We start from the raw sequence: 241,021 nt of genomic DNA on the forward strand, positions 1-241,021 counted from the left end.
ATAATAGTTAGTTTAGTCTTCAATATATATATATTATGTATATATATAATCTCGTAATATATAATATAATATGTATATATGTATATATATATATAGATTCTTCCGATCAATAATACAAGTTTTATAATATATTCTATATGCGTACATATATAATATATATATCTGGCGTATATATATACTATATATATATAATAATCAATCGTTCGTAAATATGCATGTGTGTGTGTATATATACATATAATGTACGCTTTACAGTAATTTACGATAATCGATATAGCATAAATCTCTACACTCACATCTCTTCTATTTATATTTTCTCTCTCGTTCTTATTTTTAACGCATTCTCACTCTCTTTCTGTCACTCTTTTTCTCCCTTTCTCTCTCTCGCATTCTCTCTCTTTCTTTCGTTCTCTCTCTCTCTCTCTCTCTCTCTCTCTTTCTCGCCCTCGCCAATTTTACGTGGCGTCGTTCTCAATCCCGTCGCACATTTTAAAAGCGTTTTAGTGATATCACAGTGATTTCATTGCTCCAATATTATCGATAGAGTAAAAGTCTGCCGGCGATGCGGCGTCCCTGGCGCGGGAAATACGTCGTAATACACCCGCATAGTGATCGCAAATCGCTCGTTTCGGATCCGAGTCGTCCGGCGAGCGCATAAATCTAGCGGGGCGATGACGGGAACATAAATCGCGGTCGACATAAATGATCGTCCCCCGCCACCCCGCCGCCAGTCTCTCCGCCACCTCCCGCGTGTAACGAGCACGCGCGCGGGCAACATTTAAAAAGGTGCCGTGAAATACGAGCGAAAATTATTCGCGATGCGAGCGAGAGCAGCTCGACGCGCGCGCGGCAGATTTACGTTAACCCGAACGTGCGAAATTGATGCGATGTCCATTTATCCCGCGTTAATTGATCGGTCGAATAACGAAATGCTGTTTTTTTTTCTTTTTGCTTTGCACTGATGTCGCCTATCGATAGCAACGCGCTCGTGGTTTCATCATTTGGAGTTGCGGACTGAAAAACACGGACAGTTATTTTATTATCGCGATCGTGGAAAGACGAATTTTTCTGATGATTTCCGTCATGCGTGGCTTTCTCGCGCGACAGAGCTACGTTTCTATCATAGACATTGAGACAAGCAAACGATCAGAAAGAATGCGAACGGTGTAAGACCAGAGTTAACTTTGAAATTAATCGAATAGATCGACTGCGACTTAAAGCTTCGAGAAAGTCATTTTATTAGCATCATTGACTGGCGCGAGCTCGCGAGCTGATTTCCTTTGCCTTCGGGTGATGTTTCTCGTTATTTCACGACGAATCGAGTGTCACGAATCGCGCATCGTGACTGCCGCAACGTGAGACGAGTTTCCTCTACCCTCGAGTGATCCGAAGGAATGAGTCGCGAGGGGGGTGGAAGGGGGATGACCATCTCGCCCGTCATAACTGTAAAAATTCCTTCATGAGGTCGACGCGGTTCGTTTCGCCCGAAAATTCAGGGATTCGTGCCAAATAGGGAAGAATATCGCCGCGACGTCCCCGTCCACCCTCTCTCAACCCTCCCGCGGCCCCGCATTGTGAGATAAGAACCCCGTCTCATCGCGACCGCGCGATAAATCCCATGCGCCGTTTCACCACGGCGGAAGCGTTTAATTCGTGGGGGATGGAGAGAGTTGAGGGCAGGGGGTGGCTTTTAGGCAAACGAAAACTGGACCGGAAGATTCCCTCAAATTCTCCGTATTCCCGGGAAACGATCGCGGATCCGCGGTCCACCGTCGCGTTTCCGCTTGCATTTCTCCCATCGTCTTCGCCCTCCTTTTCCACCTTACTTTTCTCCTCCTGGTGACAAATAACTTTTCGTCCCATCGAGTTACTCGCGACTGGGACGGACGGCTCGAAGTCCGATAAATTGGAAGCGCTATTAATTCTTTTTCTCTTCTTGTTTCCGCGGAAAGAGGGCAGGGAAAAGAGCGCAAGTTATCCCCCGTGTTTTTTACCTTTTTGTTCTATTTTTTTATTTTTATAGCGGGTGCAACGACGATCCCGCGCGCGACGTGCGGAGGACCCATCGCCGTCGGCGAATTGGAAATAACGGGTAATAATAAGATCAATAATAATCGTTGAATTCCTACTTTGATTAGTAATACCTAATTAATTAATTAGTTAGCGTATCGGTAATGGTAGTAACGGTATATAATAATATACAATGTGTGTACAATGTATGGCTCGCGGTTTCGCGGCCGCTCTCGCTTGTGTCGTTAATATAATAATATATATATATATATATATATATATATATATATATGTATAGCGCCGCACGAGTGGTGCGGCGTGTCGTCGCGCGCGCGTTTTCGCAGCTGGACAGCACGATCGCCATGATGATGATTATAATGATAGTAATGATGATGATGACGACGACGATAATGATGGAGTAATTGGCGCGGATCATTACCGGCTCTGGTCGGCGGTTCGCGACTCGCGACTCGTCCAGCCCGGAAACGGCCGCCACGCTCACCCCGCGCCGCATCTCGGAGAGCATTTCTCGTTTAGTATTTATCGTAAAGTAGTTAACTGAGTTACTGACACACACATACAGAGAAATATTATCCGAAAGACTTGTTTGCAAAAAATGCCCACCACGCCTAGAGCGACTGGTGTTTTACACGTATTAATTTAATTGATGACAAATTGGTAAACGGTCATAATTCCTTACGCGCTACTTACATCCCTTAATTGTTCTCGATTGATTTTAATCTTAATGCATTAATATCTGTAATACGATGTGTGTGCGCTCTCTCGCGCTCATCCGTCATCATTCTCGCGAATCATCCACTCACGTGCTTCACGCTGGATGATCTTACACGCTCGCTTGCGGACTACCTTATTCGTCGAAACTCGGTTTGCTCGAGTTCGATGTGTCCACACTCGTGTCTCGCTCTCTCGCTGCCCCTTCCCCGTTTAATCGACCGCGAAATTAACGGTATAATTATAGAATAACATTCGTTATAATTGATCTCTCTTCCTTTTCTCTCTTTTTTTCTCTTTCTCTCTGTCCGCTCCGCTCGTCATCCGCGCGACCGGTAGAATATTTCACGTTATATATTTTTAGTTCCCGTTCAATTATTCCTTGGGGTGTCGTGTTATTAATTGTTCCTGGCGGAATACTTGATCTTCGAATATATCCTTCGCTCGTTGCTGGAGATTATAAATACCGGCACGTAATAGTTGCTTTAATATTGCAACGACGGAAGACGCGAGTAAGTACGCGGGCACCGAAATAAAACACGCCCGAGGAAGTGGCGTGTCCGGTAAAAGTTGAAATTAACGTGCGCGAATGCATGGCATTCACACGGCAAACTGCTCGACGATCGCGGAGTTACTACCTTGCGTGAGATAAAGGTGCCGCATTAAATTCTCGTATTAAACAGCTTGCTTTATTATATCGTGTAATCCGCGTGCGCGCGCACGCGTGCGTGATATTAATGCGAGAGATCTTTCTGCTTTGCGTTCTTGCGCACCGTGATGGAAACGACTGTACTAAAATATGAAAATGCCCGGGCTCTCTCTCTCTTCCTCTTATTCAAGCGCGCGTTACAGAGAGAACGTGCTGAATTACGTTGTGCGGAAACAAGAGAACGCTTTCATCGAACGAACACGCGATACGCGGGATCGGACCCGCGTTCTAATCAGCCAGACGCCGATTAAAAGGCGAGATCTCCCTTTCTCTCGCTTATTTCCGGCGTAGTTATCGGAAAATACTCGCGAACGCGCGACGGAACGGAAGAGAAGCGCCTCGCGCGCTTCCGCCGGGATAAAAGTGTCGATCGCAAAGCGCAATCGGGACCGCGGTCGTTGTCTAAATATTCCCCGTCGATTACGTGTGACTTCGCGCGATCCCGTTTGCATATTTGCCATATGGTGGCCAGACACAAATAACCACGGCGGGTCCAACGACCGCCGGCGTCCGTGCAATCGATTGCCATAGAGTGGAAACACACGTCTACCTCTTCTCTCACCTTCTTGCCGCTGCGGAAAAGAGAGGCGAAGAAAAGCGAGGGCAAGGGAAGTGTACACCCTTATTGATTCCCGGCTACGCCAATAATGCGTCAAACGAGTGCCACAATCTTATCGGCGAATTCCATATCGTCACCCTTTGTACTCAGTACCATCCGCGATCGCTCGGTGCCATCCCGCTACTCTCTTTTTTTCCTCTTTCGGCACCTTCAGGTTTAGGAAGAAAGACGTGAAGATAGAAGTAGCGATGACAGAAAGGAGCGTGAGAGAAAGAGAGTACTGGAAGAGAAGAATCGGATCAGAGAGTTTGTAGAAAGATCCTGAGGAAGCTCGAAAATTCTAGGGGAACTATTGCAGCACCCTCGGAAGCTGTACTGTAATGTCGTAATTGTGCTTACAACTGTATAATAAATTAACTATATAATAATTACCGGCGTGTAGGGTACACACGCTAAAACAGCCGGAGATTTTACGTGTTACGGGTAACATTAGCGAGGAAGTTAAGGCTAATGACAGACGGGACCGTTTAAGGGAAACTCTCGAGGGGGTGGGGGTCAGGGGAGATGAAAGTCTCGGAAAGTTAGACAGGAAGTGAGAAAGCGAGCGCGGTGAAGAGCAAGACACGAGAGAGTACACGCATGCATGCAGGCAGGCAAAGTCGGGCACGCATACACAGACGCAATAAACACGCACACGCATTCTTAAACTCATGGAACCAGACGCGCGAAAGTGCTTATCGATTTATCGTTGTTGTGTATTGCGCGTCACGTACGTGCGTGAGCGGGTACATTTCCGCTAATGTACACGCTATATCGGGCATAGTGGATTTAAGGTGCTGGTGTTGCTATTATCTTCTCTCTCTCTCTCTCTCTCTTTCTCTCTTTTTTTTTCTCTTGCCGTTTTCTCAAATGAAAAATGCAAGATCGATGGAAAAAGGCGGGCTGTCACCGCTACTTCGAGAATTCCGGAAGAGAAAAATCCCGGAATTCTTCTCGCTCGTCCCTCCCTCTTTCTCACTCTTTCCTCCCTTTCACACACACACACACACTCTCTCTCTCGCGTTGGATCTCTTGGAAAATATGCGCCGCGAAGATCTCGCCTTGATGGAACGATATGAGTATCGTGCCCGTGTTGTTCCACGGAACGTCGAGAGCACAGGTGTGCAGAGCCCCCGTTCTCTCTCTATTCTGTCTCATGGTGTCTCCCCATGCCGTGTATGATCGTTTTACGCGCGCGAGGCTCATCAGTTTCCGTGCCGACACGGTAAGGAGCATCTGTTTCGCAGTGGCAGGCACGGGGAACGGGATTTCCGTCTTACGGAAATAATATTTCTGTCTCGGGAGAGACGGAATCTCATTAATTGGTGGATCGTCTCGGGAATTAACTGGTGGTTCTCGATCATCCTGTCGTAACACCCCCATACGCCTGTGCCCACCCCACGATACGCCACTCACCCACTCTTGTAGCGTACGCATCGCTTTTATCTAGATTCTCAATTTTGGACCCTGCAGCGCGAAGCGATCGTTCGTATCATCACGCGCGTACACGCTGCGCGCGTACTCGCGTAAATTGATCGTTCTCGCGCCGATTTGCCTACCGTGTTATCGCGATATCCCGTTCCGCGTGTGTACCAAGCGCTCTCGAACGAACGAAAAGTCAATTATTGCTGTGCAGTTAGGCTGCGATAGAAGGACCTGCTTATATATAGAATACAGGGCTTTTTTGTACCTTTTTTCCAGCATGAAAGGAACTACATGAACACTACGCACAGACACACATACATTCTCTTTCTCTCTCTCTTTCGTTCCATGTGCCCGCGCACGTACGTGACAGAATTGTTAATCGTAAAATCCTACACATGCTTAAACCTCCGTTAAAAGTAACATCGAAGACTCACGATTGTGTGTGAAATGCCGGACGTTTGAAGGGGGGCCCCGCTCCAGAGCGGAGCCCTGCGCGTGCATCTACTTAATAGGAAACGTTATCTTACACTCTCTCGCGTATCTCCATTTATTTGTCATTGTAAATCCGCCGACGATCCTCAACGCTGGCTGATGAACGTCGTCGTGCGGTTTGATCGGTTCGTGTAGGATCCTGCCTCCTCGATCTTCGACCAGCCGGACGCTTCCGCGTCATCGTATGATGATCCCGCATCTGCCACGATGCTCGGTGAGAGTCCCGACAGTGAAGCTTGTAATTCTCTCGGGCGATCTACCCCGATCCAACCCCTCCGAAAAAACATCCCTCTACGAAAGCGCGCCGTGCACGTTGCGTCGCGTACACGCGACTTTGGATTGTCATGCCTGCGAACCGGACCAAGAGATTAGGCACGGGAACAGCGTCCCCCTGTTCATCGAGAGCTGGACACGCTGGTCGTCGTTCCGTTTTCCCTGTGTCCCTCGCTTCCCTTAACGAGGGCCAGTAAAAAAAATATGGCGCAGATGGAGGAAGGAGCGATATGCTGCTGCTTGCTCTTGGTCTCTTACGAAGCGACTCGCTTTTGCAAGGTACATCGTAAACTCGTAAAGGATACTCGCCGCGCCTGGCGGATCGTGTTCCCTGGAGGAACCAGCCGAACCAGCGTGCTTTTCGTAAATTCGTTGATCTTAAGGTCGCATGCACCGAGCTAAGGATGCATGCACGAGGTCCGTGGAGTCGCGTGAAACTTACTGCGTTGTACCCGATCCTCGATACGCTGCATAATTTAACGGGTCCGGTGATCGAGACGAACATGCCGTGCTGATGGAGATTCGATGGAGATGCTCCGTAGTCTCGTCTTGTCGCTCAACGACGCGGAGACAATTTTATCCTTCTCTCTCTCTTTCTCTCTACTCTTCTTCTTCTTTTTGGATACCGCGACGTTCCCGGAAACTCGTTGCTGGCTAGCTACGGATCTCTTGTCTCTAGAGTGGCTGGCGATATATATGTATCACACAGTTTCGGCGTGAGATTGTACGTTGATTTCGCAGTCGCGAACGGGGTCTCTCTCCCATGTGCTCTCCCGGGACGTTGATGAGAACGAATCCCGAGGAGATTCCGTCTCGTCCCCAACGCATTCTTCGCACGTGCGATTCCTCGGCGTATCCTTCGACACGACGCCCGCTTTGCATTCCGAAAAGTCAGCGCGAAAACTTGCCGCGATCGATGCGGGACGACGACGGTCCTGCGTCGCGAATCTGCCGCGCGTTTCTGGCTCCATATTCCTGCGATTTTCCCGTACAATGGTATTTCAAAGTTCCTCCCGAGGATAACCAGGGGAAACTGCTCGGCTGTCGCGCGATGCGATCAGCGCAAGATCGTCCTCGCGGTACGACTCGTTGTCAGCGTCGGACTACTCGCGTACCGGAAGACTCGGGTGAATACGGTTGTCGCTAGCGTCCCTCTTGGTCGACGCTATACTGTAACGCTCATTTAAACAGTATCCGACGGAACGCGCGGCGGAAGTCCTTGTTGAAGACCGTGTAGATGAAGGGGTTGAGCGCCGAGTTCATGTAGCCGAGCCAGAAGGCGATGACGAAGGCCTGCGTGGGTATCTCGTAATGGGGGAAGATTGGCTTGAAGATGTACAGGACGAAGAAGGGCAGCCAGCAGGCGATGAAACTGCCCATTATGAAGCCCAGGATCAGCGTCGCTCGCTTCTCCTTCTTCCTGGCGAGTCGCCGCTTCTCGCGCTCGGGATCGCGCGGCTTCGCCGTCTTCCCATCGCCGGTGGATTCCTCCTTGGGGTGTCGCGCCACGTCGCCGTGCTCCTTCTTCAGCTTACCTATGTGCTTGCGCCCGAAGATCGGCTGGCATAGCCGCAGCTTGAGCGGCTTCACCACCGCGCATCTCGACACCACCCCGCTATCCGACGACGAGGGATCGAACTCGGACACCATATCGACGTCGATGCCGACGCTGGGCGCCCGACACCGCGCCGGCACGTTCTGCCCGCCTGCAGACTGGTCTCCGTTCACCGACAGCGTCGCCTTCAGGTTGCTCTTCTGCGTCGGCAACGGCACGCTCACCTGTCGACAGAATTCGCCACCGCGCTTTTCACATGCTTTCGACACGCTTTTCTGAGGCCTCGTCTCTCTTTGTTTTTTTTTTTAATTATTTTTTTATACAATTGTGAATTATCTGGATTTTTTTATTTTCCTGACTGACTTGAGAAGAGGATTATTCGCGGCTTTACTTGGAATTCCTATCGTCGTAAATTAAATTGCGTTGGGTAACCGTGAAATAGCCGCTGCACGCTTTAGGCACGTGCACGGTGTAACAGCGGCTACATCAGCAACGACTAGTGCTGCGTGGGCATGTACATCGCCGAGGCAGGTTCTTCGCGGTTTTCTGGATAAACCGTATATTACTACAAACTTACTTGTTGGTTTTGAGATAAGATTTTAAATATGCAATAAATTTGCGAGTCACGTAAAAAAAATGAAGAGAAAAAGGGATTTCGAGACCTTCTGGTCTCTAAAAAGCTCTATAAGAGATCGCGTCTTTTTTCTGTGCACAATTTTATATGCATTTACCACAAAGTAAATTTTTTAAATAATATGAATGATATCAGATCGTACTGAGCTGTAGCATTGATATTACTCTATCGGATTGAGCAGTCAGAAAGGTGAAATTACGCGTCGCGCCAGAGTTGATGGTCGATTTACTTGCGAGAAACTCTGGAAATCTCGGAAACACTCGATGGAACTATTTCCATTCCTGTACGTGATGTATGATTTTCATGCGAACAGGCAGGATTATCGCGAGACTCTTTGACGTGCAGCTGTTACACGAAGCCCGGACTAACAAAGGTGGGCGTGTACTTGCGCTCAAGTTTGAACGAGAACTCGCGTAATTGCACGACAATGAGAATGGGGAGCTCATTCTCTTTCCCTCCTCCCCTCCCCCATGCAATTATCTTCCTGCCTCGGCGTAAAACTGTATTTTCATACGTAATTATAAACGCGACCTCGCTCGAGCACGGAGATTTTCCTGCTGGCGTGCGTTTCCAGTCGGTGCGTAATCTCGACGAATTCGAGGGTCTCTCTCGATGAGCTCGAATGTACGCCGAGTTAATTCCGCGATTAGCATTTAACGCGAGATTCTCCCATTCGGCGGCGTAAAGAAACGGGCCGATATCTCGTTCTCGAACTCGAGATCTCTGTTCCACCTGTCGCACGGGAAACAATGGATGTTTTACGTTTACCGAGTAATGCGAGTCATCGCGCGTCGTGATCCGCGAGCAGATCGACGCGAGCGTCAGTGCATTAGTAACTCCGATATGTAATCACGGGGCTCTATTATCGTTGAAGCACGCGCGCGTATATACGTCACGAATATCGATCAGCGCATCCCGATGAAAGATGTCGCCTCGTTGGAGACGACAGAGTCGCGTATCAATTTCACGATATAACATGATATTTGACGTGAGGCAATATGATTGCCGTCGACGGGACGTCCTCGATGCGGACTTTAATTTATCAGGGGTATCGGGATACAGTTTACGAGAAGCGATGAAAGGAAGTAATCTGCCGCGGGACTGTCCGGAAGAAAGAAGCCCGCGAGTATGATCGATTGATCGCGAATCCCGATCCGCCGATACCGATAACCGTGCCTGTCTGTGCGGTATTATTGTGCCCTTTCGTCCCCCTCCCCTCCCCTTCCCTTCCCTTCTCCTTTGCGGGTTTCCCTTTGCCGAATTCGATTCCGCAAGCTGTATTCCGATATGAGATGTCTGATTCCAAAGATTTACTACATCCACTTTTACGTTCCTTTACGAGATATCGACGATACGGAATATACTCCGATACGTAATGGTGAATGATATCAGCACATTTGTGCGGAGGGAAAAAGCGATGATCAGAAGGCGCGGTAAGAAGGGAGACGGCCGAAAACTCGCGAAAATTGCCACCCTGCAATGTTCGTCGCAAACATCGATTTATTCAAATTAGTATTGGAAGCGCGTGTACGTTGAAAATTCCAGCCGTAGAAATCGAATTGCGTCGCGATGTCGAGTTGAACGATATTTCCCCTTTAACATCAGTCATTTATATATGTATATATAATACTTTTATTGATTTAACAATCGAATCCACTTATTGTATTTTCACTTTCTCGACCATTTTGTATTTTATATTTCAATTTTGTTCCGATGGTGGGGTACGCTTATAGGCGCATTGGAAAACCTCCCCTACCTTCAACGTGTCCTTCTCCTCCAGCGGGATGCTGGTACCTCCGGGATCGGCTTCCGACGTGCTGACGTCACTGGCAAAGTCGCACGTGACAATCGGTATCTGGACCGGCTGGTTCTCGATCGTGGCGACGTTCTCCATGACTGATCCCGGTTTCTTGGTGTCGGTCGCCGGCGTGCTCTGAGTGAAGCTGGTCTGCCTGACGTCCGGCGATTCCGGTGGCACCGCCGCGCGTGGACGCGGCTGCTTCCGGATGCCGCGACGCGCGCGGGCCTTGGCAGCGAAGTATATGCGTATGTACACGAAGACCATGATGCAGGATGGAATGTAGAAGCTGCCCAGGGCAGAGTACAGGACATATCCGATGTCCTCCGACAGCTGCAACAGAGAACATCAGCGGGCTCTCAGAGTCATTCGATTTTCATTTGGAGATCTCGACGTGATTTACATGTTAACGCGTTAAAGATGATCCTGCTATACAGATCTCTTACGGAATCTTATTTTTCTATGAATAGAGCAGTGTCATTTCTCTGAGCGTAGATTTTTATTCGTTAGATTCTGGACATTCTGAACATGCACATTTTATTTATTCTATTTATTCTATTTTCTATTTTCTTTTCAAGTTTGTTCATGAAAGTGTTTGTTCCCAAAACTAGGACATTGGCCAATTAAATAGATCAACCGTAACATTAATCCGCAACGTGGTTCGAGTATCAAAACCAGATCTTTTTTTTCCAATGTAATGTTGTTTACTCGCACGTGTACGGTTACTAAAGAAAAATAGAAATAGCACAAACTGGTGCGCTGCGTTAGCTTTGCGTAGGCGGCTCGCATTGACTCTATCCGCTTTTTAAGTCTCGCCGCGCGATCTAGGGCGCCAGAGGAGGGAAGAAGGGGCGAGACGGGAGATTAGCAGGATACATTCGATTATCATTCGACGATGTATGTATCGGCCATCGTTGGCATTTAACGAATTGCTGGTTATGTGGGTCAATTGATTTTTCGTTGTCATCCGCACGGATTGCATCGTCCACGCGCGCGCGAGTTCTTCGCGGGGGGATGAACTCGCGTTTTCCGGAAAGCACTCTACAACGCGGCATTTCTGGGGAGGAGGATCCAATTGCGATGTCGACGATGCGCTCAACGCTTTTCTAGCCGGCGTGTTGCAGTAGCGCGACACCACGACGCCGGCATGCGGTTAACTGGATTTAACGCCGTCCTGTACGCGCGGCGAACCGTGTTACAATCCCGCTTTAGGAGCTTGCATGCACACGCGCGTGCGAGGCGGGCGTAAATATAAGTGTCGGAACTTAATTTCACTTAATTCACGCGCGCAAGTACGAGCGAGATGCACACCTGCGGTGTAAACTACATTGAACTTTGCGTCGTCGCGCAACTCGCGCGCGAATCGCTTTATATCATATTTACTCGCGCGCTCCCCGGTACGCTGTAATACTTTGCTCGCGCTAATGCAATTACTATCGGCGAGCACGGCGACGTCCCGATATCTTGGATAAAACTCGGTAGCAAGACCTATTACTATCGTTAATTGATGCGGCATACTGAATAACTCGCATCATGCAGTCAGTGATATGAAATAAATGGAAACGCATTGCGAAAGAACCAATCAGCGTCACCGAAAAGCAACAGCAAAATTCAATTTTACGCGCTTCTTATAAAAATAATTTTAACATCAATTTATTTTTGTTATAACAATACTCGTAAAACCATGCAGTCGAAATTTAAATAAGGAATTAAATGCAAATAGTTTTTATATGTTGTCAATGATGCGCGCTCGAGTCTAAATGGGATAAAAAGAGAGCTCGATCAGTTAAACGAATTGAAACTGCAATTGTGTGCGCGCGTTTCAAGCACCATTGCTAACTATAACATTTGCCCAACAATAGCCAGACCCATTGAACGCAACATTACGAAAATGCGAGAAGGCTATCGATCGTTAAACAATGGAAGCTTCGTGAATGCAATAGCAATCACCGCTAATTCGCAACTGCGAATTCGTGCAAAAAATTAGGTGCATAGAATGAATCGCGACAAAGTAAGCCGTCGCGATAAATCTCCTAAGCTCGCGCGTTTCCGTTCCATCGCGCTGCGTCCTTTTTACCACTGGCCAAGCGAAAATTAATGAAAATGGACCGAGAGAAGCGAGACGGATTCGCGGTCGATCCAGCGTTAGCCGCATCCCGCTTACGTGGTCATGCACGCTTGAAGCGGCCGGCCGCATCTTTGCGATAGCGCAGCGGACAGGCTTTAAGCCCAGTCGCCATGCCGCGGCACGTATCTATCTGCGGCTCTCCTCTCCACTGTTATTTCTCAGTGCTATTCCTAACGGAAAAAACGCGAGGCCCGCACGTCGCGCCGTGTCGCGCCGCGCGACGATGAATCTCGGCCGCCGGTTTTCACAGGTAAACCGCAAAGTGCTCGCGCATTATAAATTTGCATAAATTAAATTCCCCTTTGATGCTCGCCTCGGAAAGTGAAGAAGAAAGAGTGAGAGAGAGAAAGAGAGACAGAAATAATGAGGCGACCCTCTTCATCCGCTTCGCCGTGTCGCCGCGTGTCGTCGCCTCATCTCGAAACTCGCTTTTCGCTGCAATATTTCCGTCGCCGCCACCGCATCGTTTTTCCCTAACCGCCTCGTGTCCTTCATCCCCCAACCTCCGCGATTCAATCCTCTCTCGCTCCTCTCCTCTTGCCTTGTTCTCGTCCTTGGAGCAGCACGAGGCCGCGCATGTGTTTCTCCGCGTGGTATCGTGCTTTTCTTCCCCGTCCGTTGCCATTGCTTTTCCCTCGCCGCGGTGACGGCGGGCGGGGGAGAACGCAAGCCGCGCCGTCTTGTTTTTCCCCTTTGGGGGAACCGGAACCATTGTTCTTCGTGCGGCTTACCACGGTCGCGGTGTACTCTCGATAGGATCGAAATTACCGAGAGAAGCTCGGTAAGTCGAACCGACCGACCGACAATGCGGCTCTCTGGTAAACTCCACCGACGCGACGCGGTGGAAGATCCATCGAATTAAATCGACGAAAAGAAAAGAAGAGGAATATCATTAGAGGTCCATGAACGGATGTTTTTTTCTCTACCTTCTGGGTACTCACTTCGATCCCAATTCTCTCGTGGGACGTCGCGCGCTAAGGACATATCGCTTCGGAAATCGCGCAAATAACGCGCAAATTGAAGGAAACCCCAGGCGTCAAATTACGTCCGTTTCGCGATATAATGCACGTTTGTTGTGCAAACGTTACGCAGATATCACGCGCGTCGCGCATCCGTACAAAGTGATGACACGTGCGTTATATACACTCCGGGTATGCGCGCACCTCCTAAATTAATTTATTTGACAGGCCCCGTAAAATGACCCGCGCTGTATCCCGACCGCGCCTCACCTCCCCGGTTAATTAATATTTCGCTGAACAAATTAAACATCTTGATACCTATAATTAATGATGCCGACGAGGGGAAACGTTATTTTCCCCCGCGTACACGTGCGATGGATGGCACTCATCGGCTGATATGAACGCTTCCGATACGTTTCGAAATACTTCTGATCGAGAGAGGTTCTCATGAAGATTTAGTGCCTTAATCTGGAACGTGCAGCGCATCGTGCCTTCTCCCGATTTTCTTTGACTCTCAAATCAAGGGATCTCAAGGTACACCTTTATTGCTCCCCGCGGTATTTCGGTGCTCGACCCCGTCGTACAGTGATGTATGCTTGCAACCCCCGTGCCTCCAATGTTTTATGGGCGCATGCGACAATGCGCACACATGCAAGACTTGATGTACACGTGTGCACTGCGCTGTGACTGCAACGTCGTGTGATTAACAGCGAGATGTTTGTGTAGAGAGCGAAAACGTGCATTTCTTCTGTCATTGTTATTATTAGCCATATTTTCGGATAATTATAATGATTAATAATGAGAGAAAGAATGAGAGAGATCACATGGATTTTTATTTCGAATAAAATACCCCGAATTTGAAAAGACAGGGATTATTCGAATATTCATTACGGTATCCTTTATCTCTCCATCTCTCTTTTAATACAATGTTTCTAAATTTATATTTTTATTATACTGTGATACAGGGTAATCTACATTTTTAATTCTACTAAAATTATACTGTTCTTCATGGGTTCCTAAAGGGACGTAAAAGATATTTTATGAGGGCGTTTTGAATTCATTATTTATGTTTTTACTTGCGTGGAAGAGGCCGGCATTTATATTCAATTAAAAGTTTAATTTATATTATATTTGCATTAAAAGTCGCGGAATTAGCGCACGTTGGTAACTGTGTATTGAATTAAGGAAGGCAGATGCACGAACAACGGAATACATTTGAATAGAATGCAAAATTCGCAGTGGCCAGGCAAGCCTTATAAAGCTATAAATGCAAATAACGGCGATGTTGTCTTACATAACCGGATCAACAAACTAGTCAGCGGGAAATATTCTCTCATCAGGATTAATTACAGCTTGTGTATAAGAAGCTGGAAAATAAAAATGCAAAATACGAAAACTCCGTATATAATTTACACCCAGTGCATTCAGGCAAAGTTAGAAAAGCTCCGAGGGAAACATTTTTCTTTCAGGCTTGTTTTAATTTGGCGCAACTTGTGCAAATTGGAAGAAAATCAGAACTTTCCTGTCAAATTTTTGAATAGCTCGCTTCGTGAAAAACGCGCATTGCAATCATTTAAGACAGACAATTATTATGATAATAGTATTGCATATAAAAAAATTAAAATTCTCATATCACGTTTTGACGAAACTGTCACGACAGCTATCGCTATACAAATATAAAGTGTCATAATAAACTTTAATATCATTTTAATTAACCATGTTATATCGAGATACATAATAAACGTCAAGAGAGGCTATAAACATTGCACATACGCGTCGATTTAAAATTTTAGAATGATTTCTACGATACTTAAAACTCGGATTTTCAGCATGATGGCACGTCCATCCATCCACCGACGTTAACGTTGCAAAATAGGATCACCACGCTCGGCACGATTATACGTACACGTAGACGAAATTAGACAGCAGCTCGAACGAGCTCGTAACGCCGCGGCGTCGTGAAACGCAGCGCGATTCGACAGAGATTTCGATGATAGTTGAAATGTACCTTGTCGCTCTACTCGTTCGCTCAGTGCCAGGCAATACTCGAGTTATAGCTGCGGTTTCAAGCGCAATATGGCACTTCGCGCAAAGATAAAATGGCAGACCGTATTTCCATGTCGTTTCATATTCTCACCTCCGTTACCGGATATTTCGCCGCGCTGCGTTATAACGCGGGCGTCTTTTCGCGCCACGTTCGAAAGGAGAAGGAAGCAGAGAGGGAGAGAGAGGAAAAAACAGGAAAGGAGAGACGCGCTCGATGAAAAGGGATTCCTTACGAAACGAGAGAGTAATCCAGACCGTGTACATTATACACGGATTCGCTTGGCAGTCTATCTTTCTTCTGTCAAACCGTTCCTTTTGTCGCCGTAGCGACTCCAATATCAAAAACTTCTCATCTGTTTCTGACAGTCCCATTGATTATTCCCCAGCGCGTGGTGTTTCTTCTCTTTTTTTCTCACAAAGCATGTAATTTTCCTGATACCGTCGTGCTCGGAACTTTCTTCCACCGACGTTCGCGAGTTCCTTCCCGAGAATGAGCAGGAGAATGCGAATCCCCGGGACCAATCTTAATTACGCGTTGCTGTGTGCGCGCCGACGATTTTATGCCATTTCTCTTTCTCCCCTCGTGTTCATGGCAGCGCGCATTGGAGTTCCTTTATAATCGCCGCGTCGCTTTGTCTACAAGCGGGCCATAAAACGCAACTAAAAGCTCGCATTTGTTGCATTTTGATAGACTCACTCGACTCTTCCCTCGTAGCTGAGTACCGTTTGGTGAAGCAAAAAACCAATACGTACAGCAAAGAGACCGCTCTTTTTCGCTCGTTTTGCGATTCCGCGTGGAGAGACATTGGCATTGGACAAAGATATTATATTACATATTACATCCAACATAGAGTTACATGCACATATACACAATTATGTAACATCTATAGCTTTGGAAAAAATAATTAGAACATCAAATAACGTGCATACGAAACGCTAAAATTTAATGCTGGATGCATCCGAGAACTGCATTTACGCAGAACGCTGTGAAACATGCACAGCGTCGAACTTGGCGTCGTGTACCGCGCGAACCGCAATGTCCGTCGTGACACCCCGAATATGCTAAATCCTGATGTGCATCGTATGCGCGCGGCGTATATCATCGTTACATCCGAGCGCGCTCACGGACCGAAATTAATTTCTTCATTCGCGTCTCTTCGTTCTCTCGACGGCGCTCGAGTGTTGGACGCTGGCGATGTCCCCGACATGACAATAGCCGGTATCAATCGAGGCATCAAAGGAGCGAGCGAGCGAGCTTGCGGGGGTGCGGGAGGGTTGAGCCGCTATCCTGATGAATCCCTAATCTTTAAAATTCTCAACAAAAGCGGCGAGACCGTCGGCCGATATTGGGCTGCACGTCCGCCGCCTGGGAAACGTATTATATAGCCGGGATATACGCGTGATAGCATCACCCTTTCGCAATCAATCTCGCGATGTATAGTAGTATGTACCAATCTCGCACTTTCAATGAAATTCTATCTAAAATGCAAACGCGAGATTTCATGTAATTACGTAACGTAAACTACGTAATTGTTTTATGTGGCGTTGATTAACATCTCTTTCTGATCAGCAACGAAAATACGTTACGCTAAAAACGCTAATCAACAAGCTCGCTGATGCCTGCGAATGCTGCGGCTGATGGCTCGGTCAAGTCAACCATTAAGTTAATCAATGATAAATGTCTCTTTGTTGTTACATCGATACTGAGTGATTAATGATCACTTTCATAACCGTCATTTGCATTTTATGGAAAATAACGAGAAACGCACAAGGACGCAAGATCTCTCACATTGATTTGGTGCGAGTGCCGGATCCACGTTAACATTCTAAGTTATAATAAACCTTTGCAAAATTGTAATCTTCCAGTTACATATACTCGCGTGTTCCATACACCAGCTGACGAAGATGTATGAGCCGAAAGCGAACATACACGATCCTTCTCTTTCTCCAGCTTAAAAAAGCAATTATAATAGACGGAAAGGAAAGACACGTCCTCTGCACACACGTTCGACGAAAGGGTAGCAAAAAAGGAACACCGATAGAAGAAAAGTGAATGAGGGAACGAAAGAGAGAAAGAGATGGGGTAAGGGAGAGTGAGAAAGGGCGGATTTTAATTGGGTCAGACAAAATGTACTTGCCGCTATTTGGCGGCGGAGCGAACCCGGAATATTCTTGGTCTTTCGAGGTCCGTTGAACGTCGCTGTAGTTTCACGGATGGTAGCTATTACGGCCCGACGGTAATGTACGGCGCAAAGACAGAATTCGGTACTTTCCGCGAGCGGTGTGCCGCGTGCGCAACGGATTCCACGGGTGCGGGACGTGAGCGTGCCGGGATCGCCATAATTTCGTGACACGAATTTGCGCTTTAAAGCGAAGATAACACAGCCGGCTTGAATTAACGTTTACGAGCTCGCGTGTGATACTATATGTCGCAAAGTGGGATCAGCTTTACGGTTATCGGCCGCGTGGCTCCTCCGTCTCCCTCGCGATCGCTCCTCGCATCCAACCTAGGAAGAAAGCTTCAAGTTTGTTCTCGAATCTTAACAGCCTCTACATTTCATTTGTATCCTATATTTGTATCATATATTATTATGTGCCGTGCTTTATATTCATGAGATGTATATTATACTTTATAATGCGCATTTATTATACCCACATGTATATTTTATATCGCATCGCATGTGAAATAATAATAATAGTAATAAAAGACGATGTCAAGTCGATCCGGCGCCCGTCTTTTCCGTGAGATCACGCGTGATGAGGAACAAACGCCGCTCCGGTACCAATCAACCAACCAACAATAATTCTACAATCGCTACTTTCACATTGTTACAACTCACATTTGGTCCTCGCGATTCGCTTTCGATCCAGCGGTCTCGAATAGCCATGGTGGCCCCGCATCGCCGATGAAACGTTTGTTCGTTCGCGCGTTTGCTCGTGTTACATCCAACATGTTACATCGCAGTGGACCCGGGAAAGTTCCATGGATGACCTGCTTCTCTCCCCCGTGTGATGTCGGCCCCGTAAGACAAACTCGAATAAGCAGACGAGCAGTCATCGCGCGTACGTGCATACGTGTACGTGTGCAAACAATCCCGGGGCCTCTCCTGCAGGACGCTAATCGGCCCCGCTTGCACCCCGGGGTTTGCATATCGGGCATCTTGCCCTTGACATTGCCATCAGAAGGAGATGCGCGCTCTTCTCGGCACGGGCGTGCACACCACTTGCCCTAATTCTCCTCCGGCCGATCCTAATTATACGACGTCTGGCGAGCGTGAAGGAAGGAAGTAGGACGAACGGTTTGCAACTCCGCAACTCGCCAAGTTGCGCGCTTTTAACCTTTAACATTCCGAAACGCGCTCGCTATGCATGTGTGCTCGCATATGCACGGAGCGCCGATAAGTCAGCTCTTTTTGGCTGGAACGTTTCAAATATCGAGTTTTAAATGCGCGCCCCTGTTTATTTTTACGATAAATAAATAGAACAACCCTCCGCCTCCTCACCCTCTACGGCTATACGGCCGGCATCCATCGGCCGTGCAGAATGCGGCACACACACGCCGCCGTGTAATGTTTGTTTCGCAAAATTTCCTAAATATAATAAATGTTCGATCTCACATACACACACGCACTTGTTGTTATTTGTTTAAAATAGCGCGTACATATGCAGCACTTGCTTATTCCCTTTCCCTCTTTTTCAGGGAGAAGTATAATGCCTCCGAGTGGATAATCGGGATTTACTAATAATCGATTCGCTATTATTTTAACTTGTGCTCTGCTCGATGCACATTTAACGTGCGCAGTTCGCGATTCGCGGAGGCGCGGCGAAATGCACTTCACATCGAGCGTGCAAATCCGCAAACCCGATCCCGCCATCGTTTTGCCCGCTTATGCCGTTCGCCGGGGAGCGAACCCTCTGGCCCCGTGTTCGTCGGTCGAGTAGCATGAAGAATATCCCAAGGAAAGCTCGATGAACTTGAAAGCGAGGGACAGAGAGAGAGAGAGAGAGAAAAAAAGAAAGTCGAAGAGCGCGATATACCGGAACGATCCGTCGAACAATTCTTCTGTTCGACCATTCAGAGATGAAGCACTTGTCCGCCACTAACGCTCTCCCCATTTTTTCTCGCCGGCTTTTCGCGCCGGTTATTTCCACCCTCATTTGTCCTATCATTCTCCTTCTGCCATGAGAGCGCACGGAACTGAAAGCAATCAATTTATCACGGGAGCGTACGCATTCGCGCGTATCTGCGCGAGTATATTCTCGCTAAAGACGTCATAAGAACGGTTCTCCGGAACCTTTCTAGGTTCCGCGCTGTGTATGAATGTGTCGAATCACTCTCCTTATCTGGGAGCCTCCTCGTTTCTGACGAGTTCGCCGCGGATTGAGGCCTGTAGTCGGAGGTGATATTTCATCTCGCCACGAGCGCAGCCTCCCTCGCGGATGACACGCGCGTATCCTCATATTGTTCGGATCCGAGCGACGTTCCACGTGCGCGTTTCCACGCGCTTCCTCACGCTTCATCCCTCATTGTTTGCCGATATCGAGAGGATTTATTTCGACGCTTCTTTCCGCGAGACAATCGGCGATCCTCCACGCGCGATAAGAAATTTCACGCATCATTTTTCTCGCTCGATACCGCGACGACGATCCACTCGCGACGAGTCGACACGTTGCTTTTCTCCTCTCTCGAAATAATCCTCGCGCCGCCGCCACGCGTGTCCCGTTCTCCTGCGGAAACGCGCCGGCGGATTTCCGCTTTTTCCACGACGACGACGAGCGCGGCGTGCGATTGCGTCGCGCGGTCTGTCTTCGCTCGCGCCGGCCTTACTATTCATATCTTCATGAATTTTTATTCGCTTCCTCGCGCGGACTCACACGCGCGCATTCACGCTGGCATTAATGGATAATGCGTGCGACGGCGAAAGCATCGGCTTGGGAAATTCCCGTGGAAATTACACAGTGAACTTCTCCTTTCAAGTCCGACAGATTGTCAAAATGTAAATGCGCTCGCACGAATCTCGCGCGAGCGCGCCGGCGAACGGCGCGAGTAATCTTTATTCGGCGAAAATGGCGCCGGATTACCCGCCTCGGTGGGTTCCCTTGCTCCTTAATCTCGCGCGCCCGAATGAAGGAAATTCTTTTTAATGCGGATGAACAATTCCCGACCGGACTCGGTATTAGCCGCATCACTTGGGAAAACGCGCGCGCGCGCGTCTTCTTTCACGCGAGAACGTCTCGATTTTAATTCGCGAACGTTCGCGATTTTTCGCGAGGATATTCTGATTAATCGCTATCGAGGGCAGTATCAAGCGGAGAAGCGAAACGGCTACAGCGAGCTTCATCAAAATTGATGGTCTGTTCGACATAATTTCCCCGTTATTGGTTTGTACCATCTCTCATCCCTGCGAGCGAGCGAGTCCAAGTTTCCGCGCGGAAAGGATACCATTCTCCTCGGAAAAGGACGGAGAACGAGCGGCTTCTTTCCGACGAGAGAGGGTCCGATGATTAAAAATATTCCGCAAACTTTCGTCTTGGGCATCTCGGGGATAAAGACAATCTGCGTCTTCTGATGGTGCATGTCGCCGACACATAAGCCGAAGAAATTGCTCGTTACCACGCGTATTCGCGTTTGCGGACCCATACACCTGATGCATCTTTGAAAACGCTTTTCTCTCTTTCTCTTTCTCTCTCGCGCGCGCGCGCGACAAGAGTTGCATTTCGCCGTCAAGACACGTTCGCGGGAACGGCGAGTGAGAATAATGAAAAAGCACAGTGGACTGCAAACTCGCGGAACTTAAAACGTCTACGTCAAGAAATTAAATCTGCGTCACGACCTAATTTCCGCTCCCGACGGGAGGTTCTAAGTAATTAATATCCGATTGAGGCGGATCTATCAAGTACTAGACTACGTAGGGATCCTCAAACTTTTTTAATTTAATACTCTAACGCTGGTAGCCTGATTCTCCTCACGCGCCCACACAAGATGCAAATTTTAACGACATGTGTTTAATAGCTTAAAGCGGATAATGCAATCGATAAGTCTAATTAAAGTATCCGATGACCAACTATTTTCAGATTCAATAAAAACTGCACGCATTAGAAATTAAAATTAGATAAAAATAGAAAGATAAATAATGTATGACTAAAACAATATAAATATTGTATAGTTGAATGCCAAAATTCTAAAATTTAGATCAAAGTTTAGTTTAGATCGAAAGTTTGGTATCTATTTCCGCTCTAATGAAAATCTGCTTTTTTTAACTCCACCGTTAGGCAGTTGGCAGTTCTAGAGCACACATTCAGCTATTAGGTTGAGTAAAACTTAATTTCGTATTTTTTGGTCAAAGTCAAAGACAAAATTTTGATATTAAAAAATAACTTTATTAAACAATGTATGCACCATTTTTTTCAATAACATTTCGCCATCTTTCAGGTAATTTAAGAATTCCATCCTCCCAAAACTTCTCAGTGTTCTGAGTGAAAAATTCCTCAAGGTGTTGTTTGCAAGCTTCCAAAGAAGTGAAATTTTTTCCATTAAGCGAATTCTGTAACGATCTGAATAAGTGGAAATCTGATGGTGCCAGGTCAGGTGAATATGGCGGATGAGGCAAGACGTCCCACCCAAGCTGCAGTAATTTTTGACGGGTTGCCAAAGATACGTGCGGTCTAATGTTGTTTTTATGGAAGATGACACCATAACGATTGTTCAATTCTAGTCGCTTCTCGTCGATCGCTGCCTTCAACTGGTGCAGTTGGGAACCAGTACTCCTTCGAATCAATTGTTTGATTTTGTGGAAGCAGTTCATAATATATGATTCCTTTCCAATCCCACCAAATACACAATATGACTTTTTTGTGTGTATGTTTTGCTTTGGTGTGGTTTACGGCGGTTCATTTCGCTTCCCTCACGATCTTTTGCGCTCAACATTCTTGTATAAAATCCACTTTTCGTCGCCCGTTACTATTCGTTTTAAAAATGGATTGTTTTCGTTGCGTTTGAGCAATAAATCGCAGATGGAGATGCGGTCCATTAAATTTTTTTCAGTCAAATTATGAGGTACCCAAATATCGTACCGAGACACGTAGCCAAGTGTGTGCAAGCGGTTCACAACGGTCTTTTGAGATACGTTGACAATTTGTGCGATATCTCGTGTCGTATAATGTGGATTATTTTCAATCAACGTCTTGATTTGATCATCATCTGCAACCAATGGCCTACCTGAGCGCTTTCCATCTTCACATGTCGTATCACTAGCACGAAATTCCGCAAACCTGTTTTGGCACACACGTTCGCTTACGGCATCCTCCCCATACACAGCACATATCTTTTCTTTAGTTTGCGTTGCGTTTTTCCCTTTGTGAAAATAAAAAAGCATCAAATACCGAAAATACTGCTTGTTTTGCTCCATGTTTACAATGCCACTAAATACAAACTACTGAATCGATTTTGATGAATGATGACTTTATACACACAGGAAAACATAACCTTTCAGAAAAATAATGGTAATGTCACATCTTGAGTGAAGTTAGCTGCCAATATTTTTTCTTAATGACATCTACCCAAAATACGAAATTACTTTTTACTCAACCCAATAAATGCGCATGTAAAACTAAAAGCGCAGCAAAGAACTAAAAGCTTTGGCGAAAAGCGGACTAACCCGCTATCGCTTATGATACAAAATTTCACCTTTTTTCAATTTTTCTCGACTTAAACTCGAAAACCAAATGCAAAAATGCACTATACGTGTACGCACAGTTTTAAAAACTGTACAAGTTTATCGATGGTAAAAACTGAAGCTACAAAGTGGATCATTTCCATATCATTTTACACGTCGAATTCTCGACTATCATTTTACGCGCAACGTTCGAAATGCATTGCAATTCGCTTCAGTAACGCGACTACGCTATTTTCGCAACTAAGATAATGATTAATTAATGACAGCTAGATGTTTCATAAAACCAAGTTTCATAAATATTTAGCAATACGTTCTTTTCATATTTATTAATTAATGTTTTTATATACATCACTTGTATACACATATATATTTGTCATGATAAGAGCATGCGTAATGAGGATAGATATACGCGGAGTGCGAAGAGCAGAAAATCGGTTTTTGTTTTATGTCGCTACGTCAATTTTTCGCCAATTTATAGCGTTTTGAAGATTCGATGCGCGCGCTGCATCGAGGAGCGCAGCGAGCACGTGTGCATCTATTACGTCTATTACATAACTGTTATGCAGAGTCAGCTGATGCGGGGTAGCACGTGTTTTTTCGCCGGGCGGCGCCACGCACTTCCTCCGCCACTCGGCGCCGCCGCTAGATCGTGATCACGGGTCGATATAATTATCAATATCTTTGCACAGAAAAATCGTAGAGAGATAAAATCAATGTCGTTGGAAAGCTGAGACTCTAGCACTTTCGATGGATCCACAATCATTTATTTCGAATAATTAGTTTGCGAGAAATCATCGATTGATTACAAAACTGAAATTAATTTCATCCCGAAAATCGATCGCAGTGGCCGAAAGAAATCGCCACATGTTCAAATGCTGATATCTCGACTAGAGACATCGTAGCAACATGAAACAAAAGTTTATTGTAAAGTATATACTCTTACACTATCAAAATTAAATACATTATATATTTTGTAAATTATTCTTAATAGTGCATAAAAGTTTTTAATCTTGTAATACATTTCTGTATTTCTGCTACGAAACATTTTTATTTTATGTCGCTCTGATGTGAGATAATGTCGCACTGATAAAACGTACATTTTTTCTATTCAGTTTACAGCATGAGATACAAATTCTCAGGCACAAATTTAACTTTTGAAAGTTTAACACGTGATATCGCGCTGGTGCGTAATTTATGACTAAGCAACAATGAAAAAAATACGAAATAGCAATATTTTCCTGTCGTTAATCGCAATAGTATTACGATACTACGATATTTATTGACGGCTAAATTCATGGGAATGAATAAAGACACGAGTGCGTCAATTCTTCCAAGTGGTGTTGGTTTATAGAATTTTCACGTGGCAGCAATACAAGCGAACTTGAAAGCAAATTGAGGAACAAAACTCGGCGTGCAGTTTCATGGTTAAATTCTTGGACACGAACAAACTCTCTAGAGTAGTTTCTGCAGGCGAGAGGTCAGGGGATTCCTTTAAACTTCCGTCTGTGAGCCACTTTTTAGAAAATCAAATTATTTTTGCTTCGTATATTTCTGTGCAGCAATAAACTTCCTTTCTCTAGGGTCTCTCGAGCACAAACAATTGATTTAAGTTGTAATTAAATCTATATATTAGATTTGGGAAAAACATCCAAGTATAGAGAAATGATATGAAAAGTATATCCAATTAACAAAAGCATATAAACATATATTTATTAATTGAATACACTAAAGTTGTCATTTGCTGAATTTTCTCATATCTTTTCATTTGATAAGCAATAGTATTACAGATTGGACTCGCAATGATTATTATTTTATTAACAAAACCATTAATTCATTAACAACATCCATTAATTTTTGTTTATAAGCAGACTTTACATGCGACTTGTGAACACACCATCGAAAACCGATTTCGGATTCCCGTAATTCAACGTACTGACGTTTCTCATTAACTCGGATTTTCGGTACATGTGACATTATAACATTCTGCAGTTATTACTATGCTGATCTCGCGATTTTATAGTAATAAATCATCGCCCTAATAACCTCGTATAAACAATGAAGCCGCGTCAGAAATAGCGTATTAATCGCGCTGATTCCGACCTAATCTGCATCTCTCTCCCTCTTCCTTCACGATATACATATATCACACTAACATAAAATATTGCTGCCAGAAATGACACGGGAATACATGAAAACTGATGTATGAATAATAATTAATTACGATAAGAATCCAAATACATAAATAACGAAGTTACAGACGTCCCACATTATGACGATTCGTTACAGGTAAATCTAGCTACGTGGCGGCGATAAATAATAACTAGTACACTTGCGAGACGGTCTCTAACGAATTAATAAATTACATTGAGAAAATTGTGTCAAGAGAGAGCTGGATTGTCCTCTTATAGAATTTAACTATAGTTAATGCCCTTGTTTGCGTTTAGTTCAATATGTAGAGTGTATTGGAGAACGCTGCTCGTGATCGATTAGCCCGGTTATTGTTTGTATATAACCGCCATTCGGTTTTCCGAATGTCGCTTTAGTTGGTTAATAAATTTCCGAAATCAATCGACGCATCGGTACCCGGCCGCAACGCCCGTACGCTGTTGTGTCACATCGAAAAATGGCCATAACCAGAAAACGATGTGTCCCGATATGTCGATGCATGCGTTCAATCAGCACGGCACAGACTCGGCGAAATATATTTTCGCGGCATACTCCGCGTGATATCTCAGAACTGCCGAGTGTTTATATTTTCTTTATTATCTTGACATTTTCGTTAAAAATAAGAAAATTAATTCAATCGAAAAATTCTAGTAGAATATCTTAATCTTTTCTTCGAAACATCATGTTGCGTGACAGAATGATTATTCTTTATATGTCATATTATAAAAATAAAATGAGGAGAAAATTGTCAAAAGAAGAAGACGAAAACTCACATACATACACATATATCTATAATAGAAATTCTGAGAAAGAATCTGGCAGTTTTTAGACATCTTACGTAAAGAACTGCGAGAAAATCACGTCTCCTCGTACGTAGATACACTCAACCGATTTTCTTTTTTCTATTTCTTTTCTTTTTGTGAGAAAAGCAGTACTTCATTCCGCGTGGGAGACATCGTTTCTTCGACCGTGACTTCGTTTTCTTCTCGCCTATGTGGGCGTGTGTCTGAACGGCCCTTGATTATCGTGAATACCATCGGCCGCATTTGCGGTAGTTTGTTTCGGGCGGTTTTTGCACTCCGAGGACCAGTGGTTTTCGTCCTTCTCTGGCCTCCTACGGGTACAAATCCCTGCGGAACTGTTCCACGCGGATATCCGACGTACAAACGGACTCGCACATAAGCGTAATCCTGCATCGCGCTAGCTCTAAGGGCATGGATGCAAAAAAGAGCTACCAATTTGTCACATAAATATTTTTTCTTGTTGAAACGTTATTTGTATGCACTTTTATTTGCCTTCCCGATGCAGCCATCGCGAGATTGCCGCATAACAAATGGCAGTTGAGCATACATCTGCCATTCTACGAATTGCATAACTCTCGGTCCGAAACGTCCGAACGAATTCTGTATGGCGTCCTGCATGGAAAATTATTGATCGCGGAGAAAAAGATTTGCAATATTTAAAATATTTATAATATATCTTTCTTGACTAATATTCAAAATTCTGTTACGCGAAAGATTAAAAAGGTAATGTTTAGCATCAGGATTTATTGATTACATTTTTATTACATTTTTAGTTGTTTAATTTTATTTTTCACAAAAATATCTTCTTCACTTTTAATATTTCATTGATAAACTTAATTTTTAATTACATTTGGTGAAAGATGTATATACATATATATTTCTTTTAATTAATTTTTTTCGTAAAACTTTGATTATAATTACAATAAGTGAATATAGATTTTAGTTGTAGCTTTCCGATATATGAATCACTTAACATGCATCATATTGCTGATCCGCGCGTGAATTCCGCATATTCTATACTGCTTTATTTTACGTTTACAGCTCTTTTCCGCATGTGCATGAGTTTACGATGCGTAGATGCCATCACCTCGACATCCTACCTTATTCCGAGTCTCGCATGCGACAACTTTACCGTAAGTTGCACGCAAATTAACTTATCTTAGAAACAGCAGCGAAATGAAAGTACGTGACATAATGCTATGTTGTCACGCGCAATTCCTGCCTCGTAACGCCAAGACGTGTCTTTACTGTGCACGAAACGAAAGGTCCGTAAAAAGATAGCATTATGTCATAAGCAATGCCAACAATGTGAACAAAGAGAATCCATGTACAGGACGTAGAATAATATTTAGTAAACTAGCTTATTCCTTACTGCGGAAGCAATAGTTGACATTATGTAAAGATGCGTCCAATAATCATTAATGCAAAGCCAATTAATTAATACTTTATGTAGTAATAATTTATAAATATTAAAATTATTAATACGCGATGGTTAACCATTATATCAAATTCCTGCACGAGTTGGCGCACATACGACCTTCGTATTCAGATAAATCTCGTCGTACGTAAGTACAGTTGAAAAAAGAAAGGAAGAAAGAAAGAGCTGTAAGAGTCGACGTGAGACTAAAACGCGACACATTTCGTGACCAGCTTGATCTTCGTCGAAGTTCTCCATCATTTTCCATCGCGCCGTTCGTAGCCTTCTGAGTTTTCCAATTTTAATATCCTTCCACCCCGATGTCTTCGCTCATCCACCTTGCTCATCACGTTCGTCCTATTCATATGAGGGGTTTCCCCTTTCTTTCTTTCTTCTTTTTTTTATTTTTTTTTTTCGTAGCAGGACAGTAACTTTTTCGATGCTTTTGTCTCGCCGATCTCGCTCGAATCGACTACCATTCTCTCAATACGGCGCTCACTTTCTACATTTTGTCTTTTCATCCGCTATCACGCGAAATGTCTCTTCGACCGGCCTCAGCTCGCCCCTAAAACCTCCTCAAAAACCTGTACTCCATGCCTGGGAACGCGCGGATTTGCCCGTGTCACGCTCCGCCATTGAGAGTTTCCCCCCTTTGACTCGTACGTTTCTCTTTCTGCATCGTCAGTTTTGGACTTATCTCTCGTGCCGCCTAAAAACCACCGCGCGCGAAACCCCCTGTCAGCGTACAATGAGAGAGGACAGGCGTAACAAATGAAGAAGGGACATCACGTTCCTCTCGTACGGCTCGCCAGAGCCGTTTTTACGTAAAACGCGTCCGTTCCACATATATCCGTTCACCCAAAAGTCGAACTCGTTCCACCGAAACGACCGACGCATTTCCGCTTCCGCCGCGTTTTTTCCTCTTCTTATTGCTGTCACATTCTTTCCGCTGTATCGACCATTTTCTTTTCTGAGTAAAATTTTTTTTTACAAATTCGATATTCTATTGAGAGTACTGGTAGCCCCCCGACGAGTACTCTAAATTATCCTTAACAATCGATGCGCTAAAGTTTAAAATAAAGAAGTTATAGCAGTTTGAATTTACACAAACGTGAAGTTAGCCCCCCAGGGTGTTCAAATGGTGTTTTCGTCACTTTAAATGGCAGAACTCTTTCTAAAATCGACTGAGTACTCTAGAACTCTTCGGGGGGCACTCAGTACTGTACTCATTTTTTAAAAATTTTAATGTTGGGGGGCCAACTTCACATAGATTTTCTTTTTATCTCCTAAAGACGTTCGCACGAACGGACTCTTTCCGACAGTGTACCCTTCGATTTTGAAGAGACGGCGAGGGCGAGATCAGCCGCGGGGAATATAAAAGAGGACTTAAGCCAGATTTAGTGACACAGATCGCTCAATTACTTTGCTACCGATGTTAGGGAGGCACGTCGTTATCCTCCAGAGAAATTATTAAAGACCCTCCCTCAATGATATTCGACACCCGTCGATATTATAATCATCGTTCGGCGAGAGCTAGCGGTGCGCCCGCTCGCGCCACGGCATAATATTGTTATTGGCTTATTAGCATAATACGGAGGCGCATTATCGCGGAACACGTTCCTCGTTAATCGCCGGAGCGTAAACACTTTTCCTGGCTGGCGGCGCTGAAAGATTCAAGAGTTACATCGGCGCGGTGATTTAATGGACGGGGTGGTTGGATGAGGGGAAGGCCGCGTTAACGGATAAAGTGTTAGCGAAATTAAGAACGGGGATTTTCGGGGCCACATGAAAGTGACTATGGAATGCCGTCGGGAATGCGTAATGGTTTACATGGTGGTGCGCGAGCCAACGTATTAAACCCATATGGTGCTACACACGGAATAAGGGATGAGGCAGATGCCGCGCGTTTTAACGGCCGAAATGAAATTACCTTTGATGTATTCTTGAGACCGAAATCCGCTTTAAGCTTACCCGCGCGCCGCGTTAATCCGAAATTCGAGAAACGCGTGTCGGGACGACCAATTGTTGCAGAGTGACATCAGTTCATTTGCGATGAGATCGCGTTATGAACGGCGGGTCTAACGGAGGGAAGGATGGAGCGAAGGGAAATTTGTCAAGCTTGCGGAAGATACGCGAAAAACCGCGACGTGAAAACTGCGACGTGAAAAACCGCCAGATGTAAAAAAGGTATTTTAGATAACGCGACCAACTGCGCGTCCGATTCCGCCGATCGTATCTCGACGTGTATGCTTTTAATTCTTTCTGTCATTTTACTGATAACTTGTGTGATTTCGATATAAAAATCTGCTGGATTTTTAGTTTTTCCGTACATGTAAATTTCGTGTGATGTATATAACATTTCCTGTTTGCATTTATCATCATTTCGCGGTTGCTTCGTTAAATCCTTTAAAAACGCTTTAGGTCGCACAAGGTAAACCACGATAATAAATTTGAACAATTTATATGAGGCGAGCAACACGATGTGAAAATATTATAGAAATTTTAATTATACATTTAAATCGCGGTTGAGACACATAAATATTAAATCTACAATTCGCTTGGTCATCCGAATTGCATTATTAATCAATGGCACAGCATCGCTGCGCAATTTAAACATTGTATGTTACATCAATAATTTTATTTCCTATTATTTTTTCCCGAATATATTTCTATTTCCGAATGGAAATGCGAAAAAAGCTCAATGCAATAACATTAATGAATAATGTTTCTCACTAATAATCATAATCACAATTATGAGCATAATATTAATCACGAAATAAGTTAAAACATTAGCGAGCAAATTAATAAATTTTATTACTAATTAATACTATTATTTATTATCGCGATTAATAATCCCATGTTCCTTCGAATTTTCATCCGTTAAATATTCCGTATGCGCACGCGCGCATAAAGTACATATTACATGTTTGCGAGAATAATATATTTTCGCACTACAAAAATACAATATTGTAATTGTTCGAAAAACAGAAAGTATCGGGCCGATTCTTTTGTACATGCGCATTTATTTGCCTCGGAAAAATATTCGTTGATAAACATATGAAATGTGTGTGTGTATATATATGTACATGTGTGCGTGTGCGTGTGTGTGTGTGTATTTGTTCGCGCACAATGCGTCGTTAGCGAATGTATTCAAAAATGAATACATTCGCTATCTAATAATCGTGCGCGCTTGTATATTTCTCCACACGAAAAAGCGATCGAGGGAGAAAGCACGCGTTGCATTAAAATTTAATAACGCGTAATTTTAGATGCAAACTGATTGAAGAAAAATAAAATTTGCGTTCTTCGCGAGCGAAATTCGCCGGTACGCCCTGAACCGTTTGAATAAACAGCGATATACTTTTTGCGAATATAAATCGATGACTTTACTTTTTGCGCAGCACGCAGGAAAAAAAGGGCTTATATCTGCGAACGTTATACGTTAATATACAATTCCTGCGTTTTAATTTTAATTAATCGGCTCATTCAGTTTGTGCAGTGTCCGCGATATAATACGCGTATCGTATCGGCGCGTCGCATGTGCTCGCGCGCTCATTCCGCTCGGCGTGCTCGCGCAGAGGCGAGCGTGCGTATTCAAGTGTCATTCGTGAGATAAGCGTGAACAGGTGGCGGGGAAAATTTTATTTTAAAAATCATTTGCTATTTACGCACGCACACGCACACGCACACGTACACGCACACGCACATCGATTACGCTCACGCGAGCAGTGATAGACGTGGAAGAGAGCGACAAAGACGGCAAAGACGGCGATTATGGTCTCCGCGGGATTAGATAAAATGTTTCGCCGAAACGATATTTCTTTTCAGTGCTCTCCCGGCGAATGTAGATTCGCATATCTCCCTTTATGTATCCGCGTATGTAAGTACATACATACGTGTGCCGCCGCGTGCGACCTACAGTGAGTGCAAAAAGTATTCGTATAGGGGAGATTTCTTTGAAAAAATCCTTATTTGTAGAAAATAAACTTTAATTAACGATATATTAATACTGAATACAATATATGTTATATCTCTGAATAATATTACATCAAGAAAAATATAATAATTGAAAGATATCGTCCTTATAATTAACAAAAACAAAAACTTGTAGTAATTCAATGCGCAGAAAGTATTCGTACAGTTGAGAGATTTAGATTGTAGCGTTGCGACACAAGTGTTTACGTGGAGCTTTTTTGTTTACAATAGGAATGTGTGTTTTGCTTGTCGGTTACGGTCCTAGAAATACTATCCATATCAGTCTTATTGCGTTATTAGAGCAAAATGAGTCGCAAGAATAAGGAGACTAACGAAGAAGAGCGAAAAATCATCATTATTAAATTACACAATCAGTGTAAATCTCTACGGGAAATTACTCAGCTCATCGATAGACCTCGATCAATAGTCCAATCAATAATTGACCGTTTTTGTATTAGAAAAACAGTTAAAAATAAACCAAAAAGCGGCCGACCACAAGCCTTCACTGAAACCGACAAACGTTTCATTCTTCGCCAAGTAAAGCTGGATTCGAAAATAAGTGCTCCTAAGATTGCGGGTGAACTAAAAAATCGCGGTGTGGACGTTTCCACTAACACAGTTCGAAATACGTTGCGAGAAAACGAATATCATGGCCGTGTTGCCAGGAAAAAGTTCTGGGTAAATGCGACTAATCGCAATAAACGATTAGAATTTGCGAAACAATACTTAAATAAACCGGATGAATTCTGGAACCACAGTTATTTTCTCAGATGAGAGCAAATATAATATTTTTGGCTCCGATGGCAGGCGTATGGTATGGCGTAAAAAAAATACAGAATTAGACCCAAGAAATCTTATATACCGACGGTTAAACACGGTGGTGGTTCTGTACTTGTTTGGGGGTGTATGAGCGCAGCTGGAGTCGGCAATCTACATTTTATTGATGGTATAATGAACCACAAAATGTACATAGAGATTTAAAAAACAAATCTTCATACTAGTGCACAAAAATTAGGAATCGCGGAAAAATATATTTTCTAACAGGACAATGATCCTAAACATACAGCATATAATACAAAACAATGGCTTTTATATAATGTTCGGAAACAATTATATACACCTCCCCAATCACCCGACCTCAATTCTATTGAACATTTATGGAAAATTCTTGGAGATGCTATTAGAAAAAGGCAAATTTCTAATCAAAATGATTTAAAAACAGCTCTTCAACAAGAATGGAATTCTATCTCATCAACTGTCACGCAAAAGTTGGTACACTCGATGAATCGAAGACTACAAGCTGTAATTAATGCTAATGGAAACCCTACAAAGTATTAATTAATAAGTTTTTTTAATTAAAAAAGGAGTGTACAAATACTTTCTGCGCAAGGAATTAATACAAGTTTTTGTTTTGGTAATTATAAGGACGATATGTTTCGATTATTATATTTTTGTTAATGTAATATTATTCAGAAGTATAACATATATTGTATTCAGTATTAATATATTGTTAATTAAAGTTTATTTTCTACAAATAATGATTTTTTCAAAGAAATTTCCCCTGTACGAATACTTTTTGCACTCACTGTATGGATACGGTAAATGGAGAGGAACCGTTTCTCTCTCGTTCTCTCTTTTCCTCTGTCTGTTTCCACTCTTTTTCCACCCTCTTTCTCCCCTCTCTTTCTCTCTTGGTTTCCGTATGTGTATCACCCAATCGGCGAATCATCGAATGCAATTCTACCGAGGTTCCATCTGTCATCTCCTTCATGCGCCGAAATCGCTGGAGTGGCACGATTTTCGCTTAATCGTCGCACATAGTTCTCTCTCTCTCTCTCTCTCCTCTCTTTCTCTAACGTCGTAATTTCACTCGAGCGATTGGTAGCACGTTGTCAAATACATCGAGAGTCAATTCACGAGAACGAGGACGAGAACGGGGGGTGGGAGGGGAGGGGGAGGAAAAACGCGATCAACCCTCTAAAATCCCGTGTGTCGGCTACGTTTATCTTCTCCTCTTTCTCTCCGGGCGGAATGTAAAATCGCCCGAAAAAAGTTTAATCGCGATGAAATGGATGAGAGAGCCCCTTTCTTTCTCTCCCTCTCTCTCTCTCTCTCTCTCTCTATCTCTACTCTTCATTCTCTTGTTATCGACGCAATCTCGTTGCATACTGGTAACTATCGGAGCGTTTTTTCGTTCATTTATTGATCGACATCAACAGTTGTTCAATTATTAATGACTCAGGCAAGGATCCACGTGATGGCGGCTCTGCGCGCGTATACCAATACCAATATTGCGTACATAGTTTATTTACACACCCGGCCGATCAGCGTTTGCCGAATTCGACCGAAAGGCATGGCCGGACAAAGGCGCATCCGCGAAAAGGGAATAATGGAAATTTATCGGGAGGCCAGCGCACACAGTTGCGTCCGATCGATCGCCACGGAAAGGTAGATGAAGAGAGAAAGGCGAAGAGAGAGAGAGAAGAGGCAGAGGCAGAAAGATGGACTAAGAGGAAGAAGGTGGCTATTGAAAATGTTCCGTTAATCTCCGAGTCCAACAACGTAATTAGCGGTAGCCGTGTCGCGCGCTGCAATTTACGCCACCGCCGTTACCGTAAGTTCGCGGAAATCGCGCAAAGTTAGTTGTGAACGCAATAACATTCGTAATCTCACCCTTCCCGGCCATCTCCCCGCGCTCACGGGCGCGCTTCGCCAAGTATCGTAACTTACCGCGGATGCGATGGGATTTCAATGTCAGCTAAGTACGCTCGGGAGATAATTGCAGCTTACCTAAATGCAAATGGACTCGGTATCGTCCGTTCCGCTAATTAATGGGGCGCGATTTACATCGCCTGCAGGCGCAAATAACGCCGGCCGAGATGTCCGATTAGACAAGGGAACTCGTCCGTGTGCGAATTAAGAAGTAACCGGACTTTGCGTACGTTCCTTCGCAATTTAAGTCGGGTCGTAAAGTCGGGCCGGCGCGCGCGCGCGAATTTTTCATTTGCTGGCAGCGCGATCTGTGCAATTATTACGGTTGTCGCGTAAATTTGCTTTGTTATGTCTACTTTTATTTTTATTCGTAATTTTATTATATTTGTTCTTTTCATTGCTCGTTTCAAACGTTCTCCGCTGCCATTAAACGCGGTAACGCGTTTTTCCGCATGATAAAGTTTTACGCATGGCATTAACCGGCATGATCGAGACTTTAATCTAAAATCCAATTTCTGCGATACGCGCGAACTTTATGTACATTTTATTTTTTTCGCGCGTGGAGCTAGGTGCCACGCAATAACTGCACCGATGAGAAAAAAAGAGAGAGAAAGACCGTTCGTACATGCGTGTCACGAGCGACGAAAGATTTATCACGACGGATACGCTTCTTAAGTGCGATCGATAGGGGATAATTTACCATGTATTCTCATGTATCTTATGATTAATTCGGGTTCGCTACTGAATCAATTGAAACCGTGCTCGCTCCCCGACAATGTACGTATATATGTATCTTTCCCTCAAACAGCAATGTTGAATGTCCCACGACGCGTTAGCGTTGCATGCAGCAGCAGGATCCGATATTACACACTGCGCCCAGGCGATGCGCATCGATGACGCACCGTGATGCATCACACATATATATCTTGCGTCCCTGCAGCGCGTGATTGATTTTTTTTCTTCCTTTCTTCCCCTCCTCACGTTACCAAAATTGCTTGGGCGAGACTCTGCTTGACGCTCGGACGTTTCGGGATGACGAATTTCACGAGCGCGAGCTTTTCGCGCTTCCTTCCGGCCGAACAAACGATGACGGAGTCGTAAAACTCTCCGTTGAATCGCGTGCCGCAGTATCCCCGACGTTTAATTTTGTCAAGCCACTCGTGAATTATATATAATACATATATACTATGCGAGAGCGGAAGCGAGAATGTAGCACGTATCGGTGTATGAAAGCCGTGCGAAAAGTTCAGCTTGAGATTGAGCTCGCCGAGCTTGCAGAGAAAACAAGATTTATGCGAGGAGCCATGAATCCCGCCTTGAACCTCTTCCGAGGAGGGACAGAGGTCAGCAGAGAGAAGCTTGGGAAAGCGCTTTCGAAAAGCTTTCCGCGGTCAGGTCGCATTTTATTCACGCGCCAGTAAAATGCGCGATACTCGCTTAACGGCACGAAAAGTGGTGCAGCGACGGCTCCATTTATCGCGCGCGCGCGCGCGCGAGTGAAAGAGCCCGCGCGCGGATTCCAACGCCCCGTTCCGAGATATTGCATTTTACATTCGTGCGTTCAGAGCCAAATGTTAATCGGTGGTTGATACGCGATGTGATGATTATTTCGGTGCGCGTTGGGGTTGTAACAGATCCGGATGCGCGCGCGCGCGGCGTAGATGTGTATTCGGTCGTGACCGGCCGACATGGTGACCGCTCTGCCGCAAATGGGTCGCACATCATCAGCACGGCCGAGCGATGACCCGTGACCATCTAACAAACCGTAAAGATACCATCAAGCGACGCTGCAGGCCGTGCGCTTTTCATCGAATAACGTATTAAATGCATCCACTTTCACAGCCATTTCACCGGCTTAACGTGCTTCAGAGTGGCAAAGCAACGAAGCAGTGAAGCTGCGAAGAAGCAGGAAGCGAGATCGCCCGGTGGCCATCCTGAATCTCGATACGCAGATTTCGACGGTGTTTGCTTTAGTCCTTTAAGCGTATATATACGCCTCACATTGTCACACGTTCATGAATATATACACAGAAAAAAAGTAAGTGTCACATCAAAACTTATATATACTTGTATATACGCAACAATATTTATAATCTTCGTAAAAGAATTTAATAATCTTGAATTTCAACTATATTATAATCTTATTTCAATATTATAGTTGTCACCTGAAGAATACAATATAATTATTTTCTCGACTAGAAAATGCGTCAAATAATAACGGAATAAGATCGTGGGCGTGGAGGTAAGAGACGTATTTTCACGTTGACGGGATTATATCTTATATCTATTATTTATTATATGCACAATTATCACACTCTACCAAATTGTTAACCTCCACGCGAAGACAGCTGCGCGATGGTAATCTAAACTGAACATAACGCACAACGCGAAAACAGTTTGAAAATATGTTATTTTCTATTTAACATTGTTTCCTTTCTATTCAAAAAAATTATTCTTAAATAATAAAAATATATTTTTCTTGATTGAACTATACAAAATTGCTTTATTCAAAAATTGTTTTCTTCGTTTAACGTGATATAATTTCATTATTTAATTTTAGTTGAAATTCAAGATTATTAAATTCTTTTACGAAGATTATAAATTGTTGCGTATATACAAGTATATAAGTTTTTATGTGACACTTACTTTTTTTCTGTATACGCTCTCACATTCCATAATTAATCATTGGATGATCATTCAATTCTTCGATGAAGATGAAAAACGTTGCGACAAACTTCCGTTACCGAGATCAATCGGTTTACTGGCGGTCAGAACGATTTATTTGTTCGAAGTAATTTTTCTCTTTGACAGTCTTTGGAGCTCACCCTTGGTACTACGGTCGACACGATTTACAATTGTCATGTCGTTCGAAATGATTTTCGCGAATATGGACTCTCCATTGTCGACTTCTCGTTGTGCGCGCCGTGTATATTTTGTGCCGCATTGAGGTTCCCGACAATCTCCAGCGTACGAAAGACCAGGGGACTGCGCGACAAGAGATAAGTAATACATGGATCGACTTTGCAAGTCGCCGAGTGAATTCTATGCGGCTCGGTTAAGTCGGAGTCGCAGTGTTCGTCCAGCAAGTTATTATAATTGAGTTATTGTGCGTCGGAGTATCCCGCTTCCGAATTCGAGCGCGGTAACGCTAACAGCGCGGTTACAAGCACCATTGACCATGTTGCGGGGTGACTACAAACATTGGCCCTTCTCTCATAGCATGGTATAACATAGTGCGGTGGACTGTTAAAGCGACGTTATAGCATGAATTCTGTTGGCGAGCTTAGAGTTGAGATTTCTGCCCTATCGAAAGGGCTTACTCGTCAGAGCTCGCGAAACCGGACAAGTTACTTTACGGACAGTTAGCAAGAAGCTAATCCCGCTTTTCTGCGTTGCTTGTTAGATTACTGAACGCCCCCTACGTCGCGATCCACGCAGGTAACAAGAACGTAACAATTAGATGATGCATTAGTTGTTGAGCCCCGCGACGTGGAAGCACGTTAAACTAGAATTCATAAGATTTATCCGTTAAAAAGATTAGCAAGATCAGAGTTCCGAACTTTGATCAAGGCGATTATGAAGCTTGAAGCTTATCGAAATGTTATTTAATATTAATCTATCGATAGTTTGTCGGGAGACGAGCGTCACTGCTCCCAAGATACGCTACATATTTATGCGGATCACGTAGCTACGCACAGCCGCATGTAGAAAAGGATCATTAAACAAACACGATGATGATGATGATGATGATGATGATGATGATAATGATGCGCACACGAGCGTGTCCACCGCATCGCCGCAATGTCTCGCGTTACTCCGCTCGCAATTGCGGAAATGTATCGCGCGGTGTGGTATCACAATGCACTCAACATTAGGACCCGTTGTTTCCGCGTAACGCTCGAGCATTATCAAGTATTTCTGCCCTGCGGCCCGTTTAATCGCGTTCGCCCTTTGCCCCTCAGAAGCATCTTAATAGACTCGTTCCAGCATCGCGCGCGCGCGTCACGACGAATTTCTTCCGCGCGGGAGTGCGGCCTCACAGATCTGGGAAGCATCAACGAATGCAAATATAGAACTGACATATAGCACGGCACGATGTAGGAGAACATCGCGCGATAAAATCACCCTTCGGTTTCTCTTCGGTGGCGTTATTATTAGCTTGCGAGGAAATTCAGTTGAGAAATCTAAGAGGAGAAAATTTGCGTAAAGAAGAAGTCGATGCACAAAGAGGAGAGAGAGAGAGAGAGAGAGAGGCTGACGCGCGAACGGTCAGATATCGACTGTCCGTTTAGTTTATATACTCTCGGTGTACGTCGAGATCGAGCCACTCTCTTGATTTAGCTTGTACTATCTTCAACACGGAGCGAGAAAGAGAGAGAGTCGTGCTGCTCAATAATTTAATTACACTCACGTTGCCGGTATGTTGCCCTCGTATCGCCGCGGAAGTGGCGCAACATGTATCGCAAAATATAATGTTGTAATGATACGGCTCCTGTTTCCCCCTTGTCTCGATCGCTCCTCGCCTCTTTGAGCGCGTTAAACGCCGCCGCGAAATGTATTCGCGCACACTCGAGCATACGAGCTGAGTTTCGACGAGTCCTCCGCGCCAATTTCCGTTTTCTCTGTAATTATCGCCTTGAGATATTTAACGACGCGAACACGCGACGCGCGCTGCCGCGTTACATCGCGACTTAATTGAAATGCAGAAATGCAGCCGATACCGTTATGAGCGCGCGTCGGTCGCATTCATTGTTCAAGACGGCTTAATTAACGCGACAATCACTATCGACATTTATACTAATTTAGAAAGTGAGATACCAATCAGCTTTGTGGATTATTAATGAATTAACACGGCTTTTGTATGTCTCTTCTGATGCGCGCACAACGTGACGGAATTATTATTTCAATTATTTAACCATTATCACATTATTTTTCTCTTTACGTTTAATTATTGGAACGAAAAAACTGTACGATGTCTCTGTTGCAATAAATGATAACATTTATCATCATTTATAATCAAATATCTCGAGAATTACTTAGTGAATATCGCTTTTTTTGTCAATTAGTAAGACGCTTGTTGCTACGAAATTATAAAAAATCGTACGCCAAACTGCTGTCCAAATTGGAAAGAATCGATTTGAAATAAACCGCGCGAGGATACATGAGACCCTGTGACCACATCCTGCAGAAGCACTTTCGCGCATCCCTTTTTGCGAGTCTCCGGTCCGATCCGAAAGTCCATGGGAAATTAACGAGGGCGCAACGTGGACGTCGCGCAAAATCTTCCGGGTAATTCGAGTCCGTTGTCTCGTGTTTCCTTCGATTTCCGAGCTATCCAGTTCGCACAGCGCCGAAATACGAGCGTCATCGTCCGCCGCACTCGTTTTCTTGCTCGTTATTTTTAAATGCCGATTAACGAAGGTAGCACCTCGCCCTTCCTATCCCTCTCGCCGCCGAGGGACATTTCTCTCAGTGTCGGATTATCCCATCCGTAAGGAGATTTATGCTAATTATAGAGGTAATTAGCGATCATCGCGGAGACCAGCAAGAAACGCGTGTGTTTCCGTGAAGCTTTGAAGACGAGCTCTCAATTCCTCGCACGAGGAATCGAGAGAGGACAGTCCTCTAGCCAGCCCAAGATCAACGTGTACTTTTTTCCCGTCGTTTCATCCACGAAGATTTCGCTGACATTTGCTTCTCTCATTGATTCCGAATACCATTTACCCTTATCCTGCTATATAAAAAAGAAATGGGGTTCTGTCGCGTCTATTTCCGCTGATTTGGCTGATCGGCGATTTCCAGGGCCCTTTATATGTATATATATGTATGTACAGGACATAGTGGAACAGAACGAGGAATCGCGATTTTATAACGGTCGGCGAAATAATTCGTTCACCCGACGAACGGGATGATCCTACTTTTACTCTCGAAATCGCGCGTTCCGGGTTTCAGCCGCGCGCGCCAAACTTTCCTCGCCGATCGCATAATTCACGCGGCGAGGATCCCGGCGATTTGTAATACTCCGAAAGCGGATACGCCGCTCCGCTCCTCTGACATCGAGAGTTTTTGAAGCACGAAGTCGAAAGCTCTTCTCCGATGGACTTCGACTTGCGCCAGCAATAATCTGACGCAGCACGATAGTGACAACTAGTCAATAATCTAGTCAATGATAATAAATCATTAAGTTACAAATTATATATCTATGGCTAAAACTCCGAAAAGTATTTATTCTATTTATTATTCACTCATCACGATATAAAAAATCGTTTTACATTGCTTGAATAAATAAAATAAAAAATCGTTTTACATTCGTTGAATAAATAAATGAGATAAATGAATACAGACACACTTCTCTCTGCAAGATGCAGATATGGATGGATATAAAGCGCAGGTATAAATTCTCCTTTCATAACATACAGACGTAAATTCCGTGAAATTCAGACATGAATTACGGTACAGTTACGTTTCTATAAAACTTGTAATCTAATAGTAAGTTACGTGCATGCATCCGTACAGCAGTATCAGCAGGAGTAACGTGAGACGTGTTTCAATAATTTTGAGGGATGGACTTGGACGTTGCATGCCCATCTATCGATCGTCAGTGTCTTTACGATGACAAGCGGAAGAGGCGCGCGCGGGCGCGGGCGCGGAGAAAACACACATTCGCCGGTGATCTAGGTCCGACACTACTTGACGCATCGAAATTTATGGTTCCTCCCACGGCTAGAGAAAGGCTCAGCTCGGATAGAGAACGGCGATAATGGAGTTTTCCGCTTGCTTCCGTCCGAAAACAAGCCGGAGACGTGCACGTATGTCCGGACGGAATCACGAGAGCGAAGGATCCTCCTCCACACATATAGCACGAACGAGAAAAACTCATTTCGTTCGATCCACCTTACTGCCCCGTCCATCTTGCCAGATAGAAATGAATTTACGAATGACTGTCCCGGCTGGATAAATAAAGCGCGAGTGGAGAAAAGTGAGAGAGCCGAAAGACGAAAAGAAGTTTCTGCTATCGTCTGCTGGCGCGTTCGATCGCGGCGGTTCGAAGCTAAACTCTTGCTTCCGCAAGAGGAGAATCCGCGTGTTTGCGGATCCATAGATTACTCCTGGATCCGCAAACTCACCGCGGAAATTCTCGCGGTATTACGGTAATAAACTGTGGCGAAGGACCTAAAGGGCTGAAGAAATGGCGCTGCAAAGATTGCGCCATTCTCTCACGAGCAATGCTGCACAGCGTCGTCTCGCGCAGATTTTATCCGATTTCTCGGACAGCGGGTCTTTTTCCCTCCATTACGACGAGGAGAGGATACCAGCGTGACGTTTCTCCCTGTCTTGTGCCCTCTTTCTCCTTAATGCGTCGTCTCGCAACGTCGATTAATTCTATTCACGTAGAATTTGTCTCTTAACGCTGTCTACTTTTTCCGCGACTCGTCTGCTTTTTCTCTCTCTCGTCCAGGATTTTCTCTTCTTTTCTGCGCGTGTACCACTTCGTTTCCTTCTTCGTTCGCTCTCTCCGGATGCCGCGTGACCGAAATACCGGAAGGAGACGTCCATCCGTCCATCCGCGCGCGCGCTCTTCGCTGCCGCCGACGCCTGGTAGACTAATCCGAGTACGTCACGAGCGTGTACGCGCGTGCACCTCTTTTTACTCGTTCTTTACGCTCGGCCGAAGTTTCTGTGACAAAAACTGCCTTACATGTACGTTCAATTAATCACGAGAGGCTGACGTTAATGACGACGCCGGAGTGTGTCGGATTAAAAATTCATAATGCCTCGGCGGACACAATAAACTCTTCCGCCGCGGCGCGGCGTGCCGTGCAGTCCACCTGCCGTCACCTGCGCTTCAAATTGAATCCATCCATGTAGGTATATGTACGTATGTGCATGTATACGTGTGTTTATACCGATGCACGAGAACGTAACGCGCGGCTTGGACGACGGTGACGACCTAATGGGACGACGTACAATTCCGCACAAAAATCGATAAGAGTCGATTGGAACCGCTCGACGAAAGCTCTCATTTCGAGCGAGCGGAAACTTCCGCTCGGAATCCGGTGGCCACCGAAGGGCGGAACGGGCCGCGCGCGCGTTTAATTTTACGACCGGGCTATGTTTATTTTTGTTCCTTTATCGCGATCCTAACTTCCAAATTGCTTGGAAAAGTAACTAATGAAATTTTCCGTGCAACTACGGGGTTTTGTGTGTGTGCGTGTGCGTGTGCGCGCGCGCCGGAGATTTTCACTCGAGATCTACGCTTGCGGTCGGCAACATAATCAGGCGCGATAAAAAGATTCGGGAAGAGGGAAATTCAATCCCGGGGAATTACGCGCGCGCAACCGTGAAAGCCATTTACGCAGCGCGGTGGCGTGCAAGTCAAAAATATTTTCCTAATGTGTACAGCTGCGTGATAAGTTTCTTATCTAGATTGCAGAGCGTAGATTGCGGGAAAGCTCGTTGCGGAGTCGTTAGCGTCACAGGGCTGCTTTCCTTTTTGGCGCGCTTTCCGAGTTCACTCTGTCAGAAGAAAATTGTTTCAAGCACGTAAAAATAATTCGCGATGTTACGTTGCCGCGTTACGTTTGCCAACGCATAAAACGTAATTGCTCTCTTTTCGAGCCGCGCGAGTAAAATCGGACGTCCGTGATTAACTGTCACTAGAAACAAAAGCTATCGTAATTCTCCCGAATTTATGGTCGTCGTAAAATTTCGATAAATAACGGAAGAATTTCCGAGTCGAACGAGCGAGTGGAGTGATGCTAATGACGAAACGAGATTTGTCATCGCACATAATGCGATGTACGTATAACGCTCGGATTCGAAACGCGGAATATTCAATGGAAATTTCGGTACTTATTAGACGTTACTACTCGTGCGCCATTATGACTCGCAAATGGAGTCCTTTGTCCGTCCCAACGCGATCATCGTTCGCGTTTTAATGTGCTCGTCGGCAATTCATCATCTGGTATCTATATATAAGACGCGCGCGCGTGTGACACGTAATGCGCTATATTTAATGGGATCCATGCTCTACGTCCAATTTTGACGTGCCCGTGAAAGGGAAAGGGAAAGAGAGAGAGGGGGGGAGAAAGAGAGAGACACGTATAAACGTGACTTAATGGCGTCTATATCTGCGTACTACCGAATGCACTTTCAGCCGCAGATGTCCTCTCGTGTAATCTATATTCCGCGGCTGCCGGATGTTCTTTCAGCTATAGACGCACGACTAAAATTTGAAGACTTCCCCTCAAGTGGAACTCTTGATGGAAGCCTGCCTGGAAGCAAATTTTTTATTGCAGCTCCTTACTTATTCGCGTCTCGTGTATCACGTAATTTGAAAATTGAACCTCGAGGTGAATCCAGAGATGAAATTTCGTAAACTAACTGGCAGACCGAGTTGCTTACGTTATCGGTTTTGATATTTTTTTATCTCTGCGGTGTCGCATATGTCAACGTCGGGAGAGCACGACAATTCTTCGAGTTTCAGCATGCCTTTACAAAACCCAAGTGGAGAATAACGTTTAAATGCATACGTCATACGTAATATCGGGAGACAGTCGTATCGCGAGTTGACAGATGGAAAGAATGGATATCGGAGTGTTCCCCTTATCGTCGCGCAAAACCTTGCCGGAATTATTCGATTTCTCGAGATTCGCCAGGAGGACCGAACTGCACGCACACGTACACGGCGCACAACTACTACTACTACTACTACCAGCGGCGAACGCGAAAGTTGACGTAACACGTGCCCAGAAATTGGTTCGACTCGAGCCATCCACTATCACGTGTATACGTAGGAGATAGTGTTATCGCAGCGCCTTCAACCACACGTATGCCGCGCGGCCGTATGAAACTCTATGAATACATACGGTAAGTTGGGACGATATTGCCCCAGTCGGCTTATCTTTGCCACGGCGCCGAGTGACGTTTCCGGGCCGTCTATCCCTTAAGAAAACACGGCGGGATAACAAATGCCGCGCTCTGCGAACTTGTCCGTTGTCTTAATTATGCAATTAATTTTGTAGAATCGCCCCTAGATGAGGGATATACGACGGGAACGAGTTTACGCGAGCGTATACGCTCGAGCATGCTGCCGGAGCAAGCCGGAGTGGTAGAATGACAGTAGTATAGCGTTAAATTAGTTCGACCTCGCGTGCTGCACGTGACAACTCCGAAAATCAGCCGTTCTGTCCTTCGTTCCTTTTCTTTCTCATTTTTCTGGCGTTCCCTTTGCTTGCTCGCCTGCCCTTGTTCGGAGACGGTTATGCGACACGCATTCCATTTGCATGTTCCGCATTATTGACGCAGTGGTTGCCACGAATTATTCGTGAAGCTCCGATCGCTCGTCCCCGATACGCGAATCGACCCGGAACGCAGGCGGGTTTTCCTCTCCCGAATTTCCGTCAACTTTTTCTCCCTCGAACGTATCGAAGCTCGGAGTTAAAAAATTATCGATTCGACTCGCCCGTGGAGAGATCGTCGTTTTTCTTAGTTGACGTCCCGGCACGCGGCTGATTCAGAAACTTCGGCACAATCGCTATTCTTCTTGCTCTTTGGCTCTTGCTCCGGCTTCCGATATTTATGATTCGGAGCGACCGCGGAGCGGTCTCTCGATCTCCACGAGTACATCCTTCCTTGCCCTTTTCCCTACCCTCCACCCTCGGAAAATTCCGTGTCACTTCGCTCGTCGGAATTCGATCCCGAAAATTCGTCCCAGCGTCCGTGCAATTATCGCGCGTGCATTACCGTACAGCCACGCTAAGGGAAAATAGAGTGCCGCAAACAACGATATGAAAGGAGCTATTCGGTTTCATCGAAATTCTATTATGCTTCAAGCATGCAAAAATACAATGCATCGCAGTGGAGTACCCGACGCTCGTAAAAATGGTATTACCACCTCGGCCCGGAGCTTCGTTAAATCGCGTTCTCCTCCGCTTCCTCTCCCTCTCTCTTTTCCGGAAGAGAGTCTATTCTCGTGTTTCCTGGCGCCGCGCGTGCGTTATATAATTCAACTTTGCAACTTAGCAGTTATTGGATTTAGTCGAAGACGCATTCTCACCTTCGCTTCCGAGGCGGGGGTGTCAAGTCGAGTGTCGACCGTGCACGTCGGCAGCTTTTCCGAAATTACTTTGTCGCGCACGTGACACGGTTCAAGGGGTGCGTTCTACGACGGCGGAGGGTTAAACCGCGCGCGAGTTGCATCGCGAGCCTGCCTGTGCAGGCGCGTATCCTCCGTTTCGGAAGGGCGAAGGGTGGTTAATTAAATGCAACACAGCGAAACGCGGCGAATTGTACGTATCATCGTCGTGACGTCTCGGCGAGCGAGCGAGTAATAGAGCGCGCGCGGAGAAATCCCGTCGGAGTCGGCCGTACACGGGAAATTCACCCTGGGGTGCATACGCGCGTCCACCCTCCCCCTCCCTCATACCCCGCCGTGTTATCTGTTTCCATCGGGATTCCGCGATAAAATTCGAGCAGAATTGCGTCTTGTTAGAGTTCAAACGAAATTCCTGCGCTTTCCCCCGCCCCGTTCCGCCAAGGCGAGCGCGCGAGGGCGCACTGGGGAGGAAAATGAGTGAACCGGAGAGGAGGGTAGGGTCGCTCTTCACAAAGCTTGTCCTCCCCCTCCCAGTCCATTAAATACTTTTGTCTTTTGCTTACGGTTGATACGGGGAGAAGCCCGCCCCGCGCATATTTTCATTTTCATCCTTTCGCCCCCTATCTCCCGACCCTTCCACCCCCTCGTCACGTTCTTCTGTAGAGTCGTTGCATTATGGCGGTCGCAATATCGTGTTTACGCGGAATATTGTAAAGCGCTTCTCTCTTTCTCTTTCTGTTCTCCCTCTTCCTCCCTTACGATACGATTAAGCTCCGATGGAATGCAACTCGATAGAAATATCAGAGCACCGATACTGAACGATTGGAGCAAACACGGTTTCTCCATGGATATTAGGTCAATCGCGTGTAACGGTTATCGGTTCCTGTTTAAACGGTGAATGCATTATTAAATTATGTTACGCACGGGGAGCTTTGCTTGATCTCTTTTTTATTAGTGCGGATACCTGAAAACTCGGCAAACTTCACTTGCTGCTTTCCCGATTATCGTGAGCTCCCAACGTGGCGTTGATGCGCGCGCTGTTCTGCGCCCCGCGATAAATAATTCCGCCTCGAATATCCGGGGCGCGAGCGCGGCAAAGTCGTCTGTCGCTTTTCTTGGAGCGGGGATATCACGCCAGGAATTTAATTCAGGAACTTAAATAATGGATAACGAATACACAACTTCCCTGCGCAGTTATCGTTTCAACTTGGTTTTCAACCTGCCTCTTATAAACTTTCTCAAGAGAGAAACAAAGAAAGAAAGAGAGAGAGAGAGAAACACCAGCTGGAATCTTGATCAATGTAATTAATATCCTTTCTCAAAGATTACAGGCTTAGCTTGCCGACAAAGAACGAGGAAGAGAGAAGAGGGAAATTAAGCACTAACAAATTTGACTTTCAATTAATGTTAATATTCATCAAGAGAAAATCATTCTGTATTAAATGCATCCTCTCACTTCATCCTCTCGTCGCTCTTCGAGATTTATTTGTTAATCTCATATGCAGAGACTCGAACTAAGTCGACGGGGCAGGAGCGACCGGCAGATTTACAATCCGACTACGTCACACACTATAAATCCTCCCTCGCGCGCGTTAAACGACACATAAAAATGTTTTCCCTCGCGCCGCTCGATACGCCGCGGCATACGTGCCGAGAAAAATAGGCGAGACATGCCTGAAGAAGGGTTACCGTCGAAAATAGATCGTTCTTGGTCAGCGTCCCCCTCACGGGTGAGGGGACGAGGTTGGTGAACATCGAGGGGGATGAAGAAGAAGCGCGGCAGATCATTCCTCCCGATTACGCGCTGATCTTAAATTATCGCCCGTTGCTTTGCGTACGAGGTGCATTCGTTCGCCTCTACCCTCTCTCGTCCATCCCCGGGTCGTTTTGATTTATCGTTCACGGCAGGAACGGCACGTAGATGCGATACAACGGCGAAACGGCGCGATTCGTCACCGACGCTCGACGTCGCCGTCGCCACCGTCGTTGTCGTCTTGGTCGTCGCTATCACGAGAACATAGACGGGTGCGTCGAGGCGCGGCATTCTCTCGCGTATGAGGGAAGGGAGGGTGAAAATGGGACTAGCACCCCGTTTCTTCCCACGTGATGTTGAAGCGGTATCGGGGGTGCGCGAGGGCGAAAAATTGAAAATATAAGCACCGCAACGTGGAGGCGGCGACGGCGCCCGGTTTCACGGGAACGGATCGAATATTAACCATCGCGAAACCGTGCCCTGACATGGTGGTTATTCCGCGCGCCCCGCTCGTATTTCTTCCTCCTTCCTCGTCGAGAGAGCACCATTATTTCTTCGTTTACCGTGTGCCTTCGCGTTTCGGTAAATTGCCGGAGCGCACGGTCTGACGGATTGCTCGATGTTTATCGGGGTTTATCGGCGTTTATCGGTTGTTTCTCGATGTTATCGTTACTGCAACGACTTGCGCATAATTGCACCAATTCTTGTATGACTAGGGAGCTTTGAGGATTGAAGATTTGATGGGGAAGAGGCGAGAGTGTCGCAAAGTGAAATATGTTGATCGTAAAATATTAATATTTAATAGTAACAGCATTATGATATGTCGACACCACTGGCAACTTTATTGTTCAGTGAAAAACAACGTTTAATATTTAATGTGACTTATATTCTTGTAAAATTACAAGCGCGAAAGAGGTATCGCAAATTTGGGAATATATCTTTCCGACATAAATTAAGTTAAGACTTTTAGCAATGCCTGCGAAGTGTTGTATTAGATTAATTGCATTTTCAGTTTATGAAGGACGCAACTCCTTCTCGTGCACAGTTCACATAAAACTCAGTTCCTTTGTTGCGTTTGTTTTAAATTAAATTAACAGTCCTCTTTGCGAAATAAATAGCGCTTTTTGCGTGCTGCATTTTCCGCACGAGTTCTGTTAATGTTCATCTTTCCACTGCGAGTACTCTGGTTCACGGACCTAATAAATCTTGGAAAGTGGTCCATTAGACTTTTTTTATCAAGAATTATTGATGTCACAGTGGCCGGCGAAAAGGGATTTCTTCAGAAAAAAAGAGCGTTAAAAATCCATACAAGAAGAATGGACGTGTATTTTATCAACGTAACATTAATATCACAGCGTCCCAACAACGTGTCTGAAAAGTCTACAGATTTTCAGGCAGGATATTCTGGAAAACTGGGTAAACCGCATGCTTCATTTCACTTGAGGCGTACTTTGTTTTAACAGAATCCGATGTTGAAGTTTAGCTGGCCGGGACACGTAAAGTTTCGCGTCGCAAAGTTGTAAAGCAAGACGACACTCCTCCAATCAAATCTTTCCGAAGAGAACTCGCAACAGTCCTGAACAGGCGCTCGGGGTATCCCACGGGATATCGATTTCACGAGATATCACGAGCCGTATGATTTCGCTGGGAAAGTTGGAAAGAGATCGCGACGTTACAACGGCGCATTCGCGCCAAGTATAATACCTCGATATCTCTCGGCGAGTTCTCTTTCTCTCTCTCCGCTCGCCTTTCTGTTTTATCGCAATGTGGCCAGCACTTTCAGTTTTATCAGGCTCGTTCGCCACTCTCTCTCTCTCTCTCCCTCTTTTTCTCTTTCGTGAGTTCTGTATCGCGCTATCCGCACGGCACAAATACGTTTTACGTCGCTCTCGTCCCGGTGTAGCTCGGGCTCGAGGCTCTCGCACGGGCTTCCGCGCACGACTCTACGTGACAAAAACTAAAAAATATAGCCGCCATACCGTTCGCTATTTCGTCGAGGGTGGATCGAGGGGTAGATTCGCACGAGACGACCTACATCCATTCTCCTTATCCCGCCGTCTAAAACCCACGGAAAACCACAGAAGCCCGTTTCCACCGCGCCTTAATCCCGTTTTCCGCGATAAAGGCGGACGCTCGTGACCCTTCCTCCCTCGTCCTCCCTGTTTCCTCGTCCGTTGCTACCACCTCGCCTTCCTTGCGGGGTTGAAAAATTGAGAAACAGTGAATACACCCGCGAAGAGCAGGATAAATGCGCGCTGTGCCGCGGTGCACGGTAACGCGGTTATCGACCCGTGGAAGCGACAAACGGGCTGACGTTCCTCAACACGTCGACGCGACGTTCTTCATGAAGGGCCCGGCACATCGCCTTTTCCTCCGTCGGAAAACTCGCACGTACACATTAAAATTAAGACTGACGTCCGCTCGCGGTGGTCCAGGAAAATGAAATAACGTCTAATTCTCGCGATTGAGTAATCGCGTTTGTCCCGACAGGAGATGTATAACGTAAGGTATCGTGATTGACGCCGCACGAACGCGATTCTTGCCGGCACTATCGATCGGATCGTGTCGGATAATGCGAATGAAAGCCAGCTCCGTCCAGCTCAAGGGTTGCCGCTGCTCGATATCGTAATTACGCGGCCTTACGAGGTTTCTTTCGCGCGGCGATACGATCGTATCGCGCGCGCAGCCCTGCGTTTCTACGCGATTCTTCACGCCACGATAACAAAGGGCCGGGAAAGGGTGGCGGGTATTGTTTCAACGTCGGGGCGTTAGATCGCTACGCGTAACTGTCGGCGAACCGTGTCAGCGAAATGAGTCCCGGATTGGGGACGAAAGTTGGTAAAACGGATGATGAATGATGCTCGATCACATCACCGCGTCGCCGAGCGCGTACCCGCGGTCAATGAGCAAGACAAAACTAAAATGAATCGCGCGCCCTGCAATGATAAATGCTGTCGATGTCCGAGACGATGTTCCCCGAGACTTTGAACTGAGGAAATTGAACTACGGCTTCCGGAGGAAAAAAAAAGAGAGAGAAAGATAGGAAGGCAAGAAAGAAGGAATTTCGCGCGACTTCAAAGCTGGACATCGCGCGTGGGCGCGAATTTCCGCGTGGGCGAGCAACGACATCGAACGCTTTTCCAATTTTCGAACATCGGAATCATCGACGACGTGACGTCGCATCTCTTCGCGAATTAAAAAAAAAATAAATGAAAAACGATCGCGCGTCCCTCGCCGCGGGATGCGTCCATCGATGCAACAATGGACCCACGAGCGGACGCGGATTACACGAATTTCCCGAGATTCTCGATCGAGTCCTCGCCGTCGAAACGTGTCACATTACGTCAGAGTTCGGCGGAGGCGTCGCGCAAAAATAGACCCGCCGCGCTGCGTCAGTCGGGGTCAGAGTTCACCGGATTCTCGGTGGAGCACGGACGTACGTCCGCGTCGAGCGGCGACGAGTGCGCGACAAGTTCCGGAGCTGGCACGTTCCAATCTCGTAGCCCGATTCGTATTCTGCCGAATAGGGCGGCCAGCCATGTGAATCAACCGTGGATCTCCGACGTACTCTGACATATTGCGGCGGCCGCCCGCTGACGTAGACACGGTATCGCTCATTCACAAATCAATTCTCCCACATTTGAATTTCATTTAATGCGCATAGCAATGCGACCTATATATGGACCTATAATTGTACGGTAATTACATGCTCAAAGCGGGGAGATGGTAGTTATACAGGCGATAGTCATAGCACGGCCTTGCATAGATATTAATATTTATGTGTGCATGTATGATGCACTGTATATATACTTATTTAGTGATTTACGCGTGCACGCATGTGTGCACGCGTAAATCTTTCAGGAAATTCTTTCAGGAATTTACGTGCAGTGATTAAAAGCTTGTTATAACACGTATACGATATTTATAAGCAGCTGAATATAGACACACACGCTACACATAGTCTTGTAAAAAAACAATTTATGCTAACATTTATGCTAAAGTAACATTTAGATTAAAATTTGTTTTTAATTTAGTCACAGTAGATACACGTATTCAACTATGCTTTTCAAAAGCGAGATTAATAAAGCCGCGCAGGGTAAATGTATACAGTCTGTAAATATATAAAATCTCTAATGTATAAAACGTATTAAAAAAATGTAAATGCATAAAATCTCAACTACGTATATGCAAGCAGACACATGTATAATCAACTGCATGCAGATTTTTCAATTATTGATTAACCATTATCGTCTGCTTGCTGATCACACATTTCGAGACATTAATCATTAATCACTTTGTCTGTTCTGTCGCCAGCATCGTTTACTTTATTTATTTATTATTGCCGGAGTTTGTTTCACCATGGCGTTGCGAATGTAAATCCTCTTGACTCAGAGTTCCATCGTGATCGCTAATGGCACCAAATAACATTATGCAAGCGTATGAATTGCACATGTCCACCGTGGCGTGCATCACATATTACATCATCGTCGGTCCCGCTCGTCGTGCTATTATTAATGACATTTACGTGTGTTTTGGCGCTCGTCTTGACAATGGCATCACTACGGGGAAGAAAACTTCATTCCCCGTGGGCGCTCTCCACGTTAAATCGCGGTATTATATCCGATAACGTGGCTGTATCCTGCTTTATATTCCTACGCTCATTGTGCTCCCATTATAAGTAATAGCCTGGCGAACGCACAATTACATTTCACGCTGCATAACCACTGACGAGCCGACGCGTAAAATGCAGGCTACACGTAATTTTACGCCGTGTAGGCCGCCTAACGGCGATTCCTCACGCGAGACATAATTTATTTCATACATCGTATACGTATTTATTTTTCCGCGCACCCGTGTATTCGTATTATGTAATATTATAATAAACCGCCACCCCCGCGTTTCCGCGTTATCCTCCGCGGTCGCTCTATTGGCGCGAGCACAATGTTGCCCCTTCGTTCCCTTTTCTCCCCCTCGCGGCATGATATTCCATTCTTCTTAGATGCGTACGTGTGCACGATTGCGCTCATTACGCTCAAAGAATATTGTGCACAAGGCTTTTCGTTCTTTCAATAAGATCGACATCCTTTTTTTGTACGTACGCTGCCGTAAAATAAGGAGAGGGTGCAAAGATTGAAATAAATGCCACCACCGCTTGTGCTTGTGCAAAATCACCCCCGTATACACACATACGCATCGATTAGCTCTAATCGTACGTGTGCGTGAGTTTCCTCGCGGATAATCCGTTCCAGGACGAAAATCCGGAGAGACAGGAAAAACCACGAGTTAAGCCGCGGTTAACGTTAACGAAAGTCGATGGAAGCGGTCCCGGGGGACGGTCCCATAAACCAGTCGTCGCATCTAACGCGGGCGCGCAATAAGGAGCAGTAAATTTAATAAGAAACCAGGGGACGGAGTTCTTTGACTTTAATTAAACGGTTCCGACTGAATAGCCCGTTGCGTTCTTTAAATTTCGTTACGTGAGGAGAAAGCTGGCAAATACTACCGGGGCACGTACAATAAGAAGCTCGCCCGCGATCGCGCGTAATACGGGAAAAGGGACATCGCGGTCGACGCTCGGCATTTCCATTTTCATTATAAAGTAACGAAAATTGCGCGAGCCCGGCATTTTGCCGTGATGCAGTATTATTGGCCGCTATCTAATCCTCTTTGGCCACAATGGACATTAGTCGGCAGCCGTCTCGCAGCTGCTCCTTGGTATCGTAATATTGTGAAAGCCTCCCGCTTCCACCTCCCCATGCGCAGTCGCACCATGGAAAAAAAATCTCCTTTCTTCTCGCGCGGATGCCGCCGCATCCCCTTCGTCGCGTCTCGAGCATCGGCATTTGCACACCACCACACCCGCAAACGCGCGAATGTCACGGATATGCCGCGAATATCGCCGCATGTCCGCCTTCGCGCGCACGCAACGTTGTACACGCACGCGTCGCACGCGTCAGATGTAATGATCGATGAAATTGTAATCACATCTTCCGGTTCGCAGGTGCGCAATCAGCAGCGTAAGCCGGGCTTCCACAATCATTTGATGAGCGAGCTCGATGTGTGATCGATGAGCTGCGCGGGCCGTTTTAATTTATATATTTACGATATTATTAAATATACACACACCTGTATGTAGAAAAAGAGAGAGAGAGAGAGAAATTACTTGGTGCTTATTAATTTACATGTATTACATATAATTGATGCAATTGCAAATACGTATCAATTTATTTACGCATTTGTATGTAACTGCATTAATGACTTACTTTAATCTGGCGTTTTCGCGCGTCTAATTGGTCAAACTACATTTAATATTGCAGGTATCTCGTTGCTGCGCGCTTAATGTTAATCGTGAATTGCACATTGTTATATAATTATCGACGTATATAATCGAGAGTGCTCGGCCCGGGCCGGATCTGATAATTGGTAGTCGCGAGTTTTGCAATTTAGTTTGCGGGCGAGCAATCATAAAATCGTAATCAAATTGCAATTACATCGCGCGTGCGTGTATGTATCTAATGTATCTAATGCACGCGCGCGCTCCGTGTCTACCGGAAATTCGTTTTGCATTATAAATTTGACTCCTGCCACGCGATGCAATGCCTGCAATCCAGCACCCTATCGAGGCGACGCTTGAAACAAATGACGTCATCGAAGCGCGTTTGCATAACGCGTGCCGATCGCGCGCAAATCATTAAAAGCCATCTCTCGCGTGCCAGTTAAACGTGTGCGAAAAATTCAGTTTCGGAATTCAGTTTTATCGTGGCACGGGAGGATCACGAGCGCTCACACGTACGCACGGTGGTAACGCTGTACGCGGTATCGCGGCGATTTTATTACCCTCACAAATCTTTATGGTAAACGAAAAATGGATTGCGACGTGCCGCGCGGAACGCGCGCGGTATCGCTCGAGATACAAACAAGATTTGCTGCGGCCGGTGGCTCACGCGCGTTCGCCAATTCGTATATTTTCGGCCGTAACATGACCACTGCCGACCATCGTGGTGGTTTCTCTCATCCTCCTCCATCTCCTCCTCCTCCTCGTCCTCTTTCTCTTCTCTTGCCCGTATCTCTGCCGTCGTTTCCGTTACAGACATTTTAGCACGTTTCAGGGGTTTCATTCGTGTCGATACCGTGATCGATGGGGCGCAGCAACGAGTTACCGGCCCGAATGAGAGACTGGGGGAGGGGTTCTCTCTTCAACGCGAAGATCTCGGGGCTGGTCTCCTCTATTTATATTTTACGGCGCGCGTTCATCCCCCATAAATAGCGCGTACGGATAACGTCGGTGCAGTGGGACACCTAGCGGCCAGTTACGAGGGGGTGAATACACCATACGTACCTATACCTACATGGGTACATAGGTGCACACGTGGCACACGACGTCCGAAGGGCCGTCGGAGTCACGCCAACCTGTAGGGCCTCGGCTGATAGGCGATTTCGTAACTGCCGTTCCCCCTCTGTCTCCTCCCTTATCTATTTACCTTCCGGTCCACGTAATAGTTACCCTCTCGTGTATATATATCCACGGGATCGAGAGTGTGGGGAGAACGAGAGTTACAGGGAGAAAAATCCATGTAACCGATTCTGTTTCATTCTCGTTCTTCCTTTATCTCTCTTTCTCCCTGCTTCGTTGTTTCTCTATCGTCCTCAGGAATTGTAAGCTCCCTTTTCCTCTTTTCTTTCTTTTTTTCCACCCTTGCAACCTCGCAACAAAGGTACGTGCGCTATGGCCCGTTGCCAAATTGTGGCTCGTAAGAAACGTAAACTTGCGCCGTACGGCCTCGACGTTGAATGGCAAGCGACGGTAACTGTCGCGGGGATATTTGTTCGTGGATTACCATCCGGATTTCGGAATACGCTTCGCAACAATGTACCATCGTCATCCGTTATGTACTACTATTTCCGCTCGTTTTCTTCGTACCAATCGTGAGACATCTGCTTTAAGATGGATTTATGTTATTTAAGGATGATAGATCAGTTTACTTCTTTCACGCATTTATATGTATTAAAATTATAATGGATTATTATGCTCTATTCTAGATTAATTAATTACAGACGTAATGTATGCGGGTAACGTACGCGCTTGCCGGAAAGCCCGACAGAATAGCGATTTAATTCGGCGCGTCTCGGCACATTTTCTCGCTGATAGCGCGCGTTCGCGATTAAAGTTAAATGAAGCTTATAATTAGAATGTAGAGTGACAATAGCGAGTCTGTTATTTCTGGCCCCACTCAATTGATTATCGCTACAAATTGGATCGCGCTCAAATTGAATTAATAAAAATTCAAAGCAAACGACGACCACTCGCTCTATCACGTTCACGGCTCTACTCGATGTCTACCCGATGCGCCGACCATTCAACCGTACACAGATAAATGCAGCAAGCATGGTAACCAAGAGATCGAGGCTGCGTGGGTCACTATCGGCATCGGTAATCGGAATATTAACTTCGGTCGATTCTAGAAGAGACCAGTTCGCGTGACGAGAGCTCGTCGTAGTTGCATCGGGGGTAATACCGCGTGTCAATTCCGGGAAAACAATACGCTAATTGATCCGATGCACAATGCTGGATACTGCCAGCATCCCTCGCGACGCTCATCAAATCCACGGAAACCGATTCGTTATTCAGCTTAGCTTATACAAATGTCACAGGTATAATTCCTTGTTTTCTTGTGCCCCGCCCTCCCCCAGCACATCCGCGGCTTTTGTACTCCGCTTAAGCGGGTTACCGGGCCGATAGGTAGATTCAGTTATCGAGTGTCATCGAGTTAGCAGCGCAAAGTCGATACAAGCCTGCCACATCGTGTAATCGCGTTCCCGTCGTTCGTTACTTTCAACGTTAAATATACACAGTGCGGTGCAATTACCTCGTTTCCTCCAACGGCGTTATACATAAAAAGCGAATGCGCTCAAAAACATAACTAATGTACATTATGTATACCTTCTCTAAAGCGTAGTTTCCGGCTTGTAAACTTATAAAAAGAAATTCATAAAGATAATTGATTTCATTTTTGTTCTACTTGTACTCTAAAACTCCAAACGCTGCGGACGCCACAGACGCGGCGAAAGATTTGCAATTAATTTTTCAAACACCCGAGGCACTCAGGCCGACAGTTCTCCGTTACTCGTTTTTAATCAACACATTCTGTCCTTAATCAAAGTGCTGTAAATGCAATCAGAGAATCCGGCAGCTCTCTCAGGCGTTCCAAACGCTCAAATGAACCGCAAACGCGTTAAAGAACGACTACGTGAATGGTCGCTTAAACGCAAAATCTCGCCGGATGTCGGGAGACGGTCTTGAAACGCGGAAAAATCGCGGTTTCTTCAGAAGACGATCGAGATATCGCGTGTCTTGATTGATGCACGAGAGGCACATCGTTCGACGAGGTCACGCGAATCCCGGTGCACCGGCACATGCAACCGGTCGCATGTGCATCGTCCGGCAATGCACCCCGTACACCATACACCTGGCTATATAGATGCACATAATTACGAAGGTGATGTCGGAGTCGTGGGAGAGGAAGGACTGCGGGACGAGGGGAGGGCAACCCCCTCGTATTCGGGTCGTTCGAGGCGGGTGCATAACGCCTCGATGTATATTCGAGGAGCGCGAAGCCGAGCGCAATGGACTACTCTGGAAGATTGCTTTGTGTACAGAAAGAAAAGGAAACGCGGCCAATTTCCGGCGCATTCTCCGCGGCATGGGGGAGGAAGGAGGGGAGGAATATAGAGTCGGACGGTGATTAATCGTCCTGGCGTTCAGTGAAACTCGCGTCACCCACGTCGTCTTGCATCGACGCGCGAAAATCGCGCGAGTTCTTGCATCGTGCCTCGCACTCCTCGACCACTCCGCGCGCGAATCGCGCGACACCCTTAAAGCACCCCCTTGAAACGAGGATACGGTCAATATTGGCGACCGGTAATTGACGTTTCGTCAACTTTGCCATTTTGCCTTTCGACGACCGAAACGCCAAACGGTCAGCCGCTACCTTCCAATCAGACCGCCGAATCTCGCGACGAGTCAATTATTCACGATCAATCGCGAGTGCAGAAGCCTGCGTTCTCTCACTTCTGCACGTAAGGTCGACTTCCGAGAACTTTGAGGCTGGAGAGGAAGAGGAGAGAGAGAAAGAGGGAGGGAAGGAGGGAGATGGTGAACCTATCCAAGCAGATTTGATTATACATTGCTCTTCTGCGATCACACCACCTTCCAGCTTGTCTCCTGGTCGTGCCATCAAGCACGATCGAGAGCACGTCGGACATTGAACAGGCGGCGTCAGCGACTCGCGGGAAACGGAAGAAAGAACTTTCAAGGCGTTTCATTGGCATTCACTGCGCGGGAGAAGCATCGGATGATCGATGTCAGACGGCGGCAGCGATAAAGTCAGAGTTTTCCGTCTGGCCGCTGGGATTTCCTCGGTCCTCGGCTACATTCGAGCGGTCTTTCGGGGCTGTAGATGCACGCGCGGGGAGGGTGGAGCTGGAGAAGGAGGAGGAGGGCAGGTCAGCTTCATAAACGGCGGTAAAAGTTCTTAGAGCGGGCAACTTTTAATTTCGAGTTGACGTTCGCTTTAACCACCGTAAAGAAGGGTGGTTTAATATCGCCGGGGTCGCGCCGGTACAACTGGCCGGAAGTATAACTTCGGGAAGCCGACCGTGCGGGTGAAATTCCGCGCCTGCTCTCCTCCTCCTCCTCCTCTTTTTCTTTCACCCCCGAAAGTTGAAGCTGACGAGTCGCGCACCGCGCGAATTTCGCTACCGGTGACCTCCTTTTTTTATATCCTCATCCCGCCGAGCCGGCGTCACCCTCTCGTCCATCACCCCTTTTTCCTGCCGTCGAATCCCTCCCGGAAAACTCTGACGTCTCTATCCCGTCCCCCCTCCCCCCTCTTCGCCGCTCCCAACTACGTCACTTGCTCGTTACAAACGCGGCGTGAAACATTTAATTGACTCCATTTGGCGGCCGGTTTGTTACACGGCATGCGGGGCACGTGCTCTTTATTTTTTCAAGACGTGACCTTTGCCACGGCGCGGGCCGTATATTCGCGGGATTAAATCGCAATTCTCTCCCGCTTTCGAATCGCGCGTTGTCATCGGCCATTTATCTTATCTTGATTTATGGCGGCCAGTAGCGGCGGGAGTTCTCTCTCTCTCTCTCTCTCTCTCTCTCGATTCTCCGAAGCCAGGCGAGTTCGGTCGGCCGATCGCATCGCGCTTAATACTGTCCTGCAGTCGGATATGAAATATCGTCCGATGTAAAACGCGAGACTGACCCCCGTGCGTGCGCGATTCGCGATATCATCCCGCTCCCAGCGGGAACGAGGACTCGGAGAACCCCTCGAGCGTCGCTTTCGAACTCCCTTTCTTGTTTCGAGGTCGTTAATAAAGTTGGTGAACGAACAACAAACTCTGATTCACTCGAACTCCATGCACGAATATCCGCGATCGCGGCGAGCAAACGCGAGTCGACGTCTGTCGATCCAGCAATTTCCAAGTCGGCGATTCCCAAAAACTGCGACAAAAATCGCCGAGCTCGTCGATGGTGACAGAGCGACTGCTCGTCGATAAATCTTTCTGTCACACGCGACTTCGCCGGCGATCGTTTGATCGTTGCGTTCATCACGTTTATCGTCGCCCGGCTTCGGTGGCTGAAAGTGCCGACACGAGGGTGTTTATTATAAATTCCCATTGTACGAGCGCTCTGGAACGCGGCGCGTACTCCGCTCTCGATGTGCGACGCATTCTCGAGCGGCTTCTCGATAGCGCATCCACCCGCTGACATTTTCCCACGCTAAACCTGCGGGACAAGCTCTCCCCTGCCGCCCCTCAGGCTGGAATCAGGCCGGGGGAGATGACTCCTTTGCTTATCATGTACAAAGCCGACGGTGGTGCATAGCCAGGAACGGGGTGCGGAGGGGTTGTGTGTGGGACGACGAGAGGCCTGCTTGCCGACTCTCTTTGTGCAACGGCACCGTGACTGCACATCGCAGCGTATCGTCACGCGCAGCGCGTGGCAAAGCTTTCTTTACGCATTTCTCCTTTCTTCGCACTTCTTCGGCTCGCTCTTGCTTTCACTGCGACCGCCACGGCAATTATCGTTTTTTTTTTCTGTGACGCTCAGAACTATGCATGGTACTAGCTTCACGCATCGTCGACGCTTTCGAGAGCTGCGGTACGCACACATCGAGCATTGTGTCGCGCGCGCGAGCCCCAGATTAGCCTGGACAAGTTACACACACGAGGCAATATAGGGGATTCATCAGACACACGCTGGGTAATTTCCAGTTTGATACGGGTCCTCTAGATATTAATTAATTCGTTAATTAATTATCTTCATTAATACGATTAACGCAATTGATACATCTATTCTTTGTATTATGATTTGTACAAATGAATGTTCTGTTCATGATTTCGAGTTTACTTTTCTGACTGATTTTTACATTATTTCTGGTGAATAAACGTGATGCATAATTAAATGTTAATATTTGTCACTGATTTAATTCGGATGTTTTAATAAATGGTAAAATCGCCGAACGGCGTGTGACGCTTGGTATTTCTTTACGATTCCAGCAGGGAAATGCAAGAGCGATGTATCAGGATGTGCTAGCACACCGTCGCGAGATATTTTCTCTGAATAGGACGAGCGTGTCAACGTCCAGAGGTCGACACATCGTAACTATGCATCGTGACATCGATCGGGCATCGAAATATCGTGGCACCGGTGGTGGAACCGGAGATGCAACGCGAGATACGCCGAGTTAAATCGCAATTTTGTTGGACTTTTTTTCAGCGTGATAACACCCCATGCACGAGAGAGAGAGAGAGGAGCCGACACGGAAATGACTGTACCGGGATCCGTGTTTCCTTCGATTCGACGACGACGGGAAATATTTGCACTGTCATTCCAATATTTGCGCGCCACCCTTCAGTGGACGATTACAATGGAGTCACGTTACGTCCGCGCCGTTTTCCACGTCGCTGATTACGTGTGTACACTCGTATACACGCTCGCACGCTCGTACGCGCGCGTTCACGGCAAACAGGCAATCACTTGTGCAAATTACGTTGTGTAAAAACGACAAGTGCGGACTCGAGCGCGAGCGAGCGTGCAAAGAGCAGAGGCGAGTGGGACGAAGGTGAAGGCGACGGTGAAGGACAGGCCAGATTAAAACGTTCATAATGGGGTAGCGAGAAAAGATTGGCAAGTAGGTGGCACACGCAATCGCGATCATTTCTCTCTCTCTCTCTCTCTCTCTCTCCTCTTCTCTCTCAGTCAGCGGCCAGAGGCAACTAGCTGGCAGCATTAAAAGCGGAAACGGCAAGCGGAACCGGATGCGGAAGCGCATCGCTAGAACGGAAGTGACCCGTTTGCCGGTGCAACGACGAAAATGGCGATGTCGGCTTCCGTGCTGATGGATCCGCCGCAGTTTACGCGCGATGATCCTCAACGTTCTCGCGGATCGTGGTTAACGTTAGTGCCTCGTGAAATACGCGATACGCGGCAGAACGTCGATGGCGGAAGCCGCGCGGACGCCGTCAGGAGATGTATGATGGTATAAAGAAGACAAATACGCAACATCTTTCATTTTCAAACGACAATTTCGCTGAAAGAGTTTATGCGGCGATAAAGCTTGCGGGACCACGTCGCCGATTAATCTCGTGGAGTAATGGAAACGGACTAATGAAAGATTTCGATTAACATTTATTTTCTTTCCAGAAGCTTTCCTATTTAGAGATGAACATTGTTCTCTACTACGGAGTATTGGATAATTTATTAATTCCGTATTTTCCCAGCATTTTCCAGGCTGGCTCACGTAATCAAGCCTCGTTAAACGTAATGCACAAACGGCTTCGCTTGATATTTAGACTTGATTACTTTTGCAGCGGCTCCGCTGTTTTCCGAGTTGCAGCACGTTGGTTATTTCGGATTAACGTTTTAATTTGGAAAGGCCAAAATTATTTATTACGCGATTCAATCTTTAAAATAACTCCCCAAATTATTTCAGTTATTTGTAATAATTCAGATATATTAATGAACAAAAATGTAATTTGAAGGAGCGATATCTACTTTATTTCATCATTACCAAATAATAGTTGATTAAATCGAAATAATAATAAATAATAGTTGATCAAGGAATAATATCAGTTTAATCATGATTTGCCAGAATTACCCTACGCTGAAGCCTACCCTTCTCCTCTGCGCTCGTCCACCATTAAAAAACACATTGCGCGCAATAAAGAGGCAAAAGACAAAGAGGTCTACAGAGGGACACGAAAACCGGATTACCCGTGTAACGGAGGCATCAATCGAGGAGCGAATTGCGTCTTAGCGATAATCGAGAACCGCGGGAATCGGTAGTCGGGCGCACCGCGATTAAGGGAGGATAACGCCACGGTAAATGCGCGACGCTGGCAAAAGCCTGCCGAAGAAAGGGTGAAAGAAGTCAGCGGTTCGGGACGGAAAAGAGTCGAACGCGGAGATCGATCGCCAAGTTAATTTGATCGTACCTTCGCGAAAAGGGACACTGAGAAAGAAGTGTGAAATGGATACACGGGAGCAGGGGTGGAAGAGAGGAGAAGAGACGAAGATGAAGGACGCGAGGTAACTAGAGAAACGGTCGCGAGCAGGACGTGAGGACGGATGAACCAAGAAACCGAGAGGGCAAGAGAGGAAGAGAGAGAGACAGAAAAAGAGAACGAAAAGGGACATCCCAAGCGACCGGAAGCGAAATGGCTGCGGCTGATGTACAAGATTAAAAAGTCCTTCCCCTTCGCGTTGGTCTGCGGTCGCTCTCGGCGGACCGAGCGCGGCGATGGCACTTGTACCCCGTTTTAATTCCCGGAGTCCCCCTGAGTCGTCGTTGCCGCGCTCAATTCTTCACCCGGTCCATTCTCCAAACAGAATCCTGGCTTCTCCTCTCAGCGCAACTCAGGTGAATTCACGGAACGCGCAGTGCCCCGTATTTCACGATATTCGTGAGCTCGTTGGAATTGAGTGAGCGAGTGAGTACGAATGCTCGCGAACGGACTGGAATTTTTCCATTTACTTTAATCAATTATCGGGCGGTCCGGGATATCTCCGGCCGCACAATCGCGGTTTGCATACGTACGTATGCACGTGGTCGACAATGAGTTATCGCTCGGGACCTACACCACCCCATTTTTGTCACCGGACAGACGGAGAAAGGGAGAGGACCTGGCACAGGATGTTACATATATATATATATTAATATATATTGCGCGCGGGGTATAAATTTAATCTAATTCCCCGGTATGATTTGTGTGGAGTGCCGAGCTAATTTCGCCGGCAGAGGCGAGCACGACTCGCGTCTCAGATCACGAGGGTGTAATCGGGATACGAATTTATTGCGGATCCGTCGGTGATGTATCGCCTCGGTACACCGCGCACTCCACTTGCACGCTCGGATTTCTCGTCTTCTTCGTCTCGGTGAGCTTTATCGCCGCTGAACGATTCCTCGTTCCGATGCAACGCCCTGTGCTGCCGTTAATGCGATCTTACTTAAGATTTATTTGCTGAACGATGAATCGAGAAACAATTTCCTGTATTTTAATAGTTATTTATTTCGTATTTACCGAGCGATTCGTTTGACGGAATAAGATGAATTTCAGAGCGTGATTTCGCTAAATTAGTCGAATGTTTCGGTGCTGTTGAATGTTGCTGATAATCGACTTTCAGAATAAATCAACAGACCGTCGACGAGTGTACATGGAAAATATCTCTGGATCTGAAGCTACCCCTGTCAAAGAGTTCCGGTGAAATAAAATTTTTCAGTTATACGCGTGCGCTTGAATAAAACTAACTGCCTTAGGCAACATTTATCACCTTGATACCGCTATTTACTACGCTCATTTATTTATTACTGCCGCTACCCTCCCCGTCCTTATACATCCCGCGGTGGCCGTCCAATTAGAGTAATTAAAAAAAGAAACAGACGGAACGTACGCGGAACCTCGGGCGAATACAAAGCACCGGACTGGCTCTCATACACGTAATTAATGAATTACATAAAATACCCGTGCCACCTAATTTCGCGTATTTTTCCGTTTTTTCGCTAGCGTGCACTCGTCGCGTCGTGTTACCGGGAATCACGTTGAATTACGGTGGCGTAACATACCCGTATACGTCGGCGAGTGCGCGCACACGCTGCAATACAATTAAACAGAATTTGCGTGTTTCCCGAAACAAACGCGTAAGTGGAAACGTTTCCAATGTAAGCCAAGTACACTCCTTACGCTCCGTTCGTCAACGCGCCGCGATGTATGCTGATGTATGCGGCGCGTTGAGGAGGATTAACATTTTTTTCTCCGGCCTCTCGCCTTGCATTTGCATTAATCCTGCCGCGATAATAATTCACGCCCAAGGGTAATGATATACCGGTCTCTCCCGTGCGTCCACACGTACGAGAAGCGTCCCTTCAACCCCTTTCGCACCACTCTGCTACGTCCACAAATCAGAGTATTCTCGCTCAGACTGACCGCAAATACTGCAGTGAATAATGTAAAAATTCATTTACAAATCGTGCACACTGTAAATAAGATCATCGCGTGCGCGCCTTTTCGCGTGACTGTTTTACGCCCCGCGGGAATCGCGTAGGTTCGAATAAAGCGTTGGATAAAAAGCATTGGATGTCGTTGAATAATAAGAGGAAACATGAATTCTGATGCGCGATCGACCGGATTACCGGTGAAATTATCAGGTGCATTCGCATAGAAGCGCTCCGAAAATAGCGTCGTCCTGAGCTTGCGTATACAGTAAAAAGTTCGTGTTAAATTCAGCACATTTCATGTATCCAAAACAGTGCACTCAAATTTGTGTATTAATTTAACGTAATACGAATGTATTAAACATTAATATTACGTATTTATATGTGTAAATTTACGTGTGACATTAATATTACATAGATAATTTAGTTTAAAAATAGTAGGAAAATTACAATGTTTGAAAGCAAATTGTATGTAACATGAAGATATTCATAACGTTAAATTTAATTAACCCCAAGAAAAATATTATTTTTTTACAGTTCGCAGAAAGTCGCACTGCGCGTCATTGTTAATTAATCGCGTTAATTTTTGAAAAAGATTGATTTAATATATGGTAATATATGAGTGTGTAGATTTTTTAATTTCCTACTGTTAAATTTAAAATATGTTATTTTAATATTCGGATTAGTTGATTATCAATTTAACACGTAAAGTTCAATCAATGCAACGAGATTTTATCAAATTTACCTATGAGCATGTTGCGATTTTAACATGAAGATTTTAATGAGGATCATTTTTAACAGAAATACAAAATATTTTCTACTGTATATGTACATATGTGTGAATAGGCTTACAAGCGAATCGTAAGAGTGCAAACATCTTTAATAAATTAATTAATATTATATAGGTAATTAGAACTTGACAGATGAGTGATATTATACAGAAACTGCATCTCACAAAATGCATAGCTGGATTTTTTGCGATGACGCGAAATAGCGTTTTATTCATCGTTCTCTCTTTCTCTCTTTCTCCGTCACTCTCTTATTTTCGTCAAACACTCGCGAAATACGCATCGCTAAATGCACGGACAAATGTACAACTGCGTGTATTGACTGTTTCAACGACGATAAGATAATAAATTGGAAATACCTTTCGCTGAGCGTCGGCAAGCGCGCGTACGCTATTCGTTATCAGCAGTAACAGTGAATCGAATTCGATTGAGCCTGTCATAAAAATCGAAATCGCATTTCACGTGTCTGATACTATCACTCGGTGCCCGGGCAAATGAAGCAAATGGCACCGGATATATATTCGAGAGCTATCATATTTACTTTTATTGCATTAATTTCACGCGCGCTATTGCGACATCGTTGACTCATTGTTCATCAATAATTTAGCACGGCAGTTTAATCGAAACTCCGTGTAAAATACACTTTGAGCAAACAATTTGCAATAGCATTCGCCGATTACGTGCGTGATACATCAAACTCGGCTTGATTTCTTCCTCTCGCGGATCACATTGTATTGTTTGGCGGTTATTTGGCGATGCATTGACAAACATATTCCCGATTAAACGATATTTAAATATTTCATCTTATCTACATCTATTGATTCATCTAATAGTAAAACGCAAATGCTTGACACGACATTCGTGATTCCCTCAATGGAGGAAACAGCTTTCAAGTCGTAATGAAATATGCCAGATAAGCCGAAATGAGCGGCACTCACCTTCCCCCCCTCTCTCCCCTTTTCCTCTCTTGAGAGGGGATCCGCGAAATCTCCCGGTCGCGATTTAAAAGTCCTTTTTCGGATTGCCCGTTCGTCGCGGCCAAGTTATTGCCGACATTACCATTTCAAGTGATTAAGGATTCAGGAGATAGAGTCGTTCTCGAGTATGCCGCGGTTAGATCGATCCTCCCCCCGAGCTGCCAACCCCTCGGGTTTAACCCCTTTCTGGAAGTCTGGCTCGCGCCAAGCACTAATCGCGCTGCCGAGATCGCGCGGCGGTTTTTCTTTCGTCGCGTTTCTCCTTCTTTCCTCTTTTTTTTTCTTTCCGCGGGCGCCCACCTTTCTTCGGGGCACGCTCGCCCGCACACGCGGAAACCTTTCGGCGAACCGTGACTCCGTTATATAAACATCCCCCCCCCCCCCCCGACCGTTCAGAGACCGAGCGTGGCGAATTTTCTGCCTGCTCTTTTCTGGGCTTATCGCGACGGTCAGCTTCATTTATTAAACGGACAACATCAGGTTCTTCTCTCCTTTTCTCTCTCTCTTTTTTATCGTTTCGCATATTCCTTGGTTACGGCGCCTCGAGGCGATTAATTTTTCTTTACACTGCGCCGCCTTCGCCCTCGTCGTTTCTGGAACGAAGAAACCGGCTTTTCAGGCATGACCGAACGTAGTAACTTATTAGACCGTATCCGTTCGATACGCCCCTGTGTGCGCGCGGCCGTTCGCGTGTTTTAATTAATTTATTTGCGAACGCTCAACGGGACGATGGCACGAAATATGGTAAACATATAGGACGGTGCCAGATTCAGCACGATACTCGATAAAATTTGTCGTTGCCATTAATTGTTATGTAAGAAGACGTAAAAGAAGTCTTGATAGTGCGGGAGGAAATATATTAATCAATTTTTTTAGCGCGTTCTTAAAATTTTAAAACACAGTCTGCAAACGGTTGACAATATCATTTAGTTAATTTTAAAAAATTGCTCTTGCAGTTTTTGAATTAACTGGCTTTTCACGTTGCGGTATTATGACAGCGATCCAATAACGGTTCGAAAGGAACGAAGGTATAATGGCCACGGAAATCGTTGAAGCTATTTTTGTTGAAAAATATACGACGTTTATTTGACTGATTCAATGGATATCTTGGTGTAAATAACATATTGATCTGTTTGCAAAATACTTTGTTTTATTGCATGTACGTGTAGCGTGTAATAAAACAAAATTTAATGTAACGATGTTGTTTGTTCGGACATTGATCAAAACACGAGAAACAAAATCATATTTTCATTTAAATTAATTAATTGATATAAATTCTTACGTAAATCATAACAGACAAACAAGGTGCACGTGCAATGAAAAATGATAAAAACTAATTAATCACGTAAATGATTTTGCACAAAGATGCAACGGAAATAGTTTATTATCATCGTTTTACAAACATTCATTTCGTTTTTTACATACGCTCTTCCTCGAAACGTGAGATATATGTTACGCAACGCGAATGTATAATTATCTTATTCCAGGAATAGCTTCGTAATCAGAGAGATTCTCTTCGTAATCTAGTTAAATAATACAGGATGTTTATCGTTTTAATTGCCAACTGAACATATTTCTGTGAAAATAAAATTTCGGTTTTACTTCCACGAATATTATTGTACAGAACATCTCTCTCTCTCTCTCTCTCTCTCTCTCCCTCTCTCGCACTTTAATCTATTTAAAAATCTCATTTTGAGCAAAATTAATCGCGTAAATTAATCGCGATTTCAATTTAAGTAAATATCAAAAATGAATTTCAAATTCAAGTGACGTCAAAGAAATATTTCTAATTCAAGTAACATTAAAAATACATTTTCGGCTTAAGTAACGCCAGAGAAATATATTTTCACTTTAAGTATCATCAAAAGTATATTTCCCATCCAAGTAACATTAAAATCGACTGAACTACACTCTGTCATAACAGTAGCACCGAGTTACAGTAATACATACCAAATTAACCACGGAAACCGGGCGTGAAATTGTGCTACTTAGCGTCAGGCACATAAATGGCACGATCGTTTGCGATCACCAAAAACAGGCCGCGTGCAACACGTACCTACGGGACCGTGATTAAATAACGGTATCCGGCAGGGTGAGTTAGCGGAGTCGAATTCACGGGGAGGATTCGCGTCACACGGGCAAAGTTGTCGTGGAAACATCTAACTGCAGTTAGCCTGCGGGACGACGAATTTGCCTCTGGGACCCGTACCGTTCACGGATGAGTTCAGCTTAACGTTTGTCCTTCGACGGGGATCATTTGGTTCTCGCTTAAACGCGCAAAACGCGCCCCCTACGTGTGCATCCCCCGTTGGACCCGCCGGCCGCCGGCGGATTCTCGGAGCGCGAGTGCGCGATCTCCCGCGGATCTTCAGGGCACTCCCGACAGCCATTAAGACGAGTGCCGGTTTCCGGCGCGGGGAAAAGAGTGCGAGCACCGCCGTCAGGATAAGGGAGGCAACGTGGTGCTCCCCGTGGAATTAACTTCCGCGAAATGTCTACCGTGGAGAGAGCACAGTCGCGTCTACCACCTACAGATCGAGCATCGCTCGAGCTTCTGTATTATCTGGTTATTCCACCGGGCCAGGTTATTCAGCAGAATCCCGGGTGTTTCACGGGCTGCGGGACACGGGGATCCGCGTAATGGCTTTCGCGCAGTGAACAAAGACGGCGAAGGATCAGCCAGGATGAACGTGACGATACCGTCATTTTAATACCGCGAAAACTTTGTGCAACGAGTTCTTCGGCGAGCTTGATCCGTTTGTCTAAGTTGTATGTACTTTTTTCAAGTACGTTACCGCATAGACGCATTAAGTTTCCTTCCTTTCTTGAATATCTTTCTTCCAGCTGGTTTCAAGAATCCGTCTGTGCGAGTTGAAGTTAAATACTTTTATATCTCAGGATTACAAAAGTATCAAGAATACTTGAGTGTAAAATTCCTCTGTTCTTCTGTTTATCCGTTTTCCCGAAAGAAATCAACAGAAATTGAATTCGATTTAGCGAATTTGAGGATAGATGACTTCCAACTATGATTTTCTCTAACGCAGTTGTGCACGGGATATCGTAAAAGCTCGCGCAGAATAACTTCGCCGCGGTGCGATCTGGATATCAGCCCTTCGCTCGCGAACAAACGCATTGCGTCCATCCCGCGACCGTTCCGCGCGCGCTTGCACTCTTGCCCTTCCGCTTTTATTATCATCAGTAATACGCAACAATACGACGAAATGGTGGGTCGTTCGAGGATCGCCATAGCTGCTCGTTACGCTAAAATGTATATGCACACGCATATTTCGCATATACCGCAATTTCGTTCGTCGAGAAATTCCGCGACCGCGAAGAGCGCCGTGTAATTAATGCGCGTCGAATCGCGCGCAACGCAGACGCGCGGAATCGAACGTCATCGATCGATTTCGCTGCTCTAATTTACCCTCGCGCGGCCGCCACTTTCAGATCCCGTATTTATACGGACGTACCTTTTTCCCCCGCGAACAATAGCTGGATCGTCCCTCTCTCTTTTCTTCGCGATCCGCGAGCGTTCCGCACGCCGAAGCCCGCCCGTTCCCGGGGTGAGTTCCGCCGGGGAACGGAGGAAACGTGCGGAAAACGAATTTTCCCCGCTTCCCTTCGACACGATGCATCTCGCACGAAGCCCCCCCGAAGAATGCGCCTCCCATTGATTCACCACAAACGCTTTTCTATTCGCGATCAGCCTAATATGATTTATTTTCCCGTCGCAGCTTGCGCGTGGACACATACACGTGGATTCGATAGTCGCCGGCAACCGGATTTGTTCCGCCGCAATGCTGCTCTTCTTCTCTCTTTTTTTTTTATCTTGACGACTAAACGATTCGATCAAGTCGCCTTCGATGTCCGTCCGTCATTTGACTCGCAATCGTCCGCGAAATTCTTCAGCGGGTTTGTAATTTCTCACAATCTGAGATCGTGCGGCGATACACGAACATACATACATACATACACGAAGACGTTTTATCGAGATCTGGACTGGTAATGGTACACGATTGATTAGACGAACCGACGGCACAAGCCGTCAGTCATCGCTTATCTAGCATGTACCCGAATTCAGCTCCTTGATCGAGGCTCCAATTAATCGAGTTCAATTATATCTAGTGCCCAGGGGCGCATTCGAGTATCGCCCGTGGTTACTGGTACCGCCGCCGGGATAAAGTCATCGTGAATTGCCGAGCGTAATGCGAGAATGGAAAGTTCGGCGTGACGAATTTGCGCGGCGAGCACGGAATCGTCCAATGTAATTTACATCAAACAACCGGGTAGCGCGCGGCATAAAGCAGCGGGAATCCGGTTTCGTTTCATCGCTAAGTGAAATACCATATACCGCCCGCGTGGCGTTTAAGCGGGGTTTACGCGATGCCAAGTAAATCGCGGGTAATCGTAACTAACGTGATATTAAATGCAAGATAGTTGTATCGCGTGCGCAGCACATAAGTTTCGTATTACGTATTACGTTCCTGTTAACGTTTACATCTCGCAGCACGACTTTAGGTTTGACCCGCCGTAGATTTTCATGTTCAAGCGAGAAACGTCAACTCATTATTCACCGAATGATTTTTGCAGGAAGAAAATTATACTGAAAAAACTATTCGAAAAATTATCTCTTTTTTGCTAGGAAACTGAAAAGAATCCATTGAATTTCCCTATTTTATAATAATAAAGTCAATTTTCCTTTTATGCAAAACGCACAAATTTATGCTAAGTGAAATGCTGTTGGATGAAACTCAAGCTAAACGTCTCTCGACAATGATTCTTTCTTGAAAGTTAAAAATTACATTCTTGAAAAATCATTTTTTTATCCGATAGTACGAAGATAGTTTAATTAGCGTTAATTAACGAACGTGGTTTGCATTTGATCCGCAGGTTCTCAAAGGACGGTCTCAAAGGACGGCGTGTAAATACGCGTAACGTGATCGTGACGTGAATGTAAGTACCGACTCTTTTTGCGCCGACACGGAATTCGTCTCACGCTCTGTTTCGGCGTGAGCTCGAAGCGGAAAATGCCGCTGTATGTGGTAGATGTACGACCAGGCGGAACCCTAAAGTTCGGACGACAATAATGAGAAAAAATGGTGCGGGTTACGAGTCGATTAAGAGTAATGAGGCAGCGATTACGGCACTCGAAGGAGAACCGGATGAGGCGAACTCGAAGTCTGTCTTCCACTCAGTTCTCCCCGGGAAAACAGCCACTTCCGGGTTTATTAGCGTCGAGCAACTTCACCGTCGCGAAACTTAATGTCGCGGGACGTTAGTTGGGAAATCTCGCAAAAATCGGCTGCGGCTCCGGTTCCGCGAGAGCACGAAATTCTAATTGCGAAATACGAATCCAGTTACACAGAATGGCATGCGCGGTATTATCGATCTCTATTGGCACGCAATTTATGCTATGGAATTTGGATAGCATGCACGAGAACTTGGCCATCGATTACGGTGTGGAGGATGTGTCTGAAGATGCTGATAAATTTTATCGAGCATCATATTACCTTTATTTATTCGCTACGAGTATTGTATGTCACTGATCTCGAGTAGTTTGTCCAAGCGTGCTGGTATTTTACAGCATTATTGGTACACGTGATTAAATTTACGCATTTGAAAATACGGAAGAATAAATTAATAGTAATTAATGCAATTATTGATGAGTCAAAGAGTTGTGGCTTTCATCTCGTTCAAATATTTCACTAGAAAATTAACTACACAGTTTATTCATATTCAAAATAATTTATTTACTCAAGCAAATAATTTCACTACCAATTCTAACGATTTTTTTACTATGTATAATATAATAATACACTGATATTTCAAATATTATTATCATTTGATAGCGCTTCTAGCATCATCTATTGAAATGTTAATACATATGTATATATATTATAAAAATATACGGAGAGAAAATCTCTCTTTCCCTCTCTATAATATGTTTTTGTTAAATAAATGGATTTTGTGATGTAAAAGAAATTGACTTTCGTGAGAGGAAAGGAATTCTTTAATTAGAGAGTGTCACTTTTTCAATTCTTAATATCAAATACATCGGAATTGAGTTTTAAAGTCTTTTTGAAATTCCATTCGGAAGGAGAGTCTCTTCGACATCCATTTGCGCTCCTGAAATTTAGTTCCCGAAACCTCATTAATTTCCAATGTCCACTATTAATTAAGTATTCCATTACGTTTTCGTTAAGAAAAAGTCATCTCAAATTCACCAAAGAATTTGTGTCTAAAAGGGAATGCGATAGTGTTGTGTCACCGATTCCGGTGTTCGTTATACGAATACGTATCGTTATTATTATATGATATATTAATTTATTCTATGATTCATGTATAAGTCAGATATGCAAAATTTACTTTAATATTCCTGCTTCTATCTAAATTAAAAAATAATATTAATCTTTTTCTTCGTGCCGTTATGTGAATTTTTGATAATACAGCTTTAACACAACTTTCAAGAATAAGCTTTAGAACTTACTCTTCAAAAGAACTGTTACCACACAGGCTTTACGAGCACATAAAAAGTATATAAAGAATTTTGGTCTATATACTAAACCAAACATATTAAATTTTAATTATTCCTTATATATTTTCGATATAATGATAAAACTTTATATATATAAATTTAATATACAAAATATATAAATAAATCTGTAAGATTTATGATCCAAGAAAAATTTCATGAAATTTCATGGAGTTGCTGGAATGTCTCGCTCCAACTCAAACGTTTTAAACAGCAAATTACACGCTACCAGAATATAGTAGAAATTTATTGATTTTTAGTGTACTTAATGCGATCAAAGTCTTAGGCCAAGTTTTGGCAGAGCTCTATCACGGAGGCAACCTAGCGTACATGCGTATGTACGTGAATAGACTATGCGTGCTCATAATTATGCATAGTGTATCGCGACGATTACAAAGCAAAATATACGTGTGCAATATACACAGTACGGCCAGCCTCTCTATTTACACTGAACGTGGAGTGGAATTACCTCTCTCTCTCTCTCTCTTTGTTTCTCCCTCTGCAATTTATCAACTGACCTATTTCCTAAAATCATGCAGCGAATTAAACAACACATGTGCCGGACGATCGAAGCTCGACAGACTTCAGGCAATTTCCATTAACAAATTTGCACTTTTCCGATGCATTAACAGCTGTAAACTCTTCATCATGGATATCTGAGATTTTATGGTACCTTGCTTGCTTGGATAACCATTGGATAAGCAATTAATCCCATTTGATATACCTTGGATAGTCATTTTATTTTTATCATTTAATAGAGGGGAAATTATCAATTCTGAATATTTTCCAAGTCGGGTTTTCCTCCGCGTTATCGATGACCGATCATCATTCATCTCATCATGGCAGAGTCTATTAACAATGTCATCGCGCGATAAAAATACCGGAGCGGCAAAAAATACACCGTCTTTGAGAACAACGGCGACTTAATTCTCCGCCCGTTTATAAAAATGACGTGCAAGGAAAAAACTCATACAGCAACCGCGCGCATAGAAGACACCTACACTTCAACTTCATTCGAAATTAATTCAGAGAAGGAGAGAGAGATAGAGAGACTGGGGTAAGATGGAGGTATCTATGAATTTATATTAAAAAGCGAAGGTTTCCTCTTTACATAATACGCGTCTGCGTGGGATTATTTGTTGCGATATTATTAAGTAATTAAAATTAAATACCCCGGTAATTAAGTTTACGTGAATTCACCGCTGCGGCACAAAGCACGCTTGAAATTAATTAAAAGCAAGTTATACGGTGCTCCGCGGAACTGAATTTACAAGAATCTTTAACTTGTTAACATTAAACTGCAGTTAGTTCGAAATTACGATATTGCGAAAATTTTTGATAGAGTGAGCGAGTGGGACGAAAGTTCGTTTAAGAAATCAAGATAAAACAAATAAAAATCCGCTGCCGGACCGCGCACCAATATTTTAGCAGGTGTGTTTTAATTAGCTTCTATTAACGCGCTATTTATTCTAATCCTTGAGCAAACTCGACGAGCCCGCACGGGCTCGTGATACGGAAGAATTTTTTGGCCGAGACGGCGACGTAAGCGCGACGCTCTTAAAGTACACGCAAAGCCTCATAAAAGCCCGGAGAAAAAGGTAAGGTACAAATAATTAAGAAGAATAGCCGAGTCACTCATAGAAAGAGTTAATAGGGCGGGCGAAGTAATGGTTGCAGCAACTGCAAGTTCGCCGTTTACTCACCGTAAACCTTAAGACAAGATAATAAAAAAGTTTGAAAGCTCCGTGAAAGCTCCTTCGCTCCTACTCAACTCTTACTTCTTGCGCTACGTTTTTTTTTTTATTTTAAACCACTTCAATGCCAGATTTCTGCGCGTTCCTGGCCGATTAATCATATCTCTCCCTCACGTTCTGGCGAATTAAAATTAACGTCGCTTGTATATCGACAATCAGTCCATTCTAGAAGCTCTGGGAGAAGAATACCTAGCACGAGAATTTTTAAGCTGTGACACTGCATCAGGATGAGATTTTAATTACACTCTGACGTAATTAAAACCTACTTGCCTAACTAGATTTGTCACATTCCGTAAATTCGCCGTGAAGTCGAGCGAGCCGGATTTTAGATTAAAAACTTGCTCGCAAACTGTTCGCCATGCCGGTTCAACTTATTCTCCTAACTGTCCTAGTCATCGCTAAGCAGTTATCTTTCGGCTCGGCTGCTCTGTTCTCTCTATCGCTGGCTAGAGAATTTTAGTTCGATAAATGTATTCAATATTAGGTCGTATTTACTACTACAGAGACGATTTTTCGATTCGACAACGCGCAAAATTTTTAAGGAAATCCAGTAGCGTTTATCCTCCGCGCTTTTAATATAATAAATTCTGTCTTACGCTGGCTTGATCTTGAAATTCAAATTTTTGCCCCGCGATATCTCCCTCTCTTCAGACCCTCAAGCCTGTTTCTCTTTCATTTCAACCGTTAACTTGCCATCTTTTTTACTTCAATGTATAATATTATCCCTCCGAGTCTCTGTTGCGTGCACCCCTCGAATCTCGCCCCTCCGGGCTAATTGTGACGCTCGATGGATTCTTCGGGTCGCCGGGATTACAGTAGTGTCTCGGAATTGGTATCACCTCAGGGAAACCTCGTTCTTCGGTCCGAAGATCGCAGGATCGCCATCCCAAAGCAAACACACAAGCCATACCACAACGCTGATAATCTCCTCGAGATCGCTCCGCCGAACGCGGGTCCAAACGGAGTCCATGCGTGAGGCGGAAGGGTTGACGGGTGGCTGGGAGGGAGATCGGAGGTAGTCGGCTACAGTACGTAGCCCTGCGATCGACGGGGGGTTGGACTTAGGGGCGGCTGATTGGAATTCGATCGTCGGGTCAAGCGGCTATGTCGAATTGGAATGCCTAGACGGTCCTTCCATATAATCCGTGTACGTTCGAACGCTTTGTCTCTCGCCTCTCTCTCTCTCTCTCTCTCTCTCTCTTGCTCTCTTTCTCTTCTCCTCTCACGCGATTCTCTCTTTCGATGCCTCTCATTCCGTCACTCTTCTCTCGGCCGGAATCGTCCACCGGTACGGCGGCCTTTCGCCGTTTCCTCTCTTCGAATTCCACCATTTCGCGCGCACAGCATTCTCGATTCCGCCTGTACTCGCTCGCGAAAAATGACCGTAGATTCTCGAGTGCGTCCAACACCCGCGCGGTATCAGAAAACGCTTTAGAATACACCGTACGCCCCCCTCAAGATTGTTCAATCGGAGATTATTTGCACGTATGTACAAGTGCGCCCGCGAATATCGCTGGCGAGATCAAAGCAGCGATCATCGACTGCGATTTTCGTTTTCTTTTTGCCACGGTGAGATGTTATCCAGCCACAATCGTATTACCGACGACGACGAAATTTTTGTCTCGAACGCTTCGAAGATTGCGAGATCAACTGTCTGTCATTGGCTGCTTTCCTTTCCGCGCCGCTCCCTTTGCTCGCTGCTAATGAACAACGCTAAGACCGTCAAAAGGACCATAAAAACAAAGTTCCGTAATTCTTGAGTTACAACTTCCGCGCACTACGTTCTTACGTCTCATTTCTCGGAATATCGATCGTTCATCAATAAGTTATGAATGTTCGACCTGTCGTGTTTGCTCCCGTTCTTCCGCCCTCTTAAGAAATTTACGTCATCGAACTAATTAGCAAGCGATACTCATTAGACGCTCGAGCGGAACTTGACGCGGGCGAAAATAGCGGGCATATCTCTCTTCAATTTCCGGTCGCAGAATTCCGATCGCCCGGTCGGGCGAACACGTATTCGTAAAAAGAATCACGCGGCGCGCGCGCGATATATTACCCCTTCGATTTTCTCATTCGTCTCGCGTCCATTCTTTGTCTCTCTCTCTCTCTCTCCTCTCTTTCTCTCTGTCTTTATCCCCCGTCGGCGTGTCACGGACGGTCCGTGCGATTCGACGGGAAGTCTATGCGAATCCGCGAGGATTTGTCAAGTAAATTGAAAAGGCGCTCTTCCCCTTCGATGAACGGCGGGATCGCGCGATTTTCGAATGAAGTGAATGTGCTCACGGAATGAAGAATCGGCCGGAGGAGAGATCCGCGCGCGCCGCGTTCGCCGTATAAGATTACACCGCTCGGCGACTCGGGGAAAATCAGGTAGGAAAATCCATTCTTGCCTGCTTTCCCTCACCTACCGCCCGCCCCGTCCCGCCCGAGCGTTTCCCCGGCACTTAAGATTGAATCGCCCGTGTTCGCTCTCTCCGTCCTGTTTTTACGACCGGCGGTATGTTTTTTCTCCGCCACCTTTTCCGCCGACGTTCCGACCTTAATCGCACGTGCGTGTGTACGTTTCGCGTCTTCAAGTTGTGCCATCTACTTATCCCGCGGAGTGAAGAGTCCCTCCGTCCGCCTCCCTCCACCGAAAGCGACAGACGTGTCAAGAAAAATACAGAAACGTCGGCTTTCCATGTTTGGCTGCCTAATACAGCAATACAGGAAAAAAAATACACCCCGAGAGTGTATCCTCTGGAACTCTGCCAGATTCGAACGACAACGTGCGACAGATCGACCACTTCTTCTTCGGATGGGTTCTTCACGAGTAATCAAGCAATATCTCCTTTATTTTTTATTATTTTCGGATGAAGAATTACTGTAATCTCTTCGATATCATTTAGCAATAAAAGTCGAAAGATTGTATTTAAAAAAAACTCACGAAAATGCATGTTTTTCCGAGAGTCTCCTAGCAAGAAACTTCCAGCGACTTGGTAAGTCCTCCCTGAATATTCGCCGCGTGTCTAACAAGTTCGCGCGGTGTAAGACCGCCTCGCTGGCGCGATAGATCTTCCGCGCGCGAAGAATTAATTAGTTATTCCCGCCCGCGGGTAGACAGGCTTCCCGCGCGTGAAAAGAAACCCGCCCGCTGCCTGCGAGGGCTGGGGCAAGGGAGGACATGAATAAACCTGCCGGGCGATTAATTCAATAGCGCCGCTGTCTATCTGCAGTTCGAGATGAAACTGTATACGCTACGTATAGCGGTTGCACCCGTGATAAATGCGAGTTACAATACCGCCGCCTCGGCCCAGATGTATATCTCCATAGCCGCAAAAACCACCACGAGCCGCTGAATGGTGCCTCATGAACTCGCCGTTCACGTACGACGTGGAGAAATTGTGTTTCGTGGCATCCTATTGGATTTGATAAATGAGTTGAGCGCCGTAAGTGCCGAAGCCATGGATGGTGGATGGACGGCGGAGGTATTCGAGGATACCGAGCGGGATTTTCGACGAGGTCGAGCGAACGAGGGGTGGCCGCCATGGCTGAAATGTCGGCGGATTATGTGCGGGCTATTTAGACTACGGGGACCACTGAAAGGGTTCTCGTGAGGACTCGAACGAGAAGCGGCGAACGGCGCGGCGGGACGTGCTCGCCGGCTCGCTCCGTCGAAATTCCGTCGAGCAATCTTGCTCGTATCTTTCCGATCCTCGTGATGTTTGCTGGTGGAAACGCTCTGATGGCCTTACCCTCTCGCTAGTCGGCAGTTTGTGTCGGCCGAATAGCGATTTCAGGGTATACGGAATAGTAGGAGCGAAAGGGTTGAAAGGGTAATGCACATTCATTTTTCTTGCGTTCTCCTATCGATGAGAGAGAATGGTTAGTAGATTTGCGCTCGAAGGACTGTGACGGAACAATCCGCAATTGCTGCCGGACGATTCCCGGATCTTATGAAACTTTTCTGCCTTGATTTAGCGAGCACTCGGAACGGCGCGAAGAATACGTTTTAATTGATAAATGAGGGCCACCTCGTAGGAAAATGGTTCTTCTCGGTACCGCTTGCTAAGTACCGGCAACAACTGCTCCTGAACGAGATGAAGAAGTCACGTAAAAAGGATGATCGTACATAAAGATACGGAAGAGGAATGACGTCAGAGCAATCTCCGGATGGAAGGGATAAGGGAATCGGGTTCGAGTGGAGGACGTTCTCGAGTAACGGCAAAGGACCAAACGGGGTGGCAGGGAAGGAGGTTGAACGGCGCTGAATATTACTGTCATACTGTTCGACAGCTTTCGCAATTGCCGTTAGGAGCTCCTCGCGCGATTCCCATAATTCCGGATCGCGTAAACTAGCGGGGCACCCGCGGGTGATAATGACGATATTTATCGTTATCCGCAGTCCGCCGAAGGGAGTCCGGCGCGAATCGTTGGCGCGAACGAGGGTGGCTCGCTAGGAAGCGCGATTCTAGTAATCGCGATGTACTAAAGCTGGCGTTGCGGGGCCGAGGGAGAACCGGGTTGGAAAGACAGGGTTGGCAGCGCAGTTGGTGATGGCAACGAGGACGTCCGTATGTAATGGTAGTGGTGGAGTCGGATGATCGGTCGTTTCAGGAATGCCAGATATTAAAATACCGCAGACTCTCTCGTTCCATGTTCCGGGACAGCCCGACTGCGCTGCCCCGTGCCCTCCGTTTTACTTACAACCCCTTCGCCGCTATTACCCTCTCTGCCTCGCTCACCGTCCACGTTCACTCGCCCATCGTCCGTCCCGCCACCGCCGCCATCGTCTATCTACACGTACTTTCCTCTATCCCATTTCCTCTGCTGGTACTGTCCTTTTCCTTCCTCTCCCTCTGTCTCTTTTTCTCATCGCTACTTCATTTCGCTCCAGGTTTCCTCCGAAGAATATTTCGACGTCTCCATGCCGAAAATCGTGCCAAGTTGCCCGCACATTTCCCATCCTCGCCAGCCAGCCATCCCTTTCGGCGTCTCTCGGCGTTCCGGCCCGCGCTGTGCTTATGAAATCACGTATACGCGACGTGTACAATGTATTCATGGGCCATACGCGCGAATATTAAATCGTTCATGTCGCCACGTACTGCGAGACCGGCGAGACTTGCTCGGTGACTCGCATTGGGGAATCGCGTCATCGGTTCGTCGTAATTTGCGGTCATCGCGCTGGAATGGACGACAATCGCGCGACTCTACTCGCATTTTGAGCAATTCACCGCAGACGCGGGACGCAGAAATTCCACACCCCCTGAGCCTCACCACGTCGTGGTGCGATAATATATCGGCCCAGAAGTAATTTCCCGCGTCGTCGGTGAGCAATCTTATATCCGAATGACAGATACAGGTAACGGATTACTTGCAATTCTAGGCGAGTAATCAATTCTCCAACCTTCCAGTCTTTTCTCCCTTTCGACCGATCCATCGTGCCCTTCTTGCGCGGCGCAGCGATATTCGCATCGAGCGGGGTAGCGAGGCGCGTTAAATCGCGCGGCGGCACTTCTCTCGCTCGGATGGCTCTTCTCCCGAAGAAGATTCGAAGAAATTTCTCCGCTCGAGCGAACGGAACGCGAGATCCGCCGGCGTTTAACTTGAAAATCGCGCAAAAATCGACCTCCACCCCCTTCGCCGTTCCTCCTTTCCTTTGTTTTCTCCCGAGTCTTGGGAACTTTGGAGCGTTCACAGAGGCCCTTTCGCAGCCCGCTGCCGAACTTATCCCATCTGAGTGGGCCGACAGAAGGATCGCGATTCTTCCACTGCGAACCAATTCCGGAAGAGATCAACCGACGCCACATTCGGGAAAGCGTCCCGTCGCTCCGAGATTCGAATAACGTCGTGGGGAGGAAAGGGGCGGCGGAATTTCTCTCGCGACGTCTCCGTCCGCGGATCAGCATTCATCCCCCACGAAAGGCCGACGTTAAGCGTTTTCCGAAGAGGAATTTTTCCTACCTGCGAGCAACCGCCGCGATGGTAGGCACTCGCTCGCGCGAGACGGAGCCATTTGCTGTTTACGGAGCTGTAACGTTAACGTGAGTCGCTATGGAGTACCATGCAAATGATATTTCACGCACGGTGGTGCACTTATGACACTTAGGTACGCCGGGAACATAATCTTCCGCGTGTAAACGAGTATCGAAGAGCGTTCTCTTTTCCTCCCCCTTCTTCCCTGTTCGATATCCATCAGCTTCCGGCGTCAGCGAGATATTACATAACGCGGCGTCGGGGGGATCGCGCGCGATCCGGTTGATTCGATTTCTAGTACCTCGTTAGCGCGTTACGCGGTAGAGAGAGATCACGTGATATCGAAGGATATTTCCGGTAAGACCGGCGCGCCCGTCACCCTCGTTGATAACCCCCATAAATCCAGTACGTCTAATAAGCCGGCTCCAGCGTGGCATAAGCGCTCGTACTCGAAGGTCCCGCGTTTTTTCTCAATTACAGACATCAGCGATCAAAGCGCGACAGTTGCTGCGGAGGTTCTCGAGTTACAGGCACCGGGAGGCTATTCCCCGACCAAGTAATCTTCGCAGGAATCTCCGCAGCGGGATAATAAACAGTCTTAATTTAATATCGAGTTTAGCTCGGCAAGAAAGAGCGCAAGAGGATATATCGCGGTTCTATGTTTAAATATTGCACATTCGCGGGAGAGAAGATTGACTGAAATCCGACGAGAGAGCTCGCAGTGGAGAGATAAGGCAGACGCATTGGGTTTACGCGGAATATATATTCCGTATAAAATATATTTCAGCATATATACCTATGTATTCCACGAAACACATATATTTATGTATACATAATGTATATATGTATCATATACGCTGTATGTATGCGCAAAAGGGCCGAGCACATCTGAAAGGGCCGTCCATTCTTGGTGTTTGTCGTCGCGCCATCGAATCGCGTTAAACGCTACCGTCCGCGGTGGATGCGCGAAGCCGCAGCGATGGCCCCGGGGGTGCAAACCGCGAAACTCTCAACTCCAAATGGGATATTAATGTCCACTGTCAACTTCCACGTTCCGGGGCAGCCGCTCGCGGAGAACAACTAACTGTTTACAGGCGATGTATAGTCAGGGTGGAGGCTAGATCCGCCGGCTTGCCGTGGCTACTCGTACCTACGTAGACAAAGTCCATGCCGCCCTCCGCTGCTCTGCGGTCCCACGATCCATCCGAAATTCACGATTCAACCCCGGCAGGAGAGCTCGCGGAAACTAATATCGCGACGAACGGCACCATCCCGGCCACGTGATGGCAAGTACCTAGCTGTAGCTCGGGCTAGGAAGGCTATAAAAGATGTATGACGTTCTGGAACGCTGATTGGCAAATCCGCTATAGCGAACTCGTCGAGACCGCTCGTCGTGTCCGATCCTCTTACACAGGAGGGATCGATCGGTAATCGCCGGTCCAGCGACGTGATGATTAACGAACAGCAGAGAGGGAGAGAGCATGTATTTAATAGCGACTTCTTTGTGAAGTGACCGTTCGATTTAATGTTTGATTAGGTGTTAGAAAATTAGAAACTTGAGATATTTTGAACAAAAGAATCTTGTCTTGTCTTGTGTCTGTACGTTTTAGATATTTATAAATAAATTAAAGTATACGTCGTTCAAGATATCTCAAATCGTGTAACAAATCGTTACGTTACACTAAAATGACAAAATTTCTCAGTCATCTATATGTCATCTTTAAAACAAAAATATGTAATGTATAAGGTACACGTGTGTTTGTGTTATATACTATTTGACATTCTGCAGTAATAATTTACTCGCAACGTGTTTGCAGCTATATTCACCGCCCGCGGCTTAAGATAAAGGAAGCATTCCCCTGTAATCGAATTTTTAACTCTTATACGAAACGGAGATAAACGTGTAAATATTTGAAGTACGTGCGCCTGCATCCAAACCGTCAAAATCTCTCATTTTCCCGGTCCGTCTTGTCCGGGGAAATTTGTTTGTGCCCTTATTATTCGCGTTACCCTAAGATGCCCTATCAATCCTTAAGCGATCCGCGAATCCGCTTCTTACCTTGTACACGCTTGTTAACGCGCGAGATGGATCTCGACGCGAGATTTCACCGCGAACAGCTGGCACGACGCATTTATCGCGACTCGATGCAGCTTTGCGAATTTCTGCCCGTTGCAGAAGGTGTATGAAGAAAGGTCGGAAAAGCGAAAAGAAGAGAGAGAGAGAGATAGGAAGAGACAAGCGCAAATACGAGTGTCGTACAGTGAGAAAACGCTCGGACATCTCCTCAACCGAACCGAGAGCGTGTGCTACTTCGCATCGATTTTTCTGTCCGTTCGCCAATAACGCGCGCTTGCAGTCAGGAATCCGCCATCGCGCCACAATCTCTCGGCAAACGATTCGGCTTTTCTCGCGAAAGCACCACTCACCCACCTACGCTGACCTCCATCGTTTTTCTCCACCGCTCTGCACCGTTTTCCTCTCTCTCTCTCTCTCTCTCTTACTTTCCTTCTTCGCTTTCCTATTCCGTCAACGTGCGCGGAAATATAATGCGAGCGATCACATAAATCGTTCACTGCCATGCCAAGTGCATTGTTACCGAAACGTGGAAGGAGATTTTCTTACGATTTCTCTCTTTTTTTCTTCTTCTCTTTTTTGTAGCGAACAGCCGTCGTAAAACGAGTCGTTCACTTGCAGACACTGCGGCTCGTTGTTCTTTGATAAATTCATCGTAGCGTGTCGCACTTAGTTACTTGTCCTCATTTCACGCACGGCGTAACTCTCAAGATCATAATTAGATCGATTCAGTCGGCGGAGTCGATGCGGCGTTGATTCCTCTCGGCGACAATTCGATCGAGGTTTGTACTTGTCAGGCGAATTTTCGCATGCTCGCATACTCGACATTTTCGGGAAAGCCACAGACGAGTTTTCGTGCGAAAACTTCCTTCGATTAGCTACGTTGCGTTCGTGCGCGGCGATTCGTCGTTTCGGCTTGCAAAGCAAAGCTTGATTTAATCAAGGGAATAATTTGACGTTCCACTGCTTGTTCATTACCGCGATTTGCGGTAACTACATCTTGCCTCGTGGATATATCTATCCATCTACAGAGCCCTTTTCGTAGTTTTGCGCTCCCAAGTAGCGGGCGAAAAAATAGAATGAAGCTAGGAGGAGAAGCGTGTCGGCGGCTCGCACGAGCCATTCCATATTTCTGCCACTGATCCTCTTTTATGTCCGCATTTTCCTCGTCCTACACTTCGCTCGCCGACGTACGTACGTACTCGTCACTTGCTATTTTTATTATGTCGGCTAAACTCGCAATACCCATCCGGAGTCGGATTTATAATTGCAAAAACCATGTAACAGCACAATGCCCGCCGGCCTCCAGCGGCTACGTGCAACCGAGACGCTGCAAATGCATTTATTTATGAAATGTTGTCTGCCACATTTATTTCTGCGCGTATCGGCCACATTTACAAGTCAATTCACGCCGTATTACACGAGACACACGGACGACGACAAAGCGCGCCATAAATTATGTTCAGCTGGCGAAGTTGTCCTAGAGCGAAGTGGAGTGCATGAATGGGAATTTCGTATGAAGGAGGAAATTTTTTAGCCGTCTTCATCAATTATTCTGCTGCTGCAGAATGCTTTTCCCTTTTTTTTATATCTTTATTTTCGTGGGCAAACATCAAGGGAGTGCTGAAAAAATATTCTCACTCGATGAGTTCTTTCTGGAAACGCGTTGCGGAAAAAGCGTCGCTTTTGTCAAGTTACGAGCGAAGGAAATATTGATTGACGCTATCACAGAGCCTACCGATTTATGCATGATAGCGATACACCGTGATGTGTTTGTTACTACCAAATATCTCGTGACGTATTCGTAACGCAACACTCTGGCCGCTCGCACCGGAAATAACGAAAAAGCCGCAAGCTACAAAACGCGAAACCGAAATCATATTCCGCCACACAGCGTTAATCGGAAATTGCCCTTTGCTGTAATACAACGTGACGTAGCGTAACCGCCACACATCGTGGCTGCAATAATTATCATCGATTTTCGGATTTGCGGATTGCATTTAAAGAAACCCGGCCGACATTCGCCGAAAATCGTGACTGCATCAACCGCATTACACGAAATCGCGTCGCATCGTATCCCTCTAAAGCGCAACAATTCCATTCGCAACCGAGCGTTCAATAATTCAGTTCGCGCGGTTGATTTTTGCGTTTTCTCAGCACACTGTCCGCATTACGTTCGCAACTCACTGACTCTCGTTCGAGTTCATAACTCCGAGTTTTAGTTTCTCCCATGTACATTTATTATAATAGATAATTACGAAAGTTGCTTGTGTATTGTTAACTTGTTGATTGTGAATGAAAATGTAATCGTGAATGCACAACGACCGTTCGGCGAATCTACCTCGGGAATAATGTTGACGCTTTTAACATTAACGCGACGTGTGCGGCTCTTCGGGGATGTGTAACGATCGTAGATGACAAAAGTCCCGTGTGCCATCGCATTATTGGATCTCCCCCCCCCCTGCTTCTTCCGTCCGATCAGGTAATGCTGTTCATACGCTTCATTCAGGTCTCCACTCGATCTTCACTCGATCCCCGGGGGGGAAGCGCACGACCGCGTAATTAATGCAAATGCTCTCGAAATGAGATGATATACTTTGAAATAAGAAAAGTTGGATGCGCACGGGGGAAGCCGCATAGGAAGGTGGCAACGGGGTGGCGGCGGGGGAGGAAGCGGGGGTGCGTGGCCGTAATTCATAAATATCTTCGCGTAACGTGACTGCATTAAGAAATCCGGAGCCAAAGGGACTTCATGCGCGGTACACGGCTTTATACATATATACATGCGGGCCGGAATATTAAAACTGGACGAGCAGGGGGATGTCGAGTTTTCTTTGAGGCTATTTGAATGCTAAAGTAGTGAACAATGAACTGAAGTTACCGGTCCCGGATTCTCCCTCTCCTCGCTCGCAGACTTCTGCAAAATAAAGATACCGCCGTTCGTTCGTTGCTTCGCTCTTATTTCACAGTCTGTTTGCGTTCAGAGCCAACTTTTCCGCAGTACTTGGCGAACGCTACGTCCTTTCCGATTGCGAATCGCAAGTGAGTCTCGATACACCGTGTTAATCACGCACCGATGACGTCTTTTGTGTTAATTATAACTTTGTCGCGCGCTCCGTCCGAGGAGATCTCTCTCGAGGGACCATCTTCGATCCCGCAGGTGCCTCGTGACACGCAAACATGGGCTCGACAACGCGGATGTAATGCGGAGATGCGCCGCCCTCCTCATGAATTTTAAACGATAATTCCACTCGGCGAAAAATGTAACATTGCGACCAGTAAGCGACCAGTCACCGCGCGCTCCTCCGTGAAAAGAGTGTTCTCCCCCGGCTCAAACTTTAAAAAGCCTCACGGTTTGCTCTATTCTCCCGCGCGGACGTGGCGCATTTGCAAGAAGCTGGGCCCTTGAGAGTGGTTCCTCGGCAAGCCGTTCCTGCCGTATACGTTTTGGACTTCCCACAAGCTGGAGAATTCACCGGTTGCGCTCGCTCACTTGAACTTACTTGAATGCTTAGTTGAATCCTCACTCGCTGCCTGTCGTTCTCTCGCCCGCGCGACATATCTCAATCCAGAACCTTATCCCTACATCCGCCTTAATGCATCCCCATTGACCCGTTCCCCATCCGTCTCGGTCGTTTTCACTGACTTGGCTGTCGGTCGCCTATATATCACGGTCAATTTTCGTCGAAAGCTTTTCGTGGAGATGTGAGGAAGAGAGCGCGAATGGAACGAGATATGCGGCACAGAATCTACTCGCCAGTCGCATCTCCAGAGCGCAAAACGTCATCGATTAAAATTATTATTATTTTTGCACTTGATATGTAATTAAAAGTATTCTGGGCTTTTCGGGAATAACGATAGATGATTCTCATTAATAATAATTAATTCATAATAATATCACGATGGACTTAGATTTATATCCTGACGTTACAAGCTGAGGAAACTAATTTACATTGACTGGACTCATTTATCTCAACTTGTTTCTACATCTATTTTTTTTCTTATGATTGATAACCGTGACGATTATTACAGTTCTACTGCAATAAATTGCCTGTTTGTACGTTCACGTATATCAGAGTCAACGGAACGGCAGGGTTAAGCATGCAATAAATTGATTACACAACTGACAAACTGCGAGGTCACCGAAACTGGGTTCGCGAGCTATCTTGCACTTGTTTATCAGAAACTGCTAAGGCTACGTTTTACGACGGGATAAAGCACCGACTGTAAAGGATGGGCACTGATTACTGCCAGGCTCCATCTTAATGATGAAGGATAGCTCGCTATCCTCGAGCTCTCGCCTATACATCTAATCTCTATAACGCGATTACACGGCGAAGCATGCAGCGTCGCGTATGTTTCGCACCGACACTCGCGGAAGAAGATGCTTCTTTATACACGATCTTGTTCAACTCAATTCAGAACTCTGACGCTTCAGAAGATAGATATAAAGGACTGAGAGCAAGAAAGAGAAAGAGAGACGAAAATGATTCTCAAACTCAAGATATTTATGCTTTATGAATGCTCGTCGCAGAAAAAGCGATACCGGAAATACATATAATTCCGTCTCTCTCCTGGTGACGTGAGAGATAATGCTAGAGCTAATCGTACGAGGCAATCACACCCCGGGTAGAAATTATGTTTGGTAAAAGTTAGGGCCGAGTAAGGCATGCCGGCTCTGACATTCGGTCCTGATTCGGTAAACCAAATTCGGCCCGGATAAGGGGTGTAACGCATTTTACAAGTTTGGACCGGATCATGTCTGCCGTATCTGTTCTTAAGTAAACGCAGGGGGAATTCACAACTCAAAATTTTGTATACCACTGCCGATTTTAAACAATGCTATAAAATTCGAGAAAACACTGCCAATTAATTATTCTGACAATTTAATAAAAATCCCCCCGTACCTCCCGTAAAACGACAATTTAACTTCACAATTGTCTCAATTAATTAATATTAATGATTTATAATAGGCCACTGCTTATTTTTTTCAGTCCACTGCGGTTTTTCGGATGGTTATTTATAATGTGATAAGCAAATGTTTCTTGCGAGAACGTCACGCTTGGCCTGGCCATCTATCGGTCGCTTGGTAAATCAGAAAAAAGAATATTCGACATGTCAAATAATTATTGGATCTGGCATGCCGAATCCGGTATACCGATCAAAAATCGTATTCTGGCCTTATTTGGCATACGCTAGATCGCATACGCAGGCATGCCAGACCAAATTTCTACCCGGGATGCGAGTAACAACGCATTGGAGCGCTTGCCACAGATCCTGCCACGAACATACGTAATCGTCAAAGGCCGCGCACTCGAAAGTACGCATGTCAACTCTCTTGAGATTCCTTTGATATTGCTGACAAGTTATCTGTCCGAACGCTGCTCTCTAAGTTAACGGAATTAATTAGCGTTCTGTGATCACGGGGCACAAATGTTCCCGCGCATCCGGCCGTGCATAATGCTTAGTTAGCCGTAACTAGCAATAGCGAAGCCGGACGAAATTAAACTTGTCGCTCGGAGTCTGGTAAATTAAATTATGTTAATGAGAAACGGGCCCTCTTCGCGCGATTTTCTATGTTTATTACGCGCTATAAATACCAGACGCGAAATGTAGAATTATTAATTATTTACTCGTTAAGGATGCAGCGTGCAAACAAGACAGGCGCGGTGTAATTCGTGCGGGTTGGGGTCGGGGTCGGTTAATTAATGTACAGTGGCACGTGAAATTATTAAATTTAAACTCAATATGTTAACAATCCCGTGAATTATGCGTGTACAGAAAACATAATTACACTTATTAATTACAGCGGTGAGTAGACAATTATGTGATCATACATAATATTCAGGTATTTTAATAAAGTGAGAGTAACAAAACGCGTAAAACCCGTATAAATGAATTAAAAGAAATGAATAAGTTATTATCGATGATGCACAAAACAAATTTTTATCTAATTTATACGCGCACGCGACGTACATTACCACGCGCTGCAAGTCATAAAGCGTCCGACAGTACCGAGGTGACTATAATATATTACACACGTACATCGGTCGTGCGCCCGAGTGATATTTACCCGCTCCACGGAGATTTACTTAATCGTTAATGTTAATTAATTCGTTGCAGGAGGAAAATGTAAACCGCGCGACCACTCCCGCGGACGTTCCCTCCGCGGAACCCAATAATTTCCGCATTAATTATTGCGAATTATTCAATGCGGCGTGCGTCGTGTATCTGCGCGAACGCAGGCTGAATCAGCAATATTTTCGCGAAACTGCGCGCATCTACCGGCGGTTTAGCGATAAATCGAAGGTTGCACGATCGCCGTCGAGAGAATGCAAATTCATCCACGGCGAGACTCGCTTGAACTTTTATACGCGGAATAATTGCGCTCCGCGCGATTTTATCGTCGCGATGCTCTTTCCAAACGGCGGATCAGCCGCTGTTTAGTTAGTCGGGTTTAATCGGCGTTCCGGGGTGTCGGCGTTCCTGCTCGTTTAGCAGCGGTCCCCGGCCATATCCCGTCGAGGACACGAGCGTCGTCCACAGGCACCGGCGGCGGCTGTATATTCGCAGATAAGACGGAAACACTGAAATTGTATATATATATATATCGATCCCTCCGCCGATAACGAGCACTCTCCAGCTTCTGAGCTCGGCTTCACGATCTGCCGCTGCTCACGCTACTGCCCGAGATAGGGAGAGAATCCCCCGGACCCGGGGTTTTGTTCTCCTCCACCCCGGCATCGATCGTACGTACGGCTTCGAAGTCCTTTATCCAGGAAGGGAAAGGACCTGGTAATGAAGGAGGGCGGGCTTCCTCTCTCCTCTCTCTCTCTCTCTCTCTTGTTCTCTGTTGGTTCCTCACCCGTCGTACCCTCCATTCCTCTTCATCGTTGTCTCCTCTCGGTCACCCATCCCGGGGTACCAATTCGTACCCACCGCTACCACCGCCGCTGCCAGAATTCATCTCGACGACTCCCCCGAAACTTTCCAGAGTAAACTTTACCTCACCGATCCTGCTCGTGGTCTTATGCTAGATAGAGAGTGGTCGAGAGAGACAATGAGGGCGAGAGGGAGAGAGAGAGAGAGAATCTATGCAGCGACGCGCGCAGAGTACCCTCAAACGGTTCGACAGCCTAAATGGAAGATCCTGCGCTTTTTTCGCGGATGGGACACCGCGGTCTCCACATTTAATCGCGACTGTAACCATTAAGGGACTCTCGCAGAGGGAGTTTTGTCGAGTCGCCTGCGGAGAAACGTTAAAGATTCACATTTAACGCACAATAAATGTATCATATTCTCTTTCTGCTGTTTAATTTGATTATTACTTTTATATTATATGCTACATCGTCGATTGCGGAGCACATCACGGCGAAAATTGTCGATCATCGTCGGCTCGTTTACGTCGCGTCCTCCCGAAACACGGGCAGACACGAGGGTACATCGTAATTCGGCAGGAATCACCCGAGAAATTTTGAATCGGACGTATATACCGGGGAGTATAATGGGTGCGATTTATCGACAGACTGGAGGGCTGAAGCTAACGGCGGCAGCCGCGCGTGTTAACCCAAATTACGTTGATCAAGACTAACGCGGCGACCACGACGGCGTGGGCGCATCGATAAAATATTTTGTCTTGGACGTGTTATCACATCATCTCGCTTTATCGCGCGTCAATGCGTCACAAAATCGCGGAACAAAAGAGCCGGAATTATTAAAATTTGCATGAATTAAAAAAATTATCATTTTCAATCATAAATTCAGATAATAATACAAAAGGCACGCGGCGACAGTTACAAGATAAGAAAAATTAGCCAGAACATAATACACAGATGTAATAATAATAATATAATAATAATAACAGACGCGATAGAGTTTTGCGTTCTGTCTCGCCTATGTCACATCACTCTCAGCGCATTATGCGACAATTTACGATCAATTGCCCCGGGAATCTGTAACCACGTCCCAGGCGGAATACGTCGATATAAATCATACCTCGTTCCAGACAGGCGAGACAAAGATCTCCCTGACAATAATCAGTGATAAGCGTACTTTCCACACCCGCCAGTCTTCCGGCGAGTCTGACAGGGATTGAAATTGAAACGGGTCGACAGAGCATAGCGTCAGGGTATACGTGACCACTCCGGCTAAGCGAAATTCGATCATCATGCGAGGGAAAGGTAGATTGGATGATTCGGCCGTGGCAGGGGCGCAAGGGCTGCGGAAGGGACTGCCTATACTGCGGTCTGTCCGTCGAAAGTGGTGGATGGAGGAAGAATGAAACGAAGACACGGGTCAGCGGGATAGTGAGGAGGGAGAGGAAGGGAGAAAAGGGACATGCGAGTATCAGGGATACCCGAGTGCTTTCTCGAGTCGGCAATCGACTCTAGAAATCGGAGACGACCTGCAGCAGCCGTGAAAATGACGCGACTCGTGCGTAGCTGATCTCACGATAACCCGAACTCTAAAAGGAATTTTTGATTTCGATCCTTTGACCGGCCGCACGACCATTCGTCGAAAGTTCGTCCGATCAGAAGGCCGCGAGGGTGGAGAACATCTCCTCTGGAACCTGTTCCAGGAAAGGAGATCGCGAAACGATCTTTTCAAATGACACCGTTCGTGCAAACCTTTGAAGTGAAAGACTGGAGCCGTCGCTCCAGTTGCACTTCTCTCGTATAACTCGATACGTCGAGCAATTATTTAAATTACTCGGAAGAATATTCGCGCGTTGTCGCCGAGAGTCGCTCGAACGACGGGTCTCGCGTGAGTTCTCGAGGAGCTCATTCCGGTACAGCTCCATAAAAGCGGTATCGAGAATTCCGTCGTCTTGGAAAAGCGAGATTCGAACGCTCCAATTAACACAAGATAATGAAATACTGATGTTGCGTAATTATTAATAATTACTATCACGGAACAATGCATATTAAAAAATGAACCAGGTAGTTGTGTGTGATTTGTAGAATTTATGAAGATAAAACAAGAAAGGTACAATAACGTCATTTATCATATATATTTATTTGTAACATTAATATAAAGTAATATTGCGTACAGTATTACGCGCACGTATGGTCCAGTACCACATCAATCTCCGCTGGCCGCGCGGAGCAGAAATTGGAACAATAATCGCGCGCAATCAGCGTCCATTTGCGGTAACGGTGGCACGTATCGCCGTCACAAGGAATACGGTTTCTCAGATATCGTTTAAGAGCGTAATCGCCGTGTTCCCCGTGTCCATCTTAATGCCATAAACTCGCGGCGATCTGCATCTCGCACGTGTATCTCGATCTCGTGACCGGCCGTGCGGCACCGTGGGCGACACGCGCGACGGAAATTGAGCATTATCCGTTTTATAGCTACAAATATAGTTGGCGCACGTGCCTCGAAAACGCCATTAATCCCGTTACGCAATTTGTCATTACGCGTACTCTCCGCTGCTTTCTGATTCAGTACGTCGAGGCATGTATATAAATCTCAAAGTGCCGGAGAATTACGGCGCAGCTGATATCTCTCTCTATCTCTCTTTCTCTTGCTATCTGTCTCATTGAATCGAACGCGCGCGATTCTCTCGCTTTTCTCCCTTTTCCTCCCTTTTCTTTACTGTAGTTATTCGAATCGAGCATATCTTGCGCACCGAGCGAACGACTCTGCATCAATATCCCGGAGCTGTTCCGCAATTTCGGGTCGTCATAGGCAACGCCGAAGGATATTCCGGAACGAGAGACAGAGATAGAGACACAGGGAGATCATAAAGGACGGAGAGAGCGTCAAGTCGGAAGAGCCATCCTTGCGGAATGTCCGCGGAATTGTTTCTCTTGCGGGGATTCAATTCGCGGGTCGATACGTGGTATACGAGGGGACGTGGGTTCTCTGCGCTTCACGATTTACGAGCGCTACGTGTAACGCGTAGCAGCCCATAACTTTCGTATTAATCAACCGGCACGATAGATTTTATTCCGAGGCAAGAATAATACAGGTCCGATACATCCCCGCGCACCCTACTCAAATACGAGAAATTATTGGACGGAACACCACGGCACTCGATCGAGTTTCAACTGGGAACTCTTCCGCTCGCGCTATGTGCAGTTTATTAAAATTGCAATTGTGATTATCATGGTGAGGGTCCATGGTGCCAATCGATGTGCTCCCTTGCGCCGGGTCGTGCCGAAAATTCGACCTATTTGAGGAGCTTACACTGCTATTAATTACACTATAGAAGCGTGAACGTACGACGCTCCAGGTGCGGTGTAACCTGCAGCAATCGCATCAAGTAACGTAATTATCGTTACGTACGTCATTGATGAATTCATGCGATACGACACGCCTGCGTGCTCGCGGCGGTATCCGTCGTGCGATATGGTTTTGCAATTATCGTTAATGGTATTTGGATATTATATACATTGTGTTTTACGCGGGTAGCCGCGTGCGCGCGCGACTCCGCCCCGGTTTTTGTCAACTCGATTAACATCACATTCGACATGACTGACTAAGCAGCGCGTAATTGCGAACGGAAACCACCGGGCGGATCAATCCTCGCGATTGTAATCGTACGTCATTTACAGTTTCGAGAAATAAAACTATGTCGCGTCTCCGCGGAATTTCATCGCGGAATTATTCGCAGCCGACACCTCGTGCTCGCGAAATGTTCTCCATCCAGGTTTCATTCAGTGAAACATAACGTGCGCACGCGTTTCGCAATTGCGGGGCCCAATTCCCGATAATGCTTAACAAGCGACACCGTAATCCGCTTAATTAAGCCGTCGCGGCATTAAAGGAAAATAATATGGGCGTGGCGGCGCGTTATATAGTTTATAATCAGAATACATTGCAGTTAACGCCATGGAGTCCGCGACGATACAAATGCAGGTAATATATACGTGCGCCGCGATTAAAGCAGCAGTCGCGCAGTCTAATTACGGGGTGGGACCAGTTCGCAGGGGGTATAATAGGGGGTAGATACTCAGCTACTAGTTTGTCTGGACTAACAATATCATTAAATTGATTGCACCGAAGTTTAATTTTACGCTGCGCGCTCTGAACCAATATTTTCGCGGGCGGGTATCTCTCGTACTGGCGTAATGTGAAATATCGCAATTACACCATGATTCCAGCCGCACATCGTAGGTATCGCAATGCGTAATGCAAACTAATTTATATTACTGTACGATCCATAATGTTAATGTGTATAACATAATACGACGCGCGCGTGCGCTAACGCATTTTACATAATTTATTTCGTATAATATTACAACATTCTACGCAACGCGCTTAATACAACGGCGTTCGGCGTTTCATAAAGCGCGCCTATAAAATACACCTTATAATGCACGAAACGCGTATCCCCATAAAGATCTATCAAAGGCCATATATTTTAGGAGCACGTGCTCCTGTGCGTCGCCCCGCATACTTATACTTGTGCATATTTATCGATGTGTTTATGCAGAACGCGGGCGGTTATGGTGAACGCGCGGTATGACGAAGTGCAGACGGTGGCGGTCCCCGGGGCGAAAAAGGCGAGAAAGCGGGTTACGTAGCCGAAAGATCGTTCGACATACCAGGTCAGTGGTTTCACTGTTCTGGCACGGATTTCTTATCGTTCCACCTACATATTGCCGGGCTCTCCTCCGGGCGAGTTCGCCATAGTTACGGTAACTATCGAGCGGCGAAAAAGGAACGGCACCGGCAGGAATCACAGCAACAGCATCCACCAACAGCGAAGCCTCCTCTCTCCCTCGCTCTCTCGCCACCCCGTCGCACCCTCCTGGGCTACGTAGCACGGCGAAATATTTACCAACGACTCGGCGGGGACCCGGCGAAACTCGAATCTCGAGAAGCGAAGTAAGATTTATTCCCAAAGTAAAGGAGACGGTGGGAGATATTGTGCCCGTGAGCGAATTCTTCGCGAGGGTTGTATATCAGTTTGCTGCTCCGGTGACAAGAGAACTTCCCGCCGCCGACGATCGAGCGACGGAGCCAGCAGCCGGGGGTTGACCGTAAGACCGTAACCCCCGGGGAAGTCCCCGAGGGCAGCGCGATATTGAATATTACACCGGTTTCCGATACGACTGGCATTGTACCTCGGCACGGGGAATTAAATATGAACGTCGCGCCTTGAGAAAGACGCCGCAGCTTAACTTGAGAGTTTAACTTATGACCCGAATTAATTTATTACTGTTCGCCTTTGGAGTCGTGTCGCTTTCACGTGCTCCTGCGCATTTGTAAACCGTCCGGTCTCTAAGAGGAAAGATAAGAGGATTATTATTAATTGCGAATGATGCGCGAGTGACGTGAGGAACCGTGGCTGCTACTGACCAAATCAGACATTACGAGTGATTGGATTTTCTTTTCTCTTTTGCAGTCGACATTTTCCGAACATACGGGAGATGAATGCGATTACGAGGAAGTCGCGCCGGCCAAGTTCCATTCTATGAACCGGCGCATGGGGCTATGCCTAATTTGTTTAAGTAAATAACTGCGGAGTGAAACTCGAGACTAATGAGAAAAGTTAGAAGTGCCGCTGCAAGGTGGTATCTAACAATATTTTGCGTAAATTAAACTCTCCGTTTTCTCCTACGGCATGAACTGCCGCCTTGAGGAAGCGTACAAGTGGCGTGCCCGGCGAACGCAATTTAACTTTAACAAGCACATTGAGTAAATAATTAGATCTGGATGCGTAATTAAAGCCGCGACCGGCCGGACGGCCGCACGGAGTGCGGAGAACTCGCGCGCGCACGGGGGAGAGAATCGGAACGATCTCAGGCATTTATTTAAATTTTAATTAAGCGCTCGATTAGCCGACCGCGGTATCAATAGTTGTTAATTATTGCACGGTTAATTGGCGCGATCCGTACCGATAATTTCGACTACCGTCGCGCGCGCGCTCACCCCGTTTTAATATCCATGATTAATATTAGACGCGGGGGATTTCGGTTCGAAATCGACGGAGAGAGGCTGGAAATTCGATACAGACACAGTTACGATAAATTAGGAAGCGGCTAGGAATAACTTCGCGTTCTCGGTATCCCGCGCACATGCTTCTCCTCCACTTCCTCCTCCACCACCACTGCCACCGCCACCGCTACTATCACCACCACCACCACTACCCTTCGTCGCGTCGCGCCCTACACGTTCGCCGCTGTCCTCCAACGTTCATATCGAATTCGCCCGGCTATGTCAGATCTGCATAATTGATGGCCTTTTACCTGGTTTATTTCCGTTCAGCCGCTCGCTCGAGGCGCCGTAACGCCTGATAATCAGTCTTGCATTCTTAAAGTCCCGGTTGAGTGCCTTTCGCTGCGAGTTCCACGCTGGCATGCGAACGATCCGCACCGCATACAACGTGGCAAGGGGCCAGGAGGGGGGGGAGGGTGAGTACTCGCTGCTTTCTAACATTTGACGACGGGGATGCCGACGCATTACGATTCTACGAGAGCGGAGGACGAATTTAGCAAGCAAGTTGTACTCGGTCCTCCCTCTTTCTCTATTTCTCGTTTTATATCTCTCTTCCTCCTCGAAATTGAATCCGCCGTTCTTTTCCCCGCGTTCTTTTCCTCCCACTTTTTTTCCTAATTTACCTAATGATGTAGATAACTAAAAAGCATAACTCGCATTAACCCTCCGCGCGCGGCGAAGTAATAAAAGTATAAAGGGTGTGTTCGCGCGCGAATGCGCGATGCCACCAAAGTAAATACCAGAAATTAACATGAAAGCGTACTTATGGATCCGCGGGCGGCAACACGGCGGGCCGAAAGTGCAAAGCGGTGTACAAATTATTTTCCCGTTCCTCTATAACGGTTCATCAGCGTAATCAAACTACGGTGGACAGACAGACAGACAGACAGACGGGGCGGGGGACGACCGGTCGAAAGACAACTCGAATGATCAATCAGTCCTTCGCCGTCGATCATCGCAGTGTAGCGGCTGGAACGAACGATCATACCGTCCATTTCCCTCGGTTGATTATTTTCGCTTGGAACAACTTCCTGTCGTTGATGAAACGGGACAATAGTTCGCGAACCACCCTTTCCCGAACGCAATTTTTTATGGGACTCTTACGGGACGACGTTCGAAATGACGTGGAGAAGCCTCGATTACTCGTCTGAACATACCGTAATCAAACTAAAATCTTATACGGTGAGTGCAGCGTGCCTGGTGGTGAGTGCAGTGCGCGACGAGGAAATAAAAAGTAGCGAAACGATCGCGCGCGCTACGCGGAAACTGCCGCGCGTACTCGCGCGGTCCACGACGTCGGCACGATCCTCGTAAAAGCTCGGAATCCCGTTTCCTCCGTCCACTTCCCGACCAGTTTCCTCCGCACCGTGTACGACCACGTGCAAATCTGAATCCGTAATGCAATCCGCTCCGGGGTGGAGTGGAACGAGACCGCCCCTGCTCGCGACTAATAATGATCTTCCGTTCGCTGAATGTAATATGGTACTTGGTATCTCTCTTTCTTTTTCTTTTTCTTTTTTCATTTATGCCTTCGTCTTCCGCACGCGCGACAGTTAAGAATAATCCATCGTTTTTTCCCTTCGATCCACCCCGCCACCCTTCCTCGTCCATCGTGGGCGGTCGATATATCCGCCAATCCGCTCGACAAGTACCCGGTAGCCACTCGATAATATTTCGTCTCCAACGCGCTATCACGTCATCCTGATTCAGCGAGTACTTATGTAATTTCCGTGTAATAATAGCAACAACTTTATTACCGACGAGGACTTATTGAATTATTGGATTACTGAATCTGAGGAAATCCGAACTAAAGGGGACTTTATTGAATCGAAATAGATGAACCAAAATATTCGGAAATTTCTATTTGCGAAACAAAAGAAATAAATTGTTAGTAAAAAATAAATTGTTAATAAAAAAAGCACGCATGCATGCATATCGTGTACATACGCTGATATAGCGATGAGGTAATGTTCAAGATACAACAATTACACAGCGAGTTAGCACACCGAGCGCGCTTTATCCGCGCGTAGATGAGAGAATCCGAGTTTTGCCGCGATATTGAAACAGAATCCCGATTATCCATTACACCGGTTATGCATTGTCCGGCCGCAAGGAGCCGGCTGTGTATCCTATTTTGCGTATATTTTACTTTGGAAATCTGGAGTACACTTCTATCAGAAACGGAGATTGTACTTCTATTACGAGCATACAAAAATGTTTACACACAATCGAAATATTTAGAATCAACGTTCCGTCGCATTCGAGACACGATTGCGTACGATTGCGCTCTCTCTCTCTCTCTATATATATAGTATAACAAATATCCGTTTACCGTCATCTCGCCGTAACGATTTATCTCGGCGCTCCCACATTTCGTCCATTCGCTTTTTCCCGTCTGTTTTTTACTTATTACGCCGTAACCACGGAAGCGTGCCTTTCATCCTTTTAATATTTTCCTCGACGAAACGTCCTGATGAAAAGGTGGCACGCGAACATCGGTTCGAGGCGCATCCCACCGTCTCTTTTTGCTCCACTACTTTCCACTGTGCTCGCCATTACCGGATCTGACAATCTTGTTCCCCGATTTCTTGCTCTCTTCCACGTCTCCTCCTTCTCATCCATCCCGGTCGGAGCGACGCGACGTGCACAACCCTTCCCCCGTCCGAGTGGCGATATTGCCGTTGGATTTTTCCGACTGGTGACAAATGGAAGGAGCGACTAGCACCGGAATGCGACCGGAACCGGAGAGGCGGACGATCGCAATCATTGCACTTTAATCTTTTGATGCGATTAGATTGGCGCTTCTTCGACTATTAACAACCCGCGATGTCCGCATCGGCAGCCACCGATTTGTCTTCCTCACCCACGTTGTTGTCCGGTTTACCCTCGTTTCACGAGACCGCCACGCACGCCAAGGAAATAATTCACTTCGCCCTGCATTAGGACTTTCGTCACGCGGAGAAAAATTGTCTTCACCGAAGCGATGGAGGCGGAAACAGAGAAAGGAAAAAGGAATTGGATGATTCCCGCGCTGACCGCGAATTCCACGTGGCAGAGCCGCGCGGGCTAGCTTCGCGAAATTCAAACGCGCTTCCGCACCGCGTTTGCACCGGGATTGTGCACGAAATAACTCTAAATAACGGGGATTTAATGCGCTCTGCGGGGATAATCGGCGCCCGTGCTTTTAATGCGATTAGTTTGCTCCATCGGCGATACAGCGGAATTAAAGAATTGACGGAAAAATAGAAATATTTTTTTCCTGCCAACTCTTTGTCGGTATAGAGCGCAATAACGGGATTTTCGGGTTGCACGGGATGCCGCTTTATCTCACGCGTTTGTTTCTCCCGTTGTTTGACAAATTATATGATATTTGTCGGAGCAGCAGCGGCGGCGACGGAGTAACGAAGATAGATTAAGCCGCGGCAGAATCCAGTCGTTAGTTCCAGGACCTACTCGTAACGTAGATTATGTCCCGGATATACGCAGCACTTATAAAATGATTTGCAAAGTTTACGACATCCTCCCAAGTATCTGCATTTGTTAGGTAAAGTACGCGCGGCAGGATAGAGAAAGAGAGACGGAGAGGGAGAGAGAAAGAGGGAGGATCGAGAGTGAGTTGGACGGTACACATTCAGGAAGAAAGGGTAGTTCTCGCTCCCCGCGAGTTGTCTTTTAATACAATTAGTTTAGCGGTTCCGCAACGATGCAACGACGTGGAACAGAGTGTAAGCTGCCATTTACAACAGAGCCGCAATTATCTCTAACAAGCGACGTGGCGTGTGTTCGTCGCGTGGCTCTTGCTTGGCGATCGCAGTTTCACCGCTACGATTTTTTTATTATTGAGTCCGGGAAACTTCCGCGACGCCTGTGATACCCCGATTACGTTCTTCTTCTCCGCCGCGTGGTATTCTTCTCGAAAGTATCGATCTTTTCTAAAAGGAGGAGCTTTCTTCCTGTTGCGAAGAACACGACGTTGCAGTATCCTGTTCCTTGGTCTACGTTTCACGCGTGCGATCTCCTTCGAAGCGAAATGTCGAAAGGTGATTCTCCTGCATGCGCAGGAATGACACTGCAGATGAAAACGCTCCGATAACTGTGACGCAACTGCGCGAAAACGCACGGGCAATTTGCTGCAACTTTTATTTCGCGGGCGTGTCGTCTGAAAGGATTTGATGAGCTGTGCGCGTCGCACCCTTATCGAGATCGCGATACACCCCCGACACTTATTCCGCTCGTATTTCCGAATGCTTTTACGCTTCGAGTAATCTCGAAGCTGCGCGTACAGATCGTACGCAGAATTGCGATTGCGAAAGGATTCATCGGCGCGTCGAATCGCTTCGATTTAATCGCGCGAAATCAATTCGTCGGCCGTTCCGCAGCCGTGAGGCGCGTGTCAAGAGAGTCGTAAATATATTTATGCAAATTTTCTCTCGGACGTCTTGCTCATTCGCGAGCAAATTGACTTGTATCCGGAGGGGAACGAAATCAATCACCAAATGGATCCTGCGTAGCTTTTTACGACCGTGCCGGGGAATGCAAATCGCTCGCCTGTAAACTCGGAGTCGCGTCAAATCGTTGTTGCCGCGCGATGCATTCATTTCTGCGAGCGTAAAGATGCATCAATTGATTAGGAACTCCTCTTACTCCGCTTTTGTCGGCGTTACACGAATAAACTTCTCCGTCACATTAAAGCAGACCGTTCTCGTGGAGAATATACGTACGTGTGCGTATATACTCGCCGCAATAAATTTGTGAACGGCGTTACTTATAAAACATCATGGCGTCGCTTTATCTCGAGCAACATAAATCCGACGTGCGCCGATATAATGAAAATACATCAAAGGAATGAATGCGTTTTTCTACATGCGCTGTCGCATTTTATTTATCAAAGAAAGCGGAAGGGCACCTCGGTTTGCTGCCTGCCACGTAGAGAGGGGGATCGTATTAAAAAGTTGAGTGGTTCGTGGAAGTAGAAAATATTACGGAAGTTTTTAATAGACCGCTCTCCCTCTCCTCTCTCTCTGTCTCTCTGTCTCTCCCCCTTAACTATAATTGCAGTTTTTCACTGACAGAAATACTTGAAGTATAAGAAGCTAGTTCATGTCCAATTTGCCGATTTGCCGCCTTGCGGCGCGACGCGCCGGTTAACAAGTTACGAATTTTAATTTGTTAAATTGCATCGCGAGGCACGCAGGCTTCGCCTGTCGTGTTCTTTAGAATTCGTCAGAGCTCATCGTGTGTCCCTCCAATTTCTTTTGACACCTCGCGGCTTGAATTAACGCGCGTGCAAAGTATGAAAGCTACACACACAGGCTGCGCCCGGCTCATAAATATTTCGTAAAGTCGACGGAACATCGTTCCATGAATACAGACCTGGCAGGAACAATCTGGCGTGCGCTGAAGCGGCCGTCAATCTTTTAATGTGTTTAACTAGTCCTTCGCACGCCTAAGGACCTAAGGAGGGCCGCCAGTTATAGCCCGGCGCAGTTCGTTAGAGTGGCAGGCGACGCGCCGCACGAAAGCTTCAGCGTGTGCGCATCGATCGTACAAAACGTTTCCGACAATGAGTTTGCCAAAGTTAACTTCGGCAAGCACTTTGCGCAGTTAGCGGGTTGTTAAAAGTTCGCGAAAGTTTACATGCTGTAACGTAAGCGCCGGAAAATCCCGTGTCCGGAATTCCGGGTACAAGTGACGCGCATTTGCCGCGATCCGAATTGCACCAGTCGCGAAACGAATTTCGGTCATCTCGGCGCTGCCGCGAGCGATCCTTCCCCGAAGGACAGATCGATCCTCGGCTCGATACAAAGGGACTGCAGTACAGTACATGCAGCTGCACCCAAGACGTTCGGTAATCTTTTTTCTCGGTGCTTACGATAGAATTTTCCTCAGCGAGTTACAGAAGCTGCGGTAACGCGGTTGGGCGGTATAAAATGTTACGTGAAGCGAATGAATCCAGCCGCAGAGGGTGACGCCCATGCAAATTTATTCCATCTTGTTGATTAAGAGAGAGAAAGAGAGAGAGAGAGAGAGAGAGAGCGAGATGGTCGCCGTATCACCAAGTATAAAATTATCCGCAAGATCGCGTAAACTTTTATGTAGAAATCTCATCGTCATTCGCGCGCGACAGGCTAGCTATTTGACATTTCATAAAACCTTTCAGAAAGTTCAGAGGACGCACGCATGACCGCCATTCTTCTTAAGATTGTTCAAGGCATCCACGAGGCTTGCGGTCAACGGAAAAATACCGCGTGAGATGATAGATTCCTCTCTGCGAATAGCTTTCGCACGTTGGCTGCAACGTTCTCGCGATTGTCGATGCAACGCTAAACTCATTCAACAAAAAAATAATGAGAATTAAAATTCTGTTTTAATGCCACACGAGAGTCGTTTCACGATGACGCACGCGAATTCGATCTTATTCCAGGCGGAGAAAAATTTCTTCTGCCGAGTAGTCGGCGTGTCCTTCCGCGACGGTGATTCCGCCTCTGCGTCGCGAGCAGACGGCGGACGGGAACCCAGTGAATACCGATTGCATTAGGAACGCTTATGAATAATTCGCGTTTCGACGTGCCGCATCTCGCGAGACACTCCTCAAAGTTTCTCAGATCGCCGATAGGATACAAATTCACCGGCATTGTGCGCTTCCATCTGCTCGCGCCGATACGGTACCGCACTCCCTCCTTCTCCCCCTGACCCTCTTTCTCTCTCTCATAACGTTGCTGTATAAAAGTTTCATGGCATTCGTGGGAAACCGCGAAACCGAAGGTCTCTCACCCATGGGACTCCGTTGCATCCCGAAAGAGCAATTGCGGGAATCACTCCCAAATGAATCCCGCGCGCAAACATATGCAGTCTCCTGCCATCTCGCGCGTCGCATAAAATACGCTACGGCCACGTTAAGCTTGTAAAATACATGAGCCATTTGCGTGCATGTTATGGCTCGCCTGGCCCCCGCGGGAAGCTGCGCTCATATTTAAAATAGCAGACGAGCGAGCGAGATCGGTCTTGCGAAAATCCGGAGCAGATCCGTAAGCCGTTACGCGCCTTCGTGCATCGCTTACCGCTTGTTTCTCGCGTGTTTCCCTCCGCGAGATGAAATATTCATCGATGAGGCCAACGTTGACGTCTCGCTCGAGGATCGCTTTCGGGAGCGCGATTAGATCCGCGAAACGGCGAGACGGGCACGCGGATCATGTGCAAATCTGGCGCGCGTTTCCGTTTAACGAGCCGCGAGCGGGTCGCGCGAAACGTGGAATTTTTTTCCAGCGGTGAAATCCGGTTCCACATTTAATTTAGTGCGCGACTTTCCGCTTCGCATCGCGAGAACATCGTCGTTCTCTCCCGCGTAAGCCGTGGAACGCAAACCGACCAGTAAAACACGTCGCGCCACGTCGTTTGGCACACGAGACGCGCGAAATGTTCGCAGCTTCGCGTGCAATTATACAAAAAGAAGCGAGCGCATGAAGTGACGGGGATGGCTGGCTCGGGTCCCGCGATCGTTGATTTCGGGGCGATTAACGGGATGCTCCGGAACTTCTCGCGCGCGCGCAAGAAAGAGAGAGAGAGGACCGCGAGTTTTTTAACGCGATTTGTTTATCGCGCGACTATTGCATTACTAAAATCTTCGCGGCCTTTTAATCGAATCGCCGCGATGCCTTTTTCCCCGTGTTTTCCGCGGAAGCGGAAGGAGCGCATAAAGTTCCATCGGGTCTCGAGGCCGTGACCCGATTCGACCCCTTTTGTGCTCTCGCGCCGTTTCGTTGCACGGTACCGGCCGGTTATCTATCGATTCTATTAAAAACGGGATATACGAAGGCACCAGATTAACATCCGTTTCTCTCTCTCTCTCTCTCTCGCTCTCTCTTTTCCTCTGCCTCTCTGCCTCTTTCTCCCTTCGTCTCACTCGCTCTCGGTCTCTCGCTCGTTACGAGTAGCATGTTATCGACGCTTCGTTAAGCGCATTTAATCGGCCGCAGTGTACCGGAGGTAGGTGTCTTGATAAAGCGTTAATGGCGCACGTGATATTTTCGAGCTAAATCACGGTGCTGCTTAGTCCAATCGGCCGCGGCCGCCTCTCTTCAATCGCGAAATTAACGACTGCAATGGCGGTGCTTTAGAAATTTTTCACCCCGCCGCGTCTTCGCGAATTTATCTCTTCTCTATTTACTCCACTTAATTCGCCGTACGAATGAACGAACGAACGAGCGTGTGCGGTAACAACGCGCACTCGGCGGCGGCGGTGGCGGCGGGATGCTGCAATAATTCTCGGAAATAAATATTCCACGTGTAATCTACTGCCTGGATACAAGCCAGTTTTGTCAGACGATAAAACGCGAACTCGCCGGCCTAAAGAAGAGGGAGCGTAACCTACCCGCGTAAATCATACACGCGTGAGGCGGACCCGACTCGCCTCTAAACTGTTTCCCGCGTTTCCTTGCAAAGTGTTGTTCTCCGCTTGTCGAGAACGTATCTTTCCCTAAAGTGCTGCTCCAAAAATAGCTCTCGCGCCGATGTAGCATCAGGAAAATACGAGACGCGGATGTTTTCATTATGCTTATTCAGAACGCTCCTTCTTTCTCTCTCTCTCTTTTTTCTCTCTCTTTCTCCTTCCCCTCTATTAATTTTGTAACTCTTTTAATTAATTCTGCCCCTCCTCCCATTATGTTGAAATCTAAAACGACGTCGTCCGACGAGGAGGCACTGATTGCTTGCTGATTCTTTGATGTAAATGCACTTCTTTCAATTGCGGTCGAGTGCTGTTTGCCGATGATTCTCCTTGGTCGCCTGCCTGCGTTCCTGGCGACGCGAAATAAGCCGCGATCGGTTTTGAGACTCCGGAGGCACCATTAATTTCCTGGCCGACCAGCACGACGCGCGAGCATTCATCGGGATGCTTAATCACGCGGAATCGACACCGTTCTCATTTAGATTACGCGGTTACCCAGTGAATTATGGGTCTTGGTTAAAATCGCGACGACCGCGACGAAAACGACGACGCTCGGCTCGCTCGGAGGAAACTCTAGCTGCCAATCTCGAACTGCCAATCGATCAGACGATTGTGAGACGGCGGCAACTTGATCGAGGTATCTCGGACTTCAGCCACGGAGCTGAACTCGAGAGAAAGAGAGGGAGACAGAGAGACGTATCGTGTGGCGAGACGAGGCAAATGAAAAGTAGTGGCAGGATCCGCTGCTCGTTCCTCGTCGATGCTTCCTTCCTTCCTCCGTGCCGCTGCGGTACCGGAACACAGGATGTTCCTGCATTATTTGTGGTACAGTTGCTTCCACACTGTCTCCCCGAGAGCCCGGTCTCGCCCGGAGCTCTCAGAAATACCGCGGGTTCGCCTGTAATCTTATATCGCTAAATAAATCAATGGGGGAGATAAAAGTGCCGTGAGCCGCCAATTAAAATTGCCCACCCCGGGCACCCGGCCCGTATAATTAACGTAACGATTACGTAACTGAATGATTAAGCTCCACCCAGCGATAACTGGGATTATAAAAATGCGCGATAACTGATGTAACAATTAACTAACTGGATAATTAAAATGATGTATCGGATTCTCAGTATTATACCTCGGATTTGTTGGGGATCACGAGTCGTTCCAAGATTCGGGGCTCATGTAGCGTCCAGAGCAAACTCCCTGCATCTGGTATTAAGAATCGGGGGTGAGTCGGGAATGGAAACCGTCTTCCGAATGACACGCGTCGCGTGACGCTTACGCATTCTACGAGCGGCAGAACCACTCAGCCAGTCAACCCCCGAATCTTTTCGTGGCGCGGCACGTGCGCGCACCCTGAACTACCCCATAGAACTGCCAAAACCAGAAACGACATTAAATTTCACGAGGCAATCAGCACGCGGTTTGCTTTGAAAATTAAATCGATACGCCACCGCGTTCATCGCCGTATTAAGTCCGCGTGCTACGTGACCGTCGTCGGCCGAGCGCCAGTAGCGATATCGAGGTCGAGTCAGGCCGTGCGTCAAGCACGGGGTGGCAGGACGGCGGAAAGGGAATGAAGGAGAGAGGGCGAGAACATGCGGACAACCACCTTCGTCGCTTACGCGCGCGCACGTACTCGGGGGAACCAGATGGCGAGTGCGAGCGATCAAAAGGCTAAAGAGCGCCAATCGAGGCCGGAGATCGATATCGAAAGCCGGGAGAGGCTTGAAAAAAGTTGGACCGTGGAGGAGAGAAAGGCGAGTGCGAGAAAGGCGAGAGAAGCCAGGGTGAATTCCGGGTGGGCCGAGGGGGAGCAGGGTAATTCATTTGGTAGATGTTACAGTCGAGCGCTCGGTTAATCTGCGCTTGCATTCTCCCTTTCCCCCCATTCTCTCTTCCTATCCCTATCTCTCTCTCTCTCTCTCTCTCTCTCTGTCTGTCTCTCTTGAAGTTTGTATGTATTTCGCTCTACGCACGTTGGCCTCCACGTTGGTTTCCGCTTTGTCTCTCTCTCTGTTTCTCTCTCTGTTTCTCTCTCCTTCTCCCTTTGCTTCACACTTATTCCCTTTTGATGAGCGTAATGGAACGTAGAACGGATTTGCGCTCGGATTCACTTTGTCTCTGTGACGTTTCTCTGAAAAAAATCGCGAGATACCCCTCATTTGATCGTGTATATACCCGCGCTACTTTACTTTACCCACGTAATGGCGTTCCGGTTATTCACAAGCAATTTGACGCATCCGACTAATTAGGATTAATGCATGCGCCAGTCTCCACCAGGAAAATCCTGATCCGCTGGAAACAGTTATCCGTTTTCTTCCGTGACGTTCGCCGTTCTCGATTTGTTCCCTCTGGTTTTCCTCGCCGCAAATATCCCGCTGTTGCTCGCCGTTATCTCGTTCGGTTTACCTCGCCGATAACGAAACGTCGGAATGCGATTACCGTGTATCGCGAATAAATTAGCTTAGCGGCTGCAATTCAGCTCTCAATTTTCGCGCGGAGCGCCCGCGCCGGCTCGCTGGTGCGTATGCACCGCCCTCGTCTTTTTACAATATTTATATTTCGCGGTGGAAATTTCCGCCTTACGGAAGTAAAAATTCCGTGTGGCTCACATGCGGTTTTGTGCCGGATACTGTTTATGTATAAATAATTTCCGAGTACTCGCACCCTAAGCGCAGCGTTGCCTCGGGCCGCGCTGGGAAAACCTTGTTCATGAAAAAGTTTCCCGCCCAGACAGCCATCGCCCGCAACATCGTGGCTGCGCCCGCGATCTGCTTCGTTACTCGAAAGATAAAGTAATCCACTTGATGTGCAAATGCCGAAAGATACCGCGCGAATGCCGTCGCAAAGTAGAGAGACGTTACGTTTTTTCGCGTCCTGCCCGTTTCCATTAGCGCTTCATTTCGTTGCTATCGCTACGTCGCGTTCGCGAGACGTTAACTTTTTTCGGAGTTTATTTGCTTCGGCGTTGCACTCTTTTTATCGGCTTCTTGCGAAATTTGCATACAGGTGGAGGGCGGGAAACACCTGTCCCGCTAAGCCGGGAATATAAATATTCAGTTAAATAATAATGAAATTCATGAATTTACATTGCCATTAATAAAATCGTGGCAATTTAACTGGACGTGGTACACGCTGCGCGAAAGAATATATTTTATATACTATTTCGCATGGTTGTTACCGTGCGTTTTTATTTTCAATTGAAACCGCACGTGTGCAAAAATAGTCTAAGCTGCTTCCCCGAAGCGAGACCGAACAAACCAAATATCTCGCGAGCCAATATTTTTCGCGAAAAAAATTCAACAGACGCAACACAAGTTAGTGAAAAATACCTGCAGAAAGCTTACCGATTAATTAAATATTTTTCAATTGACGTATTATTCCAGGAAGAAAATATTACATGGGAGCGACGAGATTGATCTTTTCCAACAGATTTCAATTTACCTCTGTACCCGTTTGATAACAAATTTCCGCGAACTCAACTATATAATAAATTCCATGCGGAAGATTGCGTTCGTGTGATTCGCTGTCGTTTTGCCGGGCACACGTCCGTCGCATTCGGCGGATTAGTCATTCGACGTTTGTTCCGACTACTTTTCTTCACCGTTGTTACAAGTCGTCGAATCTTGTGTTCCCAATAAGTTCTCGAATTTTCAAGAGCCCTTCAGCCCCACTCGACTGGAGCACGAGCACGTCCAAGTAACCATTTTGATTACGTCGGTAAACTTGAAAGTTTTAATCTACTGCTATAAATGACAGAGACTTCATCGCTTCCGCGAGAGTTCACCGAGTTATTCTTTAATATGGCCGAACGAGAGCGCTCGAGGATATATAATACTTGCTTGAGAATAAATTGAGTTTTCAGTTGGAGTTCGATTGACTGCTGCCTCGCGATTGTTCTCCGCGTATTGCGTCACGCGCCATTTGTAACGTGTTATTAAATCTGTAATTATTATCGAGCTGCGCGATTACGTTATGCGGATAATGCAAGTCCGCGACACTTGGCTTATGTACGTCACGCGGCAAAACAGTACGAACTCGTAAACAATTCTGGAGAACAATTAACAGCAGTCGCACTTGTATTTAATAACATCCTTTGTAATAGCCAAGATTAATATCCTTCCGTTCTAGTTATAAAATTTCTCTCTGCAGGATTCAAGAATAATATCGTTTCATTTCGCTTGAAAAATTCTATTATTACAGTTAAGAATTTATTTTAAAATATTTCTACGCCGTTAATTGTACGTCCATCTGGCCGCTTCGTGCCCGTAAAGAATCCACGAACCGCACTCGCAAAATGCGACTACAAATGCGGCACACTGAGCAGCATCGAAATGCGCCCGATTGCACGACCGCGTCGGCGAGGGAGGAAGGGAGGCGCGCTGCGGTTCGTTAATTGTGAAAAAAATAAGCGCGCAGATTGCCATTAGCATACGCTAATTCAATTCCGTCCGGGATAAATAGATTTTTTTTTAACGACGCTCGGCTCCAAGAGAGTCAGAGTGAAAATGCGGGTCAAACGGCTTTTCAATATCCTATCGAACGAAGCTACGTACGTGCGAGCACGCGATAATGATTCGCGAACAACATTCCCCCGCGAAGGGGGGCGGTCGATCGTCAAGATCAATTTCGCGATTCCTCGCGATTTCCGATGCAAGTAACGCGGCTAAGCAAGCGTGCATACACACGCACGCACGAAATCCGTGCAAACGCTTTGCGGGACCGAAAACATTAGTTTCTCTCGATTGCAAATCCACGGCGAGCGAACGTCGCGACGACGTCCGGCGCGACGTGACAGCAGCTTAAGGATGCTTAAGCTACCCTCCCTGCACCCCGATCGTCACTCACGAGCGAGGGTTGCATTGCAGTCGACGCGACTCGCAAGCAATTCCGGAGAAATTCGCGGTGACGCAACGGCTTACCGTGTTCCAGTGGTGGTGGTGGTACGTGAACGGCGCGAACGTCACGTCCGGCCGGGACATCCGTCCGGCCGGAACGACGACGTACTTTATTAAAAAATTTCCGGGACAAGAGGCATCCGGCTGCCCCCTCTTTCTCGCGCCATTCAGACGAATGCTCGGTCGCCGGCTTCCTCGCGTGTTGGCGGACCCCTTGTCGGTTGGTCGGCAGTGCCCTCGGGGGTGTCGCGGTTGCATCTCGTCCGTCGGGACACGACGGGATAGGAGGGTGGTTTTTTAATAAAATCACCCCAGTCCTCCTGTGTCGTCTCCGCCGCTTCCGTGTATTGCGCTCGTCTGCAAGTGAGCTGCGACAACGCGATGCCGCTCTAAATGCCGCTCGCTCGCTCGTGTCGGTATCCGCACAGCATACGAAATACAGCGACGCGATCTCACGAGGGAACGGAAGCTGCCGTGGCTTCCGCTTTCTCGCTACGTGAGTTTGCAGAGTATGTACAGGATATAGCTGTACGAACACGCGAGATGGAACATAATCATTATTCCAGCGCGTGGCAAATCCCGCTCGGCGAGCCACAGTCTCGCCATTTTCATAGAGATTTAATCAATGGTCACTTAATTGAAAAAGAAAATTGGCTTTTTATCATCGTTTGAGCGGCGCTCCTTATCTCTCTTTATATTGAAGATAGGACTGCCTGATAAGCCAAGACGCGCTTCGCACGTCCCAGCGCGATGTATTGTAAGGGGTACCGATCGCTATTGGCGACGCGTCCGACCGCCGCTCGATTTCCGGGGCGAACTGGCTGAATTTTCAGCTCGTCTCGGTGTGCTCTCTGCCCTCTGACCGCTCTAGGGGCAACTCCGCTTGCACTCGTCTTCGTGACGCGCCCGATTTTCGTGCCCGTAATAAGCACCTTTGCCATCACGATACGCTTCATTCAAATACCGAGGGGGTGGGAAAGGAGACGGGGGAGGCAGCAAGGAGGCAGGCAGGCGGGCAGGTCGTGCCCTCCACCCCTGCGATCGAGTTTACACTTTTCCTTTCCTGACACTCCTCGTTCTCCCTGTCATCCTCGCTCGCCCTCGCCAGCCCCTTCCCAAGCATCCGGCACACTTTGGCAATTTTAATATAATTGCTTTTCACACAATTAACGTTGCCCAAACGAACTTAATCAGATAAACCTCGAGTTGCACGTAATGGCTCGTCATTATTGAAGTTATGTGGTTTAATGGGGAAAGTACGTAACTCGTTTACCGTTATTAAACTTTGATACGCGGAATGTGTGTTTTGCGCGGATCTAAAAACAGCGCGCGCGCGCGGGGGTGTGTTTGCAACGACAACGACAACGGCGACGACGACAACGACGACGACGACGAGGAGGATGCTTTGCAATCCGCTCGCATTCGCGCAACCACGCGGGGCTTTACGCGCTAGCGAATGTATGGCTCAATTATGCCCCCCGGTATAATTAGTTCCGTTGGAAGTTTAAGGGTGCATTCAATCATGCGCGCCAGCGTGTGCAATTACAATGGCGCGAGCCTCCCCTCTCGTGTGGATTATCTACCGTGTTTCCCGCTGCTAAGAAGCTGCGTGATGAATAACGGGGAGAACCGCCGATTCTTTTTTCCACGTGCAATGACGGGGGGGAGTTACGAAGGTAATAAACACTCGCGTGCGTCGTAACAGCAAAGGACTGCAGTGAAACGTCAGTTTTTACGAGTCAATATTTCATATCTATGGCAGTGCCTCTCTCTCTCTCTTTTTTCCACTTCCTACCTCTTCCACTTTCTGTAATTCTAGCGTACACCAGAGATCGAGTGACGTCTCTTATTGTAGTCCGGAGTTTAAGGAGCATCGCGAAAGCGCGTTAACCGAATAACAGGTCCGGTTTTACGAACAAAACATATTTCAATGCAACGTCAGTCCAAACGCGCGGGCCGAACTTGTCGAGCGTGGAAATCCAATTCACGGCGCCGTTTTGCGGAGATCAGCGCGAACGGGATTTAAGGGGGCCGGGGGATTTGTGAGGGTGGGTTTTGCTGTTGCATGAAAAGCAACTCGACTCGACTCAACTCGACTCGGGCCCGACGCTCCTCCTCGCCTTACTTTTCTTCCTCTTCGCGTGTCCGTGACGGGATACGTCGTGGAAGTATTCGGATTGGAAATTGGTTATACATCGGGTGCTGCTACCCTGCCTTTTTAGGCCGCTCACCCGCGCGCGGCCCAGTAATATACGCGGATAAGAAGGATTTTAACGGTACAAACTCCATCGTGAATTCTGTACCGTACTTTTTCTTATGGCCTCCCTTTCGCCCCTCTTTTTCCCCTCCTACTCGAGGGGCTTACGTTCGCTTAATGGTTCATCTTTTATATAATAGCCAGCCCGTTACGCGCCGCCTTTCTTCTCCCCATCGCACGCGAGAGAACTCATCAAAATGCCTTAAACGCGAGTCGTCGATTCATCGCTTGAAAAATTATCAATGCTTGAAACATACAGAACAAACTGCTTGTAAAATAGAAAAATTATTACAACGAGAAAAGGACGTTACACTTAATAAAACAAAATGAAAATAATAAAAATGCGCAACCATGGTAAAAAGGTAATAAAAAATCAAATTTCGATATTTCAACTTTGATCGAATCACTGAAGAGCAAATAATTAATTAATTTAAAACATCAAATGTTATGCAAATATATAATGCTTCTGCTAAATCAGCTTTTTTTGCGATCTGGTACGAGAAAAGTGAGCTTCGCCCTTGCTCATTCATCGCTGCTAATGTGTACGGCGCAGAGAGATTCTGATTGCTTAAAGCCTTAGAGTAATTGAATCCCTCGACACCGACCTCTTCGCTCTCTAATAATCCTTCGTCGGCTCCAAATCGAAAGGAGGCGAAATAAGCGATTAAAACCGTGAGTGGCGTTCGTCTATCTCTGGCCAAGTGCGGCACCTCAATTTTCCAATTCATTAGGAGCACGTATAATCCGATACATTGACGTAATCCAATTTTCCGTGTGCCCGACGTAGCGATTTACGCCGTCGTCTGGCAAAATATTACTTTGTTACGCGACTCTGCTTCGTTTGCTATAGCGGTAATAGCTTCATAAAGTTCCGTAACTCGCTTCTGTAACTCGTATCCGTCGAGCAATTCAAGCGAGCTAATCGTTCGGCTGGCAATTACGAAGAGCGACAATTGCAGCTAGTGCTTCAAAACTCGTCCCAACTCACCTTGCATTTGGGGAACTCTTCGGCCGGAGTGGGTCTCTTCCATCCGAGTAACGGGGGTATACAAACGAGCGCCGACAGCAGCCAGACGAGAGCGATCATGACCGCCGCTCTTGCCGGCGTTCTCTTCTTCAGGTAGTCGACCGCCTGCGTGATGCTCCAGAACCTGTCCAGGCTGATCAGGCACAGATTCATGATGCTGGCGGTGCACAGCAGCACGTCCATGGCGGAGTAGATGTCGCACCACCAGTAACCGAAGATCCAGTAGCCCATGATCTCGTTGGCGAGCGAGAACGGCATGATCACGAGGCCGAGGAAGAAGTCCGCCACCGCGAGGCTGGCGATGAACCAGTTCTGAATGTTCTTGAGAGCCTTCTCCGTGACGATGGCGATGATCACCAGCATGTTACCCACGACGATCACGATCATCAGCAGCGTCGCCACGATCGACGCCAGGACGATGTGCGGCAGGGTGTAGCCAGACGGATACAGGCCCAGGACGAAGGTCTCGTTGTACAGGCTGATGTTCCAGGGATAGCGCAGGCTCGCGTTGAACGAGTCGTTGAACGCGCCGATCGTGTCCTCCATCGTGTCGCCGACAATGTTCAAGCCGCTGAAGCCGAAGAGCAACAGACCCTTCCCGTATTCGATCGTGACTCCTTCCTCCGTGCTATTCAACACACCTGTACTCACACTCACACTATCGGCAGTACTGCCTACGTCGTCGACACTTTCTTCACTGCCACCCCCAGTACCTATCCCTGCCACGTTTTCCTCGCCAGTAAATGCAGTTTCCCCACTCTTTGTCGCGCCTACGGTGTTCCTGCCGCAAACTCGAGTTTCTGAAGTCTGGCCGCAATGGCGGTGGGAAGCTGCCTTTCTTGCCGCCAGGCCGCCCCCCAGGTCCCCCCTCGCGTTGCTGCTGTCACGCTCGCCGCCGCTCTCGATGTGTTTTTCGTTGTTTCCGCTAGCACCGTCCTCGCTCGGTCCTCTCACGGCGTACTCCCCGCCGTTGCTGAGGAGCCGATTGTCACGACTGTTGCTGGTAGCGTCGTTCTCACGTTCCCGATGCTCGCTGCTGCTGCTGCTGCTGCTGCTATATGTGATCGCCGTGCGCGTAGTCGCGAGGGCCTCGTTACTCGGAAACGTAGAGCCACCGCTGGTCGGTCGGGACCACGTCATGTTCCCCTCGAAGACGCTCGTGGACGCCGTTGTCGTGCTATCGACGGCGATGGTCATAATGCTGCCGAAATGCGGCATCACTCGCACCCTCGCCGGGGACTGTAGATGCTATCTCGGCAAGGACGAACCGGTACTGGTGCTGGTGGTGCTGCTGTTGGCGGTGTTGGTGGTGCTGGTGGTCGTAGTCGCGGCCGCGCGCGTGTAGCAACGTGCTCCGGGTGCCAGCTCGAGTAGCAGCAACAACAGGAGGGTAGTGGTCTCGTCGCATCTCGAGGCCAAGGGCGTCATGCCCGTTTCAGGATAATGCCATCGTTGTCGAATACGCAAATGCCGACACGTGCGCTCCTCCACGACCTCCCGCTCGCGTCTGCTCGGGATCGCCCTCGTGGCAGCCGTTTTCCCGCGATCGCGAGATCGTCTCACCCGCGAAACTGTCCGTGGAAATCGACCTCGTTGGACGTCGCCGAGTCTTGTTCCTCCGTGCTGATCGATGCGCGCGTCTCGAGGCGATCGCTCGGATTACGATGATGCCGTTTGCGCGCTTGAAAAATCGCCCCGTTCACCACCGGAGCGTCTCTCTTGCTCGAGTTAAGTACCTCGCTGGTGTCGTTGTAATTTTAGGATTCACACGTGGCGCTCGTTCACGCGTCTTATCCTTGCCGGAGCGCAGCCAACGCGTTTTGGGAGCCAAACACGGAGTAAAGTTCGGCGATCGTTCGTCGCTTCTACTTCTTCTCTTTTCCTTTTTTTTATTTTCTTCTATTGGACCAAATCTTTTAGAATCTAGGGTAGGTAGCTTAAGTGTAGCTAATTTCGGCGTGACTGACACCTTCGGATCCGACCGGCTAGCTGCTGCTGCGTAACGCTGCCTCCGTTACTGCGCCGGTGCCCTCGTCATACAGTAGTTGGTCTCTAATTTATTGCTTGCATGAGTCGCGGCTCTCTCCGTTCCTCGTATTTCCTGCATTCACTGGTCCACAACAGACTTAACACGGACAGAGTGTACAGACAGATTTATGGATAAGTCCGATGGGCGACTTGATTAAGGTACAGATCGAGAAAGTGAAAGAGAGAGAAAGACAGACAGATAGACTGATAGATAAGAGATAGAAAAGGAGAAAGAGAGAGAGAGAAGAGAGAGTGAATGAGAGAGAGAGAGAGAGAAAGAGAGACAGTCTATGAGAATAAGAGTAAAAAATTGGTCCCCGGTTTTTTTACCTTTCCTTTACATTAAGCTTGAGCAGCCTACATAGCCTGGAGGCAAATGAAGCGAGAAAAGTTCCGTTGAGAAAGTGACGGCGATCGCGGGGAGATCTCTCTTTAGTACTGGCATAGATTCTCCCGAAAGTAATTTTGCAAGACGAGACCTGCCGTTTTGACGCGGTCGTCGGTGATTTTCGCCCGTATATCTCGATAGTTGATTACGCGCCCGTTACGTTTCCCCGCTCGGAAACGCGATTTTCTCCCGTCACCGCAATTTGCGCTCCCTCCTTCGCTTCTCTCGCTTTCTTTCCTCGAGTCCTACGCGCGGCTTGACGTTGTTTCACTCTAACGATGCCCGCGAGCTAATTAATTATCACGCCGGGGCTAAAAGGCTAAGCGCTGGATACCCGTACTGCTCCGACCTGCTTTTCGAATACTACAATATCAGCGAGAAACACCTCGACGACGAAAAATTAGAACGACACAGATTTATAGACTGTAAAATTATGTACACGAATCTCTTTTATATATATATATATATATGTATATATATATATGCTCTGTGAGTAATATATATATAATATATATATTTTTATATATATATAATACGCGTCAATGCGAGCGCAAGGATGCGTTACTAATCTCCCGAAAATGTACACGGACTTGGGGATTTATTTAATCGCACGTACCTAAGGGCGCGTGTACTCTTAATCTAGTCTCTCTATTTCCGAACACGAGACACACACACAGAGACGCGAACAAGTGAATCGGTACATAATATATAGCGACGGAAGCAAGAAAGAGTTAGAGGGTAGTTAGAAGTACAGAGAGCAAGAGCGAGAGCAAGCCAGAGAGAAAGAGAGAGAGAGAGGAAAAGAATCAAGAAGAAGAAGAGAGAAAGAGGGAAGCTAGAAACGTAGTAGAATCACTCGTTTGCTCCGAAATGGTCGCGCGGCTATTATATAAGGATTTTCCCTGTATGTACACCTATTTACATGTCGTTAGACCTCATTATTCCGCGGCGGCGTGTCCCGGTTACTCGTCTCTCGTTCTAACCCTCCGTCATGCGGCACTAGGTCATCGGATTATGCGGATCCATTCATGAGTTCACTCGCGGCTCCTCCAATGATCCGTGCGTGTCTATGGCGAAACGCACACCCCCGGCTGCGGCCGACTGCGGCCAACCGAAAGGGGACGCGAAAACTGTTTATCTCGTTAACGTCGCGTGCTGATCTCGCGTCGTGACGCCAACTTTGACGTCTCTCCTCCTCCAACAAACTCGGATCTTCCCGGATAGCTCGTGACTCTCGCCGGATTCGTCCCCTCTGAGCCGGATTCTGCCCCCTTCGCTCATTCAATTAATCGAGTACTTCCGGCTACTTCTCGAACCTGGCTGTTTGTGCGGCGCGGTAAGTGGAATTCCCTTCGCAAGTTGCTTCCCACCTCGCGAGCTGCTCCTCTTGGGTGACCAGGGTGATCCTCTGCCGTGCCGCTCAGCTGCCTGTCAGTCGACCGTCTCGCGGTTGCGACTCGATCGGCAGACAACGATCTTCTAGTTCTCTTTCTTCTGCTCGTCTTCGAGTCGCGGCACTCGCGCGCTCGCCTCCGATCCGGCTTCCGCTTGGTGATCGCCGCTCAACGGTGCTACCTCTTCCATCGGTTCTGACAACGGCGGAGGCTCGTCTTCATCAGAGACATGACGCTGCCGACGAAGCACGCCCCGTCTCCTCAGCACAGGGTCGTTATTCGTCCCCGCGTGCGAACGTTCGCCAACCTCCGTGATCGCGGGAAACCGTCACGCAGCGAGAAAACCGTCAAGCAATCTCCACCACCGCACTTAGACTCTATCTCGCATCCTACCTCGCGAACGCGACCTCTCAAACGCTCCGCGAATCGTCGTCCCTCGCTCTGGACACTCGCTCAGCATCGGTTTCGCCGCCACCACGACTCGGATACATCGCGAAACGACATTATCAGGGACGAGATTGAATCCGCGCACTTGTCGAGCTCGAGCACCGATCAGTCTCGCGGGAGATTCTCTTTCTCTCCTTCGCTCTCTCTCTATTTCTTTCTGCCTCTCGTCTCGATAGACGTAGTTCTCTCCTCCGGGTCGATCCTTCCTTCCTTCCTTCCTTTCTTCAGCAGTCAGCACAGATTCACTCGTGCGGGCTTGGCTCGCGAGCGGTCGGCTTCCCGCGGCAGTTGGACATCGGCAAGTGGAGGAGGATCGAGACGAGATAAAACGGGGGTGGCGGCGAGGTGGTAGCAAGAGAGAATACGGATCACACGGATGCGTCTCTGTTGACGTCGGCGTTGGTATCACGGTCGCGTGGCAGCGGCAACGGCGGCGACGGCGACGGCGGCGACGGAGGATTGACTTCCGTTTGTCTACCTATCTGTCTGTCTCTGTCTTCTTCAGCAAGAAGAACAGGCCTCAACACTGATCACGAGGATCCTGCGGAGAGCTTCTCGATCGTCCTCGTGTCCCTTCGACCGCCGTGTGCATGCGTGCGTGCGTGCGAGCGAGCGGTTCGAGGTTGTCTCATGGGTGTTTGAGAACGCACTGCAGCCGTGAGGAACGAGCCAGGAACTCGAACTCCCTCTCGTGCCGCTCGGTGGATGGAGACCCTCGCAGGACGTCGGCGGAGAGAGAAAGAGAGAGAGAGAGCGAGAGAATGTACGTGGTGCGCGTGTCTGCGTCCACCCGTGCGGGTACGTACGCCGGGTATGTCCGTGTGTGTATGTGTGTGTGTGATGCGTGCGCGCGCGCGTGTCCCGTGTCCGTGTCCGGATGCCGTGTGCATGTACTGGTGTAACGAGGGGGAGCGTGAGGGTGGGAAAGAGAGCTTGCTCGGCTCACTGGAGGCTGACTGTTGGTCCGACCGATCGCTCCGTCCGACGGTACCAGCGTCGGGGCGCCGTCTGACGGAGCCGCGGAACCTGCGGCGCAAGCGTCGGGACGCCACCAGCACCCGACGTCGCCACCGACGCGAACCGACAGTCTACTCTGGACCATCGACCGATCGGCCCGCGACCAGGCTATGCCGCTGGACTCACCCCCGTGTCCTGCGCCGCAAGTAACAACGCCACTTCGTACACCCTCACGTAGACTATTGCTGTCTGATATTGTTGCCATTGTTGCGCCCTCATGGACGCCACCATCATTGCCATCGCCATTTTCAGAGCATCGAGGCCTCGCCGCGCCTCCGCGGCGTCTCTGACGTTTCCGATAATAGAATTATTATTTTATATTGCGATTGTTACTGCAATTAACACTTGCTCGTCGTTGGACAGCACAGTTGCGGGAAGGCATGCTTCTGTCGCGTATGAAAAATCGCTGCGGATCTCGGACTTTAATCGCGTACTTGATGCCAAGTCGATTACGCTTGGATTAAAGGGGATGCCGCTTTTACGCTTTGACAGGAAGCTGCGCCGCAAGTGCTTTGTCTCGCATCGGTTAGCTCCGCTCGACAATATTGAGAAATATTGAGGAGCCTTCGGAGCTTCTGATAAATTATTGCTCATAGAAAGGCATAGATCCACATTTGACTGGTTGCAAAATCCGTGTCAGCGGAAATGGACAAGAAATGTACGTGATGTAAACGGACAAAGTGGAATATTGCATGATCAAACGTTAATGCAAACATGATACACGCTGATGAATGTTTAAATAAAAGATGTTAAATGCGTTACGTTTTGCATAAAACGTAAATGTTAGTACTGCCGTTTTATTATTGTCGAAAGTAATATAGCAGAGAGGAGAGTAATTTGACACGCAAATATTGCGTATATAGAATAAAAAAACGATTTCAAATTGCATGAATTCACCCCTTTTGGAAAGCTATTATTATTTGTACGAAAAAAAAACACATATGGATGACGCTGTTTCCAATTTTTATCTGAATTCTATCGACGTGGCCCGATGCATTCTGCACCACCGCGAGGGGAGGAACGGATGGATATAAATTCGCTGGAGCACGAAACTTGCGGGGAAAGAGGTAATATAAGAGAACGTCCGCGCCCCATTTTCGATAACGAAGCGAGCCTCCTTACAGTCGCCTCGACCAATTAAGCTTATTCAAACGAGAAAATGCAATTGTAGATCCTTTAATGGTGACACCAAAGCGAAATTGCTATTTAGACTTTCCGCCCTCAGCAGCTGATGTATCTTGATGGAATTCTCGAGAAACAGAATGTATCTTAACGAAGAAGAAAGAGTGGGTCTCGTCTGCTGCTTTAATTTTGCAAAAATTGGCTTTGACGTTCATTGCGCGCTTGACCTATACTGACCGGGTTGATAATACGTAATAATTGTTTCTTTATACTTTCCTACTTGACGCGTACAAACGTGGCACGTGTATTCGTGACACGTGCAAACGTCCAAGCTTTCTTTTTAATTTTATTTGCTGTTTGTTGTCCGAAGCGCAAGCTTGTGACATTAAACAATCTGTTAAATATATCTTTGGTGAAGTATTGCCCGCGTTACTGACAAAATTGCCAGTAAATATTGTCTCGGATTTATCGACGTTTTGCACGCGCCATTTCCGCTAATATCTAAGCAGGCAGTTGCCAGAATTAACTTTGAAACGCGCGAGCTGCAAAGTCCTGAGTGATATGTTTTCGTTGTAAACTGCGAGCTCTCTCACGTATTTCGCGTATTATCTGTGTCTATCGCATAAATCATGTTTCATTGCGCCTCGCGGAAACTTGCACGCTTATAAAATGTGCACGCATGCACGTTCCCCTGTAGAAACTGCACTTGTCGATAATCTTAATAGCTCGCTGGGATAGAACCTTGATCTTTCCCGCCTGATCCGATTTCGTCCGAGAAGACTCGGTACTGTTTTATCGAATAGATATCGGACTCCTCCGCATTCCTTCCCGATAAAGGACCTCTCCGATACTTGGATCGTGATCGATTCCACGAGAGAGGAACTTCCTCTGAAGAATGGGCGGAGCGATGAAAAAATCATCGTCGGAAACTATTACCGAGAAGAATGTCTGATGACACCTGTTCCGTCTCGAGAGAATCTTCGATAGAATTTTTCAGGTCGCGAAGAGCGTCCCTTTCTCGCGAGAAAGCTTTATCTCGCTCGAGACGCTTTCACGTTTGCAGGAATATTGGAGTTGATTAATTGGAGCTCATTGCTCTTCTATGATTTACTAGGAACCTTCCATCCAATTCCTTCCTTTGGAAATGTTCGAGTTTGTTGAGAAAGCTAAATGTATAGGAGCTATGAAAGTACGTCTACGTATATAGTAGTGCCCATAAAACTTTCAACGGTTGAAATATTTTTTCATATATTTTACGGTTTCGCCAATATTCGTGGGGAATCGAATATCTCGATTTAGCATTGAGGGACTAGTTCGAGCTTCTAAGTCTGCAAACGGGGCAAATATAAAAAATATATACCTTTTATTTTGAATTACTGCACACCATATATCCAAAACTCATAAAAGTTGGAAAAGATAGGACCACCTTTCCTCTTCTTAAAATAGCCGCGCGCGTTCCTATATTTCTTTTAATTCACCCCTACTGCCGATAAATTACATTACCCCGAATATCCTCGATAACGTGTTATGTATTTTAATACATGTCTCAAGTTAAGCGGGCACAAGCTGTTAATATTATCAGTTAATTAGAAGTCCAATCTTGCATAATAAGTCAAATACATTATTTCAGACATTGTCTGTACAAAAGAGAAGCTTTCTTATTATTAAAACAGCTCTTTAAATGACGATTCTAAAAATAAATTTACAATGGCATCAATTTTATTAGCACTCAACATGCAAGAATATTATTGTGAATTATACAAATGATATTTATTATTTATGAATTATATAACTATACAATATTAAATATACGTAACATCCTATTACATAAAAATATTACTTTTCTTTTGTGATATACAATCAGCCTTCTTCCTTCAATTTAGACACCAAAGAGAAGGAAATTAGACCTCCGATTTTTTTGCTGACGCAAGATACGCGCGCGTAATCCACAGCAATAGATCTCGATTGCTGTCTAAGGGCCTGGCAATTAATTTAGGCTTCTCTACCGATTTCTAGTGTCGCCAATCTCGACAGGGACAGGGGGCTACCGAATCTCGTTGGGGGTATTTAGCGGGATATAAATCCGACAGTGCGCGGGCGGGTGTATACTCGCGTGTTCCCGCACTTCTCCCCCCTTCTCTCTCTCTCTCTCTCTTTCTCTCTCAGTTCTGCCGACGTCAACGTTAACTCGGCACCGCCTGCTCGTCCGTCACTCGCCAAGTCCGTGCTCGTCCCTCGCCGATCTTTCTGTCCGCCTCCTTGCCAAAAGTTTCTCTCGGGGTAAGTTTAGGATATCGCCGTAACTTGCCCGCCGACATGCACAAGCGTCCGCGCCTCCCCTCGCACACGCCGATGAAAGCCGTGTATCGACATTGTTCTCGTTCCCGAGGAGACACGCGAGCGGTCCCTTTCGGCTTTACTGAACCACTTCTCTGACTGCACCGCGTCGGGATGCAACAGCATCAGCACCGATTCTCCTTCTCTCTCGCCTCGACGCAGCGCGATGCGATTGCTATTACGACAAAACGTCGCTCGGCTCGATTGTGCTGACTCGGCATGTCTTCAGAGCATTCGGACCTTGGACCGACGCGGATGCTGTCGGGGAATCGATAGTGGATGCCTGCGTGAGCAGGAAGCTCGGAGTAACTCGCTCGCAGGAATTCGAGAAGGAGCTCTCTCTCGCGCGCGCGCTGTTAACGATCTTCATCGATGGCTCCCTCGACGGGCGTTTCGGACGCGCGATTTCGTCGCGGACGATCAATGAAAATTACCGCCCATTATCTCGCCGCGCCGCAGCGTCAATCATCCTGAGATCGGCGAGGCGATATCGCAAATACGATATCGGTCAGCGCGGTTTGAGCGCAGAAAACGTACACCGCGAGTATCAATCAGTGCGCTCCAACGCGCTCGTCTCGGCGGCGCTTAAATCCGAGGAATTTATAGACTCTGTTGATGGTTATTACTCGCAGATGCTGCCAGGAATAGCGAATACGTCCCGGTATACGCAGTGAATAAAATTAGAATCGTCCGGATACCGTCGTGGAGTTTTTATTAAGGGATGCACCATAACTTGCGCGGTAACTGTGCTCGTATGGGGATCCCCGTGATGCGATGCACACCCAAGAAAGCGTAATTGACACGCCAGCTGCTCGCTTTTCTCACGCGCGGCGTTTTCCGTCGACTCTGAAATCCTCCACCTTTCAAACTATTATGATGACGCGCCATAATAATTATAGTTTGCGAATCTCTTGGATATTTATTCAAAAATTCGGCTGTCGCACGGCACGCACGATAAACGAAAGGTATGGTCCGGCTGCGTCTCCGTTATTCGAGATTGATTCGATATTTGCTCAACTAATACGCACACGCGCGCGCTCGTACGGGAAATAAAATGAATTGATGCGAAATGAAATAAAATCGAACGCGTGGATTACACGTTGGATACATCGCGCGTATCGTGATTCTTAATTGGTGCGCGAGTTTCGCGGCTGACTGCTTGGAAACGCGCGCGCGCCAGCGAGTGGTACATCCAATAATGCAAACAGTGCGCGCATATTTTAATTAGCAGCTGTCAAGGAAAATTCCGTTTCGCGCATTACGATACGCCGACGTCCAGAGCACACCGAAATTTACAAATGCACGGATCGCGTGACCTGGATTCATTAAAACGGGGAAAATTCAAAGGACAAATATCGGCGAATGGGCCACGATGTTCCAGAATATCGGAAACGTAGTACGTATCATAATAATAATAAAATGATCGCGAGACACGTAGCTATTTGCTGCGGCAATTTGATCGCTCGTTTAGCAAACATGTCGAAAGTGCGATGGATAATTCCTTAATATCCGAAATTATCGGAGAGAAACGATGCAACACGGTACACCTAACTGAATCATCTCATTAAATTCTCGATTGTCCTTCAATCTCTCGATAGCTCGCACGTCGGCACCGAGGATCGATAGAGGTAAAATATAAAGCCGCTATGCAGTTTCACGCTTTACTCGACGCAGACAAGTGGTGAGGGTGTTATTAAAGCGCGCGTAAAACAACTTGATTCTTCTCTCGAAGAAGAGAGTGGCAACGATCCAAAAGCAGCGCCGTTAACTCGATTGCCTTTTCCATCGCGCGTCAGGGGTGGTCCATTTAGATGGTCTGTTGCGTCTCGTTACGCCACGTACTTCTTAGCGTTTCCCGTGACGGAGAGTTTGCACGCATTTCCGCAACAAACGTGACACGAGATCCTCCGCGTGTCGTTCACATCCCCCGAAAAACGCGTCCGGATTGCAACGGGGTAGTCCACTGACGTCAGTTTCACGTTCAGCAACTGCGCCCCGCAGATGCTAATTAACGTGTGTCTCGTTGCCGAAAATCCGGGAACTGGTTTCTTAATTAGCAGTCCATTAATCCTTCGACGAAGCCCCATTAATCCTCAAGTTGCGATTTCAACTCGGAATCCCCCCGGTTTATTGGAGAACGTACTTTCGGATTATTTGCCGGAGACAGTCGGTTGCGCTTGCAATCGACTGTGCAAGTGCGGACGTCGGATAGGAGACAAAATCGATGGATGTGTACGTCGCGCATGAAAGATTGTTATTTCATTGCGCCGACAAGAACAGTTCCGCCCGCGAGAAGTTGCACGGCAACTTCCGCGAGACGAGACGAGAAATAAGAAACCGCGCAGCGTAGACGAGAGAGCCCGGCGCTGTGTATCGAAGGGGGTACAATTCCATTATCCCTACCGGCAGGATTAACCCGCCAGGCAAAAAGACTAAGGTCAAAGTGCATTTACACCGTCGGCCAATAACTCGCTCGAGTTTATAAGTGTATCCCCGCCGGGAAGTTTCCGCGGGGTTTTGCCGTAACTGCGCGCTCGAAAACTTTCCCATCCGGACAATCGGGTATCAATATGGATGCTGCGGCTTTTAGTGAAAATGCAGGGGGAGGGAGGTATAATGAGGACGGTCGCTTTATACTCTTTCGCCCTGCGGAAAACCGATGAACCGGCACTTCACCCCATTCTCACGTTCGCGTTTTCTACGTTTGGAAAAATCAGATTTGTGTGTGTGTGTGTGTTTGATTGTGCACGCGTGTTTCTTCTCCAAACAAATCTCACTCTAGTTGACGAGATTAAAACATTTAGACTCCGTTTTCTCTCTTTTTTTTACTAATTTTTAGCAACGCATTAATCAAACTATGCCGATAACACAGATAGAGAATGTCGGGGTGCAACTGCTCCTGCTCTTCCTCCCTCTCGATTGGATCCCCATTATTGCATCCCCATGTCTCGGGGTTTCCGACACACGCCCGAAACAAATCATCCGTTTCCGTGTACCGCGGAATTTACTTCCGCAATTGCGTCGCGCGACGCGCCGATATGCGAGCGCGATCGCGATCGATCGATCGATCGATCTTCCGCGCAGGGGATGCGCCCAAGATTTCTTGGCATACCGTGCTCCTCCACTTCGCCGCGGATACTCGCTCGATAAGAGCGATCGGATCCCGCACCCTCCAGTCGATCACGCGCGCGGTGCCACCCTCACACACGTGTATGTACGCGCTTTCGCTGGCATACACGTAAGTCGCCGTTCGCCCTAAGAATCCGGAACATCCTGCTAAACGGGATTCCTACCGTTCGATCTGTAACGTAATGCGCCCTTTCACACGTACGGCGCGTACTGCACTAGGTGTGCCTAATGTACCGTCCCGGCAGCTCACCCTCGAGCCGTTCTACCCTCTGACGCGGACGAGAGGCAGAAAATGGGAGCGCGATGCTCGATTGATGCAGCTAACGGGCCACCCCGATGCTCCCGACGACGCCGTCGAACGCGAGTGGTGCCATTAGACGGAAACGACCCTCTTCCGCCGCGGAAAGAAATTGTCGAGTGCATTTACGGCAAACGTCGCGCGGCGACGACGGCCGTCGAGTTCCGTCGAGTTCCGTCGAGTTCGTCGGCTCAAATTACGCGTGTCACCCCGACGAGTCTTTCGAGACGAAGCTTCGACTTTGATCTCGCCGAGGAAGGGAAGAGCGCGCGAGGGCGATGCGAAAGTAATAAAAGGGAGGATAATAATATCGCCCGGTGGCCCGGTGGTTATTTCACGGGGGTTTTACTTAATCGCACTCCCGTTAAAATTCATCCGCGCTAACAAACTGCTGCATTGAAGCGATATATCTCCCCGCGCGAGACTGTCACCACCCCCTCCGCAATAACTCCTTAATGACTTCATAAAACGCGACAGGATGCGCGCCATTAAGCCTGATTCTCTCGCGCTCTTTAAACGCGGATCCACGGAGGTGGATCAGGACCGCGGGTTTTTGCGACCGAGCGTTTCTTTCGCCCGCAATGACCGCGGTTTAATCCACCGTTAAGCAGTAACGGGGGGTTGAGGGGAGGATGGTCGTCGATGCACGGAAACAATGGGCCCGGCTGCAGCCTGCATCTCTTTCGAGACGAACGACAGCGCGCGTGGCCCACTTTTTACCCCCCTCCCCGAGACGTCGTCTCTCCGGCTACTCGGCGAAGGGCACAAGGGGGATGCTTCTGAGGAGAGCGACGTTGCTTTTCGGGACACTGCTGACGACGACGACGACGACGAGGATGATGACGTGCCCGACGGTCGACCAACACCAGCAACCCCCGTCCCACATGTTGCACACACCCTTTCGCCGGGTGGCGATGCAAGCCGAGTGCCGTTAACGAGAGAGGACCCCGCCCCTATGACGTCACACAGAGGGCGCCCCTGTGTGCGTATTGCGTTCGCACACAACGGCCAGAGCCGGCTCACGTCTGCGATTGCCTCGAGTTACCCCTTCCGCTTCTGGCATCTTTCGTTATTTAATCGTTTCAGCTTTTCTCAAGCTCCTTTTCTCTCTTGCTCTCTTTGCTCGCCCGCGCTGCTCACCCGAGAGTTGCGTCACTATTTACTTTTAGCTCTGCTATTTACTGGAGTTTCACGCAGCACGTTACCCGCGAATCGATCCTTTTCTCCATTGTCCCGTCCAATCTTAAGTCAAACGTGTTTCCTTAATCTTTCCTCTCTCTGTAAAAGCATTTCACACTTTATTCACAATGCTCGTCTGTACTTTAAATTATTAAAAAATATATTTCAGCCTCTTTTACAATAATTACAGCAGATCGATGATCAGGTTTCGGGTAATCGAAACTCCATGCACCCTCACCATAATCCCTTGCCAAGGTGGAATTATTCTGTGCGATGTTATTTGACAGATACCAAGATACTAAAGAAAACGGACTACTGCAATATGAAGTCCCGCTACTGGCAAGGGATTACGGAAGACTGAAGACGTCTGAAACACCGTGTACGTAGAACGAGGAACTATCACTGTCAGAAACGGTCGATTCGCGTCCCGTTAGATAAGCAGAGGGCGAAGTATATTTTACTTAGGACGTTGACTCGCCCCGAAGTGATCCTTGCGGTGGTGTCGCCGTCGCTTAAGCCGCCGTGATTCACTTTCTCTCCCTCTTCGTCCTCCATCGGTCGCGACGAAGGTAGCCGCTCTTTCAACCCCCGTTTTCCAGCCAAGAACGCGCCGAGATTTGATCGCTACCCTCCGTCTTTCTCTCTTTCTCTCCTTCGTTTGCCGATCATTGTTTATGCGACGCTTTAGCGTCCGTTTACCCGCATCAATTACGACGCCGTTCACCACCGCGATGCGCTCTTCATCCTTTCACCCCCCGCACGAGATCGCTTCCTGATCCCGATTGCTTCCCTCCCGCCGACTCGCTCGCACGCGATCACGCTAATGCTATTTATTTGTCCCACTTTCATCCGATACGAAGTTGTTCTCTTCTCGTGCCATCGCTCCTCATCTTGCACCAGCGCCGACGAATGATCTCCTCCCCCTCGTATCGGTTTATTTGGAGCGATTCCGATTTTCGCTCGCTCACCCGCGCGTACTTTGATAAACTTCCGCGAGAGGAAGAGAGAAAGAAAGAGAGAGAGAGAGAGAGAGAGAGAGTAGCGTATTACGGATATTTATTCCTCTCTAGTCTCCCCTCTCCTCTCGCTCGCTCATTTTAATATTCCGCCCATAAATCGCTCCGCTTCTTCTAACCCGGCCGTCTCGCATTATCCGCGCCTCAACTTCGTTCAAAACGCCCCGTTTTTCTCCGCGAGCCTTCGTCCTTGTCGAATTTTCGAGCGTGCAAGCGCGACGAGGCTATAAATTCGCCCTCAACTGCCCCGCTCCCCCGTTTAAACACACTCTCTATCTCTCTCTCATTTATCCGCATCGCCACACTGTGTGCCGATCGTTACCTTCTTATACACTGCTGTCCCTTTGGTCTCTCTCCGCCCTTAATCCTTAACCCTTATTCGCGCTCGACCTGCTCCACTCCTCTCTCGGCTTGCTTTTTCTTCTTCTCTCTTTTCTTTTCTTTTGTCTCTTTCTCTCCTCTCCGTCGTCCCGGCGGATCTTCGAGTACGTGATCGCACTAACGCCATTTATTTGTCTTACTTTCTCTCCGGTGTGCGCTAGCTACCCTCGTCGTAACGGCGGACCACCCGTCGCCACCGGCTTCGCGCTCTAAGTTTCCCTATATGTGTACATACACCGCGCACTGTGTCCACTTGTCTTCCTCTCGCACCCTCTCGCTCAACTTCCTCCCTCGCCGCCGTTCTCTCCGTTCGTTCTTTTCGGCGAGTTTTCTCTATTTTTCTTCCTCATTGTCGAAGCGTAACTTTGCTCCTCCGACTCTCTTGTCCGTTCCTCCTCTCCTCGCTTCCTCGCAATTTCCTTGCGTACGTTTGCGCGAATCCGTGTACGTGTACGCGGCTAAACCGCGCAGCGATGGTCGAAATGGCAGGATCGTGCGAGTAAAGACAGGGGTGTATGGACCCCTGCCAGACTCGCGATTCTTTCTACGACGGGAAGGGAAAAAGAGAGGAGGAGCACGAGCGAGATGGACGCAAAAGAAAAGGAGTAAGGAATGGGGGTGGCAACGGGGAAACGGAAAGTACAAGAGAGAGGAGGACGCAGATAGATCGCTGTAGGTCGAAGTGTGACCGGGCGACCGGAGGGGGTAGCAATGACGTCATCGAAGGAAAGAGTACAGGACGGAGAGAGATGAGGATACGAAAACGACCGAGGGAGAAAGAGAGAGAGAGAGAGAGAGCAGCGAGTGGATGAGAAAGAGAGGAAGCGGGGGAGGAAGGGAGGGCAGAACTTCGCCGACTAGGGCAACGCACACATCGGCGTTGCGGCGGATACGCGCGGACTCCGCGAGTGCTCTCTCTCTCTCTCTCTCTTTCTCTCTCATCCGCGATTCTCGATCGTGAGTATCGATTTTACATCGTGTATACGTGCACATGTATGTGCCATGGTGTGCGCGCGCGCGCGCACACCATGACGCACGATGCCGAATACGAAGATATCGAATTTGTCGAGGAGCGTGTATCGGTCTCCTGGGAAATTGTTCAATGTCCACGGTACTCCGTTTATCATTTAGTCGCGTGAATTTATAAGAGAGACTGTGCCGTGCGCGCGCGAGCGAGCGCGTCATGATTTACAGCCGCGAGCGCGTAATCCGATCGCCGGGTCGTAAACCACCCACCTGGGCTCGATTTTCGATCATGGAAATGTAATCGCAAAAATGGAAACGAATTAAAAATGCTCGACGAAGTCGCTGGCTCGTGAATGTGTCAGTCCGCTCGGCGCGTGTTCGCCAACAGCGTGAATTATTCCACCATCTCGCGCCGTGCGGATGCACGAATTGCTCGACTTTACGCGTTACCTGTCAATCTTTAACGTATCGTATAGACAAAGTTACGAGGCTCCGAAGTCCCGTCTGCCGAGCCGGAGAAAATAATTAATCGAGCGCTGACGATATTACGGGAATATTACGCAATCAAACAGGCACTGTAATAACGCAAAGCTTCGGTAAAGCGGGATTGCCAACGGAATAGAAACGGTGAGTTTCCAGCATAGTATGTACGTTGGCTCACTTTTCTCATTAAACTCCGTATGAATTTTATGCGAAATGTAACATAGTTTTGCGTTCCGCAGTGAAACGCAGAACCTCAATTATCACTGCAGCGTTTGTTGCAAACGTTATCCCTTTGTCATTTTGCGGCCGCGCTGAATGTAGGTACATCGATGTGTAACCGCCACCATTTGCAACATGCGCAAGTAATTTTGGCGAACGTTTGACGCAACGCGCCGCAGTCAGACGTATAACAAACGAATGAAAAAAAAGAACGGAGAAAGAGAAAAAAGAACACGCTGATGTACCGATAAGGGACACGCGTCTATTTAGAAAATCGCTCTTACGCGCGATTAAATTATAATAACTCGAGCTTACGTCAAGCCTCTCTCTCTCTGCGACTCGCGTGTCTGTCAGCCTATCGATTAATCGTGATTAATGCAACGCGAAAGTATCGTCAAGCACAATCGCGGCTGCAATTTATGGAAACCGACTCACGGGAGTTCTGCCTGCGCTGTCCGTATTATTTTACAATAAATGAATGACAATTGTTGCGTTGCGCGACGAAAACGCGGCACCGCCTTGCCCGCGATTTATGGAAACTGATTCACGGTACGCTCTTTGTAGGTCTGCCCGGTATCCATTATAAGAGATGCATTTTCCCGATAGCGGCTCGTTGCATATGCAGAGAAGTGTGCAGTACGCAGTGAGGTGCTATTAACAGACGTACCGGCAGTAACATTAGCAATCCGCGCGGCGTGTGCGTGACTGTACGTAGCTATTTCGAGCTTCGCCCAGAAGCTAAAGTTCAACACAGCCGGATGAAGTTCGATAGAACAACGCGTGGCAAACACCGCGATGCATTATGTATGCGGCGACATAAACTGTTACGGTCCTCCACCTATATTCACGCGGGGCAGGGAGGCAGGGGAGGAAAAGAGCCAACGATCGATCCCGCAACCGGGAGATTAGAGCGACAAATGAACGTGAGAATCATGTACGTGAATGTACCTCCGCGCTACCTATCGTTCTTCTAACGATGCAACGATGCATTCTAACGACAATTTCCGCTTTTACAACGTTACAGGCGGTCGTATCGTTGCACGAGCGGCGCGTGGAGCGACTCTGGATCGGAAATTCATGTCGAGGTACATGGACCATAATTTTTCGCTACGTTACACGCCTTACACTATAGAGGGAGAGAGAAAGGGGGGAGGGGGAGGATGATTTCGTTCTCCTTCAACGCCGAAAATAAAGCTCGCGTGTAATACACTTAGCCGCGCGCAGAAACGGCTGATTACTTGTAAAATTCTTCTATCGATCATTTCGATTCATCCATCACGCGCGGCGACGTTCTCCAGAGAATGTCTGGGCTTACAATCCCATTGTAAGTTCGAAGAAAGGAGCAGAAAAGGTGCACGGGTGGGGCGGACGAAGCAGCTTCATCACGAATAAAACAATTACCCCGAGGGCGGAGGGTTAATAAAATTCTCGGAAAAAATTTCCCACGGAATCGCTCGTTTCGTTTTTATCGGAGCGCCGCGCAGGAACGAGCGGGATCTCGCGAGAGGGATTAATGCACCGACGATCCTCCCCGTTAACCCTCTTCCGGGAGCGCAATATCCGACGTGTTTCGATGGGGTTCCTTACATGGCGCACTTACGTCCCGCGTACCCCGCTCTCTTTATCGTAACAAAATGATTTACGAGCGAAACGCATAATTTATCTTTTATCCACGAGCGGCGATGAAACGCCACGCCGGGATGCAGCGAACGAATGCACGCGGACGGGCGTCTGTTCCTCGGTTCCCGCGATCGCGATCGCGTGATCGCGGCGATCATCATTGTATCGCGGGTGCGAGATCGTTCTTGGAGCGTTCGCGGGCCTGAAACGAATAATGCGTTCGCCGATGTATCCTTCTGGCCGTATCGGCCTGGTACGCGAGATATCCATTAAAGATATTCCCATGAAATCTCGACTCGCTCGCACAGCTATCACAAAGGGCGGCGGGAGGGATCGATATGTATCCTCGGCAAATTGCTTAAATTCATGCGATAGTATAACCTTTCACTGAACAATCCTAGTGATGAATACCATGCGATACCTGCATAGCTGCGTTCCGTGTAGGCGTCATAAATCGCGATACATCGAGCGCGCTCGCGCGTGCATGCGTGTACGCGTCTGGTCAACTCCCCATCCCCCTGAAATGACTATTCTCACGGGGAAATAACGATGGAACTAATTCGATACTCGTTCATTTGATAGCAGCAGCGGCCACTATCTCGCGCAACCCGCAAACTGCGTTGTTTAAACGAATTATTGTCAAATCTAACAATGGGGGTAGCTCGTCAATTGCGCATCATTGATCCCGCATTACGTCTGTAGGATTACCACAATTATAAATTTAACCGCGGAGCAGTATCCGAGTGTTCAACGTATGTCCAACGTGCGTTGTGTCACAATTGTAATTGGAATCATTCATTCTTCGACGTTTCCGAGCGGCGCAAAATTATTTTTAAAATTCTCGGCGCGAGGGAAGCGGGTCGATCCTCTGCTTTATTTCCGTTCCGTTTTTCTCGCAACGCGTGAGCAAACGTTGGATTGTTTGCGTGCACGAACGCGGGCGAGACAAATGCAAAAGAACGGCTGCTACGAATCGCGGGAATTTGTCCGATCTACGATAGGCGCGACGCGGGTAAGCCTTGTTAACTGCGTTCCAAGTAAAGAAACGCTAAATCGAGAGCAGTATGCAAGCGAGGAACGCAATGGTGCGCGATGGCAGGACGACGATTCACCCACCGTCCGCAACATGTGGCTAGATGGGATTTATAAGGTTGTAAATTACGTCCGCAACAGGACGCAGTCGATATATTTGGTAACATGCGCTACCGGATGTTCTGTGCATGAGTTGCTTCGCGAATAACGCGAATTGTTAGTGAAACTGAAAATGTCCATAATGCGATCCTATAATTTCACCGAATTAGAATCCCGCGTCGTTGGAATCCCCATCTTGCGATATTCGTTCCGAATTCTAAAATTGTTGCGTTGTAACATATATATTCGTCCCGTTTATTTCATGCTTTTAACAACGAATATCTATCGCAACCCATATTATCAAAAAAACGCTAAAAAAACGGGATGAATACGTGTTACGATCCAATATATCCAATTTTCCAGTTCGAAAAGCTGTTGACAAGTTCGCATTTTTCATCGCAATTTATTATCCCCAAATTCGATTAAAAGATCGAATGTGTTCAGGATCGCCCGGAATGTTTAATATCGAAAATCGAAGAATGGTGCATGCAAAGAAAGACGCGAGTTTCCGCTCACGGATCCAGCGACTCCCGTCGATCTCCGACGAGCGGGATCCTTTCGCTCGCTGCCGGACGACAAAGTGGATTTGGCGTTTACAGCAGCTGCATACTCTCCGTGCTTAGCATATCCATAATCGCGCGTATTGTTAACAAAGAGCTGTCGTTGTCACCGGTGTAGCGGCGCGGGCGTTGCGCGGCGTCGCAACGTCAGGCACGAATATCCGGTGGAATACGCTCCACCGGTCGCAAACCGTCTCGGAACATAAGCGCGGAATATACCTCAGGAAGTCATCTTCACTCTGCATTCGGAGCGTGCAGAATCACGGATGACAATTACAGATGACACCCGCGAGAACAAGCCGAGACACGGCCGATGCTACAAATGCCGCTGACGCTCCCGATTAGCTTTCCCGGCGATGCAACGCGGGCACGGCATTATTCGCGAGTTTATTTAATTAATTATTTAACAGTGACACAAGGTTCGTCGATACGCGAGCGGATAAAATTATTGTAAAATCGATTCAGACGCGACAAGCGTGGATCGCTGCGCGATGGATAATTTAGGCGACAGACAGGTGAAACTCGCTGCCGGAATGATTTAAACAACTGTGCAGTTACATCGACGATTGTGCGGGCTCGCAAACTGATGCCAAAATATTTTGCAGTAATTCTGCGCTCACCGACATTCATTGTTTCGCCGATTGTGGCGGATCGCCACACGAAGAAACGTCGCGGTCACGATTTCAATCACGTTTAATCTACAACGGCGCACCGAAATACAATACAACGGAATGTGTGCATCGTGTTCAGTTATAATATGTTATGTGTATGCGTACACATGCACAATTGATTGTTCGCTCGTGATGAATCATTTATGATATAATGCCGCTCGGTGGAGTAATGAAAACGTTATAAAATGATGAAAAAAATAGCAGCGGTAATTTGATTAAAAAAGGGATTAATATAATATAATACGTTCAACCGTTTTCAATTATTACAGATCGCATAAGTAGCGATATTAATATTGACGAATCTTTTCTCGTCTCCCGTTCTCTCGCACTGCGCGCGCTTACGAGCTTGCAAAAGCTTGCGGGCGCGTGCTGCGATCGCGTGCTGTCTTGATCAACGCGCGGAAATTGTTGCTTTATTCTTTGTATAACGCGGTCGCCGTGCTTCGCTGATAATTGCGACAGATAGCAATAATTACAAGAAAGAAATAACGCGGAGACGATTACGCAATGCGCCGAGTTCCGCGAACGGATTTTATAATTTATCTGCGCGCGCGCGACGCGAACCGCAGCCGACAGCTCTGATACAGAGCCTCCCCGGAAATCCTTTAACATGTTTCCAGCGCGTTTTCCTCCCCTGTACGCGGTATTGATATACTTTATATGCATGGCACCGACAATAGCCCGATGAGGAGCCCTGACACAATACCGTACGCGCCTCATTTCGATTTGTTCGCGGCCACGCCGCGCCGCCGCGACGCGACGTACGCATCGGTTTTGCATTATTCTGCATATTTCTGTTCCCCGATCGTAGTTTTAAATAACTACGCACGCACACCCTGGCGGCACTCCGCGCTCACTTCGCCGTTGAGATTCCCTCGCATCTGAATATCTGAATTCCCTAAATAAGAGGGTATCTCTTGGAGCAGAAGTTCATACATCACGCGGGAAAGGAAGCGTGCGTCTCTCTTCGGAGGAAGAAGCGCGTCCGTCGATTCTTCCCGATTCTCGAGCGAGAAGCGTGGACATTAATAAACCCTCGGCCGGCGTCTCTCTACTTTGACCACTCGAAAAAACGAATCAAGTTTTTCCACGAGCCTGAATACTGTTTACAGCGATGTCCGTAGCGCACGGCATCGCGTTCGCCATCGCGGCAAAGAGAAAGAGAGCGAAAAAATTCTGCGCCGCACGCTCGTTTCATATCCGTCATATCCGGTGTTTTCGAGGCGCATTTAGCTATGTATGGTGTATCCGGTCCCCCTGCGTTTCCGGAATTTTGAAATTGAATTTTCAACTACGGCATACGTATGTACATACGTTAAGTAATGCACAACGGCAAATGTGCATCTCGCTACGCAATCCGCGAATTTGTGTCTCGATAAGAGCCGAGACCTATTTCGCGTGGTCGATTGCTGACGTCACAGTCTCCTTGCATACACACAGACACATTTACACATGCACACTCGCGTGCGTGTTACGCGATGAAACGAATGAATGGGAAACGAGTGCCTGTATTGAAACGCGCACCATAGATTTGTTTGCGTTTTCCAAGTTTCGCGAAATATTCGCCAACCGATAAGGATGCGCTTCAATGTTGCTCCAGATTCCGATAGCCCGATACCGTGCGCGCGCGTAAAAACGTCTCGCGTGCAGCTTCGACATACTAAATTAAGCGATTGGGCTTAGAGAACAGTCGCGAGCGGGGTAGGAGAGGCGGGGGTGGAAGCCCTTCTTCCGGCGCCCTTATCGTGCACGACGCGATGCAACGCGGCCGGCGCACGTGTGCAATTCGAGCTTATCGGATTGAACCACCTGTACGCGCGGATGGAACCGCGCCGCGCGGTCGGTTATTCGATTATCTATCTGCAAACTGCGCTGTATCTGCGAGCGCAATTAATCATAAGCGCCGAATAGAAGACGCGTGACAAATTGACGTCATGGGAATCTCCTGACGCTGCTAGAAGGAGAAAGAGAAAGAGAGAAAGCGAGAGAGAGAGAGAAAAAGAGAAAGATAGAGAGGGGAAGACCGAGAGAGATGCAAACGATATCTCGCGATATCTCGTCGTTCGTCATTTTCGAGAAAAGAATATCAGACACGGGCGCGGGTATCTTTCCAGCGATTTTCCGCTTGCAACGCGGTCCGACGCGGTAGTTTTCCCAGCTTTGCGATCGTCGCTGCTGGCATGCAACGCGGCGATTGTTAGCCGCGGCATAATGGAGCGCCTCATATTTACCGGGCACCGGCATCAAATCTGAGCTTCCGGGCTTACGAGATCACCGCATCACAAAGAAGATATCGGTGCCTCCCCGTTATGCAAGCGGAATGCGCGAGACACAAAAGGAGAACATAGAAAGAGCGAGAGAGAGAGAGAGAGAGAGAGAGAGAGAGAGAGAGAAAAAAAAGTCACGGGCGGTGGAAAGTGACGAACGTCAGCGCTCGGGCTCGAATTGGCGCAATCACAGGGGGTAACGAGGGGTAAAATACAAGCTCGCTGCGCTACTACTTGCGTAACTGCGCGCCGCCGCGCCGCTCCGACAGAGTCGCGTTTCGTTTGAGAGGTCGCGCTCACACGGCCGCGCGGAGACAAAGGATCCTCTGCTTCGTCATTTTCAAAAAAAGAAAGAAAAAGCGCACACATTTCGTTGATACTTGTTAGAGATTCATGGAATAAGGTTACATAATTCATTAATTAAAATGTCGCTCCAATATGTAAATCCTCGCGAATCGTTGCGAATGAATTTCCCGAGTGAAATTAAAGCCTCTTATGTTTTTTCTTTTCGAGGTCGCGCGAATAATTCCCGGATTCACGTATAATACTATAACGAATAATATAATAAATTGTGGATAAATCGATGGCCAGCACGTTCGGATCGCCCGGATCTTCGGATGTGCTGCGTGCTGGTCGCGAAATACATCGCCGAGCCACTCCGCGGCGGGTAGTGTGTAAACTTGATCGCCGAGCTAATATTCATTACGCAAGAGCGATTCGCAGCTTGTCAAATCCAATCTCCATAATTCTGCAATTACATTACGGAAATATATAACTCGGCCGCTGAAAGTGGATTACGCGATTGGGAGTCGGCCCGCGCTCCGCTCCGTGAAATTTCGCGCGCCGCTAAAAGCGCTCGTTAATTAAATAATCCGGTTAGCTCTACTGAGCATTCTGTACACCGTTGCAACAGCAGATTTCTCCGTGCCGCACGAGCCCCGTAAAAACTGCGAAATCCCGAAATGCGCGCGCGAGGGATGGGGGAGAAAGATCAAAAAAGAAGGAAAGAGAGGGCGGAGAAACACCGCGAAAATTCCGCAGACGCGTCAATCGCGCTGAAAATTGCGGCGCGAAGGAAACCGCGAAATGAGAAAGGCCGAGAGACGCACGAAGTAGAAAAGGACGGCCAAGTCAGACGAATTTATAGGCATCTGCCGCTCCATTTCTCTCGTCTCGAGCGCTTCCTAACTTGTATCAATCTCCATTACAGTGCGCGGCGCACAATTCGAGCGCCGACACGGATTTTCCTCGTTTTCGGTCATTTTTCGGTCTCGCGAGCGGGCTGCACGAGCTTATTCCTGCGGCACGTTCGCGCATTGCTCGCGACATGCGGACGTCCCGGAGTCTCACGAATTCCTCCTTCGCCGGAATACCGTAATTCCACATTTTTAACGTCGGTCGTATCCGCGGAATTTTCAGGTAGCGGGTAAGCCGCCAGCTGAACAATCCGCCGTTTCGTTCCTCGCGAGAGCACACGCATAACACGGCCGTGGTACAATAATGTATTAATAATAATGGCGGTCGCGTGGACAAAACTAGATCGAGTGCAAACGCATTGGGACCAACGATGCGGAATTTTTCAGCGCTTTAACGTATGCGTCGCTTTTATTGCGATGTTTTCAACGTAAATACTATTTTTGCGTTTATAATGTATTCGAACGCGCGCGTAAGCGCAATTTAAAGAAGAGAAAAAAAATACAGAAGCGTTAAAGCGTTTAAGTCGAGAACAAACTATCGTTAGTAATCGGTAAACGATGCTCGATGAAACAAGCTCATCGCGCAGCACGTGACTCGAGGCGTGAATCTCTTATCAGTGATAAGCTGCGTGATAAGGCAATAAATCAACCAAGATTGAACCAATATAGACTATCGAAGTAATTAGCGTGTGTACATATGCAATTGTACATGTACCTGTAAAATAACACAGGTAGACGCACTCAAGATCGCACCAACTGTTGTTTCACGGAGCAGATGTGATCTCACGTGCACCAGTACGTGTTTGCATGCTATTCTTCCACGTACGACAGCTGATTGTAATTGAATTAATTAATGGAAAACTAGTTAAAATTAGTTGCACACTTTGTTTAATCTTGGTTGATTTATCGAGTTTCTGGTCTGTCTACTATCATATAAGAAGTTATTATCTGGGACCACGAACAAATTGGAACAACTTGCTTAAATTTTCAACTCTCCTCTTGCCGTTCGCGTGCAGACCGTGTTTGTGTGATTGTTGTATTAAACGAATTCAAATATTGCGATAATCTGTCCTGTGAAATTCCATCCGCGATTAATCGCGGATTGCGAGTTTGTTTGCCCGGGTACTGAGGGCTGCCAGATGCTTCTTCGGGAAATGAAATTAGGCCTCTTTTGAGGGAGCGGCAAATTCGATGCTGCGACAAAGGCGTTCGCAGCCTCCGAGGCTCCGTGGGCAAATAAAACGAAATGAGCTCGGGTGCGCGAGTTATTCTTCGTTAAATTAAAAGAACTTCGTAACTGCCCGGAATGAATGCAGATGAGAGTAGAGAAGAGTTATCAAAATAATTTTCAATTAATCCGTAATTGAAAGGGCTTATTAAAATCTGCTTATATTAAGAACAGAAGGGCGGTAGAAAGCGCAGGAGCGCCGAGATTCACGAGAGACATTGTAATCATCTTGAAGCCAATTCTGAATAGGATACGCGAATCTGCGCGGGGATGCATTGGCCGATTTAATAGAGCGAAAAATCAAGTGACTCGATTCACGAAACGAGCAGAAGCGCGTACGTACAATCATACGAGAAGGTGGAACGATAAGCACTCACGTGACTGCGCGAGTTCACTATTGCCGAGACCGGAATGTTCGTAGGATTTTTATTTTACTTCGGCACGAATGACTATAATTGAACACGTCAGGTGAACCGTTCGCCAAACAATTCCTAACGCTTTCCAACTGTCGCGATTTAGTCAGCTGTAAAAATACATTCATCCTCGCGGGACGTGCGGAAATATCAATTTATCATGTCACTTACGCGATAAAACTGCAGCGTCAACAGTCGAATAAATTTCACAGGCCGAGCGATAAAAGGCCACTGTTATTGTGTTATTATATTTCGACGGAGATAGAAATCAGAGTCATCGATCTCTCGTAAAAAGACCCAGTCATCGCATCGTGTGCGGACGTATAACACGTTCGCAAAAATGGCACCGCGTGATCGATAAAGATCCACTGACGCAATTGACTTCGATTCCTGAAAGCGAGATTGCCGTGTATCACGCGGGCATCCCGAGACACGATATTGCTAATCTGTCAATCGGCATCGTTCTGCATCGAGACGTCGCCCGTCGGCGTCGCGGCGGCGTGCCGGCCGCGATACGCGACCAACTTGATACTTTTTAAATGTAGCAGCTGTACCGCGTGGACTCCCCAGTATTACGTTGGCGGCTGACCACGTCGCACGGTCTGCAATTCTCGCGGAATCGGATTCCGTCCGGCTGCGAGGCGAGCGAAGCGAGCGAGCGAGCGAGCGGAAATCCGTCGAGTGAGCTGTGAACGAACCAACGTTGCATGGTGATCGACGGACGACCGTAGATCTTGTCGGACGTCTTATCCCACGCCTCGATCTCGCCGGAAGGGAAAACTGATCGAGTTCAGTCAGCCCGGCTGACCCCGCCGTAATTTCACGTCGACGGACAGACCGAATCCGCGCGCGCGGCCGCGAGTGATGCTTTATCACCCGAGATTTATCATTGTCATGACGAAATAATTAAATGCCGTACGAAATAATGCTTACGTAAGAGCGGTACTATTAGCCGGGAAAGGAGCGCGCAGCGACCTTGGTAGACCTCGCATTCAGACGTCATTCAGCATGCGGACAGCACGGCTATCCCGCTCCTCGACGTCGTCGATATCCTGACACAGAAGGTAATTTTTCTGCTGCGTATTATTTTTTTTTATTGCTATTTTCTTAACGGAGACGGAAGTGCAGTTGATGACACCGCGGATGACGCCGATGAGATTCAAAGTCGCATATTCCCCAGGGAAAGGCGGGGCGGCTCTAACGATTTCATCCAAATGAGTAATAACCCACGAAATTGCGGCCGAGTTTAAAAAGTTTCCCGGAAAGCGGAAAGTTAGCCGCGTAAAGGGTGCAGAGAGATAAAACTTGTAATCCCGCACTTGCGGAAAAACTTTTCATTACAATATTAAGCGCGAGCGTTTCGCGCTCGAACGTAAACGTAACAGCGGAAATTGAGAGCGCACTCCTCCTCTCCGTCCCATCTGGACCATCTTTATCCAATCGGCCGGTCGAACGAGTCCCGCGACGGCTCTTTCGATGCCGATGTTCTGCGATACGATCACTTTAGTGTGATATTAATTTTTACCACGTGTTCTCTGACCATCATCCTCCTGACAATCATCCCCGTGACAAAAATGAGCGCTCGCTCGCTTCAATAGCTAGCGCAAACGCTGGTTCAATCCTTGAAAGATTATTCTCCGATTGTCTTGATTCATAAAATGCATTAGAGATACCGGAGAAAATCTATTAGCCTTTGTAATTGGCTGGGTAATTCCCCGAATGATGGAATTATTAGTCATCGATGTACAGAGTTCATCGCGCACTCGTTCAAGAGCATTCTTCTTGCTGCCTCGCGACCTTAACAGGTCAGTTTCTTACGCAACTGTTTGCCGTCGAGAGTAATACGTAATGCAATTACTTTGCAATATCATTTTATGCAAATTGCCGATCGCGCTGGAGATCTACGCGGATGTTACGGACGATACCGTACTGAATCGTCGCTTGAAAAAGCCAGCTGCACCTGGCGAGTCGACGCAACGTGCACTTTTATCTAATAATCTGACGTTTCATGACGAAACGCGCGTATTGTATGTGTTATTACCGCGTTATCTCAATGAGTTGTGCAACAGATAAGCGAGATCATGCTCTCTGCTTCCTCGCGTCTGCAAGCACATCTGAGGACATATTTATCGTTTCGCGCGTCGCGTATATTTATCATCATTTTGCTCTTTCTTGCAGCAGAGGTACACGTAAAGATCGCATATCGCGGCTATGTAATATACACGAGACGCGCGCTCGATGCACCGCACTTCGCGTTGTAATTCAGCGGCCGAGCCAAAATGTGCTCGGTCTCATTATAATTGCAGATCCGTTCGATCAGTGGATATGAATCCATTCAAGGAAACGCTCGGATATTACCCATTAGCATCAGAAACGCGATCAGACTGCCGGCTGTATTTGAAGGCGCCGTGATTATTCATATCACGATCGTGCATTTTTATCGAACGGGGAGAGGGGGGGGGGGAAGGGAGGAATATCCGAGCGGTGTCGAGAGACGCGACGTGTGTCCAATGTCCGTTGATTTTAACGGCTCGACAGGTCTAACGAGAGTCCATAAAAATCACCGCGACGCTGCTACCGTTGAAAATATCGCCGAAACGACGGACATTTTCAAAATTACTATTCGGATTGAGTCGACACGCATTTCGTGCCGAACGACGAGAGAATTTTACGCGTAACGCACATTAGGCAACCACCCGTTGCCCCGCGGCCGAAGCAACTTGTAGTCAACCAACCTTGAAACTACTAATTGGACATGTTGCCCGTCGAAGGAGTAGCTTCTTGCTGCGAAGTTTGCCGACAGACACGGTACAGCCGTTGGATACACGAGTAGACTAAGAAACTCGAGAATCATCCAAGAATCATCTAAGAATCATCTGGAATTAATTAATTCTTAGGAACTCGCGCGAGGTAAAGTCAGTCTTCGACCTCAAATGCGCCAACTTCAAATGAACAGCATTCAAAACGCGAAAGTGTACGTCGCGCGAAGGTATCACGTCACCTCCTTCTTGCGCCACGTGGAGATCGGTTTCGTCGGATGGTAAAAATAGCAGTCGCCGTGATCCAAGCGCGAGATCCAAGTTCGAATCGAGACTTAGCTCGTGCGCGCGCAAAACTGTCTTTTAATAACCGCGCGTCCCGGCGTCCTCTTTTCTTTTCTTCCGGACGCGGCTGCACACGCTCGAGATCGGAAATACGTCGGGAACAAGGGAAAACGGTGTTGAGAAGAAAAAGCGACAGAGAAAGAGAGAGAGAGAGAGAGAGAGGAAAGACAGAGGGACCAGAAGCCGGAGCGGCCTCTTCGCCAACTTTCCGCAATAATCCGTCACAAAAAAACGCAGCGAGGCAGCATCTGACGCTGTCAAAAAGTCCCTAATGCGAATCGCGGGTGGTATGGCAGAAGGCGAGATGAGCCAGGGGGGGAAGGCGGAAGGGTGAAGGCTGTAATACGGCAGAGGCGACCCGTGCCGCTCAGGTTTTTTGTCCGAACAACGGGAGGGAACGGCTTCTCTGCCGTCATCAGCAACTACTGCCACGAGCGACATGGAGAGCGGGCCAGGTCGTGGCAGCTGGATTTGCATTGTAAAGTTTCTCTGTCTCTCTCCGTCTCTCTCTTTCTCTTTCTCCATCTCGCTCCCTTTCCCCCTCGCCCTCCGTCTTCCTCGCGCGCGTCCTACGTGCGCAATTTCGCTCAATTGCGTCGCCGCTGCCAGCTCTTCGGAACGGGTAAAGCTAGTTACAAAAGCTCCTTCGCTTCTTCCCACCCTCGTCTACCGTCGTCTTTCGCGATCTGATAAAGGCTCCTCGTGCATTCCGCTCCCAGGGGTCCCCTCGCCCCCGATTCGCGCGGGAGAATCGCACGACGACGACGACGACGACGACGAGTCTGCTGAAGTTACAGCGCGGGGAGGGTGGAATGTAACGTCGACGTCAGTTATATACGTACGTGCTGAAACGGCGCCCGGATACTTTATTTCCACGGATCCCGGATGCGAATCCTGCGAGGAATTTCGGATAAATTCCTCTCATTGGCGAGAACCGTTCGGAGAGAACGTTCTCTCGCGGACAGAGAACGTTATCGCGTCGTTCTCTTGATATTAGCGTGTGTTATCCTATTCCTTTTCGTTTCTTTTCAATTAAGCTCGCTCGAAATTAAGCACGGGAGTCTCGGAGCGGAAACGCCGACCGTAAATTCGTGGCCAGGATCCGAGACAGGTGCAATAAACTTTGAGATGTCCCGTATACGTACCCGGCAATCGCGATAAATCCCGATAAATCCCGCTTTACTCCGCACTGAGACGCAAGTTACCAAAGGTATTCGAAAAGCGGGACTCGATCTTACTTCGGGAACAATTTCTCGCGTTAATTAGGTGTTTCCATTTAAGTAACTAATCGATATCAAGCGTAGCTAGCAATTACATCGACTTCGTCCCTCAACATCACAATACTGGCACAAATAGAAAAATTATTATCAAACCGTTTCCATTTTGTTCTATCACATTGTTTATTTCAGGAGACACATGAAGATGACGTCAATTGAGTTGAACATTCGTTGTAATTCGTTTGAAAGGAGATATATCCGTATTAATTAATTTTGATTATCTTTTTCGAGTTACTCGTACAATCGCACAGAAAACTGAACGCGAGGAACTTCGCACGCGAGGCATTTAATTATCAACCGCAAGATTGAAGTAAGCGGCGAAACGTGTCATAATTAATAATAAGCTTGATGGTAACTTATTATATCTTTTTTTATCCTGCCATTTTGCACAATCATCCAATTTTCACGGAATCGCGAACGGATGCGCGAGCAGGAAGACGCGCGCGGCGATTAGGCAGAGATTATTTTATGCTTGATGAGATGCGCAACGCGACGCACACTTGGTGTGTGCGCGCATATTCATGGCTAATCTGTGCAAATCGAGAATTAATTAAAGGAAATTCATATTTGTACATCGAATGCAGGAATCACGTCTGGGTAGGAATCACGTTTGCGTTGCGCGAAATTGCGCTGGTGGTACGCAGCGATACCACCGTTAAACTGCACCGCTGCCGGTCGGATCATTAAATTGTTGCTCGTACTCTGCTCTTATCTCGAGTGGCCTCTTGTAATACGTCTAATTACCGTAAGTCAACTCCGCAGCATCGGGGCAGCGTGAAGCTCATCGCGCGACAGAAGAACGAACGTGTGTGTGTAGGAGGCTCAATCCAACGACGATAAAACGTTCTCATCGTTTTAGCGATATCGATCTCGCTCGATAAGATTCCTGTTAGGCGTTACATGTGTAAAACGTGACGGACACGATAGAATTATCGCAGTGACGTACAATTAGAAATTATTTTTAGAGCGTGACGTTGCAGATGCGAGATCATAGAAGAGAACAGTCGAGACAGAGAAGGAATTCGTAAGGAGGGATAAATGATCACGTTGGTAAATTTCGAATGCGAAATTTCCAGCTCGTTCCGATGCTTGTACCGTCTTCGTTAACGGCAAAATCGAGGGAGGACGCCGTTCAGCTCAACCTTCAGGGCAGTTGAGAGTTGACAAAATCCAAAAAGACTGACAGCGTCGTTCAGCGCGGAAAATAAACGCGCAAAATAAACGCATAAGTGCGCTGTCAAACTTGCTTGAGCCCTCTATTAACGCTGTCAACCCTATCGCGCACAAACGGGTCACCGAAAGCCGGAGGTTTTCCCCGATGCTAAAGAGTGCTACGCCAAAGGGCTAAGGGAACGGGGGTGTTCCGGGCTGCTGCTTCGCCGATCGGCGAAGGGAGGGCGGTGCGAAACTTCGTTAATTCCGAAACTTTGTAATTAATCCAGCGACGGGCCGTCCTTGAGCCGCATTAGCGCGAAAAATATGCTGAAACGCGGCGGCGCCGCGTCGCCGGATATCCTGGCGATACGAGCTGACGATCAGTCAGGTCGTCATAAATTCAAGGATAACGATGCGAGAGCCAGCGCGGCTCCAGGCAAACCGCTCGCACGCTCGCACGCTCGCTCGTCGAGTATTCGACGGCTCCAATCTGCAATTATCCGACTCGTCTGCCGCACACGATTATGACAGTATAGTTGCGTTAATATGCATTACCTTCCTCTCTCTCTCTCTCTCTCTCTCTCTCTCTGTCTGCTTTTCTCTCTGTCTCGTGCACGCATGCGGGATATTCACATCCGTTTGAGTGAGTTTACATTATTTGGCCGGCGCCGTAACGCTCAGTTAACGTGAGCCCGCGAAACGCTGGTGAGTCAGTGGACAAATTGCTTGCTGTTGGCTACCTGTCACGTGCAAAACATCTGTCCGCCTAAAATTAGCGGGCCGGCAGCGAGGAAGAGCCAAACGAATGCCAAACCAGATGGACGAGTCTCCGGCAGGCGAATAGAAAGGTCTTCTATTTTCGAGCGTCTATGGATCTTTCCGTTGCGTCGATCCTCTCGAACGTCTACAATAATCCCAATTTACCTCTTGGCGAATCTCTCCTCCGTGTCAAAGCAGGAGAGTCTCGCACCTCGTTTCACTGACAGCACTTTGCGCTTCCAGGCGAACTTTCAGTTTGTCGAAAATCTGATAATTGAATTAAATCTGAAGATTTAATTGAGGGAGACGCTTCTAGGTCTGATATATCGATGATCGATATCGCGATTGGTATACCGTAACACAAAATATTTCGGTTATCAGTTTTTTTCAGCGTCAAAAGCTGGATTTTTCTCTCAGTCAAAGTTCTCAGTCAATTTAGCGTCAAAGAGGAGCGCGCGACAGACGCGAATCCACGAGATTGAATTCGCGACGGAGATAACGGCAATTATCGCGTCTTACGCAAGGACGCACGTGAACGTTCCCGTTCCGGCGTGGCGTGGGTAGCAGCGTTCGCGTTTGTACGGTAAAGAAGTCACGAGCGGTTCACGAGACGACGCCTCGCGCCGAGGGCCGCGGCCGCGCGCGAAATTCGCCAACGCGCCCGAACGAGTTTTTGCTGCGGTATTTTTCCCTCTTTTTTTTATTCCTTTTTTTAAATGCTTTTTCCCAGGGAAATCAATCTGCAGTGTACAGAGACCGATGAAGCGTGCACGTCAGCGGACCGAAACGGCAACGATTGATTCTCCGGACGAAACGTGAAATCGTCAGGTCGGTCCCGGGGGTGGGAAAAAAGTCCGGCCGAAAGTCCAGCGTCACAATGCTTCCATCGCGTGTTCCGTTATCCGGCGATGCACAATCTGTTTGTCGTACGGATACACCGCGCTTACCGATTGACTTTCATGAACCTGTCGATCACGAGCGGCTCATGTAACATCACGCCTCGTGCATGCTAGAGAGAGAAAGAGAGAATGAGAAAGTGACAGGGGAGAGATCACTGCAATAAAAAAAGACCCGCGGACAGAATCGTAATTGCATATTATATTTAATCACGCTTCGTTCCGGGAAATTTGGGAGACCAGTCGCGCACGCGTTAATTAATGGACCGGACATACAGGTATTTACTGGCGGCGGAGGTGATGAAGGAAAGATTTATATAACAGGGCTATAAACACTTTTGCGACAATTTATCCGCGGACGATCTTTCTCTCCCGAAGATGCAATTTGGAAAAACCAGTCGTCGCTTCAGCGAGCGGGCGAGTCGCTTGCCATTCAAAAATATCCTTCGAGAGACTTTTACGGTTTCAACGATCGTGCGCCTGGTTTGATGAGAAGCTTATTGTACTACGAACAACAACATGTTGTCCGAGAGATTTGTCACGCGCGCGCGCGGTTCGACTTGTTTTCGATTGCGCGCGATTGATGAAGTGCGTGATGAATAATTACGCGTGACGCAAAACGTGCAATGAAATATTGTACAGCGAAATATGTATAGTCACTGAATCGTGCCGCGCATGCGCGCGGCTGTTTATAATTACGGCCGTAGTTAAATAAGTAATTGTCTCTGGTAGCCGCGCCGCGCGAATAATAATTCATCGTCGTCTAATATTATACAATATCAAATGGCAATTAAATATTACGCACATGTTATTAATTTATCATCGGTTTCATTCGCCCCGTAATTATTTCCGATCGATCCAATTCGGTCCGTCGCGTCGTCGCGCTTTGCAAAAGCCTTTCCCTTTGACCGTCTCGGCCTCCACGCGAAAATTGTACTCTTGGATATTTATATAATGTCCCGTGCGCAATTTGACGGCGGTCGACACTCGTGAGCAACGCAAATTACAGCGTAGCTTTGTAGATTAGATCGGCATACGCTGAACTTACCAGTTCCGCTACAAACTTACTAATTTACGTCACAATGTTACACGTGACGAGCTCCCACAGTCGTGCTCGTTGCGAACTTTCAAAATAATCGTGACGCTTCAAAGTGAAGCGCGCGCAAAATATGCCCGATGTTAAAATCTCAAATTTTCATTTCTCTCTCGAGTTTTCTCCCTCTTTCTCTTGCGCACAGTTTGTACATCTTGCCTTTCTTGATTGAAAGATTACTTAATTCAAAGCGGGTACCACGACGATTCCGCGGACTTTAAGCTCCGTCCCGACAAAATTCTACACAGATTAGACCATTGAAGCAAATATTACTAAAGGTTACATTTGGAGGAAATTTTTTTAATAAGGCGGAGGCAAGAACTGGGAGAGCAGAAGAAGGAAGCAGAGCCATTATTGAAATAAGAATAGGATATTACGCAAAAAAAGGAAGAGAACGAGAAATCCAAGAAATTAGGGGCGCGAGGAGAGAAAGGGCGTCCACAGGCTGGAGCGTATAAATCCGCTATCGCTGAACGTTAACGTTACATGAATAACGTAAAAGCCCGCGTAACTGTATTTATGCATGCGACGCGACAATCCGGCCATTCAGATGTATAAATTAAATGTATCTTTTAAGGAAGGAAAACGAAGCTCGCGGTACTAAATTCCACATAATACACGTAAAAGCCGCAATCCCCGTTCCGTAAAAGCACGACAATTCATTCAAAGGGGCATTATTTACGAGTACAAACTCGTTCCTCACGCCGCATGAATTTGCATAGACACACGCGTTTCTAACGTCAAATAAAACGAGTCGGGCGAGCAAAAATAAAAACGGGAGTCTTAAAAACCTCGCGATTTGTTTGGCGTATCACTGACGTTGCGAACACCGCCCCGAGAAATAATGAAAAATTATACGCGCAATATACGCGAAATACGTGGCACCCTCCGTCATCGTGGCTGAATATCGACGGCCGAGGCAAGGGAGAAAAAGAAAGAGAGAAATTTGTTGCACGCACGTGCGAAAATGGAAAAGCGAGTTCGCGCGATTATGAAATTTTTTAGCACGGAGATCAAGCCCTTTCCACCTCGCCTCCTCCGTCTCTCCTTGAAGGCGTGGAATGTGCTTAAGTAACTCTCGGCGGGGATTAAATTAACATACTAATCGAAAGAGTGGAGCTTCAAAGACGCGCGAGCTGCCTTGATTTTGAATAATCTCCGATCGCGCGGCGAGAGAGAAAGGTCGAGTCTCTCTCTCTCTCTCTCTCTTTCTCTCCTTCTCTTTTTTTTCTCAACATACAACTGGATATCGTAAAACCTGTCAGGGGGGGGGGGGTAAATCATCCTAATTGAGGAAGAGCGAGAAGGAGGTGCGTGCCGAGAGAAACGCGGCCCGACTCGCCCACCGGCCGAGCCCAATCGAGAGATCCCGATTGGCGAGCCGCAAGAAAAAAAGAAGCAAAAAAAGCGAAAATGACAGATCACCACCCCCGTCCCTCATCATTGGCGACGGGAACGAATCACCATCGCGATTTCGTTCGTACCTTCTCGCCTACATGGGTAAAGGTACACGGTGTCCCGCGCGTATGCTGTACGCTGCCCTTTAAATTCGCAGATAGCGCGTGGCCCATTTTTATCAATCCGCGCGATTTGCCGGCGAAGGAACCATAATGCGGAAAAATGCCCCGGGCGAAAATCCTCAACGATCTCCCTCTCGACGAGGCGGGCCGCGTTGCCGAAATGCAACGACCGAGGAAGAATCGTTCTGCCCTTTCCACCCTTTTCTTATTCGCTTCTCTTGGTCTTTTTTCCCGAGATTAAAGGATGTGTTCCTCGCGAGCAGGATTCCGGCTGGGCGACTAAGGCGACCCATTCGATTTAACGCCAATACCTACGTCAAGCCGATGATTTGATCACGGATTACCAAGTTTGGCGGTAGTCCCGTATAGTCAATTCTCTAGTCAGACCCGGGTTTATATTCGACGAGACGCGACGGGGAACGAGAGGAGAAACTCGGTTCGCAAACCAGTTACTAATGCTAAATTTACTTCGCCAACTGCGCAAACTCCGACCGCTGGAACATTAGCAATCGGCGGTCCAGTAATCCGATCCATTTGGATCCATTTTGCAGGCTCGTTTTACTTTTTACATTAAGGGGATGCTGGAGTTGCTAGTGAACTATTTTTTCACTATAGCGATGGTAATTGCAGTTTCGAAAATTCTCTTTATTGCTTGTGCAGAATAAAAAATCCTTTTCCACAAATGAAGTATAGATAGAAAGAAAGTCCGCTCTACAGGACTTTATATTCAAAATGGAAAAAAGTTAGAAAAGACAAATGCAAGTTTTTAACTTTTTTCCATTTTGAATATAAAGTCCTGTAGAGCGGACTTTCTATCTATACTTCATTTGTGGAAAAGGATTTTTTGTTCTGCACAAGCAATAAAGAAAATTTTCGAAACTGCAATTACCATCGCTATAGTGAAAAAATAGTTCACTAGCAGCTCCAGCATCCCCTTTAACCCTGGTAGAAATCTGTGCAGTTTTTCTAGACACCCAAGCAGTTACTGTCTAGTATTACTGTATTCTCATAAATTGTATCAATACTGTGTAGGAAATGGACAAAAACTAGATAGAGTTTTACTAAGCCCATTTTATGAGCAATAAACTTGCTTAGTAATAGGTTAAATAGTTTCTTTGTCTAGTTTTTGTTCAGTAAATGAGTTCAGATTTCATCTTGATCGGGATCCCAACAGTTTTACTCGTCAATTACTGGGCAGAATGTAACAAAACTGTTCAATAACTACTAAATAAATGCACGAAATTTCTACCAGGGAAGCTAATATCCACGTAAATAATCAAATATTGCGGCCGCGTCGACGGGTGACGGAACCTGTTCGCCGGAGGGAGCTCTCGAGCGCAGAAACAGTGAACCGTGTTTTTGCGCATAAATGAGAAAAAAAAGGACGCAATTAGGAATGATTAATGCGTCGCGCTACTACTCGGTTGAAAGATGGAGTTAAGATTCATTCGCGTCGCGAGATTAGAAACGTGTATGGTAACGTAAAAAACAAACTTCGTGGCAGGTGAGCAGGAAACAATGGGACGCGCGTTCATTTATAACTGCGAGCAAGTCATCGAGGCGTCACGGCGGACGGCAGATCCTAATCGGATTCAACGAAGCAATGACTCATGACTCGAATTGACTAAAATCAACGTTTGTTTGTTCCTTTACAAAATATATATTGACGTTCCTCGGTGCGCTGCGATAGCGAGTCGTCGCGTTTCAAAATGTTTGCGCAGAGATAGCAGCGCACACATGCGTAGAAACGCGTCGTGACGTGTATACACGTTATTACGACTCGATATATTACAGTATCGCTCCGGCACTAATTCGGTTTATCCCTCCATTTTTTTCGACGAATAGCTGTTATTGTTCGACGTGTCATGAGCCATTTATCGGCTCATATGTTATCGATATCTACTAGGAAATTAGGCATTCGTGCATCATCGCTATTCAAGTCACGTGTTTAGTCACGAAGAAATTAGTCAAACACGCTATCCATAGCGACCCACTAAATGCACACGTCAGATGTGCAAGAAGGGAAATTCCCCGGTCGTACTTTTCCACTGACGATTTTCACGGACGCTATCGAAAGCGTGACAATTTGTATGATATTGTTATCTACTCACATTTCCCCAGAATCATCTTCAGAATATATAACAACCATAGTTTTGTAAAATCTTTCCATTTCACATTCACTTCTTGTAAAGAAATCGATAAACTTGAAAATGAAAAAAAAGGGAAAAAAGAAATGTTTTCATGACGGATTCTTCGTGCATCCAGCGAGCGGATCTCGGAGTGACACGTGACGCCTTATTGCATCGATACGCCTTTGTACCGTGATGCAGTGATCCTGATAATTATACATGAATATTCATTAGTGATTTCTTTCGATTGGTCAATCCTCGCGCTTATCGTCAGCTGTCTGAGAGAGGCACAATCGCGCTGACTCATTTCACTTGCGGCATTCCAGTTCAATACAGTCAGCTGTTTGTTAATTAATTAATCAATTATTAATTAATTTCAAAATAATGATGCAACAAAATTTGATAAAAATGATGCTTGTCGGCATCCAGCGTGACAGCTCGAGATAGAACGGCCGCATCAAGCGGCGGTATTATTATATCGGGCAACAAATTGCATCGCGCGCGAAATGTCCCGGCAAAAATGCAGCCCGCGACTTTCGACGCGTGTTCAATTAATATCGAATATCGCGCCATTAATTTAATATTAATTTACGCAACTCTGACGATAATACAATGATAACAATTTACAAAAATGCAAAGACCATCGCGTGCTTCGATGGAATAATTCGGCCTGCAACGTTAGCCTGTGATAATCGCGATAATCGCAATTGCGTTTACGCAATGAATGCCATGCCTCGAGGTGACGACCGCCGTATCGGCACTGCAAACGCGATATGACACGCACGAGGAAGCATCGGAGGCACACAGCCGTGGCCGGTGGCCTTCCGTCGGCGTTACGTCGATTTTAAGCTCGCACACCTATAAAGTCCCGCGAATGTTCGCTGAGGAGGTGCAATGCACCGAGTCGTTGCGTCGGTCGTTTCGATGACCATTACGGCGCTTCAGTGCCCTTCGCGAGCCGTAAACCTCGATAAAACGAAATGTTGGATAAAGTGAGTGAGCGAGATAACGCACGTCGTATACTATCGTGGAGTTTTAACGCGGAGCATCGGACTCCCGGGCAATACGGTAATTCAGCAGGCCTTTCGTTGAAATACTTTCGTAGAAGCTTCAAGAAAGCAAATCTAGTGTTCGCTTTTTAATCGCAATTTTATATCCATATATTATTTAATATATAGATATATAATAAATAATAAAATAATAAATATCGTGATTATATAATTAAGTGGCTCGAGATCAAGAAATTCCGTTCGATCGCGTTCAAGAAATCACGTCGCAAACATCGAAAGACACGTCGGGCTCCTCGAGGCACAGTTAAGTATCACTCATTTGAGTAAACTGTCACTCGGTTGTTTAAGACTCCCAGAGACGCCGGCGCGACTGCTCGTTATCAATCATCTGATTATCTGCGGAATCGCAACGTGAGAGCGGAATCGCGAAACCGCGTCGCGTGCGCGTGATTCACGCTTCGAATCGCGACGCGCGATTACACGTGTGTGCGATGCCAGCAGCGTCTTTGCGACCGGCACGTATTTGCATGCTCCGCATGATGAACGCAGCCGGCAGTCACTTTAAATTGGTAATGAGCGATTAGCGCGCTCGCGGCGTTCATCACTCGCGCGACAGGGCCTATTTTCAGCTTTTACACCATTATTGTTTCCCGCAAATCTCTCAATGAACATTAGCATACGATGTTTTTCCGTTACGACCGCGCACTTCCGGGTACCTCGCCTTCCAATGAATCGGATTTGCGGTTTGGCGCGGATCAAATCGCATTGAAAACCACAAGAACGCCAGCATGCATGTACGTAATTAAATAAATTGCCTGCTCGTCGCGTTGTCAATTCGACCGCAAGAAAGCCACTGATGGCTTTTATTAAGAATGGAATGGTATCAATAAATTATACGAGCGCGATTCATTCTGAAACAGGATCGTTAACGCAGGAAAGAAATTAAGTAGCTGAAAAATATGTTGATGTGACATGTATATTTTTTACTTAAATAGCATTTACCTTTCATGTAAAATTTAGCGAATGAACGGTATATATGCACAAAATAATGAGGATGACTAGGAACAATAGATAATTTTCTTGGATTGTTTCATGAGTTTTGCACAAGATTACCCGCGTACGCGTGTGTTCATCAGGAATAGAGGTATAATCGCCAGTCACGTTGTAATAACTAAGTAACATCATGTGAGAACGTTTTATCTAAACGCGAATCGGGCATACATTTTTATGACGCGCAATTGTTGAGTGCGCATCGTTGCGCCTGCAGCTCAGCGAGATGTCAAATTGATTCTCTCTTAAGTGAGATAAAAGATGGGGAGTCTCGGCAAAATCTTACGTTTGGCTGAACGAAGAAGCCGCCGTGACGGCAGCAGGAGGAGAAGATTTTTTGCATGAGTGCGCATACGTCTTTCTTTATGCGAAAGCCCACGAGCTAAATTCTGCGTCTCAAGTCATTTGCGGTAACAATCAATTAGATACAAAAATAGCCTTTGTTTTCTACGGATCTTGAGAACGTGATGCACACACGCACGTAACGACAATCAGCGGCAGCGTCGTTTCCGTGAATTTTACGGATCGTCCAAGGCTGCACCGCAAAATGCACACCGTGAATCGCCGTAGTAGAATAATCTGCAATTATTCTAGCCAGCGCGAGTAATATTTTTGAAGACGATATTGCCTTTCCGAGAAGAGAGAGACGCAGGCTCCGTATCCAATCTGAGTGGCTGGCGCTGTTAAATGTTAAAAGTCGCATTAAAAGTTGCAAATTACCGCACTTGTCGCAAGAGAATTGCCTTGTGGCGACTCAATAAATGTCTTGTGTCATCCTATTGTCGTAATAATCAATTGTAGCTCCTCCACCGCTGCTAAAACGCTGCCTGCAATGAGGAAAAAATGACCTGCAGACTGGACATAAATTTAAACAAATATCATTTTTACATCAACTCCGCTTCGTTTTCAATCTTGAAAAGTTACGTCTTTAATATATCGAGTTAATGGGCAGTGCAAACAAGCAGAGAACGTGATTTCATTGTCCAGATAATCGCATAATGCGATCGATCAATGATACTTTGCGACACACTAATAAAATAATCGATGTTCAAGCTGCCACAGCAAAAAGTTAATAACAGAAGCATGTACAATAATGAAGACTTTTATAAGAAACGCATGAAGGCTCCGCGGAATCTCGGATGTTGTTACCTTGTAATATTTGCCGGTTGCGTTCGGTGAATGATATCATTACCGTCACGGCGTCGAATGATTTTGAAGGGAGAGACGGTGCGGCATCGCAGCATCCCGAGCACCGGAAAATCGGGATACGACGAGGTGAATGTGCCATTTCCCTTGTTTGCACGCCTCGAGCTTAGGCAATAGAAAGCCGAAAGGAGATGAGGGCACAAGCCGCACGTGACAAGGAGGCGCCGCAATGTCGTGCGCATTTGCAGATGGCTTCGTATAACACCTTCTCACTCGCAACGCTCGTCGTTTTGTAAATAACGCCGAGCCAGCACCGCCTCGTCAATAATTTTATTGGCGCCACGCTCTTAATCCCATCAAAATGTGAGTCTCGCACAGAATATACATTCGGTATATCTGGCGTCGGCTTAATTCTCTTGCGCAGCTCCCCTTGCTGGAGCCCTCGTGTCGTTCATCCGCGTTTCCCTCGTGTGACAGACCTGCTAAATGTTTTCCGGAGTTTGAGATTCGCCCTGCGACGAACTGGCGTTGTTAGCACGTGCAGCATCGCCGGATTGATCAAATAAATTCACGCGCATAGCGCAGAATCCTCCGAACGTATTTCTCTTTGTTTGACGGCAAATCTGGATTTACGGCGGGACCATTCCGCGATTATTGCATTACAGCGTCGGGAATAAACAACAAGGAACGCTTTGAACACTTTCGGCGGGTCCAGATCGATTTTCGTGAAATGTTCAGTTTTGTATATCATATTTGCGCTATCAGCGCCGAATGAAAGCGGACGTTAATTTTGAAGCCGCGGAACCGCAGACCGTAGCGATGCCAACTTTTGCCGGAATATTTAGCAAATTCTTCAGATGAACGTGCTACACCCAAACGATATTTATCACGCATTGTTAAGCAAGAAAGCGTTTCATAAACGCGAGACCATCTCGATACCGCGTTTACGCGACGCGTCAGAAAATATTTCGAGCATAACAGTGAATAAATAAAACATAATTAATGTTTCAAAAACCATATTTTTGCATTAATCGAACCACCACTGTGAAAACAGTCGCAGCTGCATCATGAATAACAATGCGATAAAAGCCACTTTCCTTCGAACAAACTCCATTTGTTCCGCTAACAACGACGAACAGGAGCAATGGGATCGCGCGTGGTTTCGGAGAACAGGCACTCGGTATAAATATACCGATAAATCTCCGGGAGAGCAGCGGAAATGCGGATGCACGTAGGATACGCGGAAATCACGGCGTGATTTAAATCCGTGCGAGCGAATTAGGCTAATGGCGCCCGCTCGCTCGCTCGTAATACAAACTTAATAAAATCAATAAAATCCGCGTGGCGCGGGACGTGTTACTTTTCTCGGGCGGAAACGCGCGGATAATGCTGCACCGATATGAGAGATCGGCGGCGGCGCGGCGGGGCATTTAACGAACATCGCGTTAGGACGTGCCGCCACTGCAGATGTACAGAAACGCTCGCGGTTTCGGGCCGGCCGCGAGAAAAAATTCTTGGCACGCCTCGCGAGCGCAGTTAATGCTCGTACTGTAACGGTAACTGGATGTATTCGGCTGCGAAGAGCACATGCTCCGCTTTGCGGGGCTCACGGGACCGAAACGACCGTGTAATCTGGAACGCACAATCCGACGCGCCAGTAATTATCGTCCATTGAATCAATCCCCGGGTGTATTTGTCTTGCCGATAATTAGAATGAGCAAATTTGCAAAAGCCGGCCACCGCGAGTGTCCGATAATCGGCATTTCAAATTACCGTGTAACGACGCCGTCGACGTTTTACATCCTCCACCGCAAGCCCTGCGTATTATTCCGCCCGTTCGTTCCCGTGCTTTGATCATCGATACGTGATACGTGATTTGTTTAAATGTATTGTTTGTGCGTATAAATAAATTTGTGCGCGTTTCAGCTGCCTCGTCACCATACGCCATGTCGAAAACGTATAAAAAAGTCCGCGGGAAAATTATGGAGTCCTGAGTCAGAGTAGAGCTGAGACTTCTTGTCACGTGTCGCGATGCAGTATGCGTCATGGAAAACAAATTAGACCGAGTCACGAGTCTTATTAATTGTTAATTTATTCCTGTCGCTTTTTTAGGCTTTGCCTGATTCGTCATTATCTTATTTTCTTCCATCACGTGCTTTTTTATCGTTATCTTGCTCCTTGTTCTGAATATTTCCGGACGTTGAAAAATCTGCCATCGATGCAAATGATAATTTCTCATGGTATATTTAATGACGTATTATTGACCGATTTGTTCGTTCCGAAGTTACTTCTCCGGTCGTTGATCTTGAAACGGGGCGTTTCCGGGTTTCACGCCGAATTCGAGCCTCTCTCTCTCGCGTGACTCTCTCTTGATGCGTGACGTCATTGATAATCATTGCTCGTACGATTTCTCTCTACTCTCTAATATTCGTAGCTTCGCACAAAGAAGAATCGCGCGTTCGTTTCAGGTCTCCCATGATTTCGATGATTTCCTGCTGATTCGCGGTAAAAAGGCGACTTAATCGCCGAAATACAATCAAATTTGCAAGTCGATTCGAGCGTTCCTCGTGCTTTCGCACGCGACCAGCTGCGCAGAAGTCGCAACACGTGTGTTGCGTACAAGTCGTCATCGCGATTTACGCTCAAGTGTCGGCGACGATTCAATTTTTACGAGAGCGTGACACACACCTGACTGATGAATGAATGCCAGCTAACAATAACGCCGGCTTCGCTCCGAGAATGAAGCAACGTGCGAATTAGCACAACTTTGAGAATGACGAGCGAAAGATTTCGCGATTGACTATTAAATGGAAAAAGGAACAAAGTAATTTTCCAAAATGTACGCAAAGTGTAAGACATGCCTATTTGATATAATTTGAGTACTCGGTGCAATCTATGGAATTTTTTTAAAATATTTCATGTGTGCGCACGGGATGTAAAATTTCTATAACGAGTTGCAGCATGATTCATCATCGTCGTGCATATCAGCACGTTTTCTTAGAAACAAACGTGTTCGATTTTGCTAAACGCTAAAAGGACGGTGTAGCTGGCATCTGGTCGGCAGTTACAGTGCAGAAGGCACACATAAGAAGTCGACTCGGAATTCCCAGACATTTGTGCGATAAACGGTAATAAATCGACGGAAAATTTTGGGAATTTCATAAAACTGGCAGTCATGACAGTGGTAACGTGATAACCGCTAGATTAAAGTCGGTCAAGGAATCCACGATTTTTGGAAACCCCACGCGCGGCTATTTAGTTTCCGAAGCGAGATACGCGTACTGAGCGGAAGACATTTCGGCCGCTGAAATTGGTTTGTCAGAGTCGGCAAACATCGTCATCAACGGCGCAGCAGCAGCAAAGGACCACGTCAAGTTTGTGAGGACGCAAAGAGTACGCAAACACGGTGAAATCTGAGATGTCGCACACGCGTCTGTGTGCGAGCACGTAATCTTGATTCGCATTTAAGTGGATTTTTTGTCTGGGACTTTATTAGTATGCTTCTGTTTGTGCGTGTTACGAAAGAACATATTTGATCATCGAGACTTCTCTCTCTCTCTCTCTTTCTCTCTCTTTCTCTCTCGCTCTCGATGAAGCCTTCGGCGGTTTCGTTCGCTACGAAATGGGCTGCTGAAACCGGTTTCTGGCCCAATTCTTACTAGATCTTCCCTTCTTCCAATTAATTTTTTTATCAGTGCTTCTTTGTTCCAAAACGAATACATTTTATTAATCGAAATTTTTCTTCTCCCTTCCGTTTTTCTCTCCTTATCTCTCGCCCTCAGCCGAACGCCTCTTCCGGCGTTATCACTCGCTCTGTTGCACCAGACGAGACGCTCATTAAAATCATCTATTTTTCTTCGCGCGCGTGACAAGATTGCACGAACGACGCACACACACACACGGGGCACATGAAAAAGCGGAAGAGTTCAAGTTTTATCACGTCAAAGCGCACCATGGACAGCTGAAAGGCATCCCGTGTTTTTTGCATTCAATTTGATTTATAACGTCCGGTGATTCATCGCTCTTTCCGCTTCAGGTGTTAACGAGAGGTGACGAGAGAGTCGTGTTCACCGATGTACGCTTGGCACCATAAAATTGGACGTGCACACGTGTGTGTGTGCACGTGCAATGGTGTTATTTAATATTTGACGCTGCCGGTGCATGCGAGTGAATAATATACGGAAGACAATAATGTACTTTGCCGACACCGATATGAGCTTCTTTCCCATCTTCTCCTCCCCCATCACCTCCGCGAGATTTATCGTCTGTTTGTCGCATCGGCGTAACGTAAATTAACCATGTGAGATTTCTGACAATCTTATTTCTGTTTTTCTCTTTTTTTTATTTCCTATACCTGCGATATCAAACGGGTTTCTTGTCTGATCGTGAGTCATGAATAATTGCGGCGCCAGCTATTCCATTTGATATCGTCATTATGATATTTCATCATTAATTGTAGATAGAATCAAGCCTGTCGTAATAAACCCATTGATTTGCTAGCAACAATAAATGGTCTTTGATAGCATTAGGCGTCCGCGCCTGTGTATGTGTGCGCGTTTTTAATTAAAACCATTATGAGGGGGAATTTCGTGTTCCAGTATTTAAAGAACGAGATCGTACATTGTTAACGCAATAATAGGCAGAGCATACTAACAGACAGATATTGTTATTGTATGAATTGAATAATATAATATTATTCTCTCTCCACCATGTCGCATTTAATTTATAAAATTATATATAATTGCGTATAAATCGCAGACTGTATAAATTGAATTATACATGTGTATATTACTCAATTTATAGACATAATTATGTAAATAATTACGAAATTATAAGTTGCACAATATTAATGTGTCACGCACACCTTTTTACGTGAAACGGGGGCATCGGGCGAGCACGTTGCGCGACCATACTTTACCAAATCTCGGCACGATTTACCGAAGCCCGTTCAACAACGCGACTACATGAATCGCTAATCCAAAGGAGTTGCATCCCCATGACCGGAGACTCGAAAGGCAAGTCGTGAGATAATGCCACGTATCCCCGGCACCTGTTCCGCTCGAGTTGGCCGCATTCGCTCGTCGCGGTACCGTTTACAGAGCATTTAGCCGCGATTTTCGCACTCGACTTCGCGTTTTGTCGATTTCTCAGCTCTAGCGGGCGGAAGTTCGTCGACGTTTGTCGGCGGGAATACGAGCGGAGAGAAGACGCACGAAATACACGAACAGGGTGAATCGAGAATCGAAAAAGATCAGAGCCGAAAACGGAAGTGGAGTCGCGCGGGGTGAGATCCGCCAGAAGTACAACCTGCGGAAGATGGAAGGAAGTGTTCACATTCCCGGAGAACAGCGGGCAGGGAAAGCGTGCTAAAAATGGAGCCGGGGCGAAAGGGGGTGGACGGAGAACGGGTCAGAGAGGCTGCAGTTGCGGGGAAGAGAGAAAGAGAGAGAGAGAGAGAGAAAGAAGAGAGAGGGGTGAAGGGATCGCGAACCCATTGTTTCCAAGTGCGATACAATGGATTCTCGGTTGTGTTAGCTCTGCCGAGGCTGGTACCTCATTGGCCACTCGCGTTAACGCGCACACCATCCGGCCAAGTCCTCGTTGTCGTTTTGCGCACCAAACGCATATCGCGTAAATGTGCATTGTGTGCACAGCATTGTCCCGTGTTGAGCGGACCATGGCATTGCCACGGGATAAGGAACGAAGTTGGATGCTGGAAAATGGAAAGTGGTCGCGCGCGCTCGCGGCCGACGAAGGAGGAAGAGGAGAAGGTGATGGTGGAGGAGACTTTACTGCTAGAAGGAGAGTACCAGGCGCAATTCTCCGCTTTCCCGTCTCAATTTTGCGAATCTTTGTGGTGGCTCGGGCTCGCCAGCGAGCCAGAGAGGAGCATTGTTCGCCCGCGAGTCAAAGACGGCGGCAGTTCCATAAGGCTTAATTGTGGCATCCAATGCCGTGGGTTTATACAGACGTATCCGTTTATCAGTGGATACGATGGTACACGGCGAAGAAGACGCGGCAGACTTTTTCGGGAAAAAATAAGTAAAATATCACGCGGACAAAAGCAGGAAGCAACTAATTTCTACGTCAGCGTACGGTTCGTGGAAGCGGATTTCCGTTTCTCGCGCCGCACTCCGCATTACCGACTTTTAATTAATGAAAAAACGAATTAAATTACATTTATTAATAAAGGTACGCGAAGTTCCCATCGTTGGGACAAGTTGTTTACTTGGCCGGCGTCCAGACCATGATTCGGCATCGGAGTAAAAAAAATCTCAAGGTTTGGAGATGATGATTAGGCGAGGTGACGTAATCGCAGACTCGTAATCGCGTAATTGGCACCGTCCGAAGGAAATCGTAGCACCGATTATTAAACGCCGGCAGGATCCGTGTGTGCCACGTCTGTGGTCTGCTAAACAACACTTTTTGCGGAGCTCCATCAAAGACGGGGGAACTACAGAGACGAATTCTACGCAGCGAAACACGTAGAAAAACATCCTCTCGGCGTCCGTGCGGCGTGCATCAGAATTTCAGCATCTCGCCGATAAGTGGCCGGCTCTAAAGGAGAGCCGATCATTCCCGTAGCAGTAACTCCTTCGAGTTAATTCCTAAGGGCCGAGTGTTCCGTTCCTTACGAACTATATTTTATGGCGCTACCGCGATAAACGCGCCTCGGACTCGGAGTAATAAAAAAGTTTCGGGAACTAAAATAACCGGCGGTTATAAACGATTACACGCGCCGAAAAACTCCTCTCTCTCCCGTGATATAGTGCGGCAATTATCCTGCCCCTGCTCTTGAACATTCGCGAGATTGCCGATTGAGATTTGCGCGCGAATAGCGATCGACGACGGTCTTAATTGATTATTAAATTGTATCGCGCCTCTCGATCGCGCGAACGAAGTTAAGTAATTGACGCTGTTAGCTCGCATGGCTGCTTTCATTCACATGTCACCTCGCCTAATGTCTATGACCTCACGCTCACGTGGCGTTCACATGCGTTACAAATTGATGCTAAATACCATAGCCTTGGGCAAGGCTATTTATGCTCACCTGGAACGAAAACTATGACGAAATTATGTACGCGCCGGCACACATCGCCATCGGGCACGCCGTCGTTTACCTGGTAAACCTTATAGTTAATGCCATCCTCTCTTTTTCTTGTCGGTCCCGACGAAGATTGGTGAGCGCGAGAGTGCTCGCCAATTTTTCGTGCTTACGTGATTTCGACGCCGAAATATTTCACGCTCGGACAATGTGGCGCGAGTGACAGCAGGCTAAATCCAGACATCGTCCGTTGTACATTTCTTGTAGCTATTAATAATGTGCGTATGGACGCGTATACATATACGCGCGACGCTCCCCGCTGTTGATTCCTCGAGGTTTGCGGCCAATTTCCTGATACATCAATTTCGTTAATTTATTCCGCGAGGAATACACGACGGCGGAATATATAAATAAACGCGGTGCGAGGCATCAATTAATTTGCGCCGCGGAAGCGGCAGGGAAAAAACCACAGTTCGTGGAACAATTTGTCTGAAACAATATTCGAAACACTTCGCAATGCGCGGACATACAATGGGATTATTATGCATATTCAAATGCGACGACGCCGACGTCGCGCTCTCGTTAAAGCGTGCTTAGCGAAATACGTCGGCTATACAATGGCTGAAATGGATACACCTGCAAAGCGGTGAACGGCGTAAATGCATGGTGAACACGCGGGAAACCTTTCGGCGAAAACAGAAATTGACGTAAATCGACGAAAATTACAGAAATTGACGTAAGCGCGCGCGCTATTAAATTTTTTAACGATTCCGTTGCACAAATTCGTGCGGCAATGATTTACTCGGGCAATTACGCTCGTCGTACCATTCCGCCCCCTCTTTGGACAGACGAATAGGATATAAATTCAATAAGAAGTTCTGCCACAACAGTCGACCTGACAATACCGATAAATAATAACGGCCGAAGATAAGAAGCTCCCATATTCTTCCGGACTCCCTCTTTTCGTCACTTTTGCCCCTTCTCTGCCAGTCATCCCTTCTATGCCATCGTCATTTCTTCGTCTGTCTCCTTTCCGCGTCTTTCTCTCTCTCTCTCTCGCGTGCTGGGTCGTTAGCATAATAAAGTCAAGTGCCTCACCACGTTGGTAGTCAATACGTGCCGTCGCTCTGATCGTGCCGCATTGATCGTATTGAATCAAATTAGTGCGCCTCTCTCTCTCTCTCTCTCTCTCTCTCTTTCTTTCTCTCTCTGTCTAACGTGAGATTACGTAACAAGACCTACGCGCGCGCACGCGACCGCGATATAAGCGTGCGTTACCGGCGAGCTCCCGTTATTATCTCTTACCGGAACTTATCACGCTCGTGTGCTACCTCCACGGTGGAAGCGAGTCACCATCATCTCCTCCTCCTCCTCCACCTTCTCCTCCTTCTCCTCCTCCTTTTCCTTCTCACGACGTTCCACTCCGATCCGATCCACACCGATCAGACGGAAATCAGACAGGAGGCATCGCTCGAGCCGCTCCTCTCTCTCGCGAGCAGCACTTCCGATCGACAGGTCCGACGACTCGAACGATCTCTCGGAAACCACGTATCGTATCGCCGTGCCGAATCGGGATTCGCGTACCGCACGTATCAAGAGGACGCGACAGTTCTGATAGGAATCAGCGCACACACGCGTACAAACTCTGTTTGTCTAGCTACCCTTCGTATAATCTCGCTCATATATATATAGAGAGAGACGACGACGACGACGACGACGACGTGAGAGCATCGATCACGAACGGTGAAGCGAATTCCGAGGTGAACGGGGAGAGTGCGGATCATTGAGGATGACCAGCCAAGTCACGACCATGGTGGTGGACTACGTGGTGTTCATCGGTTTCATCGTGGTCTCGTTCGTGATACCGCTCTGGGGTAACTTCCGGACGAAGAAAAAGGAGACCAAGGCGAATTACGTGTTCGCCACCGGCACCGTGTCGATGGGCGCGATGATGCTGTCAATAGCGCGCGGCACTCTAGGCGTCCGCTCCTTCCTCGGCTACCCCTCCGAGCTGTATTATCGTGGCAGCGCCATGTGGGAGACCCTGTACGGTATGCTGCTGGCGTATCCCATCGTCTGCTTTATCTTCGTGCCCGTTTACTACAGCCTCGGTATCACCTCGGTCTACCAATATCTGGACATGAGGTAATTCCGGCCCCCGAGTACCGAGACATCGCCACGTGTCACGCTATTTCTCTCTTTCCCCCTCGCGAATTTCGTGTGAATTTCGTTCATAGTTGTTGTCTCGTCGTAGCTGCACTCTATGAAAATCCGCGTCGCGACGGTGTTATTATATTATTATTACTGACGTTGCTTGCTGATTTGATAACGCAAAATGATAGAGTTATCCAATCGCACAATTGTACATTATGCATTAATTATACATTATTATGCATTAAATTTCAACACTGTGATGACTCGTCACCCGCCACGTGACCATTGCCGAGAGATATTAAATCAAACAGATAATTCGAGCTTTCAAGAGACGCGTCGCCGTAATTAACGCGCGTAAACCAACATTGCAGTTCGCAGAAAAAGAAAAAGTTGCCTCTGTGCGGTGAATAATAATGAATACCGTACTTTGGACCAGGATAACATTCGCGATGACACGTAGGAAATGTTTTCGTCCTCGTACGTGACGATCGTCGGAGCGAAGCAAAGCAAAGGCCCTCGCCGGATCTTTCGTGTTCCTTATAATAATTATGCGAATTCCTCAGGTTCAAGTCGAAATTAGTCCGATGTCTGGCGAGCTTTTCCTACGTCATACGGAGCCTTCTGAACCTGGCAGTTACGGTGTTCACCCCCTGCGTGGCACTGAAAACGGTGATAGGGCTTCCGTACTGGGCGAGCATCGTGGGCATCACGACCATCTCCGTAGCCTTCACGATCATGGTAAGAAATACGCGAGTTACGTCACGCACACGTGCGTTACGTCACGTGCACGTGCGTAGTGTCACGTACCACACGTTTCGCAGATTCGCAGTCGAGCGGGCTTTCCGAATGGAAAGTGCAAACGCGGAATAATGAAACCCGCCGAGGATTTAATTGGAAAAACAGTGGGGACGTAATAAATCGCGCGGGTTTTCTGTAAATTGAGTTTGCATAAACTAAAATCACGTGGCATGCGTGCGAAATTTCGAACGCGATGTAATATGCACGCCCGCGTGAAAATGTTTTTGCATTCGTTTATAATAATAATAATAATAATAATGATGGGGTGGAAAACGCGATTATGTTGGCTTAAGATGTATTGTTCTCTTTCTATCTGCGGCGCGTTAATTCGTCGGAAATTAAAATTATATCGATTTCGGTGTTTTAAAGGTAAACGATTCGCGGGAACGTAATGTGCGAAAACAATATTTTCGTAAATTTCCTGACACTTCGGCTCTCTCAGGCAAATAGGATTCCGCAATTTTAGTAAACGTTAGCTCGCCGCTGGAAACGAAATCGCATTCCGTCGGCAAAATATTTATATTCGTCCCGTTGAAAATTGAAACAATCGCGCGCGCATGCAGATGGGACGGACGGTCGAACGGGCGAGCAATTACACGCGAAAATGTCACCACGACAGATAATGAGAAACGTGTGACACACATTCATAAATAATAATCCCGCGAAAACCACCCGTTAATACAGTGCATTTGTTGCAACAACAAACGTGTTGTTTGAACAAATCGCGCTTCCACGCGGAAATGTTGCAGCAGCAGAAACGCGAAAAGTGCCAGAAAAAAAAGAAATTATTGATAGCGAGTGAATTATTTCGCTAGACGACTGGCGTCGTCTCGTTTTGCAGATATTTAACGTTTACACGCTGATTTTTTCAGGGTGGCCTGAAAGCCGCCATTCTGTCGGACGTCATACAGGGTCTCGCGATGATCGGCGTGTCCATAGTGATCATCGTGCAAGGGACCATCGGCGTGAACGGGCCAGCTAACGTCCTCAATGTGACTTACGAACGCGGACGCCTGGACTTCTTCAAGTATGCCTTCTGTATGTTAATTATCCGCCGACACTGCAGCAAACTCGCGCGCGCGCGTAATGTAATGCAATTCTCATTTCGTTGCGAATCTACTGAAACGTCAGAATCACGCGCGGAATTCCCCGTTGCTATTTTGCCGCCTGAACTTTAACAATTATTAATCTCGAGAAAAATGTACAATTTCAAACTAACTACCGACGCATCGAGTGCACAATGTTAAAAACGCGAATTTTATCATATTAAAATTCTTCGCCGTGCGTTTCGCAATTTAAAATTATTACATTCCGCCCATCGGACGTAACGTTATTCCGCGCGCGCTTTTTCCGCGTCTTCAGAATTTCCTCCGGACAAAAAATCCGGAGCTCCATTTCTCTTTTCTTTTTTTTTCTTCCTTTCTCTCTTGTCAAGTCTAGTTATATCTATCAAGTAATCGGGCGCCCTCGGATCCCTCGCGATAAAATAGAGACACGTTCACTCGAGACACTCGTCTCTTTTTGCAGCTTTGACATGGACCCGACTCTCCGCGTGACGACAGTGTCGGCGACACTGGGTCAACTCTTCATGAGTTTATCCATTTTCGGATGTCAGCAGAATTTTGTTCAGAGATACTGCAGCATGACCAGCCAGCGGAAGGTTGTCAAGTAAGTGAGCTTCCCTCTTCTTGTTTGCGCGGAAAATACAATCGACAGATCCGCCAGCCGCGCCTCTGCGCTGCTGCAGTGCTGCGCGATGCAACGGTAAACGACGGACTCGCGTGTGACGCACAATTTGTCGTGCGATCTACAGGATTTAATGTGATTTATGCAAAATGCACGGCGAATTATCATCCCAAGCATATGCGAGATGGAAATGGAAATCGCGAGTATAAAAGGCGCGCGCGCGCACACACACGTAGCACAGCCGATGGAACAGTAGAATCAATGAAAAACAGCGGGATTGCGCTTCAGAAATAGACTCGAGACTGAGATAAAAAATGGCAATGTGCGGCTGCCAGCGAGCGGCAAGCGAACGACAACGGTTGCAAAATTCTACCGACAAACCCGTGAAGTTGTTTAAAATACAGACAGGAGTGTCTCGTCGCAGCATATGCATATTTTGCGTACGCATTGTTGTTATGACCGCAACGCTGTTACGAAATAATGACGCGGGCAGCACGCGACAGTAAACTTCCGCAGCCGGCAAAATGTGAATTGAACGCCGCGTTTTCGAAGCACGTGCTTTACGAAAATTACGTATTACGTACGACGGCGGATTGCGCGAGTTAAATGCCTGATTTCGCGCGAGCGAGCGTGACGTTTGCGTCACGAGATACGACGTTTCGTGATACGACGACGACGTGAGGTTTAACAACCCTGAACTTCGGAGCGCTGTCTCTGTCAGTTCGGTTTCGTGATTTTCTAACGTTCTACAGGGCGTCCGGTTTGCGCGATCCGCAATAACGTAACGTACGAAATACGAGTTAATTTTTATTTCAAGCGTCGCAGGGAGACGTCTTCGGGGAAGGAAATATTTCTCGACGCGCAAATGCGCTCTCCATTGCATTGGAAAACAAGATTATTCTTTCCTTCTGCCTTCTCGCGTATTTCAGTCACACCTGATACACGCACTTTATTATTTGCGCGTGACGCGTTGAATTTTTCGCGCTGCAGCCGCCTGGGTTTGACTAGTGATTCATCAACGCGAGACACGTGAATTATGATTCGCATTAAGTCATGCAAATGACTCTTATCTTAAACCGACGAGTCTCGATTTGCGGATGGAATTGACGCCAGCGAGGAGCGGATATTCATGAATCGGCAAGCAGTATTCATGAATTATTGTAAAGCGTGTTTTACGACCGAAGATCGCGGTAAATATCGCAGGAGGAAGTATAGCTTTACGCACGTCCTTTTACGAGACGCGGCCTCCCCGCATCGCCAGGAGATGTTTTAATTGACGAAGAAATATAATTTATATCGCACATCGTCCGCCGGTTACACGTTTGAAATTATCGCAAAGATTTACAGCGAGTAATTCCATTCGCCGTTTTGATACATCAGCTTTCGCGAATCCTCAATATCTCTCGCGGTTTCGGTGTAATTCGGTAGCTTCCGTGCATTTAGTTGTTTGCTGGGTCAGAGAAAAGTAAATAGATGCGCTTCGTGCGATTACGGAATCGCAGAAAACGGAAAGCAGCGGTTGCGATGAATTCCGCTGCTTTAATAAAGCGTGAATTTTCTTGACAGTATTTGCGAAGACCGTAACAAGAGCGCGAGAGGAATTCTAATTCCTTTCTCTTTTTTTTCATAAAAAATTTGAAAGCATGCTCTTGCGCAAAATGTCATGTCACTTTCGCGTGATGTACGAGCGCATTCCCCGACGTGAAATTGAATTCTGAAATTTTCGCCCGCGCGCATTACTACATTCGGCCTTAGGAAATGCCTTTTCTCCCACCGTTGTCGATTGCAATTTCAGTCGCGCTCTTCCATTATTTTTCGGACTTACTCTGTCATGCAAGCACAGCGCTGTTTGCGCTACTGAAGCAGCGCGGCGCACTCGCGCAATTGTGTCCGGAACGAAGCTCGGCGACACGCGAGCTGCGCGAGTACGTCGCACGTAACAGTCCGCAGCATTTTTTCAGCCCGGTAATAATCGAAAGCGAATAAAAACCCACGTAATCACGAATTGGCTACATTGCCGGCGCATCCGAGCTGGGACACCGCGCGGAACGAGCGTATCACGTTGGCTCGTAAAGTTTTACTGCTCGCAAATGTATCGTCGAAGGAGCCCAAGTGAATACTTCCGCATCGCGGGCAAAATAACCCGAGAACAGGTCCGTGGGGTGTTCTTGGCACTTCAACCCCCTAGGAATTTATCTGCATTTATATTTATTTGGAATTTCGCGAAAACTGCACCAACCAGCCCAGATCCGTTTTCACCGTGCTGCGTAAATTCGCCAAGTGTAACTTGGCAATTTATTTATTTTGAAAGCTGAGAAGCCGCTGCGCGCGTATTACATTAACATAGTTATCTTCGGAACGATATTCTCTCAAATATCGCAGTTTATATTCCCAAATAAATCACACAAATAAAAATAAAACCAATCATGAAGACTCCTTTTGACTATCGTGAGGTTTTTAATCCGTTTTACTTAAATCTACGTGTCGTCAAATTATCGCAAAGCAAAGCTCGAGGAGCGCGCAGCTTTATCTTCATCAAGATCGAAAGTTCATCTCACGACGATGATCTTCCGCGATTTCGTTGATCTTCCTCACGTGTCGGAAGTTTCGGCGGGAAGTGAAAACACGATCGGGCCGATTTAGGAAGTAGTACCCACAGTTACTATTACCACCTAATCAATGAGCGGTCCATGGGGAAGCCGGTCCATGGCGGCGTGCCAACTTTCAGCAGGGAGATTCCCGGCGTTCTCGATAAGGTCTGTGATATCAATTCAAGAGTCGTCGACATACGCTCCCGGGGTAAGACCCACTTGCCCTCCCGCCCCCTGCACGTGTGCCACGGCCGTTTATTAAAACGGCTGAGTAAATGTCTCGGCGGCGCGAGGGGATGAAGCTGGTACGGAATGATGAAGAATGGAGCCGCTTTAAAACGTCTCTCCACGTCATTTGTCGTGCCGGTCCGCATGCGAGGCGCCGCCGAGGGACAACGCGAAATTATAATAAACGAGCGTCGTCGCGCAACCACGAGACGAATAAAAACTTACGTTTCCGCACCGGATTCACTCGCGCTAATGTATATTAATGTCGCAGGCGAGTTGTACGCGCGCGAGGGCGATTACGCTCGGTCCTCTCGCAGAGGGAAGGACCTCCGGCGCACGGGCGTTTTAATTAACGTCGCGACGGCCGACTCGATTGCTCGAATTGTGCGTTAACGCGAATTCCAGGTGCGCGTTTGCGACTCGAGATTGCCAGATTAATTAGCGGCTCATGGGTGATTAATCGAGCTCGTTTCTCGCAGCCGCTGAAAGCTGTCAAAGTCCAACAAGTTAACGCTCTTGGTCCAGGCTACGTCTCTACGGCGCTTTCCTCGCCTTTTCGGCGACGCTGGAGAGCCGAATTACCGTCCGTCTGTTACCGCTCCAGTTTTGTTTTCTTCCACGTTGCTCCGTGCGCGTTCTTCCATTTGTCCGCATCGTTAAAATTTATAGCGACGTTTATTAGCGCACTCCATCATCCGAGAAGTTGAGAAACGATTATAAGAATGCAGCGTTATATAATTGTCACCTGTACTCGCGCGCTCATTTATCTCATGGTAATGGTTCTTTCACCAATTGTTGGCCGCTCATAGTTTTTTTTTCCTTTTTTTCAGTTTTACTTTTGCGTAACAGGAGTTCTTCCGGAGAGGTACGAGGTGCTGCTGCGCCACTCATTGTGTTACATCTCGTAACACCGAGATGAGTAGAATAAATGTCGTCATCGCATAGGCGCGCATTGTCTGTACAAATCTGCGTCAAGACCCGTTTAAAGGACGCAGTCTGATACGCATCTGCGTTGTGCAGAATTTATTTTAAAATGTCACGTCGAAGGGAGTAATTAACGGGAACAAATAAAATTGGATAACGATTTTTCTGGACAGATTCTGATCGATAGTTGACCCAGTGCAAGTCTTGGAATTTTGCAATGAGACTAACAAGCATCTAGAAGATCAAAGAGTAATATGTGCGAATAATACATTCATTTATACTCATTTTTATTGATATTTCAATAAAAATGAGTATAAATAAGCCAGTGATAGTAATAATAATATTTATTATTAATAATAATTATTATTTGCTGGATGTAATGTGTAATAGATATTTATCGGCATCACCGGATATTCTTCTAATGCAGATGCGATTCTAGTGCGGATGCGATTACGCATCTCACGCATCTGGTTACGGTGATACGGTATCACCATCGCGTTCTATCTATTGTTCAATTCCGCTTACAATTAGAGCGGCCGCTTTTAAACACATATACGTTTCAGCAAATAAAATTCAGCGGTGTAGTTGCGCGGGTGTGTATGCAGACATTCGAGAACCATAACGCGAGCGTGAGAAACCGTTACGTGAACACGTTTAAAGAGAAAAAAGTGTGATAAAAAGATCGCAACAAGACAAGCACGCGTGCAAAAGATGCAAATGATAATTACGTAACGTTAATTTTTACTCGAGTGTACCGCGCATTTGCATAACAGCGGGCGACCCTTGTACCGTTTGATCCACTTTATACCAGCAGTTACCACCGTTTACACACTGCCACCGCGAGCCTGGCGCTATTACAATCGTTATCAATCTTTTGCAAATTGTCGTTGTAATTTGACGCTTTCGGTGGAGCTTCGCCGCCAAGTCGCCACGTAAACCTAACGGAATTCTCTTCGTTTTGCAGGACGATGATGGCCAACATGCCCATCATCATGATTCTCTTCTCGCTGTCCTGGGTCGTCGGAATGGTGATATTCGCCAACTACGCCGACTGCGATCCGCTCAGTCTCGGATACATCTCCAAGATCGACGAGATCGTGCCGTTCTACGTCGAGGACAAATTCCACAACGTGCCAGGAATGCTAGGTCTCGTGATGGCCACCCTCTTCAACAGCGCCCTGACCCTGGCGGTGTCGAATCTCAATTCTCTCGCGACCGTTACCTTCGAGGACTTCCTCAGCCACATCCCGGCTCTGAGCGATCTCCGGGACACGCAGCAGGTGCGCGTGATCAAGATCATCGGCGTCATCTACGGCCTGCTGATAATCGGCATCAGCTTCCTGGTGGCCATGCTGTCCGGCGTGATAGAATCCTCGATGCTGATGACGTCGGCGACGTCCGGGCCACTCCTCGGTGTCTTTATCCTCGCCATGCTGGTGCCCTGCGCCAATTGGAAGGGCGCCGCCGCCGGTATGATCTTCAGCCACGTTACCACTCTGTGGATCACCTTCGGTCACCTCAGCCTGGGCACCAAGGTCGACACGCTGCCGCTGTCGACGGAGAACTGTCATAACGAGACGTTCTCTTCCTGGGTGACCAAGCCGATCAGTCTAGAGTCCGAGTTCTCCACGCCCAGTAACACCAGCTGGATGGACGTTCAGCGCAACATGACGCAGTCGCTCACGGCCGATGAGTCGGCCAATCCCCTGGACGTCCTCTACGGGATCACGTACATGTATTACGCGTTCATCGGCAGCATGACGACCGTCATCGTCGGTATCATCGTGAGCCTGCTGACGGCCGACGCCGAGGCCGACAAGTACGAGGAACACCTGCTGCATCCGATAGCGAGGAAGCTGGCGGGTCTGTTCCCGGGGAAACTGAGGGCGTACGGTCGCAGCACTCCTCTCGGCAACAAGAACGACCCCATCAACACGACGAACGCCACCCTGTGTTCGGTAGCAGCCAGCACAGGTAGCGTCGAGAAGGTGGCACCTCTCCTTCCAGGCCACGAAACCAGGGTCCAGGGTTTCGTGGACGACAGCGGCAAGCTGCAGGTGGACAGCAATTACGTGGAGAAGCTGAACGCGCTGAAGAACGTCTCCCTCGAGGTGACCAACGAGATCGGCAAGAACACCAGATTATGATCCGACGCTGATCCGTAGGTGCTTCTCGTGTCTCTCAGTTAGCAGTCGTTGTTATTGTTGTTGTTATTATTATTATTCCTGTTATTAGCGCCGGGTATATCGAGAAATCCCAACGTTCTCGAATTTGGTGGCGTGTAACGTGATAAACTTGGCCGAACTCGAACTCGTGTGTTAGTGTGCCAAATTTTATTATCGCAACATAATAAACGGGTTTGCGGGCCCGTAGCGCGTGGAGCGTAATTACGCGCGTAAGCGAAGTTTCCGCCGATTACGGTGCTCGCGAGAGTCAAACTTGCAGCCAGCTCAAAATAACGCTCAAATGAAGGCAATTCAGAAGTGCGACTCGCTTGGGGAAACTCCTAACTTGTGCGTGCCAATTAGAGTTAACTACGAGACACCGGGTGACGTGTGTTTTGTGAGGGTGTGCTCAGACGCCGAGCGCGATTCCCCGGCTTCCCGGAAGATTGTCAGGATTGTCAGATGCAGACGCGTCTGACGCGTGCAACTCCGCGTCGAACGCTCGCTCGCAACCGGCGATTTCCTCCGTAGAGACGTACGAGACTCCGTAGAACTCGGGAGCAGAGATTGCTGTAATTAGGAATGAGTAAAAGGAGAAAGCGTTTTGTTTCAAGAGAGTAATCGTAAACCCCGTACGAGCCGCCAGCAACTCAAAGATGCGACTTCATTGTAGACAGTGAGAGACTGATGATCCAGCTGCCGAGCAACGAGACGAATTTTTACGTCTTCGTCACTTCCCGCTGCGCCGCTTCTCCTTCAATTATATCTGCTAGGAAGATCGACGTACCGATCTTGGTCCCCCATTAGTCTTGGAAAATATCCCTTTCTTGAAATTCAGAATATCTCTATGGCCTTAAGAAGAAAATCGCTGCAATTAGAAGAGACCTAAACAAGTCAAGATGATTCCTCTGCAATATGTGCATACGTTTATGCTGTCTATACATAGTCACAATACGCTGACGTGGCAGCAAGCCTCTCCTCCCACGTTGGAAAGATACAGAATCAACGAGGAAATCTTACGATCGATTCCCCAAGAGCGCCGGATGAAGAGAAAGCAGTCCAGTTGTACAGAAAAGGATGCGCCAGCGTTTCATAATCTAAGTATGAAAACTCAATGACTCGGATCGGCGCTGCGCGATAACGCGTATCTTCGCGCGCGTCCACGGCGAAGATATCGGACGAAATGAAGCAGCGCTCGTGTGCGAGGGTTCCTCCAGCTACTAGGTAGTGTTTTAGATCTTAAACGGATATCAAATCTTTAACGTAGTTTAAGCGTAACGCAAACTACTGTATTATAATATATAAGTAACGTGTAGTATTACGCGGAAGATCACCGCACCTCCCCGTGGCGCGCGCGTGTGTGTATTCTGCATATTAAGTATGTGCGTCGTTCGCAAACTGTCGAGCGTTGGATTTTAAAGCGTTGAGATTTATTTTTCTACTTGAGCGAGCGTGTGCGTGAGCCGTGTAATTCGTAAGATTCGCGGGAGGATGTATACGTAATGAGAATATAGAGAGAGAGAGATTCCTTCTTTTTTTTTATGCCAATCCAGCAACTGTGATCGTTAATTTGATCTGTTCGATCGCGCTTACAGATACCTATATATATATATATATATGTTACATATTTATTACAGTCCGCAATACAACTCACTATTTTTTATTCGTCTCGTTTGATTACTTTTGCGGTCCCTCCAACGCGCGTTCCTCGATCCTCCTCTCGTACGCATCAGCATTCTTTTCACGATCTTCATCGCTTCATCATCTTAAATTAAAAATAAAGTTGTATTTGTAAGTTGTTATTTAATACGCTAATTTTCGCGCAATTACGTTTCCTCGTCGCGCAGCAATATCTGCCGGCCGAGCAGGCAGAAAACCGCGAAAACATTTAGCTTGATTTTTTCGCGTACCTCGCGAATAGCTACTGATTTCTGGTGCAAATGTATCCGAAACGTAACTCGATTTCCCACGTGAAATGCTAAATATCACCCTGGTAATATCTAAACTGCAGACGCCCACTCGCGGACGTATAATCCGCCGCAAGATGCGAGTGTATCCATCCTCTATTTTGTTAGGGCGCAGCGCTCAAGCGGGCGGGCAAAATGGCTGCTGCGCACCGAATAACCCACTAAATAACGTTGCGTTTGCATGTGGTGGGCTGCAGGTGGGAATAAAACGAGGATTACCCGTCCACGAGCCGCCGTCCATGTCGCGATGCATCGCGTGAACGATCCGGTGTCCGCCTCGGCAGAACTGGAAATTCAAGTTCGAGGTAGCTTCGAGGGCACGTGCAGGTCGCGAACATCGGCAACGTTGCAGCTGCTCGGCCGACCTGACAGCACCTGCGACAGTGGTAGTAGTAGCGATAGTAGACGCTAGTATACACCCTACCCTGGCAGACCCGGGCGTGTAGTGGTGCTCAAGTAGCAGCGGCACCGGCAGAAGGCGGCCGGTTGTAATCGCGAAAGCACAGGCCGCTTTAGTAGCGCGCGCGTTGCCGAGCCGGTCGCTCGCACAAATCTCTCCGCGCGGTGGATGATAATATCGCTGGCACGCCGAGCGCGATAGCAGCGCGAAGTTTCCGCTCTTATCGCTTTTCTTCTTTTCCCCTTTCCTCCTCCCCAATCTCCGCCCCCGAAGCCGCCGTTTTATCCACGTCCCTTGCCCCTCCGTCCCGCCGCCTCGCCCCCTCATTCTCCCGTTTGTTTTTGCCGCCAGCGCGGCGAGCGTGCAACGGTATCAGGTTTGAAGCGTGCCGCGAGTACCAGCCTCGATCCTGCGCTCTTCGCTTGGCCGTGGCGTTCGATCAGGGCCGAGGGAGGCCACCATTTTGACATCACGCCGGCGAGATCGCGTGGCGGAACAGCTGTACTCTCTATTTCTCCCTGTCGGCCAAGTTGGGGCGGCAAGAGGGGGTCGACCGAAGAGCCAACGTGGCCTGGCGATCTGGTGTTAGCGCACGAGCGTCGCGGAAGATAATACGGTTACGTGCCTGTGCGCCATCTCACACGGACTCTTCCCGGGTGTACCAAGCGTGGGTGCGGCGCGCATCATGGCGGTAGAATCGAGGTAAATGCGCGGAGGACATGCCCGCAAACCCGTGTGTGCCCCATACAAGTCGACGTACCCCGAATCGCGCGGACGAAATTGAGCGAGCAACCCCTCGTGGGGCCTCGTGGGGCCGCTCGAGCGCCCGCGCGAGTGACCTAGGTCACGACCGCGGGCCATCTGGATTTTTTAATGATGGGGGCATGCTCGAGTGGCGCGACGCGAAATATATCGCATTTTCTTTTTCTCCCCGTGATCTTTTTTTTGATTGATCAGTCTCGAAGGAAGGCAGAGACCTGTCCCTGAAATTGGACTGTTTAGAGACAGCGTTTTGAGTAGACGCTTCTGATTAATGTAAATGTAAATTCACGCAGGCGCTTGTCAGAAACTTGATATATTGAGAATATATTGGGGAGGAATTGGCACTTAGGGGAGGATCGAGAACTCGCGCCTAATTTTTTAATCTCCCATCGCCTCCCCGTGAGTGCAATTTCTTCTCGTTGCTTCAAATTACAAATTATGTGTTACACGTGTATCGCGAGCTCGTAGCTCACGTTCCGGTTCGGGGAACGGAGTGCGAGGTCATTCCGTGATCCGCAATATCAATTATGTTGTTGCGAGGCGTGCCATAATTTTGCGCCATAATTACCGGATAATTCGGAATTTCACTGTGAATAGTAGGTTCTTGGAGGAGTAATTGGATAGCTCACGTCAAAAGTACGTGACGTGAACGTATCTGCTTGCGGATTCGCGGGTGCTCGTGAGAGATACGAGTTTCCCGCAGCCAATGCCGGTTCGTTTCGCACTGTTAGGCGAGAAACAGTGGTGCCCAGCTGTTCCGTAGCTGCAAAGTTTCCGGGATCATTAGCTTGCAGCTTACGTGCCTGATTGATTGCGCATCGTGCATGTTTGCGGAACACGTGATGGAAGTTAGTTTCATTCATTAGGGGCGTCCAAGTGAACCGATATCGAACTCTACCTGTAACATGCTGATTTCTGCAGTGTTATTTACAACGTCCTATCGACGCGCGCTCACAAAACGCACAGGCTTATCAAAAAGATATTTAGAATTTATTCGTTGCCTTTGTGAATTTCGTTTGATCTATCTCGGCGTAAATCGTAAGATCGATAACGACGCGAAGCAGTTCAAAATATATTTTTGTAATAAATTTACAAATTAGAAGAGCCGAGCGCATTCTCTCTCTCTCTCTCTTATTTATTCATATTTAAATGTATCAAATATAACGCGACGAATTTTAAAAATGCACGCAAGAAAAGGAATATTTTTATCGAAATTCTCAAATCAAATGTATCGTTGAGACAAACGTCAATCTTTCCTTAAATAATTCTTGTCGGTGAATAAAATCAATTTTTCTAGATCACATTTTTTATTCCACGATAAAGCGGAAATACCGAGTGACTAATTAAATCGAGGATCTCGCAATTCATCTACTCGCGCGGAAGTGTATACCGCGCTTTGCGTAATTGTGATCTTTCGGTAACAATCGCGTCATTCGAATTCCGCAGTACGTACGTACTTCGACGATAAAGAGGGTGTTACACCCCCGAGTATACTTCACAGAGTGTAACACGCTCCACGTAACGTCGCGAAATCTCAATATCGCGAGTGCGAGTGTCATTTCTACGCACTTAACACATTTAAAGCGCGTCTGTGCGCAATTGCTCAATCTGCATGCGTCAAAATGGCACCTGTAAACATGTTAATTCCAAATTAGATGACGCGAGAGACGCATTGCTCGACACGCATACGTGTGCAGTGAATATACGCGCGCGGAGTCCGCTTCCGGCGCCGAAGACGCGCGTTGCGTTAATTAATCGAGACGTCCGGTATTGATTAACGAGGCGAAAGCGCCTTCCTAGACTTCTCGGCTCTTTAAAAGCCGTTGTCAATTCCGACGTGCGTCGGATGCAGATAGGCAGCCAGTAAATTATTAGGCCCCGTGGAAACACCTGATGCAGCAGCGCCCGTGGATCTACAAAGACTTCATTATCACCGCGTGATATATATACACGCTCACGAGCGAGCGGGAGAGCATTATTGTCTCCGTGGATTATGTTCTCGTGATTGATCGGCGTTCGATTTACGGGTAGGCGCGCGCGCACGATATCATGTGTACTCTTGAGATTTATTATCCTCCCATAGAACTCTCGGTCTCCCTCGGCCCTTGATCTCCCTTATTGCGCGATGAATCGCGGCCGCTTCGAGCGCGCGAACAAAAAATTCTGTTAAACGTTGGAAACCGGATAGGAAACCGTGAAAATCACCGGTGCTCGGTTTGCTCGTGCAACGAGCTCCGCGTCATTTCCTATCGCCGCGCAAGTATATTAGATTGACTCGATGGGGATTTTTTTAATCAGGCCGCACGTTTCCCGATATCGCGATATCGAATTCCGATTAAATATCGTCGCTGATTTCGATCGACGGGACGTTTGAAATTGTGCGATTGAGGAACATGTATACATGCCACAAGATAAATATTCTCGATTTGTAAAAATCTGAAAAATTGTTTGAGAAAAATTGTATTCTATACATCAAGATATACTGTATAAATAATCGAATTTTGTTATGTCTAATTTATCACTAGATGTATTCAGGTATCGATATTTTGCATGAGAAGCATTCCATGTTTTCTCTCTTATAAATATGCTATCCCTTATAAATATGCATATTTGTCATAGTAGTTTCTTCCATTTTAGTCTAATACGCGGCATTTTATTCACTGTTAATATTATTCCAGCGATAACAATTTTCGACTGCTCATTCCTAGTGATTTAACACCGGCAGACTTTGCTCGCGATACGCGATGCCGTAGATACGTATTGTTAATATAATGCAAATGTATTCTACGCGCGCGTGTAAGGTAGCGGCGGCGGTCTTATCTAATGGTTATACGCTGTTCCGACTACGACATTTTGTTCTCCAAGTCGCACATTTTAGCGATTCGTCTTTAATTTAGCGCTAAGAGTAAAAGCTGGAGATAACTCCGCTATTTATGGCCGCTGCCACCGATAAGAGTTCCATATTTTTCGCGGTACGCTTATACAATTGCAACGTGCTACTCGGTACGAGGATGTATTGTCTAACAATATATTACGACGTTTCAGACTCAAATTTACTAAATCGGGAACCAAAGTAAAAAATATAGATAAGCACCGGCTTTTCGCATACCTTAATTTTATAATAATTGCACCGCGTGCTTCGTAATAGAAATTATGAAATAAAATAAAGAAGTTAAAGATTTAAAATTCGATAATTATTATAAACTAGAAGTAGTGCTTGACGCAAGATAAAAGAATAATAAAAAAATTAATTAATTCATCTCTTTCCTCTAATTTTCTTTTTTTAATTATGCGGCAGAGGGATATATTGCTTGCTGACATTTTTATGGAAAAAAAGCGAGACCAGTTGCACAGTTCGTAAGCAAAACACTCGAGCCGAGTATGTCCGCTTGTTTATTCGCTTATTATATCATGTTATCTTTAAGCGATTGATAACGGATCATCGTGGACGCGATAAAGGGACGTAAACGGCTTTTCTCTCTTTTCTCGCGTGCGAGACTCGATCGTGTGTCGCACGAAAGGAGAAATTCCAGATAATCTTGTTGCTCGCAAGGCGAAAAAAGTTTCTCGTGCTGCTGACGTCAGGGCTATCGAAATGCTATTGAGTCGTATTATACAGGGTGGCCCATTTTAATTTATACAGTCGATTTTTTAAAAAACTAAAAGAGATACGAAAAAATGTTTCAGACAGACATGTCACGATTTCGAGGGGGACATAAGATGATACCATTGGTTTGACCTTGAATAGTCGTTTGAAGGTCACGCGAAGATCACCTTCAATTTCTTAAATTGAAACCCCAACTTTTTATTGCAGATTCTTATTCTCCATCGAAAAGTAAGTAACTTTTGTCTGAAACATTTTTCCGAAAAATGTCATCTTATGTCCTTAAAATGATCTTCAAGATGAGTTTTGAGGACATTTTAAGGACATAAGATGACATTTTTCGGAAAAATGTTTCAGACAAAAGTTACTTACTTTTCGATGGAGAAGAAGAATCTGCAATAAAAAGTTGGGGTTTCAATTTAAGAAATTGAAGGTGATCTTCGCGTGACCTTCAAACGACTATTCAAGGTCAAACCAATGGTATCATCTTATGTCCCCCTCGAAATCGTGACATGTCTGTCTGAAACATTTTTTCGTATCTCTTTTAGTTTTTTAAAAAATCGACTGTATAAATTAAAATGGGCCACCCTGTATATACAGATGACAGTATCGATCGCTCGCAATAGCATAATCGGCAAAGATCATCTGCACCGAGCTGCGCGATTCTATCTCAGTTATTTAATGTCAGATTATAAAATAATATCTTACGTAAAAGCTGGGCACCCGAAGGTCTACACGTACGAACAACGCACACGCTTGCACAAAATTAAACTCTGAAGAGAACAGCGAAGAAAAATGAGGAAAATACTCTTGACTTGCCGCAGAATTGCATTCCGTCGTCGGCTGACAGCTTGAACGTTGGGGGGAACAGCGTGTCATCGCGGTAGTAATATACCCTCGCGTCGGTAACCCGTGTCGTGAAATATAATATGTGTCAGCGTGAAGCGTAGCAGTTTGACTTGTAGTCTTCCAAGAGTTCGGCTTGGTATTTTTCTGGTCGATCTCAAACTTGGCGCAAAGAGCTCGAGAGTATAAGGAGCGCCGGACGTAAATTTTCCCGCAACGAGAATAAAATGTACGTTTCCCGTGCAGATACTGCGGGAGAAATATCGAAATAAAAGGAGTGCAATAATTTTATACTTCCCGTTTGTTTCTTCATTTTACAATCAATGCGATCAGAGCCCCCGGAGTGGAACAAAAAGCGCGCTTATGAATATAATTGCAAACGTGACGCGAAACGAGCGAGCGATTTCTGCTCTTAATAACAATAATAATAGAATGAATCATTTTTAATGGTAACTGTGTGCATTATTTTACTCGTTATTGCATCGCTATTCAGGAAGCGGATTCTGCTTTCATTACTTTGATAGAATGAAAGGACGAGGAAATCGCTGTTCTCGTCCGTGCCGGCCCTTTGGCGCGTCTGTGCGCGTGCATATATCCACAATAATATTTTCCCCTTTACTTCCTCGTGCGCTACCGTGCAAAAAGGGCGGTATAAACTTCCTCGCCCCGGGCGGCAATTTTTGGCCCGCCGTTTGTAGCCGGTGGACGATAGCGGAAAGTTTACACACGGTGAAAGACGAGCCGGCGCGGGCGGCCCGGCCCGTCGTTCAGAAACGCCCGCGCTGCGAGCGTAGCCGAATTAACACGTCGGCATCGGCCGGATAAGTCGATTATAAAAATAAACTAACCCTCTCTTTTTCGATCGGATATATCTAACTTCAGTTACGCGTTTCCATCGAGGGCCCGGATTAAAGCGGGATTTGCATTCGCTCCGCACGAAACGAAAATACGTTTCTCGTCTCGCAGCAATTTTCACTGACGAACCCAACTCGGACTAATAAAAACTTTATTACCGTTCCCGGGTTAATGATGATTTAATCGAGTTATACGGGCGAGCGGGCTCTATCGAAAACGCGATTGTCGATGCGTATATCTCAATTTATAATAATACGATATTCGTATCGGATGTTCCGATCCTGTTTCGGATCCGACAGCGGACAGTTGGAGAAAGTTACAATATTTTTGTAATGCGTCTGCTTTTTTTACTCTTTTTTTTCTTTAAGTGAAAATCTCTATTTTTCCTGGGTAGATTGCGGTACCGATCCGAAAGGGGTGTATCGCGTCCCTTAACGAATAATTGTCTCTCGTGCTTTGTCCAATCGAATGTGACGGCCGATTAGCATGTTTGAATAACAAAGACAATGGATTCGTTTCAGGTGGATGCCGTGCCGACTGAAAATCGAGCCGAATATCTGCTGCGTCGATTATGACGGTATTATCCTGGTGTCAGGAAGTGACCCTGGATCCGACCAACCGGAACCCTTCAAAACTGTCCTGTACGGCGTGGCTCAGATCGATGCCGCGCTGGGCGTGATCGGCGCGGTTTTGCCCATCAATTTGCCCGCAAAAAGGCTCATTTACAGTCCAACGGGTCCGCTTAACATGGATTATCACGACGTGCGGAGCTTTGCGGAGGCTGCCACGAAGGGAATAAAGCGGTAATTCCTTTGTGTGATCCCACACATTTTCCTTTCCCTTTGTTCTCTTTTTTCTGTCTCTCTCTTTCTCTTTTAATACGAATAAAGCATCGCCGTATGGGGATGTATTTTAGATGTGTGTTATCGGCACGTCCCTCAATGGCCTTTAAAAGGAGTACGTATATATAGTTTTATAATGTGCTAAATGCAGTATGGAAATATATAAATAAGCGACGGTGAGTATAAATGGTCGATGACGTTTCCTGAATATGCATATGGAATCGTAACGCGCAACGTGTAACGGAATTTCGTGCATTCGCGGCGAAAAGCCGTGCTACGTATTCGATACGAAAGCGGAACTTTGCTACCGTGACCGGTTACCCGATATTACGGCGAAATCTGCGCTGTCGCTGAAGTAAAAATCTCCCCCCCCCCCCCGGCGAGTAAGTTCGCCAGCGGATCCGTCGCGCGAGGAAATTTAATTTCCTGCCGGAGTCCGAAACAGTCCGTGGCGGGAGTGTCACCGGCGAAATGAGAGTCAATTTATTATGACTGTGCGGATTCGGCAGGATGATTTTCAGCGAGGACACCAAACTGCGGTGTCTCGCATGATATTTCCGCGTGCGATAATAGGACGAGACGCGCGGCGATCCGCACGAAAAACGCGCCGAAAACAAGCGCGCGAAAGGGAATTCCGCGCGCGCGCGCGCGGAAAAGAATGGAGAGATTTATTGGACGCGTGCTCCGCGTAATAAAGAGCGCCCATGAGATTAATAAAAATCGAACGACGCGTTCGATCGCTCTCGTCTTTCTCTCTTCCGCCTCGTCGCGAGAGCCACCCCCAAATGGCTATTTGGAATTTGGACTCCGCGTGCGCGCGCGCGCGCGCGCTTTCGGTCTGCCGCTCTTTGATAACTGCCATTACGGGCAGGCAATTACCCGTTAATTCAGCTCTTTATATGCTGACGGCGAGTTAAATCGCGGCTGCCGGGGCGCAGCGAGATAAGTCCCGGTTATCTGTCGTTTCGGGAGGAAGCGGGAATACCGTAGCGACGTGCGAGGAAACCGGCACGGCGGTACAATATAATACCGCGCACACGCGCGTTATTGCCGCAAAGATGTTCGCCTCTGATCTCGGGACCTTTGACCTTTAATACGCCACATGCGCGTTCATATTTACCGAGTCCACAGGAAATGACCGCCCAACTTCCACATATTTCCATCATCCTTCGATGTTAGTCAGCAGCAATAGTTGAATGCATCATCGGTGCGTCGCGATATTTTTATAACACCGCGATACGTCTGATATTTCCATGCGTCCACTGGGGGAGGTTTCATTCGTACCATTCGCGTGGAGGCAGCGGTTTTTTTCCTGGATTACGTGCATGTGATTGATCGCACGGCCGGAAGTGACGTTACATTTACGCGTTCCCGCATCCGCGGTCCTCGTTTGCATACATTGCCGAAACGGGAGAAGGAGCGAAAAAAGGCAGAGTGGAAAAATTGTCCTGCCCTCGTGGACTCGCTTTATTAATCCGGCGAGATCGATGGATCGATGGTGAAGGGATTAATCGAGGGCCGGCGATCGCGTGCACGCAATCTCGCGCATCTCCGCGCACGCATGCCGCATACGCACCGGACGTTGCGAGCTTCCGCTCTGTGTCGCGATGCGTATACGGCTGTCAGGATGTTTTGTGTACGGACACTCGAATAGCGGCGTGCGGAAAACGCAATGATGCGCGGACGAAATTCCGCGCGGCCGCGCGCCTGTCGGAAATTCGATTGAAAAACTAAAATTCCCCCGTGGAGCGACTGATGTTTTTTTTTCTCATCCGCTTTTTCCGCCCCCCGCGTGCAGACGGTAACGGAATGTCGGCGTGAAGATCGCTCCGCGCTGGATGGAGAAAAATTGCCGATCGTTACGTTGCGACGGTGAAATATTTCGTCTTAATAATGAGGGAGGCGCCCTGTCGAGTTCGCCGATGGATATCCGCGCGATATCCGCGTGCCGGCTGGTAAACGCGATGCAACGGTGCACCGATACACGTCACGCCGTTTGGACTTTGAGAAATTAAGTGATCGTTAAGTAATGTATCCAAATCACTGGAGATGAAATTTATATACTAGAAATATATAATATATATTTATATAATATAGACAATGGCTTTTTGAATTGATTTCTGCTCGGGCGACGCTCCGCGATATTCTCCGGAGGAAAATAGCCGCGCTCCAAGTTTTGCCGTGCGCGCGCGCATGTCTTAATTATTACCAATGTATCCCATGGGCGAAATTGCCGTCGCGCTCCGTTACACGTCCGACAATGCGATATTTGCTATCTCCGCGCGGAATTCCGGAATAATAATTCCGGCGCGCGCGATTCCGCGCGACACTAATACAAAACTCAAATCGCGAGTGCCAGGTTGAATCGGGAGCCGAACCGAACCGAGCACGAGACCGGGGCTATTCCTAAACCGCAATGGAACGGCGGCGGTTCCTCTGGAAATTCCCAAGTACGAGACACCGAGCTGCGCATTGAGAATGTAACGAAGTTTAAACACGATAGCGATAGCAGTCGAGGACGGATTAATAGTTCGTGATTCGCGCGCTCGTGCCGGAGAGAAACGCAGAGGGAAAGAGGAAGAAACAGAGGAACGAAGACGGAGAGATCGAGAAAGAGAACGGGCGAGCGAGAGCACCCTCTCAGCCTCGCGCGGCTACGTCTGTATTACGTCAGGCAAGACGAAAATTGGACACGAAGGGAGCGAGAATGGCCATTCGTGTCCCGGGATACTCAATGAGAACCGCACCTTTCCCGAGGGAACCCCATTTCTCTTCCCCCTTTTTGCACGAACGGGACCGCCCGCCCTTCTTCCGCCGATCCCGCGGGACGTGCTATCACTTGCAGGTTTTACGCTATCAATATTATCGCGCGGGGGGTATCCACGACGATCCCACCGCGATTCCTGACGATCAGCGATACGTCCGCGCCATAATTACGGTCAGACGTCCGTCGAGCTCGCGCTCACGTGAATGCCCTTCCACGTCGAAATCCCGTCTCTGGGGTCGCGCCTTGATCCTTTACCGGAGTCTTAGATTGGCATCCCTTTCCGTCCGTCGATCAGCCTGTCAGCGGGAGAGCCTCTTGACCGCTTGAGCCTCGTTGACGCCCTTTCCCTTAACGAATGATACGGCTATCGAAAGCGCTGACAAATAGCAGAAACTCTTATAGCAGAAACGTCGCAACATTTATCCCCTATCCGCAATCAATTTCTCTCGGATTATTCCGGAAATCGAAGTGTCATCTCGATCCAGGATCGAGGTACTGCTGCGATCGCGCATTAATATGCCGGAGTGACAATTTACATGTTAACTGCGTAATGATCTCGTGGCCGATTCCATATAGCTCTTTCTCTTATTAGGGCGTTGAAGGCTGGGGTGAAACGTCCTTTGCTGGTGCTACTGCCGGACGAACGCTTCGAGAACGTCGAGCTGGTCACGCTCCTTGGCGCCCTGGAGGGTCTCTACGTGGTGAGTTTCACAGCAAATTATTAATCAATTATAACAGTAAAACGTTGAAAAATAACATTGTGACCGTGGAAAAAAAAACGAGGATTTTAAGGTCGATCTGAAAAACGAACCCTTCTCCATCATCTCGCTCGAAGTAATCCACTTAAAGGTACTAACCGCGGATTTGGCGTCGCGTTACCAAAGACGGGTGAATCGCGCCGGGGGCTGACAGATCCCCGACTCGTGAGCGAGATTCGAAAGAGAGGGATTCGATCGGACAGATCGAGAAGGAAAACCGGAAATAGTCACGCCGGGGGCGAGGAGGCGAAGCCGAAGAGAGCCGGGCGGAATCAATAAGCGAACGCTACTCGATTGCGGCAATATATCCGGTTAAGGCATTTCGCAGATAGTACAGTTGTGGTTACACGGGAGCCGTTTAAACCAATCAAACAGATACAGCACGGCTTTGTGCGCACCTACGTCGGCGGAATAGGAAGTCCGCACTTGTATCTGGAAGGAATTTATCCCCCCGCTTGTGCCCGTGCCCGAGAGTTCGCTGCGCTTGCGGTCTGATTGGCTCCCCTTGCCACCCCCGCCCCCCGAAAGTCACCCGGCGTGCTCTAAACCCCCGGTAAATCCGTCTGCCGTTGTCTCTAAACTAAATTGCCGTGCGATCTTAATCCATAACTAATGACGCGCGGCTGCGCGCGAGCCGCGCGTCACGCAATCCGACTGATCCGCGGTATTTTATTACGGTGACGCGGATTAATTTCACCCTCTTCTCGTGCTCCTTCCCTGCCGCCCGTCGATGTCCGATCGTCATCCAATAAGACTCGCCGCCGCGTAATTACCGCGAACCTTCAGCCCCCGGATATTCATTATTTAACGATTACGACAAGCCGCGCTGGATATGCGGGTAATTTGCAAGCGCGCACGTAGCTCGCGTTCGACGGGGATTAATGCGAGCGGTGCGGATGTTGCGCATGAGGCGCATCATCATCGCGATCCGTGCGATCCAGCGAGATCGTTACGATCGGCCCGTTATCTATCAGAGCTGATTAAACGGAATCGCCTGCCGCCGAGCGGGCTCGAAAGCTCGTTCTTTGCGAACTCACGTGACGGGGGTGTACGTGCCGGGAGCGCGATACAGCCGGATGACGCGATTGCGGCCGCGTTAATGCGCGGAAGCGTCGCAGCGCCTCGAGCGAACGGTTGATAGACACCGATGATGGATCGAGAGATCGGCGGCGAAGAGCGCGATCAGTGTCGGCCATAATTAAGCAACACCTGTCGCCGACAGCTTTCCACCCCTTCCTTCGGGGGCGGCCTGCGCTTGATGGATAAGTACACGCGCGCGGCGTGTCTTATGCGGCCTGGCGAGTATCGGATTGCGCAACTCGATTGCAAGCAACTCCATTGTTCATTAACCCGGGCGCCGCCGCGGTTAATTACGCTCCGAGGATGGTATCCGCGTTTATTATGCGAACTTTCAAGGCGGAAGTTACCCGACGCGGCTGTGTTACACTGGCCGAGATCGATCCGTGGATCTGCATTGTACTTGTTTTACCGGAGGGTGCGGGAAAGGGGCGGCGAGGAGCGCGCGATCGCGAGGCCGCGTGTATTGCGCGCGATACATTTCGCATTTCGCGACTAAGTACGTTTAATCGAATATGGAAGGGTCACCGGAAAACGCTGCGTATGAAATTTTCAACGTGACGTCTCGACGGTGAACCGCCGCGCCGGTGATTTGCATGGAAATGACGCTTGTAACTGGAAAATTTCCGCGTAATGTGCTTTCGCGTAATGACAGAACGTTGCATTAATTTCGACGAAATTTTTCCGCGAAATCGCGAATAGAGTTCCAAATGGGATTACTTCCTTTTTTTCGCAATGATGACGACTAAAGCAATTTACGTGGCGTTCTGTTACGAGCGCTCTTTCGCGTTCGTACAGAATGGTTCGGTGGGTTCAAAGGCGAGGGATACTGCCTTGTGTAATTGGCGCGAGTTTGTCTTTTGTAACTGTATAATTTCCAATGGCGTGTGAATCTGTATCGAATTCACTCATCGGGAAACATAGAAACGGCTACCGGAGGCGAGGATCTGGGCGCTCGCTTCCCTTGTCGGAGATCAAAGACGAAGTTTAACCCAAGAAAGCGAACGCGAAGAACAAATCTCGCCTGTGGTTATACGCAACGCGCGGTGTTTGAGTTACATTAAACGAGAAACGGAGTCTCGAACTTTGAATTATAGAAACGGGAAACGTTTCTCTTTCTAGCTGAATGAACAAACATTTTAATAATAAAATGTGCGCGAAGGGATTTATTTATCGCATGAAATTAAGTGATGTTGCTATTACGTCCCACAAATAAATAAAACGTTATTTATATTTATAATATAATTTATATTGTATATATTTGTATATATTTTCCTGTATGTTACGATGCATAATTGCCACATAAATAATTTTTAACATTTATAAACGAGATTTTGTATAACAACTATCCTTTTCAGGAGGGATAAAAAACGTATATGCGGATATTATTAACATCGTTTATATATAATAACTAGTACAACACAGGCGCGCGCTATTTTATTTTTCATTATTAATAATGTTTTCGAATAATAATATCTTATATCTATTATTTATTATATGCAACAATGATTTTGATTTGATTTAACACGGCTTTTTTAAGAGTGGATTTGGAATATTGCGAAGAGGTCTCGACGATTGAAAATCCTTTAGATTTAGAAATGAAAAGGTTCTAGCAATTAAAATTGTTTTCTTTTCCGCGGAGTTCTGTGCTATTTATATTGTTAATTGGCATATTGCCTAGAGTTCTCGATGATTTAAAATGCGTTAAAACAATAAATGAAAAAGTTCTAGCCATTAAAATTGTTTTCTTTTCCGAGGAGTTCTGTGCTATTTATATCGTTAATTGGCATATTGCGAAGAGGTCTCGACGATTGAAAATCCTGTAGAGTTAGAAATGAAAAAGTTCTAGCTATTAAAATTTTTTCTTTTTCCAAGGAGTTCTGTGCTATTTATATTGTTACCAGTAGAACACAGGCGCGCGCTATTTTATTTTTCAATATTAATAATGTTTTTGAATAATAATCTCTTATATCTATTATTTATTATATGCACAATTATCACACTCTACCAAATTGTTAACCTCCACGCGAAGACAGCCGCGCGATGGTAATCTAAACTGAACATAACGCACAACGCGAATCGAAGTAACCAATCAGCGTCGCGTAAAAGAGGCAACAATGATTTCGATTTGATTTAACACGGCTTTTTTAAGAGTGGAAGTGCTAAATTCGGATTCCCGTTTCTTGTTCAACAACAAATAATAAAACATCGCGCGCTAACTTAATTAAACACCGTACTAATTTTTCTCTCGGGTTTAAAAATACCCTCGCCCATTCCTCGTATTACGTCAATTGGTTGCGTCAAGCGCCGCGTCCACTCACGCTCACTCATCCCCGAAAGGCCGACCGCCATCTCTTCGTCGACATGCCCAAATGCACGATAAACCCCCTATGCGGCGGGCGTTCTCGCAACGTTGGCGTACATAATACACGAGCGCATTCTTGCGTCCCCTAAGTTCAAGGACCAAGATTCTAAGTTCGGACCGCCGGGAGAGGAATCATCGGTTGCGGAAGACGGGGCTTGTTTGCGGGCGTCGTCGGGATGCAGCAGGGGGTTAGAGGGAGCCGGGGGACGAGGGGTGGCGGCAGAGGGTAAGCCGGAGTGCTCTGCCCTATCAAGAGTAGCGAATGCCTGGCGTTCCTGAATCCTGGCGGCCGGCGAGGCGACCTAATTAGCGAAATACTCGAGGCCCACCCCGTCAACTCCCGTGCCCCCGTCACCCCGAACGCAAGCCGTTCAGCCCGCGGCACCGAGAGCTCGTACGCTTCTTTCCTGATAACTCCCTCCGTCTCCTGACCCTCTTTCCGTTCTGTGTCGCTCGTTCCTTCGTGCCCGACGCAAATAGGGGGCATCGTTTTCCGAATACCAGCAGGCACCCCCGGAATTTCCGCGCCGCGTAATCGGAACGCTGCCACCCCGTCGCGAACGTCGCGTCGTTCCACCCCCCCCCCCCCATCTCCCCGGGGTTCCTGGCAGATCGCGCATTCTCTCTGTCTCTCTCCCTCGACTTTTTCGATTCTTTATTCGCCCGAAACTGCACCCGGAACGCCGATGCCGGAGCGCGAGAGGTTGCGAGAGGTCGCGAGAGGAACGAGCTAGCGCGCGTCAGAGGTTTTCTTTTTTTATCCGAGCGGAAATCCGTGGGGTAATCGCGTGGAAATGGATCATCTCGTGTAATCCGAATTCTACCAAAATTCTGCGCGAAAACGCGGACGGATTCTTCCGAATTTTTCGCGTAGCTCGAATTTGTTGCGCTAATTGCGATTGAATAATTCAAACGCGAGCCCGCATGCATATTTGAAATGGCAAAGGGAAGGAATGTTACATGTACACATTGGAATTTTTTGAGCACGGGAGCGTCCGAGCACTCGCGTTTTAAACGAAACGTACTACTAAATCGACCAGAAAATCTTTAAGCTGGTTTATACGTAAGCCCGTAAGAGCTATGGGTCCCAGACATTATCTATGAAGTGCTTATCCGATAAGACGATTACCATATTTAACATATTCTTCGAACTGACAGGCTCTCCTTCTTTCGTTGTACTCCATATATCAAGAGAAATTATTGACGATACATAAATTTTGATATCTCTCTGCATATCAATTTAAATAACTTAATTTTGCAACTCGATTACATATCCCCGATTATATTTGAATACTCGATTATATATATTTCGATTATATTAATTATATATATTTGTTTCACGCAGAAATTTATTAAACTCGTATAATTAAATCATATAATTAAAAATGTAAAAAAATTAGTCGGAGAGAGATTATATGACACGTATGAAATCTTTCATTTATTTGTAATCATATTCTCATCATGAAGTGCAGTAATTAGTGATACCATTTCATACTTTTCATTTGCCGTGCCAAGAAATACTGATATCAAATTTATAACATTACTACAGACTGTTATACGATTTAAAATAACTGTCTTAGTAACAAAAATCTCTTATTATTTATCTGCACTTTGCAGAGTGTTATTTTCGGCGCTACGTAAAATTATGGCTTATTTTTCTAAGTGATCTTAAGATTAATCGTTTGTCGCGTTCGTGTCGTTTTCGGTAATCGCGACCTGTAATGCTTAATGACTGTGACGATATTTTCGCAGCCCCTGGAAGTGCGAGAAATATGTCCGGATCGGTGCTACAAGGCGTGTCAGCTCGGAGTGTGGAGCCCGATTTGCAGTAAACGGCTTCAGGGTATCGTGAAACTCGCCTCGGCACTCGAGAGTGGCAGATACGTCGCGAGGGACATTGGTAAGTCCCGTTCCATCCCGGGCGCACACACGGGTGGCACTTTATCGAGTGCGAGCAAGTTTTCCCGTCCTCGCGCGAGGAGCGAAGAGGAGCCCGGGCTTCCGTCGCGAGTTTCTGCTTCCCCGTGAAAGAAGAAATAAGTCCGGGAAGGGAGAAAATCGCCCACGGCTTGCCACTTGTCCAAGGGAGGTCTTTTGGCTCCCGGTTAATCGAGCGCGCGGCTCGCTCGCCCGCCCACTCGCTCGCGTTCCTGGGCTTCAAGTTCAGTCGAAATAGCCTCCGGGAATTATCGAGTTTAAAGTTTAAGTAGCCGGCGATTTGGAGAATTTAAGTGTTCATTTTTCACGTTGCGTCCCGTTGCGAAGCGAGCGGAAGGGAAACCGCGGAGCGCTCATTTTCCGAGCAGCGCTCGGTAAGAATTTCGCAAGACGCTCTGCCTCCGTTTTGGCGATCCTTTCCTTTTCATCGCCGGCATTTTCGCGGGCATCAAGTGTACGACTTTCCGGCTGCAAACCGCGCTCGTCCGCTCGCGGCGAAACGAGCCAAGTGAATAATGCAATTTCGTAAAATAAATTCTGATAAGTCGACCGTTAGCCGCAGGCGGACTTCGTCTAAATCGTTCCCCGTGCCCCGGGATGGGGAATAAATAATAAGCAACGCGCGAATTTTTCAAAAACCCGTGGCAAAATTTGCCGGCATTTGAGCGGATGCTCGATTGCTGCGATTTGAGACTCTCGCGCGGTATTTTTCATGCGACATTCGCTGAATTCAATTAACGAAACAGCCGGTGAAATTTAACCGCATCACGGTATCGAAGTTCACCGGACATTAATTTACAATAACGCCCGCAGTTTTTGCATCGACACTCATTCATTACACATTTCAATCAAATGTCGACAACAAAGGGTAAACGATTAAATAATAGCCTCGCGGCGGACTCGCACTGCAATGCAAATATTTGTGGCACGAACGAAAAATGTTGTGTATTTTTACTTTAAAGTAATTGGATGGAACGCGTTCTCTGTGTTCCTCTGTGTCAAAAAGTTCAGTGCTTCGTGTTTCGATGTGCGGGTCAAACAGCTTGGAAATGGCCGAAGTTTGCACGTAACTGAAAACTTGCGGCCCGCGGATTAATCAGAATAAAATTACACACACATACACGAGAGAAAGGAATTAATTTCTACGAAAAAAGAAAATTATCAGGATGAAAGTAGCAATTGCAGGAACGCGTCAGTCGCTTTCACACACTTCTGCTGCCCTCAAGAATAAACCTTATAAAACAACACAATTGCAAACTGGAAAACAAGCGCCTTTCCTGCAATTACATTTTCAAACGCGCCCCCAAACATTTACACAGTTACATCTCCACGCGTCTCCATTCTGCCATTCTCTTTTTACACTTTTTTTACGCACTATATTTTTAGAATATTTCTACGCGCTTCCACGTTCGTCCATTAGCACCCGGCATCCCTTTGACTTCTTCTTCCCTGAAGACCTTTGCTTTGTGCCAAACTAGGAGGCGCAGACCCCGAAAGGATGGCGCCCCCGCGGGTGGAGGAGTACCTCGCGGAGCTGTTTTGCGGCACCAACATCAGCATGCAGGTGGTGTCCGATCAGGACACCCTGCTACAGGAGTACCCGCTGTTCGCCTGTGTGAACCGCGCAGCATCCGTGATACCACGCCACGCCGGTCGGATCATCTTCCTGACTTACGAGCCGGCCGGCTGCGTCCTGGAGACGATCATGCTCGTGGGCAAGGGCGTCACTTACGACACCGGTGGTGCCGACATCAAGTGCCAGGGTGTGATGGCCGGCATGTCGAGGGACAAATGTGGCGCAGCTGCCTGCGCCGGATTCATGCAGGTGCCGTGATATATCGCAAATTGCGCGTGCGGCATTGTACATCACGGCCAGATCGCGATCGCCGAGCTTCTGTTAATAATGGCGCTTTGATAAGTTCCTGTCTGTGTTCCCCACCTCCCTCTCTCTTTCTCTCTTTCTCTCTCATCTGTCTATCTATCTATCTCGGGCTGAGAAGATTCTTGAAACGATCGTCGAGATCACAACCGTAATTTGAATCTCTATGGCACGATGTGGTGCCTCGACGATGTCGTTTTCTCCAGGCGATGGCGCCAGGCATTAATTTTTTTAGACGATTTAATCGTGAACACAATCGATTACGCAATTCAATATATCGCACTGTGGCCTCGCTATAATACTATAGGTGGTGAACCTGCTGCAACCACCGACGGTGAAGGTGGTTGTCGCGCTGTGCGTCGTGAGGAACAGCGTTGGCGAGAACTGCTACGTCTCCGACGAGGTGATCACCGCGAAATCCGGCGCGAGGGTGCGCGTGGGCAACACGGACGCGGAGGGCAGAATGGCCATGGCTGATGCTCTGTACCATCTGAAGGAGATGGCCCTGTGCTCCGTCAACCCGCATCTCTTCACGGTAGCCACGCTAACGGGCCACGCGGTACTAACCGCCGGCTTGGGATATACCGTAAGTGTCGCTCGTAATTGCGTAATTATCGTTTCGCTCGCGGCTTCCGGCCACGTTAAGCAAGTATTGGGATACGAGACGAGCGACCGCTCGAATTTCTGACAGGCAGACAATCGCCGATCCGGCGCGCCACGTCATGATATAACGAAGGTATTTTGCTACCGTTGCGCGCGATAACATGGCAATAACAAAGACGTTAAAGCGGAGGCGCGGAATGGCGGAAACGCGCGCAGACAGTTACGTAACTTGTTGATTCATTGAGGAGAGCGTAATTGGACAGGTTTATAAACGGCCAGGATGGATGCACAGTCCAACCCCCGCGTCTGGCGCTACGTTGAACCGCCGGACGTGACGTGTAGACACGGGGGTGCGTAAGTTCATTAGAAAACTTGCCCGCGAGGGTTTGGAACTACTCGTCATTCAGTTACTTGGTTTTTTGATGAGTTTCCTCGTGCTGAATTCGATCGTCGTTCAACGGCGTGCAACAACGCGTTTAACGTTGCTTCAGATCGCGATGGATAACGCCGTGGCGCGGTTAGCCAGCAACTCGGAGAAGCTCCAAGCCTCCGGCGAGACTATGGGCGACCCGTTCGAGATATCGCGGATACGCAGGGAGGACTTCCAGGCCCACGAAGGACGCAGCGAGGGGGATGATGTTCTTCAAGCAATGAATCAGCCCAGCTCGAAGATTCCGCGAGGTCATCAGGGTCCAGCTGCCTTCCTGATCAAGGCGTCTGGATTGCATAAGGTGTGGTGTCTTTTATCATTATATTTTTTACTGTTATCCTTAATTATTTTTAGATCTTTGAATTTTTCCAGCTATCGCAACGCGTTTCGTACAAGTTGTGACGCTTTGGAATTTGTACAAATTTACGCAATTATGTCATCTCTATAATTTTATGTATGTAATTTTTATGATCTATGATATTTGTGACAACTTTTAGCATGGTACTCGGTCGAAGAAGCCGCTAAAGTACAGCCACCTGGACGTGGCTCCCAGCGCTGGTGATCTTCCGGAACAGCCGTCCGGTTCTCCGATTTTAGCGCTTGCCAAATCGTTTCTTCTCGACAAGATAAACATAGAGACCGCGGAAACTAAAGCTTAACGCTACTCTCTCAGAAAGGATTTCTGACGAAAAATATTCTTGACACATTTAATCGTATCGCTTGCTATTTTGAGAATTATATACATACATTTAAGCTTATATATTCTTACATTTAAAATAAAACTATTATATATTGATGCAAGCGCTATAATACGTGGCGCGAAACCGATATCTGTTACCGTCTTTCGTCGACTTAACGTCTTCTTCTTCATTTTATTCTATATTGAAGAATTTTCCATTTAATATTAAAATATCCTTTCCATTTAAGATTAAAATATCCTTCTTTAATAAATATGATTGGCGCTACATCGATCCTATTTTATGATAGATCGAAGAGAATAATATTGCATTCAGAAATACCTTTTCTGCGGGTATAGCGTCGAGTCTGTTAGGTGTCTCTTATGACACATATCTCAGGCGATTAATGTTCGCGGTGAGCCCGCCAGCACAGCCGAAAATGCAAATAACGATTAATTATCCCTGTAAACCCTTCACATCCGAGTTCCCGACCCTCGGCCGGAAGTGGCGCAGCGCGAATTCGCCTCGCGGCGCAAACGATTACACCCCCGAGTCATTCGATAACCGGCAGTCCCGCCACGTGTCACGTGTCGCGAGCGTTACGCCCGCAAGAGCCCGTTCAGCCGCGATACGTCATTTACAGTCTCCGCGCGCGGAAACACTCCGTTTTAGGGACTCCGTTTATCGCATTATATCGCATCTGCCAGTCAACCTCGTTACTCGTTTGACCCCTCCCTCCTTCCTTCCCTCCATTTGCCCGTCACCTAACTCGCCGCAATGGATCTTTTATGGACGATCGACTTAACGCGGGCACCGCGAACAGACGTTAATGGATAAGACGGATTAAAAAGCTTCCCTGTTACAATGACGTTTAAGGACTCATTTATCTGCTCCTGCTTCTCCCTTCTCCCTTCTCTCTCTCTCTCTCTCTGTCTTTCTATCTCTCGCCTGGTCGGTTGCCCCCTCGCTCTCTCTCCACATCCCTCACTCTGACGCATTCCGTATCGATTACAGCACGGAGCCTGTAGCTGTGCACCCCTAAAGTACACGCACATCGACTTGTACGGACATCTCCCCGATCCTCATCATCTGCCGTACAGCGGCAATCCCGTCCTGGCAATGTCCTACTGTTACCTGATCCAAGGTAAGTGTCTGACACTGAGGAACGATCTTCCCTACGAGATGCAATACGTCTGCGAGCTCGACTGCAAACCCGTATGCGCGACGCCCTGCGGGCCCTGCGAGGTACCCTGCGATCCCTGCGCAACCCCCTGTCCACCGGTGGCGAAGTGCCCCGTTTGTCCGGGTGCCACGCGACCCTGCGAACGACGCCAGGCGCAGTAATCTACCTCCCCCTCCCGCCTCCGTGACCGCCTGCTTCCACCCCCAGTCGCCTAATTCGGAAACGATGTACCGGGGAGCCGTGTGTCAACCAAACGTCCGAAGAAAAACGAATTGAACCCTGCTTGACAATACGTCAAGTCGCGCGATACGTACGCGCGGTACTATAATACATACGAGGATTTATATGGGGACCATCGTCGCACGGCGAGCAGTTAATCTCGCCATCGATTTTGAGTCACTTTTTACACGGCCGTTTTGCTGGATATATTTTATGGTACGTTCTTTGCGAATAAAAAGTGTAATAAAGCATGTGATGGTGCAGAGTTATTTCTCGTCTCCCATTTGTTATGTAAAAAGAAGACCCAGCTCGAGTGAATTATTTGCATGTTTCGTGAAAGAGAAATGAGATTAGTTAATATTTAATACGGAATTTGTAGTGTCACATTTCAAGAATAGTCATAGTTATCAGTCGAGCTGAGGAGTACCAGAGGTGCTCAGTTTACCTGTGAAGCATCTGGTATCCGCAGACAGTAAATTCAGACGCATCGGATGCTGGTATACCTGAATACGTCAGGTACGTCAGGTAGCTGAGTATCTTACAACCGAAGCCAGGAATATATCTACGGTTGGTACGTCTGATGATATTTACAAAAGATATTATCGAAAATGAATAAATATTACCAGCAGCAAATACGTAGATTTATTAAATGTTTTATTTTAATTAATTTTTATTTTTCATTTTATAGAAGAATTTATCCGAATAAATTCAAATGCGTATTATTAAAAAGTAAATTAATATTACTATTTACTGAAATTTTCCTTTTATTAATTATTCCATTTGTTTTTATTTATTAATTATTTTAAGTACATTCTAATATTTTTTTCTTGTTAAAAAGATTGTATAAAATTCTGTCTATAGAAAAAATTGTCTTGATACTTGGAAAATATACCGATAATTTATCTGAATGATAAATTTGGCAGATTTATTTCAAATATATTACATCGCGATGTTTGATGACTCGAAAATAGTTTTAAATATCTAGGCCATTTTTAATTTTGTTTATCATTGCGCGTCCATCAACGGGAGAAATCGCATCCGACAAAGATTACAGAGTATGCTTTATAAGTCGGACTCGAACAGGGAAGAATGCCGTGGAAGGGAAACTTAATTACAGCCACGTCCTTTCTTAATTAAGAGAAAATGTTTGGCGTATCTCGCAGAGATTACTGCGAGCGAGGCAAACTTCCGTTTGCCTTGCCAGCGCGCCTGCTTTCTCACGATCGAAAGCCCGATCCAAAACTAATCTTGCCATCTTTTTGCAGGAATGCTCTGTCGTTTGAATGCATCAAACACATAGTAGCCACATGGTTCTCGTTATCTTGTTAAGAAAAGGTTCTTCAAATCTTTCTTGACTAGCAGCAATGCGAACAAACGGGCAAACGTGTCACTACAATAGTAACGTAGAATTGCGCAAATTACCTAAAAAGGAAAAATCCTTCAAAAAATTATCAGATTTAATATAATTTATGAAAAGGCTAACTAGCCTCAACAACAATCTAACATCAATTGTTTCGTCTTACGCACAAGTTTCAGATAAAAAAATACAGATCGCATAAATCATTTTATTCCAATGATTCCGCGTGTCAATGGTTTCGCAGAGCTCGAGTGCCCATCGTCATCCGAATCGCGTTGGCGGACATAAAACTCCGCAAGAAGCATCGCCCGGAAACGATAGCTTCGGAAGCAGGGGGAGAAAAGGGCACGAGAGATAGTAAAGGGGGGTCTCGCATGGGGGGCAGTAAACGCGTCGGCCAGGAGGCGACGGCATTATCAGCGCGGCCGAGGTACGCGGGGTACGAGTTGACATTGTTTGAAGAACTTGAAGGCAACGCGGCGCGGAGTCGCGCCGGTTGCAAGGAGTGAGGCGACGTAAGGTTCGCAAAGAGGTAATACACCGGTGACGGGGGGGCAGAAGGGCGTAGAGGGGTGAAGGAAGAGAGTGAGAGAGAGAGGAGGGGGTGGTAGGGGGCAGTGTGGCGGGTTCGACGGCCGGCTGGTGGCCCAGTGACCGGGACCGGTTCCCTCCGCGGTTCCTCCTTCCGCCTTCCTTGCAAACGCACAACTGCATCATCTCGACTCACCTCGCTTCGTCGTCCCTCTCCCCCCTCGCACCCCCACCCCCGTCCCCCGCAACCCCGTCGGTTCCCCTTGCCTCTCGTGCCTCTCTCGCGTGCTTCTCTTTCTCTCTTTCTCTTTCTCCCTCTTTTTCTCTCCTCCTCTTCCTTCTTCTCTTTCCTTCGTCCGTCAATCCGTCCCTCCGCTTCGCCTCCCTCTTCTTGGTCCGACTCTGTGCGCGCCTTCGCGCGCTTGCTTCTCTCTCATCTCGCGTTCGTCCGACCGGCCGACCATCCGCTTCTCCGTCTCCCTCTCTCTTTGTCTCTCCTCGTCCCGTCGTCATCATCATCCACCAGGTCTCTTCTCCTCTTTCGCACGAAAGCGTTGCCACACGCGCGAAACGGCCCACCGCCTCTTCATTCCTGCGCCGCTTCCCGCCGACACGACGCTCGCTTCTTCTCTTGCTCGCTCGCTCGCTCGGCCGCTCGCGCGTCGTTCTGCCACTCGCGTTCAGCTCGCGGTCCGTCTCTTCTCCACTGTCCTCTCTTTTCCTCTTTCTCACCTCGCGAAGCAGAGGTCATGCCGCGTATTCGCTTCTTCATTCTTCCTCCTCCTCTTCCTCCTCCGCCGCCGCGACTTCCCTCGACTGTCCCGTCGTCGTCCTTCTTCTTCTTCGTCGTCGTCGTCCTCTTCTTCTTCTTCTTTGTATATCTCGAAGTTCGTTCAGTGATCGGACCGGCAATACCTACGGGTGGACACGCAACTATTTATCCCACGCGACGACGTGGGCAGTCCGCGGGTAGGAAGGACGGGGCCCGAAGATGAACGGACGGACTGACGGACGGACGGATGGATAGACGCGCCAGTGGGACCGAGAGGAGCCGGAGGTGTATCAGTACGTATCGCTCCGGCGAAGCGAAGGGGGATCTTTAAATTCAGGATGGGCCTGGTCGGACACCTCAGCAGTCAAGGACTTGAAAGGAAAAGTAGTTCTATGTAGAGAAGGAAGAGAGAAAGAGAGGGAAAGAGAGAGAAGGATAGATTGAGAAAGAGAGAGAGAAGCGAGAGAAAGGGCCGGACGCAGAGATCGCGAGGGAAAGAGGAAGAGAGAAAGAGGAGGAGGACGCTGGGGGGAAGGAAGTGAAAGTACGACCGAGAGGCATGCGTTAACCCGGCGCATCCGAGATTTCGTGCTACCGTCTTTCTTCCGTCTTCTCGCCTTTCCCTCCCCCTCCTCGCCCGCAAAACCACCACCCGCCCGTCGTCCTGTCGTCCGCTTCTCTACCCTCCCGTTCGCGTTCACGCCTACGAGAGGGACCACACGGAGAGGATTACCCGCCGATAGGTACGCCGGGTTCGCACGTAACGAGCGGCACCCGGCGTGCGGAAGGATGCGCCTATACAATGTAGATAACCGGCTGTTACGCTCGCGGAAGGAAAGTGATTTTCCCAAGGTAGGGCGCACTGACCTACGAGACCGCCGCGATTTCCCGCGATTCCGATCGGTTTTTCCAGGGAGGGGCTCCTCTCGTTCGCCCGCTCGCGTGACGAGGCGGCGTTTCCTCGCGCGGAATGCAACAAGAGTCCTCCGAGGACGACGCGATACTTCCGAAAACGGTCCCGGCGTTCGCGATGCCTCCCGCAGGATTATTCGGGCAGCGTCTGGATGTCGCGTCAGAAACTCAGTCAAAGTGTCATTTAGAAAAGTAATTAGTCGAAGGAAACGGTTGCTCTCGTTCCAGAAGTACCACATAATTAGACGAAATTTGTCTGCGAGCGTTACATCGCGAGCGCGAAGTGTTCGCGTTGGTAGGCTCGCTAATCCCGCGTCCCAGCTGCACCGCATCGCCATTTATGATTAATTACGGCAGAAAACAGTAGTGGCATATCGGTCTTCTTTTTACCCGGCGATTAACCGTACCGATCGTGATCGTCCATCGCGCGTCCATCCCGATCCCGTTCCTTTGGCCTGCTTCTCCGAATGAAAAAGGTAATCAAAGAGCGCGAGCGACGCGGGTCCGTAAAGGAGGACGCCCGTTAGAAGGAGGATGTCGAAAATCCGTTGCCGCCGGAGGACGAAGGACAAAGCGACAAGGGCGGCAGCGGGGGAGGGGCCGGGTGAGAAGCGATGTAGGTGAGGAGAGACCGAAAAAAGAAGAAAATGGGCCGCCGTGGTCATTCGCGCCAAACTATTCTTGGGCAGCGTCGTAACGGTAACCCCGATGAGACCCAACTCACGAATATACCATGAGGCCCTTGTCCGATCGTCTCCGGACAGCTCCATCCAGCGATTCGCTCACCTCTCTGATATGGGCCGCGCGTTCGCTCATACTTCTGACCGCTCCTCACCCTTTACCTTGCTCCTTTTCTCTCTCTCTCTCTTTCCCTTCTGTCCCTCTCCCTCGCCTTTCGTAAAGTCAACATGCGGCGAATTGGGCTGCTTCACAGGACAGTCACGAGACCTCCCAACATTCTTGGGCCAAATGAAACGTGACGCGAATATGGTATGCGTCTCTCTTTCCTCTCTCGCTCCCTTTCTCTCTCCCGCTTCACTTGCATCTCCTCTCCTTCTCCTCTCCCGTGTCACATGTACACGCGTGTGTACCGTCGTGCATACACCGTCGCGTCGGCGTTCGCGGAAATTTGCTTGCTGATAATCGAACGTTGCTGCGAAAGGGGCGGCCACAGGGGCCGATAACGAGGATCGCGACAGGTGCCATTGATCTTGCACCAAGTCCCGATCAAAGTCACGTATGACCTGGCGCGGTTATCGACGTAGAAATCTATCAGCCTTCCTCTAAAGATGCACCGTGCACGCGTGCACTTTACGAATGTTTGGGATCCGCATTGTTCAACGAGCACTTCGTCTTTTCCCGGTGCCGCTTGAATTTGGAATCGAAGCAAACGCATTCGACATGATATGCAAAATCGTCGAGCATCGATAGGAATTTCCAAGCGCTTCCCAAAAAAAGAAAAAAAGAGAGAGGAAAAGAGAAGAAAAAGAAGATGAAAAGTCCGCGTCCGTCAGCGCTGATACGCGCGCTTAGATGACTTGTGCCTGGCTCATACTCGGAACGTGCTATTGACCTTTACGCTCAATGATTCTGCACGGGCTGCTATCGATTGTAAAGTAATTGACTGAATAAATTATCGTGATTCGTGATAGTACAAATTGCGAGATTGGCTGCGCGCGTCCGCGTCATCTGCGCTGCTGGACATCTAAAAACTTGCGTGAAACAAAGACCGACCGCCTCTTTATCTGATTTATCTGATCACAAATAAATTATCCTGGCGTTGTAATTGGAAAAGGGACTCTCGAGGAGTCGTACGAATCCGTCGCTAAATGTGTACCAAAAAGAAATTCACGTATTCGAGCACAGATATTCGCACGACACGTTGCGCGATCGAAATCGCGATCGAGGTTTCTCGAAGATTTTTTTCGAAGGAAATTGCATGGGTACGTCACAGTTGCGAGGAACGGATTCAGCATATGGCAGGGAAGACCCTTCTTCTTCATCGTCGCCGTGCTTGCTTCGGCCACGAGCGCGCAAAACGAAGACGTGATATATCCCTCTCCGATCCGTCGAGATAAAATCGCGCTCGTCTGAATATCGAAAATACCGCGTCATCTCGTCGAATGCTACATTACGTACAATGCACCGAACGCGGTGAATTATGCGGCAAATTATATTAATTGTTAATTCCGTGCGGGATTAAACTGAATTCCTCGATTTTGCGCATTGCGCGACGAGAAGAGGAGTATTACCTTCGGCTGACATAAATCGTTAACATTGCTGGGCTCACCGTGACTTTCCTTCTCGCCCGTCTTTTCAATGCAAATGTGGATGGATTTCAGGCATCTCTATCGTTCTCCGCCGTTCACTCGCCGCAACTCGAACCCGCCATCGATGCCCCCCGAGTTTTCAGTTGTGGGACTTTTCGCACGGATAGACGTAAGGGTGGCGCGGACACCGAAGAGAAAGAAGCTGAGAAACGAGAGGAATAATCACTCTGCTGGAAGAGGATAAGGCGGACTCGCGCATGTACGTATTAGTCTCGGTCCCGGGGGCTCCCCTAGTGGAGAATCGAAATAATCCACGCAACGTCACGAGATCGATCCCAACACCGGAAGCGGGAAGTTATTCAGAAGAAAGGGAAAATCCATCGAAACCTCCGACATCGACTTCGAGAAAAACCGTGATTCGTGACGTTCACAAATAGCGATCGGGCGTTATCGATCGCATCGGCGGACCGAGGTCAAACCCGATCGCAGGTCGCGGCAGGCAAAAGACCAGGTAAGGCAGGCCGAGCAAGGCAGCCCAGGCTGGCGGCAGCGTCGCGGACGATCGCTATCCGCGGATCGGCATTCTCAGAGAACAGCGGCAGAGTCCCGGCTGTCTGTCCGCGATGATTGCACGGGGCACGGCGCGGCCGAGAAAGAAGGTTAACAGATAGACGGAGAAAATAGAAAAGTCACGGGAGACGGGGGTTTCCTCCGCGCGAGTGCCGGCGGGGATGCGAGCGAGCGCACCTCGCCGCGCGCACGAACGCGCGAGAGGATCGCGCTTCTCTCGCTCGGAGCAGCGAGCGTTCGCTCGCGCGGCCGCGCAAGGAGGAACCGAAGAGGAAAACACGCTCCTCATCTCGTTTCCTCCCTTTCTGCGCCTCCACCGTCCGTCTGCCTTCCACCTACTGTCCCGTCCCGTCCCTCGCGCTTCCTCCCCGTGGGCCTTCCCTCCTGCCCCGGCCCCCTCGTTCCTCCGCCTCCCCCTGCCGCTCCTCGCGCGCGTTTCGCTCTCCTGCTCGCTCTGTGCAAAGCAAAGAGGAGCTGCCTTGGGTCGTTGGCCGCAACTCGCCGTGACCCAGTGCGAGCGCTAGGACATTGACTCTGCCATCGCCATCGCCATCCGCGATACCAACTTCCCCCCTCGTCCCCGTCTCCCGTGTCCTACCCCCTTCTCCCCATCCTCCTTCGCTCTTCCTCCTCTGTCCCCCCCTGACATGCCGCCGCCACCTCCACCTCCCCTCCCGCTACACGACCTCCCCCGCTCCCGTATCGCCTACCGATTCCACTATGCCTCGTTCGGTTTACACCGACGACTCGCACCCTCCTCCCCCCAACCCCCAATCACCCTCCTACTCCTCTCCTCCTCCTCGTTCGCCTCCTCTTTCTCCTGCGCTTCCTCTGGCTGTTCCTCCATCTTCCTCTCGTCTCCTCTTCTGTGTCGCTCTTTTTGCCCTTTTTATTCATTCGCTTCCTTCTTTACTATCCCATACCAGGACACCGCCACGATCGATTCGCACGATTCCCAGTCAAAAGAAGCGGGACGCCGGTGGTAGCGTGGCACGCCGGCTGCATCGGGCTGCATGCGCGCCGGCGACAATCACGTGCGCATCCGCATGCGAGTTCCGCGTGTAACGTCGTCGCATCGGGCCGCATCGGGGACCGGCATCGAGCACAAGTCCCCCCACGGTGTAAATTGGGCTCTATTTATGGCTAAGGTTCGCCGATGGGGTCGATCCGCGGTTGCGGTATGCGGACGGGCACAGGTGACGAAGGAGGAAGCAGCGAAAGAAACGCACGACCGGGTCCGAATTACTCGATACGAGTCCGAATTAAATATCAATCTTAATAGCTCTTTGGAGCGCCTCATCCAATAGTCAAAGAGAAATAAAAAGAGAGATTGTGCGTTTTGCGATCAAGAAGATAATCCGATTTTAATCGGAATCCTCAAACGATAAACGCCTCGTCTGTCTACTGCTGCTCACTTCGTTAAAAAAAAGGGAAGGATGCGGGGGACGCAATCCGCTCGCGGCCGATCGTGTTACACATCAGCTCGAATGAAACTTCCATTGCCGATTCCGGCCGCGGTCGTGTAACTTGCGATACGCGCGACGAGTTATTCGCGTCCCTCGCGGCGCCGGCGAGTGCTCTCGGCACTCAAGCCATCATCCTTAATTAGCTGGTCGCGGTGGCCGGTAAAACACCATGAAACGGCGTTTCATGAGGCGTCGGTCCGGTCGCCGGTGCCGGTGAACCTGTTAATGTTTCGATCGCCGGTAAATGCCGGTGAAACTTGAAATTTTCTCAAGGTGCTCGACGGCTCGACAATCCAGAAGTCGAAGCATGAGCAGGCTCGAGAGAGAGAGAGAGGCGGGACGGGGCGGCAAAGAGGGGGGATTGACCCCCGCGCCGGGTACGACTTGCAGTCAGCTGACTCGGGCAATCTCTCAGCTGAGGCGGCACATATCGGTGGGGCCTTCCTTCCTTGAGATATTTATCGGGCTCTCTGGCGTAACAACGTAACAGCGTGCCCGATCGCGATGACGCCCGTACCGAAATATCTCTGTCGTTGACCGGTAACTAATGTCCGAGCGACGAGTCCCTGACATTGGGCATTATCATAACCGGGCACTGGTATATCTGGCATCTCGAGGTATTAGACGATTACAGAGGCGCGGGTAATATATGACGAGGAGGTTGCTAAAAAACGGGGAGAAAGGGAATAGACTGCCCGGGGGGATTTACATATTATTTTGTAACGCGCGCGTCTGTCGCGTCTGCCGCGTCTTCCGTCTTTGGAAAATGAAAAACTCGCCGTTGAGTACGCTGAAGAGACAGTGTTTTACGTAATCGCGTTTATTTCCTGTTGCCGCTGAGCTTCCGCATCTCGCGGAAGTATTGCCAATTGCTAAAAAATGAGAGATTGCCGATTGTTCTTCGCGATCGTTACCAGTCATGGTTGCGTCTGAAGAGAGAGAAGAAATGCAGGTTCCCACGAGAGCGTTCCAGGGTATGCTTTCAAGAAGACGCAAAGTATATACTCAGCAAGACTTTCTATCTAACATTATTAAAATTAAAAAAGCAATTGTCGCCGGCGTCGCGGAATGATCTTCGTACTTCCGCGTGCAGGTGCAGGCGAAACCTATCTCGCGCACGGGAGACAATGATCTATCCTACGTCTCTATCTCCGCTCGAGGGGGGAAGTTCGAAGGCTCGTCTTCGAAACCTGATTTTCTCCGTTTCACTTTCACGATGCGCGGCGAGCGCAGCCCAGGCCGAGCCGAGCCAGTGTTAAACTTCCTCGTCGGCTCGTCGGAAGAAGACGCAGAGGAAGGTCGAGAAAGGGGAGGAGCAACAAAGAGCGGGTTGCTCTCTCATTGACGAAAATCTCCAGGAGGCGAAAGGAAAACGGGAGAAAAAGAGAAAACAGGAAAAAGGTGAGAATAAAGCATTAACAGGAAAGGTATGTCTCGTATCTATAGATAAAGGCATTTCGTCCCTTTTTTAACTGCTATTGTTCAAGCTTGAGCCCGGTGTTCGAACGGCACAGCCTTAATTGTTACCTCCGGCTGCGTTTGCTTCAATATTTAGGTCAACAAATGCTTGACAAAATGTCGTTCATCTCCGGAACTTCAAACAGACCAGAGACCGTTTGTCTCCTATTCAAATGTCAAACATTTCGCACAGCCGATTTCACTTTGCAAACATCTTTCTTCAGCCAGGCCAGGTCTTTATCTTTATTGCCGATCTATATATTTCAGCGGTCAATAGATCCTCGTGATCAATATATCAGTCGGTTCGACCACCAGTTAGCTCCGAGAACGAGAGCCAGCGTGGATGCCTAATCCGGTAACGCGCGTCGATTGCCTTCCTCCTCCTAGTTCAAGTGCGCTCGGGGGAAATCGGTGCTGGCTTGAATCGTACCAGGAAGCGAGCCGTCCAATTAGGCACCCGCCAACAGGAAGTCCTCCTGCTTTCCGATCGTAAAATATATCCCGTCCCGATAAGCGGCCCCGGCCGCGGTGTCCTAATGAGATGCACGGGGGAGATCTTCGGCTTTCGCGTCACGTTTCTCCATCCCCTTGCGCCGAGAAGCGCCCGCTCTCCCGCGATACCCCCGATACGACACCCCGCGCCCTCTCGCGCGCAGGAATTGTGGATTCCTGAGAGACGATGGACCCGGGATCGCTTATGGCTTCTTTTCCTCTTCGCCGTCAACATCTTTATTACGACGGCCAGTCCTATAATCGGTCCGGAACCAAGTCTTTTGAAATATTCCAAGGATATTTTCCGTTGGAAACGGACGCAATAAGCGATCACCTCGGTGGATCTCGGTCCTCCATGCCGCGCACCTCGAGGTCCGCTTCGCGTATATATTCGTGCCATGATGCATACCGTTACGCATTTTCGGTCGAAAAGGCGGAAAGAAAAAAAAGACGGGGGTGCACGGCGAAGGGACGGAGAAAGGGAGCAACGGGGTTGGAGAAAAGGAGCGTTTCAACGTTTTCTGACAAAAAATCGGTGCATCCTGTGCTCTGACCCTCGCGGTCCCTTTCGAGCGACTCTCTCGGTACTGTCCGTCCGGTCGGCCGACCGCTGATCGCTCGCTCGGAGCTGCAAGAGCATCGGTAAATGTTCTATCCGAGCGGCTCTCTCTCTCTGCCTTTCTTTTTCTTTCCTTCTCTCTTTTTTTTGACATCTCTTTTTGCGCCTCCCGTCCCGTCGTGTGCGTGTACGCGCGTTTTGTGCACTCTGTCCCGCTCACCCGCGTATTCGATTACGGGTGTCTCGTGTTACGGCATCGGGCGCGTGCAACGTTTGCACGCCGGACCGACAGCATCGACAGCCTCCTCTCTCCCTCCCCCCTTTCCCGGTATTGCATTTCAGACATTTTAATTCGGAGAGGACACCGCGACGCACATGCCCGGCACATCACGTGCCGGCGTCAATAAAATTCCGCAGGATACTCGACGAGGCAAATTCGTTTTCCTGAGCAGAGCGATTCATGGAGCACTGATAAATAGAGTGTATAAGGATTGGAGCGAGTTTTTGATTCACAAGATCCATTTTATTATGCATTTTATTTGACTGTGTTGTGTGAAAATTATATTCCATTACATCGAATCAGTAAACTTTCTTAATTTCTAATACAGTCAAAATGTCTAAAATGATTTTCTTTTCTTGCGTTTTGCCATCTAATATCGATATCTGTGTTTCTATATTTTTTCAAATTTCCATTTGAAGATTTTAGTAAGACAGATATATTTAATTACACAGATTTTAATGACAGTAGATCGCATAATAAATTGCGCTCATTTAAAGCATCGACGTAATCGCGCTTTATAAATCCTATGAGCAACATCGGTTCTTAAATATACATACATGCATACATTCATATAAGCGGACAGTCATAAATTGTCAGATATTCATTATCCTTTTATTCCGGTAGCGATAATCATGCGCGCGTTGTATACAAAGCCACGAAAAGTTTCAGTCATTCCGGCTGGACCACTGTTACGACTGATATACGATCTTTCATAATTTGTGCGGCAATAATTCACGAAAACTGCGATACATTCGGGATACGCGCGAGTAGGAGTCTATGGACTCGCGCGCAGCGAGCTCCTGCCTCGCGAGCGTGCCGGGGCGTCGGTCCTCGTAAAAGGCTTTTATGTGTTTGCGAACCGCCGAAAATAGCTACACAATCAGAACCGGTTTCGGTAGAATCTTTGCGATTTCCGTAGGACAACGCTGCGTCGGGCGGGCCGCACACGCTGCCGCGCTAATCGTCTGCGCGATGCAATTATTGCATCCATCCCCCGCGAGTCATCTCCCGAGAGATGAAATTATTCATTTCATCTCGGTCTCGCGAATTTCGGAATTCGGAAAATGCGCGGAGCGATTCTTCTGTCTGCGGAGAAATTCTGTGGAATCTCAAAGTCACGAGGGGTGAGCTTGGGTCCCTTCGAGCGAGCTTGCTTGCTTGCTTGCTTGTTTGCTTCAGCACGAGACAAGTGTAGTTAAAATGAGATTAAGGAAATTCGACGGTAAGAGCGGTCAAGCGACTACTCGTGTGTTAAGTACGTCTTTTCAGAATGTGCACACCTGTAGAATGTAACGCATTCGCCGCGGTAAAACACGCGGGGTTAACGACGTCATTAAAGCATGCGGTGAGTTTCGAGTAATCGCCGCTTCATCTCGCTCGTGACAGTGAGCGCATACATATGCGAGCGCACACTCGCGTATATTTTCATATTTGGTATTACAGCCTTATTAAAATACGCAAATTCTGTCCCGTAACACAACGAGTTGAGTTTCAAGTAGAGTTAACTTTGAGTCGTAGCCTGAAGAAAGGTCAACTGTTGAACTAGTCATAAAATGAAGCTTCAGAATTGTCTAATGTTTGAAAAACTGATAATTAAGCAATAATCGAAGCCATGGACTTTGAAATCGACTACTTGAAATACGACGGATATACACATAATGTAGCGGAACGAAATCGACGAATTTATTTCATGAATATTTATGGCGAAACGATACAAGTTTGATACTGCACTTCGCTCGGCCGGACTTGGCCGAGCTTCGCTTACTCGCGACGCGGATCGCGCGGGAAAATAGGCAGTCGCGAGTGGTAAAAGCCGCGGCAATCGCGAAATTTATCAACGCGTACGCGAGCACGATAATTACCGCGTGCATGAAGCTCTCTCACGCTCGATTGCCTCGAATAATGCGCAACGTTTCGCGAGGATCGTTCCGCAATATCTCCGAGGAATTGGCCCGCGATATCTCCGCGGAATCTGCTTCACGACGTCCGCACGTGTGCGCGGAGGTGATTTGCACGATCGATTTTGACGGATCTAGTTGAACAGAAGCAGAGATCATCCACGTCGCTATGAGTTCCAAGGTAATGGTAACGTGTCGTGTGATCGTCGCAGCATTCGTTCGCGTCATTCGAAACGCGAAAACGCGTGGCAAGTGCGTTGCGTTAATTAGCGAATTAGCGTAATAATAGTCTGACTCGCTTCTTATGCGGACGGTTGTGCGGAGTGCAATGGAGCATTCGTTGCACAAAGAACGTGGCGCCCCAATGGCGAGTTGGAGTTGAATTGTCCAACAAGAACAAGAACCGAACAAACTGTTCCGTGTCTCAAAAAATTCCCCAAGCAAAAATCGAGCGTGATGATTATGAGAAAGAAAAATAACGAGAAAAATCAGAAATAGGAATTATCGAGCCGCGGTTGCGTTCGAGACTTCCCGTCCGCCTCCCTCGAGAAAACTTCATCGGAGCGGATGTTAGCAGTTACGGTCAAGGACTCCGGCGACTCCGGATGAGTCTAGAGAACGGTCGTTAGCGTATCTGGGTCAAAAAGTCAATCCGTGGACGCGGAACGGGGCGGGGAAGCTTTTAAACACCTTCTCGGATTTCACGACGCACTCTGCACGCACCCTTTCCCTTCCCTCCATCCTCTTCGTCCTGCATACACCCCTGTGCGCCGCGCGCACGCGAACGAGAGCGTGAGTTATCCGCGCCGCGGTTCCGTCGGGGATCTCTCGCGTTGCCGAGGCCGCTTTTCGTCGTGCTCGCTAATTATTTGAATTGCAAATTCATTCGCGGGAGCCGAGAACGAAGCACCGCGTCCCGTTACTGGGGCATTAGGCTCCGCGACTCGAAAATTATATATGCGAGATGAGCAGCAAGCGTATAATGCTCGGGATTCCCGGGAATGCAAATGTTTGCGCAAATGAAACAGGGTTACACGTTATCGGCGCTCGCTGAATCCCTTGACTCCCGCGGCCGCAATTCGCTCGGCTCGCGGACCCGCTTCGCCCCTGTATTTTGCAGCTACCCTTAGTCGTATAATTCTCAAGACACCTTCCAATTTTAAATAACACTTTGTTGATGTGCAATTTGAAGAAGAACATTTTCGGAGAAAGAGGGAAGGAATTTTTTCATATAATGATTGTGGCGAGACGTTAAATTTGGAATGGGCGATCGGAAACACCGCTAGCGGGGGAAAGTGCCTGCAATTTAATTTGATTACGCAAGGCCGATGTTAGATGTGGAGATTGTCATGGATAATCAACAGGCAATATTCGTGCAAAACTGATATTTCACTGCATTGCGGAAGAACCTTCGCCGAGCCGAGCCTTTCACCGTGAAAAGATGAAGTCAATTTCCCAGTATGACGTAAGGCTAGAATACAATATCCTGTCTGTGATCTCTCTCTCTCTCTCTCTCTTTCTCGCGTTTGCAGCCTCGACGCGGATGGAACGCTACCTTCGTCGGGGGCGTCAAATCTGTAATGCGTAATTAGCAGCCTTGGAAGGAAGAAAATTCCTCGAATCAGAAAATTATGCAATCCCAGAAAATTGTATTTTTCCTGCGAAAGAAATTTTCTCTTTCAAGTTGACGGGTCCATTTCCCGCCTCGTCCGCATCACGTTTCAATTATTCATTCAGGCTCGGAGCGTTCCCGCGTCGAGATTTCATCCCCTTTCCTCCTTTCACATTACATAACGCATCAACGTATCAAACGCATGCACATAAATTTCGTGCAGCTCCTCTCCTGTGCCGTGATACCTAGCAGACAACGCGCGAATGCATAAACGATCGAGGTTAATAAGATTAATAATAATAAGAAAGCCGCATTCTTGCAAATGTGCTTCTATTAATAGCACGCAGGGGAGCGCGCGTACAGCACGAGAGAAAGGTAAATAAATTCGCGTACGCGCGCGCTCGCGCCGCCACTACTTTCCTCCATCGCCAAGGGTCATCAGAACCGACAGCCCTCTCTCCTCTTCGTCCTCCTCCTTCGGCTCTTCTTCCTTCTCTGCTTCTTTCTCCAACCCTTGGCGCTCCTCGTGTCGTCACGAGGCGCTCTGCCGGCCCGCAGCGCGCAGGTTACATAATTATTCTGGCCGTGCCTCGCAAGCGTTTCTTGGCCAATGGGACTGTGGTTCTATGGGACAGTGGACGGTGTCCCCATAGAAGCCACGCCTCGTGACCCAGACTCCCACATAACTGTTCTCGAAACATCATTGGCAGTCGGAATGAGAGTCGACGCGGCTCAGAAGGAAGAAAGTAGCGTTCGCGCGGCTGCGAGAGAGAGAAGGCGGCATGGGGAGAAAAAGAGAGAGACAGACACAGAGAGAGAGAGAGAGAGGGGTATAGGTGTGCATCACGTCGTCGCGCGCGTCCGCCGCACTTCTCTACTTATCGTAATTACAATGATAAAGATGCAACAAACCGGCGGCACGATTCCATCATTCCGTCATCGTACGGTACCCGAGCCGAGCGTATACGTTATTACCGTAAATATCGGAATCTGCAATAATGCGGCGATACACTCTGTGTATAACGCCGCGCGCAAGTAAACTGGAATTTATATTACCGTACGGCTATTATAGGCGACGCAACGGTAAACCCCGATATCGAACCGCGTGCAAGTTACTATGCAAATCGGATTGTAGCTTTATGAGGGCTCCGATACGCAAACCCCGCGTTTCCTTGATCGTACATCAGATAGGTAATGTATGTCCCCCTTCAGTAGTCAACGGTAGCTCGATCGTGCATTGATCTTCCTCTGCAGTTTTATACTCGTATTTATGTAAGTACGTATTATATCATTATGTTATGTCTCTTCGATTCCATTGATTGGAGTTGTCGTTACTGCGGCGTTAATAAATTCCCAAGTGGCGAAATATACGATTCAGCTACTTCAATATAATAATAAATATAATTGATTAAATATAGTGATTAATAATAATTTGATACACTTGTGTAAATGTTCTGCCAATTATTTAACATTAATTGACGAGCTGTACGCGTGCGTGATTCTTTATAATGTTGAACGTTTTATAAATGTGTCACTCGAAGTAGAAATCGATGGAGCAACATGTGGCAAATGTCGATATTACGAAGAAGAATGTGATCCGAGCGTGTATTTTACGCTCGTAAAAGTGTCTCTTGGGACGTGCGAAGCACTCGAGTAGCAGTGCCAAGTGGCCGGTTTAATGGCACGTCCGAGGTGTGTCCGCGGCGATTCAAGGTCCGTGATATGCTGCCGCGATTCTGTTATCACTTCCCAAGCAACAGTCGCTCCCATTGTCCGTCTGGCGATATTTCTCCGACCGCGTACCTACACGTGTGTGCCATTGAAATATCATTTTTCCATGGCCAGACGCGTCCCATCGAACGCCAATTCGAGCACCGCACGAGCGATTTTATTTTTTAATTCTTTGGAAACAAATGTGGCTTCGATGCTGCATTTAGTGATTTATTACAAAATGCTTTAACAGTAACGCTTAAATAAAATAATAAATAAAGATAAAACAATATCTTTTGTTCTTCCTTTCTCGAGAAACAATTATTAAAAAATTAAAATATAATATTACGACGTTGGAATATCAAAATATTAAATACTAAAAAGTTCACAGTTAGCTGAAGCGTAGTCAAGGGAGAGGACTCGTCGCCCGTTCGCGCGCGAGCGCACGGCCATCCGTCACATTAAGGGATGAGAAATGTATAATGCCGGGATGTTACCATCCTTCAATGTCCCATTTTTCTGTCACCCGCGCGCGCGCACGCCCTTTGGCCCTTTTGTCCCCCCTGACCTCGCGCTGCCACGAGCCGCCTCGCGTGGCGACTCAATGGCGAATGCTGACTATGTGCTGGCTACTCGGCTCGGAAAACGCGTGTCCGCAGGATTATCGAAGAATGCTCGGACACAGGCGGGACTTCGGAGCCTTTTTAGGTTGCCGTCCTTTGAGTCCATTCACGCGGCCACTCGAGCGTGCCCACATCATGGACCGATGATTCGCGCGGCTCGCCCGCGCTCGGATGACAGCTGAGGTGGGACACACGACGCGTCTAATTGCCAATTAAAAAGACATTTTTCGTCGCAGGCAAGCTGACCGATTGAATGGCCAGCCACTCGCTCGCGCTGCACGTCACCGATCATCGCCAACGCTCGGACATCTGCATCTCGATCAACGGGGCAACCCGCGTTCTCGGAGGGTCGAACGTCTCTTTCATCGCGTCCAGAAAACGATGGACTTCGTGCGAGAGGATCGTGGTGCCGAAAAATTCGAGAAACACGCGAAAAATTTATTAAACATAAATTAATATTGTTATAAAATAAAATTAACAGTCTCGCGACCGATTTAGTGTTGGATTGGAAGAATAATTTTCTCGCTGGACCGATCTCGATTTAATGCAAATTATCTTTATACATACTACTCCTCTTAAACATTCTATAGCAATCAAGATGAATCGACGCACGCGTTGTTATCCGATGCACGCCGTGAATCACGCGACTGGAATCGGGCTCGATCTTCTCGAATGAAATTCGATGGTTTCCAGGAAGCAATCGATTCACTCCGACGAATAGGCGCGTGTGTGCGGTAGTCATCCACCCTCCTTGATCGAGTCGGTTCGATCGTCATCAGCGGGTCAGATAGGCGTGGATCGCCGCGGCATATGGGCACAAAAGGCGCCGCGAACGGACTCTGCCCGAGAAGAGGATCTCTTCTTCCTCTTTTCCCGTCCGACCCCTGCCTCCTGATCCCCCCCGCCTACCCCTCCGGGCTCATTCGCCGCTCGCATCTTTTTCTCCCGTCGCTTTTACCCGTCTCCTCCTACTCCGATTTTTTTAACCGGAAAACCAGTTCAGGCTAGATGCAATGCGAGATACTGGCACCCGGAAGGAGGCCCTCCCCCCTGCCCGCGTCTCGTCTGTTCAAGCTGCGGCAGCCAAGAAGCCCGAAATTTCGTAAAAAGGGTTCGAGAAAATAACAAAACGGACCGGGGACCAGCTGCGTTCCCCTTTCCACGCTTGAAGACGAGCCTGAGAAAGAAAGGGGTGAATGGCGGAAAGGGCCGCCGGCGGGAAAGGGGATACCTTTCGCCGCGCGAGGGACACCTTTTTCCCCGAGGATCGCTTCCTGATTCTCCCGTGCGTCGGAGAATCCGAGAGGATCCGGAGTCACGTGTCGCGTGCCGTGGCACGCGAGCGTGTCGGAGCGGCGCCGCGCTTTGCGACGACGATCATCGTTGCGATACGCAGCGAGGAGAGAATTCAGGAAGGGACTCGAGAAAGGGCACCATCGACCGCCAAGTTACGATTTCCGGGAGATTTACTTTCAATCTCTTCCTCTTCCGCGCGCGGATCGGCGCGTAATTCACTGTCCGCCGCCACCCTTTGCGTAACGGCCACAAATCATCTCGCACGTCCCCTCGCATGTACTTGTAGTACATGTATATATAGATGTATTACAAAGTCGTCAACGTTCCCTCTCTGACGCGTCGTAAATCTCGGCGACGTTAGAGCGCACGCCGCGCGCGAAACTCGTCCTCTCGTCCGTCGACATTCTCAAATTAGCCGAAGAAAGAGCATAATTCCCGAGGTCCCAAGCCGAGTAATTTTCTGGCGCACGCACGCGAGCGTACGGCATCGGAATAATTACGCGCACGACAGAATCCGCCATTTAGAGAGAGAAAGAGAGATGTCTCGTTTCCCATTTGCGCCCCATAAAATCGCGGCTGCTACAGCACGCGCGCACGGGCGCACGTGTGCATAATTGTTCCTTAGGTCGAAAGCAAATGATCCTATATAAGAACGCTTCGCTCAGCTCGGCGCTTCGCCGGTGTACAAAAGAATTCGGTGCATGACCGAGAATTGATGCGGTACCACGATCATTCGTCATTCATCAAGATCGAGTTTCGAGACATCACTACCCGCGATTCTAGACCGCCGAACGAAGTGGAAAGAGTAGTCCTCGACTACCACTTGCTAAAATTAATTAAACGGTTATTAAAGCAATAAGGATGAATACACCCCTATCTTTGCAAGATCACACGACGCGATGAGGTGGAATATGGGTCAAGCGGATCGATCCGCATACCTCCCAGTACGAGTTTATGAGCGATTCGGCTGGTTCGAGGGAATGTCCGTGGTGAAAACGGGGTGGCATGCTCCGTGTGCGTACGAGTGCACGGAGTGCGCGGAGCGAACGCTCTCGCCGGCGTCCCATTCGAAACGGAGCGCAGGAGCGAACGCGGAAGAGGAGAGGCCGCTGCTCTAGTCCCTTTCCGAGTAAGAGTGGGTTAAGGCCCAAGGTACTGGCTGTCGCCTCGCTGAAGGCGAGATCCCCCCGGATGCGGAGGATGCGCGGCCACCGCTCGCCTCCCGCGCCACCGACCTACAGACTCCGAAGCCGCGGTGGGCACCTTATATACCTAACTGTACCTACATTCACGTTTGCGAACGAGCGGACGTGTACCGGACGCATACGATGAACCGCCACCGAGACGACCCTGTCCGTCCCCCTCTCTTCCTCTCTCTCTCTTGCTTTCTTGCTATTCTCTAAACCTCACTCTTTCTCCTTTCTCTTTTCCTCTCTCTCTCTTTCTCTTTCTTCTCTTCCATTTCTCTTCCTGCCCCTCTCGTCCCTGCCGCGCGTTGCGCTTCTTCACACGCACACGCAACCTGCACCGCGGCTGTTTGGCGGTGCACACATACGCCCACCGGGGCGGCCGTATAAAGCAGCACGCTGGCGGTGACGTATATACGTGAGAGTGCCTTTTATGTAGGTACCTACATGCGTGAAGGAGGCCTGAACCGTGCCTTCGAGATATGGCCCGTTACTCGCGGGGTGTCGCGCACTGGAGCCAGTTACCGTGTTACCGCAATTCAGGCCACAAAGTCAAAATACAGTTAGCCGCGGTGGCCGCGTGCGAGAGAAAGAGAGATAGGAAGGGAAAGAGAGAGAGAGAGAGAGAGAACCGCTTAGCTGCACGAAAAAAGAAATCCGGCTACCGGCGTCGTCGGTCATTCGTTCGTTCATTCGCTGTCGTCGTCGTCATCCTCGTCGATCGTTCCCGTCGCCGTCGTGCCCGGCCACGGAGAACACATCCGGCAGTAGACCTACTTGCATGCAACAGCACCACCTCATCCTCTCTGCTCGGGCTCGAGGCTGGCACGCCAAAACTGCGCGAGCGGAGGCTGCCTGCATGGTCGGGATCAGCTCAAGCCGATCGAGCAATCGTGAGAAACGCTCGGATGCGCGGCCTGGAGAGCGTACGGTATTTTTGCCAATATACCGTTCCTCCGACGTCACCGATGAAAAAATCTAGGTCTCGCCGGCAGGCTTTCTAGCACACCTTTCGGTACTTTCTTCTTGGTATGTGACTCGTAGGTCGAGAAGCATTTTCATCGAGGCGGGAACATTCTCCTGAACACCCGTTAATCCGGATTAGGGTAGACCGTGCGGCAATCAACCGCTGTGTGCACATTTAGTGAAAGATGCTCGAGTTTCGTGCACCGAATGCGTTTTATCTTTCTCGATTTATCATTTATTTCGATTTGCTTCGATAATGCAATACTTGAACAATATGCTGTTTTAAATATTGTATTTACGTCGATGTAGCCAGATATATTGGCCTTTAACGTATTTTACGTTCCGAACCAGGAAATATTTTGGCTTTAATTGTTTTTATTCACATAAATATTCTTTTACAGTATTTAAAAAATGTTTTTATTTTATATATGCGCACTATGCATTCGTAGAAAATTGCTGTCTACTTACGCGCGCGTCGGGATCTAATTCTACAGTTACTGTTAAATTTTCTCAGGCTGCTTTTTCATTAAGACGCGATATAACGACAGTGACATCCGCGCCGTTGCGCAGGTAGGTACGCGTTAGTACGATTGTACGATTCCGACTTTCCCTCTTCCTCCGTTTCCTTTACCGCTTGACCTGCCCGCATCCGCGAGAGAAACTAGGCCGAGAACTTCGATGTTTGCTCTGCGAGCTTTAATAGAGCCATCAGTCTCAGCGGCCGCTCAGGACCCTGACACCATAGATCAGTGCCGTAAGTTAGTGCACGTTGCCGCGGACAGCCGAGCTCGTTTCGCGTAATGTTTCTGCCGTATGGCGCCAGTGTTACACACTGCCGCACACGAACGCGCTCCAAGTATAATAGCTCGTGCATTCGAGTTCCCCGTAATAAACGTGCGGATAAACGACATGATCGCGACAGTAATACCCGCACCTCCTTTAGCCGATCGAGCGGCGTGTACATGATTCACATAAATCTGTAATTAGACGATTCATACGGCAGTTTTACAAAGGATGTGTTACAGCTCCCTGCGTTAGCCTGTTTTTCGCGTGAATTCTTTGAAAATCTGTAATATAATAAATTTTTTAGTAAATATTCAGGGCAATATGTATTAATAATATATTTTGTTATTATATATTATTATGTAATAATCGATTTCAATGTTTCTTGATAAAGAAACGGAAGTTTCTCTAATTTTGCATTAGATCCTACTTCCATAAAAAAATAAGATCTATAATATTTGATAGAATATATGCACACTTATTTAAAATAAATGAAGTTATCAGTCTGTATCTGACAATGAATGCAACTTGAAAAAATCTCGCGATGAAGTCGAAGTAATGGCGAGGAACGCTCGCCGCGGCCTCGCGAGAGAGGCGCATCGAAAGGGCGAGCATTCCTCGCTTCTTACGCGGTCTTACGTTTCCTCTCCCGACCTCCCGTGGGAAATACACAAAAGCGTCATCTTCGGCGCCACAAAGAGTGGCGGCGCGGGGAGCCGAAGAGACGGAGGAAAGGCGAGAAGAACGGAAAGGGCAGAAAGAGGCCTCGCTACGAGATTGCAACACCAGTCGGCGCCGGGCCATCCACGTGGACTCTGGACTTTCAGAGTATGAACCGCAGGAGGGAAGCCCCCTCCTACGTCCCTTCCTCGTCATTCTGGTTCTCTCTCTCTGTCTCTGTCTCTCTCTCTCGCAGATCAAAGAGGTCCCGCGAGGACGACAAGAAAGGCACTTTTGGTAATCGTAAAGAGACACGTTCCTAACGTGATGACGTCCACGCGTAAGGGCAATCTCGTGGCACTCACACGTCCGCATGTCGCGTGCGTCCATCCGCGCGAAGGACAAGAGACCAAGCGGGGGATAGAGGGCAACGCCCAATTCGCAACCTACAGGGCGCGTGAACCGCGTTGATATAGTCCCCGGGAAGTGGGCGTCCCGGGCGACGATCGCTATTCCTAGAGCGGACAATTGTTCCGCCGCTTCCGCGTGAACCCGCGCGCGGAAGGTTAACGACACCCGCGGCCTGTCGAAACGTTCAGCTGAATATCATTGCGTCGCCGGTACCGCGCTCGGGAGTGCCGAGAGTCCGAGCAGAGTTCTCTTCATGGCTCTCCTCTGCATTCCCTTCGGCAGCGAGGGCGGAGGCGGGGGTGGGGGGAGGATTGTCCCCCGCGAGGTCTCTCAGGAGGTCGTGACGAAACAATCGACTTCTCTGACTTCCCGTTGGCCTCGGTGCCCCGGACGAATCCACGCGAACCGTGAACATTGCAGCTTCCGGCGCACCTGCGCCGAATTTCTTGCTCGTGACGAGATGATAATGATGATGGTGATGATGACTCCGCGATCGCGTCGCTCGGGTACATACTCGTGGAAGCCGGCTGGCTTTAGGAACGAGGAAGTGTCTCACGTACACGCTCTCGCCCACGCGTGCACTCGTACGTAAGCAGATGTTGCGCAACCGGCCGATACGATTCTTTCCCCGGTTGCGGCACAAACCCGTCGTCGTCGTCCTCGTCGTCGTCATCGTCGGTGAATTCAAGTCTGTGTATCCTCCGCGCGACAGGAAGGAAGTGGAAACAAGCGCCGGGTTGCCTGATGCCGAATAATCGACTGCGAGTGATATCCGATACATCGAGCGCAAGGGCCGAACGAGATTGGTACGTCGCATCCCCTTTCGTGCGTGTATTTTTCAAGTAATCTGGCATTTTAAGCAATTAATCTCAGAAAATGTTTCAAGACGCTGATGTAATAGTTTGTAAAATTTGTAAATAAATAAATAAGCTTGTAAAACAATCGTAAAAATTTCAAGATGAGGGACTTTATATTTATTCAGCTTCAGTGAACGTCGATTTGTGGAAATCTCGAGGTTTTATGGGGAAGAACGTTTAATAACGCTGCCGATGCGTGTGTCTCCGAGCTGCAGTCTGCAAAGAGACTTGCAATAGTCGACTTGACCGTCGCCGCTGATGCAATCTGTTTCCAGATCGCGAATAAAGGCCACGTCGGTGAAATGGTGACTTTCATCGCGCTCGCGCAGGAAATTACGAATGTCACTACAGTCGTGTTGCGTTTCTCCTACGGCGGATAGTCGCCGCGGGTCTCGAGCACGCTATCTGCGAGAGAATTGCGTCGGAAGCGGCGGAGAGTCGCCGCGAAAGAAAGCCCCGTGAAAGTCAGCCGGCGTATCATGCGAAATAATTGCTCGATCAGCGATTCGCGAGCAGTAAAAGGAGGAAAGAGGGAAGAAGTAGAAGGACGTGGAGAAACGGAAACCCCTCCCTCTCTTTCTCTCTGGTCGCCTCTCGATCCGAGCGAAATACTGCTCAAGTCCGCGAGATATGTACCTTGACACTGTGCCAGTTTCGCTAGACCGGACGGCTGCCTCCGCATCTCCGCGTTTACTCCTTTCTGAGGTAACGTATACTTAATCACAAAAGTCAACGTACGCCCGAGGGCGTACGATGCGAGGAACGAATTCCTCGAGAACACGGCAAGCGGACCTTTTCACCTGTGCACGTTCGCATCTCGTTCGCGCTTCGTCGTTCAGCCGAGCGACAGGAACGTGATCTGTTCCTCCCCGTCAATCACATGTTCACGTTACATAATTCAGAATTTGGGAATTGAATGATATACGATGCTACGTGGACTTCGATTTTCGCAGCACGCCAGGCGTGCGACAATCTTGCCTTTGGTGGTCCTTGAACGAAGCTTTGTTCACTTTCGCAACGTCTTACAATAGAATTTTCTCCATCATAAAATATAATGCCCATAAAATATAATATATATAGTCCATAAAATATAATATATAATGTACTATATAATAGTTTTTCAAAACACATTGTAAAAACCTATATATCTAAAAAGTAATTTCTCTTATACGAGTCGAATCCCAAATCTTTAAATCTTTTAGAGGAATGCGTCAGAATTTGCTTTCATTTCCGATTGGCTTTGAGTGGCCAACTCGGCGTGTCTCTACCTGTTCTCGTGCGATCCTAAATTTCTGTTTCGTTCAGCCTAGATCGACCTCTCTTTCGATCGTGGACTTTCGTTTCTTTCACTCTCGCATAATCGGCATCTTTATTGCCGCGAATTGCAAATTGCAACCTACCGTCGTGTCCACCACGGCCTCCCCCCGTTTTGCGGATGCTACGCACGCCTAGCGTAACCCAGGCACCGCACGCGCGCACGATCCACGATCGGGATTCGACTCGCATGTCGATCACGCGTAGGGACGAACGCACGCACCGATATGCGTATACGCACACTCGAGAGCGACCCACGCGCTCCTTTGCACGCGACTAAACGCACCAGTGAAAGCACGCATGTCTGACTTACTATTTATAAAATCCAAGTGCATGTAACGCGAACAATCGTAACACGTATCGAATTTTTATTACTAAAAAAAGTACCACATGACAAATCTCTAATATAAAAACTTCAAGTAAGACCCACAGAATCATCGATTTAAACGAAAACCTTTCTCCATCCCTTTCCGTATCTGTCCCCGCGTAGCGCATAGAATTAGCGCAGGGTTGCATTATTAACGGTAGCATTATTTGGCGATCGTGCGTCTGATCTACGCGACGCGAGGCGAGAACGCGACGGCGCGCGTAAGATGAGCACGCGTGCGGACGTGTGGTGCAGCAGGTGACTGATTTCACTTTCCCCGACCGGGGAAGGTGGTCTCCCTCTACTCCTTTTTTTTTTCTCTCTCTCTTCTTTTTTTTTCTATACGGGGAAAGTAAGAGAGAACCGTGAGAGTGCACTTAAAGGTGTTAAAAGTGGCCCGAGCTCCGGATATGCACCGAGTTTCTTTTATCATGACGCGCGATACTGCGAGTTTCTCCTTTCGCAAATGTTATTAGGCGCGATCAGCTCACCTATTTTGAATGTTTCATCGCTTCTCAGTCGAGCCTGAGAGGCTGTAGAAAAGTAATGGTTTTATAGACGAGAGAGAGAGAGAGAGAGAGAGAGAGAGAGGATTATTTTTTAAATTAACATATTGGGGTTGTAATATATATTTGTCCCATTTTTTAAATAACGAATATATGTTACAACTCAATATTTGATTGAAAGCAATATTTAAATAGTTTTTGCGGAATCGATGGTAATGCTTCAATCAAATCACCGAATTAAAATCGATTTTGCGAGTAATGCAATTATATCTAATCAATAGCGTCATTATTGTTTTCATCGTTGCAAGGAATTCTCGGAAGCGCGATTTCTCTCGTAAATTTCTATCTATGACTAATCAGCTGGATTACTTTCGTTTAGCGGCCAATTACTTTCGTAAGTGCGATGACTCACAGGGAACCTATGAATAACCAGCTACATTCTTAGTCACATCTTTCAGAAAAAAATACACTGATTGATTCGTCCCACATCATCAACATCTCTGTGGGTGTGCTTTGACTCTCGACAACTCACATGATTTTCGTCGCAGAAGTAAGAATAAATTTCCGTTATCTTCGTTATACCCATCTTGAAAATACATCGTGAACATAATTCTCGCGAATAAAATCGTCGTTCCTTATGCATTGGCCACTCAGGGTCTAGCAGGAAGACGAAAAATACTACTTCCGACGAAGAGTTGATCTTGGTCTCTGTATCTGCGATCCGATCTCGCTATCCGATATAGATGGGCACTGGGTCCTAACGCCGCGCCGTTAGAACACATCAATACCGCAACGGCCAAATTCGAGGCCGGGTTCAATGATCCTCGTTTGATTTTCGGCGGCACCTAGGCGATTTAAGAATCACGACAGGAGGATCGCGAACTCCAGCGTCCCACCTTCCGGCGGCTTCCCCTTTCCGTCCGAAGCATCGTTCCCTCTCTCGTTCCCGCGGCATCCCCTTTCCGTCTCTCTTCCGCCTCTTTATCTACCTCTCTCTTCCTCTCTCTCTCTGTTCTCTGTTCCTCTATCTCTCGCCGAACGCTGAACACGCCGCGAGGGTCAACGCACCTAGCTTAACGAGCGCGCGAGCAGTCGACCAACCTATCTATTCTGCCTACCTACCTACCCATCTACCTACTTATCGTCACTTATTCACCGTCGCTCATGGTGCTCGAAGCCGGCACCTCGAATTGGTGGAATCGCCGTATCGGGTACCCGCTTTCGCGGCCGGGCGCGGTACCAGGCCGAGCGGAGCGTGCCGCGCTCGTGATACGATGCGTCTAGATGCTCTGGGACCGGCAAGGTACGGACCCATTGTAATTCGTACGCCCGTATCGGAGGCACGCACTCCGGCAACACTCGGGTCAGTGATCCAGGTGGAATCGATTCGCAAGAAAGCGGTAGCAGAAACAGGAGGAGAGGGGTCAAGGGGGGAAGAGTATCTCCGCGAGAACCGATAGGTCGGGAGGGGCCCGTACGGGCGGCCTTTTTATCTGCCTGCCAGGCAGAAGAATTTGTTATTATCAATCAATCCGCGCGCGGAACGCTGTCGGTCGTATCGAACGTCGGCGGATCTCGAGTTTCGGCTCGCGCTCGTGGCAGATCATCAGAACGAGAGATCATCAGCCTGCAGTATCTCAATTTTGTGCTTCTTTTTTTTTTAATTGGTGGAGACGAATCTCCGCTCTGGGCAATCCGCGTGCGGGAGTTTCACGCGAAATCGAGATCGCGATGGGAAAGGTTTGGGATGAGCACTCGTGTGAGTCTCGGGATCGCTGAGCAGCAGCGTCGAACTCGTCGTCGTCTCTTGATTCTTAATGGGGCTGTTATTAGGTTTGTAAATTTTGTAGATATAGTTGAGGTAGAGCTGAGGCTTGTACGTGATGTATGTATGTATGCGTGCGTTTGTAAAATTTCAGTGGCCCCTCCGAAACGTGATACTTCTGCGACTCGTAATTTCGCTTGATATCTGGCTGCTGGACGTGAATACCCCGGCGCTGTGAACGCATTCCAAAATTATCATAAACTCCGATGTTCGGTGATACTATATTTAAATATACGGTGAAACATTTACATGTAAATTGACGGAATGAGATAATTTAATGTTATGTGGTTTTATTATTAGTATATGCAGACACGGCTCGCGCAGGATTGCGCACGAAAAGATAAACACACTCGCGATTAATTAATAACGCGCGCATGCATAATCGCGTCATTAGGATTTTATGCCACTTTGCGGCTGAATTACATTTACTCTATCAAGCATCAACAGCGCGAACCGACGATAAATATATAATACCATAATTACATACAATTAAACAATTAAAAAGGATATAAACAAAACGCTCCTCCCACGAGCTTAATAATATTCCTCTTCCCTTTGCAACATTTTACATCAGCTCTCTAATTTAACCGAAACCTTGCTGACAGATCGACGAATCGATAGACCGCACGCTATCAGAGAACGAAATTCGCGATCGAGATTCAGCATTCGCGAACGCGAGTCTTGGCGGATCGTCTCGGGACAGGGTGAACGGCCGACCTAGAGGCTGCGCATTGCGTCGCGCTGAGAGCGGCTGCGAGGCTCTCTCGCAGGAGTTTTAACCGCGAGGCGGGAATGAAGCGGAGCAGAGCGGCCGAGACGAGGAGACGCGTCGCCGGTAATGCGAACCACACTCCGCGTAAACACGCGCGACTTTCGTCCTCGTCGTCGCCGAGCACGTTTCTCCGCTTGGCGATCTCGCGTCGCGTCGGAGCCCCAAAGATTAGCAGGGAAGATGCGCAAGTCCTCGCGATTATCTGCAAAGTAAGCAGATTACGGGCAACGCATGCAGTCAGTCTCCCCGGGATCCCTGGCACCTCTCGGCACGTTCCCGGTCTCGGCATCTCCCAGGTATTGCCCCAGGATGCATCCCAGGTCACGCACTGATTGTGAGATCCGAGAATTTCGAGATCCAAGATCCAAGATCTCGGAATTCGAGTCAAAATCGGTCTGCTGCAGGATTTATGATAATGAAATATTGTGCCATTGTTCTTCTTAGGGACAATTCTTAGGAGATGGCCGACCAATCGGAACGTGCTACATCGACTCCAGTCTGGAGAGGCGGAGTGGTTAGGTCAGGGAGAGCGCAAAACTTCGCCACGCACATCGGCACAATCGCCTCGACAACTCGAGCGAGCGTGCGTCTTTGCTCCTCTCTCTCGCTGTCTCTTGCCCTCTTGCCTCCTCTGTCTTCCTCAATTGCTCGCTTGCACTCTGGTCCGTTCTCCGTCTTTTCTGGTTCCTCTTCCCTGCCTCTCGCTTCTCTCTCCCCCGCTGCCTTCCCTCTTCATATATTCCCCACCTTCTCTCCTTCCATCCTCGAGGTTCCTCCTGTCCTCCCTCGCCTTCGCACCTTTCCACCGTCGACGTCACCCTCTTCGCCTTCGTCGTCTCCTCTTCCTCGTTCCCTCTCGCTCGTTCTCTCTCTCTCTCCTTCCGTTCCTCTTCGCGTGCGCGCGCGCGTGTACTCGCGCGAGTCGCCCTACCCTCCCCCCGGCCGATTCTTTGCCCTGTTTCTTTCGCATCCTCCTCGCATAGTGTCTTTCACTTTTTCCCAGCCGCCGCCAGTGGAGCAACTCGAGGCACGACTCACCGTGACGATGATGATAGCTGCGCGTGTCTGGAGTCCTTTCGAGTCCTTCGAGGCGTCCTAGGATCATAGCAGCGCCGGCTGCGCGGCGCGATTAAGATCGCCGTTCCTTAACTACGACGGCTGATGGCTCCGCCGCGTTGCACGCTGATAAGGCGCCGCGTTTCCTGATTAGACCCGCGTCTGTGAGAGACTGGTCTTCTCCGATGAAGGAAACCGCCAGACGCTGAAAGCGCATCGCGCGGGCGCCACCAAATTAATTGCCAATTTCGTCGAGGTCGAGTATTCTGATCTCGCTTCGATCGGCCAGACGAGGGGAGAGGTGAGCAAGATCGATTGGGCCGATGAAACTGACGACGAATTGTCTTAACTAATCGAAATTATTTGTACATTGTCATCGTGTATCATAAATTTGTACATGTATTATTATAATTGCAGATCATCGAACGCGGATTTTGCTGAAGCGGAAATGAAAGTACGAAATATGATTAAAATTCGCGATTCGCGATCCAAATTGCCGATTTAATTATTATATCGAGTGACTGCGAATAGCAAAGAAAGAAGATTCTAAGCAAAAATTTCGCTTGCCGTCCGCGGAAATTCCGTGGGACCACATACTTTACCAAAAACGACAACGATCTCTCGGGAAATACTCTCGGGTAAACCGATGATTCTCGAATGCTGCCTCGAATTTATACGCTGAATTCATGCATGTTACGTGCTTCGACGGGAAGATCCCCATCGAGACGGCGTCTCGGAGCTGCCTGTTGCGCAAAGGTACAGTGTAGGTACCTACGTAGGCTGCTCGGATCTTGCACAATCGCCGTTGTGCGTTATGGCATATAGGAGCATAACGCGGAGGAAAAAGGGAGTCCGAATTGCTGCAAGAGCCGGCCACCGACGTCGTTTCCGTCGTAAACTCGAGGAATGATAATTATTCTCGAAATGTCCCTCTTTCTCTCTCTGACGATCGAACACGATCTCAAAAACAATCTCGATATCTCGGAGCCAAGAGTCCGGGCTCTCGTTCACGTGAGCGCTAGGTAACATTAATTACACCCGAGCCGCGCGAGTGACAGTCTTCGGAATTCACGTGCGATCGATCGGTCGGTCGGCGGTCACTAAGCTCTCATTATATGCTAATGATTCCCAGCTACCGACTGGTGCATCTTGATATTTATATCAATGATCGCGCGCGTCGCGGACAATATAACGTATCGCACGAGTAGGTATCCCCGCGATTACACACACGTGCATACGTCGCCCGTCGGTTTATTAATAGCTATAAGTTTGCACGGTTCTCGGTAACAACCTCGATGATGTGCAAGACGCACGCACATAATGAGGTAACAACGCAACGGGCCTATGATTATCTCACTGCTCGTACAACTTATTAATACCTACAGATGTCTATCAACGCGCGGCTCGCGCAGCGGCCTCGCGAATACGCGAGAGACATCGGACGCGGCGCTCCTCGGATCCGACGCGATTTTCACCGTGGAAATCTCGCGGGAAGCCCGCGAGATTGATTTGACGAGTGAAGCGTGAGCGGCGACGCGACTTAATGCCGGCGCCGGCAACCCTTTGAGAGCGCCGCTCATTTACTAATGACCGGCGCGACGCTAATTGACATTCGACCGCGCGTCGAACGAAAAACCGAAGGAGAAAGTACAACGTCGTCATCATCGTCGTCTCGCTGGACATTGGTCGCCTGGATCTGCATTTCCTCTCGAAAGTGGGCTTAATGACGTCGCGCTGCAACGCGAGGAAGGTTGCACGAGGCCGGCACGAGGCAAATCGAACCTTGAGGATGATCGAGTAATTTATGATCGCCTTATCGCCCTCTTTCTCGCTTCCTTTCTCGATCTCCCTCCGCCTGCCTCCTCCTCCTCGCTTCTTTCTCTTTATCTCTGCTCTCTCTCTCTTTCTCCTCCGTTCCTCTTCCCCGTTGCCGCTCGTCTCTATCGCGCTCGGGGCATGGCAGAAGGACGCGCGCTACCCCTCCAACCGAGGAGCGGGATGCTGCTGGTGGGATGAGCACCAAGTAGTACCAAGTCATTCACCTTTTATCCCAGTAACACGAAGTCGTAGCCGCGAGCGACGACGGACGACAAACTACAATCTGCACGAGTACCACCGCGCCAGCGTATCTAGGTATCCGCGTGGGGCCCCGCAGATAGGGCCCCGTGCTTTAATTTGTATCGACCGATCAGATACCGGCGCCGCGTCCTTTCATCCCGTTAGAGCTGTCTCCTCCGAAGATCCTCCAGCGCGACGTGCACGCGCGAGCGCGGCGTCACGAGCGAGCGAGCGATTTTGCGACGCGCGTGCAACGACACGCGAGACTGGTTGTCGCGCTGCTTTAAATCAGCGTGGATGGATCGCTTGATCCGACACTTCAGATTGCGTTCGGATGAAATATTGAAAGATGCGATGAAAATAGGCTGTCGCTGGCGAAAAAGGAGATTTCGATTTTCCAAGCTCGCTATTACGGGTTCCTTTGCGATTGCAAAATTGGAAAACGCTCGCCGAATGTGGTGAAATTGTATTATTGGATTTGTTTAATCGTTTTGTGATAATTGTATTGAAATATATGTAGATTGTTTAAGATAACAATGTGTATATTTAATTATTACAAGTGTGAGATGTGCATTTCGAGCGGATACACTTGAATTAATGAATTGGATGCGGATTCACAAAAACGCGTTTTACTGATATCTGTTATTTCTGACAAAATAAATCTATTCCAGTAAATTTCTCAAGCGTAAAATAAGCTAATGCCGGCGACAAAGATAACACTGGTCAGCTAATAATTCGCTTCGTTATCGCAAAGTGGATCAGAAATTGATATAATAATAGATTTATAACGTAGCATTTTTTGAAAGTACAATATTTTTACGTTACAAATATATATAATTTTACAATGCCAAACAACTTTGAAAATTCTAGTAGTTCATTAATTTTCAGTAGAAGAAACTTTTCTTCTCGATGGAAGCACATAGAGCGGCTAGATTTGAAGATTATTGTCTTCGTGAATAAATAGCATATATATAAAGCAAATAATTATAAAATAATTATTATATTACAAGTGAAATAATTATAAATAAAATAGCTATCAACTGTACAAAGTACCGCAACGCCTGCACACACATGCGGTTTCTGAAATGATAACTCCACGATCGATTTCGCGTGAGGTCAATGAATCCATCCCACCATCTAACGCCACGCTAGAAATAGTGTTAGAGGACGATGTAATAGATCCGCCAACGCTTTTGATACACGCATACTTGAAATTCGTATTTCCACGTTGTACATTACGAAGCCGAACTACAACAAAATGACATGATTCGTAAGCAGCAGGCATAAAGGAAAAAAAATAAGGAAGATGGAGGGAGGAAGAAGCGCATCGGTCTTTGTACAAAACCGAAATTATTAGGAAGAAATAAATTATATTAACATTCGCGTGTAAATCACACGTGATTTATACTCTTTTGAAAAATCTTAGGCACTCACTACTCTATCTCTTTTACGACCTACCCCTCTCTCTCTTTTACGACCCATATATTTTACATCTTCTAGAACTCGAAGGAGACGTTCCGCTTTCTCAAAGAAGGTTGACATCTCAAAGACGTCAAAGGTTTGAAATATTAATTATTTACAATAACTTCGAGTTCGAGAAAGAATTTCATCCATTGTCAGTCTAGTCCAGATCCTTAAAAATTCCATCAGGCCCAACCATAGTGCCCTCCTCTTTCGAATTTTTCCCTCTTTCTTGATAGACCCGGCGAATCCCACTTTCCTCCCCACGAAAGGTCCCCGTGCAGAAACCCGTGGGGGTTGGGCCTGCCACCGAACGATATATCGGGGGAAATTTTCCGAAAGCTCGTTCGGAGTGCCAATTGTCGCTGTAGCCGGCAGCGACGGCCAATCGGCGTTGCCCCTGGTCGGACAGGTGGGGGCCAGTCGAGACTTAAGCGAGGCCACTCGCCGTGGAGCTGTCAGAGCTCTGTGGGGCACGGTCACGCACACAGCAGCTGGTTTTCCGGTGGCATCCATCACGTCGAATTGTCGTCTTCGCGCACGGTATTCTTCTCTCGCGATAGTTGCTCCCCTAAATCTCCCCCCTTTTCTCACCATACGGTCCGCTCGAATTTCGGCACTTGGCACCTCACCTTTCACTCGACGTTCCATTCGCAAGCCGGCAATTTTCCAGCAAGCACACACTCGACGACAGCCGCGCTTCAAAGACCGATTGTCAGCGGAGACAATTGAAGCATCGCAAGTGCAACACCTGCAACGCTCCGGTAATTCTCGAAGGGAAGTCGAAGCAAAGAAGATATGGATTCCCCAGTGTTGGACCCCACTGGTCTCTACTGAAGACGTTTCTTCAGCACGATCTCGAGCTACTCAGCTACGGCGCTTCCGCTTTCGGTATTGTTGAAGATTATCATTACCGTCGACATGGCAGCAGGAGGACCAGGATTGGACCCCACCGGTCTCTACTGAAAGTGCCGGCGAGTGCCTGCGTTCCCGTCTGGAGAATCATTCTTCTCGCATTTCCGTATCGTCGCCGACGGTGTTCTCCATTCTCGATATTATCTCCATTATCTTGCGATCGAAATTGTGCGCCATGGCAGGACTCGATCCGACCGGTCAATACTGAGCAGGTGAGGGAAGGTCGAGGAAAGGAGCTTCCGGAAGGAACGAGGAAGTAGCGGGGACTCGAGAGATACTTCAAGGCCGCGACATGGCTGCTGTCGATCTACCGACGCTCGATCCTACCGACGAGTACTAAGGTACTCTGCAGGAACGGAGGGAACTCCGGAACTCGCGGCGGCATTATCCTTGTGGTTTCTTGGTGGATCACGATGGAGGAGGCTGTGCGGGGAAGAGAGGAGATCTCGTCCACCAACCTGAGGAGACGCTGGATCATCAACATCCGCAAGGGACGGCACCGGACACGCGTTCGGCGCGGACGTCAATGAGGAGGAGGGTGCCGATTTCATCCGCGTGCATGGTGAGTAATCCCTATCTCTATGGTGTTTCATTCTATCTTGTCTCGTCTTTGCCGATCTTGTCTCCGATCGAGCATCTGATCTCGTCGATCGAGCAGATCGCGATCGTTAAGCGGATGACCGCGCGAGGTCATTTTTCGTCACGGCGAATCGGTCGTCCCTCCGGTTACGGTGGCATTATCGGGCCCCCGGGGGCCCCCTCGATTACGACAGCACGGCTCGTCTATTCTCGCACGTGATCACCATGGCGTTACGTAATCCATGGCAGTGATTCGCTCGAGCTCGTGATCGGGCCGCGACTACTCGCGGTCTTCTCTTTCGGCGGTCAACCCTCTCCCACCTTCGCCGCGTGAGCTCGTGAGCAAGCGAGGAGTACCTCGCTCCTACTCACTCCTGTTCTTGCCGCTCGAACAGTCGCTCCTCTTCGTCCGCCTTTGACGTAACCGTGGTCGCGCCGACCGACCGACCGACCGAGGTTGCAAAAGAAGGGAGGAAGACCTCTTCGAAGATTCGCTGACCCGCGCATGACCGACGATCCAAAAGGTGGAGGGAGACGGTTAAAAGGAACGTCGGGAACGAGGAACGTGGAAGAGAGAGAGAGAGAGAGAGAGAAAGAGAAAGAGAGAGAGAGAGAGAGAGAGAGAGAGAGAGAGAGAGAGAGAGAGAGAGCGGGCGGGAGGAGCGGTTTACGAGAAAGAGGGACCGTCTGATTCCTGAACGTTACGTCACGTCGTCCTATCGACACCCAGCACGCCGCGACCCAGCCTGGTTAAACGCGATGCCGAGCGAGATCGATGAGGTAGAAGGCCCCTGGTAAGGCTGATCCTACGGCTACTACCGGTTGTCCAATTTTGACAGACGTGAAGTTTGACGTTAGGGAACGAAGCGGCGATCTCGGGCCGCGGATACGTGTCTTATCCTCTCCAAGCACGGTTTTCCTGTCGCGGTTACAAGCAGGTGCCCCTCCGGGAGTCAGTCTAGACCGTTCACCTCGGCATTACCTCCGGCACGTAGCCCCGAATATGTTCCGGCATGCAATTAGACGAGCTGCGGGCGAGCAACGCGCATTGCTGATTGTGATCACCCAGCCCGACGATTAAACGTACTTTTCATCACGTCACGCGGATTCGATCGAATGCACGACGATAGGTTTGCTCAGATTTGCTTGAAATTGATGTAACACGTATATGACCAAATATGGTTCGATAAACAGATGTTGATAGACGGTTTCGTCAGCGCATTTCTACGATTGTCGGTGATCACGCTTGGCGTTGTGTTTTAACGATCCACTCGCGCGGTATCTAATCACGATCGAGATACCATATCGCACGCGCGTGACGTAATCGGTCGCGAGAGCCGCGCGTCATCGGCTGGACGGATGACCGTGCACGCGATCGAAATAGCGAAATGCCCGGAAAAATCGCTCTAGAAATCCGCGCGGCGATACCGGCGCGCGGGTGCGCGCGCGCCGCATCGCTTTCGCAAAGTCACGAAATTAGTCTCGGTCCCATGGGAAAGACAAGACCCCGATATAGTGGGTATAGCCGAGGAGGAGGCCCCGGCCGACTCCTCACATGGCTGAGTTCATTGACACCACCTGAGTTTTGGGCATTCACCGTCCCGCTCGCGCGCGCCCACCGTCGATCGTGCCCTCCTCGTCAGGAATAAGCGATCGTTCCTCCGCTTGTCCGTTCGTTCAGTCAAACCCGCTCGGTCAGCAAGCCACCGGCTTGCCTCTTCCACCATGATGACCGTTTCGAAGGGGGAGCCCCTAGGTCTCGCGGACCCGCGAAATTTCCGCGACGAGTTTGCGATCTGATCCGCGCGACGACGACGACGACGGCACGAATCCCGCTTTTTCCCGATCGGATTTTCGATCGATCGGGATCGATTCATGCGATGGTTGCGATCAGCTGGACTCGATCGCCGGAGAACGCGGCCCGGATTCCTCGAGCTCGCCTTCCGCGCGCGCGATCGCGCGCTCCGCGAGCGCTCCTCTTCTTCCGGGTGCGTCCAAAACCGTTCGTTAGCTCTGTTTCTCTCTCTCTCTCTCTCTCCCTTTCTCTCTCTTTCTCGTGCGCGCGCGACCTGTACGCGAAAGCAGCCGCGGCAATTTGCCGCGATTACTCGACGAATATCCGCGCACCGAGACGCGTGATGCGCCTCCGAAATTGCTTCCGGAGGTTGCAGGTTTTCCCAAGGAAAGCTAACTTTTCCGCATCATTTGTGAGTCACTTTCGTGTCTCTCTTCTCTGCGGATTTATCAAATTTTCGCGTAAATGGTAAGAAATCAAGCAACTCGCCCGCACGCGCCGGATGATCCTCGAGCGTGGTCGGACATTGCGCCCGGAGTGCTCGAAACTGCGCGCGAACTCGAGCCTACTCCATCACGTAGGAGCTGATGGTGTACAATGGCATCGCGAGGAGGCGAGAGGCGCAAACGCTGCACGTCTCCTCGCTCGATGCGCGGCGCGCATCGCCTGTAATTGTAATTTCGAACCGCTTCCGTTTATCCGCCGTCGTAATGTCCGCCCCGCCGGTGCGATCTTATTACCGGAATAATAGGCAAATAGAAGTCGCGAAGAGATGGGATGGGAAGCTGCCGTATAGCTGTTGCTGCAATTGCCGATCCTGCTGCTGCTCGTTGCTGCCGCTGCTGCTGCTGCTGCACAGAAATACCGAGACGCGAGAGCAAAAGACGAGGAGAAGGGAAGGGGATAGAATGACCGAGGGGGGCGGGAGGTGGGAGAGGGGGGGCAGGGGAGAGGAGGAGAAGGAGAGAGAGAGAGAGATCACGCGTGACCTAGGACAACATACCGCGCGACCTGCATGCCAATCGTCTCTCTCTTACGCTCGCGCGCACTCACGCATTCTTTCATTTCTCTCTTGCTCGGACTCGCGCGTTTTCTCCTCTCCGTGTCGCACTGTTGTCCGCTCCTCTCTCTCTCTTTTATTCTTCCTCTTGCGATTCCCGACCCCCCCGCGCTATAATAGGCGCACCGAATCCCGCGTCCCGTCCCGTGCCGTATCGCGATCGTGATTCCAGAGCGAGGCGCCGCGATGCTATCGAACCCGGCGGAGGAGAGACCCGCGGATTTTGGCAGGCAGACATCTGCGCGGGCAACGCACCTCGAATAACAATCGGGCGGCCCCCGTCGTATTTGAATTTGCTGGACGTGGCCGGACGGTGCCACCTTCGCGTCCGTCCGGCGTACCTACCGCGTCACGGCGTATGTACGTACGCGAAGCTCACCTTTCGAGAGCGCGAAACGAGAAACCGAGGGAGACTTTGTCTGGAGAACGAGCAGTTTGCTCCCTCGCCCTCCGCCCGTTGGTACCGTCACGCATCTCCCTCATTTGCCTCCGAATGACCGGTTAACTCGCCATCAATCACGCGTGGCGTCTGAAACATACCTATGCATGGCTTAATTCGCTGTCCCTTAGCTCAAGCGAACAAAGTAGAGCACGTGCAATCACGTTGCAAGTAAATTTCCGAGAAATCATCTTTTGTTTTATTATTAAGAAATTTATATTTTATTGTCTTTTGTAATCTTTCTAATGTTTCATTAATATTGCTATCTCATTTGTTACTCTCACGTCGATCGTGTATCTGATTACCTCCCCGGCTGAGTAATTTAGACGATTATTCTCGAAAGAACCTTCGCGAGTAGAACTCGAGACCTATCCTCGTGACTGACTTTTGACAATATCGCGCGAGGAGAAACGACGAGGCTCGTCAGACATCATCATTGCTTACGATTCAACGGCCGACATTGCGGCGTATAAACCGCGGCAATAATAGGATAAGCTGATTCAGGTCGCAATTAGCGTCCGGGCGGGCTCATTAAGCCGCGATACCCTCGTTTGGTGCGTGCCGAAAGAACGCGTCGTATTATCGGTTTAGCGGAACGGACTACACGCGCGAATGATATAATACATAAAGATGCGTTTCTACAGGCCGCAAGAGAAAGAGAGAAAGAAAGAGAGAGAGAGAGATCGCACGGTATTACGATCGTAGACGCCGGGCTGCTCTCGCATCGTCGTCCCCTTCCAACCCGCCCCCTTTTTCCCCCTCTGTCTCCTTCTATAGCGGGTATCCACGGATCATCCTTCTTCTCCACACCACCTCCTCCTCTCCTCTCTTCCTCCTCCTTCTCCGCCATCACCTCCTCCTCCTGTTTCTCCTCGTTCTCCTCCTTCTCCCCTTCGCCCCCTTCGTTTCCTACTCCGTCTCCTCTCGCGCTGTGGTCGCCTCTTTTTTCGGCGGTTCTCCTTCCTTTTTTTCTCCGGTGTCCAGGAGATTCGGAGGTTCGTTCACCTCGTATCTACTGCTCCGACTGCGCTGGTCTACTACTCCTATGGGAGCCTCCTATGGGTGCGCGGCCGGTACAAGTTGGCCGAGGAATAACACGCGATCGCGCGCGCGGCAGCCCGTCCTATCCAAGATCACGCTCGATGAGGCCACGGAGCCACGGCGGGCCCCGGGCCCCCCAGCTTCCAATTCGACATTCCTCGGATTCTCCCCAGTTTCCTCGCGGTTCGTCGCGTCCGCCCGACCCACGAAAATCCACCGGACTCTCGATGGTCCACGTTGTTTGTCCACCTCCGCGCGATCGCGGCCACGCACGCGTTCCTCGATCTTGCGCGCGATCGTAACATCCGAAGCGATCGCGCAGGATCTCCCGATCGAAAAGAAGAATCGTAATCATTGAAGCGCGATGCTAGATGCTAGGTGCATTGTATTACACTTGTCTCCGCTCGCGATCCGGTCGCGTGGTCCGCGCGCGTCGTCGATCATTCCGCTCGCACTCGCGCCTCGGAGCCATCCTCGAAGTATGCTATTCACGCGATAAAGGAATCTTCCCGTTCGATAACCGGCGACCTTTCTCGAGCGTGCGGCTCGTCGCACGCGCGCAGATCACTCGCTCGCTCGCTCGCTCGCGCGAAAAAAATTTTTCGAAAGGCCAATATCGCCTGCATATCGGTGGAGCGGCTCCAGCTGCTACGTTAGCCGAAGGGTAAATGGGCCAGGGCCGTCGTTGGCTCGTGCAACACGAAATTCCCTCGGAGCGCCCGAGAGTAAGCTTAGCTCGCCACGAGCGCGCGCCGTCGTCCTATGAAAGAATGATATCACGATTACACCAGGCAGTCATCATCGGGCGGCATCTTAGGATGTGTTCGATGCATCGAAGGTCTGGCCAGGCAAGCGGCATAATGCCAACCAGTGGCATTTACGGCGGTAAGACCACCTTTGCCTCATCTCTCTCTCTCTCTCTCTCCTTTCCTCTTTCTCCTTCTTTCTCTCTCTTCCTCGTTCTCATCCCGCTCTTTCCTTCACACACTCGCGCATCGTCTTTATCTCCTTCTTCTCTCGCTCTGTTGCCCCTATCTCTTTCCCGTTCATCACTGTCTTTCTCTCTCTTTCTCTCTTTGTTTCTATCTTTCTCCTGGCTCGCTCTCGCAGCGCACGGGTCTCGAGCACAGCAGCTTCTTTAGCGTTCCATTACCGGCGTTCTATGGAATGCATCGGTCTCTCGCAACACCTACGAAGACGGGTCTGCGGAATCGGTCTTAAACCCTCCAAGATGAACGGCGAAGCGCCGCTGAAATTCTCGTTGCTCTTCGGCCGATCATGTGTATCCGCGAGAATACGTTTCCACAATCAGCAGATTCCGATTTTTTTTGTAATAATTCAAATGCGAGATCTGTAATGGTCGCGTGAACGATTTCGCCTCGCGCAACTCGAAACTCCCTCTCTCTCTCTCTCTCTCTCTCTTCCTTTTTCGTGTCTGAAAAATTATCCCAAGGTGCTCCTCCATGTCCCGTGATACCGCGACGAGATATATCTCTGCGATCGATATCCGCGGGATCATTGATATCTTATTGTACCGCCGCTGAAACGAGCGATCTCGCGCCGCCTCGTGTACTTCCTCGATTACAGCGATCCTCGCTGCGATAATTGACACGCACGCGTGTCTATGGTCAATGACTGTGTGTGCCCGTGGGTGAAAATGGGCCAATCGCGATGATATCGCCGTGTTCCGAGCGAGTCGTAGTACGCGGAGGCTCGCTATCTAAGCGCGATCGTGCTCGTCCCTCGCCGCGGCCGCGTGGTAGCTCACGGTGGTTTATGGTGGTAGAAGCGCCGTCGGCGTCGCGTCGTGACGGTGAGCGGATCGCCTTGACGGGAAAATCACGTGGCTGCGGGAAATGACTTGTTATATAAACCGACGATTATCTCCCTCGGAATACTGCTCGCGCATCGCCACGTCTGATCCGTCGACGCGAGTCAGTCGCGATGGCCCGCGGCAGCTTTGCGACAGACCACGATGACGACGATGACGACATGTCCCGCACGGTGCATCTGTCACTCGCGGAGCGAGCGCAGAAGACGACGCCCCCGAGTCGCCGCGCCGCGTCGCGACGCAATTGCTCGATCCGTTCGATCCTTCTCGATCGGGAAACCGTAGGAGGCCGCGCGATCAAGGATAACCGGATGGGAACGTCGTATCGCGACATTTATCCTCCCGCGAGATTCATCGTCCGCGTTCAGTGCTTCCTGAGTGATACGCGCGTGGTACTCGCGCGGAGCGGAACCGATCTCTCGCCCGCACGCCCGCATCAGCCGACGAATCTAGGGCAGCGAAATGCAATCGCGGGGTCTAGGCCGCGACGACGCGAGATGAGATGAGAAAATCGGGGCGCGGAGCGCGCTCGCTGGTGCAGCCGTGGTGGATGCACGCGCGGGTAGGTAGAGGCGAAGCCTCGAAAGTGGGTCAACGTCGAGTGGGCAAGTACGGGAGAGCCAAGTTCAGGGGCAAACTGCAGCGCCATGCCCGGAGCCACGGTCTCTCCTGGTGCCTTAGGTTCAGCTCTTTCTCTTTCTCTCTCTCTCGCCCTTCTACACCTCACTCCGTCCTCCCGCTCGCTCCCTCTTCCTTTTTCTTTCCCTCGTCCACGTGCGCACGCACACGTACGAGTAACCGCGGTCTATCCTTCGCTCTCTTCATCCCGTGGGGTGAGAGATCGTAAAGGGAGAGGGACAGAGAGGGTATATATTTTATATACACGGGAGGCGGTCTAACGGACTCCGCTCTGGTCTGCCTAGTTTTATTTCTCCAGCGGACCCAAGCCTGGCCATTCGTTCCGTCCCTCTCTCGGCCGCCTTGGATCCTCCCTCGCACGCGCACCCGCTTGCACCTTCCGCGACGTACACCCGGCAGAAAGAAGAAAGGAGAAAGAGAGGGAGTGATTGTACCCGCGCCTCGCTTTATTTTCTCTTTCCCCGCGTTAGCTGATCTTGGCCTAGGCACTAGGCCGAGAGAGTGCTTTCTCCTGAGCAAACTGGCGTTTCGTGACACATTTCGGCTTGAACTTGGCCCAGAAACGCGGCCGTGCTGGAAAGTGTAAGTGAAACCCTTCGCTCTCTCGAGTATAACTGTTCCTAGCCACGGCGACGCTACGACACGTCTACTTTCGACGGCCGGCGTCCTCCTTCGAGGCGAACGGTGACTCGGCCGAAGTCACCGGTTAATCGTTCCTCCCGAAGTCTCCCAGCGGGAGCGTGACCCGACACGTCACCCTCTATTTTACGTACTGCACGGCTCACAGAAAATTCGCAAATCGCTCGGAACCGGATTGGCTGGCGAATTAGCTCCTTGGCGGTCGCGCGGTTGGCAATGATTGCATAACAAGAGCTGTTCTACGCTCTAGACGCGTTCTAGACGTCAAGACATTTCCCCCAAAACTTGATTGCTTCCTGGAGACTTGTTTAGACCAACTGGTCTGGGATTAACATGAATGAATTAGCATGAATTGGTGGTCGAAACCGTTCTCCCCTAAAATCGCGCCGCGGAGATAACTCGTAGATTCCGCTTCCTGGTTTCGTCCGCGTCGAGATTACTCTCGTGACATCCCTCGGCCCTCCTCGTCCACCTTCCGCGATCACGACTCCTTCCGCCGCTGCGTGACGGCACGCGGCAAAAAAGGGGAATCGAGCGCGGGTAAAGCGACCTCGGCGAAATGGTCGCGAAGGCCGTTCAGCTCGCGCGATCGCTCGCTACGCTCGCCGCTAACTAGCAGCCGGAAGATATATTATATCGATTAGCGATAAAGCACGCCTAGTCACCCGGCGAGGAGTAGTACACCCAGCCCGTACACGGGTAGGCCGGATGGTGGGTAGGTGGTCGGCCTCAAGTAGGCAGGAGGATATAGATAGCCAGCGGGTTACTCGGCCTGTTTGTTCTCCACACACGTCCTCCACACGATCGTCGTACGCGTGTCCGCCAAGCGTGTACGTGTGGTGGTGCCGCGCGTTTGCGTCCGCACATTTCAATCCACTTATCGCGCCGGCGAGCTAAATCGCGTGAGCGCGCGCACTCGCGCAGAGAGGAAGCTGTAGGAAGCGCGCGGATGCGCTTGAAAATGAATGGATACGCGGGGGTGATCCTCGGGATCCCGCCCGAGCGGATGGTGAACGGTATGTGCGTGTGCGTGTGTGTGTTTTGTAGGTGTGTTCGCCGTATGCTGACCCGCGTTGCGCCGGCAAATTGTCCTCGAGGACACGCGATCGAGGCTCGCCATCGGGCGTGGTTTCCTATGCGCTTTTTGCCCGCTTAGAATGCACCAGGCGGCCTTCGCAGAGATCAGGATATCTCTCCTTCTTTCCCCGCCAGCTCCCGACAGTCCACAGCTGCACCCTCTCCGCGGGTGGCTGAGTCACCCCCGCGTCCGCCACCCCCGCGATTCGGCATGCCGAATTTTTTGCACTCGCGTCGACGGTCCGGGTCGCTGAAATCGTGATTTATTGTTTATCGTTCACTCGAGCGGTTTAGCTCGCGATGTATTATTCATACGCGGATTTACCGGATAAGCGGTATTTTCCGCAATTCCGCGTCGATCGCGATCGCGCTCGGCGATAAAGGTGTAAAAATAGCCGCGTCGTCGGTTGCTACGTTATTATTTCCAATCTGTCTCGAGACAGATAAGCGCAGATTGCCTGACATAATTCCGAGCGGCCGTTCCCGCTATAATCGCCGCGCTAATTGCGCGCGTTTTTATCCGCCGCGTATATCCCGTGCGACGCGTGACGTACGCGACGACGCGGATTTATTGATGAGCCTTGAATTAATGAGATCTATTTTCTCGTTCTCCGTTTCAGGAGCCAACCGACTGCCGTTTAATGACAACATCAATAGCAGCAACAGTTGCAGCAGCACCGCAACCTTCACAACCTCGCAACGGGACAGCATGCGAGGACTGTGAGGCCACCATGAATCAAAAACCAGTGACCGGGATGGATACTCTACACTGCCATGGAAATCCGCCACCTAGTCGCTTCCCCCTCGTCATCGTGCCGTCCGGGGTGGTGCGACGTGACTTCCGGAATCTAGGACTTCCGGGAGCGCGGTCGTGCCACCTCCCCGTCGCGGGACGTCGCGGTTCGCGACGAAGCTGTTCCTTATTTATTTCCGAGCACTTATTTGGCCACACGCGGAAGAAACGCTCGGCGATTAGCGGCTACAGCCCTATTTCGCCGACAAATTGGCACCAGCCACCGATGGAGACGTTTGCGCGCCCAAACGTCGTGGCGTTACCGTTATCGTTACGATACCACCGTTATCACGACTAACACGGCCGCCGTTACCGTATTCCCCGTCCGTTACCGAATGCCGACTTTGTCACATTGTCGAGCATCACGCGTGGATCGGGGAAACACGAATCGGGATGGAGCTTGATCGTTCAGCTACTTTCGGCTCGACGTCTTACGATTCGTATTATTGTGTAAATCGTGTAAAATTACGCGAGCGCGCGATAACGGAACGTAAAGCCACGATTATGATGCCCGTTGTAATCGATTTTAATTAGATTCCTATGGAATTGCATAAATTCAGTGATTGTCCTCTCACTGCCAGAAATACCGCGCCGGGGAGCCAGGGAGAAGCCAAGGTATCGGCGGACTCCGCTCGGACGGGTATACTTTTATCCAGCGACGCGATTGCGAGAATTCGAGAAATCGCTAGAAACAAAAACCTTAAAAATTGTATCGCGTTCCGCTCTTTCGATGGAAGCCGATCGTTCAGACTCGCACTGAAGTTGAAAAAAGCGGCGATTTTCTCCAAGACTGAACTGCTCCGAGAACGAAGACCGTTACTCGCGCGGCAGATACGCGCGGATCAGCGCCCGGCGTGCCGTTCGGCGGGTGCCCTCGCCTCTCGCGATCGATCCATCGCGAGCGCACCTCGGCCCGCTCGGCGCCGTCAGGAAATGATCGCGCGCTGTGCGTGCACTCACTGTGCGTCGGTCGCGCATTGTTACACATAATTTCTTCCCATCGGCCGTGTTGTAATGCGCGATCCGCGCGTTTCGAGCCACGACGGCCGCGCGCGTACTTTGCATTCCTTACATACGCCGAGCCGCTCGGCGCTGCGCGTGAACTCGCGCTGCAACTCGCGCATACGACATCTGCAACACACGTACACGCACTGACACAGATATGCAGACACAGACAGAGACACTCAGACATCAAGCGTGCTCCTTCGTGAACCGAAGCGCGTGTTCTACACTTACGTATATGTGTACGAGTTACCGTATTTTTTTTAATTACCATTACAAGCGATTAGTGCCTAGGTAAACTTAGTATTAATTACGAAGTAGAACGGAAAAAGCGATGTGATAAAGAGATCAGATTACTGATTTATTATCGCGTCTCTTTTTTACCAATCTTATTAGTTTAGTCTCTTATTATTGCACTATCGCATTATTATAGTACTTTCATTATTATTAGTTTTCTTATTACTAGTATCACCTTTGTTTTTCCATTTGTTAATCATTAAGTGTTCAAGGAGTGTCTCTCTCTCGCGTGTCTCAATCGGGTTCACCGTGTTTCGTACCGAGACCGGAACACTCCGTGAATGCGAGGCGACGAGCGAGAGAGGACGCCCATTTTTATACTCTTTTTTTTTCTCTTCGAGCGAGTAAAAGAGGCACAACCTGCGCGTACGTACGAGGAATGGATGCTAGTGTCCTTTTCCTTTTTTTTCTTTTTTTTTCCTAGTACAAATGCGCGTGTGCGAGGGACAAGTGGAGTCGCAGGAGAAGCGAAAAGAAGACACGTAAGAGATATATATACAAAATACGATACAGAATAGAAATATATATTTTTGTACCTTTTATTTCGAGGCGAAGCATCGTCATGTATAAACGGGAGACGCTTGCGGTCTCGGCGCAATCGACGTCGCGCACACCACAACGACGGGCAACACCGTATTCGTATCTCCCTTTCCCTCTCTTTCTCTCCCTTCCTTTCTACGACGTTTGTCTCTATTGCTCTTTTTCTCCTCCTCACGATGATCCTCGTGACCTTTCTCTATTGGAACGCAACGATTCGCAGACCGATAAGAGTTCATTACTTGAGGTCACGTTCGGAAGAGCGCGTCAATAGTTTCTAATATTAATCGTCAAATTAATATTAAGCCGGGACGCATCGCGTCTGAACGTGAACCCCGACTAAGGGCTCCACGGTATGTGTGTGTGCGTGTGTGCGTGTGCGTGTGTGTGTGTGTGTGTGTGTGTGTGTGTGTGTGCGCGCGCGCGCGCGCGCGAAAATCGGAAATTTGTGTTTTGCGAGAAGGGGGTCGTCCCTCCATTGGCATTTTGTACGGCGCCTTCTGCGGAGCTGATGCCGCTGAAACTAATCGCGGTGAAAGCGAACCGAGGCTCAGTTCAGCGGACTTCAGCTCCGCCGAAGATCTCGTATAGGTAGGATAGGTTGCGATAGCGGATTTACGTTTTGCGTATGGCTGAGTGTTATGTGCGGGGCTTGTGATTATTGGTCACACGATCGAAAGCATCGGCACGACGATTCGCGTCGTGACTCGTTCGACTCGATTCGATTCAATTCATTCAGTTCGTTGTGACTGATCTCAATGAGGACGCTTAATCACGTCCAGATCGTGCTTGATCACAGGCCACCAATCATGGAAACGACTGTCTGTGTTAAGTAACCCTTCTCTTTTTTCCCTTCTTCCATTCTTTCGGCAAATCCGAAAAGCCACAGATGTTCGTTATTTTTTCTTTTTTGCGTTCTTTTTTTGTACGTTAAGAGATACGAGCGAAATAAACGAGAGAAATAAACTATTGCCTCTAATGCTAAACAAGCTTCTGGTCCTTTTTGTGTCCCGCCACGCTCCTTCACCGCCTCCTTTGTGCTCCGGCCTTCAAGGATAATGCAATTACAAGTATTTCGCCGTCCGTGAACGAGACTCTGAGACTTTCTACGATTGAGTCATTTCGAAACGCGCGATGACTCTTTTTCCGATTATCTTTCTTTCGTCGCGCCTGCTCGTTCTGAGAGCGGAGCGGACATGGGGGTTCCTCGCGTTCCAACGCTTTTGCGCGCGATAAAATTTCCGTTCCGCCAGTCTTGTATCTGCACAAAACAGTGTAAACGCGTGGCAAATATGTCTTGAATAAATCTTGAATAAATTGCGTCAAATGCCAGGTATATCGAGCACTCTAGCATGCCATAAGAACGCCGCGCGGAATCGCGTTTCGCCGAACCGTCGTCGTCTATCTATAAAAGCCGAGATATTTCCATAGGTCAGGAACGGGGATTTATGGTCTTTAGCTGTAATCGTCAGTTGCGGCTAAATCGCACTCGCGCAGCCTTGACCTTTAATGGCCGGCAATTTAACCCCAAGATGACGCGCGCGTTCCGCTGCTGGCGGTCTCGCGTTCTCAGCGATTCGTCGTCTCTGCCTTTTCCCCTCTTAATTAATAACAATTATAGTGTTAACGTGCCCGCGTGCGATTTACCCGGAGCAGTTCCGCCCCCTCTTTCGGAGGGGGGAGGCACGGGGGCCGTTTGAAGCGCGCCGACCGGCGCTAATCGCGAGATATCGGGGGATCGCCGGGGCACATGGGGCACGTGGCACGCACGTCTCTTTTGTTTTTGCAGACCTCGAGGCGACTCGGCACTAGGTTACTGGATTCTCTTCTCGGGTTGCCTGCTTCTCTCCCCCTTCCGCCGGCATCCCCACCATCCACGTCATCCGACACACATACGCACACAACGCACGCCCGGCTTCCTCTCTCCCTTCGATCTCTTCCCATGGTCGTCGGCGACCTAAGGTAAGGTACCCCGGATGTGCGAGGTGCAACACGTCATCCGTATCAGATCGCTATCACCATTCTCTATGGGGGATCAATCAGGATCGGACGGTCTGATGAAACTTTTTTCAGCCGCAATTCCGAAAAGCCTCCGATTTTCATGCAATTCGGTGAAATTGCCTCAAATATTCCTGAATGGACAAGAAGATTTATTGGCGCAATTGAAAATTGACTGAGATGATGCTAAAATAATAATTATATAATAATATTAGATTAGGTTTCTATGGGGTGGAAGCCTCTTCATTTTGTTCACGCGTGTACGTGTACAGATAGTTGAAAATTAATAAAGATATTCCACAGATTCGCTAGAAATAATAACAGTACATGTACATACACAATACATATACTGTTATTATTTCTAGTGAATCTGGAATATCTTTATTAATTTTCAAGTTAATACAGCGTTCCGGGTATACACTCTATCGCTCGCGATCGCATCGTCTCTCACGTGCACGCTACCTCGTTCATCGCATTCGCGGCGTACAGGGGTCACGTGTATTATATATTATACTAGTACAACAAATAACAGTCTTTTTTAGAATAGGATTTGGTATATTGCGAAGAGGTCTCGACGATTGAAAATCCTTTAGATTTAGAAATGAAAAAGTTCTAGCCATTAAAATTTTTTTCTTTTCCGAGGAGTTCTGTGCTATTTATATTGTTATTTGGCATATTGCCTAGAGTTCTCGATGATTTAAAATTCGTTAAAACAATAAATGAAAAAAGTTCTAGCCATTAAAATTTTTTTCTTTTCCGAGGAGTTCTGTGCTATTTATATTGTTATTTGGCATATTGCCTAGAGTTCTCGATGATTTAAAATTCGTTAAAACAATAAATGAAAAAAGTTCTAGCCATTAAAATTTTTTTCTTTTCCGAGGAGTTCTGTGCTATTTATATTGTTATTTGGCATATTGCCTAGAGTTCTCGATGATTTAAAATTCGTTAAAACAATAAATGAAAAAAGTTCTAGCCATTAAAATTTTTTTCTTTTCCGAGGAGTTCTGTGCTATTTATATTGTTATTTGGCATATTGCCTAGAGTTCTCGATGATTTAAAATTCGTTAAAACAATAAATGAAAAAGTTCTAACCATTAAAATTTTTTTTTTCCGAGGATTCTGTGCTATTTATATTATTATTTGACATATTGCCTAGAGTTCTCGATGATTTAAAATTCGTTAAAACAATAAATGAAAAAAGTTCTAGCCATTAAAATTTTTTTCTTTTCCGAGGATTCTGTGCTATTTATATTATTATTTGACATATTGCCTAGAGTTCTCGATGATTTAAAATTCGTTAAAACAATAAATGAAAAAGTTCTAACCATTACAATTTTTTCTTTTCCGAGGAGTTCTGTGCTATTTATATTGTTATTTGGCATATTGCCTAGAGTTATCGATGATTTAAAATTCGTTAAAACAATAAATGAAAAAGTTCTAGCCATTAAAATTTTTTTCTTTTCCGAGGAGTTCTGTGCTATTTATATTGTTATTTGGCATATTGCCTAGAGTTCTCGATGATTTAAAATTCGTTAAAACAATAAATGAAAAAAGTTCTAGCCATTAAAATTTTTTTCTTTTCCGAGGAGTTCTGTGCTATTTATATTGTTATTTGGCATATTGCCTAGAGTTCTCGATGATTTAAAATTCGTTAAAACAATAAATGAAAAAAGTTCTAGCCATTAAAATTTTTTTCTTTTCCGAGGAGTTCTGTGCTATTTATATTGTTATTTGGCATATTGCCTAGAGTTCTCGATGATTTAAAATTCGTTAAAACAATAAATGAAAAAAGTTCTAGCCATTAAAATTTTTTTCTTTTCCGAGGATTCTGTGCTATTTAT

General features: G+C 47.9%; 5 protein-coding genes across 12 annotated transcripts; 4 read left to right on the top strand and 1 right to left on the bottom strand.

Annotated features, from left to right (window-relative positions):
- Positions 1–412: 412 nt before the first annotated feature.
- On the bottom strand, positions 413–116,358 carry LOC105285559 (alpha-2A adrenergic receptor). Of its 3 annotated transcripts, none has more exons than XM_026972454.1 (4): positions 114,468–116,358; positions 111,079–113,242; positions 10,185–10,559; positions 413–8,018 (listed from the first exon to the last, which is right to left on the bottom strand). In XM_026972454.1, exons 2-4 carry the CDS (start codon positions 112,333–112,335, stop codon positions 7,419–7,421), a joined length of 2,232 nt encoding a protein of 743 aa, XP_026828255.1. In that variant the 5' UTR covers positions 112,336–113,242; positions 114,468–116,358; the 3' UTR covers positions 413–7,418. The 3 variants fall into 3 exon arrangements, with proteins under 3 accessions (XP_026828255.1, XP_026828254.1, XP_026828253.1); XM_026972453.1 differs by having other exon boundaries at positions 114,456–116,358; XM_026972452.1 differs by having other exon boundaries at positions 114,448–116,358.
- A 152-nt stretch (positions 116,359–116,510) lies between these two features.
- Positions 116,511–171,000, top strand: LOC105279074 (sodium-coupled monocarboxylate transporter 1). 6 transcript variants are annotated; one of them, XM_011338614.3, is made up of 7 exons: positions 149,340–149,608; positions 149,767–149,853; positions 160,484–160,936; positions 161,509–161,683; positions 162,616–162,770; positions 163,271–163,411; positions 168,137–169,319. In XM_011338614.3, the coding sequence occupies exons 3-7, from the start codon at positions 160,581–160,583 to the stop codon at positions 169,317–169,319; spliced, it is 2,010 nt and encodes a 669-aa protein (XP_011336916.1). In that variant the 5' UTR covers positions 149,340–149,608; positions 149,767–149,853; positions 160,484–160,580. The 6 variants fall into 6 exon arrangements, with proteins under 6 accessions (XP_011336918.1, XP_011336915.1, XP_011336916.1 ...); XM_011338616.3 differs by lacking the exons at positions 149,340–149,608; positions 149,767–149,853 and adding an exon at positions 116,511–116,537; XM_011338613.3 differs by lacking the exons at positions 149,340–149,608; positions 149,767–149,853 and adding an exon at positions 137,197–137,671.
- Positions 171,001–171,830: 830 nt separating this feature from the next.
- Positions 171,831–191,975, top strand: LOC105279073 (putative aminopeptidase W07G4.4). Its single transcript, XM_011338612.3, has 8 exons — positions 171,831–172,406; positions 178,293–178,574; positions 181,973–182,081; positions 187,333–187,480; positions 188,997–189,343; positions 189,705–189,983; positions 190,492–190,731; positions 190,928–191,975. The coding sequence occupies exons 1-8, from the start codon at positions 172,390–172,392 to the stop codon at positions 191,087–191,089; spliced, it is 1,584 nt and encodes a 527-aa protein (XP_011336914.1). The 5' UTR covers positions 171,831–172,389; the 3' UTR covers positions 191,090–191,975.
- Positions 191,976–192,100: 125 nt separating this feature from the next.
- Positions 192,101–192,760, top strand: LOC113562613 (the record flags this gene model as incomplete). Its single annotated transcript, XM_026972455.1, has 1 exon — positions 192,101–192,760. A coding segment is annotated over one exon (351 nt), but the record flags the coding sequence as incomplete, so codon positions are not given.
- A 30,136-nt stretch (positions 192,761–222,896) lies between these two features.
- Positions 222,897–238,168, top strand: LOC105279072. Its single transcript, XM_011338611.2, has 2 exons — positions 222,897–226,015; positions 235,174–238,168. The coding sequence occupies exons 1-2, from the start codon at positions 225,980–225,982 to the stop codon at positions 235,642–235,644; spliced, it is 507 nt and encodes a 168-aa protein (XP_011336913.1). The 5' UTR covers positions 222,897–225,979; the 3' UTR covers positions 235,645–238,168.
- The last annotated feature ends 2,853 nt before the right edge of the window (positions 238,169–241,021 follow it).

The sequence above is a fragment of the Ooceraea biroi genome, chromosome 9 (genome assembly GCF_003672135.1).
Source record: "Ooceraea biroi isolate clonal line C1 chromosome 9, Obir_v5.4, whole genome shotgun sequence".
NCBI lineage: Eukaryota > Metazoa > Arthropoda > Insecta > Hymenoptera > Formicidae > Ooceraea > Ooceraea biroi.

Bases quoted from the DNA above. Each gene is read 5' to 3' on its own strand.
- LOC105285559 (XM_026972454.1), bottom strand. From the start codon at position 112,335: ATGCCGCATTTCGGCAGCATTATGACCATCGCCGTCGATAGCACGACA. The intron at 10,560-111,078 runs GTGAGTTGGGAC...TCTCTGTTGCAG, and splicing joins AAGAGTTCCCCAAATGCAAG to CTGTCGGAGGACATCGGATA. The intron at 8,019-10,184 runs GTAGGGGAGGTT...TTCTGTCGACAG, and splicing joins AGGAGAAGGACACGTTGAAG to GTGAGCGTGCCGTTGCCGAC.
- LOC105279074 (XM_011338616.3), top strand. From the start codon at position 160,581: ATGACCAGCCAAGTCACGACCATGGTGGTGGACTACGTGGTGTTCATC. The intron at 160,937-161,508 runs GTAATTCCGGCC...CGAATTCCTCAG, and splicing joins TACCAATATCTGGACATGAG to GTTCAAGTCGAAATTAGTCC. The intron at 162,771-163,270 runs GTATGCCTTCTG...CTCTTTTTGCAG, and splicing joins GGACGCCTGGACTTCTTCAA to CTTTGACATGGACCCGACTC.
- LOC105279073 (XM_011338612.3), top strand. The intron at 187,481-188,996 runs GTAAGTCCCGTT...GTGCCAAACTAG, and splicing joins ATACGTCGCGAGGGACATTG to GAGGCGCAGACCCCGAAAGG. The intron at 189,344-189,704 runs GTGCCGTGATAT...ATAATACTATAG, and splicing joins CCTGCGCCGGATTCATGCAG to GTGGTGAACCTGCTGCAACC.
- LOC105279072 (XM_011338611.2), top strand. From the start codon at position 225,980: ATGAGGAGGAGGGTGCCGATTTCATCCGCGTGCATG. The intron at 226,016-235,173 runs GTGAGTAATCCC...TCTCCGTTTCAG, and splicing joins CGATTTCATCCGCGTGCATG to GAGCCAACCGACTGCCGTTT.